Source organism: Homo sapiens, chromosome 20, assembly GCF_000001405.40.
Source record: "Homo sapiens chromosome 20, GRCh38.p14 Primary Assembly".
NCBI classification, from domain to species: Eukaryota; Metazoa; Chordata; class Mammalia; order Primates; family Hominidae; genus Homo; species Homo sapiens.
The window spans coordinates 34,185,795-34,471,638 of record NC_000020.11 but is presented as its reverse complement, the minus strand read 5'-3'; the positions used below and the strand labels follow the sequence as shown (position 1 = coordinate 34,471,638).

The window sequence follows — 285,844 nt, the reverse complement described above, 5'->3', positions numbered from 1 at the left end:
ACTTGAAAAATTCAAGGACTTCAACTCAAGAAGTTCCAAACCATTCAGATTAAACTGACAGCACCAAAAGCGGGTCCTAAGCTAGCAGCCAGGGGGGAAATTATTGAGAGAATGAAACAGTACCTGTTGAAAGGAATCCTCAAACAATGTTTTTCTTGTCACTGTAATCTTTATGTGCTGTGGCATGGCCAGTTGCTGAAATAGAAGAATGACTTAAGTCAACTCTCATCATTAAAATAGCCTATCAAAAAAATCAAAAGGGGAAAGTTTTATTTACTTTTATCTTTCCTTACAGAAACAAGTAGACTATGAATATAAATTTATATTCAATAATGTTTACCAATGCATCTGTGAGTATTCATGCTAATTACAGATTAATATATGCAAACAGAAGAACCACAAGATTGATCTCATATGCACACTGCTTACTTAATAATGTGTCAAATAAATCTTTACTTAATCTTATTTTCCAACAGTTAATCCAGATTCTTCTTGCTTCCATGGGTCCAGTTAATTACAAGAGTTTCAAGTGTAAAAATATTCATCACAGTAACTTTGACTAGGGCATTCATTTGATTTAGAACCCATAAAAAATCATTAATTCCAGTAAATATCTATACATAAGAAATAGTTGATCACATCTGAAAAAAACACTGAATATAACATCTATGTATGGACATGTTCATGTATGTATGAACATGTATTTATCTATCAAAGTCAGTTATATCAAACGATAGATATAAAAATGGCTGGTGTCCGGGCATGCTGGTTTATGCCTGTAATCCCAGCACTTGGGGAAGATGAGGCAGGAGGATCATTTGAATCCAGGAGTTCAAAACCAGCCTGGGCAACATAAGGGGACCCTGTCTCTACTAAAAATTAGCCAGGTGTGGTGAAGTGCATCTGTAGTGTCAGCTAGCGAGAAGGCTGAGGCAAGAGGATCACTTGAGCCCAGGAGGTCAAGGCTGCAGTAAGCCATGATGGCACCACTGCACTCCAGCCTGGGTGACAGAGTGAGATCCTGTCTCAGAAAAAATAACACATAAAAATAAAGTAGCTGGTTAAAATTATATCAGAAAATGCTTTTACTTACATTTGAAGATTCCTGCAATCTGAAAGTAATGGCTACTGAGGAAAAAGTGACAATGTTTGCTTATTCAGATGGTTTCAAGTTTAATTTTCTTCTTTAAAAAAAAGAAATATATATATATATATATTTACAGAGGTAAGGCCTCAATATGTTGCCCAGACTGGTCCTGAACTCCTGAGCTCAAGTGATCTGCCCACCTCGGCCTCCCCAAGTGCTGGGATTACATGAGGTTTAATTTTCTGAATAACCAAAGTCACAAATGATCTAATTGATAAATCTATTTATTTGCTCTAAAAATAGATGAAAGAGATTCTAATGCTTCCCATTTTACCTGTTTTTCTGTGAGTTAAGTATTTTCACAATCACTGTGTAATATAAAGCAACACAACAAAGTTAAGGCAGTACAGAGATACAGTTCCAATACTAACCTGACACCAGAACCGGAAATACTGAACCTTTGCTTTGAAGTCCCGAACATAGGCTATCTGAGGTCCATTGTCTCTGAGGAAGAACAAGGGTTAACAGGACATATATAGCTGCTTGTAAAAGATAATGCTGAAGGAAAGCAAAATATCCCACCCTCTCTCAGCACTTACTAACCAAATTCAAAAATATAGCATATTCCTAACAAAACCATTCTTTGCTTTTTGAGAGATATTTCCCCAAGAATACTTTTAAGTAACAGAAAAAACAAACAAAAAACTTTGATTTTGTTGAAACTACTGTTGTGGGATTTTCTTTTCTATGCTGCCAAATCTAAGAGGGCTAAGTAAAGGGGTTTCTATCTGAGAATGCTGTCTATCCCAACATCAATTCCCTCCTTTATCTTTAAGTAAAACCCTTGCTATTTAACTAAGTAGAATGCTACATATAATAAAGACTACATTTCTCTATATGGCCATGTGACTTAAGTCTCTAAGTGAAAGTGGCATATGAAACGTTCAAGAAGGATCTTTTTGGCCAGGTGCAGTGGTTCACACCTATAAATCCCAGCACTTTGGGAGGCTGAGGCGGGTGGATCATCTGAGGTCAGGAGTTTGAGACCAGCCTGACCAACATGTTGAAACTCTGTCTCTACTAAAAATTATAAAAATTAGCCGGGTGTGGTGGCAGGTGCCTCTAATCCCATCTACTTGGGAGGCTGAGGCAGGAGAATCACTTGAACCTCAGAGGTCAAGGCTGCAGTGAGCTGAGATTGCACCACTGCACTCCAGCAAGGGTGACAAAGCTAGACTCCGTCTAAAAAAAAAAAGGAAGGATTTTCTAAAAGACAGCTAAAATAGCTAAAAAGTGTGTGAGTGTGTGTGTGTGTGTGTGTGTGTGTGTTTATAATTTGCCCTTCCTCCAAATTCCAGCCTGGAGTGTGACCCTGATAGCTTAAGTTTCAGCAGCTGTCACAGACCATGAGGTCACTTTGAAGAATGAGACCATACTCTAGGATGGTAGAAAAGACAGAAGAATTTTAGATCACTATGACACCATGGGGTTTCTCAGCTAGCCTTGGACTTAATACCACTGCATTATCTCCCTCTTAAAAATTCAATGTATATCAGTGTAGAAATACAACTGATTTTGTACATTGACTTTATATTCTGTTACGCTGTTAAATTCACTTACTAGTTCTAGTAATTTTTTCTAGATTCTTCATGATTTTCTGTATACAAACGTTATTTGTGTGAGGGGAAAAGAGACAGTTTTACTTCTTCCTTTCCAATTTATACATCTTATATTTCTTTTCTTTTCTTTCTTTTTTTTTTTGAGATGGAGTCTTGCTCTGTCTCCCAGGCTGGAGTGCAGTGGCGCAATCTCTGCTCACTGTAACCTCTGACCCAGAGGTTCAAGCGATTCTCCTGCCTCCGCCTCCTGAGTAGCTGGGATTACAGGTGCCCACCACCATGACTGACTAATTTTTGTATTTTTAGTAGAGACGGGGTTTAGCCATGTTGGCCAGGCTGGTCTCAAACTCCTGGCCTCAAGTGATCTGCCTGCCTGGGCCTCCCAAAGTGCTGGGATTACAGGCGTGAGCCACCATGCCCGGCCTGTATTTCTTTTTCTCATCTCACTGCACTGGGTAGGAATACTGACACAATGTTGAATGAAGTAATGACAGTAGATATCCTTGTCTTACTCTTGATGTTCTACGGTATTTCATCATTAATTGTGATGTTGGCTGTAAGCTTTTGTTACATTTTTTTTTTCCAATAAAAATGTTTCCGGCAGGGCGCAGCAGCTCACGCCTGTAATCCCAGCACTTTGGGAGGCCAAGGCAGGTGGATCATGAGGTCAGGAGATTGAGAACATCCTGGCTAACACAGTGAAACCCCGTCTCTACTAAAAATACAAAAAATTAGCCAGGTGTGGTGGCGGGCGTCTGTAGTCCCAGCTACTCAGGAGGCTAAGGCAAGAGAATGGCGTGAACCCGGGAGGCAGAGCTTGCAGTGAGCTGAGATTGTGCCACTGCACTCCAGCCTGGGCGACAAAGTGAGACTCCGTCTCAAAAAAAAAAAAAAAAAAGTTTCCAAGGTAGCTGAGAGTTTCTCATAAATTTGCATTGTATTATGTCACAAGCTTTTCCTGAAATTATCGTATGATTTTTCTCCTTTAACCAATTTTGTTTGTTTTGACATGGAATGTCACTCTGTCACCCAGGGTGGAATGCAGTGGCCTGAAACCTCATCTCTACTAAAAATACAAAATTAGCCAGGCATGGTGGCGCATGCCTATAATCCCAGCTAATCAGGAGGCTGAGGCAGGAGAATTGCTTGAACCAGGGAGGCCGAGGTTGCGGTGAGCCGAGATTGGGCTATTGCACTCCAGCCTGGGCAACAAGAGTGAAACTCCGTCTCAAAAAAAAAAAAAAAAAAAAAAAATGAAAAAGAAAACATTTCCATCACTTGTATTTTATGAATGAATTTGAATAGGACTGATTAATTTATAACTTATAAGTTTGATGAACCTTACCAGTGACACCATCTAGGCCAGAATTTTCTTCATGAGAAATCTTTTTTTTCTTTTTTTTTTTTTTTGAGACAGGGTCACACTCTGCCACCCAGGCTCAAGTACAGTGGCGCGATCTCGGTTCACCACAGCTTCCTGGGCTCAAGCAATCTTCCCATCTCACCCTCCTAAGTAACTGGGACTACAGGCATGCACCACCACACCCAGCTAATATTTTGTATTTTTTGTAGACATGGGTTTCACCATGTTGCCTAGGCTGGTCTTGAACTCTTGAGCTCAAGTGATCTGCCCACCTTGGCCTCCCAAAGTGCTGAGATTACTGGCATGAGCCACTGGGCCTGCCCTTAAAAATTATTTAATTATGCATTTGATTTATCAGCTATAGGGATATTTAGACTTACTATCTGTTCTTGTGTCCATTTTGGTGACATATCTTTCAAAGAATTTGTCCATTTGATCTAAAATGTTAAAGTTATTGGCATAAATATACCCTTTATTATCCTTTTAATGTCTATAAAATATACAGTGATGTCCCTCTTTTTTTCTCTATAGGTTTAATTACTAAGGGTTGTTAATATTATTAATGTTTACCAAAAATTTATCTTCTAGCTTTGGGCGCTCCATTGTTTCTTTTCCACTTCACTGAGTTCTGCTTTTATTTATTTCCTTTCTTGTACTTACTTTAGGTTTAATAACTTGCCTTTTTCTAGCATCTGAATGTAAAAGCAGAGATCACTGATTTTATCTTTCCTATATTCTCATCTACTTCTTTAAAACAAAAGTTTCCCGCTGAAGACTACTTTAGTTAAATCCCACAAATTGTGATATGTGGTGTTTTAATTATTATTCAAAATAAAATATTTCCTGATTTTTCTTGTAACTTCTTTTTTGAGCAATGGTAATGATGTGGTGTAAGTCCTGCTGGACTATTTTTAAATAATGGGGACAAATACACTTCTATCTTACATAAACCACTATTATTTTAGTGTTTTCTATTATATGCACCCAAACTTATTGTAACTAAAATGAATGATAGAATAATATTATCGGTAATTTATTCCCATATCTAAATTACCTCTGTAATTTCATTAATACCAAATTGGCCTGATTTTCCAGTTTCTGCTTTAAATATAAAAGTTGTTAATGTGTAGAAGTATAAAATTAGAAAGTAATAGGGAACCATCTTTGCTCTAAGAAAGCCACACTATAAGAAAACTACAGAGCAACATTCCTTATGAACACTGATGGAAAAATACTAAAAAAAAATCAGCAAAAAAATCTCAGCAGCATATTAAAAGCACACTTTAATCCTTTTGACTAAGTAGGATTTATTCCTGGAATGCAAAAAAGGTTCAACCTATGAAAAATCAACATAATATACCACATTAACAGAATGAGGGGGGGAAAAAATCACATGATCATCTCAATTGATACCAAAAAAGGATTTTACAAAATTTAATACACTTTCATGATAAAACACTCCACAACAGGGATAGGAAACACTAGGAATAGAGGGAAACTACCTCAATATAATAAAAGGCACATATAAAAATCTAACAGCAAACATCACATTCAATGGTTAGAAGTTTTTTCTTTAAGATGAGGAACAATATAAGAATGCCTATTTTCACCACTTGTAGTCAACATAGTATCCAGAAGCTCTAGCCAGAGGAATTAAGCAAGAAAAATAAATAAATAAATAAAAGATACCCAAATTGGGAAGAAGAAAACTTATCTGTTTTCAGAAGCTAAGATCTTTTACGAAGAAAACACTAAATATTCCACAACGAAAAACCCTGCCAGAGTAAGTGAATTCAGGAAAGTAGCAGCATACAAAGTCAACACAAAATAGTTCCATTTCTATATACTAAGAATAAACAATATAAAAAGAAAATTAAGATAACAATTCCATTTACAATAGCATCACAAAGAATAAAAAATACTTAGGAATTAATCAAGAAGGCAAAAGACTCGTACACTGAAAACCACAAAACACTGCTGAAAGAAATCAAAGAAAACACAAAGATATCCACATTCATGGATTGGAAGACTTAATATTGTTAAGATGACCACACTACCCCAGATTGATACAGATATTGAATCTGTATTGATCAATATGGATTTTATTGATTCTGTACATTCAATAAAATCCCCTATCAAAATCCAAATGACTTCTTTTTTTCAGAAATAAAAAAATCCATCCTAAAATTCATATGGAATCTCAAAGGACCCTGAATAGTCAAAAGCAGCTTGAAAAAAAGAACAAAGTTGGAGGACACATACCTTCCTGATTTGAAAACTTGCTACAAAGCTATAGCGTGGTATTGGCAAATCAGACATACAGACCAACAGAATAAACAGCCCAGAAATAATCCCTTGCATATATGGTAAAATGCTATTGACAATGGTGCCACAGTCATGCAATGGGGAAAGGACAGTCTTTTCAACAAATGGTGCTTGGGAAAATTGGACATTCACATTCAAAAAGATGAAGTTGGACCCTTACCCAACACCATATACAAAATTTAACTTAAAATGGATAAAAGATCTAAATGTAAGAGCTAAAATTAAAGAACTCTCAGGCCAGGCGCGGTGGCTCATGCCTGTAATCCCTACTCTTTGGGAGGCTGAGGGGGTGTGGATCACGAGGTCAGGAGTTTGAGACCAGCCTGACCAACATGGTGAAACCCCGTCTCTACTAAAAATACGAAAATTAGCCAGGCGTGTTGGTGCGTAGCTAAAACCCCAGCTACTCAGGAGGCTGAGGCAAAAGAATCGCTTCAACCCAGGCGGTAGAGGTTGCAGTGAGCTGAGATCTTGCCACTGCACTCCAGCCTGGGCGACAGAGTGAGACTCTATCTACAAAAAAAAAAAGAACTTAGGGCAAAGCTTTATGACACTGGATTTGGAAATGATTTCTTGGATATGACACCAAAGGTACAGGTGACAAAGAAAAAACTGACAGGCTGGGCGCGGAGCTTCACATCTGTAATCCCAACACTTCAGGAGGCTGAGGCGGGCGGATCACCTGAGGTCGGGAGTTCGAGATCAGCCTGACCAACAAGGAGAAACCCTGTCTTCTACTAAAAATACAAAATTAGCTCAGCGTGGTGGTGCATGCCTATAATCCCAGCGACTCGGGAGGCTGAAGCAGGAGAATAGCTTGAACCCAGGAGGCAGAAGTTGTGGTGAGCCGAGATCGCACCATTGCACTCCTGGGCAAAAAGAGTGGGCAAAAAGAGTGAAGCTCCGTCTCAAAAAAAAAAAAGAAAGAAAGAAAGAAAAAAAAAAAAAGAAAAAACAGGCCGGGCACGGTGGCTCACGCCTGTAATCCCAGCACTTTGGGAGACTGAGGTGGGTGGATCACGAGGTCAGGAGATCAAGACCATCCTGGCTAATGTGGTGAAACCCCGTCTCTATTAAACAAAATACAAAAAAAAAAAAAAAAATTAGCTGGGCATGGTGGCGGGCGCCTGTAGGCCCAGCTACTTCGGAGGCTGAGGCAGGAGAATGGCGTGAACCCGGGAGGCATAGCTTGCAGTGAGCCGAGATTGTGCCACTGCACTCCAGCCTGGGTGACAGAGAGAGAGACTGTCTCAAAAAAGAAAAGAAAAGAAAAAATTGACAAATCAGACATCAAAATCTAAAATGTTTTATACATCAAAGGGCACTATCTACAGTAAAAAGGAAACCACAGAATGGGAGAAAATAATTGCAAATCATGTATTTGATAAGGGATTAACACCCAGAATATATAGAGAACACCTAAAACTCAATCGCAAAAGAAAAAAAAAACAACAACAAATGGGCAAAGGACTTGAAGAGACATTTTTCCAAAGAAGATACACAAATAGCCAAGAAGCATATGAAAAGATACTCAACATCACAAACCATTAGAAAAATACAAAGAAAAACCACAATGAAATACGACATTAAGGATGACTATTTAAAAAAAAATATGATGATGATGAAGAAAAAAAAAACAGAAGAGTTGATGAGAACGTACAGAAATTGGAATTCTTCTGCACTAGGGTGGAAATGTAAACTGGCACAGACACTGAAAAACAGTATGGTGGTTCTTCAAAAAATTAAATACAGAATTAATATTTAATCCAGCAATAGATACAAAAGTCATCCTAACCCTAACCCTAACCCTAACTTTTGGGTACAGATACAAAAGTCATCGAAGTAGGAACTCAAACAGATACTTGGTTTTTGGTGTTTTTTTGAGACGGAGTCTCACTCTGTCACCCAGGCTGGAGTGCTGTGGCATGATCTTGACTCACTGCAACCTCTGCCTCCTGGGTTCAAGCGATTCTCCTGCCTCACACTCCCGAGTAGCCGGGATTACAGGTGTGCGCCACCATGCCCAGCTAATTTTTGTATTTTTAGTAGAGATGGGGTTTTGCCATGTTGACCAGACTGGTCTCCAACTCCTGATATCAGGTGATCCGCCTGCCTTGGCCTCCCAAAGCGCTGGGATTACAGGCATGAGCCACTGCGCCCGGCCTCAAGCAGAAAATTATATACCAATGTTCAGAGCAGCATTATTTACAATACCCCCCAAAAAACAGAAACAATGCAAATATCTGTGAATAAACAAAATGTGATATATACATACACTGGAATATTATTCAGCTTCAATAAGGAATGAAAATGTTGATACATATTACAACACGGATAAATCTTGAAGATATGACCTTAGTGAAATAATCCAGAAACATAAGCATAAATATTGTATGACTCCAATAATATGAGGTACTTCGACTAGTCAAATTCATAGAGAAAGACAGTAGAAGGCTGGTTACCAGGTCTGCTAAAGTTATTGTTTAAAGGGTACAGTGTTTCAGTGTGGAATGATGAAAACATTCTGGAGATGGATGGTGGTAATGATTATGCCACAATATGAATGTGCTTAATGCCACTGAACTGTACACATAAAACAAGAAACTTTAGGTTATATATTTTCCCACAAAAGAAGTCATAAAGCACATAAGCAAATCAAAAGGTTACTTTCTCAGAAATGGGGTGGGGGATAAGTAATGAGAGCTTTTTTAACGTCAAAAAGTTAAGGGAATGAAAGAAGCTGAAAATCAGAAATCAGAGACTAATTGGTAAGCAGTACAATACCTATAAATTCTAAATAGTTTCATTTAGTGCTGTGTGAACAAATGGTAACAAATATGAAAATCTCTAGGATAAAATATCCAAGAGGGAGATGGAAATGCAAAATACTTAATGAACAGAAACCTATTGTCAAGCTAACTCAAGAAATACTAAGACTTCCACTCCTTGCTAATACAAATCTTTATATCAAAATCTGAAGGACTAGTATTTTACTCTTAATCTACAATGTTTAGAAAACTTACAGGGCAGATTTTCCTGTGCGGGGATCTATATAGGTGGTAGTTCTTCTATTGTGGTCCACAAAATATGGAATTCCATCCACTGTGAATCTCATTTCCCAACCTTCAGGTAAGGGCTTTTCATTTAATTGACTACGAAACACAGGAAAAAACATAAACAAAAATATTAAAGAGTTGCTTGTTTGCCAAGTACAGAAGCTACAAATGTCAATAAACATAGCAGAAATCTTTTAGAAAACCATTCAGTTCAGTAATTCAGTTGTATACTAGACATCTCTATGTGGACATCCTACAAACAGGTTAAACTCAAAGTCCATCAAACACAACTCAAGTCTTCTGCCGTCTACTTGGCTTATGTTCCCCATTAGCTAATGACTCATCCTAAACATTTTGTTAACCAAGTTCTAACCATTCTGCCTTAGAAATCTTCACGTTCATCTCTATTTCCAATCCCCAACACCATCCTTTCTCTGGCTTTGTTTCTCTCCTGCTTTTTTTTTTTTTTTTTTTTTTTTATAGATGGAGTCTCACTGTCGCCCAGGCTGGAGTGCAGGGGCACGATATCTTGGCTCACTGCAACCTCCACCTCCCAGGTTCAAGCGATTCTCCTGCCTCAGCCTCAGCTGGGACTACAGGCGCCTGCCACCACGCCCACGCCCAGCTAATTTTTGTATTTTTAGTAGAGACAGGGTTTCACCATGTTGGCCAGGCTGGGTTTGAACTCCTGACCTTGTGATCCTCCCACCTCAGCCTTCCAAGGTGCTGGAATTACAGGCGTGAGCCACTGCGCCCAGCCATCTTCTGCATTTTTTGAACAGCCACCTAACTCGTTTTCCTTATCTGATCTCACTCTAGGCCTGCTCTTATACTGATACTGCTAACAGAGTATCATCCTAAAACAGAGATCTTATTTAAATTAGTTATCTCTGTAAAGTACTATCACTGTTCCACCATTACCAATGATTAAGATCTAAAGTTCTTCATATGGCATTCACTCAGCCTCTATACGCTGGCCTCAATGTTCCCTTTGCACCCAAACCTCTAACTCCCTTTCATGAATCCCATGATTTCACAGTGTAGGCCACTCAGCACTTCCTTAAATAAGATATGATCTGCCACACCTCCAAATGAAGCCTTTCCTTTTGTCCCATATTATCTATCTACTGTTTTTCTACTAAGGCAACTCAAAAAAAGATTCTTTTAAGAGAAAGAATCTCACTCTGCTGCCCAGGGTGGAGTGCAGTGGCATGATCATAGTTCACTGCAGCCTCAAACTCCTGGGTTCAAGCAATCCTCCCACCTCAGCCTCCCTAGTAGCTAGGACTACAGTTGTATACCACCACACCCGGTTAAATTATAAAATTTTATGTAGAGACTGGTCTCACTATGTTCCCCAGGCTGGTCTTGAACTCCTGACCGGAAGTGATCCTCCTATTTTGGCCTCTCAAAGCACTGGGATTACAGATGTTGAGACACTACACAAGGCCTAATATGTTATTTATGAAGTATTCCATGCCACCTCCTTAATACCTATCTTTATACCTTGAAAACTCTTGTGACCCTAGACAAGCTGCTTAATCTCTCTAAACTTTAGGTTCTTTGTCCATAAAACAGAGACAACAATGTCTATGAGACTAGATGAGGAACAAATGAGACAGGTAAAAAGTGACAGTGAGCCCAAGTTGTAATTGTTATTACTCCTACTACAACTATAGATTGATCGTTCTCTTTAGGTCTTCCAAAAGTATTTCCTACATACTGCCAGGACATCTTTTAATCAAGTATTTCAGTTTGTGTGTTTGGCAACAACTTCCCACCAGCCTGGGCAACATAGAGACACCGTCTCTACCCAAAAAAAAAAAAAAAAAAAAAGCTGGGTGTGGTGGCCCATGCCTATAGTCCAAGCTACTTGGGAGGCTGAGGCAGGAGGATTGCTTGAGCCCAGGAGGTCAAGGCTGCAGCAAGCCATGATCATGTCACTTCACTCCAGCCTGGGTGACAGACTGAGACCTTGTCTCAAACAACAACAACAACAACAACAACAAACCTGTATTCACTTAACTGAATACAAATGTCAGATAAAACAGACTACCAAAAATGTAAAAAAGAGGATTCTCAATTGTTATACTTGCAAGATAGGCTCAGTAACAAGTTGTTGTCTTGAAAATAAATTAGATAGAACTAGGTCATCTGTGTTGTTAAAGCAGAATTCTAACTTTAGCTATAAAACTTTAAACATCTAAGAGGAAACAAAAAAATGGCAGCAAATTATAGAAAGGTGACTTCTTCAATTCTATTCTTAGAAAATTCTAAAGAGGAAGAAAATGTTATCTATGAAATTCTTCATTCTTCCTTTATGGAAACTGAATAAATTTAAGTAAATGCAGTAACTCCATTTAAAAAGAAAATGGTCATTTGTTGGTAGGCAGAAAAAACTATTTTAAGTTGAAAGCATATCTTTTTTTATTTATTTTTAGTTTTAGTTTTTTGAGGCAGAGTCACACTCTGTCGCCCAAGCTGGAATGCAGTGGTATGATCTCAGCTCAGTGCAACCTAAACCATACCTTCAGAACAAAAGTTTTTAAAACTTTTGAGCCATGGAATATCTGTTCTCAAATTATAATTATACCAAAAGAGAGGTCTGGCCTTTGCCCTCAGCAACTTGGTAGTGATGTTTAGGCCCTTGGAATGCACTGCGTATTGGGAATATCTTTGTTTGCCTGGAGGCTTTGATCACTGGACAGTCAAGGCTGTGGGACATGGAGCATCAGTTCCGACCTCTGGAGGAACTAGAGACTAAAGGGCATTAGCTCAAATCTCCAGTAAGGACTGGAGACAAAAGGTCAGCCAAGAGGGCAGTACGTGATCAAGCCCCAATAAAAACCCTAGATACCAGAGACTTCCCTGGTTGGTGATACTCGACCTCAATGTGTACTGTCCCACAATAATGCTGGATGTTCAGAGCCTCCCAGACTCTGCCCTGTGCACCTATTCCTTCTGCTGATTTTATTTTGCATTCTTTCTCTAGAATAAATGTGACTATAAGAGGTTTCAATGAGTTCTCAGTACTTCTAGTAACTTATCATACCTAAGAGTGGTGGTGGGGGCCCCCAAATTTGTAGACAGTTGGTCTGGAGTCATCCTGTGGACCCCCAATATTGTCGCTGATGTCTGAAGTGAGGGCAGCAGTTTTGTGGAGGACTGTGCCCTCCGACTGTACAGTCTGCCAAATTCCTTGCAGAATGGAACCCTCTGGCAGTCTGATAAATGCATAGTATTACAGACTGTTATGGGTTGAACTGTGTCCTCCCTCCAAATGCACGTTTATATCCTGGCCCTCAATAACTCAGAATGTGACCTTATTTGGAAACAGAGTTACTGCAGATGTATCAAGATGAGGTCATACTGAAGTACTGTGGGCCACTAATCCTATAGGACTGACGTCCTTATAAACAGGAAATTTGGGTACAGATAGACATACAGACAGGAAGAGTGCCATGTGAAGACTGGATTCATGCTGCCACAAGCCAAGGAGCTACAAGAAGCCAGGAGAAAGACCTGGAACAGATCTCTTCCTAGTATCTTCTGAGTGAGCATGGCCCTGCTGACATCGTGATCTCAAGCTTCTAGCCTCCAGAACCCTGAGACATACATTTCTATGGTTTAAGCAACCTCCTCTGTGGTACTTTGTTAAGGCGCCCTAGCAAACTAATATGCATACTATTATAACATGTTACAAAGATAAACCATTATATATACATAATTGTCAAAACATTATTTCTGTAATCCCAGCTACTCAGGAGGCTAAGGCAGGAGGATCGCTTAAAGACAGGAGTTTGAGAACAGCCTGGGCAACAAAGGGAGACCTTTGTGATAATGTACATATATCTCTTTATTAATAAATTAGCAAGTCCTTGTAATTATGTGTGTAAACAAGTATTTAGAGATATCTGCAACAACAACAGAATATTTTTTAACACCCTTTGACTTCTACTGATGGCAAACTCCTAGGCATTCTTAATCCTACATGGTAGTAGCCTACATTCATAATGGAAGAAGATACTAAATTTCCAGTAAAGAGTAATGAAACTGAGTATGTATTTTCTTCCTCCTTGAAACCACATACCCTAGATTCTTAACCAGTGATCTCAGGTTAAGAAACCCTGATTTAGAATCACTAATCTGTTCTTAGTAATTAAAAATAATATATATGTTAATAAGTATATTCTCATGTGCCAGATAATTTTTTTTGCTTTTCTATTGTTTTCTTTTTTTTTGAAACAGCCCTCAACCTGTCCTCCAGGTTGGAGTGTACTGGCACAATCATAGTTCACTGCAGTCTCGACTTCCTGGGCTCAGGTGATCCTCCCACCTCAGTCTCCCGAGTAGCTGGGACTACAGGTATACATGCCAACACACCCAATTTTGGGGATTTTTTTTGTAGAGACAGGGTCTCACTGCATTACGCAGGTCTTCCTGGCCTCAAACAATCCTCCCTCCTTGGCCTCCCAAAGTGCTGGGATAATGGGCATGAGCCACCATGCCCAGTTAAAGTTTTTTCCTGCACTTTGAAGAAATCTTCAAACTTTCCATTAGATGAAAATAATAGTATAATTTTCTCTTTCCAAAGTATGTAGGTGATTAACGTTTTAGGTCTTTGGCAAAAGAATATGAACTTTGATCTTCTTCAGTTGTTAGAAATAAGGTATAATCTTTAAGAGATTAAATATACACAAGTAACTATTCTTACCCTTGACTTCTGGGGTCTTCCCATTGTGTAATTCGTGTGTTGTGGTTGACGAAATATACTCTGCCATTGCTGTCTGTTCTCTTCTCTTTGGGAAGGGCAGGGGCAGGGGAAAGCAAAGCATTAGCATTGGCATAGTCTTCTTGCTCAAGGTAAAATAAAATTATTTGAATTTGCCCATTTCTCATTTCATTGTTTATTTTATAGTTTTTAAATCACAGCTTTAAAAGGTTTAATTTATTGACTATTAAATGCACATCCTTACTGAAGTTATAGAAATATTACATCTTAGAAGCTAAGTAGACGTACTTTATAATGTCCTAACCATAGGACCTTTCTACTCAATCCAACCAACAGCAGCAAGAATAATGAACAGTTATTTAGTTTTTTACACAGGACCTTCATTTTATTCTTAATAGTCCCATAGGGTAGGTGAATTCATCTTTATCCTTAAGATAAGAAAACTCAGATAGGTTAAATAATCTACCTGAAACCTCAGAATTAAGTAGCAGAGATGAGATGGAAACTCAGGTCTCCATTTAGGGATTTTTTTTTTTTCCATACTACATCATTTCATTCATTAAAATATAGTAAGGTGCCAGGCGGGGTGGCTCAGGCCTGTAATCCCAGCACTTTGGGAGGCCAAGGCAAGTAGATTGCTTGAGCTCAGGAGTTTGAGACCAGCCTGGGCCATATGGTGAACCCTCATCTCTACAAAAAATACAAAAAAATTAGTGGGCCGTGCTGGCAGCCCACTAATATATATATTTGATATATATTAAATATACATTTGTATATATAAATACACACACACACACATATATATATATATATTTTTTTTTTTGGAGACAAGGTCTCACTTTGTCACCCTGGCTGGAGTGCAGTGGCGTGATCTCAGCTCACTACAGCCTTGACCTCCCAGGTTCAGGTGATCCTCCTGCCTTAGCCCCACAACTTGTACAACTTGATTTTTAGAAACTAAGCTTTTTAAAAAGTTTGAATCCATTCTGTGATCTTTAATACATCAGTTATTCATTTTGAGACATGTTGAACAAATAAAAAAATTAGGATACCAGAAGAGTCCCATCTTTTGAAGAATTAATTGGTAATGGGACAGAGAAGCAACTTCCGGGGCTAAGGCAGGAGGGTCACCTGAACCTGGGAGGTCAAGACTGCAGTGAGCTGAGATCATGCCACTGCACTCTAGCCTGGGTGACAAAGTGAGGCCCTGTCTCAAAAAAAAAAAAAAAAAAAAAAAAAAAATATATATATATATATATATATATATATATACACACACACACACACACACACACACAATATATAAAAATATATATAAAATAAGGAATATAATGTAATTTGAGAGTGTGTATATATACATACATATATATACAAAATAAGGAATATAATATAAGGTATATGCTAGGCATTATTCAACTAAAAAATACTTCCTTTCTTAATACACTTAACATATCTCGTTCCTTAATATACCCAGTTCCAAAATCCTAAATATCTACAGTAACTTTCTATACAAGGGATAGGAAGCAGAACTCAGTTCTCTAATTACTGCATCTAAAGCTGCTGCTTGTTCCCCAACTGCCTCTTGCTTTAGGATTCTCCCTGTTTTCGTGTTCCCAGTCTACAAAATTTTACCTGCTTTCCTGAAATCTCCCCATTAAGGTTTAGAAGATGTGGATATTGGCCGGGCGCAGTAGCTCATGCCTGTAATTCTAGCACGTTGGGAGGCAGAGGCGGGCGGACTGCCTGAGCTCAGGAGTTCAAGACCAACCTGGGCAACATGGTGAAACCCCGTCTCTACTAAAATACAAAAAAGAAAAAAAAAAAAAATTAGCCAGGCATGGCGGTGTGCACCTGTAGTCCCAGCAACTCGAGAGGCTGAGGCAGGAGAACTGCTTGAACCCGGGACGCAGAGGTTACAGTGTGCCGAGATGGATTACAGCCTGGCGACAGAGCAAGACTCCGTCTCAAAAAAAAAAAAAAAATGTGGATATCATTTTCTCTTTTAGTAAACAAATTAAGTAGACTTGAAATTTTAACAGTTCTGCTGTTTTTGAATTACTGACTTCTCTGTCCCATTACCAATGAATTCTTCAAAAGATGGGATTCCTGCTGTATCCTAATTTATTTGTTCAACATGTCTCAAAATGAATAACTGATGTATTAAAGATCATAGAATGAACTGATGTATTAAAGATCATAGAATGAACTGAAACTTTTTAAAAAGCTTAGTTTCTAAAAATCAGCATTTTAAACAAAAATTTAAGTTTAATCCATGTTGACATGGCTAATTTTTATTTCCTGTGGTTTGAAAAATTGGTTAACTATTGGTCCTGCGCTGTGGCTCACGCCTGTAATCCCAGGACTCTGGGAGTTATAAGGCAGGCGGATGGCCTGAGGTCACGAGTTTGAGACCAGCGTGGCCAACAGGTCGAAACCCCGTCTCTACTAAAAATACAAAAATTAGCTGGGCATGGTGGTGGGCATCTGTAATCCCAGCTACTAGGGAGACTGAGGCAGGAGAATCGCTTGAACCCGGGAGGCAGAGGTTGCAGTGAGCCAAGATCATGCCATTGCACTCCAGCCTGGGCGACAAGAGCAAAACTCCATCTCAAAAAAAAAAAAAAAAAAAAAAAAAAAAACAGGAAAAGAAAAAAGAAAAATTGGTAACTATTTTTCAAATTAACACTTGAGATCATCTGGATCAGTTTTAGGCCAAATTATAGTCTTGTCAAGTTCGTATTTGGTAATATTTAATTTTATTTCCAATATAATTCCATGATTTCAAGTAGTAGTGATAACAGAGGTTAAAATGGATGTAACTAGTGAGTATCACAAACCTGCTTCTGACATTTAAAGCTACTTTCTATGTCAGCTTAGCTTAAAATGAAAATAGAATTCCAATGTGCATAATATACAGAAAAGTGGGACTCTGCCTCTCATGACACAGGTTTTGCTGGTCAAGGCATCTTCAGTGCATAAGCTTATCACCAACTCAAAGGCTGTCTCTAAAGAAAAACATAGGCCGGGCGCGGTGGCTCACACCTGTAATCCCAGCACTTTGGGAGGCCGAGGCGGGCGGATCACGAGGTCAGGAGATCGAGACCATCCTGGCTAACACAATGAAACCCCGTCTCTACTAAAAATACAAAAAATTAGCCGGGCGTGGTAGCGGGCGCCTGTAGTCCCAGCTACTCGGGAGGCTGAGGCAGGAGAATGGCGTGAACCCGGGAGGCGGAGGTTGCAGTGAGCCGAGATCGCGCCACTGCACTCCAGCCTGGGCGACAGAGCGAGACTCCGTCTCAAAAAAAAAAAAAAGAAAAACATAATCACCCACAGTGTTACAGCTTGCTCTTGTTAACATAACAGCAAGATAAGTTCATGTCTTGGCAGTCGCATTAAATTTTAAAAATTTATTTGCAGAATCCAGAATTCTCTCTTTGTTCTTCTTCTTCTTTTTTGAGACGGAGCCTTGCTCTGTCACCCAGGCTGGACTGGAGTGCAGTGGCGCGATCTCAGCTCACTGCAGCCTCGACCTCTCAGGTTTAAGCAATTCTCCTGCCTCAGCCTCCCAAATAGCTGGTACTACAGACGTCCACCACCACTCCCAGCTAATTTTTGTATTTTTTGTGGAGACAGCATTTCACCATGTTGGCCAGGCTGATCACGAACTCCTGACCTCAGGTGATTCACCCGCCTCGACCTCCCAAAGTGCTGGAATTACAGGCATGAGCCACCGTACCCAGCCAGAATTCTCTTTCTTGTTTAAAAATATATATCCAAATAATTTTTATAACCTAAAAATAATACCCTAAGTATATAGCTGAGCACATACTCAACTTTTTTCTCTCTCTTTTGGTTTTTTGAAAGAGTATCACTCTGTTGTCCAGGCTGGAGTGCAGTGATACAATCACAGCGCACTATAGCCTTGACCTCCGGGGCTCAAGCAACCCTCCCACTTCAGCCACCCAAGTAGCTGGAACTACAGGCATGCCACACCCAACTAATTTTTGTATTTTTTGTAAAGATGGGGTTTCACCATGTTGCCCCAGCCTGGTATCGAACTCCTGGACACAAGCCTTGGCCTCCCAAAGTACTGGGATTACAGGCGTGAGCCACTGTAATGGCCATTCATCTTTTATCTGTCAGCAAAGTTCAGATTTCAGGCCAAGATTTTCCTTTCAGAAGATAACATGAGGCAAGAGAAAATTAATAGCAAACATTTTTCTCATATATATTCTAAGTATATGCTGCTGAGATCAGCCTTGACACATTTGTGAACTGAAGGCTCATCTACTTAATGAGAGGAAGTGCTGTGGCTGTAGAACGGATTTCTGACTTTGTTGAAAAATCACATAATAAACAATACTGAAATTACTGAACATCAAATCCAAATGCAGATTAGAACACTTCCTGACTTGATGAATAAAACAGTAAAAAACAGACACTTCTTGTCATTCTATGTATTCTTTCACAGTAACTAGGAAAATGAGAGAATATCTTCATACTTGATTGGCGAAGCACCTATACAAAGCCCTATTAAATAATACTGGTGAACCAAAAGTATTCTTTGTTCTTTATCCTCTATAGTATGTTCATGTGTTAAAAATTCTTCACTGCCTAGCTAGGCATCGTGGCACAAAACTGTAATTCCAGCTACTCAGGAGGCTGAGGCATTGCTTGAGGCCAGGAGTTCAAAGCTGTAGTGTGCAATTACTATGCTGGAGAACAGCCACTGCACCCCAGCCTGGGCAACACAGGGAGACCCCCATCTCTAAAAAACCAATTATTCACTGAGCCTATGAGGTAGGAATGTCTAGTCCCAGCATATAAAAGTCTGAAAGGGTGCAAGCTGTAAGATGGGATTCTATCAACCTGGGTCAATCCTGAAGGTATGTTGGGTGGGTTGCTTCATCTGATATACTACCAGTGCTGTCACTGGTTCTACAAGTAAGGTATATGCCCCAAAGGCAGCAAGTCATAAAGCAGTGCTCAGTCTGAGTAGGATAATCATAAACATCTGTAGCACTACTTCAACATGAGGAATGTGAAACCTAAAAATAAGCAGACTGTAAAATAGCAGAACAAGACTCTAATAACCTGGCTAAGCTGGATCTTTAACACAGTATTTTAGCAAAGTGTTGTTGGCTAAAGTAAAAATGAGAAAGATCTGGATGATAAAGAAAATGATGAATACAGAAGGCAAGGACCAACTTGCAGGAAAGACTTTTCTGATAAAGGAAACGCAGCTCACAATTCAGCTTTCTATAAGCAAGAGGCATTTTTTTCTACACCTGCCCTAGAGAAGGAGTAAAACAGTTTTGTTTCTGACCATAACCATGAAGCAGGTCATAGTTTTTCTGCAACTTTTTTTTTTTTTTTTTTTTTTTGAGACAGGGTCTCACTCTGTTGCCCAGGCTGAAGCACAGTGGCAAAATCTTGGCCTACTTGCAGCCTTGACTTCCCAGGCTCAGGTGATCCTCCCACCTCAGCCTCCCAAGAAACTGGGATTAGGAGGTGTTCCACCACACCCAGATTATTTTTTGTATTTTTTTATAGAGACAGGTTTTCGCTATGTTGCCCAGGCTGATCTCCAACTCCCGGGCTCAAGCAATGTTCCCACTTCAGCCTCCCAAAGCGCTGAGATGACAGGTGTGAGCCACCATGCCTGGCCTGCAATAAAATTAAGAGGATAAATACATATCCTTTGGATATATCATTTTAGTGCATGAGTTTTTTTCTCCTTCTCTAACATAAGACATACAACTCTAGAAATAAAGCTGGGAAACTCTAGAAATAAAACCATCCATGTCTGGGAATGCAATCTGACAGGTTAAGTTTAATATGCCTTGTAAGGGCAACATCCCCTCTTCTAAAGTACTTCATACTAACCATTCACTGACCACTCTTAGGCTTCAGTAGAGACAGAGGACTCCTTAACTCCAGGCTGCCAAGCTTTGGTAAAGACAGAAATTCACAACTTGCTTTCTTCTTTTTTTTGAGACAGGGTCTTGCTCTCTCACCCGGGCTGGAGTGCAATAGTGTGATCTCGACTCTCTGAAGCCTCAAACTCCCAAGCTCAAGCGATCCTCCCACGTCAGCCTCAAGAGTAGCTGGGACTATAGGCAAGCACCACCATGCCTGGCTAATTTCTTTTTTTTTTTTTTTTTGAGACGGAGTCTCGCTCTGTCGCCTATGCTGGAGTGCAATGGCGCGATCTTGGCTCACTGCAACCTCCGCCTCCCGGGTTCAAGTGACTCTCCTGCCTCAGCCTCCTGAGCAGCTGGGATTACAGGCACGGGCCACCAAGCCCACCTAATTTTTTTGTATTTTTAGTAGAGACAGGGTTTCACCATGTTGGTCAGGCTGGTCTTGAACTCCTGAACTGAAGCGATTCACCTGCCTCAGCCTCCTAAAGTGTTAGGATTATAAGTGTAAGTCACTGCATCGGGCCCACAACTTTCATATGTCCTCCTGTTGTTATAAGCTAATAACAGTAACAGTTATATGTATAGCCTAATACATTTTTTACCTTTTTGACTCACAGAAGTGTTTTGAGAATAGATACCTTTAAATAAGAGCAATGAGATTTCTCAAAGAAAAGCTTATACCCCCAGTAGCATTTATTAACCAGACTCATGTGATCTTGACACACCAACATTTTTTCTCCATAACTCAGTACTGCTAGAACAATGTATCTTGGGGACCAACTTTTCCCAATCTAGAAATATCACTTTCTGAATTTATCCCAATATTATGAAGTATCTTCAGCTCTTGAAGACAAAACTCTGGTTCCACAATGGGCTTTATGTTGTTTTCCACTTTCTATTATAATATATTATTATCTTGCTTCTATGCAAAACTTTCTATACTGCCATCTTTATTCTGAAACCTTGCTATATAATGCTGTGAGTATTACATAACACTATAAAATAGAACCTAGTAGGGTAGGTCCAGCTTAAAGTCTATTAAGGTCTATTTTAATAACTAAGGTATCAGATATACTCAATAACAGCACATGCTCTTGAGCTCCATGGTGTAGGGCATGAAGTTGACACCTTCACATGTGCTCCTTCCACTCTTCTATCAGATAATGCCAACTTAACCAAACTCTGAACCTTGTTTTAGGAGAACCAATGTGATTACAATTTTTTAAAAAGCTTTTTATTTTGAATTAATTATTACTCACAGGATGTAAAAAATTGCACAAAAAGTCTCACATATACTTCATTTTTCTCCGATGGTGACATCTTATATAACTACGTACAGCATCAAAACCACAGAAGTGGCATTGGTACATTATTGTTAACCACAAACATTGTTAAATTTTCACCATGTTTAAAAGCTGAATTCATTTCTGTAAATATATAGTTCTATGCATTATCTCATGTATACATTATTAATGTAATCACCTATTACCAAAATCAAGATACAGAATCATCTTGTGGATCTTGATGGAATCAAGATGATGGAATCATCATCATCACGTAAAACCCCCTTATGTTACCTTTTAATATTTGAATCCACTTCCCACCTACCCTGTTTCCTGACAAGTACTAATATGTTCTCCATCTCTAGTTTTGTCATTTTGAGAATGTTATATGAATTGAATCACACAGGTTGTGATCTTTTGAGACTGACTTTCTTCATCAAGCAAATTACTCTTGAAGTCCACCCAGACCTACTGGTGTATCAATAGCCCATTCCTTTTTTATTGCTGGGTGATCAGTATCTTTAAACTGTAGAAGAGTAAAATAATTATGAGCGTCAATAAAAGTTTATAAAGAGTCCACTTAATGTTTGGGGAATTTAATGCCTATTTGTGAATTAAACTGATATATATATTAAAAAAAAACTTCCCAGACATTCACTCAAGCAAGAGCACAGTATCAGACATAAATATCTGTTTTAAAATGACACAATTGGAAGAGAACAAAAATGAAATGACAGAACTCCATGAAGAAACTCATGTGACTTACCCCATCCAGGTGGCAATGGACCAAGAGGATCAAATTCTTTACTTTGTGATGTAGCAAATAAATCTTGATTCTAAAAAGAACCAAAAAGTGATGAAACTATTAACAACTTAACAACTTATCTGACAGCAAGCTTATGAGTTCTGATTTCCCTTCCCTGGCAATGTATAACACAGAGAGTTTGTATCTTAAAGAAGTGTCACATGGTTATGGATAAATGCCAATATACTTTGGTTTGGTTTAAAAAAAACCGGTGCAAACATTACCTAACATTTAAAATTATTTAAAATTAAAATACTACACATATATGTAATCCTCATCCCCAAAATGACCATTTTTCCTTTGTGCTACAAATTTTACATCAATAATATAAAAATTAGAAAAATATATAACCCCCCCAAAAGTCATTTACAATACCAGTACCCAGAATCATCATATGACTATGAAAAATATTATATGTGTAACTCAAAAACAGAAGATCAAATACAGAACATGTGACATACAAAGAATTATGAGAAGAGAGTTGGGGGAACAGGAAGAGTGGGCTGCCAGATGAGTGGAAGGAAAGGTTTCCAGCTGGAAAGTGTTAATGAGCCTAGAACTGTATGGAAGACTTCTTAAAAGTTCTGTTTCCAATGATCACATTGGTGGAGAGAAAGATTTGGCTAGATAAGATGAAAGCAAAGTAAGAGTCAACCTTTGGAAAAAGAAAACAAAAGTCACACCGACTCTGTGTAGAGATATTAAGTCTGTTTTGATTTAAATGTATAATTAAGTAGAGATAATTACATGGTCACCCAGTAAGATTTGGTTAAACCCTTTCTTCTTCAGTAAGATAAACAAGAGTCTAACTGCATTAAAAATAATTTCACTATGGGGAAGAAAAAAAAAACAAGTAAAACAGGGCAATGAATCCCACATTCCCACATACCCAGCACCAGGATTCAACACTTATCAAGACTTTGCCAAGTTTCTTTATCTCTTTTCTCCTGTTCTTTGTTGAAGCGAAAATCAAACATTATTTCACCTCTACTACATATTTTAGTATGTCTCTCTAAAATTTGTGGACATTTTCTTTTCTTTTTTTTTTTGAGATGGAGTCTCACTCTGTCGCCCAGGCTGGAGTACAGTGGCACGATCTCGGCTCACTGTAGCCTCCGGCTCCCAGGTTCAAGTGATTCTCCTGCCTCAGCCTCCTGAGTAGCTGGGATCACAGGCACGCGCCACCACGCCCAGCTAACTTTTTGTATTTTTAGTAGAGACCGGGTTTCACCATGTTGGTCAGGCTGGCCTCAAACTCCTGACCTTGTTCGTGATCCACCCGCCTCGGCCTCCCAAAGTGCTGGGAGTACAGGTGTGAGCCACCGCGCCAGGCTGACATTTTCTTACATAATCACAATGTCATTATGACATGTGGTAAAGAATCAATGTTAATTTTATCATCCAATACCTAATCTGTAATTAAATGCATGATTGCTTATTTGTTAAAATCAGGACCCAAACAAAGTCCTTACGTTACATTTGGTTGTTTCTCTTAAATCTCAATATAGAGCAGCTCCCCTGCTATCTCTTCTTGTTTCTTTACCCACCCCTACAACCCCATGTCACCGGCCTACTACAGAAACCTGGTTGATTGATGAGGTTTTAAAGGATATGAGCTACATTACACTACTGATATAATAACTCTTGGATTTAGTGCTGTCGAGAACTGCCTTGCTCCTCCTGACAGACATGATTATGAGAAGATGTGAGAACAGGGAGGCCAGCGGGAAACACTACAAAAGGTCTGAGCCCAAGTTACAGATGAGGTCTGAAAAGTTTGGCACGTGACATACTGTACTGACAATTTTAAGACTGAAGCCAACCCCACTGGCTCTCCCTGGACGGATAAACTAGGGACATGCACAATTAAGCCATGGACCAGGAAGAACCATTTCACAGTGTTTTACTGTCAACCATATCCACTCTGAGACTTAAAATGCTGGGTGTATGACAGTTTCTGTATGCTAGTAAGAGTCACAACAACAATGGTGGACAAAGGCCACTTCATATACTCAATAAACAGACTATTTCTCAGCAACACCCCATCATTTTTAAAGTAAATGTTATTAAGGATGTTAAATTAATTCACTTCAGCTTATATCTTTGGCTATGTTAACTAAAATAGGCTGTTTAGATTCTATGTAATTTCAAACCACTCCACATCAAGTACAAAGAGTAAAAATTTCAGAAAATTGTTCAGATTATATTGGATTGGGCGGGGGGACAGGATGATGAAGGAGAAGCTGTACTTAAAAAAAAAAAAAAAAATTCCAAAGACTCTGAGTACTAAATCGGTCAGGATTACAGTAGTCAAAACACACCGTTGGTGCTCCAGAAATCTGCTAAATCTCTCTTTTAAAAGAATGCTTTGAAAGATTGTGTAATGCAAAAATGAGATAAAGGGTACATATACAGAGGTGAATATGAAGGAGAGAAGAGATGGGAACTAACATTTCTAAGCATTCAGTACATGCCAAATATATTGGAACTTTATTTTAAAGAATCCTCAGAAAAACTCTGAGGCAATTTTATATCTGTATTTATTTTACAGATAAAGGAAATAAGTCTTGATGAGGTTAAGTAACTTACTCAAAGTCATATGGAGAAAGTAACTGTGGAACCAGGATTCGAACCCAGATGTGTCTAACTCCAAAGCCCATGCTCTTTCCACTGAACACCCATGTGGAAACTAGTTTTAAAGAAGGCAGGCAAGCTAGGTATTCAAACCTAGAAGAAATTTGGCCAGGCATACCACAGGTGATTATAATTTAGAAAGGAAGGAAGATGTAAAACAGCATAGAAAAAAAAATGAAAAGAAGGGTAAAGTACACAAGAGACAAAATTCATTTCAGCTTTAAAACCACTGGGAGGGGAAATATAGTTAGCAACTGTTTAGAGAAAGTGGCAGGAAAAAATTGTTATATGAAAGAAAAGTACCTGAGTCATAACCAAGGAACAAAGGGAAGGCTGCTGATAAAGGTGAATTTGTCTACAGCAGTGAGTGCTATTATGATGATGAGGTATAAGGAATAGACAAGAATATGAAGAAAAGGGATAAAACTATGCCTAGTTAGGAAAGGAATACGAAAGGTGCTGTTTTACTCTGATGAATTCTAACAGGGATGATACCAATGGCAGTGGAGGGGAAGAGATGGTGATGGAGGGGGCATTTTCTCCTGAGCTCCTTAAGGCTTGATTTTCTTCGTTTAGGTTCTATATAACAAATCCATCTTGTTTGGCATAGAGAATCAAATTTCTCAATGGATTATTTTCCTTTTCCTCCAGACAAAAGATCAATGATACTGTATGACTTGAGAGATTATAAAATTCCTAGCACCAAAGACTGCATAGCAAAGGAAGATTTTGGAGTACTTACACTATTAATGCAATATTGCTCTACAGGAAAATATGTAAAATTTAAACCATTTGTTTCTAGAAGGGAAATGATTTTATATCAAAGATAATAAAGATTTAAAGCCAGAATAATATAGTAAGCATACTCCTATAAAGGATCAAATTTCTTCAGTCTCCCAGAGTACCAAATAATTTATTAGGTAAGCCTTATCTCCAAATGGTAAAAAGTGGTTAAACTCTTATCATCAGTTTTGCACAACCACTTTAGAGTCAGATGCTCTTAGACCCAAGGCACTAGTAAATTTAGAAATGTTTTAATTATTTTCAAGCTGCTTGGGTTTATTTTTACTACTCTTTTGTTCATGAATTTTAAGTTGTCCTAACTTATTTTTTGCTTATTTTTGACATTAAAAAGAAGAGGAAGTTGGACTTAAGCAAATTACAAAAAGGAAAAACTAGATCACACACAGAATACCCCAGACAAGGTCTAAAAATAATACCTACTAACAGCAACAACTGGGTTGCCATGCTACTTGCACCTTCTTTTTAGTGCTTTCCATGACATATGCTGGAAGGGGCTAGAAACAAAATACTCTTATTAGTTTATTAAACAACAGGCTGCTCACCCCATAAATGAATCTCTGGTTAAACTGCTGCATTGCTCCTTGAAGCTGACTACGCTGTAGCTGCCATTGTTCATAGTTCCGGACGGATTCCAGTGTTGGCCTCTGCCACGTTGTTGTTCTTGTGAAATGGTCAACATAATAAATACGTCCCATGTTGTCAACCCGCCGTTCCCAGCTAAATCAGAAAAAAAAAAAAAAAAACAAGCTAATTCAACAAATACTTGTGAAACAGATAGAATATTTTACCTTGAGAAACTACTTTTGATTTATCTGGAGTCTTTTATGTATTTTTAAATAGTTTGTAAGTGAACTTAAGAGAAATGTTTCTAAAAATTTATTTCTTGAAAGTTCATAAGATGCATTAGTCAGGTTCTTAAAATGCAATACATATTTAGTGAGTAAGTCTCAAACAGTCATTAAGTTTTGAGTTTCTTTTCAATGTTGTTTTTACTGTTTCAATCATAACAGGGACACAAATTAAATATATAGCTTTGGACAGATATCAAAAAGCACTTTTTGGCCAGGTGCAGTGGCTCACACACCTGTGATCCTAGCACTTTGGGAGGCCAAAGCAGGCGGATCACTTGAGGTCAGTAGTTCAAGACCAGCCTGGCCACCAGGGTGAAGCCCCATCTCTACTAAAAATACAAAAAATTAGCCAGGTGTGGTGGCGCAGATCTGTAGTCCCAGCTACGCGGGACGCTGAGCAGGAGAACTGCTTGAACCTATGAGGTGGGGGCTGCAGTGAGCCGAGATCATGCCAATACACTCCAGCCTGGGCAACAGAGTGAGTCTCCATCTCGAAAAAACAAAACAAAACACACACACACAATTTTTCGCAAGAACACAACTAACTTCCTATCTTTTTTTTTTGGAGACAGAGTTTCCCTCTTGTTGCCCAGACTGGATGGAGTGCAATGGCGCGATCTTGGCTCACCGCAACCTCTGCCTCTCAGGTTCAAGCGATTCTCCTGCCTCAGCCTCCTGAGTAGCTGTGATTACAGGCATGCGTCATCACACTTGGCTAATTTTGTATTTTTAGTAGAGACAGGGTTTCTCCATGTTGGTCAGGCGGCCCTCGAACTCCCGACCTCAGGTGATCCGCCCACCTCGGCCTCCCAAAGTGCTGGGATTACAGGCGTGAACCACCACGCCCAGCCCACTTCCTATCATTTTAAATGGGTACAAAATATGTAAGTAAACATTGATACAAATGTTCTAAATAAAACATTTGAAAGAATTGATTGTGTTGATTATGAACATAATTCATAAATGAATCGAATGACTTCACGATTTCTACCTGCTTGGTTATTTAGGGTGGTTTCCAATATTCTGATGTTATATAAATAATAAAATAATGAATATTCTTAATGTAGCAAACTGTTTCTTCCTTTGAATTGTTTCTTTAGGATAAATTTCACAGAGAGGATTATGAAGGGTATGTATTAATACATAATTATGGTGGGCAGATGCAGGGAGGATGACAGGGGCTGGCTCTGTTGCCCAGGAGTACAGTGGCATGATCACAGCTCACTGTAATCTTGAACTCCTGGGCTCAACAGATCCTCCCACTTCAGACTCCTGATTAACTAGGACTACAGGTACATGCCACCATGCCCAGCTAATTTCTTTTTCTTTCTATAGTGATGGGGTCTCACTATGCTGCCCAGGCTGGTCTCAAACTCCTGGCCTCAAGCGCCCATCCTACCTTGTCCCCCCAAAGTGCTAGGATTTCAGGCATCAGCCACTGTGCCCAGCCCCGGCAGCAACTAACAACGTAAAGTTCCTCACCAACACTTGATATTATCTGCTAATTTAATAACTAAAACAGTACCTTTTCAGGGTATATTTCCTTCAGATTACTAACAAGGTTAAGTATTTTTCCATGTTTGTTACTGACTTTCCTCTGGATTAAAAAATATTTTTTCTTCAATTATTTTATATGATTTTTTTTTTTTGACGGAGTCTTGATCTGTCGCCAGGCTGGAGTACAGTGGCACAATCTCAGCTCACTGCACCTCCACCTCCCAGGTTCAAGTCATTCTCCTGCCTCAGCCTCCGGAGTAGCTGGGACTACAGGCGCGCCACAACACCCAGCTAATTTTTGTATTTTTAGTAGAGACGGGGTTTCAACATGTTGGCTAGGATGGTCTCGATCTCTTGACCTCATGATCCCCCCACCTCAGCCTCCCAAGGTGCTGGGATTACAGGCGCGAGCCACCGTGCCTGGACTGTAATGTTAATGTTAATGTTAAAGGCTTAACACCATGTATTAATATATCCTTAACTTCCCCAATTAATTTGAAATGATTTTGCTATTATAGTTTTTTAAATATAATAAGAACTTCATTTTAATATATGACTGGGCTCTAATTCTTATTCATTTAAATAATTACTCTTGAAGAAACTAATACTTAAACTACAGTATTAGTAAACAGGTAAACAGCTTAGACAAGAAAAGTTAAGGAAATTTTTTTTTTTTTTTTGAGACAGAGTCTTGCTCTGTCGCCCAGGCTGGAGTGCAGTGGCGAGATCTCGGCTCACTGCAAGCTCCGCCTCCTGGGTTCATGCCATTCTCCTGCCTCAGCCTCCCAAGTAGCTGGGACTATAGGTGCCCGCCACCATGCCTGGCTTTTTTTTTTTTGTATTTTTAGTAGAAACGGGGTTTCACCACGTTAGCCAGGATGGTCTCAATCTCCTGAGCTCGTGATCCTCCCACCTCGCCCTCCCAAAGTGCTGGGATTACAGGCGTGAGCCACTGCGCCCAGCCCACCTAAGGAATCTTTAGGTCAGAAATGAGTGAAAATAGGGCCAGGCATGATAGCTCACGCCTGTAATCCCAGCACTTTGGGAGGCCAACGCGGGAGGATGGCTTGAGCTCAGGAGTTAAAAACCAGCCTGGGCGACATAGCGAGATGTTGTTTCTATAAAATAAAGAAAAGAAGAAAGAAATATGCGTGAAAACAAAAATTGTTTATCAGGCTCTGAATTAATCAGTTGTCTAGCTCTCTTCTTTTTAATTTGTACTTACCACAAAACAAAGTGGACAGAGAAAGGGCTGACAAGAAAAAGTAAAACAGAAATGTAGGGAAGATTATACAGTTGTAATCCACAATTCTGACTAAATAAAATTATTCTTTTTAAATTTAGATACTTACCCAGGAGGTAGAGGTTCTGGTCTATCCCATGTTGTTCTTTTCTCAACATGATCTACATAGTAAACTCGCCCGTGCTGGTCCACTCTCTGCTCCCAACTTAAATACAAAATTAAAAGGCTGGTAAAATACTTGCATGAGTTACCTGGCTTTTTAATCCTGTCTTTGCATTTCCATTAAATGACCATTATTGAACTAAGGCAAATAAGGACATCAGTTTAGAAAGATGATACAAATACAATTTAGGAATAAAGTGAAGAAATGTAATCTTCAGGCAGTGGCACACAGTGAATTCAATTTCTTCTATGCAAGTATCTGCTCTAGGAGAAAACATATTCCTGAAGAGGCTTGAGGTCCGTCTACCTAGGATACCGAAGTCACTCTCAATCAGGGTATAATCAGGATTTGAGTGGAAAGAAATGGCCAGGCGCAGTGGCTCTCACCTGTAATCCCAACACTTTGGGAGGCTGAGACGGGTGGATTACTTGAGGTCAGGAGTTCAAGACCAGCCTGGCCAACATGGTGAAACCCCGTTTCTACTGAAAATTCAAAAATTAGCTGGGCATGATGGTGGGCACCTGTAGTCCCAACTACTCAGGAGGCTGAGGCAGGAGAATCACTTTAACCTGGGAGGCAGTGGTTGCAGTAAGCCAAGATTGCATCATTGCACTCCAGCCTGGACAATAGAGTGAGACTCCATCTCAAAAAAAAAAAATTAGCTGGGCATGGTGGCAGGTACCTGTAATCCCAGCTACTCAGGATGCTAAGGCAAGAGAATCACTTGAACCCGGAAGACGGAGGTTACAGAGAGCTAAGATCCCACCACTGCACTACAGCTTGGGCAACAGAGCAAGATTTCATCTCAAACAAACAAACAAAAAATAAACAAGAAAAAATTACACCTGAGTATCTTAAAAACAATCTATGAAAATAATCTTAAAATAATCAGGAGAGATTAAAATGGGATTATGAGCACAAATTTTCTCAGTTTTCTGAATTATCTATCACTTTGCTATGATTTTTCTTTTTTCCCCAAGATGGAGTTTTGCTCTTGTTGCCCAGGCTGGAGTGCAGTGGCAAGATCTTGGCTCAATGCAACCTCTGCCTCCCAGGTTCAAGCAATTCTCCTGCCTCAGCCTCCCGAGTAGCTGGGATTACAGGCGCCTGCCACCACACCCAGCTAATTTTTTGTATTTTTAGTAGAGATGGGGTTTCAGCATGTTGGCCAGGCTGGTCTCGAACTCCTGACCTCAGGTGATCAGCCCGCCTCGGCCTCCCAAAATGCTGGTATTACAGGCGTGAGCCACCATGCCCAGCCTATAATGATCTTCTGATGAAAAAAATAGTTTGATATTAAAAAGGGATTTTTTCCCCCTTAAAGAAAAAGGCAATTGGAATTAGGTGATTATTTTATTAATTGGCCTTGGTTAACTTTCAGGGTCCTTTGATGAAAAAATATATTTTTCCACTTTGCCCTGAAGATTTCAAATATGGTGTGTTTTCCTTGTTCATTTTGACTCCAGATCCCCCAAAATCAGTTACAATAACATAAAAACAGTTGGCTGGGTGCTCATGCCTGTAATCCCAGCACTTTCAGAGGTTGAGGTGGTCGGATCACTTGAGGTCAGGAGTTCGAGACCAGCCTGGCCAACATGGTGAAATCCCCTACTAAAAATACAAAAATTAGCCGGGCTTGGTAGTGCACACCTGTAATCCTAGCTACTAGGGAGGCTAAGGCAGGAGAATTACTTGAACCCAGGGGGCGGAGGTCGCAGTGAGCCAAGATCACACCACTGCACTCCAGTCTGGGAGACAGAGCACTCCATCTCAAAAAAAAAAGAAATTAAAAAACAGTCATCAAAACAATGGAGTTTACTGTTGTTTACTGTTATTTTCCTTATTAATAAGTAGGCTTATGAAGAATCCTAAAGACAACATATGTTAATTTAAAAAGTTACTCACCCAGGTGGCAAGGGAGCTTGAGTTACAGGATTTAATGGCCTAGGGCCTGAGCCTCCAGATATAGTAAGAGGAATTATTAATCCAGATGTTGCTCCTTCAGATGTATTTGTATTTGTATTTGTCGGCGGCAGAGAGCCTGTACTAGACCCATCACTTTCAGAAGTGGCAGATGGTGAACCATTGACAGATGCTATAAAAGATTTGGGGAAAATAGGAAAAGAATCTTTCATTTTCTAAAATTCAGGATAGAATTTTAACTGTAAAAAATAAAAGGCAGATGATAAATATAAAACTTAAGATGTAGATGCACAGGTGAAAATTACTTAAAGAAATAAGTAATGGGAAATAACCAACGCTGCCAGTTAATAGGCTTGTTTACTTTTTCGGTCCTGTCTACCCCTATGTCCCATTACTAATCACGAAGCATGTACAGGTTCTCTGATCTTCTGATGTCACTGGAAATAAAAACTTTTAGAATAGGAAATTATTAATATTCCTTGGTATTTTAAGTTCATTTATTAATTTTCCAGCTCCTTAAAACTGCTTTCCTGTGAAACCGTGCAGATTACAGACCAATTTTTGATGTTGGTTATAATATGGAAGGTCTGATAAGAAATAACATTCTTACAGATAGTTAGTAGTCATACATTACACCTTTAAGAAATACTTGTGGACAAAACAATGTCTAGAGGAAGTCACCAAGATTATAATAAAGACATCTTAAAGACTCAGAATATACAATTAATCAAATTATCTATAAAAGGGGAAGATGTGGCTGCAGTGGCTTACGCCCGTAACTCCCACACTTTGGGAGGCCGAGGCAGAAGGATCACTTTCAGCTCAGGAGCTCCAGACCAGCCTGCGCAACATGGCAAAACTCCATCTCTACAAAAAATATAAATATTTAGCCAGGCATTGGTGGCTCATGACTGTGGTACCAGCTACTCGGGAGGCTGAGGCTAGACAATCACTTGAGCCTGGGAAGTAGAGGTGGCAGTGAGCTGAGATGTCACCACATTCCAGTCTGGGTGACAGAGTGAGACCCTGTCTCAAAAAATAAAAAAATAAAAAGGAGAAGATGTATAATTGAATAGAAATTCACTTAAAATTATTTGCAGAGAACTAATGTACTTTTCTAGTAATATTTGGTTTAACTACACTGCATTCCCTGCCCACATATTAGCAGAGAGAAACAATAAAAGGTAAGATTAAAGATTTGTTCTGGCTATCAGAGAAGTGGATAGTCTTATAGGTGTTCACATTTTTACTACCTAAAATATGCTTGTTTGTTGTGTACTTTTTATTTAAAATCTGGGTCATTTAGCATTGTTGGGTTTTCGTTTACTAACTTTTTAAAGGATATACTAGGAATAAGCAACCAAATCCTTGAGTATTTAATACATTTATGTTATAGTTACAAACCATTTAAGAAAGGTACAATGTTATTGCCATGTTATCTGCACCGCCTATACTTTATATTACGCACATGTCATTTTCATTCTCAGTAGAGCACTGCCTCAGTAACGTCACCTTGAACAAAAACTTAGGAAAAAGGCACTTTTGGTTACCTACAGAAAGATCATTCTTTTCCAAAATCTTAAATGTAAAAATACACGCAGAAAATTCACCTAAAAGAATTTCCTGACACTTACCTGAGGATTAATTGCCAACCAGGACATTATTTCCAAGAGTATTGAGAGCTGGAATACAAACCTGGTCTACGTGGGGTGGGTGGTGGTGGTCGTGAAGGTCTTGGAGGTCTAGAAGGTTTAAAACCACCATTTGAGAGTGATGGAGAATTATTCCCACTGACTCTCCTATTTTCACCAGCTCCTGCATCTTCAGGGTCATCTGATCCATTTGTGCTCACTCTGGGTAAGAAGAGGGGAAAAGGAAGGGGGAGAGGGAAATAATGAATACTCCTTGAATTTAAGAAAAAAAACAGCAGGAGGATGAAAACTTCTAAGTTTTTAAGAGCTTCAAAAAAGCTTTTTAATTTCTGGTCAGCCTTATTAAATACATAAAGAGCCTTTGGGTAGAATCCTATATAACCCCCAGAGTTCATCTAGAGATAGAGTGATGGGTTGTCCAAGGGCATAGGAACACTTGTGGCCATTCAGAACTATTAGGTATGCTGGTTCATATTTCAAATAAGCCTTCAGAAGGCCCTATATGAACAGGAACAAAGTCAAGTTCTCAAAATCCTTAGGGCACTATTTTATCACAAGCACAGATAACTTTACCATTGTTGTTTCTTGATTTCCACTGGCTATTAATTCAAGTTTGAGGCAGGTCTGGTTTTCCCATGCTAGGAGAACAAAGTGCACGTATTTCCCAGGGACTAGGCCCTGATATCCCCCAGCTCAGTACAATGGTACACAAAATGTTCAAAGCTAGTGATTTAGAGTAGAAGTAACCACAGACTTTTTTTAAAGGAGCTGTCATTTCTTCAAAGCAATGACATCAACTGGAGGGATAGAAAGGAGGGAAGAACACTAACAGGAAATGTCAGACTGAAAGCTACTGCTACTGTTGGCTAAATATAGCTGATTCCTTTTCCTTCCAGAGGGGCTCTAGTCATAGATTAGAAACAAGGGCATAAGTAGCCAGTCTGCAGATGTCTCAGCCAAGGCTCTGGTATGTACTACCTCCAAACCACTACACAGTACTAACCCATACTCCTAGGAATTTCAGAATAAGCCTGAACAAAATAAAATCTAATAGATTCAACTAACAGAGGCCGGGTGCTGTGGCTCACGCTTGTAATTGCAGCACTTTGGGAAGCTGAGGTGAAAGGATCACTTAAGCGCAGGAGTGACAGATCAGCCTGGGCAACATGACAAGGCCCTGTCTGTACAAAAAAATTTAAAAAGTAGCTGGGCATGGCAGGGCACGCCTGTAGTCGAAGCTACTCAGGAGGCTGAGGTGGGAGGATTGTTTGAGTCTGGGAAGTGGAGGTTGCAGTGAGCTGAGCTTGCGCCACTGCACTCCAACCTGGGAGACAGAGTGAGACCCTGTCTCAAACAAACAAAGAAACAGAGAGGCAGTACCATGTATTAAATTTTTTTTCTGTAAAACATGTATTGCAATGATTTATTTTTAATAAAAACAGTATAACATGATGTTTTGATATACATAGTGAAAAAAAGTACTACAGTCAAGCTAATTAACATCTCTCTCTCCTCACATAGTTTTTTTCTTTTTCCTTTTTTTTTTGAGACAGCGTCTCATTCCATCGCCCAGGCTGGAGTGCAGTGGTGTGATCTCGGCTCACTGCAACCTTCACCTACCAGGTTCTAGCAGTTCTCATGCCTCAGCCTCCCGAGTAGGTAGGACTACAGGCACCTGCCACCACGCGCAGCTAATTCTTTTGTGTATTTCGTAGAGACAGGGTTTCGCCATGTTGCCCAGGCTGGTCTTGAACTCCTGACCTCAAGCAATCCTCCCTCCTTGGCCTCCCAAAGTGCTACAATTACAGGCACGAGCCACTGCGTACCAGTCCTCATATTTTAAAAGACATTTTCAAACTGTGTACCACAGAAATCCTTTAGGGCCTTTCTATTCAAAGTGTGGTCTTTAAACCAAACGGACGAGCACTATACAGGAGCTTGTCAGAAATGCACAATCTTCAAAACTATTCTAGACCTACTATATCAGAGCTAGCATTTTAACAAGATCCCCAGATTATATATGTGGACAGTAAGGTATGACAAGCACTACTTTGGGGGTTCCCCAAATGCTTATAATAGAGGGAACACCTCAGTAATTGGCAGTCAGCACCTGATTAGTGTTGACTACCTGCAGAACATGGTCTGAATGCAGGAAGAGTCAGCTTTGACACTGCTTCTCTTCTTCTAAGTGAGGTTTCCAAAACCATTTTAAGACTGCGTATTGCCTCTCCATGCTATTTTAAGACGTTCCTAACTAGTTTGAAAGAAGAGTTCCTGCTGCTTTTTAAATAACAGATAACAATGAGTAGAATAGACCAAAAATTGGGAAATTAAGGTTTCTAGCTCTGACTCTGCTACTGATGAGTTATGTGACCCAAGAATGCATCCTAAAATGTATTATCTTGACTACAAGATGCCTAAAAATCTTTCAGCTAGAAAATTCATACTAAATTGCACATTCAGTGCTAGACAAGTTTTAGGGATATGTGAGGGAGAAGGAACATTCAGTGCATGAGATAAACCTACTATGATAAAGGTACAGCAGAAACAGGATTCCAAAAATGCTATGATTTGTTGCTGGGGATTAAAATTTGGGGAATTTTAACATCAATGCTGTACACCCTTATAACATTTTGATCTCAATTTTTCAATGGAGTCATCTGATAACCCGTACAACTCCTTAAATTTCCTTGATACTTAGAATTGTTCCTCTTCCTAGATCTTGAACTCTAAAATCCCTCTAACTACAACTTCCTATTTATTCTACCTGCCTCCTACAGTATCTTTTATTCAGTCTCATCACAACCTTCAACTCCTTCCAGAATCTTTACAGTTCATCAGCTCACTTCACGCCTCACTTGGGCTTCATCATAGGCTACTTTCCCTAGTAGTTTCAATTCCTTCACCCTTGCCCAACTGCTTCCCCTCCCAGAAATTCTTCCACCACAACTAACCCCTCATCTACTTTTTACACTACTATTCTCTCAGACCAACAAGTAATGCTGGAGAATGTTCCAGTTGAGAAGTCAGGTGTATTTTAGTGGAGTAAATAAACTAAGTAAAGTAGCATATTAAAGGGCAGGCTGCTCTACAAACAATTCTAATAAATTTTCCACTGGGCCCAGTAAAGAAAAGGTCAGAGGTTTTCACTACCAATTATTAAAGACAAAAACTCTTTTCTCCCCTCTTATTAAAAAGAAGAAATCGGCCGGCTGCAGTGGCTCACGCCTGTAATCCCAGCACTTAAGGAGGCCAAGGTGGACAGATCACTTGAGGTCAGGAGTTTGAGACTAGCCTGGCTTATATGGCGAAACCCCATCTCTACTAAAAATACAAAAATTAGCTGGGTATGGTGGCATGCGCCTATAGTCCCAGCTACTCGGGAGGCTGAGCTGGGAGGATCGCTTGAACCCAAGAGGCTGAGGTTGTGGTAAGCGGAGATTGTGCTACTGCACTCCAGCCTGGGCAACAGAGCAAGACTCTGTCTCAAAAAAAAAAAACCCAAAAACAAACAAACCAAAAAATCACAGCTCAAGACTCCTGGGAGCTAGGGAATTATAAATGACGGATGACTTTGACAACCTAGTAGTAAAACCATGGGTTTAATGAGATTAGTGTGCTGGTATTAAAATTAATGGGAATAAAGAAATTAATAATTTGGTAGGACAAAAAGCTCTAAGTCCTATACAATCATACAGACCTAGGCAAAAGATAGAAAAAAATTAAAATTGTGCTTCAGTCTATGTATTTGTATTTATAGAGTATTCAAATACCTAAAACTGGATTATGTCAAAGAGACCAAGCCAACATTGGCTACAGCTGACATTATTCAACAACTTTAATTGGGTTATCTATATTGTTTAGAAATCAATCAGTTTCTACATCTCTAATCCACTCCTGGACCCATCCCCAGTGCCCCTTGCAAACCTTTTCCATCTCCTCAAATTGCTAATACCAATCTGTAGCTATCCCTGACTCTTCCTCTTCCCTAAAAATAATGATTATCTGCTATCCCTCAACTTTCTCCCATACCTTAAAATTTCTCTGTGCCACTAACCATCTCCATCTGTTTCCCATGTCTGAAAAAGTCTCTCTCCCCTTCTTCAAGGATGATTTGCCTATCATGTCCTGGATGGCAGACTATATCCTCTAGGACTGCCCAACATCTTTTAATGCTTTCTTGCATCTTCATTATATTCCTTTCTTATAGACCTTTTGTCTTACTCTACAAATATAATCAAGCACCCAAACCTAAAATGTTTCCTCAATCCTATCTGTTCCTCAAGCTGTCTTCCCATTCCCCTTTCCTTCACTATACTCTTTTTTAAAATGCAGTTAATATAGTTAGTGCATTTTATTTTATTTTTCCCTTAGGGTTTTCCTCTGTCACCCAGGCTGGAGTGCCGTGGCACAACCATGGTTTACCACAGCCTCAGCCTCCCAGACTCACATGATCCTCCCGCCTCACCTCCCAGGCTCATATGATCCTCCCGCCTCAGTCTCCTGAGTAGCTGGGAATACAGGCATGCACCACCATACCCAGCTAATTTTTGTATGTTTTTGTAGAGACAAGGTCCTGCCATGTTGCCCATGCTAGTTTCAAACTCCAGGGTTCAGGCTATCTGCCCACTTCAGCCTCCCAAAGTGCTGTGATTATAGGCATGAGCCACTGCGCCTAGCCCCCATTTTAATTTTTAAAACAGACTTTCAAAGAACAAAAGTAACTTCTAATTATAAAATAAAAATTATCTGCCATCCTACATCCTGGAGATAATTACCACCAAGACATAGGACTATCTCTTGTCAGTCCTTCTCATTGGATGTGACTGCAATCACACACTGTATAATGGTTTCATATTCTGGGTGGGTTTTTATTTGGTTAGTTACTCAATACATATTGGGCATTTCCCCCAAATTACTGAAAATCATTTTGAATGACTGCAGAAAATTATATATAGACATACTACAATTTAATCGCTTTCTTTTCATTGGTCTTTTTGGGTTTTTTTTTTTTTTTTGAGACATTGTTTCACTCTGTTGCCCAGGCTGGAGTGCATAGGCACAATCACTGCTCGCTGCAGCCCTGACCTCCCCAGGCTCACGTGATCCTCCTATTCCACAGGCACACCCAACCACACCTGGCTAATTTTTGTATTTTTTGTAGACACAGGGTTTATCCATGGTGACCAGGGTGGTCTCAAATTCCTGGGCTCAAGTGATCCACCCACCTCGGCCTCCCAAAGTGTGATTACAGGCGTGAGCCACCATGCCCTGCCTGGATTTCTTATTTCTTTTAGACAGACTGCAGAATAGAACAACCAAGTCAAAACATGCAAATATTTTGAAAGCTGAAAAATACTGGTTGCTTGTTTGTTTGTTTTTTTGAGACGAAGTCTCGCTCTTGTCCCCCAGGGTGGAGTGCAATGGCACGATCTCGGCTCACTGCAACCTCCGCCTCCCGGGTTCAAGCGATTCTCCAGCCTCAGCCTCCCAAGTAGCTGGGAATACAGGCACCTGCCACCATGCCCGGCCAATTTTTGTATTTTCAGTAGAGACGGGGTTTCACCATGTTGGCCAGGCTGGTCTCAAACTCCTGACTTCAGGTGATCCACCTGCCTCAGCCTCCTAAAGTGCTGGGATTACAGGCATGAGCCACTGCGCCCGGCCTAAATTGTTTCTTTTTAATAGTGTTTTTTTGTTTGTTTGTTTTTGGTTTCTGAGACAGATTCTCGCTCTGTCACCCAGCCTGGAACGCAGTGGCATGATTTCAGCTCACTGCAACCTCCATCTCCCAGGTTCCACAGATTCTCCTGACTCAGCCTTTTGTGTAGTTGGGACTACAGGTGCAGGCTACCATTCTGGACTTATTTTTTGTATTTTTAGTAGAGACAGGGTTTCGCCATGTCACCCAGGCTGGTCTCGAACTCCTGGATTCAAGCAATCCACCTGCCTTGGCCTCCCAAAGGTACTGGGATTACAGGCATGAGCCACTGTGCCTGGCCCTAAAAAATAGTTTTAAAGGTAATAATTGACCTGTTCTCCCATTTGCTGGACATTTTCAAATTATGTACCGCAAAATAAAAACACCCATTTCACCATAAAGTTTTAAAATCTTTGCCAATTTGGTAAGCAAAAATGTTAATGCTTTTTAAAATTAAAGATGAACAATATTTCATATAATTACAGGTCATTACAGTTTCTTCTTTCATGAACTATATATATGTTTTTTGTACATTTATCTATTACAAGGGAATAATTTTGCCTATTTTTAAGAGATCTTTACAACCTGAGAATACTGAGCATCTCATATTGGTTAAATATTTCCTTTGCTTTTGATAATACATTTTTAAATTATAAGAGTTTTATATTTCTATATAGCTAAATTTATTCAGCAATGAATTAACTATTCATATTTTCTTCTAGAGGTTTTAGTTTAATTTTTTAAAATCAATTTAAAAGTCAACATCGAATCTACTCTCATCTTGGGATAAGCTAAGGCGTTAACCTGATTTTTCTTTTCTTTTTCCAAACAGCCAGTTTTCCCTAGCTTATTAATCTAAGACTTAATTCTCTTTTGCAGCGTTTGATAGTGTTAAATGTCCCATCTTTTTTTTTTTTTTTTTTTTGACATAGAATCTAATCTTGCTCTGTCGCCCAGGCTGGAGTGCAGTGGCATGATCTCAGCTCACTGCAATCTCCACCTCCCGGGTTCAAGCAATTCTCCTGCCTCAGCCTCCTGAGTAGCTGGAATTACAGGCGCATGCCACCACACCCAGCTAACTTTTTTCTGTATTTTTAGTAGAGATGGGGTTTCACCATGTTGGCCAGGCTGGTCTTGAACTCCTAACCTCAAGTGATCCGCCCACCTTGGCCTCCCAAAGTGCTGGGATTACAGGAGTGAGCCACCGCCACCGGCCAAATGTCCCATCTTTTAAAGAACATTTTTCTCTTAATTTCTGTGACAGTGCTTTTGTAATCTTGTACTCCCACTTCTCATCATCCCTTTTTTGGTTTGTCCTCTTCCTACCATCCACTAAATATAGGTCTCTATGATTGTGTTCTTGTTCTCCTTTTCTTTCTCCACAGATTTTTCCCTAGGATCTCAAATTCCATGATTTCTAAGGTTATCTCAGAGAATGATTCCCAAATCAATCTCTACTCTTTATCTCACTCCCATCCTCTAGTATCAAATTATCAACTAAATGCAGGAGATCTAGAATAACTCTCCCATCCCAAGGCCCTCCCTTTCTTCCTTTTTTTAAAGACAAGAGTCTTGCTCTGTCACTCAAGCTGGAGTGCAATGGCGCAATCACAGTTCACTGCAACTTTGAACTCCTGGGCTCAAGGGATCCTCCCGCCTTAGCCTCCTGAGTAGCTGGGACTACAGGAGCATGCTACCTCACCTGGCTAATTTTTTATTTTATGTAGAGATGGGGTCTCGCTTTGTCCCTCAGGCTGGTCTCAAACTCCTGGGCTGAGGCAATCTTCCCCTTGGGCCTCCCAAAAAGCACTGGGATTATAGGTGTTAGCCACCATGCCCTGCCAGGTCCTCCCGTCCCTCTAAACATTCTCTTCCTATGGTCTTCCTTCCTTCTTAGGTTTTGGTTCTATGAACGATACTGCTGTCTTTCCCAGGCAATTTTACATTTTTCCTCCCTGTGCCTCTTGACACTCAGTATCTAAGTCCTGTTGATCCCACTTTCACATTCTCCCTCTACTCTTCCACCATCATTGCCTCAGTTCTAGCCTTCGTTACCTCTCAATAGATTATTGTAACAAATTTCCATATAGGACTTTCAACCTTCACTCACCACCACATAATCCAAACTATATACCACTGTCAAAATATTTTTTCCTACAGAGTTCTGATCATACAATCTCCTGTTCAAATATTTTAGGCTGGGCGTGGTGACTCACGCCTGTAATCCCAGCACTTTGGGAGGCCAAGAAGGCCAAGAAGATCACCTGAGGTCAGGAGTTCGACACAAGCCTGGCCAACATGGTGAAACCCCATCTCTACTAAAAATACAAAAAATTAGCCAAGTCTAGTGGTGCACGCATGTAATCCCAGCTACTCGGAGGCTGAGGCAGGAAAACTGCTTGAACCCAGGAGGCAGAGGTTGCAGTGAGCCGAGATCGCGTCACTGCATTCCCATCTGGGCGACAGAGCAAAACTCAGTCTTAAAACAAAACAAAACAGAACAAAATCAAATTATTTTAAAAGACATTCCTTTCCTTTAAAAAAAAAAAATTCCGTAAGTCTTTACTTGCAAACCTCCATCTGGTCCCAACCTATCTAACAATAAAAATAACATTTATTAATGGCTAAGCACTTACTTGTATATCATCCCAACTTCAGGTGGCAGTAAAGCATGATAGTTACGAGCTCAGGCTCTGAAGGTAAGGCTGTTCCAGGTTCAACTGTCCCACTTAACGCTATTAACTCAAGCAAGTTCCTTTCCCTTTCTAAGCTTGTTTTCTCATCACCTATAAAAATGAGACAATAGTACCTAACTCATAAACGTTTAAGGACTAACTGAAGGAAGAATAGACATGTTGAGCATAGTGTCTATCATATAAAGGCAAATAAATATATATTGACTGATTCTACTTTCTAATCACCAAATGCCATTTCTCCCTTGAAATTACTGCACCTTTAGCCAAATATTATGATTAAAGATTTCCTACAAAACAACCTGTGTTTCTCACCACCTTTGTTTTTCTTCTTTCCATTTAGAATTCCTTCTTCCCTCCAATTCCTCTAAGACATGCATATACAGTTTATAGCTCTGTTTTAAGGTCTTAGGTCAAATATTATTTCTTCTATTAAGGCTTTATACATTTTACTTTACACACTATTTAATTTACATCTTTTAAAACAATCGTATTATTTTCTAATAATAAACATAAAAACAACAGTTCAAAAAAAACAAGATTCAAAGCAGCTCTCAAAAGGGTATGAAATTAAGACAGATTGACAGTTCTAGCAAATTCTGCACGCTCGGACTTTGGGGAAACAGACTTCTTATATAATGAAAAATTATATAAGAAGTCTGTTTTTACTATCTGTTATTATTTCCCAGAATAGTTATAATTTGCAAAAACGTGTGTGTCTAACCATTGTGTTCTCAAAATGTAGACCCTGGTCTAGCAGCATCAGCATCACATGGAAATGTGTTAGAAATGCAAATCTTGAGTCCCACCCCAAATCTAATGAACCAGGTGATTCTAATGTGCTCTAAAGTTTGAGAAGCAGGGCCATACTAAAATAGTACTGGCGGTTTATTTTATTTATTTTAATAAGTTTAAGTTATTTTAGTAAAGTGTGAGGCTAAAACTAAAAATAGATTTTGAAAATCAATCCGGAAATCTATACAGTATACAGAATTGTCAGTGGAACCAACACCACCAATTGGCTTTGAAAAGCAATTAGCTGGCTGGGCATGGTGGCTCACACCTATAATCCCAGCACTTTGGGAGGTCCGAGGTGGGCAGATCACTTGAGGTCAGAAGTTCGAGACCAACCTGGCCAACATGGTGAAACCTCATCTCTACTAAAAATACAAAAAATTAGCTGGGCGTGGTGGTGCATGCCTATAATCCCAGCTACTTGAAAGGCTGAAGCAGGAGAATCACTTGAATCCGGGAGGTGGAGGTTGCAGTGAGCTGAGATCACGCCACTGCACTCCAGCCTGGGCAACAGAACGAGACACGGTCTCAAACAAAAAAGTAAAAAAAGAAAAGCAATTAGCTGCTAATTATGTGCTACTATAACTTTGTTCCCCTATTCCACAATCTTACAAACATCTGCTAATTTCAACATACATATACATCTGACCTATAAATAAGTTCATAAGTTATGGACAGGATAGAGAACCTCAGACAACCAAAATGCTATTATAGTACAATCAGGTCATAAATGTTCAAATCAAAGAGTAACAATCAAGAAGGCACATGTGCTGGGCGTGGTGGCTCATGTCTGTAATCCCAACACTTCGGGAGGCCGAGATAGGGCAAATGCTTCAGGTGAAAAGTTTGAGACCAGCCTGGGCAACAGAGCGAGAGCCTGTCTTTAAAATATAATAATAAACTTAAAAACAAAAAAAAAGAACGCACATCTAACGACAAAATCTTGAAAATCAGGCACCAATAATCTTGGTACTTCATAAAAATAAACAAATAAACAGAAGACAACACTGAGAAACATAAAACATCCAGACATGCTGTGGGGAAAACAGATCAATAAACACATTTATGATACAGACAGTGCTTGAATTAAGATCAAAAGCTAAAATAACCTAAGGCTATTAGTAAACTTCCTAAACGATAACTATGAGGATGGAGGGAAGGATGCGAAGCACCTGTCCACTACATATATACTTCCCTGCCTTTTAGTTTTATAGTCATGAAATCTGCAAACAAAAGCAAAGGAGAAAAGGCAGTCACAGCTATGACTACTACTCATTATTGTGTAGTAACATTTAAACAGCTTTTGACAGTTTACAAAATGCTTTTCAAACCTGTCATCTCAAAGGTGTGTGTGCTCTGGAATAAAAGCTGATGCACAGGAACTTATGCTTAACACAAAAGACATACTCAAAGATTTGTCAGGCAGTCTCAGAAACCCAGAAGACATTGTTCCCCAAATTATTTATGACAATGATTCACTTAGGAAGATAAAAAGCATTGATTAAATAGCATTAAGTAGGGGATCCAGCAATGCCTTTATAATAAATTTAAAGATGTCCAGAGTACAAGTGGTTTGATGAAAATACTGTTAAGAAAGAGACTTGCAGAAAACAAACAAGCAACAACACACTGGCATAACAGAACCTTTTACATACCCACTTATTATACAAAGATACAGGTTTATTGTGTAAAAGAAGAGGTAAATGACCAAAGCAAACTGAAATACTAAAACATTTTATGCGGGAACTTTCAGGAATTCAAGAAATCTTCTACTAAATATAATAATACTAAAAAAAGACAAAAGAGACATAATAGTATTCAGTCTACAGATATTTATGTAATTTTTTAAACCTGTCCTATTGCTTTTCTTTTTTTTTGACACAGGGTCTAACTGTCATCACTCTGAGTACAGTGGCACGATCTCAGCTCACTGATCTCCCCAGCTCAAGTGATCCTCCCACTTTGGGCACCCTCCCCACTCCAACAGCTGGGACTACAGGCACGTGCCACCAGGCCTAACTACCGTTTTTTAATTTTAATTTTTCTGTTTTGTTTTGTTTTCTGTAGAGATGAGGTCTCACTCAATTGCCCAGGCTGGTCTCAAACTCCTAGGCTCAAGTGATCCTCCTGTCTTGGCCTCCCAAAATGCTGGGATTACAGGTGTGAGCTACCATGACCGGCCCCATTGATTTTAATCACAGTAAAGAATAAAAGTATCTGCTATTTTCTAGGCAAGAAGTTACTGCTCCTTAATATTCTACATCTCGTGAGATTAGTATAGATGATTCTTCATCATAAGAATGTGAAAGCAGATACCTATTAGGTAAGACACAACAGCTTTATAAACTTTGATTTTCCTAAAGATCTTGATGAGTTGTCTTTAACTTTTTATTATGAAAACCTTCATATATTGGCCAGGTGCAGTGGCTCATGCCTGTAATCCCAGCACTTTGGAAGGCTGAGGCAGGCAGATCACGAAGTCAGAAGAATGAGACCATAGTGGCCAACATGGTGAAACCCCGTCTCTACTAAAAATACAAAAAATTAGCTGGGCATCGTGGCGGGTGCCTGTAATCCCAGCTACTCGGGAGGCTGAGCCAGGAGAATTGCTTGAACCTGTGAGGTGGAGGTTGTAGAGAGCCAAAATTGTGTCACTGCACTCCAGCCTGGGTGACAGAGTGAGACAACACCTCAAAAAACAAAAAAAAAAACCAAAAAACTTCCATATATCTATCGGCCAGGCATGGCAGCTTATGCCTATAATCCCAGCACTTTGGGAGGCTAAGGCAGGCAGATCACTTGAGATCAGGAGTTCAAGACCAGCCTGGCCAATATGGCAAAACCCCATCTCTTACTAAAAATACAAACAGCCGGGCATGGTGGTGTATGCCTGTCTTGAGTAGTCCCAGCTACACAAGAGGCTAAGGCAAGAGAATCGCTTGAACCCGGGAGATGGAGGTTGCAGTGAGCTGAGATCGCGCCACTGCACTTCAGCCTGGGTGAAAGAGTGAATCTCCATCTAAAAAAACAAAAAAACAAAACAAAAAAAAAACAACCCATAGATGACAAATGCAGATAGACTAATACAATAAACTCCCATGTACCTAACAGCACAGCTTCAACAACCATCAGTATTTTGTTCTACTTTCTTCACCTATCCTCCTCTGCAGCATCTGACACTGTAACATCCCATCTTTGTGGATAATTTTCCCTCACAGTCTGTGACATTACTTTTCTCGTTCTTCTCCCCTTCTGACTACTCCTCCTGTGGTTCATCATCTTCTTCCTACTCACTGCTTATGCAATTTGAGAAAAACAAAGAATCAAATGGAATTTTATAATCACTGCACTCTGTGGTTAAGACATGCCACTCACTACTTTAAAAGCAGAATCATCTCCTTTCCTAATTTTATCTGCTGTTACCGATTTCCAGGATAACCAATAAGCAGTCTAAGTTAATTCACATAGTCCAAGGCTTTCAACACCTTTTAGATGAAGGGGGCCTGCCCCTCCATACCTGTGGGTATTTCTCGTCAGGTGGAGACGAGAGACTGAGAAAAGAAATAAGACACAGACACAAAGTACAGAGAAAGAACAGTGGGCCCAGGAGACCGGCGCTCAACGTGTGAGGACCCACACCAGCGCTGGTCTCTGATTTCCCTTAGTATTTATTGATCACTATTTTTACTATCTTGGCGAGGGGAGTGTGGCAGGGCAACAGGGTGATGGTGGGGAGAAGGTCAGCAGGGAAAAATGTGAGCAAAGGAATCTGTATCATGAATACGTTCAAGGAAAGGTACTATGTCTGGATGTGCACAGAGGCTAGATTTATGTTTCACTTTACACAAACATCTCACTGTAGCAAAGAGTAACAGAGCAGTATTGCTGCCAGCATATCTCACCTCCAGCCACGGGGCGGTTTTCTCCTATCTCAGAATAGAACGAATGGTTGGCTTTACACCCCGACATTCCATTCCCAGGGACGAGCAGGAGATAGAAACCTTCCTCTTATCTCAACTGCAAAGAGGCCTCCCTCTTTCACTACTCCTCCTCAGCACAGACCCTTCACAGGTGTTGGGCTGGAGGATGTAAGGTTTTTCCTTTCCCACGAGGCCATATCTCAGGCTGTCTCAGTGGGGGGAAACCTTGGACAATACCCAGGCTTTCTTGGGCAGAGGTCCCTGCGGCTTTCTGCAGTGCATTGTGTCCGTGGTTAATCGAGAATGGAGAATGGCGATGACTTTTACCAGGCATACTGCCTGCAAACATATTGTTAACAAGGCACATTCTGCACAGACCTAAATCCATTAAACCTTGAATCAATACAGCACATGTTTCTGTGAGCACAGGGTTGGGGCTAAAGTTACAGATTAACAGCATCTCAAAGCAGAACAATTTTTCTTAGTACAGATCAAAATGGAGTTTCTTACGTCTTCCTTTTCTACATAGACACAGTAACAAACTGATCTTTCTTTCTTTTCCCCACATTTAGGTCCAAACTTGAACGCAGATAGGCACATGAAAGTGCTAAACCTGGGCTAACAGCAAACAGCTGGTACAAAGCTCTGCCCCTTCTAATGAAGGCCCAGATGATACCATAGCTAGTGGTGACCTTCACATATGTGTAAAGCTCCTATCTCAGTTTTTCTGGAAAAGAAACTTAACAGCCCAATGATGGCTCTGGAGTTTAGAACACCCTGCCTCTGAAAAGGTGCCAGTATATTTATTTTCTACAAGCTGAAGAAGTATCAACAATTTGGTTATCCCTAGCCCACTCCAGATAGCTCTAATCCGATAAGCTAAGAGTCTTCAATCTTTTGCAAATATTTCCCTTCTTGAGTTCTGAATTCTTTCTGACACTCATTTATTCTTATATCATGAACCTGAAGTTTACACTAAAATGAATATTTAGGAAATCTATCTCTCCGCATTCTGTGGTAAGCAATCAGTGAATGCTTACCTTGTTTCATCCTTGGATCTGGAGCCATCATCATTCTGAGAAGCACCTTTAACATCAAAGTTTAAACAGAAAATGAGTTTCAAGAGAGTAGTTTTCATGTTTTTTCTTTTCTAAACATGCCATGTAAGCAAAGCCTTTTATTAAATCTTTGTAATAAAGAACATACTATAACTTAAATTCCAACATGACTTTAAAAGGAAAAATGTGATTTTCATGACTGCAAAAAAAGTCTGCCAAAATTTTGTGCAAATGCTTAATAATTAATGGATACGGGATGTTAATTACTAAAGGTATATTACTCATGCACTACTATTCCTGCCTTTTTTTTGAAATATGTCTAACTCTAATTTAAACCTAGTGTTTTAACCATCTTTGTATCCCAAATACCTCATAAAAAAGTGCTGATCGCCAGCAGAATAAAATCGATTCCAGAAACAGAAAAACCCATAACGTCTCTCTTATTGCAGGGGCCTGGAAAACAGCTTAAAAATTAGGAAAGCCACAAATGGGAATCCAAGTTGCCAAAAATTAATGCCACAATATTCTTATTTTCTTCTTGCTTTATTGATGGAAAATATCCTTAGGATTCAGTCCAGATCTTTTTACTGTAACAGTGTTGGAGGAGCCAGGTGCAACAGCTTACACCTGTAATCCCAGCATTTTGGGAGGCCAAGGTGGGCGAATCACCTCAGGTCAGGAGTTCAAGACCAGCCTGGCCTACATGGTAAAACCTGTCTCTACTAAAAATACAAAAATTAGCCAAGAGTGGTGGCAGGCACCTGCAATCCCAGCTACTTGGGAGGCTGAGGCAGGAGAATCGCTAGAACCCGGGAGGCAGAAATTTCAGTGAGCCAAGATCGCGCCATTGCACTCCAGTCTGGGCAACAAGAGCAAAACTCCCGTCTCAAAAAAAAGAAAAGTGTTGGAGGGAGGGTGCTAAAGGTAGGTACATTTAAAGAAGCAAAACAAATGGTAAACAGGGAAAGAGAAAGAAAAATGATCACATGTAGAAACAAGAACTCAAGTTCGACCACCTAGGTCCATTTAGTAAAGGAACAATAGGCCCTGGATAGAATCATAGTTTAAACAGGGAAATTATTACCATATTACAAAAAAGCATAATTGGTGGATTAATTTAAAAAATACTGAGTCACCACTATACTATACCATACTTAGCAAAGTTGGTAAATGTCTCATCCAGTCTAGAAATATATTATCTTTAAATAGTATGTGAATAAAATGTTGTCTATACAATGGAATTATTACTATTTGGTAATAAAAGAGAACAAACTAATGAAACACGCTATATCATGGATGAACCTCAAAAACATTATGCTAAGTGAAAGAAGCCAGACACAAAAAACAGATATTTTATGATTCCATTTATACAAATGTCCAGAAAAAGACGAATTTTTAGAGATAAAAAATAGAGGCCGGGCGTGGTGGCTCACACCTGTAATCCCAGCACTTTGGGAGGCCAAGGTGGGCAGATTGCCTGAGGTCAGGAACTTGAGACCAGCCTGGCCAACATGGCGAAACTTCATCTCTACTAAAAATACAAAAATTAGCTGAGTGTGGTGGCGGGCGCCTGTAGTCCCAACCACTCAGGAGTCTGAGGCAAGAGAATCACTTGAACCTGGGAGGCAGAGGTTGCAGTGAGCAGAGATCACACCACTGCACTCCACCCTGGGCGACAGAGTGAAACTCCGTCTCAAAAAAAAAAAAATACAGATTAGTGGTGGTTGCCTGTGGCTGACAGTGAGAAGGGAAGCTCCTGTAAACAGGCAAGAGGGATTTTACTGAGGGGATAAAAATGTTTTAAACCTAAATTACAGTGATAGTTGAATCCCTCACTTAAGTTACTAAAATTCATTAAGCTGTACACTTGAAATGGGTAAATTTTATGTTGTATAAAATACAACTCAATAAAGATGTTAATGTGGTAAAAAAAAAATGGTACAATGAAATACATTTTGGCTATAAAGGGTAAATTTCAGTTTAAGAATGTTTTAATATGGAATATAGTCCCCTAAAATGGCTTATGAATGGGACATAAATGAAATCAGAAAACCACAACAAAATATCCAGCATAAGTTACTAAAATGTGTCTATTAGTATTTCACTTTTCTCAAAATTAAGAAAATCATTAGGAATAATCCATTTAAGTCTACCATTATTTGCTACTTCTAAAACCTTCTCACTACAGTGACAAAGAACAGTATTTTAATCACATGAGTTCTGAGGGCAGACTGCCTAGGTTTGTATCCTAGCTTTATCATGTACTTTGTGACCTTACAAAAGTACACTTGACTTCCTGTACTTTTCCTGCATATATAAAATGGGGATGACACCTACTTCATAGAGTATTTATAAGAATTAAACATGTAAACATTTAGCACAGTGCTAGCACATATAAGCAGTCCATAAATAATAACTATTATTTCTCAAAATTTACATCTCATTAGGAAAGTCTAAACAAGGGCCATTTTTCAATATACATATTTTTTCTTGACAAAGGGTCTTGATGCATTGTCCAGGCTGGAGTACAGTGGCATGGTCATAGCTCACTGCAGCCTCAACTTCTCAGGCTCAAGCAATCCTCCCACCTCAGCCTCCCAAAGTGGGAGGATGCATGGATGCATGCCACCACAAAATCAGCTACATTTTTTAAAGATTTTTTTGAATACATGGAGTCTCACCATGTTGTCCATGCTGGTCTCAAACTCCCGGACTCAAGTGATCCTCCCGCCTTGGCTTCCCAGAGTGCTGGGATTACAGGTGTGAGCCACCATGCCTGGAATATTCACTCTTTTATTTCACTCCAATATAAAGTGAAGCCATAACTATGAAATGTATGGCATAAATTATTTAGATCTTATCCTCTGCTTACAACCAGAGAATAGTTAACAACAACAACAACAACAACAACAAAAATCTAACACTTATACAATGAACGTCCAAGAAGAGAACAATGGTTGTTCTTAACCACTGCATTTTACAAACGTATTGCCCTTTAAAGGTATTCCCAATCCAAATTTCCTCAAGAAAATTTGTCAGATTGCTAAATGCACATGTTTTACCCACAAGAAACTTTGGAAGATCTACAAAGATCTCTTCTACTCAGTAAGCTCGTCAAAATGACCTGCCCTCCCACCACAAAATAACTAGCTCCTAGATAAAGCGTTTTAACACATCGTTCCTATTTCTTGGGTGTCTAGCAATCTCAAAAACAAAAAAGTGAACTGAAGCCAGGTATGGTGGTGAGCACCTGAAGTCCCAGCTACTCAAAAAGCTGAGGCAGGAGGACTGCTTGAGGCCAGGAGTTCAAAGGTGCAGTGTGCTATGACCGTTCCTGTGAATAGCCACTGAGCTCTAGTCTGGCAACACAGCGAGATCCTGTCTCAAAAATAAAAAAACAAAGTGAACAGACACAAGTATGCAGTGAGCAAATGTGAAAAACTGGGTTATCCAGAGGGCCATTTTCAATCCTCAGATGGATTAGAAAGCCTTGGGCCAGCAGCAAACCTGTGGTGCTGAACCAGAGCCTGCCACATTAGGCTGGCAAGGGTCTGATCCATTTTACAAATACACAGGTAGGAAAGGAGTTGAAGCGTTCCCAGTTCAGTGGTACACCCTAGCAACTAGCAGAAGCAAAAGAAATGTTCTCTGGGGCAAAGAATCCCCAATTTAGGCCCTTAAGATTCCAACAGATTAAGATCAAATATAAACTTGCAATCGAAGAACAAACGCAAATGAAAACAAACCTCAATGAGGAAGAGACAAAAAACCATTTATATACCCAAGGATTTCAGACACTGGAATTATCAAATGGAGAATGTTTTAAAAAAAATTCCTATGTATCAAAAAAAATTACAAGGAAGAAATGAGAAACTATCAAAAACAAGCATCAGCAATTCTACTCCTAGGTATATATCCAAAAGAAATGAAAACATATTTCTACACAGAACCTTGTACACAAATGCTTAAAGCAGCATTATTTATAATTCATAACAGCCAAATGGAAATAAGCCAAATGTCTATCAATGAATGAATGGATAAACAAATTGTGGCACAAATATACACAGTAGAACTATCATACAGCCATAAGAAGAAAGGAAGTACTGACACATTCTACAACTTGGATGAACCTCAAATTCATTATGCTAAGTAAAGAATCCAAACAAAAAAAGTCACATGATTCCTTTTATGTGATATATCCTGAATAGGCAAATCCATAGAGACAGAGAGCAGATTAGCAGTTATCACGGCTTGGGAGAAGAAAGAAATGGGGTTTTTTTTCTAAGGTGACAAGAAAGATCTGAAACTAGAGACAGATGGTGGATGTGTATCACTGTGAATACACTAAACACCATTAAGGTGTACACTTTATATAACCGTTAATTGTATGTTATGTAAATTTCATCTCAGTTTTAAATATCCTAATAGCATATTTGAAGAAGCAATTAATATTGTAAAGCTGAAAATAAACATACCCCAGCAATTCTACTCTCAAGCATACACCCAACATAAACGTTAAATCTGTTTATTAATAAACATATGCAAAAATGTTCAATGTATCACTGTTCACATGGTTTAAAAAAAAAAAGCTAAGCAAATGTCCTTTGATATAAAAATCTTAAAACCCGGTACATTCACTCAACAGATTACTATGCAGCAGTAAAAGTGAATGGCCTACGGACACAATTATATGACTAAATCTTAAAAGGCCTGTAGTCCCAGCTACTCGGGAGGCTAAGGCAGGAGAATGGCGTGAACCGGCAAGGCGGAGCTTGCAGCGAGCGGAGATAGTACCACTGCCCTCCAGCCTGGGCGACAGAGTGAGACTCCGTCTCAAAAAAAGAAAAAGGCAACACTGAAAATTAGCTGAGTGTGGTCGTGGACGCCTGTAATCCCAACTACTCGGGAGGCTGAGGCAGGAGAATTGCCTGAACCCGGAAGGAGGTTGCAGTGAGCCAAGATCGTGCCACTGCACTCAAGCCGGGGCAACAGTGGAAGACTCCGTCTCAAAAAAAAAAAAAAGGCAACACTGATATTTTCATAGAGCTCAAGAGAAACGTACAAGTAATGCTTATATATCACACATAGGATAAAACTTTTAAAGACCACAGAAATGACAAATTCAAAGTTCAGAATAGTGATTATCTCGAAAGGAAAGGAAAGGAATAATATAGGAAGAAAAATACAGGTGGATGCAATGATATTGTTAATACTCTAATTCTTAAGCTGTGTGATAGTTTCAGGGATGCTCATTTTATTTTATATCTTACACATATTAAATATGAGAATATATAACAACGGGCTTTGTAAATTGTAAAAATGAAGAACACAGTAGTCTTCACTGAAATTCACAATGACCATATCATAGCCTCAATACTTCAATTTTTACAGTACCTCTCATAAAGTAAGACAAAAACATAACATACATGTTGAAAGGAGTTTTACAGCTGGGCGCGGTGGCTCATGCCTGTAATCCCAGCACTTTTTGGGAGGCCAAGGCACATGGACCACCTGAGGCTGGGAATTTGAGACCAGCCTGACCAACATGGAGAAACTTCACCTGTACTAAAAATACAAAATTAGTCGGGCGTGGTGGCGCTTGCCTGTAATCCCAGCTACTTGGGAGGCTGAGGCAGGAGAATTGCTTGAACCCAGGAGATGGAGGTTGCGGTAAGCCGAGATCGCGCCATTGCACTCCAGTCTGGGCAATAAGAGCGAAACCCCGTCTCACAAAAAAAAAAAAAAAAAAAGGAAAAAAAGAAAAAGAAAGAAAGGAGTTTTACTACCTTTTGTGGGGAAGTAAATTATTTAATATTCTGAGCATACATAGACGTATGTTCAAATGTAAGTCAAATTTTTAAAACTAACATTACAGCAAAGTTTATCTCTATAAAATTAGTTGGTACCCAGACCAGTTGAGATCTAGTAACTTCAAATAATATTTGGTAAAGCAAAAAATTTAGGCTACTTTCTTAGAATTTATTATTCTAGTAAGAAACATTATCAATATATTCACATATGAAAATGGTTTACCCTAACGTTAAGCGGAACTACAAAAACTAGAGCCTAACATAACAAAGCATCAAAATTTAAAAGGAATGGAATGCATAGAATAAGAACCAGAAGTCACATATTCCAAAAACTCTCCCTAAATTAATTTTAAACACATCCAGAGTATACATGATAAAAAGTAAAGATCTCTACAAGACTATGTTCCTATTTTATAATCAGGAAGTTAAAAGTGGCCGGGAGTGGTGGTTCGTGCCTATAAACCCAGCACTTTGGCAGGCCGAAGCAGGAGGATTGCCTGAGCTCAGGAGTTTGAGACCACCCTGGGCAACAGAGTGAGAACCTGTCTACAAAAAATACAAAAATTAGCTGGGTGTGGCTGAGTGCGCCTGTAGTCCTAGCTACTGGGGAGGCTGAGGTGGAAGGATCACTTGAGCCCAGGAGGCGGAGGTTGCAGTGAGCCAAGATGACACCATTGCACTCCACCCTTGGCAAATGAACGATACCCTGTCTCAAAAAAAAAAAAAAAAAGTTGAAAGTAAAATGCATTTTTCTTTCTCTTTAGGAAAACTAGTATTAGTCTTTGGCAATAATACTTTTCTGTGTTTCTTGTTAGAGGTCATAAATGGGAAGACTGGTACTAAACAACTCACCAAAAAAACCATCCCACGAAAAGAAAAAAAAAGATGAATGAGAACCTCTGGCAGATATGAACTGCCCACACCTGATTTGTTACTTCAGATCTGTGGGCTATAAGAATAAGTCAACCTTTAAAAAAAAAAAAAAAAAAAAAAAGCTGGGCCAGGCGCAGTGGCTCATGCCTATAATCCCAGCACTTTGGGAGGCCTAGGCAGGCGGATCAACTGAGGTCCGGAGTTCGACACCACCCTGGCCAACTTGGTAAAACCCCATCTGTACTAAAAATACAAAACTTAGCCAAGCATGGTGGCGCATGCCTGTCATCCCAGCTACTCGGGAGGCTGAGGAAGGAGAACTGCTTGAACCCGGGAGGCAGAGGTTGTAGTGAGCCGAGATCGTGCCATTGCACTCCAGCCTGGGCAACAAGAGCGATACTCCGTCTCAAAAAAAAAAAAAAAAGTCAGCCGGGCGCAGTGGCTCACGCCTGTAATCCCAGCAACTTTGGGAGGTCGAGGCAGGCGGATCACCTGAGGTCGGGAGTTCAAAGCCAGCCTGGCCAACACGGAGAAACCCTGTCTCTACTAAAAAATACAAAATTAGCCAGGCGTGGTGGTGCATACCTGTAAACCCAGCTACTCGGGAGGCTGAGATAGGAGAATCACTTAAACCCGGGAGGCAGAGGTTGCAGTGAGCCGAGATCGCACTATTGCACTCCAGCCTGGGCAAACAGAGCGAAACCCCATCTAAAAAAAAAAAAAAGTCTACCTAAATAGCAAATTAAAATTAGCCAGGTGTGGTGGCAGATGCCTGTAATCCTAGCTACTCTGGAGGCTGAGGCAGGAGAATCGCTTGAACCCAGGAGGCAGAGGTTGCAGTGAGCTGAGATAGTGCCACTGCACTCCAGCCTGGGTGACAAGAGCAAGACTCCGTCTCAAAAAAAAAAAAAAAGCTAGGAAGAGGTCTAGGAAGACCTCTTCCTAGAGACTCATGAAAGCAGATTAACTCTGTACTTCATTGAAGGAAAACACCATAACAAATTATGTAAAGAAAACATTATAACCGAGACTTGTAGCGAGATATTAAACTAGTTGAAAGTAGGGGAATATAAAGCCAGCTAGTTTTAAAATACAACTTAAAGAAAAAGAAAAAACAAGTACACTTTGTTTCACTTGGAAAAAGTTTATTTATATAACTGCCATTTTTAGAAAATTTATCCACCAAAAAGAAAGAACCAAAAATGTGTCTGTAAGTACAGTAGGCCTCCCCTTAGCTATGGTTTTAATTACCCACAGTCAACTGTGGTCCAAAAGTAGGTGAGTACAATAAGGTATTTTTCCCCCCAAAGGTCCAAACAAAGCTAAAAAAATGAGGTATTTTTGGAGTGAAAGTGAAACTGAGAGATGACATTCATAAAACTTTTATTGTAGTATATTGTTATAACTGTTTTCTTTTCTTTCTTTTGAGACCCAGTTTCGCTCTTGTTGCCCAGGCTGGAGTGCAATGGCATGATCTCAGCTTACCACAACCTCTAACTCCCGGGTTCAAGTGATTCTCCTGCCTCAGCCTCCCGAGTAGCTGGGATTACAGGCATGCGCCACCACGCCCAGCTAATTTTGTATTTTTAGTAGAGACGAGGTTTCTCCATGTTGGTCAGGCTGGTCTCAAACTCCCAACCTTAGGTGATCCGCCTGCCTCGGCCTCCCAGAGTGCTGGGATTACAGGCGTGAGCCACCACGCCTGGCCAGAGTCTCGCTCTGTCACCCAGGATAGAGTGCAGTGGCACTATCTTGGCTCACTGCAACCTCCACCTTCTGGTTTCAAGAGATTCTCCTGCCTCAGCCTCTCGAGCAGCTGGGCTTACGGGTGCTCGCCACCAGGCCAGGCTAATTTTTATATTTTTAGTAGAGACGGGGTTTCACCATGTTGGCCAGGCTGGTCTCAAACTCCTGACCTCGTGATCAGCCCACCTCGGCCTCCCAAAGTGCTGGGATTACAGGCGTGAGCCACCGCGTCCAGCAATTATTAAATATTTTACATTAGTAATAGTTTCATCTTCTATGGGCGAAGCTTAGGACACTATAAATACTGAGGTTTAGGGCAGTTTAACAATGTAACTTGTATTTTATCTTCCAGACTTCCAATTTATGTATAGAAAAATGTGACTATTATAGAGTTCTTGTGAACAATAATCAAAGTGTCAACTCCAAATCAGTATAACCATTTCAGAAATTTCTTTCCATCCTCACTAGCCCCAGAGAACTAATCTGGAAGACATATTAGGTCCTGCTACTTTATTTTTTTTGAGAGAGAGTCTCACTCTGTCACCCAGGCTGGAAGTGCAGTGGTGTGATCTTCGCTCACTGCAACCTCTGACTCCTGGGCTCAAGTGATCCTCCCACCTCAGCCTCCCAAGTACCTGGACTACAGGCACGTGCCACACACATGGCAAATTTTTTTATTTTTTGCAAAGATGGGGTTTTGTTATGTTGCCTAGGCTGGTCTCGAACTCCTGGGCTCAAGTAACCCTCCTGCCTCAGCCTCCCAAAGTGCTGGGATCAAGGGGTGTGAGCCACTGTGCCCAGCCTGTCCTGCTATTTTTAAAAGTCATGAGTCAAAGAGGAAGTAGGAAGTCTTTCAACAAAGTAGAAAAAGAATAGCACCTGACAGCTGCAAAATGTTTCATAATGCAGTTCCTAAGTAAACCAAAAGATCTTCGTCAAACTCATCAAGAAATCCATTAATCTGCTCTTTCATTGTCTTCAGGCCTCTAAAATCTATGTTTCAAGTGAAAATACACTTAACACATTAGGAAGTGATGGAAATATCTGATGGGAAAACAGTAGGAAAAAGTTCTATTAAATATGCTAGCTGTGTAGCCACTAACTCAGGTGCCACCACAGTTTATTTTCCTTTAACACACACTAGTAAATCAGAGATTGTAAGATTTACTAACACACATATAATGAATTAGTATTGTCAAAAGATATCTCTGTAAGTGTAGCCTACAGAAGTAGAAGGGGAATGGTAAATGGATCTCAGCTTGTAATGGCTGGGTGGTACAGTGTTAAGAAGGATTTAGAGGCCGGATGCAGTGGCTCACGCCTGTAATCCCAGCACTTTGGAAGGCTGAGGTGGGCGGATCACCTGAGGTCAAGAGTTCGAGACTAGCCTGACCAACATGGAAAAACCCCATCTCTACTAAAACAAACAAAAAAACCCCACAAAATTAGCTGGGCGTGGTGGCGCATGCCTGTAATCCCAGCTACTTAGGAGACTGAGACAGGAAAATCGCTTGAACCCAGGAGGCAGAGGTTGCGGTGAGCCGAAATCGTGCCATTGCACTCCAGCCTGGATAACAAGAGCAAAACTCCGTCTTAAAAAAAAAAAAAAAAAAAAAAAAAAGGATTTAAAGTCATATTTAAACTCAGCCCCACACTGCTACAGACAATAAACTCTGTCTGCCATTGGCACAGTTGGCGGTGTGGCATCTAACCCATATTAACTGCCATAGTTGGCCTACAGAATAAATACTATATAAATCAACTCATTACTCATGGAGGCAAATGTGATTCAACTTCTATTTGGCTAATTTTTCAACTTATGTAAAAATATACATGCTTTTATTCACAGAAATAATACACTAAAAAGAAAATGTTTAAAGTGATCAATGTCTATTTTTTAAAAAGAAAAAAATCATTTCTTTTTTTTTTTTTTTAAAGAAACAAGGTCTCACTCTGTCACCTAGGCTGGACCGCAGTGATGTGATTACGGCTCAGAGCAGCCTCAACCTCCAAGCTCAAGCAATCTTTCTGCCTCAGCCTCCCAAAGTGCTGGGATTAGAGGCGTGAGCCACCACACCGGCCAGAAAAAAACATTTTATTAATCTGAAAAAAAAAATCAAAATAATTACATACAGCATACTACAATGGCTATTTTATTTAAGAAGAATCATTAAAGACCTTAAAAAGGTAGTCACTTACTTTCTGAACATGTAGTTTCACCATTGGTAACAACTTCAGACTCTAACTGTAGCCCATCAAGACAAATTGACAAGTCTCCTATTGTCTCTGTTGGCTCTTTGTCACCTCCAAGCTGCAAAGTCACAACTACTTCTTCAACTGGAAGAAAATAAAGTTACAGAAAAAATGGTCACTTTTTTCCCAGTTAAGGCATCTTAACTGTTAAAAATTAACTGTTAAAAATGTGATGTCCGAGAAAATATAACTATATGTGCATATAAACTGTTTAACTATGTTTCACCCAAGGTTTGAACACTTTTGACACCAAAACACTGTATCTTTTAAAAAGGACAAAATATGCTAATGTTTCATATTCATGATGTAAAATAGTATCTCCATCGTTTATTATGTTCATTCCATCCTTGTAAGACTATAGTATAAAATGGGCTAGCATAAGAATAAGGATTATTTAGTAATATATACCTGAATTAAATTGAGTAAAAACATAATTTAAGGATAAATTATATCTAATAAGTCCTAAATGAGAAAATTTTTAGAAGTATGTTTTAGATAGTCGAGGGGTAGAAAAAAATGTGTTTTAAAATGATATATTAATTAAAACAAGCTACACATATTTCTACATTATATAAATATACATATACAAATAAAACCACAACCTCATAAAATGAGGACATTTTTAAAAATAAGCATTTAAAGCTGGATGTGGTGGTACCTGCCTATAGTCCCAGATATATCAGGAGGCTGAGGCAGGATAATCACTTGAGGCCAGGAGTTCAAAACTACACTGTGCTGCAACTGCACCTGTAAATAGCCACTGTACTCCAGCCTGGAAAACAGAGTGAGTCCTTGTCTCCCCATGTCCCTCCCAAAAAAAAAAGCATCTGAAAAGGAAATCTGTAAAAATATTCATTTGATTTGTCTCTGAAGTGGGATTTTTATTTTTTTCTTTCATCTCTGCTCTATATTTTAGTTTTTCCACAATTAAATATGTATTACTTTACTAATATCTATTTACTAAGTAAATAAATATTTACTAAAAATACTGAATCCAAAATGAATGGTCAAACCAAGGTTACTCAGAATACTTTCAATAGTGTAAAATTCTTCTATCTGTTCATCCTATAACCAAGTAAAACTTAAAAGTATGAGAGAACATGAGTCATTATGCATGTTTGACATATAAATTTCTTCCAGAAAAACAAACAGCTAAGTGCAATTTCTATTAGTCTTACATACATACGTTTCATATTGTTTGACTTTAATGTTTCATAAATATCTAATGCAGCAGTTCCCAACAAAACATCAGATTTCAGTGTCTGGTGACTCCACACACGAAAATGTAATTTACTCACAGGGGTAACGATACTAAAAGTGAAAAAAGAGGGAAAAAATATTATTTTTATTGAATATCACAATGAGATCCTAAATAAATTACAATTCAGTTTTAAAGTCTAAAGTCTTCTCACTGCACCCCTTACAGTTTACTATACAATCAATATTGGCCTATGTTCAGTAATCTTATGAAAATTATCTGAATGCTACATGCTTACATGGTCATTTTCACTTGCAGTTGAACTACAGAAGTAAATTCATACACATATTGTCAACAAAAGTAAAACTGCTTATCCTGCAACAAACTATTGGAAAACTAGTTTTACTTTAGTAGTACAGAAGAGTAACTTTACAAATTAAATCCTTATGTCAGTAGTTTACAGAGCTTGAAGTTATTTTATCTTTATAGTAACCCTATGAGATGGGAATTATCACTTCCTTCTTCAGATACAGAAACTGACATTCAGAGATAAAGCAAATTGCCTAAGGTCAAATAGCCAGTAAGTAGCAGAACTGTAATGTGAATAAAATCCTGACATTAAACTTTATATTAAAAAGTTCCTCACGTCAGCTACATGATTTGAAGATTACATTACATACATCAAGTTTCACACTGCTAGAGGCAAGTTGCCCAGTCCAACTATCAAATATAGACTCACTCATTCCTTGCTAAATGCCAATAAGGAATACTCTCTATAATGGTATTTCCAAAGTAAACTGGGAAATTTGAATTTGCAATACACGTAGAATCAATGTTAGAGTCAAGGATCAGAAAGCTAGGAGCACTATATAATCTACCACAGTCCTATGGTTCAATGATATAAAGACAAATTCCAGAAATGTTTGAATTTCTCTATATCTCATTCTCTCTAATGTGATCAAGTTTGAGGGGACAAAGAAACACTTTCCTCCTTTGAAGTCTACCTGTACCTATTAACCAGCACCATTTCAACGGCAATGGGTAGATAAAACAAACTAAAAATTCCACACTGCTCCTCTTCTTAGGGGATACAATGTATTCATTCTTTTCAAAATTCTCAGATGCTACTTTCAAGAGAGCTCATATTATATATTGTATTAGGAAAATATTTCTCGGCCAGGCGCAATGGCTCACGCCTGTAATCCCAGCACTTTGGGAGGCCGAGGTGGGAGGATTATTTGAGGTCAGGAGCTTGAGACCAGCCTGGCCAACATGGTGAAACCCCGTCTCTACTAAAATTACAAAAAAATTAGTTGAGAGTGGTGGTGCATGCCTGTAATCCCAGCTACTCAGGAGGCTGAGGCATGAGACTTGCTTGAACCCGGGAGGTGGAGGTTGCAGTGAGCAGAGATCGCGCCACTGCACTCCAGCCTGGGTGAGAGTGGAAAAAAGAAATTCTCTATTAGTCAATTTAGAAATCATAATAGGGATGAAATAAAAGGCAAATAAATTTAACTTTACTATTTTTAATATGGAAGAAAGGTACATAAAGTATACTGTCAAAGATGATCAGTCTTGTTTCAATTCAATTCTCAAAAGCAGTCTGGAAAGCCTGCTACACGACAATGGGAAGTGATAAAATTCCAGGCCAATTTGCTGCAACTTAAAAATTCAGGAAAATAACTTGAATTGTAAGTTTCCCAAATGTTTGTAATCAAGAACAGCACTACCACATAGAACTACAAAGAGAGTTTTTTTCTTAACTTTTAAATCACTAAGAAGTTCATGACATTAACAGCTTAAGAGCCTCCAAGTGCATATCAAGTACGCACTCAAAGCAGTTGGAGGAAATTAGGTGACCATCTAATTCAACTGAACATCTCTGGTAATCATGGAGGCTGCGACCTTTTATAGATACCACTTGGTAAAGGAAAAAATATATATGAGATGGGAACTCGCTACTTTGCCCTGGTTAATCTCGAACTCCTCCTGGGCTAAAGCACCTTATCCTCCCCCCTTATCCTCCCAAGTAGCTGGGATTGCAAACATGTGCAGTCATTCCCAGCCTCATGTGTTTTCTTGAAATTTTTTTAATACATTGTTTCATTTTGACTCAATCTACAATGAGCCATTAATTAAAAACAGAAAGCCTAAGAAACATTTATGTTGAAATAAACACAGATGAGGAACATCCGAATGATACGGGCCTCAAGATGATCTTCCATAAATTCTTTTTTTTTTTTCTCTCTTTTTTGAGACAGAGTTTCACTTGTCACCCTGGCTGGAACGCAATGGCACGATCTCAGTTCACTGCAACCTGCAACCTCCGCCTACCAGGTTCAACCAATTCTCCTGTCTCAGCCTCCCGAGTAGCTGGGATTACAGGCACCCACCACCACACCCAGCTAATTTTTGTATTTTTAGTAGAGATGGGGTTTCACCACGTTGGTCAGGCTGGTCTCGAACTCCTGACCTCAGGTGATCCTCCTACCTTGGCCTCCCAAACTGCTGGGATTACAGGAGTGAGCCACCATGCCTGGCCAAATCATTCTTTTTCTTCTTTTTTTTTTTTGTTTGTCTTTTTGTAGAGACAGGGTCTCGCTACATTGCCCAGGCTAGAGTTCAGTAGCAATTCACAGGAGCAATCATATCAAACTGCACCTTTGAACTCCTGGCCTCACACAATCCTCCTGGCTCAGTCTCCCAAAGAGTTGAGATTACAGGTGTGAGCCACCACACCTGGCTCCATGTGTTTTCTTCTATTTTAATTTTAAAAATTAAAATTAACCTTCAATGGCTGTCAATATCTTAGATTATAATGCCAACATTTAGGGCTTTGTGTTAAAACTGAGCTATATCCTACTTCTATGAATCTACACTACAGATATAAACACCAACATACAAAGATATATGCACATGGATGTATCTGCAATACTGCCTAATAGCGCAACATTAGAATCAATACAGAACTATTAAAATATAGTCCACCCATATTAAGGAATATTACAAAGCTATATAAGGGATGCAAGATCCATATGTACTCAGGTAAAGAGATCACCATGATATTAGTGTTAAGTACAAAAAGAAAGTTGTAGAATAAAATGTATAGTAGTAGTCCTAGCTACTTGAGAAAAAGGCTGAGATGGGAAGACTGCTTGAGCCGGGAAGGTTGAGAGAGAGCACTCTGGACAACATAGCAAGACCCCATCTCATTCAAAAAATAAATAACTATAGTATAACTGGCACCGTAATTTAAAATACTAAAAAACTGGCCAGGCACAGTGATGCATGCCTGTGGTCCCAGCTACTTGGGAGGCTGAGGCAGGAGGATCTCTTGAGGCCAGGAGTTCAAGGCTGCTGTGAGCTATGATAGTGCCACTATACTCCAGCTTGGGTGACAGGGTGAGGCTCTATCTCAAAATAAAACAAAGAAAAAACTAACTAAAACACTATTTTTAAAAATTAAGTTAAAAACCGGGGGGGGGGGGAGTACTCATAATCCCTTAATTCAACCCAAAGTTAATAAAAAGTGCTGCCAGAAATCTTTTTAGGTCCGTGACCATGGGCTCTCTTCAGCTATTGTTCAGTGACAAGAGCAATATCATCACCAACTAAACTAGAGAAGGTAAAGAAAGGGAGTGACTATAAAAACAGCTATCTAAAGAGAAACAAAAAAGCAAACCAGAAGGAGTCCTAGGAAAAAGAAAAAAAAAAAAAGAAGAGAGAAAGGAGGAACAACAACAACAAAAAACCAAAGTGAGAAACATTTTTTTAAATTGTATTTCCAATCATCTACTAAACAAAACATACTACAGAAAAATACTTCCAAGCTTACACTGTAAGGGGTTGCTTCCACTTGGGACTGTTTGTGTTGTTGCATTTTTCTGTCTTCTTTGACTGTCCATCTACTGTGACCTCTACGTAAGGACTTGGTCCAAACCAATTCTTCTTATTTTCCTTAAGTTTTGCTGAGATGACTATGTAAAAGAAATGAAAAACATTTCAATAGTTGAGATGTTAATTCACTCATGAAATCAATTTAACTTCATAATTAGGCAGATTTACTAAATTTACTCAGAGAAGCAGTTTTGCTCTAAAATACTTACCAATTTTATTCACTCATAACCTTTGTACTTCCTCCCATCCTAGTAAATAAATATAGAGGTTCCCCGTACCATCAACCCAAATTCCCATCAGTAGAATTCCATGGTATCAAAAGTCCAGAACTCAGATCAATTAAAAAGTACACATATGGGCCAGGTGCAGCGGGTTACACCTCTAATCCCAGAACTTTGGGAGGCTGAGGCAAGAGGATTGCCTAAGCTCAGTAGTCGAAGACCAATCTGGAAAACATAGCGAGACCTCATCTCGCCTAAAAATCAAAAAAATTAGCTGGGCACAGTGGCGTGTGCCAGTCCCAGCTACCTGGGAGGCTGAGGTAGGAGAATCGCTTGAGTCCAGGAGGTCAAGGCTTCAGTGAGCTATGGTTGTGCAACAGCTTGGGCAACAGGAGGAAAAATTTAAAAAGTACACATATGGCTGGGCAGGGTGGCTTGCACCCGTAATCTCAGCTACTCAGGTGGCTGAGGCAGGAGGACTGCTTGAGCCTAGGTGTTTAAGACCTGCCTGGGCAGCACAGCGAGACCATATCTCAAAACAAAATGTATGCATTGACAAACATGGTCAACAAACATCTGAATGCCTACCATGTGTCAGATACTGCTCTAAACTCTGTCCCTAAAGCAATTAACAGTAAAGAAAAGGATCTGGCTTTCAAGGAGATTATATTCTAATTAAAGTATTTATGATGAAAAACAGGCTGATGTGACAGAAAATGACTTGGTAGTAAGGAAGGCCTTTGAGAAGACTTTTAAGCAACCATCCAAATGACAAGGAGCCAGCCATGGGAAGACTGGAGGTGGGAATAAGACAGCATTCCAGAGAGAGGCAAATGAGTATGGCATATCTGAGGGAAAGTATAGCAAGCACAGGAAGGAATGGTAAATGAAGGGAGATAAGCTTTGTATGGGAGCTTTATAAACCAAGATAAAGAATCTGCAGCTGGGCGCAGCGGCTCACATCTGTAATCCCAGCACTTTGGGAGACTGAGGCGGGTGGATCACCTGAGGTCATGAGTTTAAGACCAGCCTGGCCAACATGGCGAAACCTCGTCTCTACTAAAAAATTTCAAAACTTAGCCAGGTGTGGTGGCAGGCGCCTGTAATCCCAGCTACTCAGGAGGCTGAGGCAGGAGAATTGCTTGAACCCGGGAGGTGGAGGTTGCAGTGAGCCGAGATTATGCCACTGCACTCCAGCCTGGGCGACAGAGTGAGCCTACGTATCAAAAATAATAATAATAATGATAATTTAGATTTTATTCTGTGTGTTGGAAAGCCAATGGAAGAATAAGAACTACAAACTAAGATTTTTTTTTTAACATCTCATATTATCTAAGGAAGAGCTTCCTATGTTGTGCATCTTGAGATACAAACTCCTTAGCCTTCACCTTTTAGTTACCTTTGCCATAAAATAGCTTTGTCCAGGCCCCTTACAGGGTATAACAAGTAGAAATCTAGCAAAGCACCCCATGATTTCCATAGGTGGCAAGTCATTGCTCCCTCATAGATGAGGTAACTACAACCAAGGAAGTACCCACCACCCAGGTTATCTACTCCACCACCCAGGTTATCTACTGTAGCAGCAAAGTTCAGAGAATGCTAATGCTCATCAAAGTTAAGGAACCCTTGGAGTTGTCAGAGGAGTTTATATAGTAACTACTTAAGAAGCTTAATATAGCCGGGTGCGGTGGCTCACGCCTGTAATCCCAGCACTTTGGGAGACTGAGACGGGCGGATCACGAGGTCAGGAGATCGAGACCATCCTGGCTAACATGGTGAAACCCTGTCTCTACTAAAAATACAAAAAATTAGCCGGGCGTGGTGGCGAGCGCCTGTAGTCCCAGCTACTCGGGAGGCTGAGGCAGGAGAATGGTGTGAACCTGGGAGGCGGAGATTGCAGTGAGCCGCGATTGCGCCACTGCACTCCAGCCTGGGTGACAGAGCAAGACTCCATCTCGAAAAAAAAAAAAAAAAGAAGCAGCAGCTTAATATATAGTCCAAAGTCTGGATATCTAAGCAGGCATAGTCCCAGGTGGTGGCCCTGAAACTCTGACTTTACATATATCAAATACTTCCATCCTTTTAGGCTTATGTGCCTTTTTGCTGGCATTCAAGCTAGCCACAGAATGACTGACTGAAGAAAAAGAAGAGTTGCAAGAGAAGGCTAGACAAATAGACAAGATCAAGCATGGTGGTTCACACTTGTAATCCCAGCACTTTGGGAGGCTGAGGCAGGAAGATCACTTGAGGCCCAGGAGTTTGAACAAAGCCTGGTCAACATAGTGAGACCCCCGTCTCTACAAAAGATAATTTTAAAAATTAGCCAGGCATGATGGCGTGCACCTGTAGTCCCAGCTGCTGGGGGGAGGCTGAGGCAGGAGGATCGCTTAAGCCTGGGAGGTCAAGGCTGCAGTGAGCTGTGATTGCACCACTGCAATCCAGCCTGGGCAACAGAGCAAAACTGTCTTTTAAAAAAAAAAAAAAATTGTTTCAGATGCCAGATGCTGAGACATCTAAGTGGAAACATGAAATAGAAAGTCTTTTTCAGAATAAAAAATATTCAAGTGGGGACCAGAGCTATCTCTGATTAAAATGTAATAGGCCGGGCACGTAATACCAGCACTTTGGGAGACCCAGGCGGGAGGATCACTTGAGCCCAGGAGTTTAAGACCAGCCTGGACAACACAGTGAGACCTCATCTCTATTAAAAAATAAAAAATAAAAAAAAAGTACTATTAAATCAAAGCTCTAGTGCTTAATATAGAGCCAAATTTAATCACAGGATTACACAGAAAAACATAAAATTTCTACTTTTAATACATTTCTGGTCTAAGAAAAGGTGAAATAGCCCAAACAATTATACATACACTCATTATATTTCAGGGCCTCTTGTGGCACTCTGAAACTGATTAAACCTAGAACAAAGAGCAACGCAAGGCTGACAGGAAGGAAATGATCTGCCCCTGTTGGGGCTTTCTAGGATTCAAACTTTTTTTTTTTTTTGAGATAGGAGTTTCGCTCTTGTTGCCCAGGCTAGAGTGCAATGGCACAATCTTAGCTCATTGCAACCTCCGCCTGCCGGGTTCAAGCGATTCTCCTGCCTCAGCCTCCCAAGCAGCTGGGGTTATAGGCACGCGCCGCCACACCCAGCTAATGTTTGTATTTTTAGTAGAAACGGGGTTTCACCATGTTGGTCAGGCTGGTGTCAAACTCCTGACCTCAGGTGATCCACTTGCCTCGGCCCCTCAAAGTGTTGGAATTACAGGCGTGAGCCACTGTGCCCAGCTGGATTCAAATTTGTGAAAGCAATTTTGCTACATAATCCTACCAAACCCCACTGAAACCTTTTTTTTTTTTTTTTTTTTTTTGAGACAGGGTCTGGTTCTGTCACCCAGGCTGGAGAATAGTGGCACAATCTCAGGTCACTGCAACCACCTCTACCTCCTGGGCTCAAGCCATCCTCCCATCTCAGCCTCCCAAGTGGCTGGGACTACAGGTGCGTGCCACCACATCCAGGAAATTTTTGTATTTTTTTTCTGGTAGAGACAAGCTTTTGACATGTTGCCCAAGTTGGTCTTGTACTCCTGGGCTCAAGAGATCCACTTACCTAGGCCTACCAAAGTGGTGGAATTACAGGCATGAGCCACCAGGCCTGGCCTAACAAACTTTACATGGGGGTGGAGGAGCACCAATTTTAGTATTTACCATGTGCCTGCACGTAAATGTCATTTCAATATCAATACCTATTCTGCGAAACAGGTATTACTGTCCTAATTTTTACACATAAAAAGAGAAGCGGCCGAACGTGGTGGCTCACACCTGTAATCCCAGCACTTTGGAAGTCTCAGTCAAAAGGATCAACGGGGGTCAGGAGCCAGCTTGACAAACATGGTGAAACCCTGTCTCTACTAAAAATACAAAAATTAGCCAGACATGGTGGCAGGCGCCTGTAATCCCAGCTACTCAGGAGGCTGAGGCAGGAGAATCACTGCAACCCGGGAGGCAGAGGTTGTAGTGAGCTGAGATCATGCCATTGCACTCCAGCCTGGGTGACAAGGGTGAAACTCCATCTCAAAAAAAAAAAAAAAAAAAAAGACAGAAGCTCTGTGAAATTTAAAAATTTGCCCAAGGGTCACACTGCAAAACCTGGACAGGAGAAATTATTTCAGTATTCAAATCTCAAAGTCTAGATTGAACAAAACCTTGTGTTATAGTCATAATATTACAAATATAAAATAAATCAATGTACTACTTTCTGAAAACTAAAGTCCCACAGTAAATTAAACAAAAAAATAAAAAACTATACATTATAAACCGGAAGAAAAAGGACCAGAAAAATGTCAGTCTCATCTGACACCTGGGCTACTATGAGAGGCCTCTAAACAACTGTTTTTACTCTCACTTCTCCAATCCAACCCCTCACAGCCACCAGAATTATTTTCCTAGAATAGATGTGATCATGTCATTAATGTCATTACTTAAATGATTCTTTATTGCCTGAAAAATGAAGTTTAAACTCTTATGGGGCATTTTACCTTGCTTAGTATGCAGCTATAACTTACCCTTCCAGCCTCCTACTAAAACAAATCTTACCAAAGTTCTATATTCTAGCCACCCTTAGTTATTTGCTGTTCCTCACATGGGCCATGTACTTTCATTCCTCTAAACATGCTGCTCCCTCTACTGAGAATGATCCTTTTTTCTTTTATACCCATTAAAATTATATTTCCTGAGAGATAAACATCCCCCTTCTCTTTGATTAAAGGCTTCTTTAATCCTAAGAAGTTAAATTATTTCCACCTCCATGCTTCCAGAGTATTTCCATATTTACGTATGGCTCCGTCAGCTTTTCATTTTGTCTTACTAGTTTTTACTCATTTAACTCACCCCGTGAGCCTCTTGATTGCACAGATATAGCCAATCTTTACAATTTCTGGAGCACTCTGGGATTTAATCTGAGAGGTATTTAATATACATGTTGAACCAAATTGTTATTAGTCATGGTAGAAAACAAAAGTTTCCCTGCTTTCTAGTCTCTGTCTCTCTGCTTTATTATAATCACTTGCTGGCTATCTCACTCTCCCATGCATGTGCTCTCTCTCTCTCACACATACCCACATACTAATGCAAATAGTTTTCATGGCTTAAACTAATGTTCCTCTGATCCTTCTGTTCTGAAGGTCAGTGCTTTGAACTGATTTCAGTTCTTCAGTGTATCTCTCTGATACAACATAAACATTTTACAATACACATACAAAAAAAGAATGGATCCGTAGCTTATCCAACCTACTTTGGATAAGCTACAGAGAACAAGGTACAACAAAAAACAGTGCCAAAACTAAATAAATAAGCAGAATAATGAACCAGGTAAGAGATCAATCCAGTTGAGCAACAGCTACCTCTTTGGAAGAACTCTGCCCTGCCTGTGGAGAACTAAACTCTAAATCACAAGTATAAAATTCTTAGTTTGCTGGACTGTTAAAGGAATAAAAAAAAAACATAAGTATAAGGGATCTTTTTGGTCCCTGAACAATCAGAGCTAAATATATTGCACTGTAATAAATTTGGGAAATGCAGTAATATTTAATTACGATTAATAATAACTAAAATCAAGATGACATCTCTTTCTTAATTTGGAGTAAAGACGAGAATATAAGAAATTTCTGGCAAATACCAAAGTTTCCTTATTTTGCCCAATGCTAGCATACAACAAACATCAAATAAAAAACACAGATGAGCCAACAACCCGGTGGAGAAGCTGAGGTCAACATGAGATTTGAAATATTTAAAGTGGATACAAAACTATTTCAGCAATGCAGACAATTAAGTGTGTTGTTGTGGGTGATGGTGCTGTTGGTAAAACAACACAACAAATTTCCATCAGAATATGTACCAACTGTTTTTGACAACTATGCAATAACAATTATGACTGGTAGAGAACCATATACTCTTGGACTTTTTGATACTGCAGAGCAAGAGGATTATGAGGGATTATGACTGCTGAGTTATCCACAAACAGATGTATTTCTAGTCTATTTTTCAGTGGTCTCTCCATCTCTCCATTTTCATTTGAAAATGTGAAAGAAAAGTGGGTGCCACTGTCCAAAGACTCCTTTGTTGCTTGTTGGGACCCAAATTGATCTCAAAGATGACCCCTCTACTATTGAGAAACTTGCCAAGAACAAACAGAAGCCTATCACTCCAGAGACTGCTGAATAAGCTGGCCCATGACCTGAAGACTGTCAAGTACGTGGAGTGTTCTGCACTCACAAAGAAAGGCCTAAAGAATGTATTTGACGAAGCAATATTGGCTGCCCTGGAACCTCCAGAACCGAAGAAGAGCTGCATATGTGTGCTGCTAGGAACATCTCTCCAGAGCCCTTTCTGCATAGCTGGTGTTGGCATCATACTAAAAGCAATGTTTAAGTCAAACTAAAGCTTAAAAATTAAAATTCGTTTTTGCCATAATGACAAACGCACTGCACCTACCCACATGTACTCATGTGAGACAAGGCCCATAGCTATGCGCCGCCCCCCCGTATCCCTAGCCCAGTACTAGTTAATTTTGAGTAATTGTATATTGTCAGAAAAGTGATTAGTACTAGTTTCAGTTTTGTTATTTCAAGATATATATATGTATTTTTAAAGCAAGGCATGCTTGTGGATGACTCTGTAACAGACTAATTGGAATTGTTGAAGCTGCTCCCTGATTCCACTCTGGGACATCTTAGTGGTTTTTTTTCCCCCTCCTCTTTTTTAGGGGGGAGGTTTGTTTTTCAGTCTTTTTTTTTTTTTTAATTCATTAACCAGTGGATGGCCCTTAAGGTGAGGAGGACCGATTGATTCCACAGTCTACTTCCTAGGTCTAGTTGAGAAAACATGTTCCCCATCTGGGGCTTTTAGGAAGGAGTATAGTAAATGCCTCATTTAATAACATACTCCTTTTAGAAAGTTAGTTGCCTTTTTACTCCACCCTTGAGTAGATCCAGTATTTGATGAAACTTGTGAAAGTAGGTGGAAGCTGTCTTACCCCTCCTCTTTTCTAGGAGACACTATATGTGACTGTGACTTTCAAGGACATTTGCTTGCCATTTGCTGATTTTTTTGGAAAGTTAATTTCTTAACTTCTTTCACTAATAAATGAAGAAAAGTACTGCACCTTTGAAACAGAACAAATGGGTTGAGCTTGTAATTTAAAAAAAAATTTCCCGGTCAAAAAAAAGAAAAAAAGAAGACACAGATGAGTTCAGTATAATAGCTGAGGTTATATATAGGCATAATTAAATGGGAAACAGGTAAATAAAGACAGGGAAGGACATAAGAAAACAGACTTACATCCAAGGTAAAGACCCTGGCTAAATGATAAGAAGAAACGAAGAGCTGATTCAAAACATCCAAGACCAGCCTGGGCAACACAATGAGAATGTGTCTTTATAAAAAATTTAAAAATTGGCTGGGAACAATGGCTCACGCCTGTAATTCGAGAACTTTGGGAGGCCGAGGTGGGTGAATCACTTGAGGTCAGGATTTTGAGACCAGCCTGGACAACATGGTAAAGCCTCATCTCTACTAAAAATACAAAAAGTGAGCCAGGCACAGTGGTGCATGCCTGCAATACCAGCTACTGGGGAGGCTGAGGCATGAGAATTGCTTGAACCTGGGAGGCGGAGGTTGCAGTGAGCCAAGATCAAGTCACTGCACTCCAGCCTGGGTGACAGAGCGAGACTCTGTTTCAATAAATAAATAAATAAGTAGGTAAGGGGGTGGGCATGGTAGGCAGAGATTGCAGTCAACTGAGATCGCGCCACTGCACTCCAGCCTGGGCGACAGAACGAAACTGTCTCAAAAAAAAAAAAAAAAAAAGAAAAATTTTTTTCTCTTTCTAACTTTCTAAAACACAAATCTAACCACCCTTTGATACAAACACTGATTACTTCCCATCTCCATCTCCCTTAGCAATAAATTTTTTTTAAGGCACACCTGAAAGACACAGCCATTCCCATTCTCAGGGCTCCCCTATTATAGGAGCTTTCATGGGTATTAGGGCAAGTTTTGTGTACTCTCTTCTTTCATGTGTCTTGCTCATGCTGTCTCCTCAAAGGGTCCTTTTCTACTTTTCTGCATTTAAACAGCAGCAATCCTAGGTCAGGGAAAGTGGCTCAGGCCTATAATTCCAACACTTATGGAAAGGCTGGGAGCATCACTTGAGGCCAGGAGTTCAAGACCATCCTGGGCAACATAGCAAGACCTTGTTTCTACAAAAAAAAATTTTTGGCCGGGCGCAGTGGCTCACGCCTATAATTCCAGCACTTTGGGAGGCTGAGGTGGGCAGATCACAAGGTCAGGAGATCAAGACCATCTTGGCCAACATGATAAAATTCCATCTCTACTAAAAATACAAAAATCAGCTGGGCTTGGTGGCGCATGTCTGTAATCCCAGCTACTCAGGAGGCTGACGCAGAAAAATTGCTTGAACCAGGGAGTCAGAGGTTGCAGTGAGCCAAGATCACGCCACCACACTCCAGCCTGGCAACAGAGCGAGACTCCGTCTTAAAAAAAAAACAAAAACACAATTTTTTTTAATTAGTCAAGTGTGGTGGGTGGTACACGCCTGTAGTCCCAGCCACTATAGAGGATGAGGAGAGAGGATTGCTTCAGCCCAGGAGGTTAAGGCTGCAGTGAACCGTGACTGTGCCACTGGAGTGTAGGGGTGCGATCTTGGCTTACTGCAACCTCTGTCTCCCAGGTTCAAGTGATTCTCCTGCCTCAGCCTCCCGAGTAGCTGGGATTACAGGCACGTATGACCACACCTGGCTAATTTTTGTATTTTTTAGTAGAAACAGGGTTTCACCATGTTGGCCAGGCTATCCTGAACTCCTGACCTCGGATGATCTGCCCGCCTCAGCCTCCCAAAGTGCTGGGATTACAGGCATGAGCCACCATGCCCGGCCAACCCTGTCCCTTAAAATAAATAAATAAATAGCAGCAATCCAAACACCACCTTCTTTCCCAGTGACTCTAGTCAAATACTGATCTCTTTTTCCTGACCAGTTATCCCTTCTTGCCATTACAATACATGGTGACATTTGTTTATTTTTATTTTATTTATTTATTTTTTTGAGACAGTTTCACTGTTGTTGCCCAGATTGGAGTGTAATGGCACGATCTCAGCTCACCGCCATCTCCGCCTCCCGGGTTCAAGCAATTCTCCTGCCTCAGCCCCCCGAGTAGCTGGAATTACAGGCATGTGCCACCATGCCCGGCTAATTTTGTATTTTTACTAGAGACAGAGTTTCTCCATGTTGCTCAGGCTGGTCTCGAACTCCCAACCTCAAGTGATCCGCCCACCTCGGCCTCCCAAAGTGCTGGGATTACAGGTGAGAGCCACCACGCCCAGCCTGACATTCATTTTTTACACTTGCATATTTATTCCTTACTTGATTCTAGAAAGGCATTGAGGCAGCTTACAATAAAACAAATACTATAACTGACCCATTAAGAGATTAAAACCCACGATGTCATTAAGGAGATTTGTGCAAAATACTTAGTTCTAAGCATTCTAGCATCAAAACTAAAGAAGTAACTCAATGAATTATGAAGGGCATTTGATTCTATTAAACTTGGCACTTCTGTCTTTTATCTTATGTTCTCTGTTTCATATCTAATAATGTTTGCTGAACTATTATCCATTATTCATGGTGTGTTTGTTTTTTGCCCTACACTTGAGCATTCTCAGAATATTTAGACCCAATTAGCAAGCAATGAATTAAAAAAAGAAAAAGAAAAAAATTTATAAAAAAGAGAATATTTAAGGCCAGGCGCGGTGGCTCACGCTGTAATCCCAGCACTTTGGGAGGCAGAGGCGGGTGGATCACCTGAGGTCAGGAGTTCAAGACCAGCCTGACCAACATGGTGAAAACCCGTTTTTACTAAAAATACAAAAATTAGCCAGGCATAGTGGCGGGTGCCTGTAATCCCAGCTATCTGGGAGGCTGAGGCAGGAGAATTGCTTGAATCTGGGAAGCGGAGGTTGCGGTGAGCCGAGATCACGCCATTGCACTCCAGCCTGGGCAACGAAAGGGAAACTGTCTCAAAAAAAAAAAGAAAAAGAATATTTTAGACCCAAGATTTTAAAAATCTGAGATGTGGCTGAGTGAGGTGGCTCACACCTCTAATACAAGCAATTTAGGAGGCTGAGGTGGGTGGATCACCTGAGCCCAGGAGTTTGAGACCAGCCTGGGCAACAGAGCAAAACGCCATCTCTATAAAAAATACAAAAATTAGCCGGGTGTGGTGGCGCACACTTGTAGTTCCAGCTACTCAGGAGGCTGAGGTGGGAGGCTCACCTGACCCCAGGAGATCAAGGTTGCAGTGAGCCATGATCACGCTGCTGCACACCAGCCTGGACGACAGGGTGAGACCCCATCTCAAAAAGAAAAAAATCTGAGATGGCTATGGATTACGACTTTTTGAGGTGCAATTAGTGTTTATCATCACAGTAAAAAAAAAAAAAAAATTCAATAACGATGATAGCAAGTAAGACACTTTATGCAAAGAAAAAAACTATTAATCATTGTCTCTGAGAATAATTTACTATTTTTTTAAATCAGTAAAAAATAAAATGTATATTACTTATGTAATCTGAAAAAGTACAGAATGTTTTAAAGGACTGTTCTAATAAAAGCTTTCAACTTTAAGCTGCCAAAAAGAAGTCATAAGAATTCTGGTCTGATATAAGTCAGCTACTCAAGCTAGATTGAGGATGAGGGGTGGGGAAAAAAAACTGGAATCTGGCCTTAACTAAGAAATAGTAATATCTTTCTTTAAGAAACAGATACTGCTAAGGAAAGATACCAGAGTTAGTGAAGGAAATCCGAAAAAATTCTATGATGTGGTTACCTTAAGACAGTATTATTTTTATATTCAATCACCTTTAGGTTTTGAGGAAAATAATAATGCTAAGATATGATCTGTGACCTAACCTATTCATAATCCAGAAGAAGCTATAAGCCAGGCATAGTTGAAACTAAAATACAGGGGATGATAATTGTTCTATAATCAATAAATGCTATCAAATTAAAGGGAGAGAGACTGAGGTTTTCATTGTGTGATAGAAATACATACACATCTGAGGAAAATCCAGTGACTCATTCTAGCTAGTACAAATGGTTCACATATAAAGACTTACAGGCCGGACGCGGTGGCTCACGCCTGTAATCCCTGTACTTTGGGAGGCCGAGGTGGGTGGATCCTGAGGTCAGGAGTTCAAGGCCAGCCTGGTCAAGATGGTGAAACCTCGTCTCTATTAAAAATGCAAAAATTAGCCAGGCTTGGTGGCGGGCGCCTATAACCCCAGCTACTTGGGAGGCTGAGGCAGAGAACTGCTTGAACCTGGGAGGCGGAGGTTGCAGTGAGCCAAGATTGCACCACTGCACTCCAGCCTGGGCGACAGAGACTCTGTCTCAAAAAAACAAACAAAAAAAAACAAAAAACCTACAAAGACACCATATGTAGACAGAGGGTGAAGGGTCTTAGCTCATACTAAAGAAACTCTATACCATAGTCTAAGAGAAGTACCTAAGGTTTTTGAGCAGGAATGAAACATATTGGATGGCATATTAAAAACATTAATCTGAAAGTGATACATGAAATGATTAGAGGAAGAAATAAAGACAGAGATATTAATTAACAATAGCGACAGAGGTATTAATTTACAATAGCAAACAAAGGACGTGAACAGACATTTCTCCAAAAAAGATACAAAAATGACCAATAAGCACATGAAAAGACAATATCATTAGCCATCAAAGGAGTACAAGCCAAAACCACAATAGGGAGCTGGGTAGGGTGGTGCATGCCTGTAGTCCCAGCTACTCAGAAGGCTGAGGTGGCACGATCACTTCAGCCTAGAAGTTAGAGATTGCAGTCAGCCATGACTGCACCACTACACTCCAGCCTGGGTGACAGAGCAGACTGTCACCTGGTCTCAAAAAAAAAAAAATTAAATGGATAAAACATATGCACGCGCGCACACACACAGAGTAAAATACTACTTCACACCCACTAGAATGGCTATCATAAAAAAGATAATCACTGGCAAGAATGTAGAGAAATCGGAATCCTCATATATTGCTAGTGGGAATGCAAAACGGTGCAGCTGCTTTTAAAAATAATTTGGGCCCGTGCAGTGGCTCACGCCTGTAATCCCAGCACATTGGTAGGCCGAGGCAGGTGGATCACCTGAGGTCAGGAGTTCGAGACCAGCCTGGCCAACATGGTGAAACCCCGTCTTTACTAAAAATACAAAAATTAGCTACACATGGTTGTGCGTGCCGGTAGTCCCAGCTACTCAGAAGACTGAGGCATGAGAATCACTTGAACCCGGGAGGCGGAGGTTGCAGTGAGCCGAGATCACACCACTGCACTCCAACCTAGGCAACAAAGCAAAACTCTGTCTCCAAAAAAAAAAAAAAATAATAATAATAATAATTTGGAATTCCTCAAAATGCTAATAAACATGGATTCCATATAACCTAGGAATTTCACTCTTAGGTATATACCCAAGAAAACTGAAAACATACATTCTCACAAAAACTTGTACACAAATGTTTATAGCATTTTTCATAAAATCCAAAAAGTGGAAACAACCCAAACATCCCTCAACTGAAGAATGGATTTTTAAAATTTCGTATACTCATACAATAAAATATTATTTAGCAAAAAAAGGAATTAAGTAATGATACATGCTACAACATGGATGAACTTTGAAAACAGTCTGCCCAAAGAAGACACAAAAGGCCACACACTGTACAATTCCATTTATATGCGAGATCCAGAATAGGCAAATCTAGAGACAGAAAGATCAGGAGTTGCCTGGGTTTGTGGATGGATGGGTTAAATGGAGAGTGACTGCTAATGAGTACAGGGCTTCTTTTTGGAAGGACGAAATTATTTTAAAGTTGATTGTGGTGATGGTTGCTGAACTCTGTGAATGTACTTTTGGGGTTCAGAAACTGATATCCCAAAATATGGTGCTTTGACTTGCTGAACTAAGTAAGTCTCTCAAGGTCTCTCTGACCCCTGCAGCTCCCCTCCCTCAATCTTCTTTCTCTCAAAGTACAGCATGAAGTTGTTTTCTGAAGTTCTCTTATCTGCCTAAGTCCAGATCCACCAAAGAAGAAAACAATTACAATTACCTTTGTTCCCATCCCTGAGTTTTCAATAACTAAACTTGTATAGCAGGAATATAAAAACTGAAGTCTTTTTTTTTTTTTTTTGAGATGGAGTCTCGCTCTGTCGCCCAGGCTGGAGTGCAATGGCATGATCTCGGCTCACTGCAACCTCCGCCTCCTAGGTTCAAGTGATTCTCCTGCCTCAGCCTCCCAAGTAGCTGGGATTACAGGTGTGCACCGCCACGCACAGCTAATTTTTTTTATTTTTAATAGAGACGGGGTTTCACCATGTTGGCCAGGCTGGTCTCAAACTCCTAATCTCAGGTGATCTGCCCACCTCGACCTCCCAAAGTGCTAGGATTACAGGTGTGAGCCACCGTGCCTGGCTGACTGAAGTCTTTTAACAGACCTGGACCTGGAGAGACTTTTGTCATAAACCACTATCTATTCTGTGGGCCAAACAGACTTTGTCCCAGGCCATTGTACATTCTTCGAGCCCTCTGAATTCCCCTAAAAATCATTTACCATCCCTCTAAAATCATCCACACTTCCCCATCTCCCTTTCCCCTATGAAGAAGAGTATATAACCATTTTGTACCCCATTGCATGATGGGGTAATCATTCTGTGATCCATCCCACCCCTACCCATGCATGCTAATAAGATGTACGCCTTTTCTCCTATTTATCTGCCTTTTGTCAGGCCCTAGTGGGAGGATCATTTAAGCCCAGGTGTTCGAAACCAGCCTGGGCATTATAGTGAGACCCCATCTCTACAAAAAACTGCAGAATTTGCTGGGCATGGTGGTGCACGACTGTAGTCACCACAGCAGGAGGCTGCATGATTGTGTCATTGTTATAAGTAAATAAATAAATGGGTAACCTGTAGGGGATATGAATTATATCTCAATAAAGCTGTTAATACAATACCAAACAAACATAATTAGCAACTACCCAGGTACCCATGTTGAAGGAAAAAAAAACTGTAAAATATCCAAGAATATTCTACAATAAAAATTACATATCTATATATCTTCATTCATTCATTCAGCAAATATTAATTGAGCACCTGACATGTAACAGCCATTAAATATTTTGTTCTCTTAAGTTTTTTTTTTTTTTTTTTTTTTTGAGACAGTCTCACCCTATCACCCAGGCTGGGGTGCAGTGGCGCAAACTCAGCTCACTGCAACCTCTACCTCCCAAAGTCAAGTGATTCTCACGCCTCAGCCTCCGGAGTAGCTGGGACAGCAGGTGTGCACCACCATGCCCAACTAATTTTGTATTCTCCATGTTGGCTTGGCTGGTCTCAAACTCCTGGCCTCAAGTGACCCGCCCACCTCAGCCTCCCAAAGTGCTGGGATTACAGGCATGGGCCACCATGCCTGGCCCTCTCAGGATTATTTTTTAATCATACGGGGAAAAATAAAGTAAAGCAGCCGATGTTTCTAAAACTTACCAGTGATCTGAAGCTGTGATTTCATGGTGAGGCTACCCATTGAACCAAGTTGTGATCCACTGTCAGACATACCACCAATAGGTTGGAAAACCTGAACATGGCAAAGGAGACACTGTAAACATCAAAAATTCCCATTAAAAACATATATAAATAGTGCTAACCTGGCTATTTATTACTGAAGACCATGTAACAAAGGCCTTTACATTACTAAACACAATTTTCAATTCTAGTCTTTATCCTACCTAACTTATTGGCAAAATCTGACATGGCTGTTCATCCCCTCCTCCATGTTTTACTTTCTTCCCTTCAGTTCCCAAGATATATTCTCCAGGTTTGTGTCCTACCACACAGATTGTTCCTTCTCAGTATCCTCTGATGATTCCTTTTCTCCATTATCTTAACGCTAACATATCCTAGATCTTAGTTCTTGGTTCCCTATTCTATCTACACTCATTCCCTTGAGGATATTACCCAGTCCCCAGTAGGTAAGACTATAAGTGGGTGCCACCATGCTCGCCTAATTTTTTTAATTTTTGGTAGAGACAGGATCTCACTATATTGCCCAGGCTGGTTTCAAACTCCTGGGCTCAAGTGATCCTCCCACCCTGACTTCCCAAAGTGCTGGATTACAGCGTGAGCCACCACACCTGACCAAATTACCCATTTAGAAGTCAATGCTTGTTAGTAATACAGGGGCCAAAAGAAGACTTCCCCTTTGCCCAGTGAAGGTTCGCTGAAAATCGTCTGACAAAACGCAGGCAGATAAATTGGAGAAAAGGCATACATAACTGTTAGCATGCATGAGTTGGGGTGGGGTGGATCACAAAATGATCACCCCATCACGCAATGGGGTACAGATGATTATAAACTGGAGGATATTACCTATCCAGATAGCTTTAAATAGCATCTATATAACATGTCCCAAGCAACTTTATTTACTTATTTATTTTTTGAGAAAGATTCTCACTCTGTCACCCAAGCTGGGGTGTTCTGGAGCGCCTCCCGGGCTGGGGGGGTCCTTCTGCTTCAGCCTCCTGAGTAGCTGGGACCACTGGTGCACACCACCACTCCCCAACCAGGAGGTCAAGTCTGCAGTGAGCTATGATCACACCACTGTACTCCAGCCTGGGCAACAGAGGAAGACCCTACCTCAAAAAAGAAGAAATAAGATACAATAAAAAATAAAATCAAACTAAATGTACTTGGCACTTACTGTTTGCCAGGCACTATGGAAGAAGTACACAAATACAATAAGGCAAACAAAATGCCTTGAAACTGTAAACGCTGTCTTGAGTTTTTATGCAAATTTAGGTTTCTGTTTAAAAGTTTAAATATAAAACAATTATGATGGCTTCTCAATTCTGCAAAAATGAAATAGAACAATAATTCCTACTGAGATGAACCCTATAAAATCCAACCTACTTCATTCTGTGCTTACATACAAAAATGCTCAAAGCTAAAATTTCGTCTCAACCATAAGGACTAGCTCATTTTCTTGGCATAATACATATATTTTTTTCCTTTACCTTGTTTATTTAAATTACACTATTTCAGATGTTTTATAACCAAAATCTGCTAAAAGAACCCTCTTATTTTAAATATGAAAGGTAAACATCATAAAGTCAATAGAAGTCATCCAGAATACATTCAGAAATGAGATGTAACCTAAAAGCCTTAACACCATATTGCACAAGATATTATTCTGATTCAAATGGCTTGTTATGGACAAGGGTCCTCAAAGACATCATTATCACATTATGTAGTTATTACTTCCTCCTCAATATCCAAAAGCCTGATTGCCATAGAACGACAATATTTAAAAAAGTAAATTAAGGGGCAGTGAGAAAAGTCCAATATCTGGCTGCTGATATTCTGCATGATAAAGGTACTCATCTCCATCAACAGTCGCTCATCTCCACTAATAATTTATTGCAAGAAAATGCCCTAATAGTACAGTATAAATTATTCTAAATATAAATTAACATTAATTACAAAGTTGCAAAAAATTTTAAATCTCTACAAAAATTAAGTATATTTTAAAAACTAAAATTAACTTCATGTAGAAAAGATTAATGAAAGCACAGACTGCAAACATTTTTAAGAACAATGACTCTCCAGATAATTACAGAGAATCATTATGGTAGAATTGTGAGGTGCTCTGCCAAAAACATCCTAGTAATTTCAATAATTTATGTACATATACATACTAGTTTTACATAACTAAAATTCACCAAGCATTTTAAATTCTTGAAAAGAATAAAAATCACTATTTGTATAATATCAAAAAAATTAGAAATAATGTATATTATCAATTGGCATATTCATATATTAAATCACATATTCATACCACAGAACAGATTACTATGCAGGTATCAAAATAAGTAACTTATTAATGACTGAAATTGAGAGATCCCAAGAACATCTTTAAAGCTGCAGAACAACATGCATGAGTTGGGGTGGGGTAGATCACAAAATGATCACCCCATCAGTATGTACAGTATGATATTATTTTTGCAAACTAAAACACTATATATTCCTATGGGTACAAATACTTGTAAATAAACGCAGAAAAAGTATACATTCCATTCAGGAGGAGGGCACCTGTGTACTCAAGTACGTGGTCATAGGGAACTGTAGTTTTGTATGTATTGTTTGAAGTTCTAAAAATAGGACATGTATCACTGTTGACTTGTACAATTTTAAAAACAGCATAAAACAGAGTAGAAAAAAATAGATAATCCACACTTCAAGTCCCATCCTCTCCCCTGAGCGCCAGATTCTTAGTTCTATTATTTACAACTGCATACATGGTTAAAATGATTAAATCTAGGCCGGGCGTGGTGACTCACTCCTGTAATCCCAGCACTCTGGGAGGCCAAGACGGGTGAATCACCTGAGGTCAGGAGTTCAACACCAGCCTGGCCAACACGTTGAAACCCCGTCTGTATTAAAAATACAAAAAATTAGCTGGGCGTGGTGGTGGATGCTTGTAATTCCAGCTACTCGGAAGTCTGAGGCAGGAGAATCGCTTGAACCCGGGAGGCAGTAAGCCAAGATTGCGCCATTGCACTCCAGCCTGGGCAACAGGAGCAAAACTCCATCTCAAAAAAGAAAAAAAAAAGATTAAATCTAGGCTGGGCACAGTGGCTCAAGCCTGTAATCCCAGCACTTTGGGAGGCTAAGGTAGGTGGATCACCTGAGGTCAGGAGTTCGAGACCAGCCTGGCCAACATAGTGAAACCTCGTCTCTACTAAAAATACAAACATTAGCCAGGTATGGTGGTACACGCTTGTAATCCCAGCTACTTGGGAGGCTGAGGCGGGAGGATCGTTGAACCTGGAAGGCTGAGATTGCAGTGAACCAACATCGTGCCATTGCACTCCAGCCTGGGCAATAGAGCTAGACTTCATCTCAAAAAAAAAAAAAAAAAAAAAAAAAGATTATTCTTGTCAATTCTATACCATGTATTACAGAAGACATTATAGCATGGTAATTATGTATGCCAACTGTGAAGTCAGACAGATCTAGATCAACATTCCTGAACTGTTACTCTGTGAACTTGAGCAAATTACTGAATTTCTCTAAGCCACACTTTCTTCATCCATAAATGTAGATAATCTATAATTTATAGTTTCATTTTAAAGACTGACAGAGTATCTGCAGAATTAAAGACAGTTGTAGGAAAACTGCCTGTTGCATGCAAGAGTGATGCCATCTTGAAGTGAAACCATCATGCTAACCAATTTTTTTCTTTTTTTTTTTGAGACAGAGTCTCACTCTGTTGCCCTGGCTGAGTGCAGTGGCACAGTCTTAGCTCACTGCAACCTCCACTTCCCAGGTTCAAGCGACTCTCCTGCCTTAGCCTCCCCAGTAGCTGGGACTACAGGCACCCACAACCACACCTAGCTAATTTTTGTATTTTTAGTAGAGATGGGGTTTCATCATGCTGGCCAGGCTGGTCTCAAACTCCTGACCTCAAATGATCCACCCACCTTGGCCTCCCAAAGTGCCTGGCCCTGACCAATGTTTGATTCCTGCATACCAAGGTGTTCTTCAGCAGAGTCTTTAAACAATGCCTGTAACATAGATAACCCCTTAAAAAGATGCTTATCTAACCTCCCCAGTGGTCATGACTTTGAGTAATAAAGTCTGAAACATGACCACCTGCACATTACCCTAAAGGGATAATGTCCCTAATGGACACTTTCTAGTGGTTGTAGGGATCTACTATCTCATGGCCAACCAAGACATCACTTCTGTTCCTAAGTTTCTACTGAATATGTTTTTCTAAGAAACTGGATTTCTTAGTCTCTTTCCCATTTTCTTACAGTTAATCTTTTTCACCCTCAAGTGTTTCTCTTTTGTAGCATCTAGTCTGCAGTTCCTTTCCCAGGAAGTCAAAATTAGTGACTAAAATCTGCATATTCTTACTGCATTGTTACTCACACAGAGAGCATGGCATCAATTTTTATAATTCTAATTACAGTTGGCTCTTGTCCAACAACTGGTTTGAACTGCACAGATCCACTTATATGCAGCCTTTTTTCAACCACACACAGATTGAGGCCAGGAGCAGTGGCTCACGTCCGTAATCCCAGTACTTTGGAAGGCTGAGCAGGGAGGGTTGCTTGAGCCCAGAAGGTTGAAAGCAGTGTGGGCAACATAGTGAGACTTCATTTCTATTTAATTAAAATTTTTTAAAAAATAATAAAAAATAAAAATAAAAAACACCAATTGAAAATACAGTACTCATGGGATGTGAAACCCAAGTCTATGGGAAGGACTTTTCACATACGCAGGTTCCACAGGGCGTACTTCAGAGCATGCACTGACGTGGTTATATGTGGTGGTCCTAGAAGCAATCCCCACATATACCAAGGGATGATTGTATTTATATTATGGGTCTCTCTTAGATTTTCATTTTAAGTTCTAGGACAGCAAAAGTGCTCTTATCTTCATCTCTTGTTTTCTGTTATAAGGGGACTAAAGTGAAACTTTATGCATTGTGTTTTCACTTGTTGCCTTTGTGTTATCTTCATAGACCTAAGAACAAAAAAACATTCTTTGTAACTTCACATTCATAATTAGAGACTCTTTTGAATAGGCTATTAGTGCTCTCATTTGGAGGAGAAATGTTAGACAGTGGTGAGTGTTTTGGATTGTAATACATACTTTTAAGCCTTTGTATGTCTCAGTAAGAAAGATGTCCTAAATTCAAGTCCTTTTGAGGAGTTAGAGAAAACTTTGCCCTGAGTATCATAACTTTTTTGTTTATTGGTTGGACAGATATGTGAGAGCAAAATCCTGTCTCTACAGAAAATAAAAATAAATTAGCTGGATGTGGTGGTATGTGCCTGTTGTCCCAGTTAACGGGGAGGCTGAGGCACAAAGATCGCCAGAGACCAGCAGGTAGAGGCTGCAGTGAGCTGTGATAAGGCCACTGCAATCCATCTTGGGCGACAGAGCAAGACCTCATCTCAAAAAAAAAGAAAAGAAAGAAAAGAAAAGCAAGCAAACAAGATTTAAAAACAAACAAGCAAACAAACAAACTAAAAGCCTTCAGAAGACCAGCCTGGGCAATACAGTGAGACTCCCATCTCTACAAAAAATTTAAAAATTAGCCAGATGCAGTGGTGCATGCCTATAGTCCCAGCTACATGGGAGGCCAAACTGGGAGGACCGCTTGAACTCAGGAAGTTGAGGCAGCAGTGAACCGTGACTGCACCTCTGCATTCCAGCCTGGGCAACACAGTGAGACCGTGTCTCAAAAAAAAAAAAAAAGCCTTCACAAGTACAGCAGTATGCAATCTATAGCTTTACTTAGCACTGTAAACCATTGTGACTGGAACCAATGAAGATACAGTTTGAATCTAAATCATGGCTGGGTGCTGTGGCTCACGCCTGTAATCCCAGCACTTTGGGAGGCCGAGGCGGGTGGATCACAAGGTCAAGAGATTAAGACCATCCTGTCCAACATGGTGAAACCCTATCTCCACTAAAAATTCAAAAATCAGCCAGGCATGATGGCAGGTACCTGTAATCCCAGCTACTTGGGAGGCTGAGGCAAGAGAACCGCTTGAACCCAGGAGGCGGAGGTTACAGTGAGCTAAGATCATACCACTACACTCCAGTCTGGGTGACAGAGCGAGACTCCATCTCAAAAAAGAAAAAAAAAAATCTAGTAACAATATTTTAAAACTCTATTACCTATTAGTCTGTCAGTTACAAAGAAACTCAAAACAGGGTCTTTTTTTTTTTTTTTGAGACAGGGTCTCGCTCTGTTGCCTATGCTAGAGTGATCGAGCTCACTGCAGCCTCAACCACCTGGGCTGAAACAATCCTCCTGCTTCAGCCTCCTGAGTAACTGAGACTAACAGCCACATACCACAGGCCCATCTAATTTTTTACAGGGAGATAGAGACAGGGTCTCACTATATTGCCCGGGCTAGTCTCGAACTCCTGGGCTCAAGTAAGTCGTCCTCCTGCCTTGGCCTCCCAAAGTGCTGGGATTACAAGGATAAGCCACTGTGCCCAGCTGGGTCAATACTTAGCACTTTATAAATTTTTTTTTTTTTTTTTGAGACAGACATTCACTGTGTCGCCCAGGCTGGAGTGCAGGGGCGCAATCTCCCCTCGCTGCAACCTCTGCTTCCTGGGTTCAAGCAATTCTCCTGCCTCAGCCTCCCTAGTAGCTGGGATTACAGGCATGCATGACATCTGGCTAATTTTTTTTGTATCTTTAGTAGAGATGGGGTTTTGCCATGTTGGCCAGGCTGGTCTCGAATGCCTGACCTCAGGTGATCTGCCCGCCTCGGCCTCCCAAAGTGCTGAGATTACAGGCATGAGCCATCACACCCGGCCTATAAATCATTTATTTTGAGTAATGTTTACTACTACACTAGAAAAATGTGACAGATAGAATGCCCAATATAGAAAGAAGGTGCTAAAACACTGCCAGAGGTAAAATTAACCTTAACATCTTACTGAAAAGGCAGTGGAAACAAAAATGTGGAAAGGGATAGACATACTTCAGAAGATAATTTCAGTAATATCTTGTCTCTTAAGCAACAAACATTTATAGCCTTATTTTAAATATGTATCTTATTTATAGAGAAATTATTAAACAGGATATTGTGAAATTTGCTTGGTTTATTTTCAGAAATAACACACCCAACATAATCAGATATTTTTACAGGCCACATCTATTGTGACTTAGAAAACCTTTAAGTAATTTAATATAGCCCTATATTTTCTTAAAAGAATCCACCAAAATGACATTTCAGAAGACACAAAAAAACTAAGGAGAAAAACTGCTTGTGACAGAAAGTCCAGAGTTCAAAGAGCTAAAGTATATAGTGGTATTCAGAGAACTAAACCCTAATGAAGTCAAACTCTCAAACAATCTTACTATAAAATACAGAAGCATGTGTGGTAAATTAGAAATACATACCGAGTAGTATGTCTCCCTTGGACAGGGCTACTCTGTCATGTTCCCAAAAACACTACTCAAGTGAAAAACTAGATCCCATTATCTAGGGGCACAGTAGCAAAGACTAGCTAGAAGGAACACAGGAACATTTTTAGATCCCATTCTCTGCTAATAATCACAAAGGACCTTAGCCAGGTGTGGTGGCAGGCACCTGTGATCCCAGCTACTTGGAAGCTGAGAATTGCTTGATCCCAGGAGGCAGAGACTGCCATGAGCTGAGATCACACCACTGCACTACAGCCTGGACGAGAGATCAAGACTCTGCCTCAAAAAAACAAAACAAAACAAAAAAAAAAACAAAGGAGCCGACTTTGGTGCATGGGCTACTGAAGGTATTGGTAGAAGGAATAAAAGTTTATTTAGATTGGAGCAGAGGGTAAATACCCATTTCCATAATTTAATTTCTCAGCAAAGCAAGTGGGAAGAAACCCAAAACCCCTCATGATAGGGAAGGCGGTTGCTTTCCCATTTACTAGGAAAAATTGACTTAATTGACTTAACAAGGAGGTAGAATATGAACCATTCTCTACCATGTAACAGTGACACTTTGGTTCTGAACATCACACAATGATCTCAGAACACTAAAAGCTCCTTTCCCACTTTCCAACCAAATACATCAGTATGGATTCTAAAGCATATGCAAAAAAGGACAATTATACTGTTCAAAGAGAAAAAGAGGAAGCTACAACTTTCGAGGTTCAACAGTATGAACACAGAATTTAAGGAAATTGGCACCAGGATCTAACTTTTAGCATTCATTTGCTGGTTTGAACTCTGTACCTAATATTCCAGAAGGTGATCTCTTCCCCTTTCTGACAAACAGCTTTCTGACAAACATTTCAAAATTAACTATTATTACAAGTTGTTTCTAGCTTTGACTACTGCTAGAGTTTAAAGCATTTGCCACAATAAATATAAATATTGTTGTACTACTATAAGTATTGTTCTCTTGCAAACAATGCTTGTGTGAAATTATACATCTAATTATATATAATGTTGAATTTCCTGGCTCTAAGGAATCCTTGTTTCTGGCCAGAGGTGATGCTTCATGCCTGTAATCCCAGCACTTTGCAAGGCCAAGGTGAGCGGATCACCTAAGGTCAGGAGTTCGAGACCAGCCTGGCCAACATAGTGACACCCTATCTCTGCTAAAAAAAAAAAAAAAAAAAACCACACACACACACACACACACACACACACACATAAAATTAGCTGGACGTGGTGGCATGTGCCTACTGTGGTCCCAGCTCCTCGGTAGGCTGAGGCAGGAGAATGGCTTGAATCTCAGAGGCAGAGGTTACAGTGAGCTGAGATCACACCACTGCACTCCAACCTGAGCGACAGAGTGAGACTCGGTCTTAAAAAAAAAAAATTTTCTTGTTTCTGACCATCTCTAAATATCTATACATTCTCAAAATATAAGACCCTAATAGCCAGGTGCGGTGGCTCACGCCTGTAATCCCAACATTTTAGGAGGCCGAGGCAGGTGGATCACGAGGTCAGGAGATCAAGACCAACCTGGCTAACACGGTGAAACCCCGCCTCTACTAAAAATACAAAAAAAATTAGCCAGGTGTGGTGGCGGGCGCCTGTAGTCCCAGGTACTTGGGAGGCTGAGGCAGGAGAATGGCAAGAACCCGGGAGGCAGAGCTTGCAGTGAGCTGAGGACATGCCACTGCACTCCAGCCTGGGCGACAGAGCGAGACTCCGTCTCAAAAAAAAAAAAAAAAAAAAGACCCTAATATCCACCATGCCTCATCCTTCCAGCAAACTTTCCTCAGATCATTTCTAAACATTATTTGAGAATTACAGGCAGCTGGGCACGGCGGCTCAAGCCTATAATCTGAGCACTTTGGGAAGCTGAGGCGGGTGGATCACAAGGTCAGGAGTTCAAGACCAGCCTGCCCAAGATGGTCAAACCCCGTCTCTACTAAAAATACAAAAATGAGCTGGACATGGTGGCGCATGCCTGTAATCCCAGTTACTCAGGAGGCTGAGGAAGAGAATTGCTTGAAGCCGGAAGGCGGAGGTTGCAGTGAGACAAGATCACGCCACTGCACTCCAGCCTGGGCGACAGAGCAAGACTCTATCTCAAAAAAAAAAAAAAAAAAAAGAATTACAGGCCTCGGCTGGTCCAACTGCTGCACTGGTATTTACAACTAACTGATCACAACCAGTTACAGATTTCTTTGTTCCTTCTCCACTCCCACTGCTTCACTTGACTTAAAAAAAAAAAAAAAAAAAAGAGGCCGGACACAGTGGCTCATGCCTGTAATCCAAAAACACTTTGGGAGGCTGAGGCAGGTGGATCACCTGAGGTCAGGAGTTCAAGAGCAGCCTGACCAACATGAATAAATCCCGTCTCTACTATAAATACAAAATTAGCCGGGTGCAGTGGTGCATGCCTGTAATCTCAGATACTCGGGAGGCTGAGACAGAAGAATAGCTTGAACCCAGGAGGCAGAGGTTGCGACGAGCCAAGATTGTGCCACTGCACTCCAGCCTAGACAACAAGAGTGAAAACTCCACCTCAAAAAAAAAAAAAAAAAAAAAAAAGAATTACAGACCAGTCCTGGTGGCTCATGCCTGTAATCCTGGTACTTTGGGAGGCTAAGGTGAGAGGATCTCTTGAGCCTAGGAGTTCCGAGACCAACCTGGCCAACCCAGTGAAACCCCATTTCTATTAAAAAAAATAATAATAAATACACACATATATATATCAGCCAGGCACAGTGACAGTGGCTCATGCCTGTAATCCCAGCACTTTGGGAAGCCGAGGCAGGCAGATCACCTGAGGTCAGGAGTTCGAGACCAGCCTGACTAACATGGAGAAACCCTGTCTCTACTGATAATACAAAATTAGCTGGGCGTGGTGGCGCATACCTGTAATCCCAGCTACTCGAGAGGCTGAGGCAGGAGAATTGCTTGAACCAAGGAGGCGGAGGTTGCAGTGAGCCAAGATTGCACCATTGCACTCCAGCCTGAGCAACAAGAGCAAAACTCTGTCTCAAAAAAAAAAAAAAAAAAAAATCTATCAAGCCCAAGACTGGCATGGTGGCTCACGCCTGTAATCCCACCCCCAATACCTTGGGAGGTCAAGGTAGGAGGGTCGCTTGAGACCAGGAGTTCAACACCAGCCTGGGCAACATAGCAAGACACTATCTCTACAAAAAATAAAAATAAACTACCCAGGCATGGTGGTATGCACCTGTGGTCCCAGCTACTCAGGAGACTGACACAGGAGCATCGCCAGAGCCCGAGAGGTCAAGACTATAGTGAGCCATGATCATGCCACTGCATTCCCGGCTGAGCAACAAAGTAGGACCCTGTCTGAAAAAAAATTTAAAAAAGGACTGGGCGCGGTGGCTCATGGCTGTAATATCAGCATTTTGGGAGGCCGAGGCAGGCGGATCACAAGGTCAGGAGTTTGAGACCAGCCTGACCAACATGGTGAAACTCCGTTTCTACTAAAAATACAAAAATTAGCCAGGCGTGGCGGTGCGTGCCTGTAATCCCAGCTACTCAGGAGGCTAAGGCAGGAGAATTGCTTGAAGCCAGGAGGCAGAGGTTTCAGTGAACAGAGATCATGCCAGTGCACTCCAGCCTGAGCTACAAGGCAAGACTCTGTCTCAAAATAATAATAATAATAATAATAATAATAATAGTAATAATAAAAAGAATTATTGGCTGAGCGTGGTGGCTCACACCTATAATCCCAGCACTTTGGGAGGCCAAGGCAGGTGGATCACTTGTGGTCAGGAGTTCAAGACCAGCCTGGCCAACATGGTGAAACCCCATCTCTACTAAAAATACAAAAAAATTAGCTGGGCATGGTGGCAGGCGCCTGTAATTCCAGCCACTTGAGAGGCTGAGACAGAGAATCACTTGAACCCAGGAGGCAGAGGTTGCAGTATGCTGAGATCACGCCACTGCACTCCAGCCTGGGTGACAAGGCGAGACTCCATCTCAAGAAAAGAAAAAAGAATTATCAAGTAAACTGAAAGTCAATACTGAGTCACTGAGTAATATGTATATGCACTTTATTAACAAAATTCATGCATTTTCCTTAAAAGGAGCCAAAAAGCATTGTTATTCAGATTGTGTCAAAAACCTAGAATAAAATGACACAAATAAGAGTTTACATCCAAGAGCCCTCAATACTAGGAAGGGGAGAGGAACCAAATTACCACTTACCTATTAGGAAACAACTAGGATTATGAAAGCAAAGTCAATTCTACATTCCAATTTGAGTCTGTAGATTTTCACCTTAGCATTCTATCCCAAGATTAGCCCCTCCGATTAAATTCAAAAAGAAACAGAATAGAAATACTATTCCAAAGAAGGCAAAATACCACATACATCTTATTTGTTCTCACAGGTAAACAAATGGAAATCTAAGAAAGATTTACTGATTGTCCAGTAAGGCAAAGATTTTTGTAGATATGACACCAAACACGTTATTCATTAAAGAAAACAATTGAGAAATTGAGTGTTTTGAGTATTTCTTTCCATTTTTTTTTTTTTTTTTAGAGACAGGGACTTGCTCTGTTGACAGAGCTAGGGTACAGTGGTGTGATCATGGCTCACTATAGCCTGGAACTCCTGGGCTCAAGGGATCCTACTGCCTCATTCTCCCCCAAATAGCTGGGACTACATACAGGCACACACGCCAGGCGCGGTCGCTCACGTCTGTAATCTCAGCACTTTGGGAGGCCAAGGAGGGCGGATCACGAGGCAAGGAGTTTGAGACCAGTCTGGCCAACATGGTGAAACCCCGTCTCTACTAAAAAAACAAAAAATTAGCCAAGCATGGTGGCGTGCGCCTGTAGTCCCAGCTACCCGGGAGTCTGAGGCAGGAGAATCACTTGAACCCAGGAGGCGGAGGTTGCGGTGAGCAGAGATCGCGCCATTGCACTCCAGCCTGGGCGACAAAGCAAGACTCCATCTCAAAAAAAAAAAAATTAGCCAGGCATGGTGGCACACACCTGTAGTCCCAGCAGGAGAATCACTTGATCCTGGGAGGTGGAGGCTGCAGTGAGCTGAGATTGCGCCACCACACTCCAGCCTGGGCAACAGAACAAGACTCCATCTCAAAAAACAAACAAACAAAAAAAACAGGCACACACCACCACGTCCAGATAGTTGTTTTTTTGTTTTGTTTCGTTTTGTAGACTTTGTTGGCCAGGCTGGTCTCCAACTCCTGGGCTCAAGCGATCCTCTCGCCTCAGCTTCCCAAACTGCTGGGATTACAGGCGCAAGCCACCATGCCTGGACTTAATGATGTCTTCTAAAGAGTTGAAATTTCAAACAGGCGCAGTGGCTCACACCGGTAATCCCAGCACTTCGAAAGGCTGAGGCAGGTAGATTACTTGAGACCAGGAGTTCAAGACCAGCCTGGCCAACATGGTGAAACTCCATCTCCACTAAAAATACAAAAATTACCCAGGTGCAGTGACACATACGTGTAATCCCAGCTACTCAGGAGGCTGAGGCAGGAGAATCTCCTGAACCCGGGAGGTGGAGATTACAGTGAGCCACGATTGTGCCACTGCACTCCAGCCTGGGTGACAGAGTGAGACTCTGTCTCAAAAATAAATTAAAAAAGGGTCAAAGTTTCTAATTTTGATTGCACTCAACTTCTTGGGCAGGGCCGGTGGCTCATGCCTGTAATCATAGCACCTTAGGAGGCAAAGGCAGGAAAATCACCTGAGCCCAGGAGTTTGACCAGCCTGGGCAACAATGCAAGACCCCATCTCTATTTTTGCAAAAAAAAAAAAAAAAAAAAAAGACATCATTAAGAAAATGGAAAGACAAGCAATAGGCTAGGAGATAAAATCTGCAAAACACATATCTGATAAAGGAGTTGTATCCAGAATTTACAATAAACTCTTACAACTGAGTAAGACAAACAACCCAAGCAAAGTGGATTACCTAAGGTCAGAACAGAAGATGTGGCCCAAAACTAGTATCTCTAGCATAGTTCAATGTTAATTTCATGATTTAAAATCACAGTTCACAGCAAAAAAGATAACAGGGAAATGAACAAAAAATATGTCATTGCTGTACTTGAGCCTATTCAGTCCTTCAAAAAATTACTAAAATATATAAAATGGAATATTACTCAGCATTTAAAAAGGAATAAAATTCTGACATATGGTACAACATGAAACCTGAAGACATTATGCTAAGTGAAATACACCAGACACAAAAGGACAAATATTGGCCAGGCGCAGTGGCTCACGGCTGTAATCCCAGCTGAGGAAGGTCAAGAGATTGAGACGATCCTGGTCAACATGGTGAAACCCTGTCTCTATTAAAAAATACAAAAATTAGCTGGGCGTGGTGGCACACACCTGTAGTTCCAGCTACTCGGGAGACTGAGGCAGGAGAATTGCTTGAACCTGGGAGGCGGAGGTTGCAGTGAGCCAACATCGCACCACTGCATTCCAGCTTGGTGACAGAGCGAGACTCTGTCTCAAAAAAAAAGGGGGGGGGGGGCCGGGTGCAGTGGTTCACGCCTGTAATCCCAGCACTTTGGGAGGCCAAGGCAGGCAGATCACGAGGTCAGGAGATTGAGACCATCCTGGCTAACACAGTGAAACCCTGTCTCTACTAAAAACACAAAAAGAAATTAGCCGGGAGTGGTGGCGGGTGCCTGTACTCCCAGCTACTTGGGAGGCTGAGGCAGGAGAATGGGGTGAACCCAGGAGGCGGAGGTTGCAGTGAGTCAAGATCGCACTACTGCACTCCAGCCTGGGTGACAGAGCGAGACTCCGTCTAAAAAAAAAAAAAAAAAAAGGACAAATATTGTATGACTCCACTTTTACGATGAGGTGCCTAGAATAGCTAAATTCACAGAGACAGAAAACAGAATAGTAGTTACCAGAGCAGGGAGGAGGTGAAATGGATAATTATTGTTTAATAGGTACAAGTTTCAGTTCTGGATGATGAAAAAGTTCTAGAGACCGATAGTGGTAATGGTCACATAACAAGGTAAATGTACTTAATGTCACTGAACTGAAGACTTAACAATATTTAAAATGGTAAACTGTATGTAATGTGTATTTTACCACAATAAAAATAAAACTAGGATATTTTCCTAATTTTCTTTGTCCCTTAGAGATGAAAACATCAATTTCTATATAAAATCAACCAGCCAGGCAGAATGAACACACCCCATTCTCCATTCCCTTCCAAAACCTCAGAAAAAAATGAAATAAAGGAATAAAAAAACATAAACCCCAAGGGCTAAAACAAAGGGAGAGAAGATGATAGTAGAGAGATGTAAGCAACATTCTGGGTAACGAAAAACAGCAGCAGCAGGGTTCTGCACATTTCAATATATACAGAATATAGTTTTTAATTAAGACCTATAGTAAATAGCTTTCCTCCAAAAAACTTAAGAACAGAAAAAAATAATCTGTGTGTTTGCTTCAGCAGCACATATACTAAAAAATTAGAACACAGAGATTAGTACATCCTCTGAGCAAAGATAAGGTTAAAATTCACCAAGTGTTCCATATTTTTAGATAAATAAATAAATAATCCAGACTCTCCTTTTGACTACTGACTTTCCACAGAAGCAAATGCAGTTAATCTCTCTCTCACATTATTTTCCTTCCCATTTCCAAAACAGCTATAATTAAATGAACCACCTAAAAATCTCTTTTAATTGCAGAACAAATGAATTCCAAAAACTAGGTTAGACCATCCTTCAAAAATAAAAGGAAAGTGCCTTTTTCATTAAATGAGATTTAGATTTAGCTCATTTGACCCTACTGCTGCATTTCTATGACAGGCAATTTTCTGTACTTTTTTAAAGGCCCAGTTCAGTATTTTTATTCATCCATGAGAAAAACTTTGCTATATCTCAGATATTCTTTTTTTTTTTTTACATCTTTTTTTTTTTTTTTTTTTTTTTGAGACAGAGTTTCGCTCATCGCCCAGGCTGGAGTACAATGGCGCAATCTCTGCTCACTGCAACCTCTGCCTCCTGGGTTCAGGAATTCTCCAGCCTCAGCCCACCGAGTATCTGGGATTATAGGTGCGCCACCACCCCACCCGGCTAATTTTTTGGTATTTTTAGTACAAATGGGGTTTCACCATGTTGGCCAGGCTGCTCTCGAACTCCTGACCTCAGGTGATCCTCCCGCCTTGGCCTCCCAAAGTGCTGGGATTACAGGCGTGAGCCACTGTGCCCGGCCTACATCTGTTTTTAATACAGATCTCAGATATTCTTAATACTCAGACTATACCTAACACACTATTCAGCTTACTTGCGAAAAAGACTATAGTCTCTAAAATAATGACATTTTGTATTTGGCCAAGAATGAGGAATAACTTCCCAGGTATGTTAAAAAAAAAAAAAAGTTTCATGAGAAGTATAAACAGAACAAAATCTAAATCTTATTTAGAAAATAACATCCTAAAAATCACTTTCTCAGGTTATGCTGAACATATTCTACCTTTCTACATTTATTGGTTTCTTCAGACATTCTGAATCATAATTTTTTTTTTTTTTTGAGACAGGGTCTCACTCTGTTGCCTAGGCTGGAGTACTGTGATACAATCACAGGTAAATCACTGCAGTCTTGACCTCCCGGGACCAGGTAATCCTCCCACCTCAGCCTCCTGGGTAGCTGGGACTACAGGTGCACACGCCACCATGCCCAACTAATTTTTTGTGTTTTTCGTAGAGACAGGGTTTCTCCATGTTGCCCAGGCTGGTCTTGAATACCTGGGCTCAAGCGATCTGCCCACCTTGGACTCTCAAAGTGCTGGGATTACAGGTGTAAGCCACCGCGCCCAGCCATATCAGTTATCTCAAGTTTCTGCAAGAAAATTCTACATCTTTCTAAGAGCAAGCCATTTGTCATTGTTTCCAAACCTTGGTAAATATGAAAATTCAATGTATAAACTAAGGTCTAATGAAATATACCAGAGGTTAACCGAGATAACCAAAAACCCCAAACAAGAAATGTGATGAGCAATTACACTACTTTGGTGGTTTTTTCTTTTTGAGACAGGGTCTCGCTCTGTCGCCCAGGCTGGAGTGCAGCAGTTCAATCTCGGCTCATTGCAACCTCCGCCTCCCTGTTTCCAGCAATACTCATGCCTCAGCCTCCCAAGTAGCTAGGACTACAGGAGTGTAACACCACACCCGGCTAATTTTTTATATTTTTAGTAGACACGAGGTTTCGCCCTGTTGGCCAGGCTGGTCTCAAACTCCAGCCTCAAGTGATCCGCCCACCTCAGCCTCGCAAAGTGCTGGGATTACAGGTGTGAGCCACCATGCCTGGCCTGGTTTTTCTTTCTATTCTACTTGTGCAAGCTGGGAAATCGTAAGAAAACGTATGTAATCCATCAACAAGGACACTGTTGGGACTGAGTAAGGGATAAAGCAAGATTCACAACATGAAAAGAGGAATATAGCCTGTACACAGTATCTTCCCATATCCCAGTTTGTACAAAAGTCAATAGAGAAAAAGCTTTCAAAATTGGCCCTCTTTAATGCAACCTTTTGTCTCTTATACAAGCTTTTCCCCCTTTATTTTCATTCCCACTGACACCTCCATAGCCTAGTCTCCCTGCCTCCAACCATAGTAAATACTACAGACCTCAATTTTGCCAAATAAATCTTCACAAAATACCATTTAATCCTATCAGCCAATAGGTCTCAAGGTTATTCAAAATAAGAGGCTTGACTCTTCTCAAATTTTCAAAACTTTTGCCTATTACCAGGCTCACACAAATCCTCTAAAATTAAACTCCACCCCCTGAAGTCCATTCCTGCCTCTGCACCTTGGCATATTCTGAATAACTAACTAACTTCCCTCCTTCTATCTGCCTTAATAATTATTCTACATACCTCTCATTCAGTACTAGACTGCTTTGAGGTATTGTTTGAACTGTTTTATTTATTTATTTATTTATGTATTTATTTTTGAGACACGGTCACACTCTGTTGCCCAGACTAGAGTGCAGTGACATATCAGTGACATGATATCAGTGCAGCGACATGAGCTCACTGCAGTCTCAACCTCCTGGGCTTAAGCGACCCTTGCACTTCAGCTGGGACAATAGGCGCACACCACCATCATGCCTGGCTGATTTTTATGAGGCTTTTTTGTAGAGACAGTGTTTCACCATGCTGCCGAGGCTGGTTAAATCTTTACGTGGGTAAGAACTTTCTTCTCAGAGGGCAGAAAACATGGGTTATGCTGCAGAAAGTCAAGCCCCAGATCAGAGGTTGTAAAGCAGCAAGCCACAAGACAAATTCTGCCCACAGTGGTAATTTGTTTGGCCCACAGTGTTTACACTATGAATTCATAAGTTGCCAACATTTAACAATAAAAATTTCTTACAAAATCTTGATTTCTAGCTTCTCCTTAGAAAAAAATTAAGATGTTCAGTCTGCACATGGTCTGCACTCTCCCCAAGGTCAATAGTAAGCCAACACTGAATTGTACACTTTAAAGTAGTGAATTTTGCCTCAATTTTTTTTTTAACCTTCTGAAAACTTTCCTTTTTAATTTTGAAAAATATAATGACGGGATCTCGCTATGTTGCTCAAGCTGGTCTCAAACTCCGAGGCTCAAGCAATCCTATCACCTTGGCCTCCCAAAGTGCTGGGATTATAGAAGTGAGCCACAGCAACTGGTAAAAAAAAAAAAAAAAAAAAAAAAAAAAAAAAAAATTTTAACTACCAATACATTGTGAGTGTATTCCCAAGACCTTAAGTAGTATTTTTAAATTATTTTAATTGACAAAAAAGGTATATATTTATCATGTAAAACAGGTTTTATTTATTTATTGAAATAAAATAAAGATGGGGTCTCACTATGTTATCCAGGCTGGTCTCAAACTCCTGGCCTCAAGAGATCCTCCTGCCTTAGCCTCTCAAAGTGCTGGGATTATGGCATGAGCCACCATGACCAGCCCATAACATGTTTTAAAATATGTACATGTTGTGGAATGGCTAAATCGAGCTAAATAACATATACATAACCTCACATACTTACTTTTACCTCCATTAAAAAAAAAAAAAAAAAAGGCCAGGTGCGGTGGCTCACGCCTGTAATCTCAGCATTTTGGGAGGCCGAGGCAGGCGGATCACCTGAGGTCGGAAGTTCCAGACCAGCCTGACCAACATGGAGAAACCTCGTCTCTGCTAAAAATACAAAATTAGCCAGGCGTGGTGGCACACACCTGTAAACCCAGCTACTTGGGAGGCTGAGGCAGGAGAATTGCTTGAACCCGGAAAGCGGAGGTTATGGTAAGCCAAGATTGCGCCATTGCACTCCAGCTGGGGCAACAAGAGCGAGATTCTGTCTCAAAAAAAAAAAAAAATCACGCCAGGCGTGGTGGCTGACACCTGTAATCCCAGCACTTTGGGAGGCCGAGGCGGGTGGATCACCTGAGGTCAGGAGTTCAACACCAGCCTGGCCAAAATGATGAAACCCTATCTCTACTAAAAATACAAAAAATTAGCCAGGCGTGGTGGAGAGCACCTGTAATTCCAGCTACTTGGGAGGCTGAGGCAGGAGAATTGCTTGAACCCGGGAGGCAGAGGTTGAGGTTGCAGTGAGCCAAGATCATGCCACTGCACTCCAGCCTGGGCAACAAAAGTGAAACTCTGTCTCAAAAAAAAAAAAAAAAAATTGTAAGCCAAAGCTGCTTTAACAGCTGCTCCCTTGGAGGGGAATGAATTCCCTAGTTCACTTAAAGTCCCAGTCTGATCTGTCATTACTTACTAAATGTTCATCCAGCCCTTGCAGGCATTTAAATTTACAATGCTCAGCCTAAATAGGTTTACTGAATGATTTATGAACTCAGATCATAACTTTAAGAAAGATAAGGTTGATGGTAATGATGATAATGAAAACAACGACTAACACTTCACACTGTGAGCCAAGTCTTGTTCAAGCAGAAACACATAATACCTATGTATATATGCTATTACTATTCCCAATTTACAGATGAGAAAACTAAGGCAAAAAGAAGTTAGGCAAGTTGGCCAAGATCATACCACCACTACACAGTAGAGTCAAAATTCAAAATCAACCTAACTCCAGTAAATACTGTTAACTCCTACAATATAATCCTTTAGACTAAAATCCTTTCCTTTGTGACCAACTAAATTTGATTATTTGGAAAAATAATCAAGACAAAATTGTAGAACCTACTCTTTCTTTGCACGAATGAAGGCCTAACAAGCAAATCAAAGTTCACCTAAATGCAGATGGTTATTTCTGGAGCTTATCTTGTCTTAAAAAAATAAAAAATAAAAAGTCCATCCTGGCCAACATGGTGAAACCTCGTCTCTACTAAAATACAAAAAATTAGCCAGGCGTGGTGGTGGGCACCTGTAGTCCCAGCTACATGGGAGGCTGAGGCAGGGGAATCGCTTTAACCTGGGAGACGGAGATTACAGTCAGCCAAGACTGTGCCACTGCACTCCAGCCTGGCGACAAAGCAAGACTGCATCTTAAAAAAAAATAAAAAAAAAAAATGTTCTCTTGTAACTGACAAAGAAAAGGTTGCAGAATCCAGTAAAATAATAAACATTTTCTCAGAAAGCAAGCAAGTTAGTAGATATTTCTGGAGTGAGTTAAGCTCAATATGTAGATGAATTCTTAACCTGTAAGTGACGACATAGTATTAAAATTCTTCTCTTTTCTGGGACAGAAGGATAGATCTATTAGGGTAAGCAATTTCCAGACATGGAAAAAAAAAATGCGAGTTGCTGGAGGGCAGAGATTGCTTTTTCACCATAAGTCCCTGCAATGTCTAGCATACAGCAGCACTTAAAATACATTCAATTATGTTAGGCCGAATGCCTATAATTCCAGCACTTTGGGAGGCCAAGGCAGGCGGATCACCTGAAGTCAGGAGTTTGAGACCAGCCTGGCCAATATGGTGAAACCCCATCTCTAGTAAAAATATAAAAATTAGCTGGCCATGGTGGCAGGGACCTGTAATCCCAGCTACCCAGGAGGCTGAGGCAGGAGAATGGCTTGAACCCAGGAAACGGAGGTTGCAGTGAGCCAAGATTACACCACTGCACTCCAGCCTGGGCGAGAACAAGACTCTGCCTCAAAAAAAAAAAAAAAATACATTTGGCCAGGTGCAGTGGCTTATGCCTGTAATCCAGAACTTTGGGAGGTCGAGGCAGGTGGATTATTTGAGGTCAGGAGTTCAAGATCAGCCTCACCAACACAGTGAAACCCTATCTCTAGTAAAAATACAAAATTAGCTGGGCGTGGTGGCACATGCCTATAATCCCAGCTACTTGGGAGACTCAGGCAGGAGAATCGCTTGAACCCAGTGGGTGGAGGCTGCAGTAAGCTGAGATTGCACCATTGCACTCCAGCCTCGGCAACAAGAGAAAAACTCCGTCTCAAAAAAAAAAAAAAAAGGAATACATTCAATCATGTTAAAGGAACCAAAAAATCTGAACTTAATTTCTTAAATTGCAATGCAATGAAACTCTTGTAACATTTACCAACTTCCTTTTTATAATAATCAATCACTGGCAAGGAAGTCTGTTTTCCTGACAAAATCCTTAAACCAGGAGTTTTATATTTGAGTACCCCTTGGAACCTAGCACAATAGCAGCTCAACAGATCCTTGTCAAATATTACAAACTTAAACTTTCTATACTTACGTTTCCTACAGGTCTCTCAGTGCCAATGTTTAAAGTAGAACTTAAAAGGCCGGGTACGGTGGCTCATGCCTGTAATCCCAGCACATTGAGAGGCTGAGGCAGGCAGATCACGAGGTCAGGAGATCGAGACCATCCTGGCTAGCACGGTGAAACCCCATCTCTACTAAAAATACAAAAAATTAGCCAGGCATGGTGGCGGGTGCCTGTAATCCCAGCTACTCAGGAGGCTGAGGCAGGAGAATTGCTTGAACCCGAGAGGCGGAGGTTGCAGTGAGCTGAGATTGCGCCACTGCACTCCAGCCTGGGTGACAGAGTTAGATTCCCTCTCAAAAAAAAAAAAAAGTAGAACTTAAAATAACATGGTTTCTCATTTATAAAGCATCAGACATTATGAAGCCTTTTTTTTTTTTTTTTGAGACAAAGTATCCCTCTGTCACTCTGTCGCCCAGGCTGGAGTGCAGTGGCGTGAACTCGGCTCACTGCAAGCTCCGCCTCCCAGGTTCACACCATTCTCCTGCCTCAGCCTCCCGAGTAGCTGGGACTACAGGCGCCCGCCACCACGCCCAGCTAATTTTTGTATTTTTAGTAGAGACGGGGTTTCACCATGTTAGTCAGGATGGTCTCGATCTTCTGACCTCGTGATCCGCCCGCCTCAGCCTCCCAAAGTGCTAGGATTACAGGGATGAGCCACCGCGGCCGGCCGAAGCCTTATTATAAGATATTTCTGATATCAGTCATATATTGTGATGTCAACAAAGCCATGAAAAATCAGTGAGTTAGCACATAAAGCACAGAATATAATAGAGTGAGCTGGAAAGAACCTGAGAAATCATATTCAAAACATTCAATAGATAAGTGAGGAAACCAGGCCCAGGGAGATTTAAGTGAGCTGCCCAAGATCACAGAATTTAAGTGACCAGTAATACCAATGGTAGAACGCAGGTTTCCTGAATGTTGGCTCAAATACCTTTCCACAAAGAACTGCTTTGTGAGCTTGAGATGAAATGGATATGCTGAGAAATATTTTAAAGATATTTTAAATACTTTAATAATACTTTTAAATATTTTTTAAATTGCTTTATAGTAGCTATCACAAATCATTCCACCATCTCCTTCCTTTCTCTTGATTATAAAAAAGAACAGGACCGGGCTCAGTGGCTCACGCCTATAATCCCAGCACTTTGGGAGGCAGAGGCGGGCAGATCACCTGAGGTCAGGAGTTCAAGAGCAGCCTGGCCAATGTGGTGAAACCCCGTCTCTACTGAAAATACAAAATTAGCCAGGTGTGGTGGGTGCACGCCTGGCCTCCCGAGTCCCAGCTACTCAGGAGGCTGAGACAAGAGAATCACTTGAACCCAGGGGGCAGAAGCTGCAGTGAGCCAAGATCGTGCCATTGCACTCTAGCCTGGGGAAGGCTCCATCTCAAAAAAAAAAAAAAAAAAAAAAAGAAGAAGTGATTTTATTTCCTTTGGATATATACCCAAAAGTGGCAATGCTGGATCATATTTTAGTTCTATTTTACCAGTATCTTCCTATTCAGTTTTTTTTTTTTTTTTTTTGAGACGGAGTCTGGCTCTGTTGCCCAGGCTGGAGTGCAGTGGTGTGATCTCGGCTCACTGCAAGCTCTGCCTCCCAGGTTCACACCATTCTCCTGCCTCAGCCTCCTGAGTAGCTGGGACTACAGGCGCCCGCCACCACACCCGGCTAATTTTTTGTACTTTTAGTAGAGACGGGGTTTCACCTTGTTAGCCAGGATGGTCTCGATCTCCTGACCTCGTGATCCACCCGCCTCGGCCTCCCAAAGTGCTGGAATTACAGGCGTGAGCCACCGCGCCCAGCCTCAGCTTTCTTATCTAACAATTCACCTGCTCAACTTCATTCACTCCCTATTCTCTTACTGCTTAACTTTATGTTCTACTTTTTTTTTCTTACCCAGTAGTCTTCCTTCTCTCCTGACCTTTTAAAGTGATCTGTCTTGTCCTCATGTTTTCCTTCACAATACTACTCTCAACTTCTCTCACCTTGTGGATCTAGATAACATTTCTTTTCTTTTTTTTTTTTTTGAGACAGACTCTCACTCTGTTGCCCAGGCTGGAGTATAGTGGCACGATCTTGGCTTACTGCAGTGTCCACCTCCTGGGTTCAAATGATTCTCCTGCCTCAGCCACCCAAGTAACTGGGAATACAGGCACATGACATCACACCCTGCTAATTTTTGTATTCTTAGTAGAGATGGAGTTTCACCATGTTGACCAGACTGGTTTCAAACTCCTGACCTCAAGTGATCCGCCCACCTTGGCCTCCCAAACAAAGTGCTGGGATTACAGGTATGAGCCACCGTGCCTGGCCAAGATAACATTTTAAGTCATGAATTCATTTCCTTTTCTAAAGATTTAATAGGTATTATTTTATTTGATCCACACAACAATGCCAGGGATGGAGACAGGAATCAATACTTACCTATTTTACAGATGTATAAACTGAGGTCTGGCAAGATTAAATAACTCGCCGAAAGTCACACAGCTTGTCAGTGGCAAAATCAAATCGGAACCCAGATCTTTTCTTTCCAAGTCCTCTATTCTTTCTGCACTGAACCATGTTGTCTTTTTTTTTTTTTTTTTCCGAGACAGGGTCTCACTCTGTCACCCAGGCTGGAGTGCAGTGGCGTGATCATGGCTTACTGCAGCCTCAACCTCCTGGCTCAAGTGATCCTCCCATGTCACCCTCCCAATCAGCTAGGATTACAGGTACACGCCACCACACCAGCTGATTTTTTTTTATTTTGTGTGGAGTCAGGGTCTCGCCATGTTGTCCAGGCTGGTCCCAAACTCTTGGGTTCAAGTGATCCTCCCACCTTCGCCCCACAAAGTGCTGGAATTACAGGCATGAGCCACTGCACCTGGCCATGTTGTCTTCTTTTTCATTACCCACCTCTTAATCCTACACATGCACATGTCTAGATAGTATACAGAGATAAACGTGTATAAAACAACACAAATAGAAAAAGTATGCATATGTATAAGGGATCTACAAAAACAGAAAAGTCAGAAAACCCAAATTAAGAGCACAGTGTGGCTCACAGGCTAATCCCTGCAGAGGCAGCTTTGGGTTTCAGAACCAAGTGAAGCTGCCTATATGTTCAACCAACTGATGCAGCTAGCATCAACACTGCTCTCTCCTCACAGCAGGTATAAGACCAGAGCTTGGCCTCTGCATCACTCTTGCCCCCAATTTCTCTCACAGGATGACACCATACCTGAAGTTCTCACAGTTTGAGTCACTTCCTTGGGTTAAGGCGTTGTCTCCACAAGGCCACCGTGAAATGCATGGTACCTGAGAAAGGAAGGAGAGTCCATTAACACATTACTTCTATATTTTTTTGTTTGTTTGTTTTTGAGATGGAGTCTTGCTCTGTCGCCAGGCTAGAGTGCAGTGGCATGATATTGGCTCACTCCAACCTTCGCCTCCTGGGTTCAAGCGATTCTTCTGCCTCAGCCTCCTGAGTAGCTGGGACTACACTACGGGCGTGCACCCCCACGCCTGGCTAACTTTCGTATTTTTAGTAGAGATGGGGTTTCACCATATTGGTCAGGCTGGTCTTGAACTCCTGACCTCGTGATCCACCCACCTCAGCCTCCCAAAGTGCTGGGATTACAGGCGTGAGCCACCACACCCAGCTGACCTCTATAGTTAAACACATCAGATCTGCAACGACCTTGCGACTCTAAAAGCACAAAGTCTCTTTTAAAAATTTCATGGGATAGACAATTTTTAATGGAGCAGACAGGACAAAAGAAAGAACTGAGGGAAAATGATTCATACGTATTATGGGAAGACACCAATCTGAGTATGACGGCTATCTGGCAAAATGAGGATGGCCATATAAATACACCAGCCTATAAGGGTCACCATAATGATAGTCCCTGCAACTTGGAGACTCCTAGGGACAGGAAAAGAAAACGCACACCAAGGATCTGGATATAGTCAGTTCTGAAAAGAAGCAAAAAAGCTGAGCTGGCAGCAGTTTTTCAAGGACAGTACACTGCTAGACTGGAGGAGGATAGAGGCAGGAACAGCTTCTGGTTAACTGCTTCTAGTTGTGAGGATAGTTTCCAACTTAACGTTTTTAGCTGAAAGCCAACCTCCCAACCAGAGAATGCTGCAATTCAATTCTGTGAACCCCCTAACTAATTTATATTGACTCAAAGCCAGTATCATTTACAGCCATAAAAGTCAACATGCCTTTACTGAGTGCTTATTATGAGCCCAGAATTTGGCTAAGTACTATAAATACAAAAAAAAAAACCTTACATACTTTTGTCTTAATTCTTATAAAGGAAACCAATGTCCAAAACCCAAAACAGAGACTTAGGCAACAAGAAAGAAAGTGGCAAAACAACAAAACAGATGACTATTTCCTATCAGTACTAACACGAATTTTTTTTTTTTTTTCTTTTGAGACAGAGTCTCATTCTTGTTGCCAGGCTGGAGTGCAGTGGCACAATCTCAGCTCACTGCAACCTCCGCCTCCCAGGTTCAAGTGGTTCTCCTGCCTCAGCCTCCCAAGTAGCTGGTACTACAGGTGCATGCCACCACACCCAGCTAATTTTTTGTATTTTAGTAGAGATGGGGGTTTCACCACGTTGGCCAGGATGATCTCGATCTCCTGACCTCGTGATCTGCCCGCTTCAGCCTCCCAAAATGCTGGGATTACAGGCATGAGCCACCGCGCCCGGCCCTAACACAAATTTCTTAAGACAGAATGAATATAACAAAACTTACTTCTAGGCCAAAATTCCTTGTTAAACTCTTGCCTAAACAGTCAAGACGCATAGGCTAAAAATCTCCCTTTTCTTTTTCTAGTCTAATACCAGAAGCTCTTCAGTAGTGCACATTGATCTTTGTAAACCAGAGAATACCAGTCCCAGAGTTGCAAAACCCAGTTCTAGTTCTAGTTCTTACTCTTAACTAGTTTCAGGTAAATTATTTAACCTTTAAAACAAACAAACAACAACAAAACAGAAAACTAAGAGATTGGACTTATCTAAGAATAGCATATATTTGGCACATGTCTACTACCTACTAGGTAACTGTCCACAGGAGACATCATTGATCAACCATAATACAATTTCTCAGAGCACCTACAACCAGAATCCTTCCAAACACAGTGCTTCTGGCAGCTTCCAATTAGAGCTGGCCAATAAACCAAAATATATTTGCCATTATGGACTAGATAATCTCTGTAACTTCTCCCAACTCTAAAACTCAATGAGCAAGTTTCTACAGGCTGAGAGAAAAACACTCCCAACAAGCCTAGATCAATACTTTTTAGAGGCATAAATTTCAGTCCAAACTCCAAGTTCTAAATTAGCCAGGCTTGGTGGCATGCACCTCTAATTCCAGCTACTTGGGAGGCAGCTACTTGGGAGGCTGAGGCACACGAATCGCTTGAACCCGGGAGGTGGAGGTTGCAGTGAGCCGAGATCACATCACTGCACTCCAGCCTGCATGGCCGAGCAAGACTCCATCTCAAAAATAGTAACAATAACAAACTTCAAGTTCTCTTCCAAATTACACCTGACATAGTTCTTTCTAATTTCTCAAAGATGCTAATGAACAATTCACTCTCATACTATACATAACATATATAACCTGGCAATATTATTCAGACTTGCTAATGGGTTCTTTTGACAGAAAAGGAGCCCTTTACCCAGATTAGCTCTAAAAAAAAATCCTCATCTAGAAATATGGCAACAATATTGCACTAGTAAAAAGCTAAATCCAATCCTTTGATCATCCCCACAACCTCTCTCCAAGGTCAGGCTTTGTCATTTCTCAACTAGACTTCTGCAATAGCTAGTCCCTCATCCTTTCGCTCATCACCAGAGCAATCTTTCTTTTTTTGTTTTTTGATACCTATCTTTGTCCTGCAGTACACAGCAATTTTCTAAAACACATATGTACTCACATCATTTCCCTGTCGAAAAATCTGCATCTATTTCTTTTTTTTTTCCTTCCTTTTGGTAAAGACGGGATATCACCATGTTGCCCAGGCTGGTCTCAAACTCCTGAGCTCAAGCGATTCACCCGCCTCAGCCTCCCAAACTGTTGAGATTACAGGTGTGAGGCACTGAGCCCAGCCCTGTATCTATTTCTACCAACATAAAATTCCAAATTTTTAGCATTATACTTAAAATTTTTAGCCAGAGCACAGTAGCTTACACCTGTAATCCCAACACTTTAGGAGGCCAAGGTGGGAGGACCACTTGAACACAGGAGTTAAGACCAGACTGGGCAACGTAAAGAGAACCTTTCTCTACAAAAAAATTTTAAAAATTAGCCAGGCATGCTAATGCATGCCTGTTGTCCCAGCTACTCAGGGAGGCTGGGGTGGGAAGATCACTTGAGCTCTGGAGGTCCTGTCACTGCACTCCATCCTGCGTGACTGGGTGAGACCCAGTCTCAACAACAAAAAATCACTTTTCATATACTTGCTTCCTTTAACCTTTCTGACCTTGCGTTTCAAAATGCTCTCCTTCCCCATTCCACTCCACACTCCCTGAACCCTTTTTGTTCCATAATCCTCTGAATTTACACACAGCATTAAGGCATTCACTCAGCCTACCCTGTCCTTCTCTTTCCCCGCCCTTTTCACACTCCTACTCTTCATGTAAGACCCAATGTGGGTTCAGGGGCAAATCTTGCCTCTTCTAACCAATCCTCCACCCAGCCACACACACAGAATTGGCCACTTCCTCTTTCGTCTCAAAGCTTTTTGACCTTTCCTTGGTAAGTCTACAGTACCATTTGCCCTCAGTGGTTCCCAAGACCATCAGAATTACCTAAGGCATGTGTTAAAAATAAATTGGTTGAAGCCAACCCAGACCTACTAAATCCATCTCAGAAGGTAAGACCCTGGAATTTCTAAGCTCTCCTAATTATTCTAATGGTCAAATTTGGGGACTACTGGTTTGTCTGCCTCTCCCAATAAGTGAAAAGATGTATTTTTTAGGGCCAGGAGTGGCGGCTCATGCCTGTAAACCCAGCACTTTGGGAGGCCAAGGCAGGTGGATCACGAGGTCAGGAGTTCGAGAGCAGCCTAGCCAATATGGTGAAAACCCATCTCTACTAAAAAATACAAAAAAATTACCGGGAGTGGTGGCACGCGCCTGTAGTCCCAGCTACTACGGAGGCTGAGGCAGAAGAATTGCTGGAACCCGGGAGGCGGAGGTTACAGTAAGCCGAGATCACACCACTGTACTCCAGCCTGGGTGACAAAGTTAGATTCCGTCTCAAACAAACGAAAAAGATGTATTTTTTTCTAAAGAATGTAGAAATGTTTGATTCTAGAATACACTGAAGAAGTAGTCTGTACTCATTTTTTTAATTTCATATGATATCCTTGGTGACTTGACCTGTATGCTGAATGTAATGGAATTCCTTTTGGACTCACAAAACTTAAATTCACAGTTCAAAGAAGCAGTAGAATTTCCACCTTCATTTCTAAATTTTTTTTTTTATTTTTTGAGACAGGGTCTCACTCTGTCACCCAGGCTGGAATGCAGTGGCAACGGTAACAGCTCACCGCAGCCTCGACCCCCCGGAATCAGGTGATTCCCCCACCTCAGCCTCCTGAGTATCTGGGACCACAGGCGCCTGCCACCACACCCGGCAAATCTTTGTATTTTTTGTAGAGACGGGGTTTCACGATGTTGCCCAGGCTGATCTCCAATTCCTGGGCTCACGTAATCCGCCCACCTCGGCCTCCCAAATTGCTGGGATTACAGGCGTGAGCCACCACACCCATCCCATTGCTTTTTTTTTTTTTTTTTTTTTGAGGCGGAGTCTCGCTCTGTCGCCCAGGCTGGAGTGCAGCAGCGAGATCTCGGCTCACTGCAGCCTCCACCTCCCGGGTTCAAGCCATTCTCCTGCCTCAGCCTCCCTAGTAGCTGGGACTACAGGCGCGCGCCACCACGCCCAGGATTTTTTTTTTTTTTTTTTTGTATTTTTAGTAGAGACGGGGTTTCACCATGTTGGTCAGGATGGTCTCGAACTCCTGACCTCATGATCTGCCCGCCTCGGCCTCCCAAAGTGCTAGGATTACAGGCGTGAGCCACACACAGCACCCGGCCCATTTCTTAATTTTAAAAATAAATCGTAGCTTAAATAAACCTGTAAATACACATAGCAAGCTCTCAGCAGATCTGCCATGAGAACTTCACCTCAACTGATAAACCATTCCTTAGCCGATTTTGAGAATGGAAATACACTGCCTTTACATACTTCCTGAAGATCGAATTCTATCAGGAAAAGATGCAGGAGAACCCACCTAAGTGGGTGGCTGGCTCCAGGGTCTTACTAATTTTCAAGGCAAAAATCCCACAATTCCCCATCCCCCACTCCAAACCAAGTATACTGTAGCTGTGGAAGAATGGCAGAAAATGTAATAAGATTAGGATACGAATACAACCAAGAAAACAAGGTTGCGTTGTTATTGGGGATAATGAATTCCTGGCCCTTTACAAGTTCACCTGGTTACATGTCCAACTAACTTTAGGCCCAGCGTCTACTTCGGGCGCACAAATTCTGCGATTCTCTTTTCTGTCGCGGACGGGAACTGTCTTGGAAAACTTGAGTTCTCCACTTAAAAGTCATGTCATCATGCTTCGACCCTTAGAATACGTTCAACGGCTACTTTTTTCTTTTCTCTGCTAAAGAAAAGGGCACTCTCCGGAGGAAGGGCAGTGACAGCTCCACGTCTGCAAAAGTCGGCGCCGCCACGACGGTGGCGGACGTCGGGGAGGGCGCCGGAGCCGGGACCACCACGCCGGGGGGACAATGGAAGGAGGAGGCGAGTGGGAGAGAGAAGGGGAGGCAGCCGCTGTGCTGGGCCCTTCTAGCGACTGGGGGCTCGGAAAAGTCTCGAGAAGGCCAGCTGGGTGGCGGGGGACCCGGCCGCCGCCCCTCACAGGGCCACGTCGCCCGCGCCGGCCCCGCCGCCGGGCCCCGCGCGTAGGCCGAACCGCTGGAGAGTGGCCCCAGGCGGGGCTGAGGGGCGAGGGGCCGGACGGTACCCACGCCCGTCGTGGCCCAGCCCTTTCACAACTTGGAGCCCGCGAGGCGAAGGCCTCCGGAAGCCTGTGCCAGACACTGATCCCTCCGAACGTCCAGACAGCCCACCCCCACCGCCCGGCCCGGGCCAGTAGCCCGAGCTCCCCGCGCCCCCGACAGACACCGGCTCTGGAAGAAGGAGCAGCCGCGGCTCTGGGGTCCCGAACCGCGCGTCCCACTCCTCTACCCTTGTTCTCCCCGAACATTCTCATCCGGACTCCCTCCCTCTCCCGAGAACTGCCCCGAGTTCGCCCACGGGGGTTTACCGGGACTCGGGGCGGCGGCGACTCCTCAGTCCCTAGACTAAGATGGCAGCCGGTCCCGAGCCCCGACCACAGCTACTAGAGCGAGTTAGCAGCTAAAGCGCAGGCGCCTGAGCGCGGAAGTGGTCTAGACTACAAGCCCCAGCAGGCCTTGCGCGCCAGCCGTCCGGCCCGCCCCTGGCTTGAAGAGCTGGCTGCGGTGGTAAATCAGTTAAATCCCAGTTTTCCTCAGCTCCAGGTGAGATGGGCGCGAGCGGCTCCCAGCACCTCCAGGCTTTTTTTTTTTTTTAACACCCCGCCCACCAGAGCCTATAAGGACTGTGATTCTCAAACTATGGTGTGCATCAGAATCACCTAGAGAGCTTATTAAAACTTACACTGCTGACCCCCACCCCCAGAGTTTCTGATCAGAAGATCTGGCATAGGAGGATAGGGTCTGATAATTTGCATGTCCAACAAGCTGTCTAGTGATACTGCTAGTGAGTGAAATCATAATTTGAGAACCAATGGGCTATATAGCTTAGTTTATAACTTAGTTGTTCTTTTTTCTTTTTCTTTTCCTTTTCTTTTTTTTTCTTCTTTTTGAGATAAGGTCTCACCCTTCACCCAGGCTGGAGTGCAGTGGTGCAGTCATAGCTCACTACAGCCTCACACTCCTGGGCTCAAGCGAGCCTCCCACCTGGGCTTCCTGAGTAGCTGGGACAGCAGTTGAGCACCACCACACCCGACTAATTTTGTTCTATTCTTTGTAGAGATGGGGATGGGGTGGAGTGCGGATGGGATGGGGCGGGAATAGGGCCACGGTGTCGCCATGTTGCCCAGGCTGGTCTCCAGCTCCTGGGCTCAAGCGATACTCCCTCCTCGGGCCTCCCAATCGCTGAGATTACAGATGTGAGCCACTGCACCTGGCCTGGCTTAGCCTTTAACAATGTACATTAAAGGGCGTGGTTAAAAAGAAAATAAAAGAAAAAAAATGTACACTTGAGAGTTACACTGACCGGATTCAAATCCTCCCTTTTCTACCTTTTAACTGGGTGCCCTTAGGGATGATGACAACAGCTTAGTGGAGCCAACGTGGCCTGTCCGGTATTCTAAGAGCTGATACCAAGCTCCCTTTATTCTCACAACAAACCTATTACAGAAATACCATTATTATCCCCATTTTACAAATATATAAACTAAGTCACATACTTGATAAGAACCCAGGCAGTCTGGCGTGAAAGTCCGTTGTCTTAACCTTCTTCATGGATTGCTTGTGAGAAATAATAGGCTATGCAGGCAGAGACTCAGAGGTATGACTAAGTGCTCAATACTTAGTGACCTTTGCTATTACTGTTTAGCCTGTTTCCTCCTAATGAAAATAGTATTTTGCCATCTGGAAAGTCACATTTTTCAAAGTGACTTTTTTTTTTTTTTTTTTTTTGAGACAGAGTCTTGCTCTGTCACCCAACCTGGAGTGCAGCGGTGCAATCATAGCTCACTGCAGCCAACCTCCTGGGCTCAAGTGATCCTCTCACCTCAGCTTCCTGAGTAGCTGGGACTCCAGGCTCAAGCCACCACACTATCCTAATTGTTTTTATTTTTGTAGAGACGTGGACTCCCTGTGTTGCCCAGGCTGTTCTCAGACTCCTAGGCTTGGCTAGGGTCAGTGGCTTACACCTGTAATCCCAGGAGTTAGGGAGGCCAAGGCAGGCAAATCACTTGAGGTCAGGAGTTTGAGACCAGTCTGGCCAACATGGTGAAACCCCGTCTCTTTTTTTTTTTTTTTTTTTTTTTGAGACAGAGTATTGCTCTGTCGCCCAGGCTGGAGTGCAGTGGCGCAATCTTGGCTCACTGCAACCTCCGCTCGCCTCCTGGGTTCAAGTGATTCTCCTGTCTCAGCCTCCTAAGTAGCTGGGACTACAAGCGCATGCCATCACGCCTGGCTAATTTTTGTATTTTTAGTAGAGTTGGGTGAGCCACCACGCCTAGCCTTGTGAAACCCCTTCCCTACTAAAAACACAAAAATTAGCCAGGTGTGGTGGCGGGTGCCTGTAATCCCAGCTACTTGGGAGGCTGAAGCACGATAATTGATTGAACCCAGGAGGGGGAGGTTGCAGTGACCCAAGATCACGCCATTGCACTCCAGCCTGGGCGACTCAGCGAGACTCTGTCTCAAAAAACAAACAACAAAAGAAACATAAAGGCTGGGCGCAGTAGCTCACTCCTATAATCCCAGCACTTCGGGAGGCTGAGGCGGGTGGATCACCTGAGGTCAGGAGTTTGAGACCAGCCTGGCCAACATGGTGAAATCTTGTCTCTACTAAAAATGCAAAAATTTGTTGGGCATGGTTTGGGAGGCCGAGGCGGATGGATCAACTGAGGTCAGGAGTTCAAGACCAGCCTGGCTAACATGGTGAAACCCCATCTCTACTAAAAATGCAAAAATTAGACCGGGCACGGTGGCTCACGCCTATAATCCCAGCACTTTGGGAGGCCAAGGCGGGCGGATCACGAGATCAGGAGTTCAAGACCAGCCTGGCTATCATGGTGAAACCCTATCTCTACTAAAAATACAAAAATTAGCCGGGCGTGGTGGCGGGTGCCTGTAATCCCAGCTAGTCAGGAGGCTGAGGCAGAGAATTGCTTGGACCTGGGAGGCGGAGGTTGCAGTGAGCCAAGATCGTGCTACTGCACTCCATCCTGGGCCACAGAGCGAGAATCTGTCTCAAAAAAAAAAATGCAAAAATTAGTTGGGCATGGCACACCCCTGTAATCTCAGCTACTCGGGAGGCTGGGGTGGGAGAATTGCTTGAACTCAGGAGACGGAGACTGCAGTGAGCCAAGATCACGCCACTGCACTCCATCCTGAGTGACAGAGTGAAACCCCATCTAAAAAAAATAAAAAATCAAACTCCTAGGTTCAAGCCTTCAAGCCTCAAGCAAAGTACTTTCAAAACCACTTCATGTTTCCTGCAACATGCCTTAGGAAAGATTGCTAAAATACAGATTCCTGCGCCCCATCCTCATTCAGTTTCTCTAGTGCAGTGGTTTTCAAACCTCAGTACTTATCAGAATTGCCTGCAAAGTTAGTTAAACTGTAGGTTGCTGAGGCCACTCCTAGAGTTTCTGATTCAGTAGGTCTGGGGCAGGGCCTGAGAATTTGCTTTTTTTTTTTTTGGAGACTGAGTCTCACTCTGTCGCCCAGGCTTGAGTGCAGTGGCCCAACCTCCGCTCACTGCAACCTCTGCCTCCCGGGTTCAAGCGATTCTCCCGCCTCAGCCTCCCGAGCAGCTGGGATTACAGGTGCATGCCACCACGACTGACTAATTTTTGTATTTTTGTAGAGATGGGGTTTCACCATATTGGCCAGGCTGGTCTTGAACTCTTGAGCTTGTGATCTGCCCGCCTTAGCCTCCCAAAGTGCTGGGATTATAGGCGTGAGCCACCGCACCCGGCCAGTACAAGGTATTTTTATGACCATTATACAGAGAAGAAAACTGAGTGTGACAGAAATTAAATGGCTTGTTGAAGATCACTCAGCCAGGAACCAGGGATCTAACCCTAAGTCCTGTAGCTCCAGATTCTGTATTCACCTACAATTTTAAAAACTATGTAAGGTTAGGCAAAACTAGTCTATGGTGTTAGAAGTCAGGATACTGGTTACTCTTTGAGGGGAGGGTGTACCTGGAAGAAGGCACAAAGACACCTCTCAGGATAGGTAATAATGTTCTGTGCCCTGATCTGGGTGGTGTTACTGTTTCAGGAAAAGGGTCCTGATTCAGACCCCAAGAGAGGGTTCTTGGATCTCGTGCAGGAAAGAATTTGGGGCAAGTCCATACAATAAAGTGAAAACAAGTTATTTATTTATTATTCTTTTTCAGACAGAGTTTTGCTCTTGTCACCCTGGCTGGAGTGCAGTGGGGCAATCTCAGCTCACTGTAACCTCCGCCTCCTGGGTTCAAGTGATTCTCCTGCCTCATCCTCCTGAGTAACTGGGATTACAGGCGCACACCACCACACCCAGCTAATTTTTGTATTTTTAGCAGAGGTGGAGTTTCACCATGTTGGCTAGGCTGATCTTGAACTCCTGACCTCAGGTGATCCACCTGCCTCGGCCTCCCAAAGTGCTGGGATTACAGGCATGAGCCACGGCACCCAGCCGATAATGAGTTTATTAAGAAAGTAAAGGGGCCGGGCGTGGTGGCTAACGCTTGTAATCCCAGCACTTTGGGAGGCTGAGGGGGGTGGATCACGAGGTCAGGAGTTCAAGACCAGCCTGGCCAACATAGTGAAACCCCACCTCTACTAAAAATACAAAAATTAGCTGGGCGTGGTGACGTGCGCCTATAATACCAGCTACTCCAGAGGCTGAGGCAGGAGAATTGCTTGAACCAGGACCCAGGAGGCAAGGTGGAGGCTGCAGTGAGCCGACATCGTACCACTGCACTCCAGCCTGGGCAACAGAGCAAGACTCCATCTCAAAAAAAAAGAAAAAGAAAAAAGAAAGTAAAGGAGGCCGAGCGTGGTGGCTCACACCTGTAATCACACCACTTTGGGAGGCTGAGGCGGGTGGATCACTGGAAGTCAGGTGTTTGAGACCATCCTGGCCAACATGGTGAAACCCCATCTCTACTAAAAATACAAAAAAAGTTAGGCAGGCATGGTGACGCACGTCTGTAATCCCAGCTACTCAGGAGGCTGATGCAGGAGTATCGCTTGAACCCAGGAGGTAGAGGTTGCAGTGAGCGGAGATCCTGCCACTGCATTCCTGCCTGGGAGACAGAGCAAGACTCCCTCTAAAAAAAAAAAAAGAAAGTAAAGGAATAAAAGAATGGCTACCCCATAGTCAGAGCAATGGCTCGAGATGCTGGTCTAAGGATAGAGTTATTTCTTGATTATATGCTAAACAAGGGGTGGATTATTTATGAGTTTTCCAGGAAAGGGGTGGCCAATTCCCAGAGCTGAGGGTTACTCCCCTTTTTAGACCTTATAGGGTAACTTCTGGATGTTGCCGTGGCATCTGTAAACTGTCATGGCACTGGTGGGAGTGTCTTTTAGCATGCCGATCCATTATAATTAGCATATAATGAGCAGTGAGGATGACCAGAGGTCACTTTAATTGCCATCTTTGTTTTGGTGGGTTTTAGCTAACTTCTTTTTTGGCAAGGTCTTTATGACCTGTATCTTGTGCCAAACCCCTCTCATTCTGTGACTTAGAATGCCTAACCTCTCACGCCTGTAATCCCAGCACTTTGGGAGGCCGAGGCAGGTGGATCACAAGGTCAGCAGTTCGAGACCAGCCTGACCAATATGGTGAAACCCTGTCTCTACTAAAAATACAAAAATGAGCCAAGAGTGATGGCAGGCGCCTGTAGTCCCAGCTACTTGGGAGGCTGAGGCAGGAGAATTGTTTGAACCCAGGAGGCAGATGTTGCAGTGAGCAGGATCATGCCACTGCATTCCAGCCTGGGCAACAGAGTAAGACTCCGTCTGAAAAAAAGAATGAAGAATGCCTAACCTCCTGGAAATGCAGCCCAGTAGGTCTCAGCCTTATTTTGCCCAGCCCCTATTCAAGATGGAGTTGCTCTGGTTCAAAAGCCTCTGACAGTACACAGGCTTTCTCACTTTGTGAAAATTAATTAAGCCATATACTTATGATTTCTGCATTTTTCTCTATTCATATTATACATCAATAAAAGTTTACTTAAAACAAATACATGTTTTATTTTATTTCATTTTTATTTATTTACAGACAAGGTCTCTGTCACCTAGGCTGGAGTGCAATGGTGTGATCATAGCAGCCTCAAACTCCTGGGCTCAAGCAATCCTCCCATCTCAGCCTCTAAATATATATTTTTTTGTTTTGAGACAGAGTCTTGCTCTGTCGCCCAAGCTGGAGTGCAGTGACGCAATCTTAGCTCCTGCCTCAGCCTCCCAAGTAGCTGGGATTACAGGCGCCTGCCACCATGCCCAGCTAATTTTTTTGTATTTTTACTAGAGACAGGGTTTCACCATGTTGGCCAGGCTGGTCTTGAACTCCTGACCTCTGGTGATTCACTGGCCTCAGTCTCCCAAAGTGCTGGGATTACAAGTGTGAGCCACCATGCCCGGTCCCAAATATATGTTTTAAATGGATATTGGCCAGGAGTAGTGTCTCATGCCCATAATTCCAGCACTTTGGGAGGCTGAGGCAGGAGGATCCTTTGAGGTAAGGAGTTCTAGACCACCCTGCACAACACAGAGAGACTCCATCTCTAATAATAGTAATATAAATAAATAAATGAAACTCATTTTGTTTAAAAAATGCATCTCCAGCTGGGCGCGGTGGCTCACACCTGTAATCCCAGCACTTTGGGAGGACGAGGTGGGTGGATCACGAGGTCAGGAGATCGAGACCATCCTGGCTAACATGGTGAAACCCTGTCTCTACTAAAAAATACAAAAAATTAGCTGGGCGTGGTGGCAGGTGCCTGTAGTTCCAACTACTCGGGAGGCTGAGGCAGGAGAATGGCGTGAACCTGGGAGGCAGAGCTTGCAGTGAGCCGAGATCGTGCCGCTGCACTCCAGCCTGGGTGACAGAGTGAGACTCCATCTCAAAAAAAAAAAAAAAAAAAAAAAAAAAAAAAAGGCATCTCTTTCTACTACATATCAATGATTCTAAAACTTTATAGTGCACCAGAATCGCCTGAAGGACTTGATAAAACTCAGATTGCTAGGTGTCACCCAGGAATTTCTGAGTCAAGAAGCTCTGTTAGGACCGAGAAACTGCATTTCTCTTTTTTTTTTTTTTAGATGGAGTTTCACTCTTGTTGCCCAGGCTGGAGTGCAATGGCGTGATCTCGGCTCACTGCAACCTCTGCCTCCGGGGTTCAAGCAATTCTCCTGCCTCGGCCTCCCGAGTAGCTGGGATTACAGGTGCCCGCCACCATGCCTAGCTAATTTTTTGTATTTTTAGTAGAGACAGGGTTTCACCATGTTGGCTAGGCTGGTCTCGAACTCCTGACCTCAGGTGATCCACCTGCCTGGGACTCCCAAAGTGCTGGGATTACAGGCATGGGCCACCGCGCCGAGCTGAGAAATTACATTTCTAACAAGTTCCAGGTAATGCTGATGCCCACCTAGCATGATACTTTGAGAACCACTGGACTATGCTATCCTAACCTTCTTACTAATGCCAACAGGATGGGTCAGCTCTCATCTGCGAGGCAGCATCTAACAGGAGTTAGTAATTTCGGCTTCAGCGGCATATGTATCAAGGATCTAGTCCTTATTATGTCAATAAATTGCTTGTGGGGTGGGGGCGGGGGGGCAGGGGTTCTTAGGCAAAGTCACCTGAACCTCAGTATCCAAATCTCTAAATGAATCTAATAGAACCTACCTCCTAGGATGTTGTAAAGATTCTAGAACATCCCGGGTTTGTAGTTGGTGATTGTCCAAGAAGAAGCCGAGTTTGTGAGGGCAGGGAATCCCAGCCTGGCCATTTCCTCATTCTCCCATGCTATGTGGTTCTAGCTCCCAAGTTCCCTGATCCAGAACTCAGCCTGGTCTTGGCCTGGTCAGAATGCAGGATCAGTGGTTGATAAAACTGAGCCACCTTTACCTTCCTTCTGCCTATGACACCTGTGCCAATCCAGGACAGGACTAGCCCTGCTAAAGCAGGGGCCAGAAACCTGGAGGAGCCTGTCACCAGCAAGGGAAGGAGGTTCCTAGGCCTCCTAGGAGAGGAGGAGGGCAGGAAGCAGGGATGCAGAGCTGGAAGGAGTTGGGAGAAAAACCCCAGCGGCCCACATGCCACCTGCCTCTTACCAGATTTCCCTGCAGAACACTTAGTCATACTGCTGTCCCCCTCTTTCCTGGAGCCTCTTTGCTTTCACTTGCCAGAGGAAGGTTTGAAAAACTGTGTGTTAATGGAGAGAAGACACCACGAGACTTCTGAGGGCCTGAGATCTGGATCCAAAGAGACCACTTAAGGCTAGGTGTGATGGCTTATTATTTCTGTTTAAGAATGTTTACTTCTCCTTGAAATAAGGTACACAAGTTCTGTCCGTGGTCCCAGGTTGCCAGATTTAGAAAATAAATATATAGAATGCCCAGTTAAATTTGAATTTCAGATAAACAACAGATAATTTTTAGTATAAATATGTGCAGCTATTGCATGTAACATACTATTACTAAAATTTTTCTCATTGTTTATCTAAAATTAAAATTTAACTGGGCATTCTATATTTTATTTGGCAACTCTACTTCCAAGGCTTTATAATACACTTTCTAGATCAGGGGTAATAAAGTTAAATGCCTCCTAGGACCATCCAGGTAAAATAAAAAATAACATTTAGGCCAGCCTCGATGGCTCACACCTGTAATCCCAGCACTTTGGGAGGCCAAGGTGGGCGGATCACTTGAGGTCAGGAGTTTGAGACCAGCCTGGCCAACATGGAGAAACCCTGTTTCTACTAAAAATACAAAAAAAAAAAAAAATTAGCCAGGTGTGGTGGCATACACCTGCGATCCCAGATACTTGGGAGGCTGAGGCACAATAATCGCTTGAACCTGGCAGGTGGAGATTGCAGTGAGCCGAAATTGTGCCACTGCACTCCAGCCTGGGCAACAGAGTGAGGCTCTGTCTCAAACAAAACAAAACAAAACAAAACAAAAAACAAAAACCCACCTAGGCCAGGCACGGTGGCTCACGCCTGTAATCCCAGCACTTTGGGAGGCCGAAGCGGATGGACCACCTGAGGTCAGGAGTTCAAGACCAGCCTGACCAACATGGTGAAACCCCATCTCTACTAAAAATACCAAACAACTAGCCAGGCATGGTGGCAGGTGCCTATAATCCCAGCTACTCGGGAGGCTGAGGCAGGAGAACTGCTTGAACCCGGGAAGTGGAGGTTTCAGTGAGCCAAGGTCTCGCCACTGCACTGTAGCTTGGGCAACAGAGCAAGACTTTGTCTCAAAAACAAACAAACAAAACCCCAAAAATTCAGAAACAAATAGTAAATTGTAGTTAATGATAGGCATGCTGAAGTGTTTAGAGGTAGTGAACTCTGCAACTTCTTTGAAATGCATCAAAAATCAAAAAAATTAGATGGGACTGGGCACAGTGGCTCACACCTGTAATCCTAGCACTGAGGTCAGGAGTTTGAGACCAGCCTGGCCAACCTGGTGAAACCCTGTCTCTACTAAAAATACAGAAATTAGCTGGGCATGGGGGCAGACGCCTGTAATCCCAGCTTCTTGGGAGGCTGAGGCAGGAGAATCACTTGAACCTGGGAAGCGGAGGTTGCAGTGAGCCGAGATCACACCACTGCACTCCAGCCTGGGCGACAGAGCAAAACTCTGTCTCAAAAAAAAAAAAAAAAAAAAAAAAAGCTGGGTGTAATGGCTCATGCCTATAGTCCCAACTACTCAGGAGGCTGGGGTGGGAGAACTGCTTGAGCCCTGGAGGTTGAAGCTCCAGTGAGCCTTGATCTTGCCACTGCAATCCAGCTTGGGCAATAAAGAGATACTCTCTCTCAAAAAATAAATAAACAGGCCAGGCACGGTGGCTCAGGCCTGTAATCCCAGCTCTTTGGGAGGCCGAGGCAGGTGTATCACTTGAGGTCAGGAGTTCAAGACCAGGCTGGCCAACATGGCGAAACCCCATCTCTACTAAAAACACAAAAATTAGCCGGGCTTGCTGCCACATGCCTGTAATCCCAGCTACTTGGGTGGCTGAGGCAGAAGGATTGCTTGAAACTGGGAGGTGAAGGTTGCGGTAAGCAGAAATGATGCCACTGCACTCTGGCCTGGGCGACAGAGTGAAACTCTGTCTCAAAAAAATAATAGTAAGATGGATGGGAGGAGAGATGGAGAAACAGATGAATGAATAAATATGCAACAAAGCAAATGTAGCAAACAGTTAACAATTGTAGAATCTAGGTAATGGGTAGATGAGCATTCACTATACAGTTCTTTCAACTGCTTTATATGTTTGAAAATTTTCATAATATAGTATTGGGAGGAAATCTTGCACAAGCAAAATGCAGCCCAAGCCTGAGCAACATAGTAAGACCCTGTCTCTACTAAACTAAAATAAAAACATTAGCCAGCTGTGTTGGCAAAAGGCTGAGGGGAGAGGATCAAATGAGCCTAGGAGGTCAAGGCTACAATAAGCCATGTTCGCCCGACTGCACTCAAACCTGGGTGACAGAGTGAGACTTTGTCTCAAAAACAAACATATAAACAAAAACCCAAAAAGGCTGGGCACAGTGGCTCACGCATGTAATCCCAGTACTTTGGGAGGCCAAGGCGGGTGGATCACTTGAGGTCAGGAGTTCGAGACCAGCCTGGCCAACATGGTGAAACCTCATCTCTACTAAACACACAAAAATTAGCCGAGTGTGGGGGCATGAGCCCGTAATCCCAGCTACTCAGGAGGCTGAGGCAGGAGAATCGCTTGAATCTGTGAGGCGGAGTTTGCAGTGAGCTGAGATGACCCCATTGCACTCCAGCTTGGGTGACAGAACAAGATTCCATCTCAAAAAAAAAAAAAATGCAGTCGATTTTCATAGATGAATTTCCAGTCCCTGATCCATTTGCAGCCAGCTCCATCTTCTATTGTTCCTCTTTTTTGGGCTACAAACTAGCATGACTTTATTTACAAAGTTCCTTCCTCCTTGCTCTTTTCCCAATATTCCTCCTAATCGGGTTCAAGTTCCCTTCCTACTATTTATTTGCCATGTGACCTTGCCTCTCTGGGCCTCTGCTGACATCTGGAAATTGAGGTCAAATGTATTTTTTTTTTAATTTATCTTGAGGCAGGAGTTTGGACCATTTAATCTGGGAAGATTTCCTCCTTCCTCCCTCCCCAAACCATAAGCCTTTTTTTTTTTTCTGAGACGGAGTTTTGCTCTTGTTGCCCAGGCTGGAGTGCAATGGCGCGATCTTGGCTCACTGCAACCTCCGCCTCCCGGGTTCAAGCGATCCTCCTGCCTCCGCCTCCTGAGTAGCTGGGATTACAGGCATGCACCACCACGCCCAGCTAATTTTATATTTTTAGTAGAGAAGGGGTTTCTCCATATTGGTCAGGCTGGTCTGGAACTCCTGACCTCAGGGGATCTGCCCACCTCAGCCTCCCAAGGTGCTGGGATTACAGGCGTGAGTCGCTGAGCCTGGACTATCCATAAGCCTTTCAAGGAGAAAGAGCCAGTCTTGTCCATACTCATGTGTCTTCTGGCACGTAGTGACACCTTAAGGGTGCTCAGGAAATGCTTGAATGAAACCTCTCTGTAAACAGAAAGGAGGAGACAAGGACATATATTGAGTGCCCACCGTGTGTTTATGAACTAGATGTGCCTTTATTCATCCCACAGCTACCCAGTGAGGTAGGAGTCACTGTGATTCCCACTTTCATAGAGGAAGAAACAGGTTCAGAAGGCTAAAGTGACTGGCCAAAATTCACAGTGAATGCAAGAAACAGATCTGAGATTGGAACTCAGGATTGTCTCTTTCAACTTCATCACAACTGCCTCTTCCTGAATCAATGATAGGAAGAGTCTCTTTTTCTGTATCCTTCAAATTTTCTATACTGAATTAGAAGTAGGAAAAAAAAAGTTATAGGCCGGGCACAGTGGCTCATGCCTGTAATCCCAACACTTTGGGAGCCTGAGGTGGATGGATCGCCTGAGGTCAGGAGTTCAAGACCAGCCTGGCCAACATGGTAAAACTCCATCTCTACTAATAATACAGAAATTACCCTGGCATACCATGCCTGTAATCCCAGCTACTCGGGAGGCTGAGACAGGAGAATCATTTGAACCTGGGAGGCGGAGGTTGCAGTGAGCCGAGATCGCGCCATTGCACTCCAGCCTGGGTGACAGAGCAAGACTTCATCTCAAAAAAAAAAAAAAAGAAAGAAAGAAAGAAAAAGTCTGGGCATAGTGGCTCACGCCTATAATCCCAGCAATCTGAGAGGTGAGGTGGGCGGATCACGAGGTTAGGAGTTTAAGACCAGCCTGACCAACATGGTGAAACGCTGTCTCTACTAAAAATACAAAAATTAGCTGGGCATGGTGGCGCGCACTTGTAATCCCAGCTGCTCAGGAGGCTGAGGCAGAAGAATCGCTTGAATCCAGGAGGCAGAGGTTGCAGTGAGCCAAGATCACGCCACTGTACTCCAGCCTGGGCAATAGAGCAAGACTCCATCTCAAAAAAAAAAAAAGTTATAAAAATAGATCACCATAAGGAGCTCTCAGCACATCCCCCTGCAATTTTGGGGAGATTTGAGCTTCAGAGGGGCAACTGCAAGACTAAAGAACAGCCTTAGATAATAATCAGCATGTCAGAGCTTCTTCTAGTCCTGCTCATTATCCTCAGTTCCTTCTTTTCTTGTTCTCAAACCTAAAGTTATCCTTCTTCCAGGAAAGCCCCACTGGCCTATCTCTACAAATTACAGACCTGAATAATTTCTTGCCTAAAGTTCTCACTGGAGATTTCAGTCTCAAAAACAAACAAACAAACTTAACCTGCCTTACTTGCTTTTCTTTTCTTTCCTTTTAAAAATTTTTATCAGGCCGGGCGCTGTGGCTCACGCCTGTAATCCCAGCACTTTGGGAGGCCGAGGCGGGCAGATCACGAAGTCAGGAGATCGAGACCATCCTGGCTAACACAATGAAACCCCATCTCTACTAAAAATACAAAAAATTAGCCGGGCGTGGTGGCGGGCGCCTGTAGTCCCAGCTACTTGGGAGGCTGAGGCAGGAGAATGGTGTGAACCCGGGAGGTGGAGCTTGTGGTTAGCAGAGATCGCGCCACTGCACTCCAGTCTGGGCGACAGAGCAACACTCTGTCTCAAAAAAAAAAAAAAAAAAAAAAAAAAAGAATCAGCTTATATCATGCTTTGATTTGTTTCCTTTTAGTCACTTGCTTCTAGTTGATTTTAAAACCTATATAGCTAAAAGTCACATAGCTAAGCAGTATATAACTAGACTTCCACAACTTCCTTATAGATAACATCTCTGATGTATAGGTCACTGTGACAGTGGTTGCTTAAGTTGTTTTTCAGGAACTCACAGTCAGTTCTTATCCAGTTCAAGATGGCTGAGCCCACCGACCCTTCACCTCGGCCTGCTTGAGTATCTGATGGGTGACCTTTCAATGTTAGAGTGCCAAAAAGCCCTAAAGTCCATCCTTAGATCGTACTAATGATGTCATTTTCTGAACATGCATCCTATGAACCATAAAGCTTAACTGGCTTGCACAGATCACCAATGGCCCCACTTTTCTTTACCTCCAATCACCTTTCCCTACACCTTGGACCACCTTGCTTCTTTATCCCATAAACATCCCTAAACCCTGTTTTCAGAGATGCAGATTTCAGACATGTTCTCCTATCTCTTCACTGGGCTGCCTTGTGAATAATCTCTTTATTGGCTGCAAAACTTATCATCTCAGTGATTGGCTTACTGTGCAACAGGCAGAACGAACCTGGTTCGGTAATGTTGATTTTTCAGCTGAGGCAACTATCCCAGAGTGGTTAGGCGACTTCCCTGAGATCAGCTAGTAATTGATGGAATCAGGATTCACATTTGATCGGCCCGACCTAGAGCCCTCACTCTGAACCTTTAAACCAACATCTTTCAAGGGGTTGGGCAGTGACAGATGTACACAAGATGATTTTAGGTGGTGCCATAAATGGTCATTTAAAACAACTTTTGCTGGGCACAGTGATTCACATCTGTAATCCCAGCACTTTGGGAGGCTGAGGCGGGTGAGTCACCTGAGGTCAGGAGTTCAAGAGCAGCCTGGCCAACATGGCAAAACCCTGTCTCTACTAAAAATAACAAAAATTAGCCAGGTGTGGTGGCAGGCGCCTGTAATCCTGGCTACTCGGGAGGCTAAGGCAGGAGAATCGCTTGAACCCAGGAGGCGGAAGTCTCAGTGAGCCAAGATTGCGCCATTGCACTCCAGCCTGGGCAACAAGAGTGAAACTCCATCTCAAAAAATAAATAAATAACTTTTTTTTTTTTTTTTTAAATAGAGACTGGTTTTGCCATGTTGCCCAGGCTGGTCTCAAACTCCTGGGCTCAAGTGATCTGCCAGCTTCAGCCTCCGAAAGTGCTAAGATTATAGGCATGAGCCACCGTGCCCAGCCTAAAAATATGTTTTTATTGTGAAAAATATCAGAGATAGATAAGAAAAGAGAAAACAGTATAATGAATTTCTAGTGTCATAAGCTTCAAATACCAGTAACAATAGTTTTCAGACTGGGCATGTTTGTTCACACCTGTAATCCAAGCACTTTAAGAGTCTGAGGTGAGAAGATCACTTGAAGTCAGGAGTTGGAGATCAGCCTGGGCAACATAAAGAGACCCTCATCTCTAAGAAAAGGCTGGATGCGATGGCTCATGCCTGTAATCCCAAACTTGGGGAGGCTGAGGCAGGCGGATCACTTGAGGTCAGGAGTTCAAGACCAGCCTGGCCAATATAGTAAAACCCTGTCTCTACTGAAAATACAAAATTAGCCAGGCGTGGTGGCGCATGCCTGTAGTCCCAGCTACTAGGGAGGCTGAGGCAGGAGAATGGCTTGAACCTGAGAGGCGTAGGTTGCAGTGAGCTGAGATCATGCACTGCACTCCAGCCTGGTGACAGAGCAAGACTTGGTCTCAAAAAGAAAGAAAAATAGTTTCATCTACTACCTCCATTGATGGCTTATTTCAAAGCAAATCCCAGACATCATATAATTTCTTCTGTCAGTATTTCAATAGATTGTGTGGTAGCTTTTTATCTTAGCAGTTGCATTCCTTAGTAATGTATATACTGAAGCAGTGGGTGGCTAATGCATCGAGCTGGTCATTTCACACATATTGCTTAGGATGTGGCTAAAGTAGGATTTTAGCTATTAAAACTATGAGATGCCATGTTTTCACTATCAGATTGGTCAGGAACAAAAAAATTGCTATCTCAACAGTGTTACCAAGCAAGTGAGAAACAGCCATACTCCTGATTGGAGTATAAATTGACGTGATGCCAATTGTGTGGTGGAAGGACAATTTGGCTGTATCTATGAAAATTTTAAAAATATATGTCAGGACTGGGCACAGTGGCGTATGCCTGTAATCCCAGCACTTTGGGAGGCCGAAGTGGAAGGATTGCTTGTATCCAGGAGTTGTGGACAACCATAGGCAACATAGCAAGACCCCATCTCTACAAAAAATAAAAAATTATTTGTGCATAGTGGTGCAGGTGTGTAGTCCCAGGTACTCAGGAGGCTGAGGCAGGAGGATTGCATGAGACCAGGAGGTTGAGGCTGCAATGAGCTGTGATCCTGCCACTGTACTCCAGTCTGGGCAATAGAATGAGACCTTGTCTTAAAAAAAAAAAAAAGACATAGGAGAAAATCTTCAAGACCTTGGGTTAGGCAAAGATTTCTTAGATATGACAACAAAAGCTTAATCTATAAAAGGAAAAATTGGTCAATGAAACCATCAAAATTCAAATTTTTCTGTATCTTAAAAGACACCATTTGCTTTCTGTGTTACCCATGGAGGGGTCCATGTGACGTTGTTCTGGATTCCCATTGTAACTTCAAGGGAAACTTTCACAATGTCCAGAGCCCTTGATGTCCTGCCAATGAAGAAAGAGGATGTCTTCAAGTTCCTTGTAGCAGGATAGCAGGAACCCACTTAGGTGGCATCAGCCTTGACTTCCAAATGGAACAGCACTTTTTTTTTGGAGACAGTCCAGCTCTGTCACCCAGGCTGGAATGCAGTGATGCGATCTCAGCTACTGCAACCTCCGCCTCCTGGGTTCAAGCGATTCTCCTGCCTCAGCCTCCCTAGTAGCTGAGATTACAGGTGCCTGCCACCATGCCCAGCTAATTTTTGTATTTTTAGTAGAGATGGGGTTTCACTGTGTTGGCCAGGCTGGTCTCGAACTCCTGACCTCATGATCTGCCCACCTCGGCCTCCCAAGTGCTGGGATTACAGGCGTGAGCCACTGCGCTCGGCCACTTTTTTTTTTTTTTTGAGACAAAGTCACACTTTTGGCCAGGCTGGAGTGCAGTGGCGCCATATCGGCTCACTGCAATCTCTGCCTCCTGGATTCAAGCGATCCTCCTGCCTCAGCCTCCCAAGTACCTGGGATTACAGGCACACGCCACCATGCCTGGCTAATTTTTGTATTTTTAGTAAAGATAGGGTTTCACCATGCTGGCCAGGCTGGTCTCAAATTCCTGACCTCGTGATCAGCCCACTTCGGCCTCCCAAAGTGCTGGGATTGCAGGCGTGAGCCACTGAGCCCAGCAACTTTTGTATTTTTAGTAGAGGTAGGTTTTACCATGTTGACCAGGCTGGTTTCCAACTCCTGACTTCAAGTGATCTACCTGCCTTGGCCTCCCAAAGTGCTGGGAATACAGGCGTGAGCCACTGAGCCCAGCCCTAGAGCTAGCATTTAATCCAACTTGGGGGATAAGGGAAGTATCTAAAGCAATAAGAATATATTTTGTTGGCTGGGCGCAGTGGCTCATGCCTGTAATCCCAGCACTTTGGTAGGCCGAGGCAGGCGGATCATGACATCAGGAGATCGAGACCAGCCTGGCCAATGTGGTGAAACCCCGTCTCTACTAAAAACACAAAAAATTAGCCGGGTGCGGTGGCATATGCCTGCAGTCCCAGCTACTCAGGAGGCTGAGGCAGGAGAATTGCTTAAACCTAGGAAGCGGAGGTTGCAGTGAGCCGAGATTGCATCACTGCACTCCAGCCTGGGCAATAGAGCGAGACTCTGTCTCAAAAAAAAAAAATCTTTTGTTAAAATATTTGGCCTTTTGTCCTAGATCTTTGAAACCCCTCTTGGAATAGCTTCAGTGCCAGAAGGTGAAAGATAAAAATATTGTTATTTAAAACAATCCCTTTTCAAACACACTTGAGTTTATATTTTGTTTTGTTTTGAGAGGGAGTCTCGCTCTGTCACCAGGCTGGAATGCAGTGGTGCGATCTCCACTCACTGCAACCTCTGCCTCCCTGGTTAAAGAGATTCTTGTGCCTCAGCCTCCTGAGTAGCTGGGATTACAGGCACGTGCCACCACACCTGGCTAGTTTTTTGTTTTTTTTTTTTTTTTTTTTTTTTTAGTAGAGACGGGGTTGCACCATGTTGGCCAGGATGGTCTCAATCTCCTCACCTCATGATCCGCCCGCCTTGGTCTCCCAAAGTGCTGAGATTACAGGTGTGAGACACAGCGCCCGGCAGAATTTATGTTAATGACAGGATTCGGGGAAAGTTCCAAGATAACCACAGGATGGGAGAGTGGCTGCCAGAGGATCCAACCATTAGTTCAAAGGGTTGAAACTTTCAGCCCCACCCCCAACCTCCAGGGAGGGTCTCTAAGTGAAGTTAATCACCAATGGCCAATTATTTATCAATCATGCTTACCTAATGATGCTTTTTTTTTTGAGACAAGAGTCTCACTCTGTTTCCCAGGCTGGAGTGCAATGGCGTGATCTCAGCTCACTGCAATCTCCACCTCCAAGGTTCAAGCAATTCTTGTGCCTCAATCTCCCAAGTAGTTGGGACTACAGGCACCTGCCACCACAACCAGCTAATTTTTGTATTTTTAATATAGATGGGGTTTCACCGTGTTGGCCAGGCTGGTCTCGAATTCCCGACCTTAGGTGGTCTACCTGCCTAGGCCTCCCAAAGTGCTGGGATTACAGGTGTGAGCCTCTGGGCCCAGCCTGACGCTTCCATTATAAACCAAAGCGACTGGGTTCAGAGAGCTTCTAAATAGCTGAACACCTGTAGGCTTCCAGGAAGGTGAATGAGAGCACATCCACACGCAGGAGGAGGAGGTGACACCCCATCTCCATAGGGATAAAAGCTCCCGTGCTCCAGACCCTTTCAGACTTTACCCTTTGTTCTCTCCATCTGGCTGTTTATTTGTAGCGTTTGTAATGTATATGTTTCCCTGAGTTCTGTAAGTCCCTCTACCAAATTAATGGAACCCAGGGAGGGAGTTGTGGGAATCCTGATTTATGGCTGGTTAGTTTGAAGTTCTGGAGGCCTGGACTTATTACTGGCATCTGAAGTGAGGATAGTCTTGGGGACTGAGCACTCAACCTATGGGACCTGGTGTTATTTTCAGGTGGATAGTATCAGAGTTTATTTGGACTAGAAAACACCCAGCTGGTGTCCACTGCAGAACTGACTGATTGCCTGATGTGTGGGGAAAACCCCTATACATCTTGTGTCAGAGGCCTGTTGTGAGTATAGTGGGAGAAACTGAGTTTGTTTTTTCTGGTCATGGTGGTTGTACAACTCAATAAATTTACTATAAATCATTCAATTATACACTAAAAGTGTGTGCATTTTATGGTATGGCAATTATACCTCTATAAAGATGTCTTCAAGGCTGGGCGCAGTGGCTCACGCCTGTAATCCCAGCACTTTGGGAGGCTAAGGCGGGGGCGGATCATGAGTTCAGGAGTTCAAGACCATGCTGGCCAACATGGTGAAACCCCGTCTCTGCTAAAAATACAAAAAAATTAGCTGGGCGTGGTGCGTGCGTGTAATCCCAGCTACCCGGGAGGCTGAGGCAGGAGAATCGCTTGAACCAGGAAGTCAGAGCTTGCAGTGAGCAGAGATTGCGCCACTGCACTCCAGCCCGGCGACAGCAAGATTCCATCTCAAAAATAAAATAAAATACATAAAATAAAATAAAGATGTCTTCAAATATAAGGCCTCGGCCAAACGCCGTGACTCACATCTGTAATCCCAGCACCTTGGGAGGCTAAGGAGGGAGGATCGCTTGAGCCCAGGAATTCAAGACCAGTTTGGGCAACATAGGGAGACCCCAGTCTCTATAAAATACACAAAAATTAACTGGGTGTGCTGGTATGTGCCTGCCGTCCCAGCTACTCTGGAGGTTGAAATGGGAGCATTGGTTGAGCCCAGGAGGTTAAGGCTGCAGTGAGCCATGATCCTGCCACTGCACTCCAGCCTGGGTGACAGAGCGACACCCTGTCTAAGAAAAAAAAAAAAAAAGGCTTCAACCTGGGAACGTTGATTGTCTGCCCTCCCCGCCAAAAAAAAAAAAAGAAAAGAAAAGAAAAGAAAAGAAAAACCAGCCAGTGGTTCCTAGCCATTTCATCTCTAAAAATTTATCTCTTAGATAAATGTGCAATGAACAAAATAACTGATGAACATGGTTATTTGTCATAACAATGTTTGTAATAGGTAAACATTGGAAATAAGGTCAATGTTCAACAGTAGAGGACTAGATAAATTATGGTACTAGAAAAACTATGCAGGAACTAAAAAAAAAAAAAGAAGAAGAAGGTGGCAGGTATAGTGACATAAGCCTGCAATCCCAGCTACTCAGGAGGCAAAGGTGTTGAGAACTTTGCTCCTTAGTTCAGCTAAAACCAGGTCCTTGTCACACAACCAGGAAGAATTAGGAAAGTGGAGACATTGAAGGGTGAGGAGAATGGAATTCACTGGGTGAAAAGGAAAAAAGAAAAAAACTCTCAGCAAAGTGAGAGGCGAGAGGCGATCCTGCTAACGGGCCCCTACCTAGCAAATTGATTACCAGGCCACCACACAGGAACTGGAGAGGCTAGGCTACTCTCCGGGCATCCAGCTCGAACTTCCTGTGGCTCCACCCTGTTCTTCCAGTGTACAGGCAGGCCTTCCCCTTATCTGCCTCCTGCATCTATCAGCGGGAGGAGAGTTTCAGCCCAGGAGTTCAAATCCAGCCTGGGCAACATGGCCAGATACCATCTGAAGAAAAAATTTAAAAGGCCGAGCACAGTGGCTCACACCTGTAATCCTAGCACTTTGGGAGGCTGAGGCAGACGGATCACGAGGTCAGGAGTTTCAGACCAGTCTGGCCAGCATGGTGAAACCCCGTCTTCACTAAAAATACAAAAATTAGCTGGGCATGGTGGTGGGCACCTGTAATCCCACCTACTTGAGAGGCTGAGGCATGAGAATTGCTTGAACCTGGGAGGCGGAGGTTGCAGTGAGACAAGATGGAGCCAATGCACTCCAGCGTAGGCAAGAAAGCAAGACCCCGTCTCGGGGGAAAAAAAAAAAGAATGAGGCATATGTACGAATATGATTAGTATTCAAACTATTTTATTTAGAAAATAGGCCGGGCGCAGTGGCTCACACCTGTAATCCCAGCACTTTGGGAGGCCGAGGCGGGCAGATCACGAGGTCAGGAGGTCGAGACCATCCTGGCTAACACGGTGAAACCCTGTCTCTACTAAAAATACAAAAACCAAAAAAAAAAAAAATTAGCCAGGCATGGTGGCAGGCGCCTATAGTCCCAGCTACTGGGGAAGCTGAGGCAGGAGAATGGCGTGAACCCGGGAGGCGGAGCTTGCAGTGAGCCGAGATTGCGGCACTGCACTCCAGCGTGGGCAACAGAGTGACACTCCATCTCAAAAAGAAAAAAGAAAATAAATAGCCTGGCAAGGTGGCTCATGCCTGTTATCCCAGCACTTTGGGAGGCTGAGGCAGGAGAATTCCTTGAGGCCAGGAGTTTGAAACCAGCCTGGGCAACATAGTGAGACCCTGTCTCTACAAAAAATAAAAACAAATTAGCTATGCATGGTAGCTCGCACATGTAGTCCCAGCTACTCAGGGGTGGGGGTGCTGAGGTAGGAGGATTGCTTGAACCTAGGACGTGGAGGCTGCAGTGAGCCATCATCATGCCACTGCACTTCCAGCCACAGAGTGAAACCATGTCCCCCCCCAAAAAAAAACAAACACAAAAAAAGGCCAGGTGGCTCACACCTGTAATCCCAGAGCTTTGGGAGGCCAAGGTGGGCAGATCACCAGAGGTCAGAACTTCGAGAGCAGCCTGGCCAACATGGTGAAACCCCATCTCTACTAAAAATACAAAAATTAGCTGAGCGTGGCAGTGGGCACCTGTAATTCCAGTTACTCAGGAGGCTGAGGCAGGAGAATCACTTGAACCAGGGAGGCAGAGGTTGCAGTGAGCCAAGATTGTACCACTGCACTCCAGCCTGGGTGACAGAGGGAGACTCCGTCTCAAAAATAAAATAAAATAAAATGAATAAATAAATTAAATAAAATAAATGAAGTGAGTCAATTTAAAGAAAAATATGAGGCCAGGCCTGGTGACTTACACCTGTAATCACAGCACTTTGGGAGGCTAAGGGGGGCAGATCACCTGAGGTCAGGAGTTGGAGACCAGCCTGGCCAACATGATGAAACCCCATCTCTACTAAAAATACAAAAAAAAAATTAGCCGGGCGTGGTGGTGCACGCCTGTAATCCCAGGTACACGGCAGGCTAAGGCAGGAGTATCACTTGAACCCAGGAGGCGGAGGTTGCAGTGGGCCGAGATCGTGCCATTCATTGCACTCCAGCCTGGGCAAGAAGAGCGATACTCCATCTCAAAAAAAGAAAAAAAAAGAAAGAAAAAAAAACAAGAACAACTATTGCTACTTGCAAAAACAGGAGAATTACAGAAACATAATGATAGTGAAAGAAGCCAGACCAAAAAAATGCATACCATAAAAAATATACTTTACTATTTTATTTATTTATTTATTTTGAAACAGGATCTCTCTTTGTCACCCAAGCTGGAGTGCAGTGTGTGATCATAGCTCACTGCACCCTTGCACTCTTGGCTTTAAGTGATCCTCCCACATCAGCCCACCCCAAGTAGCTGGGACTACAGGCGTGAGCCACCACATCTGGCTAATTTTTTAAAAAGTTTTTGTAGAGACAAGGTCTTGCTGTGTTGCCCAGGCTGGTGTTGAACTCCTGAGCTCAAGTGATCCTTCCGCCTTGTACTAAAATATACCCTACGTTGCTGGGATCACAGGCATGAGCCACTGTGCCAGGCCTACTTTGTTTAAATGTTTTAAGAACAGGCAAAACAGGCCAGGTGCGGTGGCTCACACCTGTAATCCCAACACTTTGGGAGGCAGAGGTGGGCGGATCACCTGAGGTCAGGAGTTCAAGACCAGCCTGACCAACATGGCAAAACGTCATCTCTACTAAGAATACAAAATTAGCTGGGCGTAGTGGCACAAGCCTGTAATCCCAGCTACTTGGGAGGATGAAGCAGGAGAATCACCGAATCACTTGAACCCAGGAGGCAGAGGTTGCAGCGAGGCGAGATTGTACATTGCACTCCAACCTGGGTGACAGAGTGAGACTCCATCTCAAAAAAAAAAAAAAAAAGAACAAAAGAACAGGCAAAACAAACCTAGGGTGACAGAGGTAAGAATACTGGTAACTCTCAAGTGTCAGGAATTGGCTGGGAGAGATCACAAGAGAGGCTTCTAGGGGATGGGAAATGTTTCTTTGTTTGTTTGCTTTTTGAGATGGAGTTTTGCTCTTGTTGCCCAGGCTGGAGTGCAATGGCGCGATCTCAGCTCACTGCAACCTCCGCCTCCCGGATTCAAGCAATTCTCCTGCCTCAGCCTTCTGAGTAGCTGGGATTACAGGCATGTACCAACACGCCTGGCTAATTTTTTGTATTTTTAAAAGAGACAGGATTTCACTGGGTTAGCCAGGATAGTCTCAATCTCCCGACCTCAGGTGATCTGCCCGCCTCGGCCTCCCAAAGTGTTGGCGTTACAGGAGTGAGCCACTGCACCTGGCGGGAAATGTTTATATGTTGATTTGGTTACACAAAAATCTATACACACACATAAATTATTTGAATTGTACACTTAATATTTGCTCAGTTTATTATATGTATATTATATTTCAACAGAAAATTAAAAATAATGTGCAACAGGGAATGATGAGCATAAGGTTCAGGAGGATGGTTACTAGGGTTGGGAAAGAGGTTGGGTGGGGAGGGAGGTATATAGTCAGATGTAGGTTATTGTTAAGGTTCTACATTTTATTTTGGGATGGTGGCTTCACAAGTGACTGTCATTACTTTAAAAAACTAATTAAATAAAAAATTATTTCAAAATAATACAAATGGTACACATACTGATAGAGTTGTTATGCAGTGTGTCAATCAAGATTCTTAGTTGCAAACAAAACAAACCAACTCACTTCAGTTTAAACAGGAAAGAGTTATTACAGGATGTTGGGTGGCTCACAGAATCTCCATGAGGGGCAAAGCCATAGTATTGGGAGCTATGCATAGGTAGGAACAACTCCTAAAATCACCCTGGGGAGTCAGGCCAGAGGAGATGCCAGGATGCAAGGCAGAGACACTACAGCTTGTTCTGCCAACCCTGAGTTCTTTCTTCCTTTTTTTTTTTTCTTTGAAACGGAGTCTCGCTCTGTAGCCCAGGGTGGAGTGCAGTGGTGTGGATCACTCAAGCCCAGGAGGTCGAGGTTGCAGTGAGCCATGATCACGCTACTGCACTCCAGCCTAGGTGACAGAGTAAGACCACTTCTCAAAAATAAATAAATAGGCCGGGCGCGGTGGCTCACGCCTGTAATCCCAGCACTTTGGGAGGCTGAGGTGGGCAGATCATGAGGTCAGGAGATCGAGACCAGCCTGGCTAACACGGTGAAACCCCGTCTCTACTAAAAATTAGCCGGGCGTGGTGGCGGGCGCCTGTAGTCTCAGCTACTCTGGAGGCTGAGGCAGGAGAATGGCGCGAACTCTGGAGGCGGAGGTTGCAGTGAGCCGAGATCGCGCCATTGCACTCCAGCCTGGGCGACAGAGTGAGATTCTATCTCAAAAAGTAATAATAATAAATAATAAATAAATAAATAGGAATAAAAATAATTTATCTTAAGCTGGCCTTGGTCATAAGAAGGAGGCATTCAGTCAGGCACATATGCTAGTTACTGCTGAACCCCTGATGAAAGAGATAAAATCTGGTTAAAGTTCCCTGATTAAGCCAGGTGCTGTGGCTCACGCCTGTAATCCCAGCACTTTGGGAGGCCAAGGCGGGCGGATCACCTGAAGTCGGGAGTTCGAGACTAGTCTGACCAACATGGAGAAACCCCATCTCTACTAAAAATACAAAATTAGCCGGGCATGGTGGCACATGCCTGTAATCCCAGCTACTCCGGAGGCTGAGGCAGGAGAATTGCTTGAACCTGGGAGGCGGAGGCTGCGGTGAGCTAAGATCCCACCATTGCACTCCAGCCTGGGCAACAAGAGCAAAACTCTGTCTCAAAAAAAAAAAAAAAAAAAGTTCCCTGATTAAAAAACAAAGCTGCCAGGAGTGGTGGCTCATGCCTGTAATCCCAGCACTTTGGGAGGTCAAGGCGGGTGGATCACCTGAGATCAGAAGTTCGAGACCAGCCTGGCCAACGTGGCAAAACCCCGTCTCTACAAAAAATACAAAAATTAGCAGGATGCGGTGGCGCAAGCCTGTATTCCCAGCTACTCAGTATGCTGAGGCACGAGAATCGCTTGAACCTGGGAGGTGGAGGTTACAGTGAGCTGTGATCGTGCCACTGCACTACATACAGCCTGGGTGATAGAGGGAGACTTTGTCTCAAAAAAAAAAACCAAAACAAACAAACAAACAAAAAAAACAGAGGCCTGGCCTGGTGGTTCATGCCTGTAATCTCAGCAGTTTGGGAGGCTGAGGTGGGTGGATCACTTGAGGTCAGGAGTTCAAGACCAGCTTGGCCAAAATGGTAAAACCCTGTCTCTACTAAAAATACAAAAATTAGCCAGGCATGGTGGCGGGCGCCTGTAATCCCAGCTACTCAGGAGGCTGAGGCAGAAGAATTGCTTGAACCCGGGAGGTGGCGGTTGCAGTGAGCCAAGATCACACCACTGCACTTCAGCCTGTGCAACAGAGCGAGTCTCCATCTTGAAAACAAAAACAAAAACCACCAAAGTTGGTGTCAAGCCCAGCACAGGGCAGAGCCTGCATGTGAGAGCTAAGTGGCTTCCGCTGTGGGGAGAAGCTTCCTGGGGCAGGGCAGGGCGTTGAGCAGCACCTGAGAGTCCGGAGGCATTGACAATTTATTATTTCCATCCAATAAAGCATTCATACCTTGCTGTCTTGCTTCATTTTCTTCCCCCAACAACCCGGAAGCAAATATTCGCTATTTCTGCTTGGCAGACGAGGAGATGAGGCTCAAGGGGTTGAGTAACTTGACAAAGGACAAATCGGTAGCAGAGCTAAAATTTTTGTTTAGGTCTTTTTTTTTGAGATAGGGTCTCACTCTGTTACCCATGCTAGGGAACAGCGGCGCCATCACAGCTCACTGCAATCTCCACCTCCCGGGGTCACGTGATCCTCTAACCTCAGCCTCCTGAGTAACTGGGACTACAGGCTAGTGTATCACAGGACCAGCTAATTTTTGGTAGAGACGGGGTTTCCCCATGTTGGCCAGGCTGGTCTTGAACTCCTGACCTCAAGTGATCTGCCTGCCTCATCCTCCCCAAAGCACTGGGATTACAGGTGTGAGCCACTGTGCCCAACCCAGCAGAGCTAAAATTTAAACCTGCTTCTCAGAGATAAATTAAGGAGCAAAGGAAGCCTTTGTTGGATAGCTTCCAGAGGTTGGGAATGTCCCTGGAAAGTGCTGAGATGGAGTCAATTCTGTTGACTGGGGACTCCTAGTAGATAAGCAAGAAATTAGTTGATAAGTTCTAGTGGTGGGGATGATGAAGACTGAGCACCCGAAGGGGAATGCTTGCAGAGTGATAAATAGTCCCTACACTGCCTTCTAGGGAGATCAAGTTTCCCCATGGGGCTTCTGTCTTAGGAGGTTCTATGAAAATGTAGTCAGAGCTGAATTGCCAGGAAAATGAAGAGACTGGGGGTTGCTACTTCATCTTTCCTTTTGGCCCTTCCTCATATAGCTCTCAACCTCTCCTCTTGATTAGTGGAGACCATATAATAATACAGCAATATTGGTTCCTATCTGCTGTGCATTTGCTATGAGCCAGACTCTTCTTATTTTTATTTATTGGTTTATTTATTTTTTGAGACAGGGTCTTGTTCTGTGGCCTAGGCTGGAGTGCAGTGGTACAATCACAGCTCACTGTAGCCTCAACTTCCCAGGCTCAAGCGATCCTCCCACCTCAGCCTCCCGAGTAGCTGGGACTATAGGCGCACATCACCATGCCCAGCTAATTTTTGTATTTTTTGTAGAGACGGGGTTTCACTGTGTTGCCCAGGCTGGTCTCAAACTCCTGGGCTGAAGCGATCCACCTACCTTGGGCTACCAAAGTGTTGGGATTACAGGCGTGAGCCACTGCACCCAGCTTAGCCAGATTCTTTTCATGTATCATATGGAATCCTCATGATTATATAAAGCAAGTCCTCCCATCATCCTCATTTTAAGGAAAAGGAGGCAAAGTGTGATTGTATTCATTGTCTGTGGCTGTGTCAGGAATTACCCCAAAACTACAAAGCTTAAAACAGCAATAAACATTTATTACCTCAGGTATTTTCTATAGGCAAGGAATTCAGGAGCTGATTAGTTGAGTGATTCTCACCAGAAACATCTCATAAGTTTCAAGATGTTGACCAGGGCTGCAGTCATCTGGAAGCTGGACTGGGGTTGGAGGATACAGTTTCAAGCGGGCCCGTGCACACGGCTGGCAAAGCAGTTGGCTGTTGGCAAGCAGTCTCAGTTACTTCTTGCTGTGTGTGTCCCTGCATTGGGCTGTGCTTATAACATAGCATATAACATTGAGTGTGCTTATAACATAGCAGCTAAGTTCCCTTAGGGCAAGTGATCCAAGAGAGCAAGATGGAAGCTGCAGTCTCTTTGTTTTTTTGTTTGGTTTTGTTTTTGAGACGGAGTCTCGCTCTGTTGCCCAGGCTGGAGTGCAATGGTGCGATCTTGGCTCACTACAATCTCTGCCTCCCAAGTTCAAGCAATTCTCCTGCCTCAGCCTCCTGAGTAGCTGGGGTTACAGGCACGTGCCACCACCCCCGGTTAATTTTTGTATTTTTAATAGAGACGGGGTTTCACCATGTTGGTCAGGGTGGTCTCGAACTCCTGACCTCGTGATCTGCCTGCCTTGGCCTCCCAAAGTGCTGGGATTGCAGGCATGAGCCACTGCGCCTGGCTGTTTTTATTTTTTGAGACAGGTTCTTGCTCTATTGCCCAGGCTGGAATGCAGTGGTGTCATCTCAGCTCACTGCAACCTTGACTTCCTGGGCTCAGGCGATTCTCTCACCTCAGCCTCCCAAGTAGGTTGAGACCACAGGTGCTAATTTTCTTTTCTCTTTTTAGTAGAGGTGAGGTCTCGTTTTATGGCTATGTTGCCTGGGCTGATCTCAATCTCCTGGACTCCAGTGATCCTCCCACCTTAGCCTCCCAAAGTGCTAGGATTACAGGCATGAGACACTGTGCCCAGCCTTGCATTGTCTTTTCTGACCTGGCCTCAGAAGTCACACCTGTTTCTGCAGTAGCCTGGTGGTTATGTAGGAAGAGAGAATCATTGAGGGCCATCTTGGAGGCCACTACCACGATGATAAGTAATTTGCCCAAGGTCACATACATGGGAAGCGTTAGAGGTGAGCTTTGAAGCCAGGAAGTTACTATGTCACAGTAAATATTAGTTTGAAGGAGTAGGGGCAGGCATGTACCCACAGGTCTCCTCTATCCTGGAGGCATTCATGCTTGAGATCCTGAGCTTCTCATTCCAATGGGCAGGTGAGTCAGACACTATCTGATGTGTCAGACAGACATTTTGTACAAGCAACATAATTTGACATTTTCTTTCTTTTTTTTTTTTGAGTAGGAGTCTCTCTCTGTCACGCAGGCTGGAGCGCAGTGGCGTGATCTTAGCTCACTGCAACCTCTGCCTCCCAGGTTCAAGCGATTCTCCTGCCTCAGCCTCCCGAGTAGCTGGGATTATAGGCATGTACCACCACGCTGGCTAATTTTTGTATTTTTAGTAGAGACAGGGTTTCACTATGTTGGCCAGCCTGGTCTCAAACTCCTGACCTCAAATGATCCACCCACCTTGGCCTCCCAAAGTGCTGGGATTATAGGCGTGAGCCACTGCGCCCAGCCAATTTGGGCATTTTTAAAAGACAGAAACAAACAAACAACAAAAAACAGCAAAAGATCGCACAGACTTGCACTTAATGGTAGACATGCTGAATTAAAGGGAACCTGACTGTGGCTCCAGCTTTGCCACTGACTTACTGAAGGACCTTAGGCAAGCTCCAGCCCCCTTTGGGGCCTTTGTTTTCCCATCTGTACAATGGAGCAGTTTGATTCCATGGACACTGAGGTCCTCTGGCTGGGTGATTCTGGGATTCTACGTAGAGAGCTGTTCACGGAGAAAGCCCAGGGAGTTCTTTCTCCACTTTCCCTGGCTTCATCTGTCCTTTGCTGAAGGGGAGCGGACCCCTCAGGTGCAAGGGGCACTCTTCTGGACCCAGGCCAGACCCAGCCAGGCTGTTCAGCCTTGTTTCACCCGAAGCTGGCTGGCACCATTGTTCCCCCATAAAGCTGGGCCCCTTTCCAGCTGCTACTGAACTCAGGGCAGGGGAGAGGCTCAAAGGACTCAGTTGTGTGGATTTCCTCCCTCCCCCAGGGCAGGCCTGGGTCACCCAACAGGCTGATTCAGCCCTTACAGAGGAACAAAAGAGATGAGATATGGTTTAGGGACAGAATTTGACATTTACCATTTTCCCTCATAAAACTTAAAAGTAATCATCTTGGGGAAATCCCCTTATGTTTATTTATTTTACAGTTCAGGGACATTTTAAAAAATTGGGGCAAGGGCATTGTTTCCAATTTCAGTGCTTAGGGACTCATATTTTAATGATTCTATGATGCACATTTGTTTACCTTTTAATATCTTTGAAATTGGAATGCATGTAACAGTTAATGACATAATAAGCTAATTGCAGCATTTAAAAAGTACATAGGCCGGGGGTGGTGGCTCATGCCTGTGCCACCAGCACTTTGGGAGGCCGAGGTGGGCAGATCACGAGGTCAGGAGTTTGAGACCTGCCTGGCCAACATGGTGAAACCCCGTCTCTACTAAAAATACAAAAATTAGCTGGGCATGGTAGCGCATGCCTGTAGTCCCAGCTACTCTACTCGGGAGGCTGAGGCAGGAGAATCACTTGAGCTCGGGAGGCAGAGGTTGCAGTGAGCCGAGATCGCGCCACCACTGCACTCCAGCCTGGCAACAGAGCAAGACTCTGTCTCAAAAAAAAAGAACATAAAATAGTGGTGTATATTACAATGATGGATCTTAAATTTGATGAACTAGGATAATTAGCTTCTGTTCTTGGATTCTAGGCCTACTGGATCTTGGACCCCCCTCAACCCCACAACCCAGTCTTTTCCACCACCCACAGGCTTGTCTTTATCCTAGCGTCATTGTCTTAACCCTCTGTCTCCAATATAATCCTTTGCACTTTTTTTTTTAACTCAAAAATCTTTTTACAGAAACTCTTAGAAGGGAGGAGAGGCCCACCCAGGAGCTGGGGGCACTGCTCAGCCACAGCCACGTTCCGTGTGGGCTGGGTATGGTGGCTGCTTCCCTGCAGAGGGCATGATTTCCTTATTACTTTTGACCTTTACACTTTTTTTTTAACAGCTTTTCCTCCGCATAAGACCCTGAAGGAATGGTGAGGGGAGACTCTCCCCAACTTCTGATCAAGACAGAGATTATTATTATTATTATTATTTTTGAGATAGAGTTTCACTCTTTTTGCCCAGGCTGGAGTGCAATGGTGCGATCTCGGCTCACTGAAACCTCTGCCTCCTGGGTTCAAGCGATTCTCCTGCCTCAGCCTCCTGAGTAGCTAGGATTACAGGCATGTGCCACCACCTCGGCTAATTTTGTATTGTTAGTAGAGACGGGGTTTCTCCATGTTGGTCAGGCTGGTCTTGAACTCCTGACCTCAGGTGATCCACCCACCTCGGCCTCCCAAAGTGCTGGGATTACAGGTGTGAGCCACCATGCCCAGCAAGACAGAGATTATTTAGTACCATTAGTACCATGAAAAGTCACAGAAGAATGAAAACAAATTTAATTCCAACATTGTAGCAGGCACTACTATTCATGTTTTATCATGTTTTATGTATGTTAACTCACTTAATCCTTACAACCATTTATCAAGTAACTACGAATGTGTCCCTATTTTACAGATGGGGAGCCTGAGGCACAGAAGTGCTACAGTCTGCTCAAGATCACATAGGTAGTTAGTGACCAGAGTCCAGGGGAAAAAAAGCAACATTTCTCTTTTGGCTTTTCTGCCAATTCTATTTTTTTTTTTTTTTTTTTAGACTGGGTCTTGCTCTGTCACCCATGCTGGAGTACAGTAGCACAATCTCAGCTCACTGAAGCCTCAACTTAACCAGGGCTCAAGCAATCCTCCCATCTCAGCCTCCCAAGCCTCCCAAGTAGCTGGGACTACAGGTGTGTGCCACACCTGGCTAATTTTGTTTATTTTTTTTGCAGAGACGAGGTTTCACTATGTTGCCCAGGGGGGTCTCAAACTCCTGGGTTCAAGCAATCCTCCTGCCTCAGTCTCCCAGAGTGCTAGGATTACAGGTGTGAACCACCACACTCAGCCCCTTTCTGCCAATCCTTGCCCCAGAGATAACAGGTCATAAATGTGGTTTATATCCTTCTGATGCAGGATATTTCTCAGCCTTTTCTTTTTTTGGACTCACGGCAGGGGCGCCCTGTCTACTTGGCCTGCCGCACTCACCCCCTTACAGGAGGGAGCACGTGAGTGAGTGCGGGATCTGGCCAGCCACTCCAAGCACTGACACAGGAGCAAGCTCCATGCGGGCCCGTGGACACACCAGGTGTATTGCCTCAAGGGGGACATGGCGGCATCCAGGCAAGGATGCCTGCGACCCTGAAGCCCCAGAGAGGGTATTAGTGTGCTAATTAGCTCTTTTAGTTCCACTGTCCACAGCCCCCTGGATGGTCGGTGTGTTAGCAGCTCAGTCGGCCCCTGGCCCTGTCACGTGGGGTAGCTGCCGTCCTAGAAGGGCAGAGGGCCAGTGTGACAGCCTTTCAGGGTACCCGCACTTGGTGGGTCCCGAGCTCTTGTCCAGTGTTCAAGAAGAATGAGGTCACGTGGAGGACTGAAGGGTGATGAGGGCAGATAATTTTACGGAGTGACGGAACAGCTCACAGCGGAGAGGGGATGTGGGGGTGGGGGTGGTTTCTCTCTCCTTGTGGCTGGGTCTGGGGCTTTTTATGGCCTCAGAATGGGGACTACATGCTGATTGTGAGTATGCAAAAAAGGTTAAAGCAAAGACATCACTCAAAGGTGGGCATGGACAGTGTAAAAAACCAATTAGGAAAGGGTAGGTAAATGTAAACTAGGTGAAGGGTGGGGACCAATCAGAGGAAAGCGCACCAAATAGGAAGACAGGTTCTCAGTCTCATTCGTGGATTTGACTTGTAGCTTGGCTTTCAGGCTTCAAGCTGTCTTTGTCTTGGAGGTGGAGTTTCGCCAGGGACCTGCCCCGTCTGCCTAGGCGTTTGTCTGCCTCCTGCCGTGATCACTTCCAAATCTTATTTTTATGCATTTGTGGCATAAACATGTAGAAATACATAATTTTGCTCTACATGGGGGCCATGTTGTTCTGCAACTGGCTTTTTCTACTTAACCCCGTGACTAAGAGATTTATTTTCTCTCTTTCTCTCTCCTTTTTCTTATTTAATTAAATTAATTAATTTCTTTATTTTAAGAGACGGGGTCACACTCTGTCACCCACGCTGGAGTGCAGTGGCATGATCTTGGCTCACTGCAGCCTAGAGCTCCTGGGGTCAGGTGATCCTCCTGCCTTAGCTACCCAGTAGTGGGGACTACTACGGTGAGTGCCATCACACCCAGCTAATTTTTTTGTTTGGTATTTTTTTTGTAGAGATGGAATTTCACCATGTTGCCCAAGCTGGTCTTGAACTCTTGAGCTCAGGCAATCCGCCCACCTTGGCCTCCCAAAGTATTAGGATTACAGGCATGAGCCACCATGCCTGGCTTCTCTCTTTTTTCTTTCTTTTTAAAATAGAGACAGGGTCTTGTTATGTTTTAGCAGACTGGTCCCAAACTCCTGGCCTCAAGTGACCCTTCTACTTCCACCCCTCAAAGGGCTGGGATTACATATGTGAGCCACTGTGCCTGGCTGAGGTTTCTTTTCTATGTAGATACATATAGAGTTACTAGTTGTTTTTTTTTTAGACGGAGTTTCACTCTTTCGCCCAGGCTGGAGTGAAGTGGCGCAATCTCGGCTCACTGCAACCTCTGCCCTCTGGGTTCAAGCGATTCTCCTGCCTCAGCCTTTCAAGTAGTTGGGATTACAGGCGCATGCCACCAAGCCCGGCTAATTTTTGTATTTTTAGTAGAGACGGAGTTTCACCATGTTGGCCAGGCTGCTCCTGAACTCTTGACCTCAGGTGATCCACCCACCTCAGCCTCCCAAAGTACTAGGATTGTAGGTGTGAGACACCTTGCCCAGCCAAGTTACTAGTTCTTTATAACAGCTGCACGGTATTCCTTAGTATGTATATTATGAAAATACACTTAAGGAGGCCGGACGTGGTGGCTCACGCTTGTAATCCCAGCACTTTGGGAGGCTGAGGCGGGTGGATCACGAGGTCAGGAGTTCGAGACCAGCCTGGCCAACATAGTGAAACCCTGTCTCTACTAAAAATGCAAAAATTAGCTGGGCATGATGGCGTGCGCCTGTAGTCCCAGCTACCCGGGAGGCTGAGGCAGGAGAGTCTCTTGAACCCAGGAGGTGGAGGTTGTGGTGAGCCGAGATCGTGCCACGGCTCTCCTGCCTGGGCAACAGAGCAAGACTCCGTCTCAAAAAAAAAAAAAAAAAAAAAAAAAGCATCATTATGTAGGCATGATTGATAAATAATTGGCCTTTGGTGATTAACTTCACTTTGAGCCCCTCCCTGGAGGTTGGGGGTGGGGCTGAAACTTCCAACCCTCTGACCAAATGGTTGGATCCTCTGGAAGCCAGCCCCCGTCATCCTGTGGTTATCTTGGAACTTTCCCCAAATCCTTTCATTAACGTAAACTCAAGTGTGTTTGAAAAGGGATTGTTATAAATAACAATCTTTTTATCTTTCACCTTCTGGCACAGGAGGCGGAGGTTGCAGTGAGCAGAGATCACGCCACTGCACTCCAGCCTGGGTGACAGAGAGAGACTCCGTCTCAACAACAACAACAACAAAAAAAAAAAAAAGAAAGAAAAGAAAATACAACCAAGGGCCTATGTGGTACCAGCCTCCATCCTCCATCCTCTGTGCTTCACGTGTCGCATTTCCACCTTTCCATCACAGTCTGTGCTCATAAGCATTTTTCTTTTTTTTTTTTTTTTGAGACAGGGTTTTTATCTGTCACCCAGGCTGGAGTATAGTACAGTGGTAGGATCATCGATCACTGCAGTCCTGAACTCCCAAGCTCAAATGTCCCAAGTAGCTGAGACCACAGGTGTGTGGCCACCACGCCCTTCTAATTTTTAAATTTTTTTAAGAGATGGGGTCTCCCTATGAAACTAGTCTTGAACTCCTGGGCTCAAGCTATCCTCCCTCCTCAGCCTTCCAAAGTTTGCTGGGATTACAGGCCTGAGCCATTGTGCCTGGCCCTCTCTCTCTCTTTTTTTAAATTAAAAATTTCAACCTCCAGATTCTCACCTTCTTGTCTTTTAAATAAGGATAATAATCTCAACTTTGTAGGGAATTGTGAGAATTAGAGGGAATGTTTTTAAGGTGCCTGGCATTCAGAAAGTGCTTAATAAACAGTGCTTAATAAATGATGCCCAGTAAATAGTTCTGATTTAATTGTGAGATATTAAACGGGAACACTCTTGGCACCTCACTCGGAGAGGCTGATCACACGTTGCTCATGGAAGAATACATTCCTTGAGGCCACAATCATGAGGAAAAGGCCAAGAGAATCACAGAGACATTGGCCGTAACACTGTTAAGCCAGTAAAATAACATGAGCAGCTCCTGGGCCGGAGTGCGGTGGCGCCATCATCACTCACTGTAGCCTCGACTTCCTGGGTCTCAGGTGATCCTCCCACCTCAGCCTCCCAAGTGGCTGGGACTACAGGCATGTGCCCCCATGCCCAGGTAATTTTTTTTTTTCATGAAGGGCATGATAGTTTATTTTTTTAAATTGTACCACACTGATCATGATGACCAGCGTACACATGATAATGGCTTTTCTCTTGGGTTTAACATTACAGTATTTCTGCATACTGCAATGTTTCAATAGGACCAAGAATGTTAGAGAAAAAAGATCTTAGATGAAAATGAACACTAATAATTCTAGTGTTCTCCCCCATAGAATTAATGTAAACCCCTTATGAGTCAGTGGCATTATAATGTTATGTGGTTATGAAGAATGAAAGTTCTCTTAGAAGTAGGCAGCATGAATTTATACTTGTATAATTTATACTTGTGCTTCCTTGTACTTTCATCTTTAGTTTTTATAATTTAAGCTATGTCCACCCTGGTTAAAATACAATCATACAGTACACCTCAGATAATTTCCATGCTACCATTGCACAAGTTTAGTGATTTTACTATTTTAAAAAAATAATAAATTTTTTTTTTTGAGACGGAATCTTGCTGTGTCACCCAGGCTGGAGTGCAGTGGTATGATCTCAGCTTACTGCAGCCTCTGCCTCCCAGGTTCAAGCGATTCTCCCATCTCAGCCTCCTGAGTAGCTAGGACCACAGGCACATGCCACCACGCCCAGCCAATTTTTTTAAAATTATACTTTAAGTTCTAGGGTACATGCACACAACCTGCAGGTTTGATACATAGGTATACATGTGCTATGTTGGTTTGCTGCACCCATCAACTCATCATTTACATTAGGTATTTCTCCTAATGCTATCCCTCCCCCAGGCCGCCACCCCCTGACAGGCCCCAGTGTGTGATGTTCCCCACCCTGTGTCCAAGTGTTCTTTTTGTTCAATTCCCACCTATGAGTGAGAACATGTGGTGTTTGTTCTTCTGTCCTTGTGATAGTTTGCTGAGGATGATGGTTTCCAGCTTCATCCATGTCCCTGCAAAGGACATGAACGCATCGTTTTTTATGGCTGCATAGTATTCCATGGTATATATGTGCCACATTTTCTTAATCGAGTCTATCATTGATGGACATTTGGGTTGGTTCCAAGTCTTTGCTATTGTGAATAGTGCCACAATAAACATGTGTGTGCATGTGTCTTTATAGTAGCATGATTTATAACCCTTTGGGTATATACCCAGTAATGGGATTGCTGGGTCAAATGGTAATTCTAGTCCTAGATCCTTGAGGAATCACCACACTGTCTTCCACAATGGTTGAACTAATTTACACTCCCACCAACAGTGTAAAAGCATTCCTATTTCTCCACATCCTCTCCAGCATCTGCTGTTTCCTGACTTTTTAATGATTGCTATTCTAACTGGCGTGAGATGGTATCTCATTGTGGTTTTGATTTGCATTTCTCTGATGACCAGTGATGAGCATTTTTTCATGTGTCTGTTGGCTGCACAGATGTCTTCTTTTGAGAAGTGTCTGTTCATATCCTTTGCCCACTTTTTGATGGGGTTGTTTTTTTCTGGTAAATTTGTTTGAGTTCTTTGTAGATTCTGGATATTAGCCCTTTGTCAGATGGGTAGATTGCAAAAATTTTCTCCCATTCTGTAGGTTGCCTGTTCACTCTGATGGTAGTTTCTTTTGCCATGCAGAAGCTCTTTAGTTTAATTAGATCCTATTTGTCTATTTTGGCTTTTGTTGCCATTGCTTTTGGTGTTTTAGTCATGAAGTCTTTGCCCATGCCTATGTCCTGAGTGGTATTGCCTAGGTTTTCTTCTAGGGTTCTTATGGTTTTAGGTCTAACATGTAAGTCTTTAATCCATCTTGAATTAATTTTTGTATAAGGTGTAAGGAAGGGATCCATTTCAGCTTTCTACATATGGCTAGCCAGTTTTTCCAGCACCATTTATTAAATAGGGAATCCTTTCCCCATTTCTTGTTTTTGTCAGGTTTGTCAAAGATCAGATGGTTGTAGGTGTGTGGTGTTATTTCTGAGGCCTCTGTACTGTTTCATTGGTCTATACATCTGTTTTGGTAGCAGTACCATGCTCTTTTGGTTACTGTAGCCTTGTGGTATAGTTTGAAGTCAGGTAACGTGATGCCTCCAGCGTTGTTCTTTTTGCTTAGGATTATCTTGGCAATGCAATGCCCAGCCAATTTTTATATTTTTAGTAGAGATGGGGCTTCACCTTGTTGGCCAGGCTGGTCTTGAAAGCCCGACCTCAAATGATCCTCTGGCTGTGGTCTCTCAAAGTGCTGGGATTACAGGTGTGAGCCACTGTGCCTGGCCCCTGGCTAATGTTTTGGGATTTTTTGTAGAAACAGGGTTTCACCACATTGCCCAGGCTGGTCCTGAACTCCTGGGCTCAGGTGATCCTCTGGCCTCCGCATCCTAAACTGCTTGATTACAGGTGTGAGCCACCATGCCTGGCCTAAGCTTATGGGTTTTTGATGATACCATGAAGCTGCCATACCAGCCCTGGATAGCCTACCCACAAGCCAACCTCCAACTGCTTTGTCCATAAGAAGCGTTTCTTTCTTTTTTTTTTTTTTTGTGAGATGGAGTCTTGCTCTGTTGCCCAGGCTGGAGTGCACTGGCACAATCTCGGCTCACTGCAACCTCTGCCTCCCAAGTTCAAGTGATCCTCCTGCCTCAGCCCCCAAGTAGCTGGGATTACAGGCACGCGCCACCATGCCCGGCTAATTTTTGTATTTTTAGTAGAGACAGGGTATCGCCATGTTGGCTAGGCTGGTCTCGAACGCCTGACCTCAGGTAATCCACCAGCCTTGGCCTCCCAAAATGCTGGGATTACAGGCGTGAGCCACTGCACCCAGCCACGTTTCTTTTTTAATACACTTTGACCCATCAACATTTAGTTTAGTCAAGGTTAGGCAATGTAATTCTGGTCACTAGGGAAGTTTATTTTATTATTATTATTTTTTTTTTTGAGACGGAGTCTCGCTCTGTCACCCAGGCTGGAGTGCAGTGGCATGATCTCCACTCACTGCAAGCTCCGCCTCCCAGGTTCAAGCCATTCTCCTGCCTCAGCCTCCTGAGTAGCTGGGACTACAGGTGCCTGCCACCACGCCCAGCTGATTTTTTGTATTTTTAGTAGAGACGGGGTTTCACTGTGTTAGCCAGGATGGTCTGGATCTCCTGACCTCGTGATCCGCCCACCTCGACTTCCCAAAGTGCTGGGATTAGGCATGAGCCACCACGCCCGGCCTAGGGAAGTGTATTGACAAGTAGTGGGAGTAGGAGGAGAAGGAGAGCACATCTGGAAAAGTTTTCCTATCTTCTGACTCTGGCCATTGTTATAAAGGGGTGATAGTTTCGTCTGGAGTAACGTGAACATGTAGGGAGCCAGTTTGATGAGAGAGTCAATACCTGAGGGCAGGAGAATAGAATGACAGCAAGAACCTGGGTCCTTGATGAAGTCCACAGAGCGTCCACTGAATTGATATACCCTTGAGCCACGCAGCCTCCAGATTCTTGTTACATGGGATAATAGCATCCACTCTGTTGTTAAACCCACTTTGAGTTGGGTTTATGTTATTTGTAGCCAAAATTCTGACTAGAGCCAGCAGTATGATACGGTCCAAAGTGTGGCCATTGCAGTGGGTGGCGGAGACAAAGTGGAGGCCAGGGCCAAGGTGTGTGATGGGTCAACCTCATGGGATGTGAAATCGCCCGAGGAGACAGCAGGCTTGGGAGGAAAGGAAGAGTTTGGGGCAGGGGCTGAAGTCCTCAGCAAACGGAGAGCGGGAGGATGGCAGGAACTGCTTTTGTCTCTCTTGACTAGAGCAGGGGAAGAACAAAAAAAAGAACTGGGCAGGCACGGTGGCTCATGCCTGTAATCCCAGCACTTTGGGAGGCCAAGGCAGGGTGATCATTTGAGGTCAGAAGTTCAAGACCAGCCTGGCCAACATGGTGAAACCCTGTCTCTACTAAAAATACAAAAACTAGCCAGTCATGGTGGCAGGCGCCTATAGTCCCAGCTACTTGGGAGGCCGAGGCAAAGGAATCGCTTGAATCCGGGAGGTGGAGGTTGCAGTGAGCCCTGATCGCACCACTGAACTCCAACCTGGGTGACAGAGCAAGACTCTGTCTCAAAAAAAAAAAAAAAAAAAAAAAAGAACTGTTTTTCTTCTTTTTTTGTTTTTTTGTGTGTTTTTTTGAGACAGGGTATCACTCTGTCTCCCAGGCTGGAGTGCAGTGGTACCATCAGGGCTCACTGCAGGCTCTACCTCCCAGGCTCAAGCAATCCTCACACCTCCTTTGGAGTAGCTGGCAATATAGGCGCCTGCCACCACACCTGGCTAATGTTTTACTTTTATTGTAGAGTGAGGGTCTCTCACGCTGTCACAAGAGCAGAAGTTTTGATGTGAAGAGGGAGAATGTGTCAAGCAAGATCGAATTGATTGTAAGAAACAGAGACTAATCCTGCCCCTCAGAGATCCTGCTTTGTGAAATGCCTGTTCAAGTCCTCTGCCCAGTCTTTCTTCCTTTCTTCTTTTAATGAGATTTGTCTTTTTCTCATTGACCTATAGGGATCCTGGTGTCAAGAAGGAAAAGGAAAGGAAGGGGCATCATCCTCCCTGCACAAGCTCACAGACCTCTGTCCCCTGGCTGCTTCATGACCTAATTTCCTCCCCTCTGCCCTCAGCTCACTTCACTGCTAATTCAGCAACCTCCTTGCTAGTCCCGGAATGTGCCAGACACGTTCTCACCTAAAGGTCTTTGTTCATGCTGTTTCCTTTGCACAAAATGTCTTTCTCCAAACACTTACTTTGGCACTCAGTTCTCTGCCCTGCAAAGAGGCCTCCCAACACCCCTCCCCACAGTGTCTCCTACCTCCTGGTCACTCCCATCTCTTTTAGTTTTTTTCATAGCACTCACTACCACCTGATATTATATGGTTCATAATATATTTAGTTTTTTGTTTTTTTTAAGAGACAATGTTTCACTCTGTCACCCAGGCTGCAGTGTAGTGGCACAATCATAGCTCACTGTAACCCTGAACTCCCGGGCTCAAGCAATCCTCCCACATCAGCCTTTCAAGTAGGTGGAAGTACAGGCATGCACCACCATGCTCGGCTAATTTTTACAATTTTTTGTAGAGACAAGTCTTGCTGTGTTCCCAGGCTGGTCTTGAACCCCTGGCCTCAAGCGATCCTCCCACCTTGGCCTCCCAAAGTGCTGGGATTACAGGCATGAGCCACTGAGTTCCACCATATTTGTGTATATCTATACACAAATATCTTTATGTGTGTGTAGATAGATATGTTTTTATATATATTATATATGTAATATACATTTATATATGTAATGTTTATACATGTGCAGTATAACTATGTAATGTTTATATATGTGTAGAATAACTGTGTAATGTTTATATATATATATATCCCCCCTCTAGGACATTAGCTCCTCAAGGACAGGGCTTCGCTCACTGCTGTAGCACAGTTCCTGGCCCTTAGTAGTGTTAAAAGAAAAACTAGCTGAATTAAACGTAAAAGAGTTTAATTGAGCAAAGAATGGGCAGCCTCCCAAGCCAGTGTAGGCTCAGAGACTCCCACGCAGCTGTCACTGGAAAGGGGTCCTAATCTAGCTAGACTCCAAGAGACGGTTCTTGGACCTCACGCAACAAAGAATTCAGGGCAAGTCCACAAAGTGAAAAGTTTATTAAGAAAGTAAAGGAATAGGGCCGGGTGCGGTGGCTCACGCCTGTAATCCCAGCACTTTGGGAGGCTGAGGCAGGCGGATCAAGAGGTCAGGAGATTAAGACCATCCTGGCTAACACAGCGAAAGCCCGTCTCCACTAAAAATACAAAAAATTATCCAGCCGTGGTGGCATGCACCTGTAATCACAGCTACTCAGGAGGCTGAGGCAGGAGAATTGCTTGAACCTGTGGGGCAGAGGTTGCAGTGAGCCGAGATCGCGCCACTGCACTCCCGCCTGAGCGACAGAGTAAGACTTGTCTCAGAAAAAAAAAAAAGAAAGTAAAGGAATAAAAGAGTGGCTACTCCATAGGCAGAGCAGCAGCATGGGCTGCTCAACTGATTATACTTATCATTATTTCTTGACCATATGCTAAACAAAGGGTGGATTATTCATGAGTTTCCTGGGAAAGGGTTGTGCAATTCCTGGAAGTGAAGTTTCCTTCCCTTATAGAGTAACTTCCAGCTGTTGCCATGCATCTGTAAACTGTCGTGGCACTGGCGAGACTGTTTCTTAGCATGCTAATGCATTATAATTAGCGTATAATGAACAGTGAGGACGACCAGAGGGCACTTTCATGTCATCTTGGTTTTTGGTGGGTTTTGGCTGGCTTCTTTACTGTATCCTGTTTTATCAGCAAGGTCTTTGTAACCTGTATCTTATGCTGACCTATCTCATCCTGTGACTTAGAATGCCTAACTTCCTGGAATGCAGCTCAGCAGGGTCTCAGCCTTATTTTACCCAGCCCCTATTCAAGATGGTGTTGCTCTGGTTCGACCTATGAGTATAGCCTATGACACAGCCACGTGGTGGAAGAAGATTTATGAACAGAAAAAGGAAAATGTTGTTTCTGTAGAAACAACCAGATTGGTTATAGCATGGCGTTTTTGTCTTATTTGAACACGGTTTGAATAGCTGGCCACACCTGATTGGCAAAACTCGGTGACTGGCACAAGAGTAGGCTGCAGTCTGTTTACAATTCCATTTAGGTTATAGTTCACAATGTACAGAGAAACCTTTAGGCTGAACTTCAAAATATGTGAGGAGTCAGGTTTAGGCTAAACTTCACTTAAAAGTCAGTACTGAGTAAATGTTTGTTGTATGAATGAACGAATTAACCACTAATTATGATGGGGATGAGGAGGAAGAAGGCCCAGATGTGCAGCTGTCATCTAAACTAAGAAGGCAACTGTGCGTGGGAAGCACTTGACCCTAATAGGGTCCCTGGCTCCTTGCCTGAGTGAGATTAGGAACTTCAGAAAAGCTTTTCTCCACACCCCTCCACCTGGCTCGCCTCATCTTCCCAGCTGGTCACAGTACCCAGAGGTTCATTTGCTTTGAACATCTCTGTAAAGCTCTGAAAGTGTTCTTTGTTTCGACATTTTCTCATTTTTTGCAAGTATCAGGCATGGACAAGCACCTTCTGGAAAACACATAACACTCATACACACATACACACTCAATCTAACACACATGCTTGGCCATATCTCATATTCTTATAACCCTCACCAGCTAACTTACCCACACACAGTCCTAATTATGCACAGTTGTAGACACACATGCTTACACTTGACCTCAAGGTCTCACTCCTCTGTCCCACACACTCACAGACATCCATAGTGTTACAGGAAAGGGGTCCCGATCCAGACCCCAAAGAGGGTTCTTTGATCTCACGCAAGAAAAAATTCAGGGCAAGCCCATAAAGTGAAAACAAGTTTATTAGGAAAGTAAAAGAATAAAAGAATGACTACTCCATAGGCAGAGCAGCCCCAATGGCCGCTGGTTGCCCATTTTTATGGTTATTTCTTGATTATATGCTAAACAAGGGGTGGATGATTCATCCCTCCCCTTTTAGACCTTATAGGATAACCTCCTAACATTGCAAAGGCATTTGTAAACTGTCATGGCTGCAGTGGGAATGTAGCAGTGAGGACGACCAGAGGTTACTCTCGTGGCCATCTTGGCTTTGGTGGGTTTTGGTGGCTTCTTTACTGCAACCTGTTTTATTAGCAAGGTATTTATGACCTGCATTTTGTGCAGATCTCCTATGTTATTCTGTGACTTAGAATGCTTTAAACCTGCCAATCACGGTGGCTCACACCTGTAATCCCAGCACTTTGTGAGGCCAAAGCAGGCAGATCACCTGAGGTCAGGAGTTCGAGACCAGGCTGGCCAACATGGTGAGACCCCCAGTCTGTACTAAAAGTACAAAAAATTAGCCAAGCGTGGTGGTGCACACCTGTAATCCCAGTTACTTGGGAGGCTGAGGCAGGAGAATCGCTTGAACCTGGGAGGTGGAGTTGTAGTGAGCCGAGATCACGCCATTGCACTCCAGCCTGGGTGACAAAAGAGAAACTCCACCTCAAAAAAAAAAAAAAAAAAAAAAAAGAATGCCTTAAACCATCTGGGAATGCAGCCCAGCAGGTCTCAGCCTCTCATTTTACCCATTTCCTCTTTAAGATGGAGTCCCTCTGGTTCACACGTCTCTGACAATAGCACTGCATGTGCCCTCATGTATGTAAACCCCTGCCCAAGTTTCCACTTACACACCCACTCACACTGACAAACACATACACACACTCATTCATTCCCTCAAGCTCAGCTCCCATGGCATGTGCACATGGACCCATTCGAACACATATCCTTGAACACCTCTCCAGGTTTCATAACACACATACAAACAGGCAATGGCCTGGGGCAGTGAACCACACTGGTCAGAGCTTAGTATGATGACCTGTTCCAACAACAGTGATACCCACTGAACATAGGTCGTGGGCTGGATATCCTGCACTTTGGGTCTTTATCTCACTCAATTCTCACAGTAATCCCCTGAAAGCAGTGCTACTATCAGTACCATTTCATAGATGAGGAAACTGAGACTCATAGGCATTAAATAGTAAAGCTAGGATTCTAATCCAAGCATCTGACTCCAGAGCTCACCCCCTTATCTGGTGCGACAAAGTATATTTTTCAGAAATGGTCACAACATCTCCCATCCCTCATGCTCTTTGTGAAAAAGCAAAATCTTGGGACCCCAAACTCACTAAGCCAAAGGGAAAAGTCAAGCTGAGAACTGGGTCACGCAAACCCATCTCCCATCTCCCATTTGGTTCCTAAATCAGAAAGCTACAAAGACAAAAGCTACATACCTCTCTCACAATTTGCCCATCTTTACCCTAAAACAGTTCTGTTGAATTTCACTGTGGCAATGTAAATTGATCATTATATTCACAGGCTTTTGACAAAGGACAGATAGAACTCAAAGGCAGCCCTGTGCTCACCTGAGACAAACGCATATCTGATTGCTTCCTCTGCCCTATTGTTTACATTATCTTATATAAAAATGCAGATCCACTGAGCCAGACAGAGGCATAAGTTACTATTTCTCTACCCCACCTCACATATAAATTGTGTATTCAGTGAAAGGCTGATCAAAGATTCAAAAGGATGTAATCATTTGTCTCTTATCTAGCCACATCTTTAAAAAATTTCTTCCTCTCCCCCAATATCCACCCCTTCCCCTGTAAATACTGAAGTCCTCAAAATCACCTTTCGAGAAAGGCATAAACCTGCCTCCTTGGTACACATCCTTAACTTTGGCAAAGAAACCTCCTAAAATGATTGAGACTTGGCTTGGTCATTTTCATTGACTTACATCTTTTTTTTTTTTTGAGACGGAGTCTTGCTGTGTCACCCAGGCTGGAGTGCAGTGACACAGTCTCAGCTGACTGCAACCTCTGCCTCCCGAGTTCAAGCGATTCTCCTGCCTCAGCCTCCCGAGTAGCTGGGATTACAGTCACTCACCACCACACCCAACTAATTTTTTTTTTTTTTGTGAGACGGAGTCTGGCCCTGTCGCCCAGGCTGGAGTGCAGTGGCATGATCTCGGCTCACTGCAAGCTCCACCTCCTGGGTTCACACCATTCTCCTGCCTCAGCCTCCCAAGTAACTGGGACTACAGGCGCCTGCCACTATGCCCAGCTAAATTTTTGTATTTTTAGTAGAGACGGGGTTTCACTGTGTTAGCCATGATGGTCTCGATCTCCTGACCTCGTGATCCACCCGCCTCAGCCTCCCGAAGTGCTGGGATTACAGGCTTGAGCCACCACGCCCGGCCACACCCAACTAATTTTTGTATTTTTAGTAAAGACGGGGTTTCACCATGTTGGCCAGGCTGGTCTCAAACTCTCAACCTTAAGTGATCCACCCACTTCGACCTCCCAAAGTGTTGGGATTACAGGCATGAGCCACTGAACCTTTTTTTTTTTTTTTTGAGATAGGGTCTTATTCTGTCTCTCAAGCTGGAGTTCAGTGGCATGATCACAGCTCACAGTAGCCTTGACCTCCCGGGCTCAGGTGATCCTCCTACTTCAATTATCTTTACATTAGGTAAAGATTATCTTTACAGGTAGGTGCCACCATGCTTAGATAATTTTTGCAAAGACAAGTTTTGCCATGTTTCCCAGGCTGGTCTTAAACTCCCGGGCTCAAGCAATCTGCCAGACTTGACCTCCTAAAGTGTTGGGATTACAGGTGTGAGCCACTGCTCCCAACCATTTATTGATTTACATCTTCTAGAACCTTGTCACTCCCCCATCAACAGCTAGTTGCTGCACTTTGGATGTTTGTCTTCTCAAACTTTATGTTGAAAGTTGATCTCCAATGTTAGAGGTGGGGCCTAATGGGAGGTATTTGGGTCATGGGGGTGGATCCCTCATGAATGGCATGTTGCCATTCTCATGTTAATGAGGAAGTTCTCGCTCTATTAATTTCCACAAGAGCTGATTGTTAAAAGAACCTGGCACCTTCCCCCTCTCTCCTCCATCCATTCTCTCACCGTGTGATGTCTGCACAGGATGGCTCCCTTTTACCTTCTGCTATGAGTGGAGCAGCCTGAAGCCCTCACCAATCACCAGAAGCAGATGTGGGCACCATGCTTCTTGTACAGTCTGCAGAATCATGAGCCAATAAACTGATACAGCAGGTAGAAAGGAATTATTTAGGCAGATAGTGAGGGCAAAACAGTCCTCTACAGAGCATCCCTTTTAACAAAAAGCAGCTCAAGAAATTATTTTTTTCTAACAAAGAGAAGCCTGAAAAATTGAGCTGCAAACATAGATAAGCAAGCTGGAAGCTTGCATGGGGAAATGCTGGCAGCTGTGCCAATAAAATTGGGCTACCTAGGCACCAGGGATATCCAACAGGGAGGCTCCATCTTTCCTTTGTTATCACGTGTACAGTAAAGGAATGGGCAACATGGGTAACAGGCCAGGCAAAGAACCTACCTGCATAGTAAAAGATAAGGGTGGGGGCTACCAGAAATTTGTGCCCTATGCAAATGGCATACCTGGTCCAACCAATCTTTCACACCCTATGTAAATCAGACACTGTCTCCTCACCAGGCATCTATAAACTCCCTTGCATTTCACCATGGATCTGGCAACCCATTTCTCTGGGACCCCTCTCTCCAGCAGAAAGCTATTCCCTTTCTTCCGCCTATTAAACTTCTGCTCTTAACCTCACTCTTTGTGTGTCCGTGTCCTTTATTTCCTCAGCTGTGAGACAACAAACCTCAGGTATCACCCCCCAGACAACAAGGCTGCTTCAAAACCACTTTTCTTGATAAGTTACCAAGCCTCAGGTATTCCTTTATAGCAACATAAATGAACTAAGACAATAGTGTATGGCCCCTTCTCTTGAACTTGGGTGGGGCTTTGTGACTACCTCAACTAAATATGATGGAAGTGATGCCACATGACTTCAAAGTCTAGGTCATAAATGGTGATACAACTTATGCCTGGCTCTCTCTCTTAGGATGCTTATCCTTGGAACCCTTGGAACCCAGCTACCATGCTGTGTGGAAGCCCAGGCCACATGGAGAATCCACATATCATATCCTTGCTGGAAGCCCCATCTGAGGTCCCAGGTAGCCAGCATCAACTGGCTATCAGGAGATCTTCAAGCTGACTCCAGCCCAGCCACCACCAGACTGCAGCCATATGAGAGACCTTGAGCAAGAATGGCCTAGCTGAGTCCAATCAATGCTCCCTCCCCAAGAAACAAAAGAAATGAATAATAAATGATTGTTGTGGCCAGGCCTGGTGGCTCATGCCTGTAATCCCAACACTTCGGGAGGCCAAGGCAGGTGGATCGTGAGGTCAGGAGTTCAAGACCAGCCTGGCCAAGATGGTGAAACCCCATCCCTACTAAAAATACAAAAATGAACCAGGCACCAGTAATCTCAGCTACTTGGGAGGCTGAGGCAGAGAATCACTTAAACCCGGGAGGCGGAGGTTGCAGTGACCTGACATTGCGCCACTGCACTCTAGCTTGGGTGACAGAGCGAGACTCCGTCTCAGAAAATAATAAATAAATAAATAAATAAATAAATAATTGTTTTATGCCAATAAATATGGGTGGTTTGTTATGCAGCAAAGAATCACTGAGGCCAGGGCAGAGAATTACCCACAATCAGCCTCAGACCATGATGGGGAGGTGATGCCAATCTTTGTCCCTTTCTGGACCCTCTGCTTTTACCCCCAAGGTCCAGGATCTCAGACCACAACTCCCCATGATGGGCTCCTTCATAGCAAGTGAACACCGGCACAGCAATCTCCCTATATGGGCATGAGCTCTCCAGGCCCCAGGCTCTCATCCACAGTTGACTCTGTGGTACTTTAGGCAGGTGCTCATCCCTCAGTTTTCTCTTCTGTAAAATGCACTGTCTGATGATCCCAGCCCTGCCCACTCACACAGAGGCTATGAGGAGCCATCCTTGAAGCTGAAGTTTAAGGGGTTATTGTCAATGTTTGCATTTTAAGATCCAGGTTGGCAACTAGAACCACACAATGTCCTAAAAAGACATTTCAGGACTATCATATTCAGCATTCTATATATTATAGAAGGGGAAACTGAAATATTAATTGTGAACACAGTCCTGGCACTGAATAAATGCTTATGAATATGAGGAGGTGCGAGAAGGGAGAAACAGGCAGCACTGGCCGAAGGATCCAACTCTTATTTCTTGAGAAGCCTCACTACTGCCCTCCTCCTTCTCTCTGCTCCTACGGTTCCCTGCCCATCGCCCCTTCCCCTTTTGGGTTGCCCCTCTGCCCAGGCCTGGAATGGGCACCTGGTGTGAACTCCTGAACTTGGGATGCCAGCCCTGGCTGATTTGCCTCCCTAAAGGCTCACTCCACCATCCTCTCAAGAGCTGTTGCCTTAGAACACTTCCTCCATGTGCTTACAATAAAAGGCATTTGAGAAGAAACCCATGGCTCTCCAAGATGACTCATTTCCTGGGAGGCATTGGAGCCCTGGGGTGCTGGTTGGGATGACCGCCTGAGCCACTCTTGCTGTTGCCCTTAGCACTTCAGCCTTCTCCATATTCTCCACCTCCAAGGCAGGACAAGGGAAACTGAGTCACCAGAGTCACAAGATCAGGCTTCCGCCCCACCTATCTCCCCCATCTTCTCTTCCCCTTTCCATCTGTATTAGACTCCCAGAGCTGCCATTATGAAGTACCACGCATTTGGTGGCTTACAACAACAGAAATTTATTCTCTCACAGTTCTGGAAGCCAGAAGTCCAAAATCAAGGCATTGGCAGGGTGGGTTCCTTCTGGAGGCTCTGAGGAGAGTCTGTTCCCTGCTTCTATCCTGGTTTCTGGTGACTGCTGGCAATCCCAGGTTTCCTTGGCTTGTAGATGCATCACTCAATCTGCTTCTGTCTTCACCGTGTGGTCTTCTCTGTGTCTGTCTTCTTCCCTTTCCTTGTGTTGTAAGGACACTTGATGCTGGATTTAGGGGACACCTTAATCCAGAATTGTCTCAACTCAAAATCCTTAACTTAATTACATCCACAAAGACTTTTCTTCCAAATAAGGTCACATTTGCAGATTCTAGGTGAACATATCCTTTGGGAGGAGGGCCATCATTTAACTCAGAACACCTCTTTTCCCCGTATTTCTGGAATAAGGTAGAAAACCCTCCTAGTTCCTGGAAATTGGCAATTGACAGTGTTAGTGGTTCCTGGAGTAGCCCCTTCCTGTGGATCCTACTCCTGTTTTTGGCTGGATGGGTTCAACTCCATTAGGAAGAGAGCAGGGTATGTGAGGTGGCCTCACTGACATCAGCAATAGGAAGAAGACAAAAGGAGGAGATAGGTAAATCATAAGCAACACAAGAATCCTGCAACGTGAGGACATTGAATGTAGAGGAAAATGACTCAGTTGGTGCTATGCAAATGAGAACCAAGGTTATTTAATGACAACCAATGCTCATTGGGATGATCCTGGTCCACTGAGAAAACTTCAAGTCAGGGATCAACAACCGATATGGGCCAGGGATGGGGACATATGTTGGCCTCGAGAACTTATGCATCATTCAAAGAAGGCAGCTAACATTTAGCTCACCCACCCATTGCTATGACAACATAAGTCTAGTTGCTAGATAATTTTCTCAAGAGAAGCTGGAAATATGGGGCTCCATGCAAACTCCCCCAGTTTTTATATTTATTTATTTATTTGAGACAGAGTCTCGCTCTGTCGCCCAGGCTGGAGTGTAGTAGCATGATCTCTGCTCACTAAAAACTCCACCTCCCAGATACAAGTGATTCTCCTGCCTCAGCCTCCCAAGTAGCTGGGATTACAGGCGCCCGCCACCATGCCTGGCTAATTTTCATATTTTTAGTAGAGATAGGGTTTCGCCATGTTGGCCAGGCTGGTCTTGAACTCCTGACCTCAGGTGATCCTCCTGCCTCGGCCTCCCAAAGCGCTGGGATTACAGGCGTGAGCCTCTGTGCCCAGCTATTTTGTCCCCACTTTCTTACTCTGCCATGACTTTGCAAATGTGATTCCCACACCTGCACAGTTCTCTCTCTACCTGACTCATTTTGAAGACTTTGGTGGACGCCTCTTCCTCTGAGAGGTTTCCACAGCCCCTAGGCCTAGTGAGTCACCCTCTCCCTCCACCTTGGACTCTCTGCTCTGACCTGCCCTGGCATCCATGATCTGTGTCGTGAACATTGGTGAGTCTTTTTTCCCCACTGGCTAGGAAATTCCTTGAGAGCAGGGCCCAGGTCTGAGTCATCTGTGTTGCCTGCCCTGAGTGGGCAGTTAACAATGTTTGTGGGATCAATGGAAGGGAAGAGGAAGGGAGTGGTGTCACAAACAGCTCTCAGATTACTAGCTGAATCTTGGGCTCCAGGTATCTGGCAGTTAAAGCACAGGTCAATGTTATAGGGATGATCTTAGCCGGATGTGGTGGCTCACGCCTGTAACCCCAGCACTTTGGGAGGCCAAGGTGGGAGGATCGCTTAAGCCCAGGAGTTTGAGATCAGTATTGGCAACATAGTGAGACCCTTACTCTACAAAAATTTTTTAAAAAATAAAAAGAGCTGATTTTTGTCTAACCTAACAGAGTGTGTGCAAAGGTGAGGGTCTGAATATGTGTGAGTACTTGAGAATGTGTGAATGTATGTATGAAGTGTATGAGTGTGGATATACATGTGTGTGTGTTTGAGACGGAGTCTCGCTGTGTCGCCCAGGCTGGAGTGCAGTGGTGCGATCTTGGCTCACGGCGACCTCTTCCGCTGGGTTCAAGCTATTCTCCTGCCTCAGCCTTCTAAGTAAGTAGCTGGGTCTACAGGTGTGTACCAGCATGCCCCGCTAATTTTTGTATTTTTAGTAGAGACGGGTTTCACCATGTTGGCCAGGCTGGTCTCGAACTCCTGACCTTCAGTGATCCACCTGCCTTGGCCTCCCAAAGTGCTGGGATTACAGGCATGAGCCACCGCACCTGGCCTTATTTCTGTAGTATGTATGTACATAGGTGCATGAGCATGAGTATTCGTGTGTGATGGTGGGATGTGTGAATGAGTATGTGTTTGAAGGTTTGTATGGATGTATCTGTAGGTGTAAACATGTTCACTGAATGGAACTCCATGGGAGCAGGGACTTTGTCTTGTCCTGTTTTTTTGTCCTTGCCTCTAGCACACTCAAATGAACATGTCTGGCATGGGGGTTGCAGCAGGGAGCATGATTGCAGGAAGGGTAGCCCAGTGGTTACCAGCAGCGACTCTGGAGTCAGACAGCATTGGTGCTTCCTAACTGTGGGCAAATCAACCACTAGGAGCCTCAGTTTTTCCATGTGTTAAATGGGTACCTACCTTATAGGGTAGCATCTATAAAGTAGGGCAACATCTACCTTACAGGGAAGTTCAAAGAGCTTAGAATTGTGTGTGGAGCATTGGATATAATAAATTTGGACTAGTATCATTATCCTGGGTGTCACTGTCAACACCCAGCAGTCCCAACAATGTGGCTTATGCCTGTAGTCCCAGCACTTGGGAGGCCGAGGTGGAAGGATTGCTTGACCCCAGGAGTTTGAGACCAGCCTGAGCAACATAGTGAGACTTTGTCTCAAAAAAAAAAAAAAAAAAAAAAAAAAAAAGCTGGATGTGGTGATGCATGCTTGTAGTCCCAGCTACTGGGGAGGCTGAAGCAGGAGGATTGCTTGAGCTCAGGAGTTTGAGGCTACAGTGATCTCTGATGGTGCCATAGCATTCCGGCCTGAACAAGAGTGACACCCTGGCTCAACAAAACAGAACAGAACAAAAACATCCCGACAAATGCTTCCAAGGGCTAAAGCCCCTTCAAAACAAGTCCAAAGACCACTTACTAGCAACATTCATTGCTCTTCTCTGAACCTCAGTTTCTTCCTATGGGAGGGAGCGATAAGCTGTACTTTGCTTTCTCCCAGGGCAGCTGGGAGGTTATCATCACAGCGCTCCAAATCCTGCCCCTGGAGGGAAGAGTTTGCACTGCAGCAGTCTGAAGCCAAAGCTGGGAGCAGGGTGCCCTCTCCTGGCACAGTGGAGTCAAGGGCGACTCCAGCTGCAGGGCACAGGCTGACCTCGGAGGTCCAGGGGTGCTATCCGCAAAGGAAGGTGGGCAAAATGGAGCCGTCTGGGGAGGGCACCTTACAGCTCCCTACTCTTGCAGCGTGGAGCCCGTGCTCCCTTTCTGTGGACTGAGCTCCTCTGCCTCAGATCTCGCTCCAAGGACGTCTCCCACCCTGCCCCCGCCCCGTCAGACTGGACCAACCCCCCACTCCTCCCCATTACAAGTTCTCAGAGTGTTCCTTTTGCTTTTCTATCATCTGAGAAATGAAGGGCAGGGGCAGAACCCCTGGCTGTGTGACTCCTAAGGTCCCTGGACGAGGCTCTTAGCAAATATTAGGATAAAAGGGGCGTGGAAGCTCAGACAAGGCTGGGAAGTGAACCCAGAGGCCATCCAGCCCCACTGGGGAACGATCCAGCCTCAGCGGGGGACGTCAGAGACCTGGATTAGGGGACTCCCTGGCTCCACCCTGAGGAGAGCCAGGACTGTGGGCTGAAGCCAAGGGGCACCACAGCGTGGGTTCCGGGGCAGACATCTGGGAACATTAATTCATTCCCAAATATTGTGTGCAGTCTGTGTGCCAGGCACTGAGCTGGACCCTGGGGACACAGCAGCTGGCAAAGCCATACAGGTTTCTGTCCCTCCTGGAAGTAATGGGACAGGCACATAATCAGATGATTTCGATATAATGATATAGAACCACACCACCTCACATCCCCCTTTCGGGGTGCCTCTTAAAGCCTGTCGCTTAGAGATGGCCCGCGGCTAGGGAGGGGCGCTCTCTTATATTCTACGAGTCTGGAGGGCTCCCCCAACGGAAGAAACCCGCGGATGGGTGGGCCGGCAGCTCCTGGGACGCCCGACTCACAGCGGAGCCGCGTGGGATGAGAAGGATTGAGGGAGAGAGGGGGGCCCTGTCCCAGGGTCTCTAAGAAGTCCCCCACCTCTGTACTCCCCAGCCCAGCGGTGACTTCGAGGTGGGCCCAGGGGGCCTGGAGGGAGGGGCGTGGATACAGCGGGAAAGGAGAGACCCCTAGCGGGGTGGACAAGAAGGGAGGAACTCCACAGAACTGCTTAATCCGGCTCCATCCCCATCAGCGGGCTTTCTCAGCGCCTGCACCCCTCTCTATCCCATCTCGAAGCCTCCAGTTAATCCAGAGTGAGACGCAGGACCGCCGGGAGGCGAGCGGGGATGCTGAAGCTAGGGCAGGCTAAAGCCCCGCGGCCAAAGGGCAGGCTTGTGCGCCCTCCGCCCCCTCTCCGCCCCCTCTCCGCCCCTCCGCGCCCAGGACCTAATTGTTTGCAAAAGCAAACACGGAAAAGGCAGGTACAAAGGTCGGGAGGAGGGACCGGGACCTGCTTCTGCCTGGGGTTTCGACCTTCCCGCCAGAAGCTCCACTGGGGCCTGGACCTGGAGAAGGGACATCAACAGTTAACGTCCAGGGCAGCTTTCAGCGGCGTGGGCGGGGATCCCCAGGGAAGCACTGTTAGCAGTTTCTTGTACATCCAGCCTGGTATATTTTCTGCATGTATAGGCAAATACCTGTTTGTGTGTTCTTTTCTTTCTTTTACATAAATAATCGCATACTAGGCGCACCGTTCTGCACTTTGCTTTTTGTCCTTCATTATATGTTTTGTTGTTGGTTTTGTTGTTGTTGTTGTTTTGTTTGTTTTTTAGACAGAGTCTCACTCTGTTGCCCAGGCTAGAGTGCAGTGGCACAATCTCGGCTCACTGCAACCTACCGGGCTCAAGCGATTCTCCTGCCTCAGCCTACTGAGTAGCTGGGATTACAGGTGTGTGCCACCACGCCCGCCTAATTTTTGTATTTTTAGTAGAGATGGGATTTCGCCATGTTGGCCAGGCCGATCTCGAACTCCTGACCTCAGGTGACCCGCCCGAATCAGCCTTCCAAAGTGCTGGGATTACAGACATGAGCCACCACGCCCGACTGTCGTTTTTTTAAAATACGGACAGGGTCTCGCTTTGTTGCCCAGGCAGAGTGCAGTGGCGCTTAGGCCTCAGGCTTGGGCCATCGCACTGGGCCACCATATCTTGAAGATCATTCTATATTGTTAGATAAACAGCTCATTTAAACAAAAAAATGGCTATCTGCATATTCCATCATGTGGACTGTACCAATATTTATTTAACAAGTCTTCCATGGAAGGACAGTCTTTTGTTCTTAACGTCATTTTGCTCATGTGTACAAACATCTTTGGAATAAATTCCTAGAAGTGGAACTGCTTGGTCAAAGGGCATGCGGGTTTGTAATCTTGTTAGTTATTACCAGAGTGTTGTTCATTAAGGTTGTGCCAATGTACAATCCCAAAACCAAAGTATGAGGAGGCCTGTTTCCCCACACTCTTACCAATAGTATGTTATTAAACTGTAAACTTTTTATCCATGTGATAGTAAACTTAAAAATAAAATTAATCAGCCGGGCATGGTGGCTCACGTCTGTAATCCCAGCACTTTGGGAGGCCAAGGCAGGTGGATCACGAGGTCAGGCGTTCAAGACCAGCCTGGCCAACATAGTGAAACCCCATCTCTATTAAAAATAAAAATAAAAATAATTAGCTGGGCGTGGTGGCAGGCGCCTGTAATCCCAGCTACTTGGGAGGCTGAGGCAGGAGAATCGCTTGAACCTGGGAGGTGGAGGTTGCAGTGAGCCAAGATCGCGCCACTGCATTCCAGCCCGGGTAACAGTGTGAGACTCTGTCTCAAAAAAAAAATTCATCATTCAATTTCCCCAAGCCACATAGGGAGCCTGGACTTTCACCCCCAACCTGGCACTAAGAAGGCACCCCTCCACCTCCATGGTTCTTCTATTGTTTCCTTCCTTCCCTTCCCTCCCTCCTTCCCTTCCTTCCTTCCTTCTTTCCTTCCTTCCTCCCTCCCTCCTTCCCTCCCTACCTCCTTTTCTCCCTCCCTCCTTCCTTCTGTCCTGCTCCTCCTCTCTCTTTTCTTTTCTCTTTTTTCTTTCTTTAATTAATTAATTCACTTATTTATTTTGAGACAGAGTCTTGCTCTTGTAGCCCAGGCTGGAGTGCAATGGCACGATCTCGGCTCACTGCAGCCTCCCCTTCCTGGGTTCAAGCGATTCTCCTGCCTCAGCCTCCCAAGTAGCTGGGATTACAAGTGCCTGCCACCACGCCCGGCTAATTTTTGTATTTTTAGTGGAGACAGGGGTTTCCTCTTGAAATCCTGACCTTGTGATCTGCCAGCCTCGGCTTCCCAAAGTGCTGGGATCACAGGCATGAGCCACTGTGCCTGGCCTAATTTTTTATTTTAAGAGAGGAGGTCTTGCTGTTAATATATTGCTCGGGCTGGCCTTGAATTCCTGGGCTCCAGCGATCCTTCCAACTCACAAGTAGCTGAAGTTACAGGGCGCACCAAAACTCCTGGCTCATTTTCATTATTAATGATAAAAGGTCAATCCACTAAGAAAACATAGCACTCCGAAGTGTGTATGTATGGAAAACAGAGCTGCAAAATATGTGAAGCAAAAACTAATAGATAGAAATAGATAAATCCGGCCAGGCGTGGTGGCTCACGCCTGTAATCTCAACACTTTGGGAGGCCAAGGCAGGTGGATCACTTCAGGTCAGGAGTTCGAGACCAGCCTGGCCAACATGGTGAAACCCTGTCTCTACTAAAAATACAAAAATTAGCCGGGTGTGGTGGTGCATGCCTGTAATCCCACTTATTTGGGAGACTGAGGCAGGAGAATCACTTGAACTCAGGAGGCGGAGGTTGCAGTGAGCTGAGAGTGTGCCACTGTACCCTAGCTTGAGCAGCAGAGGGAGACTCCATCTCAAAAAAAAAAAAAAAAAAAAAATTGGCCAGGCGCAGTGGCTCACGCCTGTAATCCCAGCACTTTGGGAGGCCGAGGCAGGCAGATCACCTGGGCTCAGAAGTTCAAGACCAGCCTGACCAACATGGTGAAACCCCGTCTCTACTAAAAATATAAGAATTAGCTGGGCATCGTGGTGGGTGCTTGTAATCCCAGCTACTCAGGAGGCTGAGGCAGGAGAATCGCTTGAACCCGGGAGGCGGAGGTTGCAGTGAACAGAGATCGCACCACTGCACCCCAGCCTGGGTGACAGAGCAACTCTCTGTGTCAAAAAAAAAAAAAAAATTGCCAAATTAATTACCCTTCAGAAATTTGGTTCCTAGTCTTGATACTCTCCAAAATTGGGTATAATTATGGATTTCAAATACTTAAAAAAAATTTTCTTTTTCTTTAGACAGAGTCTCTCTCTGTCACCAAGTCTGGAGTGCAGTGGCATAATCTTGGCTCACTGCAACCTCCACCTCCCAGATTCAAGCAACTGTCCTGCCTCAGCCTCACAAGTAACTGGGATTACAGGTGCATGCCACCATGCCCGGCTAATTTTGTATTTTTAGTAGAGATGCGGTTTTGCCATGTTGGCCAGGCTGGCCTTGAACTCCTGACCTCAAGTGATCCACCTGCCTTGGCCTCCCAAAGTGCTGGGACTATAGGCCTGAGCCACCACACCTGGCCAAATCTTTTAAAATTTAACAGGTACTATTCACAATAGCAAAGACATAGAGTCAACCTAAATTCCCATTAATGGTAGACTGGATAAAGAAAACGTGGTACATATACACCATGGAATACTATGCATGCATAAAAAAGAACAAGATCATGTCCTTTGCAGGAACATAGATGCAACTGGAGGCCATTATCCTTAACAAACTAACCCAGGAACAGAAAACCAAATACAGCATGTTCTCACTTATAAGTGGAAGCTAAATAATGAAAACACATCAACAGAGAGAGGGAACAATGGACATGGGCCCTATTTGAGGGATGAGGGTGAGAAAAGGGAGAGGTTTAGAAAAAAAAAAACTTAGGTGCTGTGCTTCGTACCCAGGTGATGAAATAATCTGTACACCAAACCCCCAACTCACCAGTTTACCTATGTACCAAACTGGCACAGGTACCCCTGAACTAAAATAAAAGTTAAAAAATTTTTTTAATTTAATGGGTGACAAAACTTTGCCATACACTCACCAACAATGAACATTATCATTTGTAATTAAACCTTTTATTTTGAGATAATTGTAGATTCATGTGCAGTTGTAAGAAAACACAGGGGGCTGGGCACGGTGGCTCACGCCTGTAATCCCAATACTTTGGGAAGCCAGGGCGGGCGGATCACCCGAGGTCAGGAGTTCGAGACCAGCCTGACCAACATGGAGAAACCCCATCTCTACTAAAAATACAAAATTAGCTGGACACGGTGGCATGTGCCTGTAATCCCAGCTGCTCAGGAGGCTGAGGCATGAGAATTGCTTGAACTTGGGAGGAGGAGGTTGCAGTGAGCCAAGATTTTGCCATTGCATTCCAGCCTGGGCAACAAGAGCGAAACTCCGACAAAAAAAACAAAAAACAAAAAACAAAAAAACCTCAGCATGTTGGGAGGCTGAAGCAGGTGGATCATTTGAGGTCAGAGGTTCAAGACCAGCCTGGCCAACATGGCGAAAGCCCATCTCTACTAAAAATATAAATATTAGCCGGGTGGTAGCGACATGCACCTGTAATCCCAGCTACTCAGGAGGCTGAGGCAGGAGAATGGCTTGAGCCTGGGAGAGGTGGAGGTTGCTGTGAGCCTAGATAGCAGACCCTGTCTCAAAAAAAAAAAAAAAGAAAAAGAAAAAAGAAACAAAGAAAACACAGAGAAATCCCAATGCCCTTTGCTCGCTTTCTCCCAATGGTGACATCTTGCAAAACCATAATAAAACATCTCAACTAGGATACTGACAATGATAAAGCAAGATCCAGAACATTCCATCACCACAAAGTTTCCTCATGTTGCCCTTTTACAGCCACATTTACCTCTCTCTTGCTCCCGTCCCCTACCTAATACCTGGCAACCACTAATCTGTGGTTCATTTCTATAATTTGGTCATTTCAAGAATATTATAGAAATGAAATAATATACTATGTAATATATTGGAATTGGTTTTTGTCACTCAGCATAATTCTCTAAGGATTCATCCAGGTTGCTGCATTTATCAAAGTTTATTCCTTTTGCTGAGTATTATTTCATGGTATGGCTGTACCAATTTGTTTAACTGTTCATCCATTAAAAGAACCTGGCTGGGCGTGGTGGCTTACACCTGTAATCCCAGCACTTTGGAAGGCCAAGGCGGGAGGATCACTTGATGTCAGAAGTTCAAGACCAGTCTGGCCAACATGGTGAAACACCGTCTCTATTAAAAATACAAAAATTATCCGGGTGTGGGAGCGTGTGCCTGTAATCCCAGGTACTTGGGAGGCTAAGGTACGAGAATCACTTTGAACCTGGGAGACAGAGGTTGCAGTGAGCCGAGATCACACCATTGCACTCCAGCCTGGGCAACAGAGAGACACTCTTTCTCAAAAAAAAAAAAAAAGAAGCTGAAATAATAGGAAATTGGCTATATCAATTGCAATATATCCATAGGCTAGAACATTCTGCTGCTAGAGAGGTTGCATAAGGCCAGACTAAGGTGCTTAGACCTTCTCCTGAGACCAGCAGTCTCCAAAGTTTTGTTCATATGAACTTAACGGTACAAATATTAGCAAATATCTCATTAGCTGATATCTCAAAGCACGATATACAGTGAGGATGAGAGTCATCATTAATTAATGAGAGGGCATGTAAATTCACATTTCTTTTTTTTTCTTTTTTTTTTTTTTTTTTTGAGGCAGTCTTGTTCTGTCACCCAGGCTGGAGTGCGGTGGCGCAATCTTGGCTCAATGCAACATCCGCCTCCTGGGTTCAAACAATTCTTGTCCCTCAGCCTCCTGAGTAGCTGAGTTTACAGACGTGCACCATCACGCCCGGCTAATTTTTGTATTTTTAGTAGATACAGGGTTTCACTATGTTGGCCAGGCTGGTCTGGAACTCCTGACCCCAAGTGATCCACTCGCCCCGGCTTCCAAAGTGCTGGGATTACAGGTGTGAGTCACTGCGCCTGGTCCGTAAATTCATATTTCAAAGTGTCTTTTTCATTGTTTTCTCAAATTTTATTACATTCCTTACAACATGGCTGACAAAGACCAGCATTCATACCAGAAAGAGACCTGTCAGCTGTGTCCTTTTCTACTTGTTTGCTGTGCTGGTAATTTTCACAGTATCTGGAACTTGCCATTTCTTTGCAGGAATATTTTGAAGCCATTTTTCTGTTCTCGTAGGACAACCTAGTAACATGATCCTACGTTTAGTTAGACTGACACGACTCACTACACACTGCAATGCACTGCAGAATGCTGAAAGGGATGCGTGAGGACCCTGCTGCCCACCTCCCAGGCGTGGACCCTCGTTCCCTCAGGAAGTCTCTGCTTGACATCGGCCCTCATGACTCTCAGACAGAGGTCAGATGTACAGATCAAGTGAGACCAATACATTTACTATGTCATAGAAGACCTTAATTCTTATTTTTATTTTTTATTTTTTGAGACAAGAGTCTCCCTCCGTCGCCCAGGCCGGAGTGCAGTGGTGCGATCTCGGCTCACTGCAAGCTCGGCCTCCCGGGTTCACGCCATTCTCCTGCCTCAGCCTTGCGAGTAGCTGGGACTACAGGCTCCCGACACCACGCCCAGCTAATTTTTTTTTTTTTTTGTATTTTTAGTAGAGATGGGGTTTTACCCTGTTAGCCAGGATGGTCTCGATTTCCTGACCCCGTGATCCGCCCGCCTCGGCCTCCCAATGTGCTGGGATTACAGGCGTGAGCCACGCGCCCGGCCAGAAGAGTTTAATTCTTTTCTCATTTTTAGGTTAAAAAATGAGTAGAGGCCGGGCACGGTGGCTCACGCCAGTAATCCCAGCACTTTGGGAGGCAGAGGCTGGCGGATCACCTGAGGTCGGGAGTTCGAGATTAGCCTGACCAATATGGAGAAACCCCGTCTCTACTAAAAATACAAAATTAGCCAGGCGTGGTGGCTCATGCCTGTAATCCCAGCTACTCGGGAGGCTGAGGCAAGAGAATCGCTTGAATCCGGGAGGCAGAGGTTGGTGTGAGCCAAGATCATGCCATTGCACTCCAGCCTGGGCAACAAGCGCCAAACTCTATCTCAAAAAAAGAAAAAACAAAATTAGCCAGGTGTGGTGGTGCGTGCCTGTAATCCAAGCCACTCGGGAGGCTGAGGCAGGAGAATTGCTTGAACCCGGGAGGTGGAGGTTGCAGCGAGCCTAGATGGTGCCACTGCACTCCAGTGTGGGCGACAGAGTGAGACTCCATAAAAAAAAAAAAAAATTCAGGGGAAAAAAAGCAATTAAAAAAACATAACTATAAAAATAATACAAATTACAAAACAACCATTTGCATAGCATTTACATTATATTAGTTATAAGTAATCTAGAGATGATTAAAGTGTACGGAGGAATGTGCATAGGTTATATGCCAATACTGCCTCATTTTATATGAGGGACTTGAACATAGAAGGGTTTTGGAGTCCACAGAGGTCCTGAAACCAATTTCCCCTTCCCATGCCTGGGATGACTGAATTATACAGCAGCAAAAATGAATATACTCAAGCTATATGCATGAGTCTCATAAATATAATGCTCACAGAAAAAAGCAAGTTGCAGAAGGGTAAATACGGTTGATATATAAAGGTGCTAAACACAGAACTATTTAATGATATACGGATGCAGTAAAAGTATAAGAAATGTATGCAAACTTACTTAAATTCAGGGTGTTGGTTACTTGGAGTAAGGCGAATGTTTGGGATGTCAGTAGGTACCTGACAAATGGCAACTTAACTTTGTTTTGGTTTTTTTGAGATAGGGTCTTGCCCTTTCGCCCAGGCTCAAGTGCTGTGGTGGGATGATAGCTCACTGCAGCCTCGATCTCCAGGCTCAAAAGATCCTCCCTCCCGCCTCCGCGTCCCAAGTAGCTGGGACCACAAGCGCGCGCCACCACGCCCGGCTAATTTTTAATTTTTTTTTGTAGAGTTCAGGTCTCACTGTGTTGCCCAGGATGGTCTTGAACTCCTGGGCTCAAGCGATCCTCCCGCCTTGGCCTCCCAAAGTGCTGGGATTACAGGTGTGAGCCACCGCGCCTGGCCTGCAACTTTACTTATAATAATCTGTGTGGCAGATGTCATTTGGCCCATTTTACAGATGAGGAAATTGAGGCACAGGGAAGTGAACTGGCGGAATTTCAGTTCCGCTGGGTTTTGACACTGAATCAACTGGCTGAACCAGCGAGAGGACGGCCCGGCTGGCTCTCAGGCCTCTCCCGGCGCTCCCTTCCGGACCGGTGAGTGAGACTCCTGGGGCCACGCCTTGTGAAATTCTGAGGCTTCTTTTCAGGGATCGAAATCCCCTCCGGCTCCGCCCTGCGCGTTGGGCCCCGCCCCAGCGGGTCATGAATATGCAAGTGCGAGGAAGATATTTAAAGGCGTCGGCGCCACGCGCATATCCCTGCTCGGCGCTGCCCGCCCAGTTCCTGTTCCCAGACTGAGGCCCAGCCCCCTTCGCCCGTTTCCATCACGAGTGCCGCCAGCATGTCTGACAAACTGCCCTACAAAGTCGGTGAGTCCCAGGACCTGCAGCCGGTTGCGGCCGCCCGGCACCCGCCCGGGGCTTGTTCGTGGCGGGGGCTGCAGGGCCGACTCGGGGCTCTCTGGACCCCCTGGAATCGCAGCCTCGGCGCGTTTCTGGCCGCGCGAAGCCAGCTGGAAGTTGGAGTTCTCGCGCGGCCATGAGCGGGCCGTTCCGGGTGGCCGTGGACTACAAGTCCCAGCATGCCCCGCGACGCCGGGGCCGCCGCGCGGTCTGCGAGCCGCAAACTGGCGGCGTGCTCCGCGGGAGAGCACACCTGGCCACGGCCTGGGACGGCTGGCACCTGCCGGACCCTGCTCGGGGGGCCTGCGCCCGGCCTCCTAGGCCTGGACCGGACCCTGTCCAGCTGGGCGGCCCCGACGAGCGTCCACCCCTCTCTGGGCCTCCTACAGGGACGGCGAGGGCACCCCGGAGGGTGTATGAGGAGAGGCCTGGAAAGCGAGCCCCAGGCCGGCTCCGATCCTCCTCTCCCCTGGGACTTTGGGCCAGTTACCCAACCTGTGGGGTCCCCCACCCCTCCAGCAGGGGCAGCCTTGCAGAAATCTCGAAGAAAATTTGGAGTGGTTTGAAAAATCCTGCTGTCCCACCGATTGAAGTGTAATACAGGGATAGTTAACGTTTACTTAGTGTTTCCTGTGGGATCGGCACTGCCTTCTAGCTTTATTCTAGTCTCATGGCTCTATAGGGAAACTGTTCTCATTTTATGATGAGAATCCTGAGGCAGAGGTAACTTGCCCTCAGTCTTACAGCTGGTGGTGATGGAGCAAGATTGGAACGCAGGCCATCTAGATCTCTGAGCGCACCCTTTCACCACTGTGTGCAAGCGAATACACGCGGAACAATCCTAGTGAATTTTCAGCAAAAACCAGTTCAGTTTGGCTGGTAGCTTTTCAAGTAACTTTGACACTATTGGACCGGGTGTGGTGGCTCACCCCTGTAGTCCCAGCACTTTGAGAGGCCGAGGTGGGCGAATCACTTGAGGTCAAGAGTTCGAGACCAGCCTGGCCAACGTGGTGAAACGCTATCTCTACCAAAAATACAAAAACTAGCTGGGCGTGGTGGCGGGCGCCTTCATTCCCAGCTACTCGGGAGGCTGAGGCAGGAGGACTGTTTGAGCCGGGGAGACGGAGGTTGCAGTGAGCCGAGATTGCACCACCACGCTCCAACCTGGGCAACAGAGCAAGACCCTGTCTCAAAAAAAAAAAACAAACAAAAAAAGACACTATTAAGTCTGGAGAATGCCATCCACATTTATGGAAACACTTGCTGTATATCTGGTGATTTACGTGTGTTTACACAATAATCTTCATAGAGGTGGACGTAATCCCGTTATATAGAGCATGAAACTGAGGCCCTTGGGAGGTGACTTGCAAAGATTCTGTTGAAGTAGTTCATCAAGTTGCTACCAGAGTAGACTGTCTCCATTGTGTGGATGCTGAAACTGAACCCAGAAAGGTTATGTGAAGGTCACATCAATAGTAGAGCTGGAATGGGGGCTTGTCATACTGTGGAGAGATTAGTGGGTCAGGATTGGGGCCATTGGGTTGTGTGGGTGGAGATAAAGCTGGATTTGGGGATGGGGAGCTTAGCTGGGTGGGGCTGGAGGAAGGAGGCCCTGCTGTATGCCAGATCTTGATCATATGGCATTATCTTTACTTAAGGCGCATAGCAAGCTAGGGATGATTATCCACACTTTACAGATGAAGAAACTGATGTTTACAGGGGCTCTTGCTGTTCCTCTTGGCTTGTCCTGGGGACAGGTGTTCCTGTGACTTTTGCAAGTCCTTAGCTCCAGAGATTGCAGCATCTAGCCTCTCCTGTGCCTTTGGAGTTGAGGGTCCCAGGGAAAACTGTGGGGCTGGCACAGTGTCCTCGAGGGCACTGAAGGAGTTATTTTTAGCTGGAGGGACATGTGGTGGTGGAGGGGTGGAGCTTAGCAGCACAGGGCATAACCCATTGTCCCATACAGCCGGGCCCCTCCCAGGAGGGGCCTTGAGAGGGGCCTCTGCTCTAGCCCTGCCTGGCTGCCAGTTCTGGTTCTGCGGTTAATTGGCTATGGAACCTGCAGCAAACTCCTCTCTGGGTCCTCTCTGGGTCATTAGTAAATGCTGGGACTCAGACTAGGTTCAGATTTGTGTTGTTTTTCTTTGCCACCCTTGTCACGTGCCAGCCCCTCTCATGGATCTTTCATTCAGTTCTGAGGACAGATATGGTCGGTAAACAGTTGCTGACCCCTTCTCTGAGCCAGGTCATGCTGGAGACACAAAGGTGACCCAGAGACAGGGGTGGCACAGACATGCATACAGATAAAGTAGTATTGTCTCCATTTTATGTGAGCAGATCTGCCACTTGTCTGTCTCCACGGTCACCACCCCAGTCTGGTCTCTCTCCTTGCAGGTCTCCCTGGATCTCTTGCTCCGCAGATCCACACAGCAGCCAATGGGGTCTTTTCAAAAGACAAATCTGGTCTCTGAATGCTGGCCCCTGAAAACTGTAGGTTCCCCACTTCACTGGGACTGAAGTCCCAACTCATCTTATGCCTCTATTTGAGTCACCCTGGTGCACTCTTGGTTCCTCTAGCAGGGATATACTAGGTTCTTTCCTGTTTCCAGGTTTTTTTCAGCACCTACTGTGTGCCAGGTACTGTATTAGGTGCTTGAGAGGAGCCTTCCAGGCCGAGAACTGCTTGGGTTAAAGCCCTGAGGTGGAAATGAGTGGAGCTTGCCTGAAGTCAGTCAGGAAGCCTGTGTGTTGAACAGCTAGTGAGTGGGGAAAGTGGAGAGATGGAGGAGGGGCAGGCAGTCATGCAGATAGGGCCCGAAGATTGAGGGAAGCCATTGGAGGGTTTGCTTGTTTAGTTTTGTTTACTTTAGTAGAATGATGGAGGTGATGTAACTTAAATTTTTAAGAGCCTCCCTCTTCTGGCTGCTGTGGGGAGAATGGCATGTTAGAGCATGGGACCAGTGAAGAGAGTGTGGCAGTGTCCAACTGAGAAGTGGCAGTGTATTTATTTCTTTATTGTTTTTTTTGGAGACAGAGTCTCCCTCTCACCCAGGTTGGAGTGCAGTGGTGCTATTTTAGCTCACTGCCACCTCCGCCTCCCAGGTTCAAGCAATTCTCCTGCCTCAGCCTCCTGAGTAGGTGGGATTATAAGTGCCCACCACCACGCCCAACTAATTTTTGTATTTTTAGTAGAGATGGGATTTCACCATGTTGGCCAGGCTGCTCTCGAACTTCTGACCTCGGGTGATCCGCCCACCTTGGCCTCCCAAAGTGCTGGGATTACAGGCTGTGAGCCACCGCGCCCAGCCTGAGAAGTGACAGTTTAGATGAAGGTGGTGAGATGCAGTTGGATTGCTTATATATTTCACTTGTTGAGCCAAAAACGTGCTGATTGAGGTGAAAGAGGAAAAGAGGAATCAAATCTTAAGTTTTTGGGCAGAGTAGCTGGTTGAATGGTGGTTTCATTTCCTAAAATGGGAAGATTGGGAGAGTAACCGGTAGTGGGGGCAAAGGAGCCATGAGGACTCCAACATGACACATAATAGATCCAACTGGACATCCAAGTGGAGGTGCTGTGGAGGCAGTTGGATCACATCGAGTCTCAAGTTCAGGGGAGTAGTTTGGGCTGGATATAAATACGTGGGAGTCATCCCCGTAGAGAAGGTATGTAAAGCCATAAGACTGGATGAGCTTAATTGGTAAACATAAGAGAACTGGGAGATGATGGAGCCCTGAGGGCCCCCAAACCCTAAAGTCTGTTAGCTAAAGAGGAACCAGGAAGGTAGGTGGAAAAGCACAGGACAGTCACAGAAGCCAAGTAAAGAAAGGGTTTCAGGAAGGAGGGCAAGTCATTCATGCAATCTGTGCTGCTGGTAGAAACATGGTCTTAGGTAATTTTGCATCAGGTATGGAGATCAGGCTGGTCTTTGGACGGAAGAGCAGTTTTAGTGGAGTATGGAAGTCCTTAAGGAGGAGAGGGGATATGGAATCAGGCCCCATGGAGCAGGGATAGTGTAGTGACCAGCCCCATAGGGTCGGTGGGTCTCTCCCTGTGTGCGGCGACGAGAGAGTGTAGAAATAAAGATACAAGACAAAGAGACAAGAGAAAAGGCAGCTGGGCCCGGGGGACCACTACCATCAATGCGCGGAGACCGGTAGTGGCCCCGAATGTTGGGCTGCGCTGTTATTTATTGCATATAAGGCAGAAGGGGCAGGGTAAAGAATGTGAGTCACCTCCAAGGATAGGTAAGGTCATGTGGGTCACGTGTCCACTGGACAGGGGGCCCTTCCCTGCCTGGCAGCCGAGGCAGGGAGGGAGAGGAGACAGAGAGAAAGACAGCTTACGCAATTATTTCTGCATATCAGGGACTATTAGTATTTTTACTAATTTACTACTGCTATCTAGAAGGCATAGCCAGGTGTACAGGATGGAACATGAAGGCAGACTAGGAGTGTGACCACTGAAGCACAGCATCACAGGGAGATGGTTAGGCCTCTGGATAACTGTGGGCGAGCCTGGCTGATGTCAGGCCCTCTACAAGAGGTGGAGGAGCAGAGTCTTTTCTAAACTCCCCTGGGGAAAGGGAGACACCCCCCCCCCTCCCGCCGCCGCCACTTCCCAGTCTGCTAAGTAGCGGGTGTTGTTCCTTGACACCTTTTGCTACCGCTGGACCACGATCCGCCTGGTAACGGGCGTCTTCCCAGACGCTGGCGTCACCGCTAGACCAAGGAGCCCTCTGGTGGCCCTGTCCGGGCATAACAGAAGGCTCGCACTCTTGTCTTCTGGTCACACCTCACTATGTCCCCTCAGCTCCTATCTCTGTATGGCCTGGTTTTTCCTAGGCTATGATTATAGAGCAAGGATTATCATAATATTGGAATAAAAAGTAATTGCTACAAACTAATGATTAATGATATTCATATATAATCATATATAAGATCTATATCTAGTATAACTATTCTTGTTTTATATTTTATTATACTGGAACAGCTCGTGTCCTCTGTCTCTTGCCTCGGTGCCTGGGTGGCTTGCCGCCCACAGGACAGCTCATCTATTTTATTTTATTTTTTTGAGACCGAGTCTCACTCTGTCACCCAGGCTGGAGTGCAGTGGCATGATCTCAGCTCATTGCAGCCTCTGCCTCCCAGGTTCAAGTGATTCTCCTGCCTCAGCCTCCTGAGTAGCTGGGATTACAGGCACCCACCACCACACCCGGCTAATTTTTGTATTTTTAGTAGAGACGGGGTTTCACCATGTTGGTCAGGCTGGTCTTGAACTCCTGACCTCAAGTGATCTGCCCACCTTGGCCTCCCAAAGTGTTGGGATTACAGGTGTGAGCCACCGCGCCCATTCAACTCATCTGTGGTAACAGGAAAGAGTGCCTGGTCTGAAGCTGTAGATGACTGCTATAGGTGACTAGTGGATTCCATAGGGGAAAAGTGGCCTGGTTCTGAATTCATCTCAGTGAATTGGGAAGTGAGATTGTCATTCAATGGGGAAAGGTGTTGGAGGGTTGAGGAGAGTAGAAAATGGGAGTAAATTTACTAGGAAAATGTCATAGGATTGCTGCAATGTGCTATGTGTCTTTTATGGTCTTAATAAATATGATATCTTGGCCAGGTGTGGTGGCTCACACCTGTAATCCCAGCACTTTGGGAGGCTGAAGCAGGTGGATCACGAGGCCAGGAGTTCAAGATCAGCCTGGCCAACATGGTGAAACCCCGTCTCCTCTAAAAATACAAAAATTAGCTGGGCATGGTGGCGAGTTCCTGTAATCCCAGCTATTGGGGAGGCTGAGGCAGGAGAATTGCTTGAACCGGGACCTGAGAGGTGGAGGTTGCAGTGGGCCGAGATCGCGCCACTGCACCCCAGCCTGGTCTACAGAGCCAGACTATGTCTCTAAAATAATTAATTAATTAATTAATTAAATATGATGTCTTGGTGGGGTTGTGATTGTCCTCCTGCTGGGTTCAGTGGGTCCGGTGCAGTGGAGGGTCGGGTTTAATTGGGCTGAGAGTTTTGCCAAGTGAGTTCTCAAAGGGAAAGGGGGTAGAAGGGACACTAGAAATTGGTAGGATGAATTGAATAGAGGTTCTCACCTGACAGGCCACAGCCTTGTTGGAGCTTGGCCTCTGGAAGGAGAAAACCAGAAAGATGAGGCGTGGCTAGAGTTGGGTGCTTGAAGTCCAGATTTCCAAGGAGAGCTATCACTGGTGATGGCCTACTAGGGTAGGAGGGCTGGGGTGGGTGGCTTGAGTTGAGGCACAGCCGGAGTGGTCTCTCATGCGGGAGGCGTGTTTCATCTCTGAAATTGTTAAAATGCACTGTAGGAAGCTGACTGACAGACAATTTTATTGATTATTAAATTCTTAGATTATTAAATTCTCTACAGAGTCCTTTGCCTCCCACCGCCTACCTCTTTGGGTGTTTGGCAGGATCTCAGCTTCCCTAAAGATAAAAATCACCAGGAGTCTTAGACCTGCTGAATCATATTTTCCAGGGGAGATTTACAAGCATGCCAGAGGAACATCCCTTACCGGGGAAGTCTGCAAACTTTGACCTAGGGACTGACCTAGGGTATGACCTTGGAAGTGGACCAGTGTGGTAGGGGAGAGTATTGAGATAGTGAGTTAGCTCATAATAATATCCTTCTTTCCTGCCTGAGAATTTGAACAAATTCGAGACATTTTAGGTGGCAGATAGCACCTGAAATACTTTTTGTTACTAGTAACCATGAAGCCAGAGGATGTAGATTAGTATTTTAGGTGGCAACACCTGAAATATTACCTTTTATTACTAATAACCTCAAAGCCAGAGGATATAGATTAATATGAAATCCAAATGATCCTGCTTATTGAACCCCCAGATTCAGCAGTTACCCAATCAGTTGCAGGCAAGGTGGGCCAGGGTAGGTTGGTCTCTGGAAAAGCAGAGAACACCAGCTTCCTGCAAGTGGGCAGGTGAGTGCTTGCTTGCAAAAAGAAGGGAGAGCTAAGCTGAGCACACCATTTTTTCCTCTCAGTTTTACTGGTCAGACAAGCTCACCCCACCTCCCCTGGGGCAGAGAGGCCAAGAGCATTCGTTATACGGATGAGTTCCTCCAGGTGGAAAGAAACATCAGGAGTGGGGAAGCATTTTTACATCTAAAAGGAGATCAAGGAACTGTCAAATCCAAAATGTTAGATAGTATTTATAAGTGTTGAATCACCGAGAGTGATGACTGAGAGAGGAAGATGGAGAACCAGCAGCTAACATCTTTAGGGAGTCTTTAGGGAGTGAGGAGTGGCCTGGAGGTTGGTAGGTGTCAGCAGAAAGGCAGGGTAGTGGGAAGTATCATGTGAGCTATTTTTCAAAGGGACGCTTCTTTATGTTGTAATTTTTGTGTCCCTGTGTGATTAAATGTGTTCTCCCACAAGTCAGAAAGGTGCAGGTAGGCAGGGACCGTGTCTTTCTTGAGTACTCTGGCTTCATAAATACTTGTTGCATGAGTGAGAGAATGCGGTGACAGAGTGCTAAGCCCTAGTGTGTTGAGTCCACACGTGGATCGGGGTCCATGCAGTGACCGCCCCTCTTGGTTGGTGGGATGAGGGGACTCACGGAACTCCCACCTGTTTCCTCCCGTAGCCGACATCGGCCTGGCTGCCTGGGGACGCAAGGCCCTGGACATTGCTGAGAACGAGATGCCGGGCCTGATGCGTATGCGGGAGCGGTACTCGGCCTCCAAGCCACTGAAGGGCGCCCGCATCGCTGGCTGCCTGCACATGACCGTGGAGACGGCCGTCCTCATTGAGACCCTCGTCACCCTGGGTGCTGAGGTGAGGCCCACAGCTGTATCACCCCAGAGTCCTTGCCCTCCCTGGGTTCAGCCAGGGAAGAAGACGACTGTGCCAGGGTGGGGACCTTCCAGGTGTGGAGCTGACCGCGGGCCTGGAGGGGTTCCTCCCTCTCACTCGGTTTCCTCCGTTTCCCAGTGCTGCCACCCCTTGTGGTGAGTGTTCTGCAGATTTTCTCCCTGGCTGGGAAGGTCACTGTTGGCTACCCTCAAGGCATCCTCCTGATGGATGCTCTGGCAGGAAAAATTCAACACCCATGTCCTACTTAGTCTCTTAAGGGCCAGCTTGCCTTGGCCCTTCGGGGGTCACAGGCCTACCCTGGACCCATCATGGCTGCTGGATGATGGCAGCTCTGATTGGTTCAGCCTGGGTCATGTGTGCCAATGATTAACAGCTCTCCTAAGGTCTCAGAGAGTCAAGAAGCAAGCTGGTTTCCCAAAGCAGGGTAGGGCAATGGAGCCAAAATCCACAGAGGGGCTCAGGGCTGAGTCCTTGGACCTCTTCTTTCTTTTCAGCATTCACTCTTGGCGGTCTGATTTTATAGCTTTAGACACTATCTGGTGATGACTGTCACATTTTTGTACTAGCCTGGACTTCTCCTGGAACTCAAGACTGGCATATCCAGGAGCGGGGGCGTTGACGCTCCCTGGAGGTCTAGTACTCATCTCAGGCAGAACGCGTTCAAACAGACTCAGGATTTTCTGCCCCCTCTTCTTCCCAAAGCCTTCCCCACCTGAGTAAATGGAACCTCTGTTCCAGCCTTCTGGGTTCTCTCAATTCACGAATCTGGGAGTCATCTCCTCCCCTCCCTTTCCTCCCCACTCCCAACTCCCTTTACTCCAACAACTCATCCCTCTGCAAATCCTGTCAGTGCAGCCTTCAGAGTAGACCCAGGATGTGACAACTTCTCATCATCTCCACTGCTACTGTCATATTTCTTGTCTGGAGTCTTCTCCAACAGTCTCTGCAGTTGTCCCCTTGCTTCCACCCTTTCCCTTCCACACAGCACTGGAGTGAGGTTTTAAAACCTGAGTTGGATCTCGCCCCTGCTCTGGCTCCCATCTGCCCACCCAGCATCCCCAGCCTGTGATCCTAGAGCTTGCTGTGCCTAGATCCCAAGCCTCTCCCCACTACCCGAAGCTCTCCCTTTTCCTCGCCCAGCGTCCCTGGTGCTTTTGAGCCATCAGTGACCAACAGCCTTGTTTTGATGGCTCTTCTAGGTGCAGTGGTCCAGCTGCAACATCTTCTCCACCCAGGACCATGCGGCGGCTGCCATTGCCAAGGCTGGCATTCCGGGTAAGTCCTGCTTGCTTCTGAGACGTGGAATTTGTGAAGGGATTCTGCCCTCTTTGCTTCACTGACTGCTAGAGCAACAGACTTCCTTACATATCAGAAAGGGAGAGGAGTCACCGCCACAAAATCCTAGCCCAGCGACCCCACAGGAAAGAGCTGCTTTGTCCCATCATCATCTAAAATCCTGTGGAAGTTGTTTATTGACCCAGGTCAAGCCGTGTAACCAGGAAGAGCAAGATCTTATGATTGGGAACTACATGATGAAGCGGAGGGGAAGTTCATTAAAGGAAGGATGTGGATCTCTTTCCAAAGAACTGGGGAGGGCTACGGGGCAGAAAAAGAGGTTCACTGCCTAGGGTATGGCGGTCTAAAGGACTGAGGAAGGACCAAGTCTAACGAGAATGGAGTTTTCACAGGCTGGGCACATGTCTGCTTGGACTTGGGGAGGGGAGTGGTTAGATCTGACCCAGTGATTAGGACATTCAAGATTGCTTCTAACCAACCACAGGTGGACAGGAGGGGGTGGCACAGCACTCCTTCACAGACTGACCAGGGCTGAATGGGCATGATCCCCATTCCTCAGCCTTGGCACCGTGGCTTTCTTCTTTTTTTTTTTTCTTTTTGAGACAGAGTCTTGCCCCGTTGCCCATACTGGAGTGCAGTGGTGCGATCTTGGCTCACTGCAATTCTTAAGACTATTGTCTGCTCCAGTTGTGGGTAGAAGCAGCTGGCTCTGCTTGGCCAGCGTCCTTTGCTCACAAGAGGCTCCTGGGAACCCCACACCTGTGCCCTAGTCATGCCACATGGGAGGAGTGTGGGCTGGTGGTCAGTAGCCCTCAGTTCTGGTGTCTATTCTGGAATTTCATTTAGAGTGGCCCAAGTGCGTCTTAGCTCCTCTCTGGGCATCTGTAAGTGATGATAATGGTCATGGCTGCCTCACAGGGTTTCTATGAGGAAGAATGAGATGGGGTATGGAGGATTTAGAGTCATGTCTGGCAGAAAGCAAGTACCCCACACATGGTAGCTGCTCGTAGTCATTTTTTGGCCAGACTTTGCCTGAGATTCCCCCACACAGAGGCTGCTAGTGCTCCAGTCCTTTCAGTGCAGAGCAAACCCTGGATCCTGCCGTGTGGATCCTGCTGAGGGGGAGGCGTTGTGGGGTATCAAGCCCTGGTCACTCAGGGTTGATGCCTCAGTCCTTGGCGCCCAGGCAGAAGGGGATGGGAAAGGAAAGAATGATTTCCTGATATCTATATCTGGGGCGGGGGGCTGTACATGGCTTCTGTCTCACTTAATCCATACTATTGTGAGCCCTATTTACAGAGGAGAAGACTGAGGCTCAGAGAGGTGAAGTGATTTGCCCAAGGTCACACAGCTGGCAAGTGGCAGAGCCAGGGTTTGAACTCAGATCTATCTGGCTCCAAGTTGTGTCCTGACCACTGCTGAGTTTTCAGAGGGGCCGGAGGTGGCTGGGGATGGGAGTTGGGAAGGAGGTAGTTTTGGCTCTGCCAGAGTTGTTCCCTGGAGCAGGTACCAGTTGGGAAGTCCAGGCCCTGATGTGCCACTCACCCTCCAGTGTATGCCTGGAAGGGCGAAACGGACGAGGAGTACCTGTGGTGCATTGAGCAGACCCTGTACTTCAAGGACGGGCCCCTCAACATGATTCTGGACGACGGGGGCGACCTCACCAACCTCATCCACACCAAGTACCCGCAGCTTCTGCCAGGTGAGCAGGGCGGGGCAGGTGGGCTGGGTGCTGGTGGCCTGGGTGGGGCCTGTTTGCCCACATGATGGCCGCAGGCCTGGCAGGACTCCCATCACCTCAAGCAGCAGGATCTGGAAGATGGGAGGATGGCAGGCTCTGGCATTCATGCTGGGGCCTCCTGACTTCTGAGGGTGCGAGGCTAGGGCAGCTGAGCTGATGGCCCAAGGGCAGGCACAGACAGGGCCATGGTTGGGAATAGCTGGGAGGGAGCCAGCTTTGTTCAAAGCAGGTACGCAGAGTGCAGAGGCCCTGAGGCAGGAATGGCTGGAGTGTTCAGGAAACAGAAAAGAGGCCCACAGGATAGCAGTGAGCAAAGGGAGCCTTCACTGCGGGTATGGTGTGAACTTCGTGAAGACCAGATGTGTCAGGGCCTAATAGGCCAATAGAAAAGTGTTTGACCTGATTTGCAGAGCAAGGGGAAATAACTGGAGGGCGTTGAGAAGATTTCTCTGAGAAGATACATGTTAGAAATGGCTGCTGCATGGAGGATGGGTTGTGGTAGGGAGACTGGGAAGAAGCGACAGGGTCACGGACTAGAGCAGCGGCAGTGAGAATAGAGAAGCTGGGAGTTGTTCGGAGGCAGAGTCACTAGGCCTGGTGGTGGCTTCCCTGTAGGAGGGCGTTGGGGACTCCTCCCTCACGCGGGTCTGGGTGATTGGGGGGCCTGTGGGATCAGTCACAGAGATGGGAACCCAGAAAGAGGAATGGCTTTAGGGGGTAAAGATGAGGAATTTGCATGAGCACAGGTGTGGCATCTCTGAGGCTTGTCCTGTCCCCTCTTGTTTAGGCATCCGAGGCATCTCTGAGGAGACCACGACTGGGGTCCACAACCTCTACAAGATGATGGCCAATGGGATCCTCAAGGTGCCTGCCATCAATGTCAATGACTCCGTCACCAAGGTGAGCCGAGGGGCAGTGACAGCTCCCGCTACAGTGGCTGCAGCTCAGGACGAGGCCTCTGAAGAAGAGTGCCCAGGAAGGCTGAGATTAGGGACATGAAGCCCTCATTTGAGGGGGCAAAAGCGGTTATAGACAGGCTAATGAGTGCGTTTAAAAGGGGTGTCAGAGCTGGGTGTTAGGAGCTTTATGGCTTTGGGAAGAAGAGCTTTCAAGTTAAGCAAGGTCTTTGACCGGGCAATCTCTCCTAGTAACTGATGCCTAGGAAGGCTCCACACTGGCAGAGAAAGATTAGAGAGAAGCTCTTTGAGCCGATCGGGGTGAAGGGCTTGTGGGGGCATTGGGTGCTGGAGGGGTTCAGCCCAGGCCGGGATGCTTGGTGGGCCCATGATGCCTGGGCTCTTCAGAATACTCTGAGGCCAAGTTGTCCTGGCCCCAGGGCCTTGCCTGCCCCTATTGTCTCCTTACCCCCTTTCCTTTCAGAGCAAGTTTGACAACCTCTATGGCTGCCGGGAGTCCCTCATAGATGGCATCAAGCGGGCCACAGATGTGATGATTGCCGGCAAGGTAGCGGTGGTAGCAGGCTATGGTGATGTGGGCAAGGGCTGTGCCCAGGCCCTGCGGGGTTTCGGAGCCCGCGTCATCATCACCGAGATTGACCCCATCAACGCACTGCAGGCTGCCATGGAGGGTAGGATAGGGCAAGGGTTGGTTGTCAGCCACTGGGGCCAGAGGGAGGGGCAAGGCCACCGTAGATGACCCACAGCCACTGTCTCTGCACAGGCTATGAGGTGACCACCATGGATGAGGCCTGTCAGGAGGGCAACATCTTTGTCACCACCACAGGCTGTATTGACATCATCCTTGGCCGGTAGGTGCCAGATGGGGGGTCCCGGGGAGTGAGGGAGGAGGGCAGAGTTGGGACAGCTTTCTGTCCCTGACAATCTCCCACGGTCTTGGGCTGCCTGACAGGCACTTTGAGCAGATGAAGGATGATGCCATTGTGTGTAACATTGGACACTTTGACGTGGAGATCGATGTCAAGTGGCTCAACGAGAACGCCGTGGAGAAGGTGAACATCAAGCCGCAGGTGAGAAGCTCCCGCCTTGCCAGTGGGCTGGGCAGATGGGAGTGCAGAGGAGTGCTGGCTGCCAGGGAGGAGAGCTGAGGAGATGGTGGCAACCTGTGCAGGGGGATGGGGAGAAGAGGGCCTAGCATCAGAGCCAGCCAGACGTGGCAACCTTATCCTGTGGGCAGCCGGCATCCCTGAAGGTATCAGGCAGGTGAGCTGTATGTGGTGAGGCTGTAGTTTTAGAAAGATCACTCTAGCTACTGTGTGCAGAATAAAAGCAACAATGGCGGGTGGTGGGGAGAGAGGCTTTTAGAGGAGGCTCGTAGAATCCCTGCAGGGGATGATGGCAGCCTCAGCTTAGGGAGTGCTGGGGTGGATGGACGGCATGTGGGGTCAGGATGGAGGCAGAGTAACAAAGGACACAGCTTTGGCCGGGCATGGTGGCTCACACCTGTAATCCCAGCACTTTGGAAGGCCGAGATGGGCGGATCACCTGAGGCCAGGAGTTCGAGACTAGCCTGGCCAACATGGTTGAAACCCCGTCTCTACTAAAAATACAAAAAAATTAGCTGGGCCGGGTGCGGTAGCTCATGCCTGTAATCCCAGCACTTTGGGAGGTCGAGGCGGGCGGATCACATGAGGTCAGGGGTTCGAGACCAGCCTGACCAATATGATGAAACCCCATCTCTACTAAAAATAGAAAAATTAGCCGGGTGTGGTGGCGGGCACCTGTAATCCCAGCTATTTGGGAGGCTGAGGCAGGAGAGAATTGCTTGAAGCTGGGAGGCGGAGGTTGCAGTGAGCCGAGATCGCACCCTCGCACTCCTGCCTGGTTAATAAGAGTGAGACTCCATCTCAAAAAAAAAAAAAAAAAAAAGGCCAGGTACAGTGGCTCATGCCTGTAATCCCAGCACTTTGGGAGGCCTAGGTGGGCAGATCACGAGGTCAGGAGTTTGAGACCAGTCTGGCCAACATAGTGAAACCCCGTCTCTACTAAAAATACAAGAAGTTAGCCGGGTGTGGTGATGTGCACCTGCAATCCCAGCTACTTGGGAGGCTGAGGCAGGAGAATCACATGAACCCGGGAGATGGAGGTTGTAGTGAGCCGAGATTGTTCCACTGCACTCCAGCCTGGGTGACAGTGCGAGACTCTGTCTCAAAAACAAACAAACAAAAAAATCAGCTGGGCATGGTGGTGGGTGCCTGTAATCCCAGCTACTCGGGAGGCTGAGGCATGAGAATCGCTTAAACGTGGTAGGCAGAGGTTGCAGTGAGCCGAGATTGCGCCATTGCACTCCAGCCTGGGCAACAGAGCGAGACTCCATCTCAAAAACAAAACTAAAAACAAAAAACAAAAAGGGACACAGCTTGAATCACTGTGTGAGGAGCAGGCCCATGCACTGAGCTGGGAAAGAACAGGTTTGCATTGGGCATTGGGGCACTGAAACTGGAAGATGAGTTCTTATAGGGGGTGTGAAGTTTTACTTGAGTTGCAATTATTATGAGTTTATTTTTTTCTCTGATTATAAAAGTAGTATGTTTCTGGAAGACATTTTGGCTTTGGATATCAAGAGCTTTAAAGTTAAGCAACCTCTTTGACTGGGCAATCTCTCCTATAATTGGTCCTTAGGATAATTAAATATGTATGTAGAGATGTTCATCATTTTTTTTTTCTTTTTTTGAGATGGGCTCACTCTGTTACCCAAGCTAGAGGGCAGTGGCATGATCATGGCACACTGCAGCCTTGACCTCCTGGGCTGAAGGAGCTGATCCTCCTGCCTCAGCCTTCCAAGTACCTGGGACTACAGATGTGCACTACTACACCTGGCTAACTTTTTATTTTTTGTAGAGACGAGGCCTTGCTGTGTTCCCCAGGCTGGTCTCAAACTCCTGAGCTTAAGTTATCTCCCAAAGTGCTGGGATTATAGGCGTGAGCTGCCACACCAGGTCCACCACATTTTTTAAAGGGAGAAAAGCCCACCTATGTGAGGTTCTTTGAGTTGGTGCTGTGCCGTGTTTGAGATATGATAAGGAAGATACAGACACAGAGTTGGCCAAAGCCCTGACACCCACCCAGTCACAGCCACACCAGAAGCCCAAGTCCCAGAGAGGCAGACAGGCAGCTCTATGAACCCACATCCCCTACACTGCTCCTCTTGGGTGCTCTGCTCCTGCGTGGGAGTTCTCCTTGGCTAGGTCCTGCACTAGTCTAGGGTGTCAGTTCCCGGCTAGGCAGAGGGCACCTCCATCTCTGCCTAGAAGGCCTGGCACTCATCACAGTGTGGGGGTGGCCAGGGCGTGCTTCTGTGGCAGCCACACCCCTGACAGCCATCTGTCTAGACCTCCTTTTTGCAAAGGCATCACAGGTGAAACCTGCTACATTGGGGTGATGGGCACCTTTCTGCCAAGCTGCCCTCCAAAGCTGGACTCTATGCCCACCCTCAACATCCTTGACAGTCTTGCCAACCTTCTGCCCAACATTATCTCTTGTCCGTCCTCTCAAGGGCCTCTGTACTCAGGCCATAATTGACCACTCCCTGAATACCCACTGCAGCTCCTACTTCTGCTCATCTGTCCAGACAGCTGCATTTGTCTGGAACAGAACACATGCCCTTCTCCTTGTTCATCTTCTCAGCCCAGCTCAAGAGACCCCCTTCTGGCCAGGCACGGTGGCACACACCTGTAATTCCAGCACTTTGGGAGGCCGAGGCAGGCGGATCACTTGAGGTCAGGAGTTTGAGACCAGCCTGGCCAACATGGTCAAACCCTGTCTCTACTAAAAATACAAAAAATTAGCTGGGCATGGTGGCTCATGCGTATAGTCCCAGCTACTCTGGAGGCTGAGGCAGGAGAATCGCTTGAACCCAGGAGGTGGAGGTTGCAGTGAGCTGAGATCACACCACTGTACTCCAGCCTGGATGACAGAGTAAGACTCCGTCTCAGAAAAAAAAAAAAAAAAAAAATTAATAAAATAAAAAAGAGACCCCCTTCCTGGCCAGCTCCTCTGGCAGAGGCAATGCCCACACTCTTAGTACAGACCCCTAGTGCAGCATCCATCACTGGCTTTGGTCTCTGACCCCACTGTTGTACCAGGAGGGTAGAGTCCAGGTTGACGTGTCCCTGCAAGGGGCTTAGATGGGTATCAGTGAGTGCTTATTGATTGAAGCATCAATCAATGCCTGATGGGCATCAGAGACCTTTCCTTGGATCGGTACTAGGCCTCTGGAGCAGCTTGGAAACCTGGGCTTTTGGGGAAATGTTTGGGAGGCTGCCTGAGGGTGGAGGGATGGCAAGGGAAGAGCTGGGAGTGGGGAGAAAGCAAGTTTGTGTGTTCAGACAGCTGGGACAGACGGAGGACTGGGGCACTGAGGCTGGGGATTTCCATGTCACGTTCACTCACTAAACCGGGAGTTCTCAACCTTGGCAGTCACCTGGGAGCCACACTGTGGGCCACAGGAATAGGAGTCTCTGGGAATGAGGCCAAGGTATCTTTTTTTTTTTTTTTTTTTTTTTTTGAGACGGAGTTTCGCTCTTGTTGCCCAGGCTGGAGTGCAATGGCGCGATCTTGGCTCACCACAACCTCCGCTTCCCAGGTTCAAGCGATTCGCCTGGCTCAGCCTTCCTGAGTAGCTGGGATTACAGGCATGTGCTACCATGCCTGGCTAATTTTGTGTTTTTAGTAGAGACAGGGTTTCTCCATGTTGTTCAGGCTGGTCCCGAACTCCCGACCTCAGGTGATTCCCCCCGCCTTGGCCTCCCAAAGTGCTGGGATTACAGGCATGAGCCACCGCGTCTGGCCTGGGTATCCTCATTTTTTAAAGCTTCTGAGGTGATTCCAATGTGAGCGCCACGGCATTCAGCTTTTGCTAAGCTGCATTCAAAACTATTTCATGGTTATTGAGAACATGGGATCTGTCCTCAGACCGTCCAGACTCAAATTGCAGCCTCCTCTTAGTGTGTGGCTCTGGACAAGTGACCTAACCCTTGTAAACTTCAGTTTCTGAATCTGAAATGGGGATGACAGCAGTACTGAAATCACAGGGTTGTTTCTGGGATGAAATGTGGTAGTTACCTGTAAAGGACTTAGTACAGGGCACATGACAGTGATCATAACGATAACATTAGCTGCTGCTTACTGAGTGCCTCATATGCGCCAAGCAAGTGTGAGCACGTGAAGTTCTCACAGCAGAACTGTGCAGTCTGCAGCTCAGCATTTCTTTGTTGTTTTTTTGTTTTTTGTTTTTTGAGACAGAGTCTCGCTCCGTCGCCCAGGCTGCAGTGCAGTGGTGCGATCTCGGCTCGCTGCAAACTCCACCTCCCAGGTTCACGCCATTCTCCTGCCTCAGCCTCCCGAGTGGCTGGGACCACAGGCGCCTGCTACCACGCCCGGCTAATTTTTTGTATTTTTTTTTTAGTAGAGACGGGCTTTCACTGTGTTGGCCAAGATAATCTCGATCTCCTGACCTCATGATCCGCCTGCCTCGGCCTTCCAAAGTGCTGGGATTACAGGCGTGAGCCACCGTGCCCCGGCCAGCTCAACATTTCTTAATAAATATTGGCTGTTATTTTTGTGCTAAGCCATGTGCTGGAGGTTGTTTTGGAGCAGTTCGGACTCCTCATGGGCACTGTTGGAGGCAGAGAGGCCTGCCAGATCAGAGGGTGGGCTGTGGGAGCGGGGCCCTGCCTGCCTTCACTGTTGCCCTGCCTGCGTGTAGGTGGACCGGTATCGGTTGAAGAATGGGCGCCGCATCATCCTGCTGGCCGAGGGTCGGCTGGTCAACCTGGGTTGTGCCATGGGCCACCCCAGCTTCGTGATGAGTAACTCCTTCACCAACCAGGTGATGGCGCAGATCGAGCTGTGGACCCATCCAGACAAGTACCCCGTTGGGGTTCATTTCCTGCCCAAGAAGGTGGGTTTATTCTTCTACCTCAAGCCAAGGGTCACGTGTCTAATCCTGGGATCCCCACACAGGGCTTGCCAGAGTTTATAAAGTGCTTGCCTGTCTGCCCTCTTAGAGGCCCTCATGGGGTCCTCTACAGTGCAGAAGTCATTCTCCCCATTGACAGAAGAAGAAACTGAGACCCACAGTAGGGAGTGGCTCCCTGGAGCACAGCAGAGCGGCAGGACCAGGTGGTGAGGAGAGCCTGGGCCTTGGAGCGGGACACACCCCAGTTTGAATCTCAGCCCCACCACTTACAGGCTGTGTAATCCAGGCAAATTCTTTCTCTGTCTTCATTTTCTCATCTGTGAAATGAAGGTAATAGCAACCCCCTTCAGGATTGTGAGGATTTCCTGAGATCATGAACCCACACACCCACAGGGGCTAGGCAGGTAAATGAGTGATGCCAGCTGAACAAGGACTGGAAGAGCTGAAGGGGTAAAGGGCTGGTTGCCACCTAGGAACCCAGGTCCGTCTGACCAGGGCTTCTAACCTTTCAGGAGAGCCAGAGATACCAAGATCTCTATACAAAATGATTTTCAAATACAGGCAACTCATTAAAATTTTATTTTGATTTTGATTTTTTTGAGATAGAGTCTCACTCTGTTGCCCAGGCTAGAGTGCAGTGACGTGATCTCGGCTTACTGCAACCTCCACCTGCCGGGTTCAAGCAATCCTCCCACCTCAGCCTCTTGAGTAGCTAGGATTACAGGCAGATGCCACCACACTTGGCTAATTTTTTTGTATTTTTAGTAGAGACGGGGTTTTGCCATATTGGCCAGACTGGTCTCGAACTCCTGATTTCAAGTGATCCACCCGCCTCGGCCACTGCACCTGGCCTCATTATAATTTAAAAAATAACTGGGTGGGTTAACTTGGACATGTGTATAAGCTGAGTGCAGTCTGCAGGCTGCACGTTGTGGCCTTGTAATAAGATGATACATCCCTGGCCAGGCGCGGTGGCTCACACCTGTAATCCCAGCACTTTGGGAGGCCGAGGTGGGCAGATCATTTGAGGTCAGAAGTTGGAGACCAGCCTGGCCAACATGGTGAAACCCCATCTCTACTAAAAATACAAAAAAATGAGCTGGGCATGGTGGCGCATGCCTGTAGTCCCAGGTACTTGGGAAGCTGAGGCAGGAGAATTGCTTGAACCCAGGAGGTGGAGGTTGCAGTGAGACGAGATTGTGCCACTGCACTCCAGCCTGGTGACAGAGTGAGACCCTGTCTCAAAAAAAAAAGATACATCCCTAAGCATGGCATCTCACTATGGTTGTATGGTCTGCATACTCATGAAGATGAAGTCCTCTGACATGAAATCCAGTGCTCACCCTAACACCCCATGCAGTCCACCCTTCCCTGGGGTCAGGACAGATGTTTTAGTCCTGGCTTTTCTTGGCAGTTTTACAGGTGAACTTTGCTTTGTCCCTTACCCTGTCCAATCCTCAGTCTCCTTATGAGCTAAATGGTAAGAGTAGCTCTTGCTCTTCCAGCCTTTTGCTGCTGGAGAAGCTGTGATGGGGTCTACATACCATCCCTTCATCTTTTGAAAGGCTGGTTCTACCAATTGAGGAAGACGCAGGAAGAGGCCTGGGGCATCTGCCTCCAGGGCCAGCCAACAACTAATCTCCCTGGAGCAATGTCTTGCTGGACCAAACATTTTACTCATAAGGACCTCAAGGCATACCTTGTTCTGTGCAGCTGGTTGTGGGGTTGAAAGATTCTCACTTGATCCCCATCTAATCCCAGTTGGGAGAAATATGGCTATGAGTTTGGTGAGAAATTGGTCAGGCCTTTGAAATGAGGGCAGGGTTGGAAGTGAAAGAGGCAAAGCTCCCGCCTCAGCACCTGACCCTGTCCTTACCACTTTTCTTCATCATTGCTAACATGTGGCTTGGGGACAGGACACTCTTGGCATCATGCCTCACATGCTGTATGCAGGCAAGGGACTAGGTACCTTGGTCAACAATGACAGAGAAGGCAGCCACCATTTATTAAGTCACCTACTGCACGAATGACTCTGAGTAGCACTGATCTTTGTAACAGCCTTGAGAGATGAGTGATCCATCCATCCTGCGAATGGGGAAAGTCAGGTGTAGAGACCGACTTGCTCTCACAGATGTTAAGTATCAGGCCAGGAATAGAACCTAGCTCTGTCTGTCCAAGGTGTTGACCTTAGGACGTGACACACACCTTCTGGTTCAGGGTGCTGGGAGAAGGAAAAGTTCTGGGCTAGTCCGGGCCAAGCAGAAGGTTGATTTCAATGTGTACTGTGGGGGTTGGAGGCCATCGTTCTACCTCTGGAACTGACGTGGACTCAGTTCTAGGCTGGGCCCTGGTCCTACTGTTGCCCGCCTCTCTGCTGAGCACATCACCTTCTGCAGGCTCTTTGCTTCATCTGAAGATACAAGGATAAACCGCACCCATCCTACTTCTTAAGGGTGTTTGGGAGGCTCTAATGAAACAGTAGATGTGAAACCACTTGGGAATGTAAAAGCTGTGGGCTGAGCTGTGGTCAGAGGCCGCCATGCCATCATGGGACAGGATGGGGTCCCTTAGGGGTAGGGAGAGGCCTACCTCATGAGAGAGTTAGAGGCTTGCTTGTATTTAACTCTTGCCTCTGTCCTCCTCGGTTTCTGCATAATCTCTTCAAAGCTGCTCTAGAGGCCATAAGCTGGGATGCTTGAGACACATTTTGGGGCTTTGAAGCCAGATAGACCTGGGTTCAAATCCTAGCTCTGTCATTCACTAGCTTGGTGACCGTGGACACGTCATTTCACGTTTCTGAACCTTGATTTCCTCATTTTATAAAAGGAGGATGGCAGTGGATTAGAATCCTTTTGGTCACAAGTGATAGAAACACTATTCAAACCAGTGTATCAGTTATCTTGCTGCATAACAATCTAACCCCCAGACTTACTGGCTTCAAATAATAAATATTTATTATTTCAGTTTCTGTGGGTCAAGAATTTGAGATCAGCTTAGCTGGCTGCTTCTGACTCAGGCTCTTTCATGAGGTTGCGGTCAAGATTTCTGCCAGGGCTGCAATCATCTGAAGGTTTGACTGGGTCTGGAAGATCCTCTTCACATCGCTGTTGACAGGAGGTCTCAATTCCTCATGCATGGGCCTCTCCAGAGGGCTGCTTATGCATCCTCAGGAGATGGCATCTGGCTTCCCCCAGAGTAAGTCATCCAGAGGAGAGCAAGGAGGAAGCCACAGGGTCTCTATGAACTTGTGTCCAAAGTCACACACCATCACTTCTGCTTTCTTCTATTCATTAGAAAGGAATCACTCGGTGGGGTGGGGGGAGGCGGTGGGGATTAGGCTCTAATTCTTAAAGGAGTATCAAAGAATTTATAGATACATTTTAATCAAAAAAAGCAACCAGTTTAATCCAAAAAAGAACTTTATTCTCGAATCTGCCAGGCACGGTGGCTCACGCCTGTAATCCCAGCACTTTGGGAGGCTGAGGCAGGCAGATCACCTGAGGTCAGGAGTTCGACACCTGAGGTCAGGAGTTCAAGAACAGCCTTACCAACATGGTGAAACCCCATCTCTACTAAAAACAGAAAGTTAGCTGGACGTGGTGGTGCACGCCTGTAATCCCAGCTCCTCGGGAGGCTGAGGCAGGAGAATCACTTGAACCTGGGATGTAGAAGTTGCAGTGAGCCGAGATCGTGCCACTGCACTCCAGCGTGGGCGTCCGAATGAGACTCTGTCACAAAAAAAAGAACTTTATTCTCGGATCCAAACACTGGAAACCTAGGATTCCGTGTCATCATGGCTCTGTCCTTCTGTCTCTCGGATCTATCTTCATTTCACTTGTAAAATAGACTTGGAACTGGTGAGCTGAGATTGATAGATACCCTTCCCTGTTTAGGAATCCCAGTGGGGTTGGAGCACCTTGTCTCTGCCTGTCATGGAAAATATGTCCTGTGCATAGATCAATTCCAGAGAAGCATTTTGGTTAGCTGCTTGAGTTGAAGAATGAGGAAGGAGATGTGATTGATGGTCCTGTCAAGCCACATGTAGGGGAGGGTGTGGCATGGTTCCCTTTTGAGGGGGGCTGGGCAGCCAAAACAACACATTAACTGAGGCTGGGTGTGAGGATAGAAAGAGTTAACATGAGTACCACACATGGCAGAAACCCTAACAGAACACTTCTGCCTCTATTGGCAGCCAGACGCGTGTAGGGGTCCCAGAAAATGGCACTGATTCCCGGTCTTCCTTTGTTTCTCCCCAGCTGGATGAGGCAGTGGCTGAAGCCCACCTGGGCAAGCTGAATGTGAAGTTGACCAAGCTAACTGAGAAGCAAGCCCAGTACCTGGGCATGTCCTGTGATGGCCCCTTCAAGCCGGATCACTACCGCTACTGAGAGCCAGGTCTGCGTTTCACCCTCCAGCTGCTGTCCTTGCCCAGGCCCCACCTCTCCTCCCTAAGAGCTAATGGCACCAACTTTGTGATTGGTTTGTCAGTGTCCCCCATCGACTCTCTGGGGCTGATCACTTAGTTTTTGGCCTCTGCTGCAGCCGTCATACTGTTCCAAATGTGGCAGCGGGAACAGAGTACCCTCTTCAAGCCCCGGTCATGATGGAGGTCCCAGCCACAGGGAACCATGAGCTCAGTGGTCTTGGAACAGCTCACTAAGTCAGTCCTTCCTTAGCCTGGAAGTCAGTAGTGGAGTCACAAAGCCCATGTGTTTTGCCATCTAGGCCTTCACCTGGTCTGTGGACTTATACCTGTGTGCTTGGTTTACAGGTCCAGTGGTTCTTCAGCCCATGACAGATGAGAAGGGGCTATATTGAAGGGCAAAGAGGAACTGTTGTTTGAATTTTCCTGAGAGCCTGGCTTAGTGCTGGGCCTTCTCTTAAACCTCATTACAATGAGGTTAGTACTTTTAGTCCCTGTTTTACAGGGGTTAGAATAGACTGTTAAGGGGCAACTGAGAAAGAACAGAGAAGTGACAGCTAGGGGTTGAGAGGGGCCAGAAAAACATGAATGCAGGCAGATTTCGTGAAATCTGCCACCACTTTATAACCAGATGGTTCCTTTCACAACCCTGGGTCAAAAAGAGAATAATTTGGCCTATAATGTTAAAAGAAAGCAGGAAGGTGGGTAAATAAAAATCTTGGTGCCTGGAAGAATTTTGAGCCTTTATTTTATAGATAATCCTCTGCCAACAATGTATGCCATGAATAGGGGGTTATAGTCGTGCTGATGAAGCATTCACGGGGTACTCTGCAGTGGAACGGCTGTCTGTGGTCCTTAGGCTTGAAAGAATGGGTAAAGTGAAGAGGGAACTCTTTCGTTTTTTTTTGAGACAGAGTCTCGCTCCGTCACCCAGGCTGGAGTGCAGTGATGCAATCTCAGCTCAATGCAACCTTCGCCTCCTGGGTTCAAGCGATCCTCCTGCCTCAGCCTCCTGAGTAGTTGAGATCACACCCAGCTAATTTTTTTTTGGTATTTTTAGTAGAGACGGGGTTTTACCATGTTAGCCAGGCTGATCTTGAACTCCTGACCTCAAGTGATCTGCCTGGGATTATAGGCGTGAGCCACTGTGCCCGGCTGTTTGCAGTATTTTTAAAAGTGCACTAAGTGGGGACTCACATTAAGTTCTAAAGATACAATGTCAAGTAAAACCCTTAAGTCACACTCAATGGCCCATGATCAGTGAGGCATGAGGGGCTGAAAACTGCTCACTCTGGCTTAGATGCTCATCAGTGTGTCCTGCCTGACAATTAATTCTTACCTTTTCTTTTTCCCTGAGTGCACATAGTTTAAGTTGCATAAGTTACGTGTGTATGTGATGTGACTCTGCTGTAAATAGTGTACAGACTTTGGTACTTCAACTATTATTAGTACCAAATGACAGGGCACCCACTCCCAACTGACCACAACACAAGTGGTCAAAACAGGCTGAGATCTTGCACACTTGGGTGACAGGCATGGTGCAAGCATCTTTTAGAGTTGTTGTTTTTTTTTTTTTTCTAGACAGTCTCGCTCTGTTGCCCAGGCAGCAGAGTGCAGTGGTGCTATCTCAGCTCACTGCAAGCTCCACCTCCCAGGTTCATGCCATTCTTCTGCCTCAGCCTCCCGAGTAGCTGGGACTACAGGCACCCGCCACCACGCCCGGCAAATTTTTTTTTGTATTTTTTTTTAGTAGAGATGGGGTTTCACCATGTTAGCCAGGATGGTCTCGATCTCCTGACCTCGTGATCCACCCGCCTCGGCCACCCAAAGTGCTGGGATTAGAAGCGTGAGCCACCGTGCCTGGCCTTTTTTTTTTTTTTTTTTTTTTTGAGACGGAGTCTCACTCTCGTCGCCCAGGCTAGAGTGCAGTGGCACAATCTCAGCTCACTGCAACCTCTGCCTCCTGAGTTCAAGCAATTCTCCTGCCTCAGCCTCCCAAGTAGCTGGGATTACAGATGCTCATCACCACACCTGGCTAATTTTTGTATTTGTAGTAGAGACAGGGTTTCACCATGTTGGCCAGGCTGGTCTTGAACTCCTAACCTCAGGTGATCTGCCCACCTCAGCTTCCCAAAGTGCTGGGATTACAGGCATGAGCCACCATGCCTGGCCTTAGTGCACTAAGTGGGGACTCACATTAAGTTCTAAAGATATGATGTATCTTTACATCATATGTAAAAAGGTATGGTCTTATTTATTCCTCATAGAGACTTGAATTCCCCTGTCTGAGGCTCTGAGAGGAGCCATAAGCATGAGCTGACTTTTGTATGTGGTAGGACTTAGACCAAAATCCAAGCCCCTTCCACACCAGCAAGGTCAGGTTTAGGAAGGGAGCCTGGATTCAGATTTCCCAACATTAGATCAGGAACTCTGGAACTGTAAACCAGAGGGCTACCCAGAGCCCTGCCTCAGTTCTTCTACTGGGGTGGCTGCTGGGACGATAACTTCACAGTAGAAAAAAGGAGAGGCTGCTGTTCTTCTAAGCCAGAGAGGTTGAACGCCTTCTGCTGCACAGCCGCTGCCTGTGTGTGCGCATGCTCCCTTCCCTCTAGCGTGTCTCCTCCTGGATGTGGGAAATGCTGTCAGAATGCTTCCTCCTGCCAGATCCCATGTAGCCCCCCACCTCCCTTCTTCCAGGAGTTCTGGTTTCTGTTATGCCAGCCTCTTCCTTTCCTGTTCGGAGGTGTCCTGTCAGTTCCCAGAACCTTTTGTTTCAGAAAACACAGCCCCTCTTTTCACATCTGGTCTCAGACTTACCTCTGATTTCAGGTCTGCTAATCTGTCACATGTGTGACACTGACCGGGTACCCACAATGAAAGATGATGTGTCTCCTGCTCCACCCCCAATACCCCAATACTCCACTCCTGATATCTGGGCTGCCCCCATCAAAGCTTCATGGAGAAAGAAGGAATTGGCCAAGGGTCCTGCAGTATCCAGGCCTAGCCCTGGTTGGATTTTTTCCAGGAAAGAGATGGGAAGATGAGGCCTGTGGTTGGTGGAAAGTGGCTGTTTATGGAGCAGTGGACTGAACTTTGGAAAGAGGAGCCCTGGGTCTGCTGCTGACTCACTGTGTTCCCCGCAGGGACAGAAATACCTACTTCAGATGGCTGTCTTGACGCTCGAATGATAGAACATTAGTGAGGAGTTTTTATGCTGAGTTTTTTTTTTTTTTTTTTTTTTTTTGAGATGGAGTCTTGCTCTGTCGCCCAGGCTGGAGTGCAGTGGCGCGATCTCGGCTCACTGCAAGCTCCGCCTCCCAGGTTCACGCCATTCTCCTGCCTCAGCCTCCCGAGTAGCTGGGACTACAGGCGCCCGCCACCGTGTCCGGCTAATTTTTTATATTTTTAGTAGAGATGGGGTTTCACCGTGGTTTCGATCTCCTGACCTCGTGATCTGCCTGCTTTGGCCTCCCAAAGTGCTGGGATTACAGGCATGAGCCACTGTGCCCGGCCTTTATGCTGAGTTTTAAGGGCTGTATGAGACACCAGGTGGTGGGAGGGAGCTGTTTTGAGAGCAGGGAATTTAGGATACTTAGGAAATTAGAAAATTAGAGAAGTCATAGGATCTTGGAACTAAGGGAGAACCTTAGAGTCCTGTGGAGCAGAACCCAGCATTTGTATGTGGAGAAACGGAGGCCCAGAGAAGTTGTGACTTATCCGGGTCACTCTGCAGGTCTGGGTGTCCCACCCGAGTCCATGTCAGGGCTCTTTCTGCACACCAAGCCCCATGCCCACCTCTGTGTGACTGGCTGTGGTGGGAGGGGCCTCCTAGGCTAGAGGTGCTGGGATCCCTTTTCAGTCCAGAAATAATGAGCTTAGAGGGTCTGGAAGTAGCATGGACTAAAACCCAGGAAGGATCCACAGGGACTGTTGATGCCAGTGAGGACTCCAGGAAGCCGGATCACGGGGACTGTTGATGCCAGTGAGGACTCCAGGAAGCTGCTGTTGGGACAGCCCTGCTTTGGGAGTCTGAGGTTCCAGGAAACCCCAGGAATCCGGATTCTCATCCCTGAGACCTACTCAGGACTAGCCCAGGGGACCGAGCTAGGAAACCTGCTTGAGGTGGTAGAGGCAGCCAGGGGTGTGCAGTGGTCCGGGCGGGCTTCGATCAGTTCCAGGTTGGTTGCTTCTCCAAACTGGCTCCAAGACAGGCATGTGGCTCAAGTTGGTCTGGACTCAATCCCGGGACTTTAGGACTTTTGCTAGAAATCTGGTGTGGTGCAGGAGCGACTCCAGGATTCACTCTGTGGGCTGCTTGGACTCAGACTCCCCCAGGACTAGAGGCTGCTTCTCCCTGGTGGGAGGAGTTACAACCTTGCAAGGGTTCTAAAGACCCCCGGGTGCTGGGTGGTGGGCTTTTCCTGACAACTTCCATAAGTTATTGGAACCTAAATTCACACTGCTTAGCATCGTAATAGTCTGATCAACCCTGCTCAGTGTTGTCATACTTGCCCTATTACCAGGGAGAGAAATAGAGAGGTGGGTGCCTCCCTAGAGTATCCACCCACACTGTGTACTGAATGCCCCTCCTCAACCTGTCTCTCGTGGGGACCTGCACCTGCTTTTCCTACTAACTGCTGGCTTGTATTTATTCCCCTAAAGCCTGTTCCATAACCCAGTGTGGTTCTTAGACTTGAGCAAACCTCAGAAACACCTGGAGGGCTTATCCCCAGTCCTGATTCTGTAGGTCTGGGGTGAGGCCTTATAGTGTGCATTTTAACAACGTCCCCAGTGTTTCCCAATGCTGCTGGTGCACACCAAGTGTAGAATTTGCCTCTGTGCCTGTTGCACAGTAGGTGGAGGTGGCAACTGTAAAAGAGACCCAGCTATCCTAAAAACAGAAAAGGTACTGTCTTCAGTGGGGCTGCCAGGATTGGAAGGAATGTGAGCCTGTAGCTGCTCCTTTGCCCCCACGAAGGCCAGCTTGCCTTAGGATGAAGCCAACACAGACCGGGTGCAGCAGCTCACACCTGTAATCCCAGCACTTTGGGAGGCCAAGGTGGGCAGATCACCTGAGGTCAGGAGTTTGAGACCAGCCTGGCCAACATAATGAAACCCTAGCTCTACTAAAAAAAAAATAGAATAAAAAAAAAAATTAGCCGGGCATGGTGATGCACGCCTGTAATCCCAGCTACTCAGGAGGCTGAGACAGGAAAATCACTTGAACTGGGAGGTGGCAGTTAGAGTGAGTTGAGATCACACACTGCACTCCAGTCTGGGGGACAGAGCAAGGGCTCATCTCAAAAAAAAAAAAAAGAAAGATATAAAGCCAACACAATTGAGAGAGAGTGACACATTCCAGAGAATATTTGAGTAGCTGAATCTAGACATGTTTTACACTAACTGGATCTAGCCCCTTTTTAGTGAAATGAACCCCCCAGAAAGTTACCTTCTTTCCCTAAACCCATCTCAATAGGTTGCTGTCTGACAATTCTGAGTCTCGCTGTAGTGGAGAAGACATTGAAGACACCAGGTTATAGAAAAACAACAGAGAAAAGAAAACAGAGGGCCGGGTGTGGTGACTCATGCCTGTAATCCCAGCACTTTGGGAGGCCGAGGCAGGCAGATCACCTGAGGTCAGGAGTTCGAGACCAGCCTGGCCAACGTGGTGAAACCCCGTCTCTACTAAAAATACAAAATTAGCCTGGCATGGTGGAGCACACCTGTAATCCCAGCTACTTGGGAGGGTGAGGTAGGAGAATCGCTTGAACCCGTGAGGCGGAGGTTGCAGTGAGCGGAGATCAAGCCACTGCACTCCAGCCTGGGTGACAGAGCGAGACTCCATCTCAAAAAAAAAAAAAAAAAAAGAAAATAGAGAACTTGGGCCAGGTCCCCTCCCAGCTGCACCATGAAGGGGACTGGATTCGCCCCCAAGACTGCCTTGTCCAATCCCTTCATGGTGCAGCTGGGAGGGAATTTTGCCCAAGGTCATACAGCAGTGAGGGGCAGTGCTGGAACAGGAATTTGTACCACCTGACTCTTTTAAAGAGACAAAGTCTCATTTTGTCATCCAGGCTGGAGTATAGTCACATTCATGGCTCACTGCAGCCTTGAACTCCCGAGCTCAAGCGATCCTCCTGCCTCAGCCTCCCAAATAGCTCAGACTACAGGCGCGTGCCACCACACCTGGCTAATTTAATTTAAAATTTTTTTTTGTAGAGATGGGGGCTCGCCATGTTGCCCAGGCTGGTCTCAAACTCCTGGGCTCAAGCAATCCTCCTGCCTCGGCCTCCCAAAGTGCTGGAATTACAGGAGTGAGCCACCATACCCCAGCCCCTCTTGATTCTTTATCAGTGCCCTATCCTGTACCTCTCATGGCCTCTTGAGTAAGTACTGACCCAAGAAAAGAAGATGCAGCTGCTTCTCTCCAGAAGCTCCACTAGTGAGACTACTCCCTGGGGTGGTGTTGACAAGGTCTCATTAGAGAGCTGGGGAGTCACATGGGGAGTCTGTTGGGTACACCTCTTGGGCCGAGTCTCTTGCAAGGTGTTGGCTCTACGCAGGCAGAGTCCCCTCTGCCTGGTTTTCAGTGGCCTGGTGTTTAAGGGCCTAGGCTCTGGAATGACATGGGCTGGATCTGAATCCCCATGCTGAGGTGTGAGGTCTATCTAGACACATTGCTTAACATCTTTGAGCCCCAGTTCTCTTATTTACAGTGATACTTAGGTCAAGACGTTAATTTGATAGTCTTGGTGTCATGCCTGGCATGAAGTAGCTGCTCAATAAATAATCACTGTTAGTATGGCACTATGATAACTGCAGACCACACAGGCCTCGAGCAGTGAGCAGCAGCCCAATATTTACTATTGCTCTGGTAGTCTATACAGCCATAGAGTCCACGAATTCTAAAGAGGAGCTCTGGAAAGTGTGAAAGCCTCTGGACTCCAATGAAGCTATTTGCTGGGCTCCCCAGGCAAAAAGAAGGCATAATAATTGTCAATATCATCATTCTCACCATTAGAAGGTGCCACCTCCCAGACTCTACAACTCGTATATCCAGCTGGGAGAGCTTCTATTTCTCTGCAGGCAATCAATTAATAGAAACCTCCTTTCTGTAATGAACATGAAAGCATTTGACAGTTTTAAAGGATTTTACCAATTAAACAAAAGTCATTCCTTTTCCTCCTTCCTGAACCCAATACCCGCTCCCAACATACACACCTTCTACTCCTGGTACATGGAAGAAGAAAGGGTAACTCGTCTACTCTAGACTCATCTTAAATTGACTACAGATGGTTTGGCTAATTCAGTTCAAATTAAATTCTTTTCTTGCCTATCCTGTCCTCTTCGCAAATGGGAATTGGCCCTTGGAGTTAAATTTCTTTCTAAAGTTCCTACTGTATGACTGGGGTAATTTCTCAACAATGGCTGGTGATGTTAGATCTGTGGTTGCTCAAAAAGATGGAGGGGCTGGCTGCAGCGGCTCACGCCTGTTATCCCAGCACTCTGGGAAGTCGAGGTGGGTGGATCATTTGATCACCGTTCTGGGATTACAGGCAATGAGCCACCACACCCAGCCTGAACAAGTCACTTTTGATGCTACCATTTCCATGTTTACAAAGTGAAAAGTAAATCAGTCAGAGTATATTAGTTGCAAACAACAGAAACAACTCTAGCTAGCCTGAGAGAAAAAAAAGGTAGAGGGTTAGTCTCCTGGAGAGATTTGGGGACCTCAAAGGAAAGATTATACAATGTGCCTCCAAAAAAAAAAAAAAAGGGTCACCACAAGGGCAAATGCGTGATTTAATGGGGTTGGGACTTTCAGCCCCATCCCCCAACCTCTGGGGAGGAGAGAGGGACTGAAGGTCAAGTTGATCACCAATGGCCAATGGTTTAATCAATCATGCCTACATAATGAAGCCTCCATAAAAACCCAAGAGGACAGGCTTCAGAGAGCTTCCTGATAGCCAGACATGCTGGGGTTCCTAGAAGGTGGCAGGCCCAGGGAGGACGCAGAAGCTCTGCACCCCTTCCCATACCTCACCCTATGCATCTCTTCATCTGCAGCCTTTGTAATAGCCTTTATAATAAACTGGTGTGTTTCCCTGAATTCTTTTTGGTTTTTTAATTTTTGAGACACAGCCTGGAATGCAGTGGTGTGATCATGAATCACTGCAGCCTCGACCTCCTGGGCTCAAGCGATCCTCCTGCCTCAGCCTCTTGAGTAGCTGGGACTAGAGGCTTGTGCCACCATGCCTGGCTAATTTTATTATTTATAGAGATGGGGTCTCACTCTGTTGACCAAGCTGGTCTTGAACTCCTGGACTTAAACGATCCTCCCACCTTGGCTTCCCAAAGTGCTGGGATTACAGGTGTGAGCTACTGCACCTGGCCTTGCTTCCCTGTGTTCTGTGAGCCTCTCCAACAAATTAATTGAGCCCAAAGAGGGTTGTGGAAACCCCAACTTAAAGCCAGTTGTCAAAAGTTCTAGAGGCTCCACTTTTGACTGGTGTCTGAAGTGAGGGCAGTCTTGGGGACTGAGCCCTCAGACTGTGGGATCTGATGCCATCTCCAAGTAGATAGTGTTGGAATTGAATTGGAGGACACCTAGCTGGTGTCCACTGCAGAACTGATTGTTTGCCTGCTGGTGGGGGGAAATCCCCTCTCATTTTGGGGTCACACAAGTCTGTTGTGTGTTGATGACTGTTGTGGTGGTGTGAAAGCAGAGGGAAACATGGTTTGAGAATTTTTTCCTGAACAATGGGACTGTCAGTCAAGGTGGACCACCCTTTCTTGGCCCCACATCAGGTGAATCAGCCTCTCCTGGGAATTACTTTGAATGGTCCAGTGCAAGGACTGAAGAGGTTGGAGCTGACATTCCTGTGGCTTTGCTTGGAAGACATTGTCCGCTTGGCTCCTCTAGCACCCCTCAGGGGCTATTTTTTTTTTTTTGGAGGCACGTTGTATAATCTTTCCTTTGAGGTCCCCAAGTCTCCCCAGGAGACTAACCCTCTACCTTTTTTTCTCTCAAGCTAGCTAGAGTTCTTTCTGTTGTTTGCACCTAAAATACTCTGACTGATTTACTTCTCACTTTGTAAACGTGGAAATGGTAGCATCAAAAGTGACTTGTTCAGGCTGGGTGTGGTGGCTCATAGCCTGTAATCCCAGAACTTTGGGAGGCTGAGGTGGGCAGATAGTTTGAGGTCAGGATTTTGAGACCAGCCTGGCCAACATGGTGAAACCCTGTCTCTACTAAAAATACAAAAATTAGCTGGTGTGTTGGCGCATGCCTGTAATCCCAGCTACTCGGGAGGCTGAGGCAGGAGAATCACTTGAACCTGGGAGGCAGAGGCTGTGGTGAACCCATATTGCGCCACTACACTACAGCCTGGGTGACAGAGCAAGACTCCGTCTCAAAAAAAAAAAAAAAAAAGGCTTGTTCAACGCCACACTATGAGAACTTTGGGCACAAGTTTAAGGCTATGCCCTTCAGGAAGAAATGATCCTGAATCAATCAGTGGCCACAAAGGTAGGGCAAATCTTCCTAGGTCAAGTTCACCCTATGTGTGTGAGACAGAAATAGAATGAATAATGGTGTTGGAGACGGCGGTCCCAGATTCTCACAACAATCAAACCATAACTCTGAGTCACAAATGTGAGTTTCAGTTCTGGTCATTAGACCAGCAGAGTTTTGAGAGGCCCAGGACCATGCTCTTAGCACTTTAGGCTTGAGGAGGAATTCTGAAAAGGAGAAGGAGGTGGGGCGTGGTGGCTCATACCTGTAATCCCAGCACTTTGGGAGGCTGAGGCGGGTGGTTCACTTGAAGCCAGGAGTTTGAGACCAGCCTGGCCATCATGGCGAAACCCTGTCTCTACTAAAAATACAAAAATTAGCTACTTGGGAGGCTGAGGTTGGGGGATAGCTTGAGCCTGGGAGTTGGAGGCTCCAGTGAGGCAAGATTGCACCACTGCACTCCCACCTGAGTGACAGAGTGAGACTCTTTCTCAAAACAAACAAACAAACAAACAAAAGCAAGAACTGGCTGGGCCCAGTGGCTCATGTCTGTAATCTCAGCACTTTGGGAGGTTGAGGCAGGAGGATTGCTTGAGGCCAGGAGTTTGAGACCAGCTTGAGCAACATAGCAAGACCCCATCTCTAAAGAAAAACCAAAACTGATAGTCTGAGGGAATAGACCACATATGCTAACAACGGTTCTAACCTCTAACAAGAGACAATGGCCATGGGTCACTGGCCCATAAGCTCTGTAAGGAGAGGATCCATATTGGACTTCTTCACCACTATGTCCACAGCACCTGGCACACACTAGGTGCTCAATACACATTTGCTGAATGAATGAATGAATGGGTTGGTCTTCCATGTGGTTGTCTGGACCCAGCAGCCAAGTGGCTTTGTTACTAATCGACTGAGTCTTTAGCTTTGCATCCTGGCCTCACCCCTGGGGGCCAAATGGTGCCTGCTTGGTGAACAGTGTCTGGAAAACACGAGGAGTGACTGCGGTATCTTCCCAATATGACATTTACTCAGCAGCAACTGTGGTACAAGGAACAAAAGGTTCTTGCCCTGTAGGACTGCAACCTAAATAACAGAAAACAAAACAAGCATCTGGCAGCTTTCCTGTGTGGGGGTGTGTGTGTTTGTTTCTTGTGTTAAGGAACAGAGAGGGAACAGGACACTACCTTGGATTTATAACAAGAACAGGAATGATTATTTCCTTTTTTTTTTTTTTAACCAGAGTTTCACTCTGTGGCCAAGCCTGGAGTGCAGTGGTGTGATCATAGCTCACTGCAGCCTCCAACTCCAGGGCTCAAGTGATTCTCCTGACTTAGCTGCCTGAGTAGCTGGGACTACCGGTGCATGCCACCACACCCGGCTAATTTTTAAAACTTTTTGTACAGACCGGTGGGGTGGCGGGGAGTCTCTCACTATGTAGCCCAGGCTGGTCTTGAACTTCTGGCCTCAAGTGATCGTCCAGCCTCGGATTTCTTTCTTTTTTCTTGTTTTTTTTTTTTTTTTTTTTTTTTTTTTTTTTTAAGACAGAGTTTCTCGCTCTTGTTGCCCAGGCTGGAGTGCAACGGCGTGATCTCAGCTCACTGCAACCTCCGCCTCCCGGGTTCAAGCGATTCTCCTGCCTCAGCCTCCCAAGTAGCTGAGATTTACCGCATGCGCCACCACACCCAAATAATTTTATATTTTTTGTAGAGACGGGGTTTCTCCATATTGGTCAGGATGGTCTCGATCTCCAGACCTCAGGAGATCCGCCCGCCTCGGCCTCCCAAAGTGCTGGGATTACAGGCGTGAGCCACCGCGCTTGGCCTCTTTCTTTCTTTCCGTTTTTTTTTTCCCCTGGGGAGAGGGGAGCACCTAGGAGGAAATGTGTGAGACTGAAAGGCTGTTCCTTTCTTCCTGGCTGGTCTGAATTTCCTGGTTTTGGAGGCAGCCTCGGGTGTTCCCAGGTTTAAAGGCAGGGGATAGCCTCGTTCCTAACCCCCAGGTCGGCAGCAGCGGTGACTGGGAGTGCAGCTGTGAGGCTGGGACGCCCGGGTTTCCTGAGCCCCGGGAGAGCAGCGCGGGACTCCGTGGCGAAGGGACCGAGAACTTTCGGGACCTTTACAGAAACAGCCGCACACCTTCGAGCAGCCTATATATATTGTATTTCGATTTTAGCCCAAGCCAGGTCTCCCTGAAGTCCCATCTCCTGGAACCTCCGCCCGCCTGCAGCCCTGGGAAGCCGCCCTGTTAGGGATCACCCGCCCGAGAAGCGCCCCGCGTCCCCGAAGCCCTGCCTGCTCGCGGCCGGGAGTGGGGGCGCTCAGCAGTTGAGGCTGAGCACGCGGCAGGAGCAGGCGCTGCGGAAGAAGCGGCACTGGCAGGAGGCGCACGGGTCGCAGCAGGCGGGTGCCGGCGGCTTGCAGCTGTTGCGGGTGGCCACGCAGGGCGCAGATAGGGGGGTCCGGGGCCGCACCACTTTCTTCATCGAAGCCTCCTTCTGCGTGGGAAACGCCGGGGCTTTATGAGCCGGCCACGCCCACCCCTCCGGTCCTCACCTCTGCCTGGGAGCTCCTCGGGCTAGGGAGATCCCGGACCAGAGGTTTCCCCGCTGGCTTGCCCACCGCCCACCGCCCGCTCCCCCAGTCAGATTCCCTCACCTCCATCCCCATCCAGACTTACCTGGCTCTTGCCTGGCCCTGGTCGTCTTCTCCCTAGTTTGTGTTTTTTTTGTTTGTTTGTTTTTTGTTTTTTTTTTAGACAGGGTTTCACTCTGTCAGCCAGGCTGGACTGCAGTGGCGCGATCTCGGCTCACTGCAATCTCGATCTCGGGCTCAGGCGATTCTGCCACTTCAACCTCCCAAGTAGCTGGGACCACATGTGCGCACCACCACGCTTGGCTAAATTTATTTTTATTTTATTTTCTATGTTTTTATAGACGGGGTCTCACTTATTGTCCAGGTTGGTCTCAAACTCTTGAGCTAAAGTGATCTGCCTGCCTCGGCCTCCCAAAGTGCTGGGTTTACATTACAGGCGTGAGCCACCGCGCCCGGCCTAAGTGGTTTCTCTTTGAACTTAAAATGAAACATGAACTTTCTTTTGGCCTTTGAGATTTGGCCCTTGCTTGCCTCTCCGACCCCTGTTAACTTCGCTGCCCCGCTGTGCACCGAACGCAGCAGGTGAGTTCCTGCTGCAGGAACCCAGCAGGAGCTGTCTTGGACACTGCTGCCACAGCTTGCTGCTTCTTTTCCTGGGAAGGAAATAGCCACTGGTTTTTGTACCTTCGATACAGGTAGCCACTGGTCATCTGTGGCTACTGAGTACGTGAAATGTGTCTAGTGCAACCTAGAAACTGAATTTTCAAATTTAATTTTAATTAATTTAAATTTAAAATGTAAAACTGAAGCAATATAAAAATATTCTTCCTCTTAAACACAACTTTTTAGTTAGAACTACATTTTATGCTTGTCAAAACTGAGCATTGGAATGAGATGTGCTGTAAACTATGCACCAGATTTCAAAGATTTAGCACAACAAAAATAAATTATTTCAATAACTTTTTAAATTAATCACATATTGAAATGTTAACATTTTGAATACACTAGGTTAAATAAAATATTACAATTAATTGCACCTTTTTTTTTTTTAAATATGGTTATCAACTGGGTGTGGTGGCTCATGCCTGTAATCCCAGCACTTTGGGAGGCCTAGGCAGGCGGATCACCTGAGGTCGGGAGTTTGGGACCAGCCCGACCGACATGGAGAAACCCGTCTCTACTAAAAATACAAAAATTAGCCCAGCATGGTGGCACATCTGTAATCCCAGCTACTCCCGGGAGGCTGAGGCAGGAGAATTGTTTGAACCGGGGAGGTGGAGGTTGCTGTGAGTGGAGATTGCGCCATTGCACTCCAGCCTGGGCAACAAGAGCAAAACTCTGTCTCAAAAAAAATAAATAAATAAAGTGGCCATAAGCAAATTTAAAATTATGTAGCTCACATCACAGTTCTTTTTTTTTTTTTTTTTTTTTTTTGAGAGCCAGTTTCACTCTTGTCGCCCTCCCAAAGTGCTGAGATTACAGATGTGAGCCACCGCGCCTGGCCTCACATTGTATTTCTATTGGACGCTGCTGCTCTAGGTTACTGAGTTTTTCACTCTATTTAAATGCTACTTCCTTACAGAGGCCTTCCCAGACCACTCTTCCCTTCAGTCTCATTACCGTGCTGTAATTTCTTTGCACTCTTTAACATCTGAATTTATTTACCTATTTATTGATTTACTTGCTGTTCACCTGTTTTCTCCACAAGAATGTAAACTCCATGAGACCAAGGATAAGATATATCTTTCTTATTCACTGCTATGTTCCCAGTGCTTAGCATATAAATATATTTGTCAGTTATATATTTTTATCTGTCAATAATCTCATCTTGCTTGTTCACTTTACAGCCAACAAAATAGGCCTAGAAAAGAGCAGGGACTTTCAAGATCACACAGTGCCAGATCCTACCTCCTAATACCTAATCCAGTGCTCCTTGCTTTGGTTACAGTTGATATGATAAACTGAGGCACACTAAGACAGGAATAAGGTGTGCATTTCAGCAATGCCTCAGTCCAGTATTTCCCAAAGTGGGAACCTGTGTTAATGGTGGTATGATTTTAGGTGGTACGTGAATGTTAAATGATCCTGAATTATACAATAAAAAAGGATTCTTTTTTCAATCTTTTTCAACTTGAAAGGGTCAGTTTGGTGCTAACGTGTCCTTAGTGCCTTTCTAACACTTTATAATCTGCCTTTTTTGTTTGTTTGTTTGTTTGTTTTTGAGATGGAGTCTTGCTGTGTCACCCAGGCTGGAGTGTAGTGGTGCCATCTCGGCTCACTGCAACCTTCATCTCCCGGGTTCCAGTGATTCTCCTGCCTCAGTCTCCCAGGTAGCTGGGATTACAGGCGTGCACCACCACGCCCAGCTAATTTTTGTATTTTTAGTAGAGACGGGGTTTCACCATGTTGGCTAGGCTGGTCTCTAACTCTTAACCTCAGGTGATCTGCCTGCCTCAGCCTCCTGAAGTGCTGGGATTACAGTTATGAGCCACCGTGCCTGGCCTAATCTGCCTTTTATTTTTTGTTTTATTTTATATTATTTTTGAGACGGAGTCTCGCTCTGTCACCCAGGCTGGAGTGTAGTGGCACGGTCTCGGCTCACTGTACTCTGCCTCCCGGGTTCACGCCATTCTCCTGCCTCAGCCTCCCAAGTAGCTGGGACTACAGGCGCCCGCCACCACCTCCGGCTAATTTTTGTATTTTTAGTAGAGACGGGGTTTCTCCGTGTTAGCCAGGATGGTCTTGATCTCCTGACCTTGTGGTCCACCCACCTCAGCCTCCCAAAGTGCTGGGATTATAGGCGTGAGCCACCGTGCCTGGCCATTATGCCTTTTAACACAGAGATTTAGGCCTCAAATTTAGAGCCTTTGGTAGGCAATACCATCCATTCACCCAGAATTTACTAACAATGTTTTAACTTCCCCCCCTCCGCTTTTGTTTTTTTTTGAGACAGTCTTGCTCTGTCGCCCAGGCTAGGGTGCAGTGGTGTGATCTTGGCTCACTGCAACCTCTGCCTTCCAGGTTCAAGTGATTCTCCTGCCTCAGTCTCCTGAGTAGCTGGGATTACAGGCGTGCAGCACCATACCCAGCTAATTTTTGTATTTTTAGTAGAGATGGGGTTTCACCATGTTGGTCAGACTGGTCTTAAATTCCTGACCTAAGGTGATCCACCCTCCTTGGCCTCCCAAAGTGCTGGGATTACAGGTGTGAGCCACTGTGCCCGGCCAACTTTACTTATTTTTATAGTTACCTTCTATTTATGGTAAGTGATACTAGTTTTCTATCATAATTATATACAGTTGACCCTTGAACAATGCAGGGGTTAGGGGCACAAACTCTTTACACACAGTCAAAAATCCTTTTTTTCTTTGAGACAGGGTCTTATTCTGTTGCCCAGGCTGGAGTGCAGTGGTATGATCACAAGTCACTGTAGCCTCGATATCCCAGGCTCAAGCGATTCTCCTACTTCAGCCTCCTGAGTATCTGGGACTACAGGAGCACACCACCACACCCAGTTAATTTTTTAAATTTTTTGTAGAGATGAGGTTTCATCATGTTGCTCAGGCTGGTCTTGAATTCCTGGACTCAAGTGATCTGCCAACCTCAACCTCCCAAAGTGCTGGGATTATAGGTGTGAGCCACCGTGCCTGGCCCTCATATTATTTTTGACTCCTCAAAAACTTAACTACTAATAGCCTACTGTTGGCCAGAAGGAAGCCTTACTGATAACATAAACTGTGGATTAACATCTTTTTATGTTATATGTATTATATACTGTACTCTTATAATCAAGTAAACTGGCTGGGCATGGTGGCTAATGCAGGTAATCCCAGCAGTTTAGGAGACAGAAGCAGCGGATTGCCTGAACTCAGGAGTTTGAGACCAGCCCGGGCAACACCGCAAAACCTCATCTCTACTGAAAATACAAAAATCTGCCAGGCATGGTGGTGCACACCCGTAGTCCTAGCTGCTTGTGGGGCTGAGGCAGGAGGATCACTTGAGCCTGGGAGGTTGAGGCTGCAATGAGCCGAGATGGTGCCACTGCACTCCAGCCTGAGTGACAGAGTGACACCCCATTTCTAAAAAAAAAAAAAAAAAAAAAAATGAAGTAAACTAGGGAAAATAAAATATTAAGAAAATTATTGGATAAGTAGAGATCGATTATAAGAAAATATAAGGAAGTGAAAATACATTTACAGTACTGTACTGTATTTATTGATACCGTAAGTTTACTTCATCTGTTTACAAGATGTATTGTCTGTCTGAAATAGTAAGCAACCAAAGCTTCAGACCTCAACCTATAGTATCAATCAAGTAATTCAAGCAACTTTTTCTTGTAATGTCATGACTCTTCTTTGCTTCTTGGGAACACTTCCAGAATCACTAGTAGCACCTAGTATGGGTCCCTTGGTACTACTCAAGGTTTACAATATTGCATTAAACACATTGAAAAATACACGAGAACCTTGAGGGATCACATTTTACTGCAATATGTGATTTCCTGGTGAGACTCCTTGTGCAGAGATGATTAGCTCACAGAGCGTTGTAAGCACGTACTCGCAACACCTGAGCATGCCGCAATGGCAACAGGAGGTATCTTCACAATTATGATGGTAGTACAGTATGTACTGCAGTTGTTTACACAGTTATGATTTAGTACTACATCTTTACATTTGGTTATTTTCTTTCTATTTTGAATGGTATGTACTGTCTGTGTGTACATATGTTTTGGGAAATTTTAATTTTTTATAATAGATTTATGTATATTGTATGATAGCAAGTGATAAAATAGACTAGTATCTACATATATTTTATGCATTAATGACATACTTTTTTTTCATTTTTTAAATATTTCTAGGTAACAAGATTCACCTGTTTTTTCTAATTGTCAATCTTCAAAAATATTTTCCAATTTAAAAAGTCAGCTGGGCAAGGTGGCTCACCCCTGTAATCCCAGCACTTTGGTAGGCTGAGGCAGGTGGATCACCTGAGGTCAGGAGTTCGAGACCAGCCTGACAAACTTGGCGAAACCCCATCTCTACTAAAAATACAAAAACATTAGCTGGGCATGGTGGCATGTGCCTGTAATTCCAGCTACTCGGGAGGCTGAGGCATGAGAATCGCTTGAACTCGCCAGGTGAAGGTTGCAGTGAGCCAAGATCACGCCACCGAACTCTGGCCTGGGCAACGAGAGCGAAAACTCCATCTCAAAAAAAAAGAAAAAAAAAAAAAGACATAAAATAACCAATGTATAAGTGGACCCATGAGTTCAAACACATGTGTTCAAGAGTCAACTGCATTTTTTAAGTTTTAATTTTTTGTTGTTGTTGTTTTGAGACAGAGTTTCACTCTTGTCACCAGGCTGGAGTGCAATGGCTCAAGCTCACTGCAACCTCCACCTCCCGGGTACAAGCAATTCTCCTGCCTCAGCCTCCCAAGTAGCTGGGATTACAGGCGCCCACCACCACGCCTGGCTAATTTTTGTATTTTTAGTAGAGACGGGGTTTCACCATGTTGGCCAGGCTAGTCTCGAACTCCTGACCTCAGGTGATTCACCCACCTTGGCCTCCCAAAGTGCTGGGATTATAGGCGTGAGCCACCGCATCCGGCCTAAGATTTAATTTTAAACAAATATGTTAAATAAATAGGTGGAACTCAGATATGGCAAAGTTATAAATGTGGTTCTGAAATGACTGAGGTTTGGGAAACACCACATTCATCCAAAAGTATGAGTGATGGTGAAATTTCAGGCAGGGGCTAACTAGTAGAGGAAGCTGCTTTTCGTAACCTATTTTGCTCAGTGGACTTCAGCTCCCTGGGCTTCTGTGGGTGTCTGGCTCAGAGCTCAAGCCAGGAAGTCTTTAGTAGCTTTCAGTTTCTTTTGTTAATATAGGCCTGAAAAATCTTTCATTTAGTTCCTAGCCAGAGGTTGGGGGTCCTCCTTCTTTAAGTCCAGTCTCACCCCAACAATGAGAACTCCCAGAACTTCCCTGCCCTTACCTTAGAAGATCTTTTCTTTTCTGCTGCTTTTCTGCCGATCTGTTTGGATTTCTTGTTCAGCGCTTCAAAGAGAGACAAAAGGAGCAAAGTCAGATGTTTCTGGGGACGTTGAGCTGCAGTGAAGTGAGAGGGGCAGAGGGGGCTTGGGAAGTCACAAGGTCAGGGAGAGGAGAAGAAGCGTGCTGGATGAGTCACACTGTAGGACTCAAGCCAGTAGGTTCTTGTTAGCCCGGCTACTGACCTGGAGCCAGGCACTGATAGCAACGTGTCCTCTGAGGGAAGGCAAATGGGAAATCCAAGCAGGCACTGGGATCTGCCTGTGACACTCTTGTGGGGCCTGGTCCCTCGACCTAAGTGAGCTTGGGCCACTCAGAGCCACCCCAGGTGCCCCTTCCTTCATCTCCATTGTGGCAGGCACAGGAACATTGTGATACCCAGAAAATGGACTCCTGTCTTGTACACAGATGCACCTGTGTTTCCTATTTTCCATTCCTGAGAGCTCTGGAGCCAGGAGGACCTGATTTGAATCCTGACTCTGCCAATATAATGACTATGTGGCTGTGGGTAACTTACTTATCCTCCATGAGACTCAGTTTTTTCATCTGCAAAAAAGGTTCCATAATATCTGCCTTGCAGTATTGTCTTGAGGATAAATGAAGTCTGTTTATAAAGTGAAAAGTCTGTTACACTGAAGATCAATAAATGTTGATGTTCCTCCCTTCCCTGTCTGATATGTGTAGAATATCCTCTTTCTTTCTTCTTCTTCTTTTTTTTTTCTTTTGAGACAGAGTCTCACTCTGTTGCCCAGGCTGGAGTACAGTGGTGCGATCTCGGCTCACTGTGACTTCTGCCTCCTGGGTTCAAGTGATTTTCCTGTCTCAGCCTCCCAAGTAGCTGGGATTACAGGCATGTACCACCACACCTGGCTAATTTTTGTATTTTTAGTAGAGATGGGGTTTTGCCATGTTGGCCAGGCTGGTCTCAAACTCTTGACCTCAGGTGATCTGCCCACCTTGGCCTCCCAAAGCGCTGGGATTAGAGGTGTGAGCCACCGCGCCTGGCCGATTATTTATTTATTAAAAAATTTCTTTTTTGAGTCAGGGTCTGTCTGTCACCCAGGCTGGAGTGCAATGGTGTGATCATAGCTCACTGCAGCGTCGACCTCCTGGGCTCAAGCAATCCTCCTGCCTCAGCCTCCCAAATAGCTGGAACCATAGGCATGCACCACCATTCCCGGCTAGTTTTTGTTTGTTTGTTTTTGAGACAGGATCTCACTCTGTCACTCAGGCTGGAGTGCAGTGGCACAATCATGGCTCATTGTAGGCTCAAACTCCTGGGCTCAAGTGATCCTCCTGCCTCAGCCTCCCAAGTAGCTAGGACTACAGGCGCATGCTACCATGCCTGGTTAATTTTTGTATTTTTAATAGGGACGGGGTTTCACCCTGTTGACCAGGCTGGTCTTGAACACCTGAGCTCAAGAGATCTGCCCGCCTCAGCCTACGAAAGTGCTGGGATTACAGGTGCATGCCACGTGCCTTGCTAGTTTTTAAATTTTTCTGTAGAGACGGGGTCTCCCTATGTCGCTCAGTCTGGTCTTGAACTCCTAGGCTCAAACAATCCTCATGCCTCCAGCTTCCCAAAGTGCTGGGATTACAGGTGTGAGCCACCTCACCCAGCCTCAAATATCCTCGTTTCCTAGCAAAAGCCGAGGTAGTAAGAGATATTAGTTTTGAGCTTAGGTTCTGGAGTTAAGTACCTGATTTTGAATTCTGGCTTTGCCAGTTAAAAACTGTGTGATCCGTGCTAGTTACTTAATTCTCCTAAGCCTCAAGTTCCTCAACTGTGAAATATGAATAAAGACCATACTCACCTCACAGTGCCTACCACACAGTATGTCTATGATTATTATCAGGTGAAGTCAAACCAGATCTCCAATGCCAGGCTCCAGTGCCCCTCATATTTTCCCCTGAGCCTTCATTCCCAACCCTGACATGACAGGACTGGTCCATCCCAGACTTGCATATGTTCTGGAGCATTTCCTGAAGTTTGTTACTGTTGACAGGAGTTCTGTGATTCATTAAGTTTCAGAAATGCTAAATTAAACAAAGTTCACCAAGTGTCTTAACTTCAGGCCTTTCAGAGCCTCTACCATATGCTAAGCTGCTTATTAGACTGGTGGCATGCAGAGCTTTCCCAAACCAAATGAGTCAAGGGCCACCTTATTCTCCCAGGATTATTTCCTGGAACGAGCAAGAAGGAGCCGTGACCATGGCGGTGGATCCTGGTAGCACCCTGGGAAGCATGCTTGATCTCCTGCAGCCCCTCTCCTGGGCCAGAGCCCAGAGGCTAGGTGACTTACCCACAATAGAGACAGAAGGGACATCCAGTAGGTTCACAGAGGAGTTGCTTCTCAGGCTCCTGTCATCTCGGAGCTTCTCCTCAGGTGGCAGGTGGCTGTTGGCAGTGAAGAAGCAGAGGAAGACCAGCAGGGTGGCCAGGAGTAAGCGGGTGACATCCATCCCAGGAGGCCTGAGTGGGACAGAGAAGGTGGTCAGGTGGGTGGGTCAGGGGTAATGGTAAGAGGCCTTCCTGCTTTCTTTGTGCTTCTTTGGGCTGGTGTTGTGACCCTGTTAGGCAAGTGTCCTGGTGGAGCTGGAGGATTAGCAAGGCTTAGGATGGGGAAGGGGAATTGATGAGGGAAGAAGAGAGAAGAGAGATGGGAAGAGGAAGAGAGAAAGACAAGGAACAGAAGGAGATTGGAGCAAAGAGAAAAAGCAATGCATTGCACTGGTCTCTGCTGTCCAGAGGGTGGTGTGTTGGCTGCTTCTGTGTGTTTTTTTAATGTCTGTGGCCCCAGGAGACCCCAGGCCTGGGCAGAGTTGTTGAAAGGCCCCCAGTAGGGCCTCACAGTAGCAGAGATTTTATTAAGATGTACAGAATAAGGCTAATAAATTAAGTCTCAGTGAGAAAGATGAAGAGGTAAGTGGCCCCTTCAGACAAGCATATATGTTGGCTCATATCCTAGATTCCCAAACCCAGAGAGAACGAATGCAGGTATAGTTTGTGTCAGGAGGATGGAGCTGTTGACATAGGCCCCCTGGATTTATGTATTTATTTATTTGCTAGCTGGATTTTTTTTTTTTTAGATGGAGTCTCTCTCTTGTTGCCCAGGCTAGAGTGCAGTGGCATAATCTCGGCTCACTGCAACCTCCACCTCCCAGGTACAAGTGATTCTCCTGCCTCAGTCTCCTGCCCCAGTAGCTAGGGCTACAGGTGCCCATCACTATGCCAGGCTAATTTTTGTATTTTTTGTAGAGACAGGATTTTACCACATTGGCCAGACTAAGCATTTTATATTTTCTAACTCTTTTTATTTTTTTTGAGACAGAGTCTTGCTCTGTCAGCTAGGCTGGAGTGCAGTGGCACGATCTTGGCTCACTGCAACCTCCTCCTCCCAGGTTCAAGAGATTCTCGTGCCTCAGCCTCCAGAGTAGCTGGGATTACAGGTGCCCACCACCACACCTGGCTAATTTTTGTATTTTTAGTAAAGACGGGATTTCACCATGTTGGCCAGGCTGGTCTCGAACTCTTGTCCTCAAGTGATCCGCCAGCCACTGCCACTGCACCTGGCCTATATTTTCTAACTCAAGCTCATATAGTTTTTTTCTGTTGTCATTGTTTGTTTTGAGACAGAGTCTCACTGTCACCCAGGCTGGAGTGCAGTGGCACAATCTTGGGCCACTGCAGTCTCAACCTCCCAGGCTCAAGCCATCCTCCCACCTCATCCTCCTGAGTAGCTGGCACTACAGGCATGTGCAAACACACCTGGCTAATTTAAAAAAAAATTTTTTTTTGTAGGGATGAAGGCTCACTCTATTACCCAGGTTGGTCTTGAACTCCTGGGCTCAAGTGATCCTCCCACCTAAGCCTCCCAAAGTGAGCCACCACTCAGCCATATTTGTTCATTTGTGTGTATGTGTGTATATATATATACACTATATATATAATACTATATATATAGTATTATATATATCATATATTATATATACACTATATATATAATACTATATATAGTATTATATATATCATATATTATATATACACTATATATATACTATATATATTATATATATCATATATTATATATAGTATATATATACTATATATATTTTATAATATATATAATATATATATATAGTATGTATATATATATATATATGGCATCCCCCTTCTAAGATATTAACTCCTCAATGACAGGGGCTCTCCACCATGATTTCCAGCTTTATATTTTCTCACAGGAAGTAATAAATTCCATCCAAGCTTGGCTACTTCCTGGTCCCCATATGATGCTTGTCCTTTCCCACTGATCGCAGTGCTTAGCTTGCTATACAAACATTTATTTACTTATCATTTGTTAATGGTCATCAAAGCCCAAATGAGTGACTACAGTACTTATTTGCCCTTCTCACATTTCATATGGCATTTATCCAGTCTGGAGATAAGAATGGTTTTTACATTTTTAAATGATTCTATTAAAAAAAAAAAAAGAATATCCAACGGAGACCCTATGTGTTCCACAAAGCATAAAATATTTATTATCTGGCCTTTTACAGAAAAAGTTTGCCAACTCCGTCTAGATTGTAAGAATCATGATGGATTGGAATAAGAACATCATGTTTGCTCCATCAATATCTACTAACCGATGGAGCACTTAACTATTTCTTTTCTTTCTTTCTCTCTTTTTTTTTTTAAGATGGAATCTCACTCTGTTGCCCAGGATGGAGTGCAGTGGTGCGATCTTGGCTTACTGCAACCTCTGCCTCCCGGATTCAAGCAATTCTCCTGCCTCAGCCTCCTGAGTAGCTGGGACTACAGGTGCTTGCCACCACGCCCAGCTAATTTTTGTATTTTTTGTAGAGACAAGGTTTCACCATGTTGGCCAAGCTGATCTCAAACTCCTGACCTCAAGTGATCTGCCTGCCTTGGCTTCCCAAAGTGCTGGGGTTACAGGTGTGAGCCACCGCACCCAGCCCAACTATTTCTTCAGGAAAAGATATTGATGACCTTTATTAAAAGGCTAATGTGCCAATAATATTTCTCATTAATTTATCAGACTTCAGATTTGTTTTAGTACAGGACTGGGTCCTAATGAGACAAGAGCTAGGACTGGTAAACTTGGATTGTGGAGGCAGAGGAAAAATTACATCATGAATAGTTATCATAATGTTTTGAAACTTATTATTATATCATGCTGTCTAGAATTCATAAAGATTCAATACAGTAACATTTGGAATAGAAATATGAAATATTTGTAAACTAGATAATATTTTAGTTACATAAAATTAAATATATATTTAAAATTTTTATTCTGTATCATTGATCTCTTCCAAAAGCAATATTGTTTTTAATTTTTAGCTTCTGATTGTTGCTAAAAAGACCATTTTTCAAATAACAGCATCTAGCTTTAATGGGTATTAATTAGGAAGGCAAATTAGAAATAAATTCAACCCGGCTGGGCTGGTGGCTCACGCCTATAATCCCAGCACTTTGGGAGGCTGAAGCGAATGGATCACTTGGGGTCAGGAGTTCGACCTGGCCAACATGGTGAAACCCCGTTTCTACTAAAAATACAAAAATTAACCAGGTGGTGGCCTCCTGAGTAGATGCCTATAAATCCACCTACTCAGGAGGCTGAGGCAGGAGAATCGCCTGAACCCAGGGGGAGGAAGTTGCAGTGAGCTGAGATCGTACCACTTCACTCCAGCCTGGGTGAAAGAGGGAAACTGTCTCAAAAAACAAAAAACAAAAAACAAAAAAAAAAAAGAGAAAGAAAGAGAGAGAGAAAGAAAGAAAAAGAAAGAAAGAAATTCAACTTTAAAAAACAAGGAAAGTAAAGGATGGAGATGTGGTGGAATGTGGTGGGAAGCTCTGATTAACAAAAGGCTCTTAGCAGGGAGTGGCGGCACAAGACTGTGTTCCCAGCTACTCGGGTGGCTGAGGTGGGAGAATCACCTGACCCCAGGAAGTTGAGGCTACAGTGAGCTGTGATTGTACCACTGCACTGTTACCCAGCCTGGGCAACACAGTGAGACTCTATCTCAAAAACAAAAACAAATGAGCTCGATTAAGGCAAGTTACAAGAGGCATGTTATAAATTAGGAGGCGGTACGTGTAGTTATTTTGTGTCTTTGGGTTTTCCTTACCATAAATAATATACTCATGGGCCAAAAACTGTAATGGGAATTTCTACAAAGAAGTGAGAGTGGCCGGAAAATCTGAGCTAGAAAAAGAGGCCAGGCATGGTGGCTCACGCCTATAATCCCAGCACTGGAGGAAGCCACAGGAGGAGGATTCCTTGATCTTAGGAATTTGAGACCAGCCTGGCAACATAGAGAGACCTCATCTCTACAAAAAATTTTTAAAAAATTAGCCGGGTGTTATCGGGTCCAGCCCTACTGGGTCTGTGGGTTTTTTCTCCTCATGTGTGGAGACGAGAGATCGTAGAAATAAAGACACAAGACAAAGAGACAGAATAAAATACAGCTGGGTCCGGGGGACCACTACCACCAAGGCACAGAGACCAGTAATGGCCCCGAATGCCTGGCTGTGCTGTTATTTATTGGATACAAGACAAGGGGGCAGGGTAAGGAGTGTGAGCCATCTCCAGTGATAGATAAGGTTACACAAGTCACGTGTCCACCAGACAGGAGGCCCTTCCCTGTTTGGCAGCCGAGGCGGAGAGAGAGGACAGTTTATGCCATTATTTCTTCTATGCATTTCAAAGACTTTAGTACTTTTACTAATTCTGCTACCACTCTCTAGAAGGCGGAGCCAGGTGTACGGGGTGGAACATGAAAGCGGACCAGGAGCGTGACCGCTGAAGCACAGCATCACAGGGAGATGGTCAGGCCTCTGGAGGCTGCGGGTGGGCCTGACTGATGTCAGGCCTTCCACAAGAGGTGGTGGAGCAGAGTCTTCTCTAACTCCCCCGGGGAAAGGGAGACTCCCTTTCTCGGTCTGCTAAGTAACCGGTGCCTTCCCGAGCACTGATGCTACCACTAGACCAAGGTCCACTAGGTAATGGGTGCCTTCCCAGGTGCTGGCATTACTGCTAGACCAGGAAGCCCTCTAGTGGCCCTGTCCGGGCGTAACAGAGGGCTCACACTCTTGTCTTCTGGTCACTTGCTCACCGTGTCCCTTCAGCTCCTATCTCTGTATGGCCTGGTTTTTCCTAGGTTATAATTGTAGAACAAAGATTATTATAATATTGGAATAAAGAGTAATGCTACAAACTAATGATTAATGATATTCATATATAATCACATCTATAATCTATTTCTAGTATAACTATTCTTATTCTATATATTTTCTTTATTATACTGGAGCAGCTTGTGCCCTCGGTCTCTTGCCTTGGCACCTGCGTGGCTTGCCACCCACAGGTGTGATAGTACACACCTGTGGTCCCAGCCTCTTGGGAGGGTGAGGTGGGAGGGAGGATTGCTTGAACCTGGGAGGTTGAGGCTCCAGTGAGCTGTGATCATACCAAAAAAGAAAAGAAAGGAAGAAAGAAAAAGGTGGCAGGAGTTTGGGGAAGATTAAGTTAGACCCAGGAACAGGATTGAGAACGAGGGGGCTGAATCAACAGTCCAGTTCAATATTCACAAATCCAAGGGGTAGTGGGACAGCTCATGACCAGAGGCCAATATCCATGGGACTGGATGTCCATGGACTGGCCAAAGTCCACAGTGATCACTTGCTCTGAACACTTCATAATGTAGGTACAAGCTCAGTTCACCATCAGAGCAGCCATAAGCCTAATGTAAACACTATTCACTGCACAATGGGTAGGCAGGAGATCTCACCAGGTCAAATCCCCAGCCTAACTCAGGAAAAGTGAATCCTAGGGGTTAGTTTAAGACAAACAGACCAACCCCCGGCAAAACAGTTCTCCTGGTAGAACCATACAGTTGGACTGAGTCTTGGATTGGTAAAGTCTCAGTGGAGTAAATCTTATTTGGGTATAATAGGGAGAAAGTTAAAGACCAGTATTCCTTACCTCAATTCTGGAGGGATATGTATATTCTAAATGTAATACAGGTCCATAATGTTTAGTTGTATTAGGATTCTTGGGGTCAGATGTTTTTTAGAATTCAGAACTTTGTGAACGTTAGAAAAATAGTATCATCCATATATTATGTTAAACCACATATAAGGGGTCTGGGAGAACCCTATAATGAAAATATTAATGCTTCTATAGCAAAAAGGCATGGATCTTCATAATAGGCAGGATGAATACAGACTATGAATTGATTCACATCAATTCGGGACGGGTTTTGTTGCCAAATGTCTTCAGGTAAGTTCAGATTTTGCTGCCAAATGAGTTGCCAAAGGGGGAACAAAACCTTATACTTTTCAGGGTGTTGGGATTTTGCAATTACAGGTAAACGTTTTTGGATCTGTACAGACCTTGTTGCTGTTATTACTCATTAGAGAAACACACTCCCTGCTATTAATACAGGACAATAATGCTAGGCCGGGCCCTGTGGCTCACGCCTATAATCCCAGCACTTTGGGAGGCCAAGGCAGGTGGATCACCTGAGGTCAGGAGTTCGAGACCAGCCTGACCAACATGGTGATAGCTCGTCTCTACTAAAAATACAAAAATTAGCTGGGTGTGGTGGCGCATGCCTGTAATCCCAACTACTTGGGAGGCTGAGGTAGAAGCATCACTTGAATCCAGGAGGCAGAGGTTGCAGTGAGCAAAGATTGTGCCACTGCACTGCAGGCTGGGTGACAGAGTAAGACTCTGTCTCAAAAAAAAAACGAAACAAAACAAAACAAAAAAACAGGACAATAATGCTGACAGCAATGAGTAGCTGTGTAACTGGGTTTCTCAACTGTCTTTCCACTCTGCAATGATGAAGACTGTTATTTGATGTGTGATATCTCTGATGACAGTTCTCCTTTTAAATTCATCATCTGTATTTAGGACTTAAGATGAGTTTCTCTTCAGCATGGTGGATAAAAAGAAGGATCCAGACACACGAGTCAGATCACTTGGATGAACCTGTCATTTAAATGGCTGCCTGACCCTAGGTCCACCTAGGTCTCAGCTTTCTCAGTTTTAAGGGCCCGGCACTCACGCCTATAAGCCCAGCACTTTGGGAAGCTGAGGTGGGTGCATCACTTGAGGCCAGGAGTTTGAGACCAGCATGGCCAACATGGTGAAACCCGTCTCTACTAAAAATACAAAAATTAGCCAGGCTTGGTGGTGCATGCCTATAATCCCAGCTACTTGGGAGGCTGAAGCAGAAGAATCGCTTGAACCGGGAGGCGGAGGTTGCAGTGAGCTGAGATTGTGCCATTGCACTCCGGCCTGGGCAACGGAGCAAGACTCTGTCTCTAAAAAATAAATAAATAAATAAATAAATAAATAAATAAATAAAATAAAATAAAAATAAGAGCGTAGGGAAAAGAAAGAGAGATCAGGCTGGGCGCGGTGGCTCACGCCCGTAATCCCAGCACTTTGGGAGGCTGAGGCAGGCGGATCATGAGGTCAGGAGATCAAGACCATCCTGGCTAACATGGTGAAACCCCGTCTCTACTAAAAATACAAAAAAATTAGGCGGGCGTGGTGGCAGACACCTGTAGTCCCAGCTACTCGGGAGGCTGAGGCAGGAGAATGGTGTGAACCCAAGAGGCAGAGCTTGCAGTGAGCTGAGTGAGCCACTGCACTCCAGCCTGGGCAACAGAGCGAGACTTCGTCTAAAAAAAAAATAAAAAAAAAAGAAAGAGAGATCAGGTTGTTACTGTGTCTATGTAGAAAAGGAAGACATAAAAAACTCCATTTTGATCTGTACTAAGAAAAATTGTTTCTGCTTTGAGATGCTGTTAACCTGTAACTTTAGTCCCAACCCTGTGCTCACAGAAACATGTGCTGTATTGAATCAAAGTTTAATGGATTTAGGGCTGTGCAGGATGTGCCTTGTTAACATGTTTGCAGGCAGTATGCCTGGTAAAAGTCATCGCCATTCTCCATTCTCGATTAACCAGGGACACAATGCACTGGACACAATGTCCGCAGGGACCTCTGCCCAAGAAAGCCTGGGTATTGTCCAAGGTTTCCCCCCACTGAGACAGCCTGAGATATGGCCTCGTGGGAAAGGAAAGACCTTACCATCCCCCAACCCGACACCCATAAAGGGTCTGTGCTGAGGGGGAGTAGTGAAAGAGGGAGGCCTCTTTGCAGTTGAGATAAGAGGAAGGCATCTGTCTCCTGCTCCTCCCTGGGAATGGAATGTCTCAGTGTACAGCCGACCATTCCCATTCATTTTATTCTAAGATAGGAGAAAATAGGAGAAAACCGCCCTGTGGCTAGAGGGGAGATATACTGACAACAATACTGCTCTGTTACTCTTTGCTACACTGAGATGTTTGGGTAAAGAAAAACATAAATCTAGCCTACGTGCACATCCAGGCACAGTACCTTTCCTTGAACTTACTCATGATACTAATTCCTTTGCTCACATGTTTCCCTGCTGACCTTCTCCCCACCTGTTGCCCTGCTACACTCCCCTCACTAAAATAGTAAAAATAATAATCAATAAATACTGAGGGAACTCAGAGACTGGCACCAGTGCGGGTCCTCTGTATACTGAGCACCGGTCTCCTGGGCCCACTGTTCTTTCTCTATACTTTGTCTCTGTGTCTTATTTCTTTTCTCAGTCTCTCGTCCCACCTGATGAGAAATACCCACAGGTGTGGAGGGGCAGGCCCCCTTCATAAGAGGATAGGACTATATGACTCACTATAGAGTCTGAGGCACAGAGTGGAAACTTGACAAAAATTTGTTATATGAATGAAAGAATCTACCTTCTATCCTTAATTCTATGAATCCTGTCTTAGTCTGTTTAGGTGACTATAACAAAATATCATAGACTGGGTGGTTTCTAAACAACGGAAATTTATTTCTCATGGTTCTGGAGGCTGGGAAGTCCAAGATCAAGGTGCAGGCAGATTCGATATCTAGTGAGGGCCTATTTCTTCATAGACAGCCATCATCTCTCTAATCTCACAAGGTGGAAGGGCTTTCCCTTGGGCCTCTTTTGTAAAGGCACTAGTCTCATTCATGAGGGCTCTGCCACCATGACCTAGTCACCTCCAAAAGGCCCCACCTCCTTACACTATAACCTTGGCAGTGAGGATTTCAACATCTGAATCTGAGAGGGCATAAACATTCAGAACATAGCAAATTCCTCATTTCCAATTCTTGCCTCCCTGTCATTGTGCCACTGGGCAGCTTAAATAGTTACACAGAGAAGGTCAGGCGCGGTGGCTCATGCCTGTAATCCCAGCACTTTGGGAGGCCGAGGCGGACGGATCACGAGGTCAGGAGATCAAGACCATCCTGGCTAACACGGTAAAACCCCGTCTCTATTAAAAAATACAAAAAAAAATCAGCCGGGCGTGGTGGCGGGCACCTGTAGTCCCAGCTACCTGGGAGGCTGAGGCAGGAGAATGGTGTGAACCGGGGAGGTGGAGGTTGCAGTGAGCCGACATCACGCCACTGCACTCCAGCCTGGGCGACGGAGCGAGACTCTGTCTCAAAAAAAAAAAAAGTTACACAGAGAAAGATTTATAAGGGTCACTTATTATGTTTCCTTAAGAGCTGAAGAATTTACAAATGCATAAGTGTGACTGAATCTGACTAAGTTGTGGAAAAGAGGGCATGGAAAGTCATGGAAAGTTTGTACAAGCCCACTGCAATTGTATTAATAGCAGTGAGTGTGTTCCTCATGAGTAGTAACAGCAATGAGGGTTTGTACAGGTCCAGTGCAATTGGTTGATGTAACCCAGGAGTCTTGTTGACGTGCGTGCACACATGTATGCTAATGTGCAAGATCTCTGCTTGAGGGAATATAAGAGACAACAGTGTTGAGATCATCCCTGAGTAGGGTACACTCAGCGTCCTGAGTGTGCACTGAAGGCATCCCCTTAGCGACAGCACTGGGGAGAGTATTGTATCTTAATCCTTCAGGGATAAGGCCTTGTTCCCCACAGCAAAGGAAAGGACTACAGTCTCCCAGTCATGTGGCATGGCTAAGTACCTACTGAGACAGAGGTGTAGTGAGAGATGAGAATGGAAGAAGAGGCAAAGGCACCTCCACCTCCCGGGTTCAAGCGATTCTCCCATCTCAGCCTCCTGAGTAGCTGGGATTACAGGCATGCACCACTACGCCCGGCTAATTTTGTACTTTTAGTAGAGATCGGGTTTCACCATGTTGACCAGGCTGGTCTCAAACTCCTGATCTCAGGTGATCCGCCCGCCTCAGCCTCCCAAAGTGCTGGGATTACAGGTGTGAGCCACCGTGCTCGGCCTTTTTAATTTTTTTGAGATGTGATCTCACTGTGTTGCCCAGGCTGGCCTGAAACTCCTGGACTTAGGTGATCCTCCTGCCTCAGCCACTCAAGTAGCTGGGACTATAGGGGCACCACTGCACCTGGCTCCCCTTTTAATTTTTATTTTAGCATTGTTTTAGTATTTTTTGTTTGTTTGTTTAAGTAGTCTTCTTGAAGACAGTGAACAGTGTCAGCTGCTGACCATACTAGGTGTTCATGAGGCACAACTCTGACAGCCTGCCCTGGGCTTTGCTAGTGGCACTAGTCAAGGCAGCCAGAGTGTCTGGGTAGCCAGCAAGCTGGCATTGGAGGGGAGGTGACTGGGCTCAGTTAGTCATAATAGTGGCTTCCACCAGCCCTGCCAAGCACCAATGGCCAGAGACCTGGGGGTTCTTGGTAAAGCTCATCCCTGTGAAGGACAGTGAACACAGATCAAGAAGTATCAGCTGGACCCCAGCATGGAGGAGCAACTGCAGACTTCAGCAGACTCATTCAGGTTAGTTAAGATGAAGGCAGGCTTTCCTTTGATCAGGCTTTTGGAAAAAAGCATATACTTGGGAAGAAAGGGAAATGATAGAGCAAGAGGGAATTCTTGACCTTGAAATTGTCTGTGAAACACTGTGCATATGTGATTTTTCAGGGGAGAGGGTCCATAGCTTTCTCTGGGTCCATAATGGGTTCTCTGGCCCTGAAAAACTGAATCAAGTTGCTTTATGTTCTGCATATGTGAATAACGGATGCCCTACCTTTAAATGGCTTTCAGTGCAGGGAAGAGAGACAAGTAACTAACAAAAGGAGGAGGGGGAAGTGTTAGAGTTGAGGCACAATTTGCCAGGCCCTGTGAAAAATGAAATGTAGGACCCCTTGTTAAAAAATTAAGAGATGGTGACAGGAGAGCATTAAACCAAGCCATTGGCCCTTTAAGCACGAGGCCTGGTGCAGCTACACAAGCTGCATGCTCATGAAGCCAGCTGTGGTTACAAGATTGAGAAAGTTGACACTGATCATATGACACAGTGGTTATGAAGAAGTTTGCGGATTAGGGGAAACATTACATTACACTCAGTAAAGTTTCAGCAGTAAGTCATATAATAATGAGACTGCTTATAGACATCACCTTCAGCTGTCTAACCAGGGCTCTGGGCATCGGATATCTCAGTGGAGGCGAGGAGATAGGGGATTGGGGGCGGGGGATGGGAATGCGTTTGGGGAGTCAAAGAATGAACCAGCATGTAAAAACCTGGGTTCTGGTCCCAGCCCTGCCACTAGCTCCCTGTGTGACTTCTGGCAAGTTACTTTCTCTCTATGGATAACTTTTTCTTCACCTGTATGAGAAAAAATTTGCATTATTAGATTTTTTTTTTTCGAGACAGGGTCTCACTCTGTCACCCAGGCTGGAGTGCAGTGGTGCCATCTCAGCTCATTGTAACCTCTGCCTTCAGGGTTCAAGCAATTCTCCCACCTCAGCCTCCCTAGTAGCTGGGACTACAGGCATGTGCCACCACACCTGGCTAATTTTTTTTTTTTTTTTGTATTTTTGGTAGAGATGGGGTTTTACCATGTTGCCCAGGCTGATGAATTATTAGATTTTTAAGTTCTCTTCGAACGTTGAATTGCTGTTATTCCAAATGAGTGGCATCCCCTTCAGAGAGGCTACAACATATTCTGCTGAATATTTCTTTCTTTCTGTTTTTATAGATAGGGCCTTGCTCTGTCACCCAGGCTGGAAGGCAATGGCAAGACCATAGCTCACTGCAGCCTTGACCTCCTGGGCTCAAGCAATCCTCCCACATCAGCCTCCCAAGGAGCTGAGACTACAGGTGTGAGCCACCACACCAGGCCAATTATTTTTTTAGTAGAGGTGAGGTCTCACAATGTTGCCCAGGCTGGTCTCAAACTCCTGGGCTCAAGAGACACTGCCTCCTCGGCCTCCCAAAGTGCTGGAATTACAAGCGTGAGCCATCGTGCCTGACCTGAATATTTCTTTTATGGTGAGGATTTGCCCTCTGAGAATAAATCTGACCTCTGAAAATAGACAATGATTTCCAGCTAACTCTGGTAAGAATAATAATGTTTTTGACTGAAAATGAGCTGTGGCCTAAGTAATGGGATTTTTATAACTTAAAAGTGGTTTTAGTTTTTAGCTAATATAACCAGAATTGAGACAGTCAGTAGAATGTTTTTCCCCAAAGTTGTAATATTGAGATGTCATAAGTTCATTCTAATGCTGCAAGTAGCTTAAAATATCTTTGAATTCTAGACATACCTTCAGAGGCAATTTTTTTTTTTTTAGATGGAGTCTTGCTCTGTCACCAGGCTGGAGTGCAGTGGTGCGATCTTGGCTCACTGCAACCTTCACCTCCCGGGTTCAAGCGATTCTTCTGCCTCAGCCTCCTGAGTAGCTGGGATTACAGGCGCCCATCACCATGCCAGGCTAATTTTTCTATTTTTAGTAGCGACAGTGTTTCACCATGTTGGCCAGGCTGGTCTCGAACTCTTGATCTCAGGCGATCTGCCCTCCTTGGCCTTCCAAAGTGCTGGGATTACACGCATGTGCCACTGCGCCCGGCCTTCAGGGGCAATTTAAAAGTCATACAAGACAGGGCACCATGGCTCATGCCTGTAATCCCAGCACTTTGGCAGGTGGAGTCAGGAAGATTGCTTGAGACCAGGAGTTTGAGACCAGCCTGGGCAACACGGCAAGACCTCATCTCCACAAAAATTTAAAAAATTAGCTGGGCATGGTAGTTTCAGCTATCTTGGGAGGCTGAGGCAGGAGGATCACTTGAGTCTAGGAGATCAAGGCTGCAGTGAGCTGTGTTTGTGCCACTGCATTCCAGTTTGGGGAACAGAATGAGACCATGTCTCAAAAAAAAAAGTCATATAAGAAAAAGCATCAGCAGGGTACAGTGACTCATGCCTGTAGTCCTAGCACTTTGGGAGGCTGAGGTGGGTGGATCACGAGGTCAGGAGTTCAAGACAGCCTGACTAACATGATGAAACCTCGTCTCTACAAAAATACAAAAATTAGCTGGGCGTGGTGGCATGTGCCTGTAATCCCAGCTACTCGGGAGGCTGAGGCAGGAGAATCGCTTGAACCCGGGAGGCGGAGGTTGCAGTGAGCCGAGATCACACCATTGCACTCCAGCCTGGGCAACAGAAGGAGACTCTGTCTCAAAAAAAAAAAAAAAAAAGCATCATATAATGTAATAATCATAGCTTTCGTAATAAGATGGAAACCTGTTTCAATTGAGGACCATGTGAGGCAAATATCAATTTAAATCAGTCTTTTCTAAAAATAGCTATTTAGGAGAGAGGCATATACAATGTTAAACACAACGGGCTACATTGGCTCATGCCTGTAGTCCCAGCTACTTGAAAGCATGAGGCAGGTGGATCACCTAAGCCTGGGAGGTTGAGGCTGTGGTGAGCCATGATCATGCCACTGCACTCCAGCCTGGGTGATAGAGTGAGACCCTGTCTAAAACAAAAAACAAAAAACAAAAAAACAAAAACCAACAACAATGACAACTAAAACAAAAAAAACTAAAAACATAAAATGTTAAACTCACTAGGTTTTTAAATTAAAGAGAGGAGTATAAAACAGGCAGAAAAGGAAAGGAGAGAGGAGAAAAGTACAGAGGAAAAGAAATAAATAGAAGAGTTGTGGGAATTGGAGTTAATCAGTAAAGGGAGCTTCAAGTTTATCTGCAATTTTAAAAAATATAAAAGATGAAGGCCCGGCACAGGGGCTCACGCCTGTAATCCCAGCACTTTGGGAGGCTGAGGTGGGCAGATCACTTGAGGTCAGGAGTTCAAGACCAGCCTGGGCAACATGGCGAAACCCCATCTCTACCAAAAATACAAAAAATTAGTCAGGCATGGTGGCATGTGCCTGTGGTCCTAGGAGGCTGAGGTGGGAGGATTGCTTGAGCCCGGAGGCAGAGGTTGCAGTGAGCTGAGATTTCTGAATCCAGTGGGGCTGATTGCAAAGGAGACCCAAGGAACAGTGCCAAGTTAGATGCCAATTACCCACTTCGAGTCCTTTATTGTGGAGTCTGTTCATTACCAACAGAGTACTGTGAATATATGCCTGATGTTGCTCATTGTAAACAATGGTTAGAGAAGAATTTTCTAAATGAACTTGCAAAATTTACTGTAGAAAATTCACCCAAACAAGAAGCTGGAATTAGTGAGGGTCAAGGAACAGCAGGGGAAGAAGAGGAGAAGAAAAAACAGAAGAGAGGTGGAAGAGGCCAAATAAAACAAAAAAAGAAGACCATACCACAAAAGCTTACTAAGGCCAAAATTCCTAGAGCAAAGAAGAAACATGTGACAAGAGTGTGTGGCCTTGCAACTTTTGAAATTGATCTTAAAGAAGCACAAAGATTTTTGCTCAAAAATTCTCCTGTGCTGCCTCAGTAATGGGGAGGATGAAATTATTCGGGGAGACTTTACAGATGACATAATTCATGTCATTCAGAAAAATGGCCAGAAGTAGATGATGACAGCATCAAAGATCTTGGAGAAGTAAAGAAGTGAATTTGAAAATTTGTCTGTATTTAATGGCCTGAACTGAGAGTTGATATGGCCAAAGGGAGAGAGGCCTTTATATATACATATATATATATTTACTGTAGAATATATATATATTCTACAGTAAAACTGTAGACTGCCCTCGTCCTTGGCATTTTCACTGTTTTGTACAAGGTTGCTTGTTTTTTTAATTGCCAAAGTCAAATAAACAGGGAGACTGTCATGCTCATGCATGAATAGAATTTAGTCAAATAAAAAATTTTGGTCATTTGCTGGGCGTGGTGGCTCACGCCTGTAATCCCAGCACTTTGGGAGGCCAAGGCGGGTGGATCATGAGGTCAGGAGTTCGAGACCAGCCTGGCCAATATGGTGAAACCCCGTCTCTACCAAAAAAAATACAAAATTTAGCCAGGCATGGTGGCGCACACCTGTAGTCCCAGCTACTCAGGAGGCTGAGGCCTGAGAATCGCTGGAACCTGGGAGGCGGAGGTTGCAGTGAGCCGAGATCTGCCATTGCACTCCAACCTGGGTGACAGAGTGAGACTCTGTCTAAAAAAATAAAATAAAATTTGGTCATTTGGTACTGACTTTCTCTTTGTCTCTCTCTCTTTTTTTTTTTTTTTTTGAGACAGAGTCTCACACTGTCGCCCAGGCTCGAGTGCAATGGCATGATCTCAGCTCACTGCCACCTCCGCCTCCCAGGTTCAAGCGATTCTCCTGCCTCAGTCTCCTGAGTAGCTGGGATTACAGGCGCCTGCCACCACGCCCAGCTAATTTTTGTATTTTTAGTAGCGACGGGGTTTCATCATGTTTGCCAGGCTGGTCTCGAACTCCTGACCTCGTGATTTGCCCACCTTGGCCTCCCAAAGTGCTGGGATTACAGGCATGAGCCACTGTGCCCGGCCTGACTCTCTCTTTGTCTTTTTATTTTTTGAAAAACCCGGTAGACTTTTTATGTGGAGCATTTTTGTTGATTATTTTACTGATCTAAAGCTGAGTGATTTTTAAAAATAATTTGAATTTGGCTTCCTAACCAGTAATACGTCTCCTTGCTTCATTGATGTGACAGTTTTGAGATGGGTGTGAATCTAATAAATTTGTGGTTCAATTTGCTTTGTTGTTACAAAGTCCACCCTACGGGCACAATAACATACTGTTGGTAGGAGTTGTTCGAGCTATTCTGGAGATTATTTGATAAAGTATGCTAAAAGCCTTAAAACCATGAATGTGCGCTGTTTGAAACAGTAAGCCACTTCTTTGACATTAGAAGACATTAGAAGAAATAACCAGCCTTGCGTAAAACTTATGGATGAAAGTATTCATCACAATATTATTTATAATGAAAAATTGCAAATGTTACAAATGAACAATTGGAAAATGATTAAACAAGTGATGGCACATTGTGTGGTAGAATATTACGCATATGTTTAAAGAATCATATTTTCTAAGATTACTTGGAAACATTTTGGTAATGTCAAAGGCGGGCACCTCAGACACATTTTAGACATTAATCATCATCATTGTTCTGAGTGGAAGGCCATTCAGAGAGGCTAGAGGTTCTTATTCTGGCTATAAATTATGTGAGTAAAATTCTGCTAACCAATGAAAAATACTGTACACCCATGCTCAAGATGTAGTCCTGGAAATAGCAAGTGAAACATGTCTTCTCACAAGAGAAGTTTTAATGACAAGAGAAGTAAAAATGACAGTTTTAATGATGCATTAGATGAATTTAAACTTTAAATCAGATGCTGCAAATTGGAAGGAAGACTTGCGGTGTTTGTTCTAAATTGCTGCGGACACTTCTAAGAAACTTAGAGCCCACAAAACCATGGTTTATTGTCATGCAAATTACGATCTTGAATGAGAGTTTTTTTGTTTGTTTGTTTGTTTTGAGATGGAGTCTCACTCTGTCGCCCAGGCTGGAGTGCAGTGGCGCAATCTCGGCTCACTGCAAGCTCCGCTTCCCGGGTTCACGCCATTCTCCTGCCTCAGCCTCCTGAGTAGCTGGGACTACAGGCGCCCGCCACCACGCCCGGTTAATTTTTTTGTATTTTTAGTAGAGACGGGGTTTCATCGTGTTAGCCAGGATGGTCTCGATCTCCTGACTTCATGATCCACCCGCCTCGGCCTCCCAAAGTGCTGGGATTACAGGCGTGAGCCACCGCGCCCGGCGAGACAGTTTTTTTTTTTTTTTTTTAAATACAATATTAGAAAAATGTAAAGTATTAGAAAGATGTAAAATTTAAAAATGAAATTCTGCATTAACTGTGAATTCTACTAAATAGAATTACTGGTGGAGCAAATTTATCCATCGAGACTATCTGGTATGTGTTACATATGTATTCTGTTGGTGCTGGCAGATGTCTGTGTGCCTGTATCAACATGTGCTCCACAGTTCTTAGCAAATGCAGTTTCAATCCATAGCTAGCCAGCAGTGGATGTTACCACAGGAAAATGCAGGATTAAAATTGTCCTTGTGTAAAAAAAAATTCAGAATAATTTTTTCTTAACAACACTAAAATTATTTGATCTCTTGGGCTGTATCTACATACACGTACCGATTTCACTATTGTGACTGAATTGGCTAGTCTAATTGTTATGCCTAACAGATGCCAAATTGAATAATATTTTAATGGGTGGTTTGAATCTTCTGTAGACAACCTGCTTCAGAACTCTTCTTTGAGACCAAGAACCATATGGCAGGCCCAGACTGCCTGAGGGGTCCTGAGTTAGAACTTGAGAGAAGACTTGAGGCTGTGTCCCTTCTCAAGGGACAAAAGGACAAGACTCCTTCAGGCAGCTGTTTGTCAGTGTGAAATCTGTCTCCCTGTTCCACTGAAACAGGGGTCAGAGTCTAGGCTTCCCAGATGTTCATTCCCACAGTGTACAAGGAATACAATGCTGATAGGCGATGCTAAATGATTGTTTTAGATCTCCTGACATCATTCCCTTTAGGCTGTTTTATCTATCATTACTCAACAAAGACCTTAGTGGGTACTATATTGGTTTTGTTTATGCTCTCCAGAAATCACTTCTCTGCCTTTTCTCCTTCTCAGTAATCATGTCTTTTGATTTCTGAATTCCTTTACCTGGGGTGCATTCTGCACAAGCACTCATTAAGCATAGCTGAAGCTGAGCTGACAGTCTGTGACAGCTCTCAACAACTTTACAGCAGAAGGAGGGAAGAGGCTTTGATGTGAGATGAAATTTTCTGCAGAAGAGGATTAAGTCAGAACCAAGGAGATATAGCTGAGCAAATCTTAAGAATATGTATGCATTAGTTCTATTTGGAGAAAGTAGAAAAGGTTTTGAGACAGACATTTATGAAAGTGTTTTTCATTTTGTTTTGTTTTGTTGTTTGTTTGTTTTTTGAGTGGGTCCCAGTAAGGCATCCAAAATAACCAAAGAAAACCCAAAATGACTGGCTGGGTGCTGTGGCTCACGCCTGTAATCCCAGCACTTTGGGAGGCTGAGGTGGGCAGATCACCTGAGGCCAGGAGTTTGAGACTAGCCTGGCCAACATAGTGGAACCCTGTCTCTACTAAAAATACAAAAATTAGCCAGGCGTGGTGGTGTGTGCCTGTTGTCCCAGCTACTCAGGAGCCTGAGGTGGGAGAATCGTTTGAACTCAGGAGGCAGAGGTTGCAGTGAGCCAAGATCATGCCATTGCACTCCAGCCTGGGTGACAGTGAGACTCCGTCTCAAAAATAAATAAGTAAATAAATAAAATAAAATAAAAATAATAAAATAAAATAAAATAAAAATTTTAAAAAGGAAACCAAAAATGACTTCACTATGCCATCCCATTTAGCCTCTTTAATCTCCTCCAATGGAAACAGCAGAACAAAATGTTCCATATCACTGAAGCAGAGCGAACTCACCTACAATTGAAAACATTAACCTGAGCTTCCTTTAATGGGCATTAAAATGTGTGAATATGGATATCCATTCAGAAAAGTCAAACATTTACAAAGGAAAAGGAGAGTCTGCAATAAATGGAATTTTGGTCATCTGTTTCATCTCTAATAAATATGAAATGAACAAATGCTACACGTGCAGACTGATCCCTAAATCCTAAATTCTGCTCTGTAAGAGTTATTAGAAATCTGAAACCACAAGCAACTTTCTGAAGACATTTAAAGAAGCATTAAAGTGTGACTTTGGGGTCAGGGTCGATATTTAGGAGTACTTCTTTCTTAGATATACATATAGATATATTTATTTATTCGTTTACTGCTAGGCAATGGAAAAGGCACAGAGTAAAGAGAAAGAAGCCACTAGTTAGCAAAAGATCAACTGCTTTCTTCACACTGAACTCCTCTTAACTACTCTGACCCACAAAAGTGAATCAAAAAAATCTGTTTAACTTTCCAAGAAAGGAGGGATAACTGTTAAGTCCTTTCAACTTTCCAAAGTAGCAGCAGCTTCACTCCTGAAAGCAGATTAAAGTTGCCATCTAAACTCACATGCTTTCCCGCAAAGAGCCCAGGCCAAGGAACTTCCTTTTTCACCTTGCAGCTGTAGAGATTTGCTGCTTGCTCATCTATAACTTCAAAGACAAGAACAAGAAAACAACCAATCATACTACAAAATTATTTCAAACTTCACCACATCTCACAGGCAGGAAGGTTCTTTCAGATCCACAGTGAAAATAGGAAATGTTTCATCAGCTGAAAGGCAGCTGCAAGCAGATCAAGAGAGGTTTTACAAAAGAAGCAAAAGGTAAAGGGTTATCCTTTATTTTACAAAGGAGCTCTCTAGCAACCCAGTTCATATAAAAGTTAAACTTAGAGAAGAAAATAGAATCTCTATAGGCGGCAGAAGAAAAGAAAATTGTTTCCTCCTATTTACGGTGCAAGTGACTGTGCCTCTATTAGCCCCTCTAAGGGTCGCCAAAGCAGAGCGTCTTTCCTGTCCGTGGATAGCAGAGGCAAGGCGTGTTGCTCTGAGATTTTTTAAAGATCCCAGGATCTCCCAGAGCTGGCTTCCCCACCTCATCTCTTTGCTTTCAGCCAAGCAAACGTCATGCCTTCATACTCATTCTGGTTGCCAGAAGTCTTGTGGTCTGTTCTTCCCATATTTCTCCCAATTCTTTAGAATTGGAATTGATGTTGACATTGAGGTTACAAGGGATTGGAAGGGAAGTGGTTGCATCAAGGATACTCCAAGGGCAGAGTTTAATGAAAATTTAATTCAGAATGGATCCCAAGAGACGGAATAAAACAGTCTAATTGAGTTAACCTAGAAAAACAAGTCCTGCCAAAGAAGGGTCTAATTCAGCTTGTTTCAGAAATTCCGGGTGAGTTAAGGAGTAGTTGGTGGAGAAGCTAAACTCTTGATGGGCAGATTGCTGAGGCCCAGCCCACCTTATTAGTAAAATCTCTTTGGGACCTTTTTTTGCAGGAATATTGGTCTCATAATTTTCAGATTTCAGTCAAAGGGCTGTACTTACACAGACTCAAAAACTATGACGCTGCAGTTCTTTTCTTCTCCTTACTTAGTTGGTTTTCCTTGGATCAACTAGAATTTACAAGGTTATGTGAAAGCTGATCACACAAACTGGGTCATTCTTGTCATACCCAACTAAATCAGAGTCTAGGGACCAGGAGGGAAGAAGCACTTGGGGCACAGCACCTGCTCCATGAATTAAATTTTTCACAAGCCCAGCTGCTAAAATGGCCTGCTGTAACCCCAAGACTAGTTTAGTAGCTGCTGAAACATGACTTTAAGAATAGTTTTGCCTACCACCATCACTCACCAATCAGAGTTTGCCAGCTCCCAAATGCTTCTTTTTTCTCTTTTTTTCCCTTCTTTCCAAATGATTCTTTAGTGCCAATGAGCTTTCTTTCAAAACAGTATAGAACATTTCTCTAATAAAACTCCCAACCTTCTTTCTGTTCCTCAGACACACTGAAGACCACCTGGTTAGTGTGTATGCCTCAAACTGCAATCCTTGCTTCCAAAATAGAATGCTTTAAAGTTAGAGATTCATCGCTATGTTTTATTTTGACTTCAACAGTCACAATGTATTGCTTCCTGGATAATGTGGAGCTTAGAGGCTCTGCAGAAGAAAGTAGGTTAATATGGGGCCCTGCAATAAACATTGTCTGTTTTCGTGGTGATGGGTGCAGAAGAGTGGGATAGGGGATGGCACACCCCTACATTATCCTTATTTCTAGGAACCAATTTCTTTTGGTGATTTGTAGAGACAAGGGCAACTGGAAAGATAAGTGAATAGGGAGTCAGGAGATCTGGATTCCAGTTTAGGCTTTGTTACTTTCTCTCTGATCTTGGACAAGTCACATAAACTGTCTGAACACTGCTATCTCATCTACCAACCACACTGGGCTGAAAAGAGGATCCAATGAGATAATGTAGACGCCTTGAAAACTCTGAAGCATTCCACAAATGTGAATGTTTTCCAAATTTTAGTTCATTATATGACCCACCAAGTAAGGCTTTGGATAAAGAATTTGATTGGGAGGCCGAGGTGGGTGGATCACCTGAGGTCAGGAGTTCGAGAAGAGCCTGGCCAACATGGTGATACCCCGTCTCTACTAAAAATACAAAAAATAGCCAGGTGTGGTGGCAGGTGCCTGTAGTCCCAGCTACTTGGGAGGCTGAGGCAGGAGAATCGCTTGAACCTGGGAGGCAGAGGTTGCGGTGAGCCAAGATTGTGCCACTGCACTCCAGCCTGGGCCAGTCTCAAAAAAAAAAAAAGTATTTGAACATGGGGTTGGGAGGAGAAGAGGAACATACTGAGTCTGATGGATATTAGGTGGTGAGATGGGGGATGGGAGTGGAACTAAGTGGAAAAGAAAAAGCAGGGAAAGAAAGCAGAAAAGATATCAAGTTTCTAGAGAAAGACTTGGCCCAGGTGTCTTTGGGGGCTTAAATTATTCCCTTAGAAATAATTAGCCAGGAAAGTATTCTGGGAAGATGGCAGAGTAGGAAGCTCTAGGATTCTGTTTCCTTACCTAACCAAAACTTGTACTGGCAGAATCTGTAACTATTTTAAAGCCATGGAGTCTATTGAAGGCTTGCAACTTCTAGGTGAAGGCTTGGATGGCAAAGTGTCCTTGGCACAGAGATAGCCTATAACAATAAAAAAGAAACATCAACAATAACAAAAAACAGTAACAAAATAAAGTAAACCCTGAGGAAAGGGGAGAACCTGGTTTCTAGAGTTACCACATTATTAAACTAAAATGTCTAGTTTTCAACCAAAAAATCACAAGGCATACAAAGAAAAGAAAAAATATGGCACATTCAAAGGAAAAAAGTCAACAGAAGCTCTGAAAGTCCTCATGGCAGACCTACTAGACAAATATATTAAAACAATTGTCTTAGAGATGCTCAGAGAACTAAAGGAAGATGTGGAGAGTGAAAAAAACAAGTACAAGCAAAAGGGGAATATCAATAGAGATATGGAAAACCTAAAAAGAAACCAGAAAGTACAAGAACTTTTTGTAGTATTGATTAGTACAATAACCAAAATTTAAAAATGCACTAGAGGGATTCAAAGGCAGATTTGATTAGACAGAAGAGAGACTCAATGAACTTGAAGATAGAACCATGAAAATTACTGAGTCTGAGGAACATAAATAAGATTGGAGAAAAGTAAACACTGCCTAAGGGACATGTGGGACACCATCAAGCAGAAAAACATATGCATTCTCTCAGAAGTCTAGCCATCCCAGAAGGAGAAGAGAGAAAAAAACCCAGAATATTTGAAGAAACATTGATTAAGACTTCCAAAGTTTGATTAAAGATATGAATATAAACATCCAAGAAGCTCAATGAACTCCAAGTAAGATGAACTCAAAGAGATCCACACAAAGATACGGTATAATCAAACTTTTGAAAGCCAAAACCAAAGATAAAATCTTGGAAGCAGCAAGAGAGATGCGACTCATCACATACAATAAATCCTCAATAAAATCATTAGCAGATTTCTTATCAGAAACTTTGGAGGCCAGAGGCTGTGGGCTGACAAATTCAAAGTTCTGAAAGAAAAAAACTGTCAACCAAGAATCCTATATCAGATTATCTCAATTGATGCAGGAAAAGCATTTGACAAACTCTAACATAATTTCATGATAAAAAAAAACACTCCACAAACTAGGAATAGGAGGACTGCTTCAACATAATAAAAGCCATATATGAAAAACCCACAGCCAACATCATACACAATGATGAAAGAATGAAAGATTTTCCTCCAACATCAAGAACAAGACAAAGATGCCTGCTTTCACCACCTCTACTCAAAATAGTACTGGAAGTTCTACCTAGAACAATTAGGCAAGGAAAAGAAAGCAAAGCCATCCGCATTAAAAAGGAAGGAGTAAAATGATCTCTGTTCACAGATAATATGATCTTAAATGTAGAAAAGCCTAAAGATTCCACAAAACACTGTTAGAACTAATAAATCAGTTTAGCAAAGTAGCAGGATACAAAGTTATATCAGTTACATTTCTATATATTAACAATGAACAATCTGAAAAGGAAATTAAGAAAATGATTCAATCTACAAAAGCATCAAAAGAATTAGGAATTAACATAGCCAAGGGGGTGAAAGATGTGTACAATGACAACTATAGAACATTGCTGAAAGAAATTAAATAAGACATAAATATAAGCAATCTACAGATTCAATACAATTCCTAACAAAATCTCTAGGAGGTTTTTTTTGGCAGAAATAGAAAAAAAACCCATTCTAAAATTTGTATGGAATCTCAAAGGACCCCAAATAGCCAAAATAATCTTGAAAAAGAATAAAGCTGGAGGACTCACACTTCTTGATTTCAAAACTTACTACAAAGCCACAGTAATCAAAACAGTGTGGTACTTGCATAAAGACAAATGTGTAGAAAAATGGAATAGAATAAATAAACCCATAATAGAATAAATAAAGGCCCAGAAATAAACCTTTACATGTGTGGTCAAGTGATTTTTGACAAAGGTGTCAAGGCCATTTAATGGGGGAAATAAGAGTTTTTTTCAACAAATGGTACTAGGAAAAGTGGATATCTACATGCAAAACAATGAAGTTAGACTCTTACCTAACACCATATACAAAAACTTACCCAAAATGAATCATAGACCTAAATGTATTAATAAGACCTGAAACTATAAAACTCAAGAAGATTTTCCCAGGCAAATACAATCACCTTATCTAGAGTTTCCCAAAATTCTTCAGCTGCCTTCGTATCAGCACTTGCATATTGCTCTCTCACATTCACATTATATAATGCATAATGATTTATTTTTAAGATGGGGGTCTCGCCATCTTGCCTAGGCTGGTTTCAAACTCCTGGGCTCAGGCAATTCTCCCACCCCAGACTCCCAAAGTGGTAGGATTACAGGCGTGAGCCACTGTGCCAGGCTGAATAATGATTCTTTTTTTTTTTGAGACAGAGTTTTCACTCTTGTTGCCCAGGCTGGAGTGCAGTGGTGCAATCTCAGCTCACTGCAACGTCCACCTCCTGGATTCAAGCGATTCTTCTGCCTCAACCTCCCAAGTAGCTGGGATTACAGACACGCACCACCATGCCTGGCTAATTTTTTTGTGTATTTTTAGTAGAGACAGGGTTTCACCATGTTGGCCAGGCTGGTCTCAAACTCCTGACCTCAGGTGATCTGCCCGCTTCGGCCTCCCAAAGTGCTGGGATTATAGGCGTGAGCCACTGCGCCCAGCCATGGCCATGATTCTTGAATCATTTAAACCACCTAGAGCTAGCAGTAAATTCAATATCATAGTCAGGTTTAGCCTTTTCTTTCTTTCTTTCTTTTCCCTCCCTCCCTCCTTTCTCCTTTCCTCTCCTTTCCTTTCCACTCCTTTCCTTTCCTTTCTTTCTCCTTCCTTCCTTCCTTCTCTTTCTCTTTCTTTCTCTCTCTCCTTCCTTCCTTTTCTGTTTCTTTCTCTTTCTTCTTCTCTCTCTCTTTCTCTCTTTCTCCTTCCTTCCTTCTTTCCTTCTTCCCTCCCTCCCTCCTTCCTTCCTTCCTTCCTTCTTCCCTCCCTCCCGCTTCCTTCCTTCCTTCCTTCCTTCCTTCCTTTCCTTCCTTCCTTCCTTCCTTCCTTCCTTCCTTTCCTTCCTTCCTTCCTTCCTTCCTTCTTTCTTTCTTTCTTTCTTTCTTTCTTTCTTTCTTTCTTTCTTTCTTTCTTTCTTCTTTCTCAGAGTCTCACTCTGTCACACAGGCTGGAGTGCAGTGGCATTATCATGAGCCCACTTCAGCCACGACTTCCTGGGCTCTAGCAATCCTCCCACCCCTGCCTCCTGAGTAGTAGGGGCCACAGGCATGCGCTACCATGCCCAGCCAGACTTTTCTTTCAACATCACAAACAAACTTTTTGTTTTGGCCATGATTGTTATCGTGCTAAGAAAGATATACTTCTGTTGCCTGGTCTTCAATCTAGGTCATTAGAAGTTTCTCCATATCCCATATAGAACCTTCGTGAACTTTTGTTAGTCTCATTGCCTTCAGTGAAGCAGATTCTTCTTTTTTCTTTGTTTTTGAGATGGAGTCTCACTGTGTCACCCAGGCTGGAGTGCAATGGCATGATCTCGGCTCACTGCAACCTCCGCCTCCCCGCTTCAAGCGATTGTCCTGCCTCAGCCTCCCAAGTAGCTGGGATTACAGGTGCCTGCCACCTCGCCTGGCTAATTTTTGTATTTTTAGTAGAGACGGGGTTTCACAATGTTGATCAGGCTGGTCTCAAACTCCTGACTTCATGATCTGCCCACCTCGGCCTCTCAAAGTGCTGGGATTACAGGCGTGAGCCACTGCGCCCGGCTGAAGCAGATTATTTAACAGCTTCGGTCACTTTGCTCTTGCTCTTCAAGATGGTAGCTATGGTGGAATGGGATATGCCTGACTGGTGAGCAATAATCATCACTGACTTTTACTTTAAATTTCATTTCCAGGTCAATCACTTGATGTGGCCTCTTACTGGCAACATTAGCCATGGATTTTGTACCCTTAGGAGCTATGATGAAAAAAACAACACAAGATTAAATCAAATGCGAGAGAAAATAATGTGCAAACAAGAGATGCGGTAAACATGAAATATATGAGGATACTGTGGGTATAACATGACATACTGTTTTACAGTAAACTGTTTGTTGTTGTTTTTGTTGTTGTTTTTCTGAGTCTCGCTCTGTCACCCAGGCTGGAGTACAGTGGCGCAATCTCGGCTCACTGCAACCTCTGCCTCCTGGGTTCAAATGATTCTCCTGGCTCAGCCTCAGCCTCAGCCTCCCGAGTAGCTGGGATTATAGGCGCCTGCCACCACGCCCGGCGAATTTTTGTATTTTTAGTAGAGATGGGGTTTCGCCATGTTGGTCAGGCTGGTTTATAGGACCACTGTCATATATGCAGTCCGTCATATACACTTGGGCAACAGAGTGAGGAAGAAAGAAAGGAAAGAAAGGAAGGAAGGAAGGAAGGAAGGAGAAAAGAAAAGAAAAGAGAAAAGGAAAAAGAAAGAAAGAAAGCTGATAGCGCCCACTGGATGCCTGGCCTCAACCACAACTCTGGAAGACCTACTGCATTAAGGGTCAATTAGCACAATGGTCTAAAACAAAAGCTATCACCTTTCCCTTAGGACTGACTAGTTATGCTATATTTTTACTGATTCTTAGGCACTAGTGGTCTTGTCTGCTACTTAGAAGATTACAGACTGGCAGATTAAAGGCACTTCACTTTGGGTCATGAGCCCTGGAAACAAATTGTAGCCACCAAACAGTCTGGATCACTGTTGTGGTGTGCATGGTAAGGGCTCATTCTCTGATGAGACCAACTAGAATCAAGCTTTTGATCAAGCTTGTGCCACTCAGATGGCCACAGTTGCCACTTAGATCCATCATAACATTGGACATGGTGACACCATCATCAACTGGGCACAAAGTAAGGGACTCTGTGTTTCTGAATCAGAAGCTACCACTACATGCCAGATTTGTGACCTCTGCCAAAAGTTAGCCTATTTGTCTCATGGTGAAAGAGGCCATATTGCACTGAGTGTTGACTGGCTGCAGAGTGTTGACTGGCTCCTGGTAAATTGGTGACATCAGACCTTTGACCTCTTCCAAGCTATTCCACTGGTATCTCATTCCTGTTGACTTTTTCTCAGGTAATGGTTTTGCTGTTCTAGTCTGATCAGCCAATTGTGGCCACATCATTGTGGCCCTTGAAACTAATCTGTGTCATGATTTTGGCTTTCTGGATGGTGATAATACTGCATTTTTTAGTGCAAAAACTCATCAACAATGGGCTTATAGTCAAAGTATTTGGTAGCCAATTCATTATCTTCAGACTGGTGGTACCATTGAGAGATGGAATAAACTTTTAATTAAAAAACAGCTTAATTGAGATGTAATTCACATATCATAAAATTCACCCTTTGGAAGGTTTTTAGTTTATTCACAGAGTTGTGCAACCATCCTACAGTATGTAGTCTTTGTGGCTGGCTTCCTTCACTTAGCAAAATGTTTTCAAAGTTTATCCATGTGGGCCGGGCGCGGTGGCTCACACCTGTAATCCCAGCACTGTGGGAGGCCGAGGTGGGCAGATCATGAGGTCAGGAGATCAAGACCATCCTGGCTAACATAGTGAAACCCCATCTCTACTAAAAATACAAAAAATTAGCCGGGCATGGTGGTGGGTGCCTGTAGTCCCAGCTACTTGGGAGGCTGAGGCAGGAGAATGGGGTGAACCCAGGAGGCAGAGCTTTCAGTGAGCTGAGATCACACCATTGTACTCCAGCCTGGGCAACAGAGCGAGACTCTGTATCAAAAAAAAAAAAAAAAAAAAAAGCTCTTGTCCCATTCACAGTTGACTCTTCCAGATGAAAAATGTTGGTGTGAGTGGGGAAGAATTGGAGAAAAGGTGAAGTTACAGCTACTGGGTTGGGACACACTGATTTTGTAGCTGTGGAAGGAGAACAACGATCCCAGTACCTGGAGGGAGAACACGTTAAACTCCAGGAAGTGTGGAGAGGTAGGGAACAGTTAATGTTCTCTATGTCCCTTAGATCCAGCACTGCAACCTGGCAAATAGTTACATGGTTTGTTTGAGGCACACTGTCATCAGGCTGCCAATCTCATCTGCTGCTGGGTTTGTCAAACCAGTCCATGTGCTATTAAAACAGAGAAACTCATGTGGACATGGCCTGACACTATGCCTTCTGTGCCTGGTGCTGTCAAAGGTGGACATACATCTACATACATGTACAAACACAGACTGGCACAACTATGTTTTAAGCTGACTCATACAAAATCATGTGCTTCTCCTGATGCCTGAGTGGCCTTGGTTATGCTATGTATGGTGATTACGACTGGCCTTAAACTATATACTGGATGTCTCAAATAAGACCTACAGATCCTCCTGAGACTTATTCACAGGTGGTTGAATCTGGTACTCTGAGGTCAATACTGCAGGTTTGTCTCATCTTGCTGCTTGGGGATTTATTGACAGTGGTCTATGCTGTATGAGATAAATTGGACGGATTTGGTTCCAACCTCTACTAATCAGATTAATCAAAGTGGCCTACAGAATGGCATGCTCAAGTGAAAATCTCTCAAGAAGTCAAGATGATGTAGAACTGACGGTGGATGCTGTTGAGAGACATTCTGCCATGAGTCTCTTATGCTCCTCCTCATCTTATAGAGTATACCAAGAATGTAAGGTATTGACTGCTCTTTAGCCAGGCCATTTCTCAGGATTGTCTTTGCAGCAAGCAACTTTGAGCTGTGAAGTAATATCTCCCTGGGTTAAAAAGCAAGCTCACTTACTGCTTTCTATAAAATGTGGGTTCCCCAAACTCAGTGCTATTGTCATGTAACACATTTACCACATGTGTAGACCTTCATCTGGGCCTTTGTGTTGTCCCTGTTGGACTCAGGGAGCAAGAGCTGATGCAAAAGTTAATGCTCATGCTGCTTGCTGTGTGATGAATAATAAAGTTCATTGTCTCTGACCTGAGTCTCATATCTTCTGTTAGAATTCATGAAACAACAAGCTAACTTACTGGCTTATAAGTAGGGTAAAGTCAAATCCTACCCCTGACATATATGAGAGTTCCATTACTCAATGTCCTTGCCAACACTTGTTATGGTCAGTCTTTTTAATTTGAGAAATTCTAATAGGTACATAGTAGTATCTCATTGCAGTGATAATTTGTATTTCCCTAATGAGCTTATTTCCATCTGTATGAGCTTATTTCAATTTGCATATTTTTTGGTAGAGTATCTGTTCAAATCTTTTGTTCATTTAAAAAACTGGGTAGTGTTTCTTATTTTTAAAACTATATTCTGGATACAAGTTCTTTGTCAGATAAGTTATTTGTATATATTTCTCCCAGTCAGAGGATTGAATTTTCATTGTTCTTAACAGTGTCCTTTGATAGAAGTTATTAATTTCGACAAAGCCCAATTTAATGTTTCTGTTATTGATTGTGCTTTTCTTGTCATATTTAAGAAATCTTTGCTTAACTCAAAGTCACAAAAGATTTCTTCTATGTTTTCTTTTGAAAGTTCTAGCTCAGTCTTTGCCGCCGCGCCGGCGAGCGCCGCCCGGGAGGCAGCGGCTGGAGGAGCGGACGGGCCCCGCGGGGCCCGAGGGCAAGGAGCAGCCGCCTGCCTTGGCCTCCCAAAGTGCCGAGATTGCAGCCTCTGCCCGGCCGCCACCCCGTCTGGGAAGTGAGGAGTGTCTCTGCCTGGCCGCCCATCGTCTGGGATGTGAGGAGCCCCTCTGCCTGGCTGCCCAGTCTGGAAAGTGAGGAGCGTCTCCGCCCGGCCGCCATCCCATCTAGGCAGTGAGGAGCGCCTCTTCCCAGCCGCCATCACATCTAGGAAGTGAGGAGCGTCTCTGCCCGGCCGCCCATCGTCTGAGATGTGGGGAGCGCCTCTGCCCCGCCGCCCCATCTGGGATGTGAGGAGCGCCTCTGCCCAGCCGCGACCCCGTCTGGAAGATGAGGAGCGCCTCTGCCCGGCCGAGACCCCGTCTGAGAAGTGAGGAGACCCTCTGCCTGGCAACCACCCCGTCTGAGAAGTGAGGAGCCCCTCCGCCCGGCAGCTGCCCCGTCTGAGAAGTGAGGAGCCTCTCCGCCCGGCAGCCACCCCATCTGGGAAGTGAGGAGCGTCTCCGCCCGGCAGCCACCCCGTCCGGGAGGGAGGTGCGGGGGGGTCAGCCCCGGCCAGGCCAGCCGCCCCATCCGGGAGGGAGGTGGGGGGGTCAGCCCCCCGCCCGGCCAGCCGCCCCTTCCGGGAGGTGAGGGGTGCCTCTGCCCGGCCGCCCCTACTGGGAAGTGAGGAGCCCCTCAGCCCGGCCAGCCACCCCGTCCGGGAGGGAGATGGGGGGGTCAGCCCCCCCACCCGGCCAGCCGCCCCGTCCGGGAGGGAGGTGGGGGGGTCAGCCCTCCGCCTGGCCAGCCGCCCCGTCTGGGAGGTGAGGGGCGCCTCTGCCTGGCCACCCCTACTGGGAAGTGAGGAGCCCCTCTGCCCGGCCAGCCGCCCCGTCCGGGAGGGAGGTGGGGGGGTCAGCCCCCCGCCCGGCCAGCCGCCCCGTCCGGGAGGGAGGTGGGGGGGTCAGCCCTCCGCCCGGCCAGCCGCCCCGTCTGGGAGGTGAGGGGCGCCTCTGCCCGGCCGCCCCTACTGGGAAGTGAGGAGCCCCTCTGCCCGGCCAGCCGCCCCGTCCGGGAGGGAGGTTGGGGGGTCAGCCCCCCGCCCGGCCAGCCGCCCTGTCCGGGAGGGAGGTGGGGGGGTCAGCCCTCCGCCCGGCCAGCCGCCCCGTCTGGGAGGTGAGGGGCGCCTCTGCCCGGCCGCCCCTACTGGGAAGTGAGGAGCCCCTCTGCCCGGCCAGCCGCCCCGTCCGGGAGGGAGGTGTGGGGGTCAGCCCCCCGCCCGGCCAGCCGCCCCGTCTGGGAGGGAGGTGGGGGTGTCGGCCCCCCGCCCGGCCAGCCGCCCCGTCCGGGAGGGAGGTGGGGGTGTCGGCCCCCCGCCCGGCCAGCCGCCCCTTCCGGGAGGTGAGGGGTGCCTCTGCCCGGCCGCCCCTACTGGGAAGTGAGGAGCCCCTCAGCCCGGCCAGCCACCCCGTCCGGGAGGGAGATGGGGGGGTCAGCCCCCCACCCGGCCAGCCGCCCCGTCCGGGAGGGAGGTGGGGGGGTCAGCCCTCCGCCTGGCCAGCCGCCCCGTCTGGGAGGTGAGGGGCGCCTCTGCCCGGCCACCCCTACTGGGAAGTGAGGAGCCCCTCTGCCCGGCCAGCCGCCCCGTCCGGGAGGGAGGTGGGGGGGTCAGCCCCCCGCCCGGCCAGCCGCCCCGTCCGGGAGGGAGGTGGGGGGGTCAGCCCTCCGCCCGGCCAGCCGCCCCGTCTGGGAGGTGAGGGGCACCTCTGCCCGGCCGCCCCTACTGGGAAGTGAGGAGCCCCTCTGCCCGGCCAGCCGCCCCGTCCGGGAGGGAGGTTGGGGGGTCAGCCCCCCGCCCGGCCAGCCGCCCTGTCCGGGAGGGAGGTGGGGGGGTCAGCCCTCCGCCCGGCCAGCCGCCCCGTCTGGGAGGTGAGGGGCGCCTCTGCCCGGCCGCCCCTACTGGGAAGTGAGGAGCCCCTCTGCCCGGCCAGCCGCCCCGTCCGGGAGGGAGGTGTGGGGGTCAGCCCCCCGCCCGGCCAGCCGCCCCGTCCGGGAGGGAGGTGGGGGTGTCGGCCCCCCGCCCGGCCAGCCGCCCCGTCCGGGAGGGAGGTGGGGGTGTCGGCCCCCCGCCCGGCCAGCCGCCCCGTCCGGGAGGTGAGGGGCGCCTCTGCCCGGCCGCCCCTACTGGGAAGTGAGGAGCCCCTCTGCCCAGCCACCACCCCGTCTGGGAGGTGTGCCCAACAGCTCATTGAGAACGGGCCAGGATGACAATGGCGGCTTTGTGGAATAGAAAGGCGGGAAAGGTGGGGAAAAGATTGAGAAATCGGATGGTTGCCGTGTCTGTGTAGAAAGAAGTAGACATGGGAGACTTTTCATTTTGTTCTGCACTAAGAAAAATTCCTCTGCCTTGGGATCCTGTTGATCTGTGACCTTACCCCCAACCCTGTGCTCTCTGAAACATGTGCTGTGTCCACTCAGGGTTAAATGGATTAAGGGCGGTGCAAGATGTGCTTTGTTAAACAGATGCTTGAAGGCAGCATGCTCGTTAAGAGTCATCACCACTCCCTAATCTCAAGTAATCAGGGACACAAACACTGCGGAAGGCCGCAGGGTCCTCTGCCTAGGAAAACCAGAGACCTTTGTTCACTTGTTTATCTGCTGACCTTCCCTCCACTATTGTCCCATGACCCTGCCAAATCCCCCTCTGTGAGAAACACCCAAGAATTATCAATAAAAAAATAAATTTAAAAATAAAAAATAAAAAAAAAATAAAAGGCAGATTTTACTGAATGTAAATTACATATTAATAAGCAACTGCCACAAAACCAACAAAACCCAGTTGCTTTGGTGTCGTAGCATGTGCAGCTCCATGACCCTTGAGGAGGCTCAGCACGCTTTTCAAAACATCCACGTGTGATTCCGACATTCTAGCATTTGTATTTAGAAAGGAAGTGAAGACTTTTCTGCATGTTGTTTTGTTAAAATGTTGAACTGAGGTTTGAGTATGTAAATATTATTTTTTCCTGTGTAAACACATCAGCCAAAAATATATTGACAAATACATATGTTCAAAAAAAAAATAAATAAAAAATAAAGTAGTTTCCAAAGGAAAAAATAAAAAAAATAAATAAAAATTAATCAGGAAAAAAAAAAAAAAAAAAAAAAAAAAAAAAAAAAAAAAAAAAAAAAAAAAAAAAAAAAAAGAAAGTTCTATAGTGTTAGATTTTACATTTATGTCTACAGTCCATTTTGAATTAATTTTTATATGGTGTGAAGTTATGAATTGAAGTTCATTTTATTGCATATGGCTAACTGTTCCAGTACCATTTGCTGAAAAGATTATATTTTGTACCTTGTGGGAAATCACTTGACCATACATGTGTGAGTCTATTCCTAGACTCTCTATTCTGAACTACTGACTTGTCTATCTTTATAGCAATACTACACTGTTTTGATTATTCTCCAAGTCTGGAAGTCAGGGAGAGTGAAGTCTTCAAACTGTTCTTTTTTGAAGTTGTGATTACTCTAAGTCCTTTGTATTTCCACATGAATTTTAGAATAAACTTGTCAACTTCTACTAAAACCTACTGGGAGTTTGATTGGAGTTGTGTTGAATCTATTGATAAACCTGGGGAGAACTGACATCAGAACAATATTGAGTCCTCTGATCCACGAATATGGTATATCTCTTTTTTTTTTTTTTTTTGAGATGGAGCCTCACTCTGTCACCAGGCTGGAGTGCAGTGGCACAATCTCGGCTCACTGCAACCTCCACCTCCTGGGTTCAAGTGATTCTCCTGCCTTAGCCTCCCGAGTAGCTGGGACTGCAGGTGTGCACCATCATGCCCAGCTAATTTTTGTATTTTTAGTAGAGATGGGGTTTCACCATGTTGGCCAGGATGGTCTCGATCTCTTGACCTCGTGATCCGCCTGCCTCGGCCTCCCTAAGTACTAGGATTACAGGTGTGAGCCACTGTGCCCAGCCTGGTATATCTCTTTACTTATTTAAGTATTAATTTCTCTCATTAATGTCTTATGGTTTCAGTATATGAGTCTTGCACAGATTTATCATTAAAAATTTAATATTTTTGGTACCATTATAAATGGCATTTTTTAACACGTCAATTTGTATTGTCTTTGCTACAATATAGAAATAAACTAGTTTCTGTATATTAATCTTGTATGCTTCAAACTTGCTAAACTCATTTATTAGTTCTAGCAGACTTTTTAAGGACTTCATTGGATTTTTTACATAAACAATCATGTCTTTTGCAAATAAATAGTTTTACTGTTTCATTTCCAAGCTTATTGTTTTTTATTCCTTGTTCTTGCCTTACTGAATTAACTGGAATGTCCAGTAGAGAGTTCAATAGAAGATGTGAGAGCAGACATCCTTGCCTTGTTCCTTATTGTAGAAGAAAACATTTGGTCTTTAATCAAGTATGGGGCCAGGTGTGGTGGCTCACACCTGCAATCCAAGCATTTTGGGGAGGCCAAGATGGGAGGATCACTTGAGGCCAGGAGTTCAAGACCAGCCTGGTCAACATAGCAAGACCCCATCTCTATAAAACATAAAAAAAAATTAAGTATGTAAGTTAGCTGTAGATTTTTTGTAGATGAGCTTTATCAGACTGAGGAAGTTCCTTTCTATTATTAGTTTGTTAAGACTTTTTAAAAAATCAGGCTGAGTGCAGTGGCTCATTCCTATAATCCTAGCACTTTAGGAGGCTGAGGCGGGTGGATCACTTGAGGTCAGGAGTTTGAGACCAGTCTGGCCAACATGGCAAAACCCTGTCTCTACTAAAAAATATAAAAATTAGCCGGGCCTTGTGGTGTGCACCTGTAGTCCCAGCTACCTGGGAGGCTGAGGCAGGAGAATCGCTTGAACCCAGGAGGCAGAAGTTGCAGTGAGCCAAAGTCGTGCCACTGCACTCCAGCCTGGGTGACACAGCGAGACTCCATCTCAAAATAAAAAAGTTAAAAAAAAATCAGAATAAATGTTGAATTTTCTCAACTTTTTAATGTATTTATTGAAAATGTCATATAGCTTTTCTTTTTTAGTCTGTTAAAATGGCAAATTACATGGACAATAATGGTAAGCTGACATAAGAGACACACGTTCTAAAGTAGGTACACGTCAGCTGAGCGTGTGGCTCACGCCTGTAATTCCAGCACTTTGGGAAGCCAAGGTGGGTGACCTCCTTACCTGAGGTCAGGAGTTCAAGAATAGCCTGCCCAACATGGTGAAACCCCGTCTCTACTAAAAATACAAAAATTAGCCGGGTGTGGTGGCACATGCCTGTAATCCCAGCTACTCAGGAGGCTGAGGCAGGAGAATCGCTTGAACCTGGGAGGTGGAAGCTGCAGTGAGCCAAGACTGCGCCACTACACTCCAGCCTGGGCGACACAGCAAGACTCCGTTTCAAAAAAAGAAAAAAAAAAAGTAGGTGCACATCTAGTTATTACATAAGTATTTTAAAATCAGTGGTTTTTGTATATGCCAACAAGAACCCATTAAAAATGAACAAAAACAAATCTCATTCACACCCAAAACAACAAAAATAAAATAATTAGGAATATATTCAAGCAATTATGAGAACTTATACAAAAAAAGCTATAAACTCTACTGAGAGACATGAGAAAAAACATGAATCAGCGGAGAGAGAAGCTATTTTCCTTCATGGTAAGAATTATTATTACGAAACAAGACTTCTCCAGATTAGTACATAAATTTAACATAATTTCCACCTAAATACCAATGTAATTTTAATTTTTTTTGTAAATTACATGTGAAGTTGATCTGAGAAAAACTGTGAGAATGATAAAATATTGAAAAAGAAGGATGATAAGGGGAGCACATCCTGTCAGATGTTAAAAAGTATTATAAAGCTATAATTTTAATGTATGGTACTAGAACCAGAATAGTTCAATAGAACAAAATAAAGTCTAAAAGTAGACAATAATGTTGATAAGAATTTTCTATATAACAAAGGTGCAGGCAGGGCGCGGTGGCTCACACCTATAATCCCAGCACTTTGGAAGGCCTAGGCAGGCAGATCATGGGATCAGGAGTTTGAGACCAGTCTGACCAACATGGTGAAACCCCGTCTCAATAAAAACACAAAAATTAGCCGGGGGTGGTGGCACGCACCTGTAATCCCAGCTACTCAGGAAGCTGAGGTAGGAGAATCGCTTGAACCCAGGAGGCAGAGGTTGCAGTGAGCTGAGATTGTGCCATTGCACTCCAGCCTGGGTGACAGAGCGAAACTCGGTCTCAAAACAAACAAACAAACAAACAAAAACAAAGGTGCTATATTTCAGGAAGCCTAGTGGTAGGGCTGCCAAAAGTATAATGATAAAAAAAACATGCAGGATCCAATCTAGAAAGAAGGTTGAGACAAGAGCACAACTTTTAATACAAAATAAAAAGAATTAAGTGGCATATGGGACAAAAAATTAGGGAACTAAAATAATTCAAAGGAAAGAGAAAAAGTCTTGGTCATGTTTGCCAAGCTTTGAATATTAGACCTTGCTTTTTTCCCAGAGATTGTCAGTGCACCCTGGTTGTGCAATATCAACCAGGATTAGGCAGGTGTGGGAGCCACAGAAGCCACTCCACCACACTTTTAAGTCATTTCATTAGAGTCGCCTCAGAAGTCCTGGTGAGACAATCCTAGGAGTCCTCTTTGGCTGTCTTGCTTGATATTCTCAAGCAAGTCCATTCTGCTAGACGCCTGCATCTGGGTACTCCTCCCTTTTTAACTCATCCCCACAGGGTCATTTAAGAAAATGTATGCATGTTTCTGATTCATAACTATATTATGATGATTATTCTTATAAACCCTTTTGACGTCTAAAAGCCTTAGAGCCACTCAACAGTCCTGTTTGGGCCAGTCTCCTGGAATATGAGATTCCTTCTGTATGGCCAGTGGTGCAGAATGGCTTTCAATGGAGAGAACAGTCTGGCAGTCTTAAGGCTTGGTGTGGTAAAGTCACTTGGATCCAGAGAAGGCATATGCACAGACACCAGCCCAGTCATCCCAAGGAGACAGCTTATCTTTCCCTAAGTATTTCTAAAAGGGTCTCCTGAGTAACTTTTTTTTTTTTAATTTATTTTTTTATTGATAATTCTTGGGTGTTTCTCACAGAGGGGGATTTGGCAGGGTCATGGGACAACAGTGGAGGGAAGGTCAGCAGATAAACAAGTGAACAAAGGTCTCTGGTTTTCCTAGGCAGAGGACCCTGCGGCCTTCCGCAGTGTTTGTGTCCCTGATTACTTGAGATTAGGGATTGGTGATGACTCTTAACGAGCATGCTGCCTTCAAGCATCTGTTTAACAAAGCACATCTTGCACCGCCCTTAATCCATTTAACCCTGAGTGGACACAGCACATGTTTCAGAGAGCACAGGGTTGGGGGTAAGGTCACAGATCAACAGGATCCCAAGGCAGAAGAATTTTTCTTAGTGCAGAACAAAATGAAAAGTCTCCCATGTCTACTTCTTTCTACACAGACACGGCAACCATCCGATTTCTCAATCTTTTCCCCACCTTTCCCGCCTTTCTATTCCACAAAGCCGCCATTGTCATCCTGGCCCGTTCTCAATGAGCTGTTGGGCACACCTCCCAGACGGGGTGGTGGCCGGGCAGAGGGGCTCCTCACTTCCCAGTAGGGGCGGCCGGGCAGAGGCGCCCCTCACCTCCCGGACGGGGCGGCTGGCCGGGCGGGGGGCTGACCCCCCCACCTCCCTCCCGGAGGGCACGGCTGGCCAGGCGGGGGGCTGACCCCCCCACCTCCCTCCCGGATGGCACGGCTGGCCGGGCGGGGGGGCTGACCCCCCACCTCCCTCCCGGACGGGGTGGCTGCCGGGCGGAGACGCTCCTCACTTCCCAGATGGGGTGGCTGCCGGGCGGAGAGGCTCCTCACTTCTCAGACGGGGCGGTTGCCAGGCAGAGGGTCTCCTCACTTCTCAGACGGGGCGGCTGGGCAGAGACGCTCCTCACCTCCCAGACGGGGTCTCGGCCGGGCAGAGGCGCTCCTCACATCCCAGACGGGGCGGCAGGGCAGAGGCGCTCCCCACATCTCAGACGATGGGCGGCCGGGCAGAGACGCTCCTCACTTCCTAGATGTGATGGCGGCTGGGAAGAGGCGCTCCTCACTTCCTAGATGGGATGGCGGCCAGGAGGAGACGCTCCTCACTTTCCAGACTGGGCAGCCAGGCAGAGGGGCTCCTCACATCCCAGATGATGGGCGGCCAGGCAGAGACACTCCTCACTTCCCAGACGGGGTGGCGGCCGGGCAGAGGCTGCAATCTCGGCACTTTGGGAGGCCAAGGCAGGTGGCTGGGAGGTGTAGGTTGTAGTGAGCCGAGATCACGCCACTGCACTCCAGCCTGGGCACCATTGAGCACTGAGTGAACGAGACTCCGTCTGCAATCCCGGCACCTCGGGAGGCCGAGGCTGGCGGATCACTCGCGGTTAGGGGCTGGAGACCGGCCCGGCCAACACAGCGAAACCCCGTCTCCACCAAAACCAGTCAGGCGTGGCGGCGCGTGCCTGCAATTGCAGGCACTCGGCAGGCTGAGGCAGGAGAATCAGGCAGGGAGGTTGCAGTGAGCCGAGATGGCAGCAGTACAGTCCAGCTTCAGCTCCGCATGAGAGGGAGACCGTGGGGAGAGGGAGAGGGAGACGGAGAGGGAGAGGGAGAGGGAGTAACTTTTGCATTACCATTACCTTAGAGCTTGTTAAAGATTCCTGGGTCCCACTTCAGATCTGCAAAGCAGGATCTTAGAATCTAGGGCCTGAAAAAAATATATATTTTACAAGTTTCTCTGCATGTTAGGCTTCTACAACGACATCTGTTCTGCATCTAGTTTCAGAGTTGCTCAATACGGCCCTCGAAGCAATGATTCTGAGTCATGGGTCCTTACTGGTTATTCAAAAGAAGCTCTGGAGCCCTAAACCACAAATGAAAACACCTAAGGCCTGGGCTACTTATTTGCTGTAGATCATAGCAGTTACAGCCTCATCCTCCTCCATCTGTAGCCTTTTTTTTTTTAATTATCCTTCCTCCCTGTAGCCTACCATTGCCAACTCAAATTCTTTTAGGTTCTATGAGCTGTAACTGGGTATTTTCTATGGCAAAAGCTGGTATCCTACAGCTAAAGATTCTTTATATCCACATGCCTGGTCAATCTTTTCTTTATATTTATTTATTTATTTATTTTTGAGATAGGGTCTCACTCTGTTGCCCAGGCTGGAGTGCAGTGGCACAATTATGGCTCACTGCAGCCTCTACCTCCCAGGATCAAGCAATCCTCCCACTTCAGCCTCCCAAGTGGCTGGGACTACAGGCACATGCCACCACACCTGGCTAATTTTTGTATTATTTGTAGGGACAAGGTTTTGCCATGTTGCCCAGACTGGTCTTGAACTCCTGAGCTCAAGCAATCCACCCACCTCGGCCTCCCAAAGTGCTGGGATTACAGGTGTGAGCCACTGTGGCTGGCCTAATCTCTTCATTACAGTGTCCTTTGCTCTTTTCTTTCTATTCCTTCCGCTATGCCCTAGAGACCTTCACTGCCAGAATTAGGCTCACACACACCTTCTTAGTCTGTATGGTTCCAGTTTTCTTTTTCTAAAATCTTTTCCACCTACTTTCTGCTCAAAAACCTAAAAGGACTCCTGGTATCATCCACATCAAGTCTAAATGTGTCTGTTTTCCAGGCCCTTTATAACCTATCCCATTTTGCTTATTAGACTTTACTTCTAACTATGCTACATATGCTTTCCATTTATTGCCCACATACGTATCCTGCTGATTTCAACCCATGGATCAGATTCATCTCAGTGTCCCTGGAACATGATAAAAAGAGGCAGGGTAGGGCCCAATAAATGCAAGCTGACTGAGTCAACATTTGCCATTTGTTTCCCTTTCTTTTTCTTTTTTTTTCTTTTTTTGAGACAGAGTCTCGCTCTGTCGCCCAGGCTGGAGTGCAGTGGCGCGATCTCGGCTCACCTTAAGCTCCGCCTCCCAGGTTCACGCCATTCTCCTGCCTCAGCCTCCCCAGTAGCTGGGACTACAGGCACCAGCCACCACACCCGGCTAATTTTCTGTATTTTTAGTAGAGATGGGGTTTCACCGTGTTAGCCAGGATGGTCTCGATCTCCTGACCTCGTGATCCACCCGCCTCAGCCTCCCAAAAAGCTGGGATTACAGGCGTGAGCCATCGCGCCTGGCCCTGCCATTTGTTTCCCTTTCAACATCCTCTTTTTATATTCCACAAATTCTTCAAGTCCCACATTCTGCTTGAAGACCTCCTCAGTTTCTCCAGCTCTTATGACATCCTCCTTCACTGAAGAAAAAAAAAAAAAAAAAAAAAAAGAAGGAAAGAAGAAAGGAAGAAAAACATCCACACAACAGAGAATGGGCTTTCGGAGTGACAAAAGCATAGGGAAGAGAAAGGAAGATTAATAGTCTGAGAGCAACCACTCTTTAGTTGTTCAGGAAATACATCAATCATGAGTCATTGACTTTCTATGGTACCATATAATCTGTATTATTCTGTTCAGAACACGTATATTGTCAGTGTTCCGTGCTAAGCATGTCAAATGAATTCATTCTGCCTCCCTATGTCAGTTCAGGAGTCATTCCTTCCTGCTTCCCTGATTCCCCGTGTTGAGTTAAATGCTTGCTCTCCATGGTCTCATGACACCTTGTGCTTACTTCTTTTTTTTTTTTTTGAGAGAAGGTCTCGCCCTGTCATCCAGGCTGGAGTGCAGTGGCATGATCTCAGCACACTGCAACCTCTGCCTCCTGGGTTCAAGCGATCCTCCCACCTCAGCCTCCTGAGTAGCTGGGACTAAAGGTGCATGCACCACACCCGGCTAATTTTTGTATTTTTGTAGAGACAGGGTTTCATCATGTTGCCCAGGCTGGTCTTGAACTCCTGGGTTCAAGTGATCAGCCTGCCTCAGCCTCCCAAAGTGTTGGGATTACAGGCGTGAGCCACTGCACCCGGCCCCTGTGCTTACTTTTAACTTAATCTCTTGTATTGAAAATGCCCATTTATTAGTCTGATTCCCCCTTAGACTTTGAGTTTCATGAGAGAAGGTCCAGACTTACTAGTCTTTTTATTATCTGTTCCTTTTATGGGTATGTCAGTTCTACACGTGTAGATGGCACATAAACCATCTCTGAAGTAACTAGACTGTAAACTTTGGAAGATAAAGTTCATTTTTTTTTTTTAAGATGGAGTCTCGCTCTGTCGCCCAGGCTGGAGTGCAGTGGCACGATCTCGGCTCACTGCAAGCTCCGCTTCCCGGGTTCATGCCATTCTCCTGCCTCAGCCTCCCTAGTAGCTGGGACTACAGGCACCCACCACCACGCCCAGCTAATTTTTTTGTATTTTTAGTAGAGACGGGGTTTCACCGTGTTAGCCAGGATGGTCTCAATCTCCTGACCTCATGATCCGCCTGCCTCGGCCTCCCAAAGTGCTGGGATTACAGGCGTGAGCCACCGCTCCCAGCACATGTTTTGTATTTTTTATCTTTATATTCTGGGTTCCCAGCTCAGTGCTCAGGTGTTCAGAAAGTTTGTGAATGTTAACATTTCTGTGCTCTGTTCCTCTCACCACCCACAAGCAACCTTACACTTGCCCAGCAAAACCTAGTAACTGAGCACTTTTATTCTAGTAAGTGCTTATACAGTGTTATTCACTGAGATTAATGCTGTTGACCACTATGAGAGAGAAAGAGTAAACAAATTTATTAATTATATTTTGCTTGGAAACTCTATTGCAGAGTCTAATTGTTTAAATAAGAACTTCTGCCTCTCTTTCCTACTTTCAGAGAATAAGTTTTGGAGCCAGGCAGAATTAGATTTGAATCTTGGCTTTGCAAATACACTAGCTCCTGGTCTTGGGTGTGGCCTTTTGGGAGATTAAATTAAAAATGGGGATAACAATACCTATTCTGCAGGATCATTATGATGATTGAATGTGTAAAGATAGAAAAGGTGTTTAAGCACCACACTTGGCACATAACAAGCATCCACAAAAGTTAGTTTTTACTCCTTGATTCTCTCCTTCCTCAAGAGGATCACTTGGATCACCTCTTTCCATATAGTGTCTAGTCTAGTGTATTACATGACATTATCTAGTTTAGCCTAAGGTTAGGCTTCCTTTTCTTATACTACCTGTTCCCTAGGAGCTTTGAGTCTATATTTATATACATTTGAACATGTAATGTGTATGTGTTTGGAAGTCTATACAACTGCCTATAGTGTACATCTGTATACAAGAGCCATAGGTTTCCAGCTATTCTCACATTTAGTTTGAGAAACTTCAGAGGGTTACGTTAAAATTGCTGAAAAGGGGCCAGGCGTGGTGGCTCACACCTGTGATTCCAGCATTTTGGGAGGCCGAGGTGGGAGGATCACGAGGTCAGGAGATCGAGACCATCCTGGCTAACATGGTGAAACCCCGTCTCTACTAAAAATACAAAAAAATTAGCTGGGCGTGGTGGCGGGCGCCTGCAGTCCCAGCTACCCAGGAGGCTGAGGCAGGAGAATGGCATGAACCCAGGGGGTGGAGCTTGCAGTGAGCAGACATCGTGCCACTGCACTCCAGCCTGGTCTCAAAAAAAAAAAAATTGCTGAAAAGGACACATGCTCCTTTTCCCTTGCTACTGCCATCTCCACCAGCCTGATTCCCCCTGTTAAATGACAGCACTGTGAAAAATTCCTGGGATTAAGCTAGGGTGGGTGAGCAGATATCTAAAAGCAAATAGGAGGAGTGCTCCCCAGAAGTATCCAGCTATAAGACCTGCATGCTGCTATTGCTCAGTAATAAAAAATGATAAATGGGTGATGCCACTTTGCCTCAGTGGGACTGGATAAAAGTAATGAACAAGGCTATATTTTTCCCAATCTCTCCTTTTTAGAAGGGAGTGGTGAAGAAGTGGTAGGTGTACAAGGCACACCAAATAGCCTTAGTGAACAGCTCCAAATATCATATCCTGCTTGTGGGCTCTGTCATTCCAATCTGAGGATTTGTGGGAGTTTTTTACCCTCATAATGCTGAAGCCAAACCTCCATGCTCGCAATTTCCCAATTGTCTCCAAAATCATTAATAAAGTCTGAACGTATCTTCCAAAACAAAGTTAATCTTAATGAACTTATATTTCTAAAAATGTGTGTCATAGAGTTCCATTTCTGGCAAAGGCTGACTAGTTGGTCTTTTTCAAACATCTTGCTGAGAACAATTACAAATGCTGAACAAATTAGCACTTTTTAAAAACAGCAATTTGGAGCTATGGAAGAGCTACAAAAGCAGTGAGAATTTGCTAGTCCAAGATCTGGAGAAAAAGAGAAGCCAAGTAAGGTGAGACTGGTATTTGGAGACACTTTACTCTGAAGACAATTGCTGATTCCAAAAGCAAAAGCAGCGCTGAGAGGCTGAAAAGAGCTTTCAGCGGGCTGGGCGCGGTGGCTCACGCCTGTTAATCCCAGTACTTTGGGAGGCCGAGGCGGGCGGATCACGAGGTCAGGAGATTGAGACCATCCTGGCTAACACGGTGAAACCCCGTCTCTACTAAAAGTACAAAAAAATTAGCCGGGCGTGGTGGTGGGCGCCTGCAGTCCCAGCTACTCGTGAGGCTGAGGCAGGAGAATGGCGTGAACCCAAGAGGCGGAGGTTGCAGTGAGCCGAGATCGCGCCACTGCACTCCAGCCTGGGCAACAAAGCGAGACTCCGTCTCAATAAATAAATAAATACATAAATAAGCTTTCAGTAGATTCCCAGCCAGGGCTGATGAGACATAAATTGTAGTAAGGTACCTGAAAAGGAGGAAGGGTCCTGGTAAATATCCCCAGGCTTTCTTTTTCTTTTTTTCTTTTTTTGAGTTGGAGTCTCATTCTGTCCCCCAGGCTGGAGTGCAGTGGCGAGATGTCGGCTCACTGCAACCTGCGCCTCCCAGGTTCAAGCGATTCTCCTGCGTCAGCCTCCGGAGTAACTGGGACTACAGGCACCCACCACCACGCCCGGTTAATTTTTGTACTTTTTGTAGAGATGGGGTTTTGCCATGTTGCCCAGGCTGGTCTTGAATTCCTGCGCTCAAGTGATCCACCTGCCTTGGCCTCTCAAAGTGTTGGGATTACAGGCGTGAGCCACCGCGCGCAGCCTCTCCAGGCTTTCAGCTGGGACCATGAAGGGCTCCACTCTAGGGATAAGGGCAAATTGGAAAGAGATCAGCTCTCACAAGGATTAAAGCCCAGCTTTGACTTCCTCAGACACTTACTAGATGAAAGTTTCAGCCTCTAGCCTATTCGCTTGACAGAAACAAAAGTAAACCCTTCTGGAGAGAGATAACATCATATAGAACCTCAAATCGTCTCCAGAGCTCCACAGGCTTTTTTGAAGAAATTGACAACATGGTTCTAAAATTTATATGGAAATGCAAAGGACCTAGAATAATCAAAACAATATTGAAAAAAGAACAAATTTAGAATATTTATACTCACAAGTTCAAGATTTGCCACAAAGCTAGAGTAGACAGATACAGATGAATGGAACAGGATCAAGTCCAAAAATAGATCTATACATATATAGTCAACTGATTATCAACCAAGGCATCAGATCAATTCAGTGAGGCAAAGGAATGCCTGTTTAACAGATGTGTGAAAAAAACTGGGTATCTCTATGGAAAGACAGCTCTAACCCCTATGGCATTCCATACAAAAAATTAATTCAAGATGGATCATAGACCTACATTAAAAACTAGAACCATAAAACTTCTAGAAGTATATCTTTGTGACTATGGAGTAAACGGAAATTTCATAGGTAGAACATAAAATGTACTAACCATAAAAGTAAAAATAAAATATTGGACTTCAAGAAAATTTATTTTTTTGCTTATCATAAGACGCCATTTTGAAAGGAATAAATAAGAAATAGACAGGAGACGGCCCCAGCCCGCGGGCTGCCGCCCGCACTCTCCATGAGACTGCTGGCGCCAGCGCCCGCCCGCGCGGCACCTACTCGGAGAGGGCGCTTCGCGCTGACTCAGCGGCGACGGCGGCGGCGGCGTTAGCTGGCCCTCGCGCTCTTTCCCTTCTTGGGGCGCTGACCCCGCCCGCTTGCTTGCTTGCTTGCCTGCCACTCAAGAGAAGGTGCCAGGGGACGCGGAGCGACGAGAGGCGTGCAGTCCCGGCCAACTCCGTCTCTGGCGTTGGCGCTGCGGTCGTGGCAGAGGACTACGGCGACAAGGACGAGGGCCGCTGTCCCAGCTCTCTGCGAGCTGCGCCGCTCGGCTCCGTTCCGCTGGCTGACCATGGAGTTCAGGCTGGGAGGCGGGCTGGAGTGATAGGGAAGATGTTTATAAATTCTTCTGTGGGATCAGAGGGCAAGCCTATTATAACCAGAAAACTCCAAGTATAGCAGCAAGGATGGATAAACAGGCTCTATTAGGGCTAAATCCAAATGCTGATTCAGACTTTAGACTAAGGGCCCTGGCCTATTTTGAGCAGTTAAAGATTTCCCCAGATGCCTGGCAGGTGTGTGCAGAAGCTCTAGCCCAGAGGACATATAGTGATGATCATGTAAAGTTTTTCTGCTTTCAAGTACTGGAACATCAAGTTAAATACAAATATTCAGAACTAACCACTGTTCAACAACAACTAATTAGGGAGACGCTCATATCATGGCTGCAAGCTCAGATGCTGAATCCCCAACCAGAGAAGACCTTTATACCAAATAAAGCCGCCCAAGTCCTCGCCTTGCTTTTTGTTGCAGAATATCTCACTAAGTGGCCCAAGTTTTTTTTTTGACATTCTCTCAGTAGTGGACCTAAATCCAAGGGGAGTAGATCTGTACCTGCGAATCCTCATGGCTATCAACTCAGAGTTGGTGGATCGTGATGTGGTGCATACATCAGAGGAGGCTCACAGGAATACTCTCATAAAAGATACCATGAGGGAACAGTGCATTCCAAATCTGGTGGAATCATGGTACCAAATATCACAAAATTATCAGTATACTAATTCTGAAGTGATGTGTCAGTGCCTTGAAGTAGTTGGGGCTTATGTCTCTTGGATTGACTTATCCCTTTTAGCCAATGATAGGTTTATAAATATGCTGCTAGGTCATATGTCAATAGAAGTTCTACGGGAAGAAGCATGTGACTGTTTATTTGAAGTTGTAAATAAAGGAATGGACCCTGTTGATAAAATGAAACTAGTAGAATCTTTGTGTCAAGTATTACAGTCTGCTGGCTTTTTCAGCATTGACCAGGAAGAAGATGTTGACTTCTTTTCAGCATTGACCAGGAAGAAGATGTTGGCCAGATTTTCTAAGCCGGTAAACGGAATGGGACAGTCATGGATAGTTAGTTGGAGTAAATTAACTAAGAATGGGAATATTAAGAATGCTCAAGAGGCACTACAAGCTATTGAAACAAAAGTGGCACTGATGTTGCAGCTACTAATTCATGAGGATGATGATATTTCTTCTAATATTGGATTTTGTTATGATTATCTTCATATTTTGAAACAGCTTACAGTGCTCTCGGATCAGCAAAAAGCTAATGTGGAGGCAATCATGTTGGCCGTTATGAAAAAATTGACTTATGATGAAGAATATAACTTTGAAAATGAGGGTCAAGATAAAGCCATGTTTGTAGAATATAGAAAACAACTGAAGTTAGTGTTGGACAGGCTTGCTCAAGTTTCACGAGAGTTACTACTGGCCTCTGTTCGCAGAGTTTTTAGTTCTACACTGCAGAATTGGCAGACTACACGGTTCATGGAAGTTGAAGTAGCAATAAGATTGCTGTATATGTTGGCAGAAGCTCTTCCAGTATCTATCTCATGGTGCTCACTTCTCAGGTGATGTTTCAAAAGCTAGTGCTTTGCAGGGTATGATGCGAACTCTGGTAACATCAGGAGTCAGTTCCTATCAGCATACATCTGTGACGTTGGAGTTCTTCGAAACTGTTGTTAGATATGAAAAGTTTTTCACAGTTGAACCTCAGCACGTTCCATGTGTACTAATGGCTTTCTTAGATCACAGAGGTCTGCGTCATTCCAGTGCAAAAGTTCAGAGCAAGATGGCTTACCTGTTTTCTAGATTTGTCAAATCTCTCAATAAGCAAATGAATCCTTTCATTGAGGATATTTTGAATAGAATACAAGATTTATTAAAGCTTTCTCCACCTGAGAATGGCCACCAGTCCTTCCTGAGCAGCGATGATCAAATTTTATTTATGAGACAGTTGGAGTGATGATTGTTAATAATGAATACCCGGCAGAAAGGAAAGAAGCCTTAATGAGGAATCTGTTGACTCCACTAATGGAGAAGTTTAAAATTCTGTTAGAAAATTTGATGCTGGCACAAGATGAAGAAAGGCAAGCCTCTCTAGCAGACTGTCTCAACCATGCTGTTGGATTTGCAAGTCGAACTAGTAAAGCTTTCAGCAACAAGCAGACTGTGAAACAGTGTGGCTGTTCCGAAGTTTATCTGGACTGTTTACAGACATTCTTGCTGGCCCTCAGTTGTCCCTTACAAAAGGGTATTCTCAGAAGTGGAGTCTGTACTTTCCTTCATCGAATGATTATTTGCCTGGAGGAAGAAGTTTTTCCGTTCATCCCATCTGCTTCAGAACATATACTCAAAGATTGTGAAGCAAAAGACCTCCAGGAGTTCATTCCTCTTATCAACCAGATTACGGCCAAATTCAAGGTACAAGTATCCCCGTTTTTACAACAGATGTTCATGCCCCTGCTTCATGCAATTTTTGAAGTGCTACTCTGGCCCGCAGAAGAAAATGACCAGTCTGCTGCTTTAGAGACAGACTTTTTCAGTGTTCACTTCAAAACTGTCTCAGTCTCTACCTATGACTCAATTCCAAAGCCACTTTCACATTTTTCAGGTGTTGGTTATAGCAACACTCCACTCTCTGGCATTAACTTTCTGTCTTAGACTGTTTTGTGCTGCTATAAAAGCATACCACAGACTGGGTAATTTATAATGCAAAGAAAGTTATTGGTTCACAGTTCTGGAGGCTGGCAAGTCCAAGATAGAAGGGCTGGCATCTGGTGAGGGCCTTTTTTGCTGTGTCATAACATGGTAGAAGGCATCACATGGCAGAAGGATAAAGAAAGGATGGAGGAGAAGGAGCAAGAAGGGTGAACCCACCCTTGCAATAATGATAGCAGCATTAGGTCTATTCACAAGCGTGGAGTCCTCATGGCCTAATCACCTCTTAGAAGTCTCACCTGTTGATACTGTTACAATGGCAACTAAGTTTAAAGTGACTTTTGGAGGGATAAACATTCTAGGAGGCTTCTTGCTTATAGTAGTATGTCAAGTGCTGACTGGTAAGTCCTACAGTCACTCAAAAGCAGTGCTGGAGTTGGAAAATCTTAATTTTGCAACCATCATAGTAAGAATTGATTCAAGTAAGAATCATCAATAGATGCAAGATATATGCACATTCTTAAAGTATTTCCCCTACAGATTGCTTATTAGTTATAAGGGTAAAGAATGGAAATATCTCAATGGAGTGATCAAAATTAACAAGGGCAGGTGGGAAAACATCAGATAAACTCAAAATTAAAATAATTCTATCACACAAAAGAAGAATTTTTTTTCCTCAAAAATGTCAATGTCATAAAAGACAAAGAATGGCTGAGGAACTGCTCCAGATTAAAGGAGATTGTACTGAAGGAAAATAAATACTATATAAGACATTATTGGGTCAATTGTTAAAATTGTAAAATAGACAGTAGATAATGTATTGCATCAATATTAAAATATACTAAATAAGTTTATAGGAGTGATAACTGTACCATGGTTACTTAAGAAAATATTCTTATTCTTTGGAAATTCACAATGAAATATTTAGTAGAAAAGGGTCATAATGTATATGTATGAAATTTACTCTCAAATTTTATGTGTAAAAAATGTGTGTGTGCATGAATGTGTGTGCACATTTGAAGAAAGAGAGTGAACACACAGGCACAAAATAATAAAGCAAATGAGACAAAGTATTAACAATCAGAGATTGGGTGTATGGGAGTTGTTGCAATTTTTCTTACTAGTCTTGTAACTTTTCTTTACGTTATGAAATTATTTACAAATAAAAGTTTAAAGAGTAATCTATTAGGTGAGTTTAATAATAAATTAGACTCAGCTTAAAGCAGAATTGGTGAAATGAAAGAAAATTCAGAAGAAAATACACAGACTAAAACATGGAGTTACAAAATGATGAAAAATACAGAAAAGAATGTAAAATCATATAGGACATAGTAAGCAGTTATAATCTTAGAAGGATAAGAGAGAGAAAATGGGACACAAGCAATATTTGAGAAGATAATTACTGAGAATGTACCAAAGCTTTATATACTTGATATCTTTATCTGGTTACAGATTCAAGAAATGCCACAAAGCCCAAGCAGGATAAATGTACACCTAGGCATGTGACTGTACATCTATAAAAAGCTAACGACCCAGAGAAAAATCTTAGGAGTAGCACAAGAAAAAAGTCAGTTTACTTGCAAAAGATCAAAAAGTAAGACTGACTGCTAATTTCTCAAAGGAAACAACATAACTCAGAAAACAATGGAATGATATCTTCAAAATGAAAGAAAATAACTAAGTTGGGATTCTACATTCAGCAAAAACATTTTTTCGTAAATGAAGGTGGAAATAAAGACAATTTCAGACAAATAATACCTGAGAAAAATTTGTCACCCGTAGACCCATATTAAAAGACATTCTAAATGGTATTTTTCAGGCAGAAAGAAAGTAATCTCAATGGAAGCACAAAACTGAAAGAAGAAATATAGAACAACATTAAGTTAACAACAGTGGGTAAATCTTAACAAATGCCAATTGTATAAAACAACAGCACTGACAACAATAACAACAACATTTTGTAGAATTTAAAGTATATATAAAATTAAAATATATGGCAATGAGGCCGGGCACGGTGGCTCATGCCTATAATTCTGGCACTTTGGGAGGCCGAAGTGGGAGGATCATTTGAGGAAGGCCAAACTGGGAGGATCATTTAAGATCAGGAGTTTGAGATCAGCCTGGGCAACAACAGTGAGAACCTGTCTCTATAAAACATTAAATAAAAATCGAGCCAGGCATGGTGGCATGCTCCTGCAGTCCTAGGTACCTGGGAGGCAGAGGCAGCAGGATTGCTTAAGTTCAGGAGTTCAAGGTTGCAGTGAGCTATAATCAAGCCACTAAGCTACTGTACTCCAGCCTGGATGACAGAGCAAGACCTGTCTCTTTAAAAAAGAGAGAGAACACTACAAGAGAAAAATTACATATCAAATTTTAAAAATAATATACATGTAAAAATCTTAACCAAAATATTAGCGTACCCAAACTAGAAATATATAAAAGGACTAATACTCCATGACCAAATAGGGTTTATTCCAGGAATACAAGATTAAGTTATCATTCAAAAAAATCAGTCACTGTGGTTCATCATAAAATGAATAAGGTCCCCACAGCTAACAGCATGCTAAATGGGGAAAAACTGAAAGCCTTTCATCTAACATCTGGAACAAGACAAGGATGACTGCTTTCACCACTTTTATTCAACCTAGTACTGTTGCAGGATCCTCGGGGTGTCACTTTTCTGGCTGGAAACCTCTGTGGCTGGTGGCACCTTTGCCTGAGTTTTGCTCAGGCCCGCTGGTCTTATTCTGCCCACTCAGCCTGGCAGGTTGTGCTTGGTCCACACTACTGGCCTGGATCCCATGCCTGCCAAAGGCAAGCCAGGCATGGAGTGGCAGCAGGTGTGTGAGTGAGCAAGCATGGGGGTCTGGCCACTGCGCACAGTCAAGCATGTCAGCTGCTGTGGGGCAGGCAGCTCCAGGTGCTGACGTGGGTGCTGACTCTCTGTGAGGCTGCAACTGGACCAGACACACTGCAAGCAGCTTCCACACCTGCCACTGGGGAATGTGGTGGCTCCCAGAAGCTTGGAGACTCCAGGAGTCACAGGGCCCCAAAGACGGAGTCATAGCCCTGGCTCAGGGAACTCCCAGGTCTGGGCTCCCCAAAGGGCCACAGCTCTTCTATCCTTCTCTTCACCCTCAACGTGGTGAGCAAGGGACGTTTCAGCCCTGTTTGTGTTACACCTCTTTTAGTCCCACCATTTGGTAGGTCCCGAGTTCTTGTCCTGCGTCCAGGAAGAATGAGGTGTGCAGACAAATGGAGGGTGAGCAAGGTGAAGAGAAGCTTTACTGAGTGACAAAATAGCTCAGAGGAGGCCCTGGAGTGGGCAGCTCCTCTCTGTAGCAGGTTGTCCCAAAATCTGCTCAGCTCTGGCTGAATTGGGGGCTCTTATGGGCCTCAAAAGGGAGGAAGTGCACACTGATTGGTCCATGGGCAGCCATGGGTGGGCTGGGAAAAGGCACCACTATTTCCCACTCTGGTCTGTGGGACTGGCAGCCAGACTCCCAGCCTTCAGGCCCTCCCTTCTACCCAGGAGCCTGTCTGCCTCCCACTGCTGTCCATCGCACCCAGGTTATCATGCCAAGGGACACCTGCAGGCCAATGCCAAGCTGCCCTCGGCCCCTCCTTAGCTTCCCTCCCATTCTCGTTGGTGCCCCAAATCCAGAGGGGCCCAAGGCAGCAGGGGACTGTCATGTCAACACTGCCCCAAGTGTATGCACACACGGCTGGGTTGTGACAGTGCCTGGGCCCAGCCCCAACCTTACTCCAAGATTGGAGTGGGTGCTGGGAGCAGGGAGAGGCCAGGCAGTGGGAGCAGACTTCTCTGAGCCTGGTTGGGGGTACAGGGGGGTCTTCCCAGGCTGCCAAGAGTGCAGAGATGCCTGGCTCTGCAGCTGTGACTTGGGTGGCTGTAGCTGCATCCAGGAGGGTGGGGTTCCTGCCTGCTCCTGGACCACCCAAGAGCACAGGAAGGCCCAGGTCAGTAGCCACAACTTGGGCAGCTGTAGCTGCACCCGTGAGGGTAGGCCTCCTGCCTGCTCCGTGGAGTGGGAGGCCTGAGTCTGCAGCCATGACTTGGGCAGCTGTAGCTGCACCCAGAGAGCTCCCACCCCACCAACTTGGAAGGGGTAGGGCTCCCACTTGTTGCCGGCTCCCACCAGCTCTGTGCAATGTGCAGCTGGAGTGATGGCAGCAGCTGCTCCAGATGGACCACTGCTATCATCAGTACTACAAGTCCTAGCCAGAGCAACTATACAAAAGAAAGAAACAAAGGGCATCCAAATTGGAAAGGAAACTGTCCAAACTGTCCTTGGTTGCAGACACTATGATCTTATGTTTAGAAAAGCTAAAGACTCCACCAAAACCCTATTGGAACTGATAAACAAATTAAGTAGCAGGATACACAATCAACATACAAAAATTAGTATTATAGAATTTCTATATTTCAACTGTGAACAATTTGAGAAAGAACACAAAGCAGTCTCATTTACGATAGCTACAGAAAAAAATACTTAGGCATAAACGACCAAAGAAGTGAAAGATCTCTACAATGAAAACTATAAAACATTGATTCAAGAAATTGAAGAGGTCACCAAAAAATGGAAAGCCATCTCATGTTCATAGATTGGAAGAATCAATATTGTTAAAATGTCCATACTACTTAAAGTGATTTACAGATTCAATGCAGTCCTTATCTACACACCAGTGAAGGCCAGGTGCTGTGTATCGCTCATGTGTATAATCCTAGCACTTTGAGAGGCCAAGGTGGGAGGATCACTTGAGCCCAGGAGTTTGAGTCAACCGAGGCACACAGTAAGACCCTGTCTCTTCAAAAAATAAAAAAATTAACCAGGAGTAGTGGTGCACACCTGTAATCCCAGCTACTCAGGAGGCTGAGGCAGAAGGATTAATTGGGCCCAGGAGGTAGAGGCTTCAGTGTGCCGTGATCACACCACTGCACTCCAGCCTGGGTGACAGAGGGAGACTGTGTCTCAAAAACAAAAGAAAACAAACAAAAAAATACCAATGACATTCTTCACAAAAATATTTTTAAAAGTCCTAAAATTTATATGGAACAGCAAAAGACCCAGAATAGCCAAAGCTATCCTGATCAAACAGAAAAAAGCCGTAGGCATCACATACCTGATTTCAAGTTATACTACAAAGCTATAGTAACCCAAACAGCATGGCACTAGCATAAAAACAGATACATAGACCAATGGAACAGAATAGAAAACCCGGAAACAAATCTATACATTTACAGTCAACTCTTTAATAAATGGTGCTGGAGGCCGGGTGTGGTGGCTCACACCTGTAATCTCAGCACTTTGGAAAGCCGAGGCGGGTGGATCACGAGGTCAGGAGAGCGAGACCATGGTGAAACCCGGTCTCTACTAAAAATACAAAAAATCAGCCAGGCGTGGTGGTGGGCGCCTGTAGTCCCAGCTACTCAGGAGGCTGAGGCAGGAGAATGGCATGAACCTGGAAGGCGGAGCTTGCAGTGAGCCCAGATCGTGCCACTGCACTCCAGCCTGGGCAACAGAGTGAGACTCCATCTCAAATAAATAAATAAATAAATAAATAAATAAATAAATAAATGGTGCTGGAAAAACTGGATATCCATATGAAGAAGAATTAAACTATACCCCCATTTCTCACCATATACAAAAATCAAATCAAAATGGATTAAAGACTTAAGTGTAAGAACTGAAACTATGAAACCACTAGAAGAAAACATTGTGGAAATGCTTGAGGATGTTGGTCCTGGCAAAGATTTCTTGAGTAAGACCTCAAAAGCACAAGCAACCAAAGCAAAAATGGACAAATGCGATAATATCAAGGCAAAAACCTGCACAGCAAAGGAAACAATCCATAAAGTGAAGAGATAACCTACAGAATGGGAAAATATTAATACACACTAGTCAACTGACAAGGGATTAATAACCAGAATATGTAAGGAACTCAACTCACTGGTTTAAAAAAATCCAATTTAAAAATGAACAGGCATTTCTCAAAAGAAGGCATACAAAGGGCCAACAGGCATATGAGTAAATAGTCAATATCACTAATCATCAGGGAAATACAAATCAAAACCACAGTGAGATTTCATCTCATCTCCAGTTAAAATGGCTATTATCAGAAAAGATAGAAAATATCAGCAGTAATGTTTGGGAAGAAGGAAAAGAAATTTAAAAAAATAACAAATGCTGGTAAGGATGCAGAGAAAGGGGGATGCTTGTATTCTGTTAACGGGAATATAAATTAATACAGTCACTATGGAAAACAATATAGAGATTCCTCAAAAAACTAAAAATAGAACTACCATATGATCCAGCAATCTCACTGATAGGTATATTTCCAAAAGAAAGGAATTCAGTGTATCAAAAAAATATCTGCACTCCCATGTTTATTGCAGCCCTATTCACAATAACGAAGATATGAAATCAACCTAACTGTCCATCAACAAATGAATGGATTTAAAAAACGTGGTATATGGGCCAGGCATGGTGGCTAATCCCAGCACTTTGTGAGGTCGAGGCAGGTGGATCACGAGGTCAGGAGAAGTTTGAGACCAGCCTGGCCAATGTAGTGAAATCCTGTCTTTACTAAAGATACAAAAATTAGCCAGGCGTGGTGGCTTGCACCTGTAGTCCCAGCTACTCTTGAGGCTGAGGCAAAAGAATTGCTTGAACCCAGGAGGCGGAGATTGCAGTGAGCCAAGATTGCACCACTGCACTCCAGCCTAGGTGACAGAGCGAGACTTTGTCTCAAAAAACAAAAACAAAAACAAAAACAAAAAAGTGGTATATGTATACAGTGGAATATTATTCTGCCATAAAAAAGAATGAAATTCTGTCATTTGCAACAATATAGATGGAACTGGAGGTCATCATTAAGTTAGATAAGGCAAACACAGAAAGATAAATGTCACATATTCTTACTCACGTGGAGTTAAAAAAATCGATATCAGAAAGGTAGTGAATGGAATGGTGTTTTTGAGAAGGTGGGAAGGGTAGTAGGGAGGAAGATATAAAGTAGGGTTGGTTAATGAATACAAAAATACAATTCGAGGCCGGGCGTGGTAGCTCATGCCTGCAATCCCAGACTTTGGGAGGCTGAGGCAGGCAGATCACTTGAGGCCAGGAGTTCAAGACCAGTCCGGCCAACATAGTGAAACCCCGTCTCTACTAAAAATACAAAAAAAAATTATCTTGGTATAGAGGCGGGCACCTGTAGTCCCAGCTACTTGGGAGACTGAGGCAGGAGAATTGCTTGAACCTGGGAGGCAGAGGTTGCAGTGAGGTGAGATGGTGCCACTGCACTCCAGCCTGGGTGACAGAGCAAGACTCTGTCTCAAAAATCAAAACAAAACAAAATACAATTAGAATAGAAGAAATAAGACCTTGTGAGAGGTGAAGCTGGCTGGGCTTCTGGGTTGGGTGGGGACTTGGAGAACTTTTCTGTCTAGCTAAAGGATTGTAAATGCACCAATCAGCACTCTGTGTCTAGCTAAAGGTTTGTAAATGCACCAATCAGCGCTCTGTGTCTAGCTAATTGGGTGGGGACTTGGAGAACTTTTTTGTCTAGCTAAAGTATTGTAAATGCACCAATCAACACTCTGTGTCTAGCTAAAGGATTGTAAAAGCACCAATCAGCACTCTGTAAAACGGCAAAATCAGCGCTCTGTAAAATGGAGAAATCAGCGCTCTGTAAAATAGACCAAGCGACAGGATGTGGGTGGGGCCAAATAAGGGAATAAAAGCAGGCAACCAGAGCCAGTAGCAGCAACCCGTTTGGGTCCCCTTCCACGCTGTGGAAGCTTTGTTCTTTCGCTCTTCGCAATAAATCTTGCTGCTGCTCACCCTTTGGGTCTGCACTACCTTTATAAGCTGTAACACTCACCGAGAAGGTCTGCAGCTTCACTCCTGAAGCCAGCGAGACCACGAGCCCAGCGGGAGGAATGAACAACTCCGGATGCGCCGCCTCTATGAGCTGTAACACTCACCACGAAGGTCTGCAGCTTCACTCCTGAAGCCAGTGAGACCACAAACCCATTGGGAGGAATGAACAGCTCTGGACGTGATGCCTTTAAGAGCTGTAACACTCACTGTGAAGGTCTGCAGCTTCACTCCTGAAGTCGGCAAGACCACGAACCCACCAGAAGGAAGAAACTCCGGACACATCTGAACAACTGAAGGAACAAACTCCGGACACACCATCTTTAAGAACTGTAACACTCACCGTGAGGGTCCATGGCTTCATTCTTGAAGTCAGCGAGACCAAGAACCCACCAATTCCAGGCACACTTGTACTTGGTAGCACAATAGGGTGAGTATAATTAAGTATAATTTATTGTACCTTTCAAAATAACTAGAAGAGTAGATTTGGAATGTTCCCAACACAAATAAATGATAAATGCTTGAGGTGATGGATATTCCATTATCCTGATTTGATCATTACACATTATATGCTTGTATCAAAGTATCACATGTACCACATAAATTGTACAACTATTACCTATCCATAAAAATAGAAAATAAATAAAATGAATAAAGTGTAAAAATCACAGGCTCATTTTAACTGATGAGAAAAATACATTTCATAAAATTCACCATCTGTTAATGTTTAAAAATTATATCAAACTAGAATTAGAAGAAAAATTCCTCAATCTGATAAAGAGTAACTACAAAAAGTAAACTCCAGCAACCATCATATTTAACTGAAATTATTGAGTGCTTTCTTTCTATCAGAACTAAGATAAGGATGCCTGCTATTTTCACTTTTATTCATCATTGTTCTTAAGGTTTTACCCAGTCCAATAATTCAAGAAAAAGAAGTTAAAAAACGGGCCAGGAGCAGTGGCTCACACCTGTAATCCCAGCACTTTGGGAGGCCAAAGTGGGTAGATCACCTGAGGTCAGGAGTTCAAGATCAGCCTAACCAACATGGAGAAACCCCATTTTTACTAAAAATACAAAATTAGCCAGCATGGTGGCGTGTGCCTATAATCCCAGCTACTCGGAAGGCTGAGGCAGGAGAATCGCTTTAACCCACGAGGCGGAGGTTGCGGCGAGCCAAGATTGCACCATTGCACTCCAGCCTGGACAACAAGTGCAAAACTCCGTCTCAAAAAAAAAAAAAAATTAAAAAAATAACTATCTGAAAGAAATCACTACACACACTACACATACTACATGATTGTGAATCTATAAATAAACTATAAGAATTATTAAGTTAATTAAGCAGGGTTGCTGTATGCAAGTATAAATACAAAATTTTAATTATTATGTCAATATGCCAGCATCAAACAACTAAAAATGAACATTAAAATATGCCATTTATGGCCGGGCGTGGTGGCTCACGCCTGTAATCCCAGAACTTTGAGGCCAAGGCAGGTGGATCACCTGAGGTCAGGAGTTCGAGACCAGCCTGGCCAACATGGTGAAACAACCCCATCTCTACTAAAAATACAAAATTAGCCGGGTATGGTGGCGTGTGCCTGTAATCCCAGCTACTTGGGAGGCTAAGGCAGGAAAATTGCTTGAACCTAGGAGGCAGAGGTTGCAGTGAGGCAGGATCGTGCCATTGCACTCCAGCCTGGGCAAAAAAGAGCGAAACTCCATCTCAAAAAATAAATAAATAAATAAAATTAAAATACGCCACTTATAAGGCTGGGTGCATTGGCTCATGCCTGTAATCTCAGCACTTTGGGAGGCCGAGGTGGGAGGATCACTTGAAGTTAGGCGTTCGAGACCAGCCAGGCCAACGTGGCGAAACCCTGTCTCTACAATAATGCAAAGATTAGCCACGTGTGGTGGCAGGTGCCTGTAATCCCAGCTCCTTGGGAGGCTGAGGCATGAGAATCACTTGAACCCAGGAGGCAGAGGTTGCAGTGTGCCAAAATCATGCCACTGCACTCCAGCTTGAGTGACAGAGTGAAACCGTGTCTCAAAAAATATATATATAATATACATATATATATGCCACTTATAAAATAAATAGAAAATAATTGGGAATAAATCCAATGAATAATATACCAGGTTTCTACATAGAAAACTATAAAACATCAAAAAATTTTAATAAGACTTCAACTAGTGAAGGGATATACCATATTCATGGATAAAAAAATTTAATATTGTAAAGACTTTCATATTAATTGATGGACAGATTTAATGTAATCCCAATAAAAATTCCAGCAGGGTTTTTTTTGGTAGAATTTATAAAGTTATCCTAAAGTTTATGTGGAAATATAGAAGTTCAAGAATAGCCAAGGCTCACGCCTGTAATCCCAGCACTTTGGGAGGCCGAGGCAGGCAGATCATGAGGTCAGGAGATTGACACCATCCTGGCTAACGCGGTGAAACCCCGTCGCTACTAAAAATACAAAAAATTAGCCGGGCGTAGTGGCGGGCGCCTGTGGTCCCAGCTACTCGGGAGGCTGAGGCAGGAGAATGGCGTGAACCTGGGAGGCGGAGCTTGCAGTGAGCCGAGATCATGCCGCTGCACTCCAGCCTGGGCAACAGAGCAAGACTCCATCTCGAAAAAAAAAAAAAAAAAAAAAAAAGAATAGCCAAGGCAATCTTGGGGAAGATGAGAGGCATGAAGGACTTATTCTACCAAATATCAAAACTTATTGCAAAGTTACAGGAAATGGAAACAGGGTGCAAGTGGCAGAAAGACAGACTAATGGACAAATGGAAAAGAATGGAGATTCCAGAACAACACACACATATTAGATAGACAATGGATTAATAATAAAAGTGGGAAATTAATAGTGTTTTCGGTACATGATGCTGGATTGATTGAATATCCATACAGAAAAAAAAGGGAAACTTGACCTCACATCATACCTGAAAATCAATTCCAGGTGGAACAACATTGCCAGAACTACATTGCCATTCACCACAATTCATTTAAATTATTTAAAAGTAAATAAAATTTAAAATTCATTTCATCATATGTACTGTTTCAGACAAGATTGACACAATCATTTTGGAAAACTGACAATATCTGTAAAATATTTCAGGGTGGTATGGCCGTAGACCATATGTAGTATTTCAATTGCTCAATAGCCATATGTGGCTAGTGCTATTTCAAGCGCTCAGTAGCCATTCAGTGGCTACATGTTGGACAATGCAGGTATCGAATATTTCCATTATTGCAGAAAGTTCAAGTGGACAGTGCTTGCTGTTCTAGAAGATATAAGATAGAATATCTTTAAGACTGGGTAAAACAAAATTTGTTATAAGGGATTTTAAAAAGGCACTAATCTTTTTTTTTTTTTTTACAATTTTATCATTATTTTAATCAAGTAACTTAGCTGTTTGAAACAAATCCTTAAGACAGTTCAATAGAACAAAATGAAGAATTACTCTATTAGGATAACCTGTGAACAAAGTTCAGATTATGTGAATTTGAATTCCATTGGAAGTTTGGCACCAGACTGAACACTGTTCTAAGTCAAAATTTTTAGTGTTCTAGAAGCCCTGAACATGTTTTCTCTCAGATTAAAAGTAGAAGCTTTATAACAGAACCTCATTAGCTTGACACTGAGTATGTTGAATGCAACTTAGCTTAGGTCACCAGTATCTCCTACAAAATTCCAGTTAGTGAAAGCAAATCAGCCTTGCGGCAAAGAATTTGAAACCTAGGCAACATGCAAGTTTGAAGAAAAAAAATCCTCTTTGGTGTGACAAACCACATTCCCTCCAGGTATATGGCTCCGGCTCCACTCGCACCCGAATCTATCAAAGGCAGCTGGAGACCAATTCTTGTCTCTCCAGTAAGATTGCTAGATTTCAGTTCCTTAAAATATCAAGCCAACAAGGTTTTATTACATCAAATGTTTGTATCATTTCAATGTGAAATTTTTTTACACCTGTTTGTTATTAAGGTCTCATTATCTGTGAGATAAGTCACAAAAAAACAAAGAGGTGAATGGTATAAGCCACTGCTCCAAAATTAACCCTATCAATTCTCGATTTCCACTGTGCACTTTGTGAAAAGCAGTAACTGCCAACAGGTTTAACCTTTACTCAAACACAGTCAGAATCCATATTGAGTTTAGATCAGGCAAGGAGTTCATAAGGAAGTTATCAACTCTTGTGTGTCCAAATCTAAAGCCCTGCATGGGCTCTGTCAGGTCCTTGTCACCCGCACTCCGGTGGCCATCAGACTTCTTGGGTGCCTGTCTATATTCAATGTGAAGTAAAAAATATCCCAAGTGTTATACAAAAATAGAGGCTCTAACTTAGAAGTATACTTTTAGCTTTCTTTTTAAATAAGACATTCTGGAGGAAAAAAAAGAAAGAAAGAAAGAAAGAAAGAAAGAAAGAAAGAAAGAAAGAAGGAAGGAAGGAAGGAAGGAAGGAAGGAAGGAAGGAAGGAAGGAAGGAAAGAAAGAAAGAAAGAAAGAAAATCAAGTTTGAAACACAGCTAACACTTATTTTGGCAAGATAGCAACCAAAATCTAAAAAGCATAAACTATGTGTCCAAATGTAAAAGGCATTAAAGAACAAACCATAGGGGGGAAAATTAAAGCCACACTGAACAAAAAGATACAGTATGTCTAACATTTTGGAATTGTAATTTAAACCTTAAGGGCAAAAGCTGAAAAATTATTCTTAGGTTGCTAGTAAGTGCACCCTTCCCTGTTTCTCCCAAATAAAATCAGTTTATTGTTTAATTGCACCCCAAAGCAAGTTCTCTCAGTACAAAGTAACTACTACATACACACAAAATGCTTGTTAATGTAATAATTTCCCTGGCTCATCCAACGTGCAATGCACATGACTTCAAAAACTACAATTTGGGGCAAGTGTACATGAAATGAGAAAACAGCTCTCCAAGTTTGAAAACCTGCTCTTACATTATTTATAGGACACTCAGATCATATTTACTTCTTGGTAAGATGTTGCACTGTCATTTGATTATCAGTCTACCCCACAATGTACATTACCAGATGCCAATTTGAGGGATGCCAATTTGAGGGACTAGAGATAAAACTTTAGTACTGTATTTCTTAATCGGCAGAATAAAGTAATTACAATTAAGTTTGCTTTACATCCTGTTGAAGACCTCTTTACAGCCTGAGGACCTAACACTATCTAGCAGGCTCCAAGAAATGCTCATCGGGTGAAATGATGGCACAACATTTAAAAAAAGGAACCAGTTACTTCAGCTTAAGTCATTCAGAGCCAAACATCTGAAGAATGACCAAAATCAAATCTTTATTTTTATAACTGTATAAATGTGATCCAAATGAAAAGGCACTAATCTTAAAAGAAAAGCTTGAACATTTGGACTTCATTAGATTAGAAACTGCTTTTCAACAAATAACAATATATATTAAAGAGCATGACAATGCAAGACACAGAATGGGATGGGCCAGGATTGGGGTGAGGCAAGTGAGGCTCTTGCCTTGGATACAGTTCTTTACGGGGGTGACAAAAAACTCAGTAATCAGGAGAAATAAACATTTGATGCAATATTTTAAAAAATCAAATTTAATGCAAAAAAATCCATGGTGAACAAAATATCAAAATCTAAAATAAAGACAGGAATCAGGATTTTTATTTTTTCTTTTGCCTGAAGCTCCAGTGTGACTCCACATAGCCTTGTGGGAGATGATATTTGCAACATGTACACAACAAAGGGCTCATATCTATATTTAAAGAACTCTTATAGGTCAATAAAAATGTCAGACAACCTAGTAGAGAAATGGGTTCAAAATCTGAACAGATATTTCTCAAAACAGGATAGTCAAAAGGCCAATAAATATGTAAAAAGGTGCTAAACGTCATTAGTCTTCAAGGAATAAAAATTAAAATAAAGAAGCATTCCACTATACACCCATCAAAATGGCTAAACGTAAAAGACAGACAATACCAACCACTGATGAGGATGTAAGAAAAAACAAATCTCAGACATTGCTGGTGGGAGTGTAAAATGATACAATCATTTTGGAAAACTGACAATATCTGTAAAAGCGGAACACACATGTCCTATGATTCAGCAATTCTACTTCTAGATAGAAATGCACTCATATGTTCTTTAAAAAAAAAAAGTATTCACAGATGTTCCTAATGCTTCTGTTCAGTAATAGCCCCCAACTGCAAACACTCCATGTGTCCATCAATAAGACAATGGATAAATAAACTGTGGCATTTATCCATGTAAATTGTAGATAAATAAATTATGGATAAACAAATGGATAAACAAATTGTGGTATTCATGTAATACCACACAATAATGAGAACAAATAAAATATTACCATATACAACATAAATGAATCTCACAAACTTAATATTAAGCGAAAGAAGCCACGCATAAAAACACCTACACACACATATAAAGCCCCCAAACAGGCAAAATTTAATGTATGGTGTTAGAAGTCAGGGTAGTGACTAACTTTGGTAAGAAAAAGGGACTTGAAGGGGGAATGAGGAGGCTTCTGGGTGCTGGTAATGCTCTGTTTCTAGATCTAGATTCTAGTTTTCTGGGAGTGTTCACATAGTGAAAATTCATCGATATGAACACTTTTCTGTAACTGTATTTTAAATCAATAAAAACTTACAAGAAAATAAGGGGCTAGGCATGGTGGCTCAGACCTGTAATCCCAGCACTTTGGGAGGTTGAGGTGGGAGGTTCACTTGAAGTTAGAGACCAGCCTGGGCAACACAGCAAGACCCTATCTCTACAAAAAATTTAAAAATTAGCTGGGCATGGTGGTATGTGCCTGTAATCCTAGCTACTTGGGAACCTGAGGGGGAGGATCACTTGAGCCCAGGAGTTCAAGGCTGCAGTGAAGGATGATCACACCACTGCACTCCAGCCTGGGTGACAGAGGGAGATCCTGTCTCTGAAAAATAAATAAATACATACATACATAAATACATAAAAAAGAAAATAAAAGTGTATCCAGGCCATTTAGGAGCCCAGGAAAATGGAAGATGAGGATTTAAAACGTTAAGCAATGACCGGGCTCGGTGGCTCACGCCTGTAATCCTAGCAGTTTGGGAGCCTGATGTCGGCAGATCACCTGAGGTCAGGAGTTCAAGCCCAGCCTGGCCAACATGGTGAAACCCCGTCTCTACTAAAAATACAAAAATTAGCTGGGTGTGGTGGCATGTAGCTGTAGTCCCAGCTACTTGGGAGACTGAGGCATGAGAATCGCTTGAATTTATTTACCATTGAGGAAATGCAGAAGCAGATCCTGGAGGTGGAGGTTGCAGTGAGTTGAGATCACGCCACTGCACTCCAGCCTGAGTGGCAGAGTGAGACTCCGTCTCAAAAAAAAAAAAAAAAAAATTAAGCAATCAAGTAAAAAAGTCAGCTACCACAACATCAAGGGTCTGACCCCATTCTCTCTTCCCCAGCTGTGGCAAATACTTTTAACCTGTCATGGTATCTACAAGAATTCTTGCTAGTAGAGGAGGTGAGTCTTTGTTTTCCCATTTGATTCATAGGAAGATGGAACCCCTGAGGCGGTCAATATGTAGATTAAAGTCTCACAGGTAGTTATACGCAGATGCAAGCCTGACTCTGGTCTCTTAATTCCTGATTATGAGCTTGGTGCACTACAGCCAGTTGTCAGGCTGCATGACCTTGCGGAGTCTGGGTTCCAAGCAATGAATGCCTTCACTAGGAGCCAGCAAGTTTTTCTCTGTGTCCCTAATTTATAATAATGCTGAGGATGAGAAATTTGTCCCTAACTTATAGAAATGCCAAGGACTAGGTATCTGCTTTAAGTCAGTTCTACCATGAAATAAGCGGATACCCACTCAGTGGTCACTGCGTACACTTCCCTGGATGCACACGGGGTGTAGCTACAGGACATAAGGAGGCAATTTTACATAAATACTTTTCCTCTTTCTAAAAGCCCAATTACTGACTGTATTGAACAAGTCCTGAAGGCACTTGAGAGGAGGCTAACCCGAAGGAAGAGTGAAAATGCGTAAGACCTGGGATCCCGTCTAGTACAGCTACTTCTTTTTTTCTATTTTTGAGACGGAGTCTTGCTCTGCTGCCCAGGCTAGAGTGCAGTGGCACGATCTCTGCTCACCGCAACCCCCGCCTCCTGAGTTCCAGCAATTCTCCTGCCTCAGCCTCTAGAGTAGGCACCCGCCATCACACCTGGCTAATTTTTGTATTTTTAGTAGAGACAGGGTTTCACCATGTTGGCCAGGCTGGTCTCAAACTCTTGACCTCGTGATCCACCTGCCTCAGCCTCCCAAAGTGTTGGGATTATAGGTGTGAGCCACTGCACCCGACCTGCTATGGCTATTTCTAAACAAGCCAAGAGAATCACACTTCTCATCCTTCCATCTTTTAAACAAGATTCAAATTGTGGGTTTGAATTTAAAAAAAAAAAAAAAAAGAATGTTTAAGTTCAGTATTTTTGCTTCAAGCTGATTCTTCTGAAAAATACCTGAATGTCAAATCCATAAGCACAAGTTTGGGGAACAGATGGAGACGGAACTGGTGACTCTCTAGCAGGCAATTTATAGCTGGATCCTACCTTTGTGGTGATGATCAGAGGGGCGTATGCCCTCCATAACACTCCCATTCTTCATCTTTTTCCTCAAGACAGCTGCCCTGTGAGCAAAATGCAGACCTCTAAGGGCTCTAGGGAGTACTTCACCCCTCAGAACCGGCTACGCAGGTATGGGAACTAATTACAGACTCTAGCTTTATAGTTCTTTCCAATTTCTTCCCAAAATCTGAATAAATCTCCCCAACACAAGTCAGGTTTTTCTCAACTCACAGTCTCTTTGTGTACATTTCCCCTATGAATCGTACTCTTTTTTATTTCAAAGATGACGTCCCGCCCGCATCTCCTCCCAGACATCTGAACTTTTTGTTTCCTATTTTCTATAAGAAATCTTCCTTTTCAGCCGGGCGCGGTGGCTCACGCCTGTAATCCCAGCACTTTGGGAGGCCGAGGCGGGTGGATCATGAGGTCAGGAGATCGAGACCATCCTGGCTAACACAGTGAAACCCCGTCTCTACTAAAAATACAAAAAATTAGCTGGGCGTGGTGGCGGGCGCCTGTAGCTACTCGGGAGGCTGAGGCAGGAGAATGGCGTGAACCCGGGAGGCAGAGCTTGCAGTGAGCCGAGATCACGTCACTGCACTCCAGCCTGGGCGACACAGCGGGATTCCGTCTCAAAAAAAAAAAAAAAAAAAAAAAAGAAATCTCCCTTTTCAATGAGAGTTCTGGCTCTGGTTCCTTATCTCTTTTGCCCAACTCTTGGCTCCTTTTATTTCTCCGTGCCGGACTGTAATGGCATCTTTGCTAGAATGCTTACCCATAGGCAGAAGTGCTTGGAAGAGAAACACTCATAGTGGAACCAAGATATGGCAAGTTTTATGTTATTTTAACTTTGAAGTTTCCTGCAGGCTGTCTCAAAGAAGCAGAAACAGGCCCTTTCCCAGACTGCCTTCCAACCCAGAGCCAGTTACAATATATGGGGGTTATGGGGGTTACTGCGCTGGACAGTAAAATAGACTATTAAAAGTAATTGTTCCTCACTCGAGCTACTCCAGCAAAAAAAACAAACAAAACAAAACAAAAAAAAAGGTAATTGTCTCAATTTTGGCTATATCTGTCCTTATGTACTTGAATTTGCAAGAGCTCCAAAGCAAGAGTCTGGTATATTCTGTTTTTTCAAAGCCCCAACCTGCCAGAGGCTGAAACCAAATCCTTCAACCTGCAATTTGTCACTTTTAGGTAAATGTCGGTCAGCTTTCTTACATCTGTCTAACAGTATGTTGGAGTGACCAAATCAAAGGGCTGTAATGGGCCCACCATTCCTGGTAATTATCTTTGCATGGGGCCCTCCTGCTGAGGGTTGTGCCTAAAGTGAAGCCATCAGCGTAAGTGCCCTGATCCTTAATGAGATCCCTGTGGCTTGAGGAGAGGAGACACAGATGCACTCCTTACCTTCATCGTGGATCAGATTCTTCCTCATTTTCACAGAGCCACTTGGCCAAAGGAACCATCTTATTCTCAGGGCTCAGCTCAGTTGGGAGACTCCCAACCAAACGCTTCCAGGGCCTGGTTCCATTTACGCCCTGGGTTTGCTCTTTCCATTGCCCGTGTTGTCAGCTCAGTACAACATGGCTGCTCCTTCCATGAGGAGCAGCTCAGTAGGGTTCTGCATTCCTACAGCTCAGTAGGGCTCTGCATTCTGGTACAGTGAAGGGTACAGACCTGCAGCCTTTTTTTTTTTTTCTGGTACCTTCTCAGCTGCCTGTCTACAAGGCATGGGCAGTGGCCAGCAACTACAACAATAATTTAGGCACTTAAACACTTTTGAAAATTCTGCACCCAAGCAAGAAACTGTGATTCTGAAACTCCAATTAGCAGAATGTACCAGGCAAAAATCATCCAGGCACATTGGCTTTCAGAAAGTTTTACTATAGAAGAAGCAAATAAACAAAAAAAATAAGGAGATGAGGAAGGAGGGGGATGGAGAAAGAGGAAAACGAGGAGAAGAAGAAGTCAAGCCCATAGATATATTACTATAGCATAGATATTGTACTGTACCAAAGCACCCGCTCAGAAAGCGAAAGAAATTTCTTCTTCCCTCCCTGGAGCTCACCTCTCTCTATACAGGGCCCTGTTCCAGGAAATCGTCAGTGGCTGCTCTCTGTGGTCAATAATAGATAATTCCAGATCAAAAGAAGTGTTCTGAAGTCAAGACGTAGTTTTTAGATCAATGGTTTTACAAGTGGAATCTGGGGATCTCTGGTGGGTCTGCAAAATTTCTTCCAGGCGTTCAGCGGGCTGAGTCGAAATGCAAGCGTGTTGGGTGGTTCTTTCTTTTTTTTTTTTTTCCTTTGAAACAGATTTTCCACTGCAGATTTGAAATAAAATTTAAATGCACCAAAGCAAATATTTTTGAAAGGAGCTATAAATAATCACAAGGGATTCAGCAAAAACACCTCAAGGGTGTTTTTTGTTTGCTTGCTTGTTTATTTAATCTAGTAAATAGGTGAGACTCTTGTTCTGCTTAAGTAGTCTAAAGACTAAAAATTTCGAGACTCACCAGATTAAAAGATGAAAAGATGAACCTTGCAAAGTGCATCTTTTTCAGGGGAAGAAAGTAAGATTTTTTTCTTCTCTGGGTTTCCCATTTCCCAGTGTCATTTATTCCTGGTTCTCTCTCTCAGCACTGCTTTCTAGTTCAGTGCCCACAGCTTGGAGTCAGGAGCAGCCACTATCAAAAATAATCCCTCTCTGCTGCCACTGGTATATTTATTTAGGGTTTTCCTCCAGGGAGCAGGAGTTCAATTGTGGGGTAAAGGGGACATTAAATGTGGCTGCAGCTTGGGGATATCTGTTTTTCTTTTTTCTTCATTCTAGTCCCATGGGAAGAGGTAACCTCAGGAAACTCTGGGCTGCTGGAGAAGAGTTTTGTGAGTTATCTAATAACCTGGTTGTCAGCCACATGGCACAACAAAGCTGTCCAGACATTTAGGTTCCTCGGATGCCATGAGATAAAAATTTGCACTTATGCCTGCATCTACTTTTCCCTTTCTAACAGAGTAACATGCACATTTGGCTATTTGTTGGACTGATTTGCACGGCCATAGTTTCCTAGAAGGATTTTAAAACAGACTGGGCTGCCTACACTGCAGATAAACAGTTTGGAAGCTGTACATTAAAATGAACTTAGAGGTCTCTAGTTGGATTTTGGTGAAGTGTTTGCAACACCATTTACCTATCTGGATAATTCTGTCATGTACAAAGTACTCTCCAATAATTCAGATGTCCAATAATGCAGATCCTGTATTACCCATATGCTGTTAGCCCTTTCAATCCTTTGTGCAGGCTTACCTAGAAATAAAGGAAAAAATGTTCTTCCCACCTTGCTTGATAAGATAACAACAATGTGTTTGGTTTTTAATGTAACTGGAAAAAAAAAAAGATGGAAGAAAAAAAGGCCAATTCCAACATCTGGATGAAATTTATTACATACCTCTCTGGGACCCCCTGGTTCCTGAATGATTTGGCTTATTATCCCTTTTCCAAGTCTTCAGAGACTCAATGACTCGAATGTCAGGGAATGATACTTTGCTGCCGGATACTACAAAGTTGGTTTAAAGAGGTTGTAGAAATGCTGTAGCTGTAACCAAGCTCCTCACAGGGGGAGGTGGGGCAGCACATGCCATGTAAGCATGCTCACATATTTCTGTGTGGATACCCAGTTGGAAAGTTATTTGCCACTTCTGGAGAAGCTGGAAGTTGTCGACTATACAGATAGATAAAGAGAGGGGTTGGTTAATGGGTACAAAAATACAGTTAGATACAAGGAATAAGATCTAGTGTTGGGTAGCACAAAAGGGCAACTATAGTTAACAATAATTTATTACATATTTCAAAATAAAAGCGTAGAGTTGGAGTATTCCTAACACAATGATAAACGCTTGAGGTGATGGATATCCCAATTATCCTGAGTTGATCATTATATATTTTATGCATGTATGAAAATATCACATGCACCTTATAAAATGTGCAACTATTATGTATCCATAAAATTTTTTTAAATGTTTTAAAGCTTGGGGGATCCAAGTTTGCTGCTTACTTCCAATCTGATGCATCACCAATCTGAGGCAGGCCCCAAACTTTGGCAACAAGGTATGAGGTAAGCACCACTTTAGTGCAGGGAGGGTAACCTGGTTGAGAAATTGACTGATTTTCTGTAGTGTCTGCCATTTCTGTTCTTCACAAAAGAATAGACCATTCCTATCTTCCTCCACACTCCCAATCCCAAAGGGTAACCAGGGCTTTTTGTTCTGGAGATCAGGCTTTCTCTCATCTCAGGAAAAAAAAAAAAAGAAGAAGAAAAAAAAGGAAAGGAAAAAGAGAAAGAAACAAAGAAAAGAAATTGAGCTGCGTGTGGTGGCTCATGTCTATAATCTCAGGAGGTTGAGGCAGGAGGAGCACTTGAGCCTAGGAGTGAGCTATGATCACACCACTGCACTCCAGCTTCGGCAAGAGAGCGAGACGCTGTTTCAAAAAAGAAAGAGGCCAGGAGCAGTGGCTCATGCCTGTAATCCCAGCACTTTGGGAGGCCAAGGTGGGTGGATCACCTAAGGTCGGGGGCTTGAGACCAGCCAACATGGAGAAACTCCGTCTCTACTAAAAATACAAAATTACCTGGGCTTGGTGGCTCATGCCTGTAATCCCAGCAACTTGGGAGGCTGAGGCAGAAGAATCACTTGAATCTGGGAGGCAGAGGTTGTGGTGAGCCGAGATCGGGCCATTGCACCATGGGCAACAAGAGCGAAACTCCATCTCCAAAAAAGAAAAAAAAAGAAAGAAATCAGGCCAGGCACAGTGGCTCACGCCTGTAATCCCAACACTCTGGGAGGCCGAGGCAGGTGGATTACCTGAGGTCAGGGATTTGAGACCAGCCTGGCCAACATGGTGAAACCCCGTCTCTATTAAAAATAGAAAAAATTAGCTGGGCATGGTGGTGGGCACCTGTAATCCCAGCTACTCAGGAGGCTGAAGCAGGAGAATCGTTTGAACCTGGGAGGCAGAGGTTGCAGTGAGCTGAGATTGTGCCATTGCTCTCCAGCCTGGATAGCAAGAGTGAAACTCTGTCAAAAAAAAAAAAAAAAAAGAGAGAGAGAGAGGAAGGAAGGAAAGAAAGAGGGAGGGAAGGAAGGGAGGGAAGGAAATAAAGCGAAGAAAGAAATCAACAAGCTTTTGTTTTAAAAAATTAACCCAGTCTTAGAGGCAATAAAACTGTTTTGTCTGAGAGGAGGAAGGATTTGTAGAATTAGAAGAGGGCAGAGGAGAATTTCCTGAGCCTGGCTTTGAGGCATGGTGCTGAGGAGCACTGCAGCCTCCTTTTGTGGCCAGGTCCTGCTCCAGGCCTCCCACAGACCGCTGGGACCAGAGGGCCTTCAATGGGGATGACAGTGTGCTCAGGGAGGTAAGCAAAGGCACTGCTGATCCCGAGCCTCAGCAGAGGTCTTCATGCCATAGAGAAACCTGGAGAAAGGGTCGTAGAATTGTTTTGGGCAAAGAGCGCCAGGGGTGACAGGCACCCTCATCTAAGAGACATCTTCCCCCCAGTATGTGTAAGCTCCTGATAAAGGACCAAGATTGGATTTGCTACTCATTGTTGGATGGAAGCCAAGGGTATTTAATTTAGAAAATTAAAGAAATGTGACATTTCCACCACCTGTATGTCAGGGAACAAAGTAATACCTGTTTAACACCAGGCTCCACACTTTCCTTTAAAGTCTTTTAGGTTTCCTGGCTCAAAGAAGCCTCCAGCTTGATTTGTTGAACTGTGCCTCTCAGGAGCTGAAGGCAGGCAGTGTTCCAGGATATGTGCATATGGGGGTGCATGCTGCTCTGTGAAGGAGCTTTGCACTTGGGCCCCATTCCAGTCCCTCCCTTACCAATTCAATAGGAGCCTGAGTCAATGGTGGACTCAGACAAAGACATTCCCTGAAAAAGAGAGGAAAGGAAGCTGGGCAGAAGTTGCATGCAGGACTGGGATTGCTCAGGATTGGGGCTCCTGAAGCCTTGCTGCGAAACACATCCTCAAGTCTGCACTGCCTCCCGGTGGCCACACCAGAGCTCAGCTCTGCACTTGGTATGGAGAAAAGACTGCATGGGATGTGTGTGTTTCTTCCGGCTGGAGCTCTTTGGAGACTCATCAGAAACCTTGATGAGATACAGAATTCCGAAGGAAGAGGAAGCCTTAGTGAGGAAGGGGGTGAGTTCTGTTTACTCTGAAGTATCTGTGGAATACACTGAAATATAGATATCTAGGAATCTGTCAAAATAAAAATCTAAAGGTCAGGAGAGAGATCTAAACTAGACATGCAGATAGGAGTGTTATTATCATATACGTAGTAATTAAAACCAGGGGAACAGATGAGATCACCCAGGGAAAATGGGAATAGTGACAAGGGCTGAGTTCCAAGGACTACACTCTAGAGTGGGCGGAAAGGTTTGGTGATATCATCTTATGTATTTTTCTGGGGCTTTGGAATTTCTCAACTCATTATCATACTCATTATCTTTCATACTCATTATCTTAATTCTCATCTGGGAGGTTCTATAAAATACCTGGTAAAACGAGGTGTGACTGGGATGATGCCAACACTGCAAGAAATCCAATCTATCGGACAGGCAGGAGGTGGGGCCTGGACACAGTGTCACAAGGGATAGTGATTCCCAATGGTAGGCTTGAAGCCCCAGGTTAGCATCACACGGAATGACTCCTAAGAGCACTTGAAGCTCTTGCCTAGGCTATTGGTGAAGAGCATAGCTGGTCCATGGCGCTGGGTTAGAAAGGCTGTTGCGGGACAGTGGCCAACCTGACAAAAGCTCTGCAGCGGGAGCTTATCTCCAGAAGCAGATGCAGCCTGCCTGCCTCTGCATGTCCTACAGGCAGCAGTCCACCGGACCGAGCTGAGGAATGGTCTTCCCAACTGGGAAGACAGGCATCCTTTCCAGAGACAGAAATATGGCAACCAGAGTACTTGCTCCTTTCTGAGTGACTGGGGTTGGTGGGAGACATGAAGCCTGACCTGGCCCTACAAGGAGGTCTGTAAGGCAGAGGGGTAGAATGCAAGGCAGAGATAAATGCAATGAGGTGACTCCTTTGGTAGAGTCCCCACTTCCTTCAGTTGGTCTCACCTACTCTGAACGTACTTCCTCCCATAGTATTTCAGAGTTTCCCTGTGTTATAATGTGTTATTGTGCACCTATTCACATGCTCCCTTGAGTTCCTCAGGCTGTTCATCCGTGTGGCTTCTCCAGGGTTTGCCTAATACTTAGGGGGAGCAGGGCCAGGTGTGGTGGCTCATGCCTGTAATCCCAGCACTTTGGGTGGCCGAGGTGGGCGGATCACATGAGGTTGGGAGTTTGAGACCAGCCTGACCAACATGGAGAAACCCCGTCTCTACTAAAAATACAAAATTAGCCGGGCGTGGTGGTGCATGCCTATAATCCCAGCTACTCAGGAGGCTGAGGCAGGAGAATCACTTGAACCCGGGAGGTAGAGGTTGCGGTGAGCCGAGATCACGCCACTGCACTCCAGCCTGGGCAACAAGAGCAAAACTCCATCTCAAAAAAAAGAAAACAAACCTTAGGGGGAGCAGTTAAGCTACCCACATGGCCAGAAGTTCTAGGCACCAGACCGTGGCTCTGCTCCTTATTGCTTGAGGTTTTGTTTAACCTCCCTGAACCTCAGTTTTCTCATCTGAAAAATGCCTCACGGTCGTTGTGAGAATTAGAGAATACTCAAAAAGTCTAAATGACAGCACTCGATAGTGTCATTATTGTGACAGTTTCATCTACTACAAATATATTATCCTGTCTTTTTAGAAATTTCTACCATTAAAATGACTCTTTAGGTTAAAGATCTCAGAGCCCTATCATAATGCTTATAGGGAGAAGTATGGTTCTTATTATATTATTGGTCATTATCATGATCCTGAATTGGTTTAGGTAAAGCAGAGGGCAGGAATGGGTCACAAATAGTAATTTTGTTTGGGCTCCGGGTGGGGGAAAGAAGTGTCTCCCAAACTTCAGTCATTTGAATAGCAATGTCAGGATTTCAACCATATCTCCAACCCAGCTATATTATTATTTACTCAATATTTTTCTTTAAATCAACTAATAACTTTTTCAAAGCTTAAATACATTCGTGTAAATTGGAAAATTTATAGCATGTTACTGTCATTTTTCATAAACAGAATATAATCCTAGAAAAAATTAATAATACAATGTCAATAAATTCTAAATAACTACTGTTACCAGGAGAGCACTCCAGTTCTGAGGTCTATTTTCTTGATTAAAAAGGAATATGTTAAAAGGGAATAAGTTTTGGAATATGTTAATGACACATCAACCCCCACTGAGACTTTCTTCTAGATGAATCCAGGCTTGAAAGCAAATTAAAAAGGAAATTACTTTTCCATGATGTGATAATCTTATGCTTGTCCATCTACCGCCTAAAGTCATCTTCTGTTTAACTTAAACCATCTCACATACCACCAGCAGTACATGTTCTAAGCTTTCGGAGACAAAAGGGCTGAAAGCAGGCTAATGAGTTCCCCAAGTAAACTGAAAAAACTAAACTGGCCAACTTCACCTCCTTTACGATTTTGTGTAAATGCTCTACCATCTTGCGTATAATTTCGTTTTTGTATCCCCTTTGGGAACTAGGATAGAATGGCACACATAAATATGCTCAATAAATATCGGGATGCTGGGTATGGGTAAAATGGTAGCAGAACAAGTCGATCTGAATAGGACCCTGGAAGTGCGAGGGGAAGATGGGTTTTCTGAAATACACTCCCTCATTTCCCACAGCCAAACAATTACAGGCTCAGCCTGAAGTCTAAACAAGATGTGGAAATGCCATACACAGCAGAGGAGAATTGGTTCTAAGGACTGAACTATATGAATAATAGTTATTTCTCTCCTTTTGGACTTGGAGATCTGGCTTTTCATAAATAACTATATTTACTCTTGTAATGGTCCTGCCCCATTTTCAAGTGATAGAGTAACTCCAAAGTATCTTTTCCTCTTAAAGGTCATTTATAGTAAGTGATGTGCTTCAGGAGTGTCTTGCACTGAACTGAAAACAAACCATCAAGGAACACTCCTCACCTGCCATATCCAAAAGGCACTCTAGGTTTGTATCCACTGTAATATATCTTCTTGATTTTGTACAGATAACATTAGCAATGGATACATAACATCTGTCACTGCCATTTATAAAATAAAATATCTGAGTCTCTCAAAGACAGTTTAGGAAATTCACGATCCTCCTAAGAGAAAGACGAAAACACCGTCAGTAGATTCTCAGCCCCAGGACAGGCCAGCTTAAAGTGATTAGGCTTGTGGACAGAGATTAAACTGACAAACCTTACACACTTGGCCCTAGCCTGGAGCAGGGGATTGATTTTTTCTCTGAGAAGAACTTTAGAGGCCAAAGGAAAAGACAAGTTGAAAAGAAATTCCTCTCTGAACAGTTACACAGCTAAGGCAAAGATTTCAGAATTCTGCCCCGAGAATCTTTCTTCCCAGCCTAGTTTAGTGCTATGACCAAATACAAAAAAAAGAACCAATTTAGGACTACCACCAGAATTATTTATTTATGACTCTCACACCCCTTTGTGGATCACTGATGGCAAGTTCTAAGTGACTGATTGATTGGTTCTCCTTTGTGCCTCATTGATCAATCAGGGCATTCCCAAAGACTACTAATTATTTCAGTTTTCAACCCAAGTTAAACATAATCAGGAAGTTAAATCCTACTGCTTCGGATCATGAGGTCAGGAGATCGAGACCATCCTGGGTAACACGGTGAAACCCCGTCTCTAGTAAAAATACTAGGTGCCACCAGGTGTGGTGGCACGCACCTGTAGTCCCAGCTACTCAGGAGGCTGAGGCAGGAGAATCGCTTGAACCCAGGAGGTGAAGGTTGCAGTGAGCCAAGATCGCACCACTGCACTCCAGCCTGGCAACAGAGCGAGACTCCATCTCAAAAACAAAAACAAAACAAAACAAAACAAAAACAACCTACTGCTGCCAAAGCTACCCCAAATTCCAAAGTCAAATATAAGTGAATTGTGGATTGTCTACTGTCTAGAGAATTCTTACCAAGCTCCCAATAGAAAAATGAGAACTGGCCTCATTATTAAATCATGTCACCATCAGTGGCCCATTTTCTTTCCAGCTTTGGTGATGACATCCTTGTATCAGCAGAGCAGAGTTAAATTGTCAGATTCCCAAAGCAATTTCCCTTTGGACTTACCTGTAGATATTACTGAGTAGGAAGGATCGGTGAACTCAGGGTCCAGGCTACCAGCGACTTTGGTAGCCTGACCAAAGCTGTTCACTCCCTTCACATTGCTTTTTATGCAACCCCGGACTATTAATGACTTCCAGCTGTGGGGCGATCCCTCTGACCACTCTGCCTGGCTTCCCAGATCTTCAGTGCTTTCATGTCTAAGAGGACTCTATATTTTCCTGCTCCATGACCTTCTGTCTCTCAGGACTCCTACCACCCAGGGTGCTGACAACTCAGCAAGGGTTTCCTTGGTGTGAGTTCTTTTGCTTATGGCACCTGAGCTATCACATTTCTAATCAGGAGCAGCCTGAAATTACGGTGCAAAAATTAAATTGTGGAGACTAAAGGCATTTGGTGCAACTGAATTTCAGGCAGAGTCTGAAGTTCCCTGGAGTAGAGCTTGCTGTGTGGGGGCCTCCTGCCCATGGCTTTGGAGCACTTTGATAATCTGAAATGTCTTTTAGCCGTGTTAAAGCTCTGGTAGAGCCAGCATCCAAAAAATTTTCTGAACTAGAACTCCATCTGCTACCAATCTCCAAGCCTGAATCATGGCTTTGCCACTTACTAGCCGTGACCTCAGACAAGTTATTTAACCTCTTTTGGCCTCACTTTCCTAAGATGTAAAATGCGGGCAATGAGACTTACTCTACAGTGCTAATGTGAGCTTTAAACAAGCTACGATATGTATAGTACATGGTAGATGCTCAATGAATTTCACTTCCCTTAATTCT

The 285,844-nt window shown here is 44.2% G+C and overlaps 3 protein-coding genes, 1 non-coding gene and 3 pseudogenes across 29 annotated transcripts in view, besides 18 other annotated features; 4 read left to right on the top strand and 3 right to left on the bottom strand.

Moving 5' to 3' along the window:
* Window positions 1-108,366, bottom strand: part of ITCH (itchy E3 ubiquitin protein ligase) — a 148,501-nt gene extending 40,135 nt beyond the window's left edge. For 2 of the 15 annotated variants that reach the window (NM_001257137.3, XM_047440538.1), the window contains exons 1-17: window positions 108,290-108,366; window positions 102,169-102,245; window positions 77,758-77,848; window positions 62,847-62,988; window positions 59,000-59,124; window positions 57,760-57,897; window positions 54,400-54,522; window positions 47,114-47,159; window positions 33,008-33,165; window positions 31,295-31,484; window positions 29,336-29,431; window positions 26,178-26,352; window positions 22,159-22,228; window positions 14,165-14,249; window positions 9,418-9,546; window positions 1,519-1,591; window positions 124-195 (exon numbers count right to left, since the gene is read on the bottom strand). In NM_001257137.3, coding sequence (NP_001244066.1) covers window positions 124-195; window positions 1,519-1,591; window positions 9,418-9,546; window positions 14,165-14,249; window positions 22,159-22,228; window positions 26,178-26,352; window positions 29,336-29,431; window positions 31,295-31,484; window positions 33,008-33,165; window positions 47,114-47,159; window positions 54,400-54,522; window positions 57,760-57,897; window positions 59,000-59,124; window positions 62,847-62,988; window positions 77,758-77,827 — 1,692 coding nt within the window. In that variant the 5' untranslated portion in view covers window positions 77,828-77,848; window positions 102,169-102,245; window positions 108,290-108,366. Of the gene's footprint in view, window positions 1-123; window positions 196-1,518; window positions 1,592-9,417; window positions 9,547-14,164; window positions 14,250-21,321; window positions 21,919-22,158; window positions 22,229-26,177; window positions 26,353-29,335; window positions 29,432-31,294; window positions 31,485-33,007; window positions 33,166-41,301; window positions 41,452-47,113; window positions 47,160-54,399; window positions 54,523-57,759; window positions 57,898-58,999; window positions 59,125-62,846; window positions 62,989-74,317; window positions 74,891-77,757; window positions 77,870-78,724; window positions 79,709-98,912; window positions 98,938-102,168; window positions 102,246-108,289 lie in introns of those variants that run through there. The other 13 variants (NM_001324197.2, NM_001324198.2, NM_031483.7 and 10 more) reach the window with 13 other exon arrangements.
* On the bottom strand, window positions 5,221-5,314 carry MIR644A (microRNA 644a). Its single transcript, NR_030374.1, has one exon. It is a non-coding gene; the product is annotated as a microRNA 644a (primary transcript).
* Window positions 59,369-59,569: a silencer, noted in NCBI's record as "peak4195 fragment used in MPRA reporter construct". NCBI's record gives its function as "represses an SCP1 promoter by STARR-seq MPRAs in K562 erythroleukemia cells {active_cell/tissue: K562}" and the evidence as "EXISTENCE:reporter gene assay evidence [ECO:0000049][PMID:32103011]".
* CDC42P1 (CDC42 pseudogene 1) lies at window positions 68,867-69,479 on the top strand (annotated as a pseudogene).
* Window positions 75,691-75,792: a silencer, noted in NCBI's record as "fragment chr20:32983653-32983754 (GRCh37/hg19 assembly coordinates)". NCBI's record gives its function as "represses an EF-1alpha promoter that drives an FKBP-Casp9 reporter gene in an ReSE screen in phorbol 12-myristate 13-acetate-treated (for megakaryocytic differentiation) K562 erythroleukemia cells {active_cell/tissue: K562(+PMA)}" and the evidence as "EXISTENCE:reporter gene assay evidence [ECO:0000049][PMID:32094911]".
* Window positions 102,408-102,457: an enhancer, noted in NCBI's record as "active region_17764". NCBI's record gives its function as "activates an Ori minimal core promoter by ATAC-STARR-seq in GM12878 lymphoblastoid cells {active_cell/tissue: GM12878}" and the evidence as "EXISTENCE:reporter gene assay evidence [ECO:0000049][PMID:35858748]".
* Window positions 102,488-102,537: an enhancer, noted in NCBI's record as "active region_17763". NCBI's record gives its function as "activates an Ori minimal core promoter by ATAC-STARR-seq in GM12878 lymphoblastoid cells {active_cell/tissue: GM12878}" and the evidence as "EXISTENCE:reporter gene assay evidence [ECO:0000049][PMID:35858748]".
* Window positions 107,832-108,061: a silencer, noted in NCBI's record as "silent region_12834". NCBI's record gives its function as "represses an Ori minimal core promoter by ATAC-STARR-seq in GM12878 lymphoblastoid cells {active_cell/tissue: GM12878}" and the evidence as "EXISTENCE:reporter gene assay evidence [ECO:0000049][PMID:35858748]".
* Window positions 127,159-127,322: a silencer, noted in NCBI's record as "fragment chr20:32932123-32932286 (GRCh37/hg19 assembly coordinates)". NCBI's record gives its function as "represses an EF-1alpha promoter that drives an FKBP-Casp9 reporter gene in an ReSE screen in K562 erythroleukemia cells {active_cell/tissue: K562}" and the evidence as "EXISTENCE:reporter gene assay evidence [ECO:0000049][PMID:32094911]".
* Window positions 133,170-133,219: an enhancer, noted in NCBI's record as "active region_17762". NCBI's record gives its function as "activates an Ori minimal core promoter by ATAC-STARR-seq in GM12878 lymphoblastoid cells {active_cell/tissue: GM12878}" and the evidence as "EXISTENCE:reporter gene assay evidence [ECO:0000049][PMID:35858748]".
* Window positions 133,270-133,379: an enhancer, noted in NCBI's record as "active region_17761". NCBI's record gives its function as "activates an Ori minimal core promoter by ATAC-STARR-seq in GM12878 lymphoblastoid cells {active_cell/tissue: GM12878}" and the evidence as "EXISTENCE:reporter gene assay evidence [ECO:0000049][PMID:35858748]".
* Window positions 142,670-142,885: a silencer, noted in NCBI's record as "fragment chr20:32916560-32916775 (GRCh37/hg19 assembly coordinates)". NCBI's record gives its function as "represses an EF-1alpha promoter that drives an FKBP-Casp9 reporter gene in an ReSE screen in K562 erythroleukemia cells {active_cell/tissue: K562}" and the evidence as "EXISTENCE:reporter gene assay evidence [ECO:0000049][PMID:32094911]".
* Window positions 159,443-160,041: an enhancer, noted in NCBI's record as "H3K4me1 hESC enhancer chr20:32899404-32900002 (GRCh37/hg19 assembly coordinates)". NCBI's record gives its function as "activates a minimal SCP1, AML or CMV promoter by ChIP-STARR-seq in naive and primed H9 embryonic stem cells {active_cell/tissue: H9 hESC(naive and primed)}" and the evidence as "EXISTENCE:reporter gene assay evidence [ECO:0000049][PMID:30033119]".
* AHCY (adenosylhomocysteinase) lies at window positions 159,803-239,658 on the top strand. 9 transcript variants are annotated; one of them, XM_047439962.1, is made up of 11 exons: window positions 168,284-168,396; window positions 176,054-176,244; window positions 177,483-177,558; window positions 179,132-179,281; window positions 180,108-180,220; window positions 180,701-180,908; window positions 181,001-181,088; window positions 181,190-181,307; window positions 186,005-186,199; window positions 190,474-190,612; window positions 236,609-239,658. In XM_047439962.1, exons 1-10 carry the CDS (start codon window positions 168,369-168,371, stop codon window positions 190,603-190,605), a joined length of 1,299 nt encoding a protein of 432 aa, XP_047295918.1. In that variant the 5' UTR covers window positions 168,284-168,368; the 3' UTR covers window positions 190,606-190,612; window positions 236,609-239,658. The 9 variants fall into 9 exon arrangements, with proteins under 9 accessions (XP_011526961.1, NP_001155238.1, XP_047295918.1 ...); XM_017027709.3 differs by lacking the exon at window positions 236,609-239,658 and adding an exon at window positions 193,470-198,750; NM_001362750.2 differs by lacking the exon at window positions 236,609-239,658 and adding an exon at window positions 190,989-191,371.
* Window positions 167,920-168,039: an enhancer, noted in NCBI's record as "active region_17760". NCBI's record gives its function as "activates an Ori minimal core promoter by ATAC-STARR-seq in GM12878 lymphoblastoid cells {active_cell/tissue: GM12878}" and the evidence as "EXISTENCE:reporter gene assay evidence [ECO:0000049][PMID:35858748]".
* Window positions 168,060-168,109: an enhancer, noted in NCBI's record as "active region_17759". NCBI's record gives its function as "activates an Ori minimal core promoter by ATAC-STARR-seq in GM12878 lymphoblastoid cells {active_cell/tissue: GM12878}" and the evidence as "EXISTENCE:reporter gene assay evidence [ECO:0000049][PMID:35858748]".
* Window positions 168,680-168,909: a silencer, noted in NCBI's record as "silent region_12833". NCBI's record gives its function as "represses an Ori minimal core promoter by ATAC-STARR-seq in GM12878 lymphoblastoid cells {active_cell/tissue: GM12878}" and the evidence as "EXISTENCE:reporter gene assay evidence [ECO:0000049][PMID:35858748]".
* ASIP (agouti signaling protein) lies at window positions 202,295-285,146 on the bottom strand. Of its 4 annotated transcripts, none has more exons than XM_011528821.1 (5): window positions 285,078-285,146; window positions 249,035-249,102; window positions 211,105-211,274; window positions 208,746-208,807; window positions 202,295-202,648 (listed from the first exon to the last, which is right to left on the bottom strand). In XM_011528821.1, exons 3-5 carry the CDS (start codon window positions 211,262-211,264, stop codon window positions 202,472-202,474), a joined length of 399 nt encoding a protein of 132 aa, XP_011527123.1. In that variant the 5' UTR covers window positions 211,265-211,274; window positions 249,035-249,102; window positions 285,078-285,146; the 3' UTR covers window positions 202,295-202,471. The 4 variants fall into 4 exon arrangements, with proteins under 4 accessions (XP_011527123.1, XP_011527122.1, NP_001372147.1 ...); XM_011528820.2 differs by lacking the exon at window positions 285,078-285,146 and adding an exon at window positions 254,139-254,249; NM_001385218.1 differs by lacking the exons at window positions 249,035-249,102; window positions 285,078-285,146 and adding an exon at window positions 276,879-277,077.
* Window positions 215,571-215,750: an enhancer, noted in NCBI's record as "active region_17758". NCBI's record gives its function as "activates an Ori minimal core promoter by ATAC-STARR-seq in GM12878 lymphoblastoid cells {active_cell/tissue: GM12878}" and the evidence as "EXISTENCE:reporter gene assay evidence [ECO:0000049][PMID:35858748]".
* Window positions 225,102-225,878, top strand: DENRP1 (DENR pseudogene 1; annotated as a pseudogene).
* Window positions 228,623-229,124: an enhancer, noted in NCBI's record as "NANOG hESC enhancer chr20:32830321-32830822 (GRCh37/hg19 assembly coordinates)". NCBI's record gives its function as "activates a minimal SCP1, AML or CMV promoter by ChIP-STARR-seq in primed H9 embryonic stem cells {active_cell/tissue: H9 hESC(primed)}" and the evidence as "EXISTENCE:reporter gene assay evidence [ECO:0000049][PMID:30033119]".
* Window positions 230,178-230,327: an enhancer, noted in NCBI's record as "active region_17757". NCBI's record gives its function as "activates an Ori minimal core promoter by ATAC-STARR-seq in GM12878 lymphoblastoid cells {active_cell/tissue: GM12878}" and the evidence as "EXISTENCE:reporter gene assay evidence [ECO:0000049][PMID:35858748]".
* Window positions 230,348-230,417: an enhancer, noted in NCBI's record as "active region_17756". NCBI's record gives its function as "activates an Ori minimal core promoter by ATAC-STARR-seq in GM12878 lymphoblastoid cells {active_cell/tissue: GM12878}" and the evidence as "EXISTENCE:reporter gene assay evidence [ECO:0000049][PMID:35858748]".
* Window positions 239,312-239,813: an enhancer, noted in NCBI's record as "NANOG hESC enhancer chr20:32819632-32820133 (GRCh37/hg19 assembly coordinates)". NCBI's record gives its function as "activates a minimal SCP1, AML or CMV promoter by ChIP-STARR-seq in naive H9 embryonic stem cells {active_cell/tissue: H9 hESC(naive)}" and the evidence as "EXISTENCE:reporter gene assay evidence [ECO:0000049][PMID:30033119]".
* Window positions 255,546-258,153, top strand: XPOTP1 (exportin for tRNA pseudogene 1; annotated as a pseudogene).

Coding starts and splice junctions, on each gene's coding strand:
- AHCY (NM_001322086.2), top strand. CDS start 169,859: ATGCTGAAACTGAACCCAGAAAGGTTATGTGAAG. Junction 179,282..180,107: donor GTACCCGCAGCTTCTGCCAG/GTGAGCAGGGCG, acceptor CCTCTTGTTTAG/GCATCCGAGGCATCTCTGAG. Junction 186,200..190,473: donor TTCATTTCCTGCCCAAGAAG/GTGGGTTTATTC, acceptor GTTTCTCCCCAG/CTGGATGAGGCAGTGGCTGA.
- ASIP (XM_011528821.1), bottom strand. CDS start 211,264: ATGGATGTCACCCGCTTACTCCTGGCCACCCTGCTGGTCTTCCTCTGC. Junction 208,808..211,104: donor CCCTTCTGTCTCTATTGTGG/GTAAGTCACCTA, acceptor CTCTCTTTGAAG/CGCTGAACAAGAAATCCAAA. Junction 202,649..208,745: donor AAAAGAAAAGATCTTCTAAG/GTAAGGGCAGGG, acceptor TTTCCCACGCAG/AAGGAGGCTTCGATGAAGAA.